Source organism: Moschus berezovskii, chromosome 1, assembly GCF_049115385.1.
Source record: "Moschus berezovskii isolate FMDL1 chromosome 1, NW_MosBer_1.0, whole genome shotgun sequence".
NCBI lineage: Eukaryota > Metazoa > Chordata > Mammalia > Artiodactyla > Moschidae > Moschus > Moschus berezovskii.
The window spans coordinates 761,781-997,814 of record NC_142460.1 but is presented as its reverse complement, the minus strand read 5'-3'; the positions used below and the strand labels follow the sequence as shown (position 1 = coordinate 997,814).

The 236,034-nt window shown below is 49.2% G+C and overlaps 3 protein-coding genes across 12 annotated transcripts; 1 reads left to right on the top strand and 2 right to left on the bottom strand.

Moving 5' to 3' along the window:
* Positions 1 to 55,022: 55,022 nt before the first annotated feature.
* Positions 55,023 to 158,129, bottom strand: SLC37A1 (solute carrier family 37 member 1). 7 transcript variants are annotated; one of them, XM_055414509.2, is made up of 20 exons: positions 157,888 to 158,129; positions 123,639 to 123,827; positions 111,435 to 111,516; positions 102,524 to 102,656; positions 101,333 to 101,411; positions 97,898 to 98,033; positions 95,996 to 96,072; positions 94,243 to 94,409; positions 89,264 to 89,301; positions 82,887 to 82,967; positions 76,491 to 76,622; positions 73,515 to 73,605; positions 70,479 to 70,541; positions 70,027 to 70,112; positions 68,935 to 68,983; positions 67,699 to 67,772; positions 65,565 to 65,643; positions 61,130 to 61,227; positions 56,430 to 56,494; positions 55,024 to 55,979 (listed from the first exon to the last, which is right to left on the bottom strand). In XM_055414509.2, the coding sequence occupies exons 2-20, from the start codon at positions 123,692 to 123,694 to the stop codon at positions 55,964 to 55,966; spliced, it is 1,602 nt and encodes a 533-aa protein (XP_055270484.2). In that variant the 5' UTR covers positions 123,695 to 123,827; positions 157,888 to 158,129; the 3' UTR covers positions 55,024 to 55,963. The 7 variants fall into 7 exon arrangements, with proteins under 7 accessions (XP_088690756.1, XP_055270484.2, XP_055270474.2 ...); XM_055414499.2 differs by lacking the exon at positions 157,888 to 158,129 and adding an exon at positions 128,944 to 129,096; XM_055414489.2 differs by lacking the exon at positions 157,888 to 158,129 and adding an exon at positions 128,221 to 128,545.
* Positions 157,744 to 176,650, top strand: RSPH1 (radial spoke head component 1). 2 transcript variants are annotated; one of them, XM_055414564.2, is made up of 9 exons: positions 157,744 to 157,990; positions 159,742 to 159,855; positions 159,958 to 160,063; positions 161,204 to 161,294; positions 161,774 to 161,909; positions 166,425 to 166,496; positions 168,938 to 169,097; positions 170,261 to 170,401; positions 170,856 to 171,366. In XM_055414564.2, exons 1-9 carry the CDS (start codon positions 157,937 to 157,939, stop codon positions 170,873 to 170,875), a joined length of 894 nt encoding a protein of 297 aa, XP_055270539.1. In that variant the 5' UTR covers positions 157,744 to 157,936; the 3' UTR covers positions 170,876 to 171,366. The 2 variants fall into 2 exon arrangements, with proteins under 2 accessions (XP_055270539.1, XP_055270529.1); XM_055414554.2 differs by lacking the exon at positions 170,856 to 171,366 and adding an exon at positions 171,436 to 176,650 and having other exon boundaries at positions 157,745 to 157,990.
* A 15,101-nt stretch (positions 176,651 to 191,751) lies between these two features.
* On the bottom strand, positions 191,752 to 234,005 carry UBASH3A (ubiquitin associated and SH3 domain containing A). Of its 3 annotated transcripts, XR_016037049.1 has the most exons (15): positions 233,763 to 233,998; positions 231,566 to 231,619; positions 227,015 to 227,201; positions 224,072 to 224,270; positions 219,480 to 219,649; positions 218,124 to 218,332; positions 211,732 to 211,858; positions 205,603 to 205,702; positions 203,421 to 203,543; positions 202,362 to 202,454; positions 200,352 to 200,496; positions 199,621 to 199,727; positions 197,116 to 197,225; positions 193,794 to 195,666; positions 191,752 to 193,567 (listed from the first exon to the last, which is right to left on the bottom strand). XR_016037049.1 is itself a non-coding variant. In XM_055420682.2 (14 exons), the coding sequence occupies exons 1-14, from the start codon at positions 233,873 to 233,875 to the stop codon at positions 195,529 to 195,531; spliced, it is 1,875 nt and encodes a 624-aa protein (XP_055276657.2). In that variant the 5' UTR covers positions 233,876 to 233,998; the 3' UTR covers positions 191,752 to 195,528. The 3 variants fall into 3 exon arrangements, 2 of the variants coding, with proteins under 2 accessions (XP_055276657.2, XP_088690743.1); XM_055420682.2 differs by having other exon boundaries at positions 191,752 to 195,666; XM_088834617.1 differs by lacking the exons at positions 197,116 to 197,225; positions 199,621 to 199,727 and having other exon boundaries at positions 191,752 to 195,666; positions 233,763 to 234,005.
* Between the last annotated feature and the right edge of the window lie 2,029 nt (positions 234,006 to 236,034).

Genomic DNA, 236,034 nt, shown 5'->3' with positions numbered 1-236,034 from the left:
TTGGCCTTCACTTAGTGGATGGTCACTGGCTTTCCAGACTCCTCCTGGCAGTCTGGGGAGTTGGCCAGGCTGGAGCCCTGTGCAACGTGGGGTCATCATCTTCAGATTTGGGTGGTCCAGCATATGTCACTTCATGTCCCCTGCCTGCTCTGGGATGAGGTGGGAGGGCCGACTGGCTCTCAAGGAATGATGATGGTTTTGCTCTTGTCTCCAGTGCAGTGATGGGACCATGTCAGAGCCTGGTTTGCTTTATATGTGGCTGAGGAGGAACTAGGGTTGGAGGATCAACCCTGCTGGGTGGTCCCAGCTGGCCACCTGACTCACAATTGTGAAATGTATCAGATCCCCTGGAGGAGGGTACGGTAACCCTCTCCAGTATTCTCGCCTGGAGAATCCCATGGACAGAGGAGCCTGGTGGGCTACAGTCCATGGAGTCGCACAGTCAGACACAGCTGAGTGACTTAGCATGCACACATGCATCCCCAAAGATTGGAGCGAGTGCTGTTATCACAGCTCAGTTTTGTTGTTAAACGTTGTGATGTTCTCTGGGTTTATCTGGAGACTGATCTGCGGAGCTGTTGTGCTGCCTGATGTGGAAGCCTTACTGCCCGGCAGATGGCTCATTAGCCCGGTACTTATCTATCCTCCATGTCTTACTGTCATCTGACCTTGCTCACCCAGACCATATTCTTCTAGCGCCCAAAGGCAGGATGCAGCTATGCAGGGTCATAAGCACTGATCAGAGGTGGAGGTCCTGTGACACCGCTGGTGGTGGGGGGTCCTTATACTGCCTGGCTGATTCTACATTCAGAATAATAATTGCCCCATCAGTGTCAGACTGACTAGGCTGCTGTCCAGTTATTCCATCCGTAAGCCAGCAGACCGTCTTTCCTCTGTCCCCCTGGGAGCCGAGGTTCCTTCATCTATCAGTGCTGCCCTTGCTGTGTGTGGGCACTGATTGAGGCCCTGGGCATTCAGTGGAGAATAAACAGAAATCCCAGGCCTGGAGCAGCTGGCGTCTTAGTGGGAAACAGAGGAGACGGTGTAAATAAATGCAACATGTAGCATGTTGGATAAGAAGCAGTACAAAGGAGAACGTCACGTGGAGAAGGGGTGTGCTGTGGAGTGTGCAGAGCTGACACTGGGAGGGTGGCTGGGCAGGAGCACACAGGCTTAGAGAGGGAGCAGGGCATCCATTTCCACCAGAGGAAAGAGCCTTCCAGCAAAGGGAGCAGCCCCAGGCAGAGGCCCGTCCCGCAGGAGTGAAGGGTGGGGGTGGTGGAGTGGGGCCTGCAGGGGGTGTGGGGTCAGAGAGCTAAGAGGTGGCAGGCCTCTGGCTGGGCCATACCAGGGGCTTGGTTCCACTCTCTTGGATAGAGCCATGCGGGAGGCTGAGCAGAGGAGGGAGGTGGTCCTCTTGGGTTTAGCCGCTGCTGGGTGGGGATGCCCTGATGGGAAGGACCAAGGGAAGACCATAATCTTTGGAAGAATGGCAGTGGTTTGGGCCACGGGGATGAGAAGTGGTTGGATATTTTTAAATTTTTATTTCTTTCTTTCTGGTTGTACTGGGTCTCCATTGCTGTGCATGGGCTTCCTCTGGTTCTCCTCCAGTTGCAGCTAGCAGGGGCCACTCCTTTTGCCGTGTGTGGGCTTCTCATTGCGGTGGCTTCTCTTGTTGTGAAGCACAGGCTCAGGGGGTGTGGGCTCGGTTGTTGTGGTACATGGGCTTAGTTGCTCCACAGCATGTACAGTCTTTCCGGAGCAGGAATTGAACCCACGTCCCCTGCACTGGCAGCTGGATTTCTATCCACTGAGCCACCAGGGAAGTCCCAAGAAGTGGTTGGATTCTGCATTCAGTTTGGAGATCTTTTCACTCTTTCATTAAGGTTCAGTGCTTACGGTGACATTATATCTCTGTTTTGTCCCCTTTTCCTTCCGTAAAAATGGAATTCTACCTAAATTCATACTCTTTCACCCTGCGCGGCCCCTGGGGTAAGGGTCCAGGAGCTAGCCCTCCCCTCTGGATGCATCACATCTGCCCCGTATTCTTGACCTCTACTCCTGATCCTGGCTTGGCCACCAAAATTGTAGTCAATGAAAGTTCCTAGAATCAAGGTAAAGCCCAAGGAAGCCACCTGCCTCTGCCAGGTGGTTCAGGGGCTGGGATGAGGAGCCAGAGGCCTGGGGGGGGTGGTGGTCTCGTGGGAACTTGGCCACTGAGTTCAGAGTCCTGGAGGAGCCACAGGGAGGGACATTTCCAACTTTCTGTGGTGTCAGATCATTCCTGAATCTCCAGGGATGGGGCAGAAGTCAAGGAGCTCATGGAGGTGAAAAGCCAGCCCCACGGGGGGTCCAGCCTCCATCTCCGGCCCCCAAGTGTGCTGAAACACCTTGTAGTGGCATCCAGCTTGCACAGGACCCATCCTTGTATGCAGAAAGTGTTAGTCACTCAGTGGTATCCAACTCTTTGTGACTCCATGGACTATGCCCTGCCAGGCTCCTCTGTCCGTAGGATTTCCTAGGCAAGAATACTGAAACGGGTTGCCATTGTATGCAGAGCTCACCCCTAATTGTCATAAGAACCTCATCAAAAAAAAAAAAAAGAGCTTCAAGTTAAGGTATCAGAGATGCACTACAGATTAGAAGGGCCAAGACTGTGCCCTGAGGAGCTGGATACTGGTCCCAGGGTCCCACACCAGCCCTTCATCCCTGGCGAGAGGGAGCTGAGCCACAGTGAGGAGAAAGTGGAGGGTCTGCCCTGTCCCCCCAGGGAAGGTGACCTTCAACCAGGATGCAGAGATGGAGAAGGAAGTTCAGAGTCCTCAGGAAAAGTCCAGAGCGGGTAGCTGTCAGTGGGAGGAGGTGTCTTTCTGTAGTGGCCAGGCCAGATCAAGCAGTGCCCCTGGCCTGGGTGGGCCACTGGGTCAGCGGGCTGCTGCTGGAACAAGTGCCACAGGCAGCCTCTGCCTGTTCTTTCCTGGCTCTAAATGGTGTTTTTAATGACTATTCTGAAAATAATCCAACCACTTCCTGTGCCGATGCTTCTGACCCGGGCGTGTGGGGACCACAAAGTGAATTTGTCAAACAAGCAATATGCATTAGTGCTTACTGCATACAAGGCACCGAGCAGGCCTGGTTCAAGGGATTGGAGCATATTAAAGAGGGTTCGGAAGCACTCCGGGAGAGGACTAACATCAACCAGAGGATCAGGGGTAAGATGCTTTACTTCCCAGGTGGCGCCATGGTAAAGAATCCGCCTCCCAATGCAGGAGATGAAGGAGACTCGGTTGCAGTCCCTGGGTTGGGAAGACCTCCTGGAGAAGGAAATGGCAACCCACTCCAGTATTCTTGCCTGGAGAATTCCATGGACAGAGGAGCTCGGCGGGCTACAGTCCAGGGGATCACAAAGAGTCGAACACAACTGAGCGAGCACACGCACACACTCCGGATGCTTTACATTCTGAAAGTTTTCTGCTTGGAGGAATCAGCCTGCTTTCTGCCTGTATAACAAGTGAGCCCCCACCCCGCCCCGCCCCGCATAACTGCTCTCACCTCCTGGGAAAGCCATCTGCCAAAAGGCACCTAGACGAAGAGAAAGGATATGCCCTTTAGCCTGTCTCAAGCTTTCGTGCGCAGGCAGTGTCAGTTTCAGGGGTACAATATTTGATTTATGCACATATCGACTTACTTCTTTTTATGGCTTTGTTAATTACAAAATTATTACTAGTTGTAAATATTTCAGGTGACACAGGAGAGAAGGCGCAGCCCCACCAGTTCAGAAGGTGGAGATCCACACCTTATCAATGGTCATCTCAGGGGGCTGTGGAGACACAGGGGCCCTCACCTGCTCTTACCTGTTATCTTGTTGCCTGCGAGCTGGGCACTGAGATTTTCCTCATCCTTGATTTCCACTGGCTCCTTGTATAAAAAAGATAGTAACCCTTTGACTATCATATATTTTACAGATATTTTCTACAAGCTTTTCTCTTCATTTGTAATATCTTCCTAATGTGGCTCTACACGTTTAAATAATCAAAACTCTTCTGCTTTTCCCGCCAGCTTTCTGGATTTCTTCTCGGTTTAGAAAGGAGGTATCTATTATTATAGAAAGATTAAAAAAAGAAATAAAGATGTGACCTGAATTTCCAAAGATCAGGACAGCTAATTAGATTGTGGCACATTTGCCAGAGGGAATATCAAGGCCGACAATGATGGCGAGTTTGTAGAGGCCGAGGGAAGTTGCCAGCCCGCCAGTGTCAGAGCAGGATCTGCAGAGGCGGCGGGTCAGGACACACTGGCCCTTCATTCCAGGCCTGACCTGTTTGTCGGCACGCACCCCCATGCCCAGCGCCGCAGGCCTGGCTGTGGACGGAACCGGCTCCTGCTCTGCGGGGTTTATATGCCATGTTAAGCTCTGTGAAACCTAGCAGAGGGTTGAGCCGATTCAGGAAGAGAATGCGAAATGGTTTGCTTAGGGTGGTAGGACTCTAAGCATTTTTTGTTTTTAAAGCGTTTTCAAATGCTGTGATGGTATTTTGCCATAAAATGGGGAACAGAGGACGAGGTAAAGGGTAAGTCGTGTACAGGGGGCAGCATCCTCCTGCTTTTGTGGAAGTGGCTGGATGGGGAGGAACGGGTCTTCCTCCTGGGTGTGGTGCCGGGAGCCCTTGGGGCCCAGACAGACATTCAGGTCTGCTAACTCGGTGGTGCAGAGTCACCGTGCTCCCCAGGGTCCTCAGCTGGCCTCCCCTGTCAGCTTTCATGGATAGTGAGTGCCTTGGTGGCTCAAGGTCTTCTTCCATCCTCTCTCATCCATTTTAAGTGGCCTCCTACTTGGTCCCCTGCCTCCCCTCGCTCCCCCATCCTTCCTGAGTGTGGGTTTCTGGATCTTTCTGTCGGGCCTGCCTGCCCCCATCAGTTCCCCAGCTGGCCTCCTTGGGGACTTCCCACCACCTCCAGTGTGGCACCCTGGGCATCTACCGTCTGTCCTGCCCTTCTCCACCCACATCCCCCAAAGACACCAGACGCTCTGATGCAACGTCTGTGACTTCACTCCTCGTTTCAGCCAAGAATGTCCCTCCCTCTGTCCTCCCCAGATCAGCTCTTCCCATCCATTCAGGTGTCACCTACACCTTCTTCCTGAACCCCTGGATCTCTGGACCGGGGTGGGGGGAGCTCCTCCCCAGAGTCCCTGAACCCCGGGATCCTCTGTGAGCCCTGCCGTGCAGACCGCGGTGATGTGCATGTCCTCCTGAGCCTGCCTTCTTGTTGATTGAAAAGAGTGGCAACCCCTGGTCCGAGGCATCCTGAAGATTGAAGGGAGCATATGATAACGCGGGAGCAACCGTTAGCCCAGGGCTGTCAAACCCTCCCAGGTCTGGCCCGTCGTCAGAGCTTGGCGCTGTCTCGTTGTTCCCTGGGGAGGAAGAGCACAGCTGTAACCCTCACTTCCCTGTGCCCTGTTGCTGCTGCTGCCTGGCCACTGAATGATGCCCTTTTGGGGGAAAGAGGGGATTGTGGGGACCTTCAGCAGGGTGCCCCTCCCCCTGGAGCCGAGTGGACATCGAACAGTCTTTAGGCGGTGAATGCCTTTCTGTGATCTGGCAGTCCCATTCTTCTTTAAAAAGTTGGTGGCCTGTGTTGAAATTTTGACCTTGGCTTAATTAGCATGAAAAAAGGTACTAAGAGTTTGAATGAACTCCGGGAGTTGGTGATGGACAGGGAGGCCTGGCGTGCTGTGATTCATGGGGTCGCAAGGAGTCGGACACGACTGAGCGACTGAACTGAACTGAACTGAAGAGCCAACTGTGCATTCCCTGCCTGGCGGCTGAAGTGGTTTTTCTGAGGAGGAAAGGGCTGCCTTGGGCTGAGCCCAGGAGGCCTCTGCCCCATGCAGCTGCCTCTGGAAGCTGGAGCCCCACACAGCCCATGTGGGCGGGGGGCGACCCCAGCAGTCGGCTCTGCAGCCCTGGGGACCTGGCTCAGCGCTGGAGGCCAGACCCGCCCCAGGAACAGGAGCGGCCTCTGGGGCCGGGGTGCCGAGGCTGGGCCCTTCCTGTCCCCTCTCAAGGGGACAGACCTCTTGCCACCTCTAACCTGTCTCTCCCGCAGGACTGTGGCTGCTGTCAAACTTCCAGCCCTCTAATTGATCTTCCACTTGCAAGGTTTTGAGTGACCCGGGCTGGCCCCTCAAGGTCACTCACCTGGTAGGGGCTCCCAGGAACTGGTACTGGGGAGTGACTGACACATGCCTGGGGGACTCAGGCCCTTTTGCTGCACCAGGACACTGGCTCTGTCTAGACCACACGTCCCTTGTGCTCAGAGCTTGTCCTGGTGCACAGAGCTGCCCCAACTGAGAGAGGAATGATGTCATCAGAGCTGAGGATGCTCTGAGTAGGACGATGTGGGTTGAGGTGGTGGTTTGCGTGCTTTCGGTCCAGCCACCTGTGATGATGGGGCTTCCCATGTAGCTCGGCTGGGAAAGAATCTGCCTGCAATGCAGCAGACCCCGGTTTGATTCCTGGGTCAGGAAGATCCCCTGGAGAAGGGAAAGACTGCCCACTCCAGTGTTCTGGCCTGAGAATTCCATGAATTGTATAGTCCATGGGGTTGCAAAAAGTTGGAAACAACTGAGCGACTTTCACTTTCACCTTTGACGATGCTAAGACCTGCCACTGGGAGAGGCTGCTCACCGCCTCACCCCTGCGAGAATCTCATTTTCTCATCACCCCCGTTCTTTGGTGAATGGGTCTGGCCGCCCGCCAGACACCAGCCCGACAAGTTGGTTTCTTTTTGTGTGGGCCTCCGGGTGGGTATCAGAGTCTGTTCTCATCCAGGGGTCTCAAGGTGACTGCCCAGGCAACTTCGGGAACCTAAGTCCATATCGAGCTGATTCACGCACTCAAATGACCTCCTGGCTCGGCTTGACTCAGTAGTAAGTCTGCCTTTGTGAGTAGATTCCACTGCAAACTGATGATCTCAGTTCCAGAAATAGGACACAACAGCCTAATTCGTATGCAGACCTGTACATGGCTATCTGTAGCAGCAAACATGTAGATCCCAGTGTTCCGATTTCACTGCAAGCCCTTTGCAAGGAGGACACTGTCCCATTTATTTTGGGTGGCTTCCACAGTGCCTAGGAAAGCTTTAAAATTATTCCAAATGCTAGTTTAGGGACCAGAGCTGGTGTATCCTTCAGGGGAAGAGACTTCTGTGAACTCAGAGTTGGATGGGGGCCATGCCTCTTCTAAATCTGTGACTAATTTCCTAAGCAGCCACCTGTCCAATCAGCAGGAAGTCCCTGTCCTGTGTCCCGAGAATGTCCTTCTCCCTCCCCAGTGTCCCAAACCTCAAAGGTTTACCGAGGTCAAAGGGAAGGGCCTCTGTCTTTCCCTAAGGGAGAGGGCAGGGCGTCATCGGCCCATTTCTTCTGTTGCTTCCTGCTGAGGCCAGCGAACAGACCAAGAGTGCCCTCCTCTAGCGTGTGAGAGAGGTTAGTTTGGAAAGTTACAGAATGGAAGAGAGACCTTAACAGTAGAGAATTCCTGTTGGTGGTGGTGGTGGCTTTTCTTTCTTAGCAGTTGAGCCGTGACTGACATTTTCTCGTTTAAATATTTTGGGTCTGAGAGCCATGCCATGTGGATGATCCTCTGAGCATCTTCCTGACGGCGGCTTCTGGGAGACCAGCTGTCAGCCGTGTCCCCCTCCGAAGGGGTCCCCATCTGTGTGTCCTTCGGCCCACACTCTATGACTCCATCCCTCCTGCATTCTGCTCTCTTTTGATTTGGTTCTGTAAACTCCGTCTAACCCGGGCTTCATCTCTTGTGCTCCTGCCCTGCCTCCTGCCCCGGGGAATGGCTGTGGATTCAGACCCAGAACCCCAGTGCCCTGGCCCTCAGGGTGAGCCTGTTCGTACCACCATGACACCCTTATATGAGGGAAAATGCTTTTCTTAATGACAGAAGAGGCTGGAGCTTTGAAAAGAAACTGCCAAGAAAAAAGAATTTGCCAGAGTTTGGAAACTGCAATGGCCTGTTTCTGATCAGAACTTTGTGAAGGCCAGCCTTGAAGCAGGTGGACGGGCAGGACTTGTCAGGTCTCCCTACCTCTGAACCTGACCCAAATTTAGATGGTTGCAAACAAATGCTCACTGAGCACAGATCAGGCTGAAGCACTGGGCCAGGAGTGAGGCTCTGGGAGCCTGGAGCAGGGATCGGGGCAAAGATATGTGTGGCTGGGTCCTGCTCTCTGACAAACTCACAGGCAGACAGAGGAGGAAGATTCATAAGCAAGAGTTAGTATACATCTCCTTTCATTGCTACCCTGGACATACAAACAGTATGATTAATGCCATTTCTAGTAGACGTTTGCCAAAAGCTCTATCAGTGCATAAGACAAGCAAAATTCTATCAATCTGGGACTTTTATTCTAGTGGGAAGACAGACAACAAACATATACCTGGGACTTATATTCTGGTGGGGAGATGGAAAATAAACGAACAATAAATATATTATGGACACAGATAACACCTATAAAGGAAAAAATAAAACCGAGAAGGAGGATAGAGGATTCCTTAGGCTAATAGTTTAGATGTTGTGAGCAGGAAAGTTACCGTGGAGGAGATGACCTTTCAGCAGAGACATAAATCAAATGAAGGAGAAGACCGGTTTGAAGGGTGACGGTACAGGAGGAGGGAGGAAAGGATGGAGGCAGCTGTGAGGGGGAGTTGGTGGAGCAGGGACAGAAGGACAGCCGGAGATCAGAATAGGCTGGCCTTGCAGGGTTTGGAGTTTAATCTAGGTTTAACCAGAGCCATGGGAGGATAGATAGCTGTGAAGTGACCTGAGCTGACTTGGGTGCAGGAGACGTGTGTGTGAGAAGGCTGGGTCAGCTGGATGTGGTCAGCTGGGGTTAGAGTCCAGCTCTTTCTTGCTGGGCAACCTTGGATAGATTACTCACCCTTCCTGAGCCTCAGTTTTCTTCTCTGTGAAATGGGCATGTAGGACATTTGCAAGGCTCAGTGGTATAATATGTGAGAAGCCCTCAGCCCCCATAGCATGACTTCATCCACGCCTTCTTCTTCTTACCTCTCTGTTCTGCTTTCTGTAAAACAAGCACTGGATCACTGTTGCTATGGCAGTTGTCATTTTTTTTCCCCTTTGGGAGTGTAGATTTAAGAACTGCTGAAGAAGCCCCTTCAGAGCATTGAATACTCTCAAGAAAATTTCCGCTCCAGTGTTGGGGTGGTTGGCAATGCTTTTCCTCCCTGAGATGGTCACAGCATCCAGCTGTGGGGCTGGGAGTCTGGGCCAGCATCCATCTCTCGTGGGGGTCACCTAGTCCCCGCTGCATCTCTCCTTCCTGCCTTCCAGCAAGGAGCCAGTCCTGCTGACCATCAGCCAGAGCGCCTGTGGGACTCTGTGTGTGCCCAGAGCCACCCACCCCCTTCAAGGCTATCTCCCTGACGACCAGCCGTACACATTCACGCAACATTTGTACAGCAGCAGCTCTGAACTGGGGTGATGAAACATGCCCAGGGTGTCACTGCTGTTGCTCTTTCAACATAAATTTGCTGCCTCATCCTTCTTTTAAGCACAAAGGTAGAAGTGAATCTAACAGCCTGTCAGCAAAATTTCAAATTGTCTTCATTTCAGGCAAGCTGGTGCTCACCACATCCCAAGCAGGGTGAGAGAACACAGGTGCTGCGCCACTGTGTACGGGAACTTTGCTGCTTCAGAAGAAAACAGATTTGAGCTTTTCATCTGTGAGGCATCCCATAAAAATGTTATTTTTGATGACATAAGACATGGTTCCTGACAAAGGTCTGTATACTCAAAGCTATAGTTTTTCCAGTAGTCATGTATGGATGCAAGAATTCGACCATAAAGAAGGCTGAGCATCAAAGAATTGATGCTTTTGAACTGTGGTGTTGGAGAAGACTCTTAAGAGTCCCCTGGACTGCAAGGAGATCAAACTAGTCAGTCCTAAATGAAATCAGTCCTGAATATTCATTGCAAGAACTGATGATGAAGCTGAAACTCGAATACTTTGGCCACCTGATGCTAAGAGTCAATCCTTAGAAAAGACCCTGATGCTGGGAAAGATTGAAGGCAGGAGGAGAAGAGGACGAGATGGTTGGATGGCATCACTGACTCGATGGACATGAGTTTGAGCAAGCTCTGGGAGATGATGAAGGACAGGGAAGCCTGGTGTGCCTCAGTCCATGGGGTTGCAAAGAGTTGGAAATGACTGAACAACTGAACAACAGCAAAGACATGGTTCCCCAAATTTCTTTTCTTTCTAAAACATAAGACCAGCAAAATATGGGTTCTGTCCAGGGCTCATTAGATGCTTCATTTGCAAGTGACAGAATCTCAACTCAAATGAATATAAGCAAAGGTGATGCTTTAATCATAAACAAAACTTCCGGGAGTTGTCATGGCGTCGGAGGCGCCCGTGGATCCAGGGTCTCCATCCACGTCTGTCTGTCTCTGCCATCCCCCTTCCCCAGGGGGTTTCCCATGTGGCTGGTGTTGTGGTTGCCTGGCAGCCCAGAGCTCACATCCTACCAGTCCTGTTACCCACACAGAACGAGAACTTGGTGGGAAATGAGCTGGAGAGAGAACCCCATGGGACCATCCTGGGTCCTTCATGAGTCATTTCAGCAGGAGCCGGGTGCTCTGACTAGGGTACCCTGGTCGCTTCACAACATCTATGAGTCACAGGCTTAATATGCTCATTATATGTTCTCAAATAAAATTTTACTTTAGATCTGTTTTAGATTTGCAGAGAGATGACAAGCATAGTACACAGAGTTCTCATGGACCCAGCACTGATTTCCCCTGTGATCAATATCCTGCGTTAGCAGGTTACACTTGTCACAATTAACGAACAGATATGAACACATTCTTCTTTTTAAAACATTTTTATTGAAGTATAGTCCATTTACCATGTTGTGTTTAATGTCCACTATGCAGCAAAGTGCCTCAGTTATCCATATATATACACTTTTCCATATTCTTTTCCATTATGATTTATCACAGGATTTTGAATACACTTCCCTGGGCTATACGGTAGGATCTGGTTGCTTATCCATCCTATGTATAATAGTTTGCTTCTGCTAACCCCAAACACAATCCTTTCCTCCCCTCCACCCTTGGCAGCTACACGTCTATTCACTTACTATGTCTGCAACTCTGTATTTCATAGATCTGTTCATTTGTGTCGTATTTTAGATTCCACGTGTCAGTGATATCATATGGTATTTGTCTTTTTCTTTCTGACTTACTTTGCTTAGTATGACAATCTCTAGATCTACCTGTGTTGCTGCAAATGGCATTACTTCATTCTTTTTTATGGCTGAGTAATATTCCATTGTACACATGTACCATGTCTTTGTTATTTGTTCCTTTGTCCATGGACATCTAAGTTGCTTCCAAGTCTTGGCTATTGTAAATAGTGCTGCAATGAACATAGGGGTGTATATATCTTTTCAAACTGTAGTTTTGTCTGGGTATATGGCCAGGAGTGGGATTGCTGGGTCATATGGTAGTTCTGGGGCTACCCAGGTGGTGCTAGTGGTAAAGAACTTGCCTGCGAATACAGGAGATATAAGACATGAGTATATAAGACATGACTCACGATCCCTGGGTTGAGAAGATCCCTTGGAGGAGGCCATGGCAGCCCACTCCAGCATTCTTGCCTGGAGAATCCCATGGACAGAGGAGCCTTGTGGGCTATTGTCCATAGGGTTGCAAAGAGTCAGACATGACTGAAGTGACTTAGCACAGCACAAGGTGGTTCTAACTTCAGTTTTTTGAGGAACCTCCACGTGGTTTTCCATAGTGACTCTGCCAGTTGACATCCCCACCAATAGGTATTGATACGTATTGTTACCAAAAGATCATACTTTATTCAGATTTTCATGTTTTCTTTTTTTCTGTTTGAAGATCTCAGCCAGGAAACCACATAATGCCAGTCATCCTGTCTCCCGGGGATCCTTTTACTGTGAGAGCTTCTGAGACTTTCCCAGGTTTTGATCCCCTTGAGAGTTTCGAGGAGGACTGGTCAGCTGCTTTGCAGGATGTCCCCGCTTGGGGTCGGTGTGATGTGTTTCTCGTAATTGGACTGGGCATGCATTCCGGGAGGGAGACCGCAGAGGTGAAGGGCCGTGTGCATCACCCCCTACCCAGCATCTGTGCGTTCTCTTAGTGCGTCACTGCTGCTATTGACTGTGACCCTGGTGGAGACGGGTCTGTGGGGTGCCTCCCCTGAGTGGATGCCCGTGTGTATGCATGTGTGATCAGTCATGTCTGACTCTTTGTGACTCCATGGACTGCAGCCCGCCGGGTTCCTCTGTCCATGGGGATTCTCCAAGCAAGAATACTGGAGTGGGCTGTTGTTTCCTCCTCCAGGGGATCTTCCTGCCCCAGGGATCAAACCTATGTCTCCTGTGCCTCCTGCACTGGCAGGCAGATTCTTTACCGCTGCACTACCTGGGAAGTTACTCTGTTTTCCTCCTCCCCACACTGTCGTCTTCTGGAGGATGTGGAGAGGGGAGGTGGGCTCCTTCCTCCAGGGCAGAGGATTCACGTAAATCCTTCTGAATTCTGCTGCAGGGAAATCTTCTTATCCTGGGTATGTGTTCATTCAGCCATTTATTTATACCTGTACGGACTCATGGATATTTATTTTATTCTTTGGGTTATAGTCCAATACTCCCCCCTTTTTTTTTGGCTCTAAGTGTTCCCACTTTTGCCATTGAGAGCTCCTTCAGTGAGCTCCTGTGTGCCTTTCATGTTCCTCTGTGTGCTTTTCTTTCTTTTAAGCACTTCTTTGCTTTCTGAGGCCAGAAGATGCTCCAGCTCGCCTTATGTATTTCTCACCCTCTGCCTAATCAGCCATCTCTCCTAGGGGCCCTGGTTCCTTTTACAGGAGAATGGTATTAAGAACCTGAATCTGGTACTGAGTGTGCTCATTGCTAGTGGGGGCGTGGCTTCTAGGCCCTCCTCGAAGCTGACCAAGTGAGGAAGTCCATGTGATATCCTGACTCCTATATGCTGTTGTTCAGTCACTAAGCTGGGTCCGACTCTTTGCAACACCGTGGACCGCGGCACACCAGGCTCCTCTGTCTTCCGCTATTTCCCAAAATTTGCTCAGATTCACGTCCGTTGAGTCATGATGCTATCTAACCATGTATGTACTGCTGCTGCTTCTGCTGCTAAGTCGCTTCAGTCATGTCCGACTCAGTGCGACCCCATAGACGGCAGCCCACCAGGCTCCCCTGTCCCTGGGATTCTCCAGGCAATAACACTGGAGTGGGTTGCCATTTCCTTCTCCAACCATGTATGTACAGATACGTATAAATATTTCCTAAAACCTTGGTATCCATGTGAAGGCACATGTGACCATGTGTATATCTCCAGCTCTGGTCCTTTCCACTTGGACCCTTCCTGCCCCTCCTCTTGCTTGTCTATTACCCCTTCCTCCCCCAGTGAGAAAGCCACTGCCACCACTCACTGCTTGCTCCACTCCAGTATCCATGTGTACCGTGTTTGGAGGGTCGGTCAGGGTCGGGGTGGCTCTCAGGGCCTGGCCATGTGGATGCAGAGGTGAGGGAGGGCCAGAGGGGGCTTCCAGCTGGGCAGTTGGCTGGGCAACCAGTAGACTCTGTGAGCTGCCCACTCCAGGACTGCAGCTGCCGAGCAATCCAGGCTCCCCAACCTGGAGGCTGAGGCCCAGCAGTGTTGGAGGAGTTTATCGTCTGCTGTGGATTCGCAGACGATGGAACTGCTTCTCTGCAGAGAGCTTGATAAGGGGCCTGGACAGATGCTCATTTCTTCCTCCTGCCCGAGCAGAATGCAGTGGCTGCCGAAAGAGCGAGATGATAAGAAGGAAGTTTTGATGAGACGTCGTGTGTGGAGGCAGGAGGCATGCACAGCTTGGCAAACCATCCAAGGCTGGAGAGAGTAAATAAAGATGCAGGAAGGGACCTGTATCAGACCAGCCTGAGACCATCTTAAACCAGGGAGGATGTATAAGGAATAAAGAGTCTCAGAAAAAAAGGCCTACTGTATAGCATATGGAATGTTTTCAGTGCTTTGTAAAAACCTGTAAGGGAAAAGATTCTGAAAAGAATAGATTTATATATACCTATAAGTGAATCACTATGCTGTAAACTTGAAACTAACATGATGTTGTGAATCAACCATGCTTCAAAACATAAAAATAAATTTAAAAAAGACTGTCCACATGCCAGAAGAGGAGGAGTTAATTTCAAACTAAGCACTGAATCTCTTGATGAGAAGCCTGAGGTTGAAATGGTGACTGAAAAGTGTTAAAAGGTAGCCCTTGTCTTGATCTTCATCCAAAGCAACCTCCCACTTGAAAAATCCCACAGCCAGAACCTGGTAGCGTGGGCAGGGTCCCCAGGACCCCAGCTGATGAGACCAGTGGCTTCTTATGTGTTCAGCCTGGAATCTGCCCCTGGTACAGGGCTCCCTGTAGCTGGGGTTGAAGCCCTCTTGTCACTTTGCCCTCCCTGGAGGGAATCTGAGTTTGGGGCAGGCTACCTGCTGGCCTTGGTCATCCCACACTACAGCCAGGAGCCCCTGTGTCTGTGTTTTGTGGATCAGCAGAGCTGGCTTGAATATTTTGCTCAAAAACAGCTCAACACTCAGGTCTTCCCTAGTGGTCCAGTGCTAAGACTCTGCACTTCCACTGTAGGGGCCATGGGTTTGATCCCTGGTTGGGGAATTAAGATCCTGCAAGCCATGCAGCATGGCCAAAAAAATAGGGTTAACTAGATGTTGGGTATATGGGAATTTCTGTATTAACCTGAAGCAATTCTGTGAATTTAAAACTGTTCTAAAATTAAACTTCATTAAAACAAATCTTTTACAGTAGTTCAACACTGTCAGTGGACACAAGAAGTCCCCTATTACCCGGCCCCCATAGGATGGGTTTTCTGTGGACACTTGTAGGTTACCAAGAAAATGAAGAAGATTCCATCTTCTGTGTCCCCCCACCCCAATCAAGATGTAGCCGGGACCTTACATCACCTCAATGTCACGTGCTCCTCTCTCCATCTCTGAGACGTCGCTTCTCCTCAGAATTTGCCAGCGAGCTCATGGAGCTCAGAGCTTGATGGTTGTGGGAGGTGTGGGCTGTCAGAGGCAGCTTTCCTCGAGCGTGTGCGTGTGTGCCTGGGTGTGTGCACATGCTCTACTATCCTATTCCAGCCATTAAGCACCAGGGCAAAGCCCACACAAATCCCTCTCAGGTGTGTGCTGGTTAATCCAACCCTCCCCACAAGACACAGCCTCCAAGGCCAATTCCACGAAACCCTTTTCATAGCAGCCAATGAAAATACACTGTCTTTCAATTTTCTAGAAATAATCATTTTTCTAATGTTGCAGTCCGGATGGATTCCCTGAAGAGATGCTGTTCTCAGGCAGGTGGGTTTGATGTACTTGTGTTCGTGGTAAAAAAAAAGACTCCAGACCAGGAGCTTCTCAAAGGCTATTATCCTCCTTGTTTGTCAGTAGGTTTTCCTTTCCACACTGGCCTTCCACCTACTCTCTAGCTTTAAAAAGAGAACAGAAAATGGTGTATAAAATGGAGGAAAAATGGAAAAGGTAGACCTCTTTGGGCTCCTCAGCTATGCCACAGTGTCTGCCGGGGTTTGTTGCATTTGCCCTGTGGAGGAGTTAGTCAAGTTGAGGGTTTATCACCGTGTGGAATAAATATGTAGTTATCTGAGTCCATGTAAACCTCTCCCATGACTAATCTGATGTTCTGAGACATAACTTTAATGAATCATTGTTACATGTGTTTAGCTGCCTCACAGAGAAAGGAAAAGCACTATCTTTGAGTAAGCAAATCCAGGGTTCTCCGCGTTCCATTCTTTGCCTTCAACGGGGAGCAAATAAGAAAGAAGGCTGCAGGCAGTCAGGGTTCCCTGCCCACCCCGATGGTTGTGAAAATGTCCCCCCTTGGAGCCTCCATCTGTGTGACCGCTCCTCTGCGTTAGCGAGGAGGTGAGCTTTGGTGACCTTACAGCAAGCTGCACTCCCTCCGTCCGTGGCATCTACATCTCAGGGTCGCTGTGTGTTCCACACATAATCTCTGGGAAAAGAAACCAGGGGGGCGGAGTTTAAGATGAGGCGACTGTCCTAAGCCACCAGCGCTTGGTGGGGAGAGATTGGTGCTGAAAGGGGTAGGAGAAGATGTCTTCAGTGGGTGAAAGGGTGAGGGATGCTTGGATCACAGCGGTTTGGATGAATGCATGGAGGGGATGGGTGGGTGCATGGGTGGCTGGTTGGATATATGTACGGATGGGTGTGTGAATGATGGATGGATACATGAACGCATGCACAGATGCTTAGGTGAATGCAGACATGGATGGGTAGATGGATGACGGAAAGGGTGTGTGGGAGCTTGTATATATATATATATGCGTATATACAGATGGACGCATGCGTGAATGCGTGCGTGAATGAATGCTTAGATGAATGTATATGTGGATGGATGGTAGATAAAGGACGAATGGATGCTTAGATGTGTGTATAAATGGTGAATGGCTGATGGGATGGATGAGTGGAAGCTTAGGTCTATGTACATATAGATATGGGATGGATGGATACATGCATGTTTAGATGTATGTGTTTATGGATGGATGGATGGATTGGTGCCTGTCTATAAGCGTGGATGCTTAGATGTATGTATATATGGTGGATGACTGATTGGATAGACACATGGAAACTCAGATGTATGTGTGGATGAACTAATACAGAAAGATGTTGGTTTGGGCTGGGCAAATGTTCACTCACAAGTCTAGCAGGCAGGTAGACACACATTCATTGAGTGCTTGTTTTGTGACAGACACTACTCCGGGTGTTGGGAGCACACAATTCCTGCCTGCAAATGGCTTACCTTCTAGGGAGTAGGGTCCACTGGGATCTTAGAGACTTAGAAAGGCTTCTAAGGAGGTGGCTCTGACCTGGGCCCGAATGAATAGGGGCCAGCCCTGAGCTTGTGGGGCCAGGCCTTCCAGCACAGGGACCAGTCTGATGACTGTGGAGGGCATTACACGGGCCTGTAGGGCTGCAACAGGCTGTAGCTATGTGCTTTGGGGCCCACCCCTGTGCTATAGGGCCCACCCCTGCAGGGGCCCTAAACCCTTCTCTTCACCTGTCCTGGGGCTGACCCACATGGACACACCACCAGGCCCATGTCTTCTGGCTTCTGGTTGGGTTCAGCCAATGGGGAACCCTGGCAGAAGCTTGGGGGAGAGGGAGACAGCCTCTGGCCAGTGTCTCCCTTGACTGGGGGTCACCTCTCTTCTCACGGCGACCTCTGTTTGTGGGTTTCTTTCAGTTTCCTGGTAAGGGGTCACTCCCCGACCCCATGGTCTGGTGGGAATGGCTCCACCATGATGACCTCCAGACTTCCATCTCTGAGGCTTCCTTGTACCCTGCCCACACCTTTACAAAGAGCCCCCAAATCCTGACCAATAAGGTAGTTAGCACAAGGAGGGACCCAGGAAACAGATCTTCAGAGGCTGGGGTTGGGTTGGCCATAGATTCAAGGTAACGCCCCGGATGGGGAAACAGGACACAGGTAAACGTGGGTGTAGTGGCACCTTGATGATTCCCATAATCACGGGGGCAGCGTGGGTGGGCAGACAGAGGCAAGGCACTGCAGGTTGTTATGGTTTCCTAGTGGTGGCTGAAGACAGTTTAATCTCTAGGATTCCTCTTACCTACACAGCTAACAAGGGAAACTGAGATTACTGGTCAAGCAGTGAAGACCCAGAGGAACAGCTGTGAAGGAGCCTTGTGGCTCCTGAAGTCTTTGGACAGGACTGGGCGTCTGGCTTTAAGGCCAGCAAGTGAGTGTTCTTGAGCATGGCCGGGTCTCTGAAGCTGAGCTTGTGTCCTCAGCCAGGGTCAGTTCACCCCCGGGGACAGTGGACACAATCCAGGGATAGTCAGGGTTGTCACAGCAGGAAGGGTATTGCTGGAGTCTAGAGGGTGAAGACCAGGGATGCAGTGCAGGACAGCTCCCCAGCAAAGAATGATCTGGCCCCAATGACCCTGGAGGTAAAGAGAGGGGTTCTGAGATGAGGCCTGGGGCCAGGTGAGCAGAACATTCTGAGCTTCCAGGTTCCCTGAGCCTCCTCCACCTGCAGAGAGGTCTCCAGCCTTGATTCTTTCCCAGACGCAGGATGTAGAGGGGGATGAATGTGCTGAGCAACAGGCTGAACGCACACTCAGCGGAAGGGACTGAGGAAGACCTGGAGCTGCCCTCCACACCACAGTCCCGCAAAATAGTGAGCCAAGCCCCACAGTGCACCCAGGAGAAAGCAGCAGACCAGACAGAGGTTGGGGCATGCCCAGGTAACTCACCTGTTGAGCCGGTGCAGGTGTCCAAAGGATCCCAGAGCATGACAGTGGGTTTTCACAAACATGATCGGTGGTCCAGAGGTTGTATCCTTGCTGGTGGGGGTCAGTGCAATCCCTGGCAGCAGCTTCGGGGCTATTGCCTGGAGAAAGCCTCTTCTCCATCCTGAACAGGAAGAAGCGGCATAAGCCATCTGCTCATACAGAGTGGAGGGTCTGCACCGTTCAACCACGTGGTCCTCCTTCTACTAAAGCCAGCCCAGCTCTCCCACTGCTGCGTGCAGTCCTGGACCAATGCTACATCACCTGTGTCCCCCAGCGGAACGGGCTGACTTCCTGATGGCTGGTGAATTACACTAGTCCTGTTGCCCTCGGCACCGAAGAATTGATGCTTTTGAACTGTGATGCTGGAGAAGACTCTTGAGAGTCCCTTGGACTGCAAGGAGATAAAACCAGTCAATCCTAAAGGAAATCAACCCTGAATATTCACTGGAAGGACTGATGCTGAAGTTGAAGCTCCAATACTTTGGCCACCTGATGCGAAGAGCTGACTCACTGGAAAAGATCCTGATGCTGGGAAAGATTGAAGGCGGGAGGAGAAGGGGGAGACAGAGGATGAGATGGTTGGATGGCATCACTAGCTCGATGGACATGAGTTTGAACGTGCTCCGGGAGTTGGTGATGGACAAGGAGGCCTGGCGTGCTATAGTCCATGGGGTCTCAGAGAGTCAGACATGACTGAGTGACTGAACAGACTGACTGTTGCTCTCGGAGACACAGCTTGCTGTCCTCGTGTGGACAAAAGGTTTCCCTTCCTGCCCTCGGTCTGCCGCCAGCACCACCCTCTTGGACTTGCAGGATCTCCTCCACCACCACAGTCTTCACACTGCATCATCCCCAACAGCCAAGACGTTTCATAGCAAGAAGTGCCGCCGCTCCTGAAAGAGGTCACCAGGACCACGTGGCCCCAACTGTGAAACTGAAGATGCGCAGTGGAATCCCACGGCAGACAGAAGTTCTCATACGACAAACGGGCCGGTGCAGCCTGGAGGGCACCAGGAACCCTCCTGAGTGGGGAACAGGGACCCTGGGTGCCTGTCTGCCTCCCCTGCCCCCAGCATGCCTGTGAGCAATTAATGGAGCAGGAGAGGCCTTGTGAAGAGAAAGGTCTCGCTCTTTGCTGCCACCAGCTGGGAGTCCCGGTCGGTGGGCTGTCTTCACAGTATGGCCCGGGGGACATTGATGAAGGGACTCGGGGCGGGGGGGAGGGGGGGCAGGACTCTGCGAGGCGCAGCTGGTCCTCATCTACTTCCTGCGAGTGCAGCTGACTGAGGAGCTGATCTTAGGTGATTGTAATGGGAGGCAAAGGGTTAGCCTTTTGGCTAGAGATGTGACCAGGTGGGTCGTAGGGAGGCACTAGTGGTTCTCGCGGCTGGGCACGTGGGAACATGTTTGTGGCCCCTGTCCATACCCACTGGGGGTGTGGGGCTGTCTGCATATTGCAAGGCACCTAGGGCAGCCCATCTTACTGATACCAGATTGTTAATTTCATTAGCCCAGTGTCTGCTCACTGGGTCCATAATAAAGAAGCAACACTTCTGAAAATCAAAATTAAATTTTAAAAAGTGCATCATCAACAAAATATCAAAATTTAAAATGAAAACCAGTGCAGCACCAAATCTTCTTGAGTCTAGGGAAAAGTGAGGCCTTGGTTTGTTAGGTTCCCTGGGTTATTGTAACAAATGACCACAAACTGGGGGGCTTGGAACAAGAGAAAGCTTTTGTCTCCCGGTCTGAAGGGCGGAAATCTGAAGTCAAGCCGTGTGCAGGGCTGGTCCTTCTGCAGGCTCTGAGCGGGGGGTCTGTCTGTGTCTCTCCCAGCTTTCAGCCGGCGGCTGGCAGTTCTCGGCATCCTCAGCTTGGTGTCCAGAATCACTCGGGTCTCTGCCTCCGCGTTCACATCATCTTCCCTTGGGTGTCTCCTCCTGCTCTGGTGTTTTGTTAGGACACTTGTCATTGGATTCAGGGCCCACCCTAGTCCAGGACGACCCCGTACTAAGCTCGTTTAGTCTGTTACATCTCCAGAGGCGCTTACTCCAAACAGGGTCACATCTGTGGATTCCAGATGGACATGCCTTTCGGGTGAGTGAGGGCACCATTCAACGCGCTTCACCTTGAGGCAGACTTATCAATAGTATTTTAAAAATCTACTTGTTTGCTAATCTTATCTTTTTAGGTGTATTATTCTTTTATGCCTGTTTTTTAAAATTATTTATTTATTTTATTGGAGTGTAATTGCCTTACAATATAGTGTTAGTTTCTGCTGTGAATCAGTTGTATGTATACAAACGTTCTCTCCCTCTTGGCCTCACTCCCCGTGCCGTCCCTCCCCTCTAGGTCATCACAGAGCAGCAAGCCGAGCCCCCTGTGCTGTACAGCGGCTTCCCACTGGCCGTCTCGCACAAGGTAGAGTATGTATGTCGTACTACTCTCTCGGTTCATCCTGCAGTCTCCTTCCAGCTCAGTGTTCACAAGTCTGTTCTCTATCTCTGCGTCTCCACTCCTGCCCTGCAAGTAGGGACATCGATACCATTTTTCTAGATTCCATATAGATGTGTTGTTCAAATGCCAAGTCGTGTCCAGCTCTTTTCAACCCCATGGACTGCAGCACGCCAGGCTCCTCTGTCCTTCACTATCTCCCAGAGCTTGCTCAAATTCACGTCCATCGAGTCGGTGATGCCATCCAATCATTTTATCCTCTGTCATCCCCCCTCAATGTTTCCCAGCATCAGGGTCTTTTCCAATGAACTGGCTCTTTGCATGAGGTAGCCAAAGTATTAGAGTTTCAACTTCAGCATCAGTCCTTCCAATGAATATTCAGGACTGATTTCCTTTAGGAGTGACTGGTTGGATCTCCTTGCAGTCCAAGGGACTCTCAAGAATCTTCTCCAGCACCACAGTTCAAAAGCATCAGTTCTTTGGAGCTCAGCCTTCTTTATGGTCCAACTCTCACATCCGTACATGAATACTGGAAAAACCATAGCTTTGACTATGTATGTGTTAATATACTTTATTTGTATATCTCTTTCTGACAACTTCACTCTGTATGACAGATTCTAGGTCCATCCACATCTCTACAAATGACTCTGTTTCGTTCTTCTTTATGGCTGAGCAGTATTCCATTGTATATGTTCCACATCTTCTTTATTCATCTGTTGATGGACATTTAGGTTGCTTCCATATCTTGGATATTGTAAATAGTGCTGCAGTGAACATTGGAGTGCCTGTATCTTTTGGATTATGGTTTTCTCAGATATTATTGTCATTAAGACAGTTTTTCTAGAGAAGTTTAACGTTCATAGCAAAATTGAGGGAAAAGAGATTTCACACATCCCCCACTCCTACACATGCACAGCCCCCTCCACTTGTTAACGACACCCTCTACCTGAGTGGTCTGAGTATCACGCTTAAGTCTGTAATTTACCCCACAGTTCATTTTTGGTGGGGCTCATTCTTTGGTTCAGACTACTCTTTTTTTCTACTTGAGATTTTCCATGTTTGACAACTTTTCTTACCCAAGTAATTATCTTCAATAATTTTAAATGAACTAAACTGAAGTAAAAAATTATGAGTAATTCTGTTTTGATATAAATAAAATAGTGTTGTGAGTTTTAATAGATCGACTTTTGACTTTTTGTCTTTGCAACTATTTTAATGTTTCAGCAAAAAGATAAAAGACCATATAATACCACATAAAACATGCCAATTTGGATGCATGTTTTTCCTTTTGTCTCAGGCTCCACTTTGGTTGGTGCAACACTGCTCAGCTATCAAAATGCAGGTGGGGCAGCAGGAAGTCAGGCTGGCCCCCTGCCTCCGACGGATGCCCCAAGAGGGCAAAGGGAGGTGGTGTTGGAGGACAAAGGGGAGGAAAAATGCCCACTCAACTGAGAAGGCATCTTAAGATAAAAAATGAGGCAGGCAGCTCCATCTAATCAATGGATCAGTTTATTCTTAGGTAATTTACTGGCAGGGTGAAGGACTCTTGAGAGTCCCTGGGACACAAAGGAGATCAAATTACAGTCAATCCTAAAGGAAATCAGTCCTGAATATTAATTGGAAGGACTGATGCTGAGGCTGAAGCTCCAGTACTTTGGCCACCTGATTCTAAGAGCTGGCTCATTGGAAAAGCACCTGATGCTGGGAAAGACTCAAGGCAAAAGGAGAAGGGGGTGGCATGGCAGAGGATCAGATGGTTGGATGGCATCACCAGCTCAAGGGACATGAATTTGAGCAAACTTTGTGAGACAGTTTGCTCAAGTAGGACAGGGAAGCCCGGCGTGCTGCAGTCCATGGGGCCCCAAAGAGTTGGACACCACTTAGTGATGGAACAAAAACAACTGGCAGGGTGGGATCAGGCAGACGATGAGCAGAAGCATTCTGCTGTATTCTGCACCCCGAGGGGTCTGTGGCAATTTTACAGTTAACCCAAGGTGTGGGGTGCATGCTTGGAAATAGGGTGTGCTTTCCTAAAAGTTACGATGATTGGTCACTAGTCTTGTGGAGCCAGGAATACACCAGCAAAGATCTTCATCAAACCGTATATGTTCACCTTGGAGTCTTTTTTTTTTTAATTTATATTTGTTAATTTGTTTGGCTGTGCTGGGTCTTCACTGTGGCATGTGGGATCTAGTTCCCTGATCAGGGACTAAACCCTTGCATTTGGGAGCACCGAGTCTTAGCCACTGAATCACCAGGAAAGTCCCAACCTCAGAGCCTTTGATGGCAGAGAGGTGTTTATCGCACAGTGCAGTCCTGGGTAGGGTGGGCAGAAGGACAGGAGGGTCTGAATGGACCCAAGATGGTGTCAGTTACACCAATAGCTGGATGGGTAGGCCGGTATGGAACACATCTGTCCATGACCCCCAGAGCTGCACTTAGATGAGCGCTTCTACCCCTGCTGCCTTTGTGCAGGCACCTCACCATGTTGACAGCTACACTGCAGTGGGGGCAGCTGATAAAGACTCCCAGCTCAGACATGGAGATGGAGTCAGGCCCTTAGCACAGCCCAGGGCTTCCTGGGCTGTAGGAACAGGTGCAGTCGCCTGGCAGATGCCCTGTGGGGTTGGGCAGATCCCACAGTGAACACACGGTGAGGCCCAGCTGTGTTCCCAGACAGACAAGGGCCAGGGCTCCTTGGGCACAGGTCACAGAGCATCACACATGAGGGAGTGCCTCACAGTGCTTGGTGGGGAAGGAACATGGGGAATTTTACACAAAGACATGCCAGGGTGGTGACATCTGAACAGTTTTCAACTGAGCTGACTCTCTGCTGGAATTGTGAAGGCTGGGTGACCCTCTGTTCTGATTTTGTAAACTCGGCCCCAGGTGTCAGCTTGAAAAGATGCTAGAACATGCAATCGTGCAGGTGGGGCTGGGACCCCACCCCTGAGGCTCCCCGACTCTGGAGAAGGCTAGATTTCTGGTGGACCTGTGTCCCCTGCAAGTTCACCCCCTCCCCGGGAGAGTGGGGTTCGAGGACAGGTTCAGTGTCTGAGAGCTGATTAGAACAGGAGGGCGGCCTCAGCCGGCCCAGCCATGCTCTGTACTTGGCCGTCCTGAGGACTGGAGATAAAGTGTGTTATTCACTTGGCCCCGGGAAGAAGCATGTGGTGGGCTGGAGTGGGGTGGGGGCTTAGTGTGGAGTGAGCAATGGCGGGTGTCAGGGGCAGGGGAACAGAGGGCAGCCAGATACTATTGAGTTCAAGCTGGGCAGCTCCACATGGAGCTGAGGCAGGAAGGGGTGGGTGAGGAGGCGGCAGAGAGATGGACACAGTTGGCTTCCTGAGTCCCCAGTCCCTAAGGTCAAAAGTCCCTCGCAAAGCCCCGCTCCAGGCCCGCAGAAACCTCACAAAACACTGTGGTTAGACCACACTTGCAACTTACAACTGTTGTAGGCGGCTGGCTTCTGCCTGCGTCCTTCCCTCTTGTGTTAAATGTGAGAGTTTTGGCACTCTCAAGGTTGGCTTTAGTACAGAAAACACAACTCAGAAAATTGGCTTTGGTTTTAAAAAATAATCTTCATATTATCAAAGTTGAGAACCTGAGTAGCTAGTTCTTCTTTGTATAAGAGCTCTTATTTATAAGTTTGGTAACTAGAAGAAGCAGTTCTTTTTAATAGACTTTGATCAATAGAAGGAAATGTCAAACTCTTTGGGGTATTTTAAACTGGGTGTAAATTTAGCAAAATTAATTTTCTTGGTAAGGCCTTCAGTTTTTCAGTTAACAAACCAAACTTTACCATTGATCTCATCACCCAAGAAATTATCTCTCTAAACACGATGAGTCTCAAGTTGTCTGAAATGGTTCAATTTTGTTAATAAATTTAGTAAAATTTCTATTTACTATCCCAAGTCCCAGTAAATTACTCTTATACTAATTGAAAGAAAAAAACCAGGCAGGACTTTTATTGCAATGGACCAAATTATGAATAGATAAAACTTCAACAGTCCGTAAATTCCTTAACTTGAAAGCATTTAGGTTATGAGTTTGGTTTTCTTAAAATTTCTGTGTGCTGTGCTTAGTCGCTCAGTTGTGTCCAGCTCTTTGCAATTCCGTGGACTCCAGTCCACCAGGCTCATTTGTTCATGGGGATTCTCGAGGCAAGAATAGTGGAGTGGGTTGCCATTCCCTCCTCTAGGGGATCTTCCCAACCTAGGATCAAACCCAGGTCTCCTACACTGCAGGCAGATTCTTTACCAACTGAGCCGCCAGGGAAGCCCTAAAATTTTGGTACGTAATTTCAAATATTTTTGATGTTGAAAGGTCCTAAAACGTTAACTGATAAAGGTCACTATGGAAACAATGGCTTGTCCCCCAAACACCTGGGCAGAGTCGAGTCTTATCCTGCTGCAATTGTGTGCTACTGTCTACACTGGCCAGGACACTAAGTGAATTAATTTTGACAGCACATTTGGACATATAGAGCCCTACTTAGTCTATAAAGGGGGTGGTTTTGTAACAGAAATTCCTTCTTTTAAATCTTGTCTTCATACCCCAAAGATTGAAACTTTGTATGACCCAAGTTTTCTGTCCACTCACAGAATGGTCAATTTCCACCATGACTGTTGGGCCCCCTCCAGGTTTCATAGGGACTTGCCTCTTCTTGGTGCTCAGGATATTATAATTTTGAAAATTTCCAAATATGCACAAAGTCGAGAGAACAATGAACCTCCTGTCTCCATCTTTAATTTCTATTCATTTAAGCCATGAAATGAAAAGGAAGGAAAGCTATGACAAACCTACATAGTGTATTAAAAAGCAGAGACATCATTTTGCTGACAAAGGTCTGTCTAGTCAAAGCTATGGTTTTTACAGTAGTCATGTATGGATGTGAGAGTTGGACCTAAAAAAGACTGAGTGCCAAAGAATTGTTTCTTTTGAGCTGCGGTGCTGGAGAAGACTCTCGAGAGTCCCTTGGACTTCAAAGAGATCAAACCAGTCAATCCTAAAAGAAATCAACCTTGAATATTCACTGGAAGGAGTGATGCTGAAGCTAAAACTCCAATACTTTGGCCACTTGATGCGAAGAACTGACTCACTGGAAAAGACCCTGATGTTGGGAAAGATTGAGGGCAGGAGGAGAAGGGAGTGGCAGAGAATGATAGCAGCACTGACTCAGTGGATATGAATCTGAGCAAACCCTGAGAGATCGTGGGCTTCCTTGGTGACCCAGATGGTAAAGGATCAGCCTGCAATTTGGGAGACCTGGGTTTGATCCCTGGGTTGGGAAGATCCCCTGGAGGAGAGCATGGCAACCCACTCTAGTTTTCTTGCCTGGAGAATACCCATGGACAGAGGAGCCTGGTGGGCTACAGGCCATGGGGTCACAAAGAGTCAGATACAACTGGGCGACTAAGCACACACACCGAGAGATAGTGGAGGACAGAGGAGCTTGGCATGCTGCAGTTCATCTGGTTGCGAGAGTCAGACATAACTTATCGACTGAACAACAACAAAGTTATTTAAGTATTTTTCATCTATTTCTACTGACCTTTACCATTATAGAATCCTGCGGTTTTTCACAATCTTTTTTCTTTCTCTCTTAAAGAGATTATGAGTCAATTCTGGTTTTTCCTCCTGTTTTTTTTTTTCTTTCCTATTTGATTACAATTCCAACAATGAGCAGAGGAAATGATCATAGAAAACACTTTCAAAATCTTAAAGAACATAATAAAGGGGACGAAATGGTATATAAATAGTGGACCCATGGAAAACAAATAGTGAGATGGTTGTCACAAGCCCAGATGAGTTAGAATTTGTTGAATTAGTCCAAAAAAAATTCTAAAAACTTAGGAAAAAAGACACCTCCTATGGGCCTGATGAACATGTAAAGAGAGTCTCTGCTTCCTGCTCCCGGGCAGCCTGCCCCTCAGCTCTAGGCAGATCCTTCCTCTTTGCAAACCAGTGCTGTTCCCTGGGGAGGGCGGGAAGGGGAGCATCCGTCCCTTTCGGATGCCAGCCTGGACCAAACTCAGCTGGGGGATGCCCAAGTAAGGCAGACACCGTGTGGCTCCACGTACCAGTGGGGCAGGTGTGGGGCGTGGAGCCCTTTGCTTAGAGTGTTAGGAAGAGAAGAGCATCAGTGCGGAAAACATGTCTGCACATCTGTTCTTCCTGCTGTCACCTGTCTGATCACGTGGCTCTGAAGATGAGCCAGGAGAGCTGGAAAGAGCCGGGCTCACATCTGTGCTCAGCTTCAGGGGAAGGCTAGAGGGGCCGAGTGAGGACTCCTCGCTGACCCTCTGCCTGAGGCCACGGCAGCAGATGTCCTCCAACCCACTCATGGGGGCCAGATGGGGCCCTTTTTCCCGTGTCTCCTTCTTTTTGAAAGAAGTCTTGGGTTTCATAGATTCTCAGTAACACCTGCCTCTAGACCTTGGCTTTTAAGGCTCACATTTTATTGCAGGGACCTTTTAAATAAGGTGAGAAAGTTGACTGTGTCAGTCTTTCAGGAAGATGATAGGCCTGCCGCCTGCATAAAAATAAAGTGGCTCACTTTTGATCAAACCCTGTAGAGACTGAGCGCTGAAGAATTGATGCTCTGAACTGTGGTGCTGGGAGAAGACTCTTGAGAGTCCCTTGGACTGCAAGAAGATCAAACCAGTCAATCCTAAAGGAAATCAACATTGTAAGGACTGATGCTGAAGCTGAAGTCCCAATACTTTGGCCACCTGATTTGAAGAGCCGACTCATTAGAAGATCCTGATGCTGGAAAGATTGGAGGCGGGAATAGAAGGGGATGACAGAGGATGAGATGGTTGCATGGCATCACTGACTCAGTGGACATGAGTTTGAGCAAACTCCAGGAGAGTGTGGAGACTAGAGGAGCCTGGCGTGCTGCTGTCCATGGGTTTGCAAAGAGTCGGACATGACTGAGTGACTGAACAGCAACTGCAGAGACTGAAAAGGTCTCTTTCGGAAGACCATCCTTCGCTGCTAGTTGTCCTGCGTCTCTTCCACATGAACTGTCAGACTCCAGTTTCTGTGCAGAGTCTCGTCAGCCTCTATTGCTACTGGATGCTGGTCTCTAAACAGTGTCTTCTCAGGGCGTGCAGGACAGGCATGGGGCATGGACACACTGGACGGAATCCGGGTGGGGTGGCCAGACGTGTCAGGGTTCTCCAGAGAACCAGATGCCTGAATATTTATTCTAAGGAGCTGGCTTCTATGGTGAGGGAGGCTGAGAAGTCCCAGGACCTGCCGTTTTGCAAACCAGAGGCCCAGGATGGCTGGCAGGCACTCCTGTCTGAACTCAAAGGTTTGAGAACTGGAGAAGCCGATGGTACAAACCCCAGCCCAAGGGCAGCAGACCAAGGCCCCAGCTCCACAGTCAGGCTGAGTCCCCACCTCTCATTCTGTTCAACAGGCTCAGGTTCAATCCACAGAGGTCAAGGGAGACTTCGCCGTGTTCTGGGGAGAGGTGGGAGGAGGAGCTCCCAGCTGACTTGCCCAGAGATTAGCTTGGTCTCAGCCCCACTCAACCGTCTGGCGGCACCGCTGTAGGGGCACAGCCTCCTTGGTCTATGTGGCAGATCTGGTTGTGTTGGTGTGGACGAGGGGAGTGTGAGAGGGTTGGGGTGGCTCCCGCAGAGCGTGCTGTGTGAAGCAGGAGCTTAAGGGGGCACCTCTGGAAGATGAAGGAGTTACAGGAGTTCCCTCTGTTGCTTGTAAAGTGGGAAAGCTTCGACTGTGAAGGGAAGAGGTGGGCTGTCAGCACCCCAATAACTGTCCGAGAGCACAGAGCGGGGCCAGAGGGAGCAGAAGCTGTGTCCGATGTCAGCGCGGGAGTAGCCAGTCTGTGGGAGCGGCGACAGCAGCACTGTCCACCCTCTTCCTCTCAGGCTAAGTGCTGTCTGAGCGTCAAAGTGTTAGCCACTCAGTCGTGTCCCACTCTTTGTGACATCACGGACTGTAGCCCACCAGGCTCCTCTGTCTATGGGGTTCTCCAGGCAAGAATACTGGAGTGGGTTGCCATTTCCTTTCTCCGGGGAATCTTCCGCACCCAGGAATCAAACCCGTGTCTCCTGCATTGCAGGTGAATTCTTTATCCTCTGAGCCACCAGGAAAGCCCCAAGTACTGTGTGGGGAGGCTGATGGGGAAGGGAGGTGTAGGTGGTCTTGGGTGGTCAGGGGCACAGGGTGTCTGTGCTGGGGCCCTGTCCATAGGCCACATGGTTGGGTTCTCCTCTCCCTCTGGGTCAGTCTGTGATCAGCACCACGATGGAGACGAAGGCTGATCATCATACATGAACAGCATCAGCCAAAAAAGAAAGAACAGAAACAAATAGTTCGGGGCTTGGAGAAGCCTTTTCATGGGACATAAGAGAATATCACAGTCTTAGCACCAAAAATGGCCCTGCCAGCAGCCTCCACAACCTTCTAGGTTGAAGACAGCAGAACTCAGCTCCCAGCTCCTTTCCTCTTGAAGGCCCCACAACATATGTGTTTAGAAGGTGTGTGCGCTTTCTTTGCTGTGTGGCTGAGGCCATGTTGGTCTGTGGCTTGCCTTCTTGCAGAACTGGGAGGCCTGATCCCTGGACCAGATGTTTGTAGGGTCTGTGGGAGCTAGACCACAGTCGGGACAAACCAGAACCCTCTGATGTGGAGGGCAGCTCTGACCGTGACCATGTACTCAACCCTGGCTCCAGGGGAGAATATAGTTTCAGGCTAATTTTATAACTAGTATAGGTGTCTGCTGGGCTTCCCAGGTGGCACTAGTGGTAAAGAACTCACCTACCAATGCAGGAGATGTAAGAGATGTGGGGTCGATCCCTGGGTTGGGAAGATCTCCTAGAGGAGGGCATGGCAACCCACTTCAGTATTCTTGCCTGGAGAATCCATGGACAGAGGAGCCTGGCAGGCTCTGGTCCATAGGGTTGCAAACAGCTGGACATGACTGGAGTGACTTTACACACACACATGGGTTTCTGTCTCCTGCAAAATTTCACCTTGTAAATTGGTAGATGAGAAGAATAGGTATTTTATTCTATAGTTTTGGAAAAGAAATAATAGCTTCTCATGTGAAATAGGCTGAAGTCATCCCAGAATTTCCGAAGTCACTATTTTAATTCAAACAAAGATGTTTTGCGGGTAGGTGCTCCCGGGCTGGGTACAAGCGGAGTCCAGGAGAAAGAAGATCCCCTGTTAGGGCTTCGAGTCCTCAGCGTAGAGAAGTTCTCTCTGCAGAGTGGAGTTCTCGACTCTGGTTGTCTCCTGGAGAGTTTTAAAAATGCTGATGCCTGACTCCCCTCCCTCCAGACCACGGGAATCAGAATCTCTGAGGGTGGGCCTGGCAGATGGAGCTCTAAAACAGCACCTGGGTGGGTGCTGAGAAGCCTTATGTATGTAGCTTCCTGATTGCTGTAAAGTCAGAATCCAACTATTTTGGTGCCAGGAGTTTTGTGGTGGGGATGGGTGGGCGTGACTGGTGAGGAAATGGGGGTCAGCCTCCAAGCCAGGCTCAGCGGGAAGCCTGCATCCTCTTTGCCCAGTGACTGGGGTTACCTGGGGGGCTGAACACCCCTGAAAGGATGTGTGATGAGCGTACAGGGAGTTGTAAAGAGGGCAACGCTCCCATCTCGACTGCTCATCTAACAAACACGCCTTCCTCAGCTCCTCTTCTGCATGAGTCATCATCCGACTGCCCCCAAATCAGTCCACACTTCTCCATGCGCACTGCAGGGAAGCAGAGACTGACAGCCTGTCCCGAAATGGAAATGCAGGTGACAGACACTCTATCAAAATAGAAGAGGCGGTGCTTTTAAGACCCCACACGCTGAGGCACGGCTGGCACTGGGGACGCCTTCAACGTGGCCTTGAGTCAGGGAGCTGAGCCGGGGGGACGTGACTCATTGGGGCCCAGGGGGTGGCTTGGATCTTTGGAACTTCTCCCTGCAGTGTGCCTGACTGATCATGTCCCACCCCCAGTGGACTGCACATTCCCCCAGGGCCGGGAAGATGTCTAATTCACCCCGGTCATCTCCATGGCAGCCAGTGTGATGTCAGACACACAATGGGAATACTTTCTTTTTATTTTTTTGAGGAATGAGTGGATAAAAGCAGTGATGTCTGGGAGGGAGAAGATGAAACCAGCCTCCACAAGGTGACGGGAGGCCCATCTTACTGGGAACCGAGGCTCCTGCTGCCTCAGGATGGCCAGGGAGACAGACAGATGCCCGCTGGTGTTTCCAGCAGGGCTGTGATCCATCCCGCTCTGGGTCTAGGTGTTGGAGGGCAACAGGAGAGCATGTGGAGGGGAGTCAGTTCTTCAAGTTCATCAGGAGCAGGCGCATCCTGATGACTGAATCCTGCATCTGAGACATCTGAGCAACGCCCTTGTGAAGACTGATGGCAAACAGGCCAGGGCACCATCTATGCACCCATGCCTTCATCTTCCAGCGTTATTTTGAGCATCAGGATGTTCTAGGTGCTGAGCTGGACCCCGGTGACCAGGCTGAGGGGCCACAACTTGCCCTCATAGAGTCACCATCCAGTGTGGAGATAGATCTGCCACAAGCAATTCTAACTCCATTCGGGGGATGGAGACAGTGCGTGGGGACCACAGGAGCTCTGGGGACCCGGAATGGAGGAGGCACACCCACATCTTGCTGCATTTTTCATCCAGAGGAGCCAGGGCAAAGATGGGAGAGGGCTTTCTGCTCTCTGGCTTTCTGACCACTTAACATTCCGGGCTAATGGTCATGGCTTTATGACAGTGGGAAGAAGGCCTGGGGTGATGTGTGTGTGTGTGTGTATGTTTGTGTGTGTGTGTGTGTGTGAAGCTTTAGAGTGTCTATGTAGAACCTTGAATCACAGAATTGTCAAACGAGAATACTGGACTCTGAGTTTATGATGAAGTAGGATAAATGTGTACCTATCACAAAACCACTCAGAATGCCCCTAAATCACTCATCTTCGCTGACAAGAACAAGTGGGCTTTCCTAGTTCCTGACGGTCAAGATGGTCAAGATTCCTGATGTAGAGAAAGCTAGGGATGATTAGTGGGTCTTTCACAATCAGTTTAGTCATCTCTGCTTCCTAACCTATGTCTCTTGCTTACATGAAGCTCAATAAATTGCTGGAGAGCAATAATTATGTAAGCTTAATACCCACCACCTGCCCACCCTGCAGAGGGACTGATGCGTCTCCTTTTTAAATGTCTTTGTGTCTTCATGGTAGATGTCTTCCTATTTTTAGCTTTTAATTGCATTCATCGCAATGCTGATACAAAAGAGCTGGTTTACATTTCTGGACGTGCTTTCACTCTGCCATCTGGAAGATGGTGTGCTTCAGGGCAGATGTTTACATTCATGCCTGAGCTCTGCTGTTTCTACCCACTTTCTGCTGCCAGAACCGGTGCCTCATAATCTTTCTGAAGTAGGGATGGAGATCTGATTTTTCATTAGTGTTACATAGAACATGAAAGTCCTGGAATGAAAAATGAGGGTTTGGCTCACAGGGCCCAGCTATGCGCTACGGCGCCATTTCCTGGGAGGCTGTGAATTAACTCTTGTCAACTCAAGTTGGCAGTTACTCCAGTGACCATCCTCACCTTTAGGCGCCTGTGGACAAAGGTGGGGGTTTTCTAGAATACCAGCTTTGCATGAATCCCACTCACGTTGGGCATTTCCACCACAGGCGCCCCGGGACAAGTCAAGTCTCAGCAGGGATGCTAACAGAGCAGTGGACGCAGTGCCCTGCTGGCGTGGGGACCAGGCAGGGTCACTTCTCATGTACAAGGGCCAGGAGTTTCCAGTTTCAGACTCTGAGAGAGAAAATGGGCCTATTCAAGATTTCTGCTTCTGTGCCCTTCTGAGCTCTCCACAAGGTCCTGTCTGGGTACGTGGTTATGCCGTTTGAAGGCAACCACTTAAAATAACCTAAAGTGTTTCTTTTTGTGGACCCACGGTGACAAGGAGGGAACTGAGCACACGAGAAGGCTGCTGTCTGGTGTGCAGGCGCCCGGGTCCCTGCGGGAGGGGTCGGCAGCTCAGGGACCCTACAGAGACACTCAAGGGGTGAAACCCACCTAAATTAGCCACCAAGTCCTTAAGCCTCCTTCATGAAAGGTTTTCAAGAGGTAATGCCCATGGCGAAGATGCAAGCCTCAGCCCCGGACAAGGGGTGGGGAACTGCAGTGGGCCACGAGCAGAGTGACGGCTCCCGGGCAGAAAGCAGTTTGGGAGGCGGTCTGACCCTCACCTTTTAACAGACAATGGCAGCTTCCCTTCTTCTGATGAGAAAAATAATCCCCCACAAGAAGGCACCTCTGCGACAAAAATCTGTTTAATAAATGCACTGCAAGGTCAAAGATATTGACCAAGGTCTTCTGGTGGGGCTGCAGCCTGGAAAGAAAGAGAGAGCCAGTCACTCCAGGACATCAGCAAGAGCCCTGTGGTTGTAAAGTGTGTGTGCCATTGGGGGATATGCCTGGGGTTGGAATGGTGGCTACCAGCCTGGATTCTTGTTTTGAAACAGTAGCAACCAACCCTCCCTGAATAACCATCATCCGCAGAATCCAGGAGAAGCGGGAAAAATGGTGTGGAAGGGGGTGGGGGCCCTGCAGCCCGATGGTGTGCTCCCTGGGGAGAGTCTGTTATGACACTGCTGCCTTCAGACATGGGCCATGACGGCACAGCTGCCTCTGGAAACCCCTCTCTCCCCCTCAGCACCCAGGTATAGGTCACTGGCTCCATGGAGTCAGCCAGAGCCATCCTTGAGGTCACTGTACTCTTGCCAGGCTGTCTGCTGTGCGTGTCTGTTGACCAAACTGGACACAGGGGGATGAGAGATGACCCCAAGGGATCAGATGGGGGCCAGACACATGCTTGCGTGTCAGCAGCCCTACATCCCCCGGCGATCAGGGTCCGTTATCCCTGACCACATGGCGATGCGTTTCTCTGCCCATTGGTCTGTTGCCACCTGGCCTGTTCTTCCAGGACGTTCTTTCCTATGATCACCATGGAGCCTAGGGCTGAAAGCCCAACCCACCATCCACCCCATCCCATAGAGGCCAGCCACCACTCACCATGAGTATCTCTCTCTTGGGTACATTTTTAGGATACCTAGAAAAAAATCAACAACTATGGCAAAAGCTTATCAGTGATTGCAATGGAGTTAATGTCAAAAGCTTTGCAGATCGGCAGACAAGCTGTACAGAGAGGGTTAAGGCAGGAAGGAGGAATCCACTGAGATATGCAGGCTCTGAGGGACATGTAAAGATACCTTCCGCCTTACCAAGTGTCCCACCCTTTACCTATCAGACTGGCAAGGATTAAGGAGAAGTTGGGGGACTTCCCTGATGGTCCAGTGGCTAAAACTCTTTACTCCAAATTCAGGTAGCCAGGGTTCAATCCCTGGTCAGAGAACTAAATCCCAGATGCTGTAATTAAAGATCCTGCGTGCCACAACTAAGACCTGATGCAGCCAAATAAATCTGTTGTTTTTTTTTTTTTTTTAAAAAAAAGATGTTGGCACGTGGCTTGAAAGGCTTCAAGTCTATTGCTCACTGCCATAGTTCTGAGTCGTGCGTATTTTATCTCGGTCCCTCTGTTGCTGTAACTTTCATCATCAGCTGAGCTTTGCTGCTTCTTATTCCCAAACATCTTACATGTCACCTATACACTCATGATGTGTGGTGACCAGGGTTTCACCCCGTGATTATTCTGCCGACTGGGATGTCATACCTGGGAGGAGGAAGATGATGTTCCCGGTCAGAATTACACCTGTTGGTGGAGCTAGAGAGAACTTTACTGACCAGTGCAAAGCTGGACTTGGCCAAGAACTGAGTGTTCACGCACGGGAGTGTGTGTATGTGTGTGTACGTGAGGGAGATCCGGGCCACCTTGGGGTGGCAAGGCGGCCGTGGGGGCTGGAGGGGAGACAGGAATGGGTAGAGGGAAGTCCTTGGGGTACTGGGCAAATCATTTACGCATCTGTATCTGAAGCCCTTAAAATCCTCTTGAGTTCAGGTCTTAGGTTCTGTGACCCTCAGGGATGGGTCAGTGCTGGGACAAGCTTTGCTATGGAAGGGCTGATACATATGGAGGTGCCTTCAGAGCCTGCCCTCTTATGGGACCCTGTAACTTATGCTGGCCAGGCAGACCTCAGACGAGGCCCAGTCCTGAGGCCATGCCCATCAGGAAACTCAGGAACGGTCACTGGGAATATGGTCTCTGTCCACAAGACATTGTCCTCTCCCGTGAAGTTTGTCAGGTTGTATTAAAAAACCACACCGTCAGGGAGTAAACTGCCCAGACCTGCAGTGGGTCACGCATGTCAAATGTCCCTTCATCCCAGAGAAGCTCAGAGAGGTCCCTCTAGGGAAAAAAAAATTCAAAGTTTTGTTGTCCAAAAATAGCCCCTTGGTGCAGTGGTTTTCTACCACAGGCAGTTTGACCAGACCCCCATAGACCATGAGCACGGTTTTGCAGAGAAATGCACACAGTGTCATACAGCTGTCGGTGGAGGCCTGGGGCCTTGGCCAAGAGCTGCAGGGATGACCTTCAGGTAGCCTCGCTACTTCACTTGTAAAGGGGAAAGGCCAAGCTGATGTGTGGGGTGGGGGACCAAGGGCTGTAAAACTCCCGGGTCCTCCAATGACCTTCCACCGGCTCCCAGCGTGGGCTCCTCTTGTGGCTTCAACAAAACTAGGAAGGTTTTCTGTTTCTAGAAAAATTGAGCACAACTGAACTGTCCGTTAAAGTAAAGCATAGGCAATTGAGACCTGCCAGGAATGGAAGCTTGACTTTGATTTGTTTTTAAACTGATAATAAAAGCAAAAACCAAGTAAAAAAAATAGAGCAACATCACTGTAGCATATAAACCAAATTTGATTCAGTCAAGACACAAACCTGAAAGATGTGACTGTAAATAATCCCAGCCTGCTGGAGGCCCTGGCTTATTAGGACAAGGAGGCCTAGAAGCCTTGGGGCCGACCCTGCCCTCTCCCCTCCCCTGTCTGTCATTTGTCCCCTTGATTCAACACAGACACCATTCTGGCCAGGAGCCACTGAAAAATTGCCGAGACCTGGAACTTTGAGAGATCCTAGGATTCAAAACAGGAGGGAGGGGAAGCGCTGGAGATGTAGGACCTAATTAAGGGAATGAAATAGTTGCAGTGGGCTTCCCCAGTGGCTCAGCAGTAAAGAATCTGCCTGCAATGCAGGAGATGCAAGTTCAATCCCTGTCTGGAAGATTCTCTGGAGGAGGGCATGGCAACTCACTACAGTACTCTTGCCTGGAGAATCCCATGGACAGAGAAGCCTGGCGGGCTACAGTCCAGGAGTCACAAAGAGTCTGACGAGTGAGCAACTCTGCACGCACACACCCACAATAATTATAGTAGAGGCACCTCAGAGATGGTCTCTCCCGTTGTACCCTCCCCCACCAGATTACTTCACCAAATTTCTCTGCCAGTGTTCTGTCTGCTCTGTTACCTCTGCTCCCTGAAATGATAAAGTTGCCTGTTACAACAGGTGCCTCTTTAAAAACATGAAATCAGTCTGAGCAGATTCTTCCCTCTGTCAGCTATGAGCTGAGATGGCCTACAGAGGAGGAGTTTGAGGGACAAGGATGAGATGAAGTGGGAGCACGGAGCAGGTTGGGTGGGTGACAGGTTGGGTGAGGTTCTCCAGTGGGCAGGGGACCCCAGGAAGGCTCAAAGTGATGGGGACCCAGGAAGGTACTGAGCACTGGGCACCTGGGAAGACAGAGGGCACTGCAGACCAGGGAAGGAACAGGGCACTGGGGACCCGGAAAAGGACAGGGTGCTCAGGACCCAGGGAGACGCAGGGCACCGGGGACCTGGGAAGGTACAGGGTGCTTGGAAGCGGAGTGCTCGGAACGTACAGAAGCTCTGCCACAGGCAGAGTGAGCCTATTCAACGTGTTCTCCCGGGCCTTCCTCATGCTAGGCAGAGGGATGGAGCCCTGTCTCTCCCTCCCGTCATTTCCCTCCCATCCCTACCTCTGAGCCTGTGACACAGAATTCACGTGCTCTCAGTGGCTCATCCCCACGATGGGGCTCTTGTGGGCGGGCTGTCCTTGTGGGAACACACACTCTGACCTTTAGACAACCCACTGACAGGCGAGCTTTGAAAAGCAACCTATTCAGGATTCTGAGTCAGCATGTACTCAGGCTTCTGAACTTTGCAGGAAGTTTGACTGTGTTTTTTCCCATTTGTATTCAGAGTATAGAATGATGAAGTCAGGCTGCCAAAGTGAGCTTGTTTGAAGCTTTGATCTCTTGGTGTCAAAAGAGTGAATTGCTAAATTTACGGTGAGAACAGCATAAATACTTCTGCTTCCAGTAACAGTGACCTAAGCAATTTGAACAAACCCTCCCTCTGAGGACAAAATATATTTTAATAAAATATCTAAAAAAGTATTCTTGAATGCTGATCCACAAGGCCAACAAAGAGAGATCAAAATTTGGAAAGATGAGCCCTGCATCTGGGGCAACAGTTCCACTAAGAGAGCTTGCTGATCACCGAAGAGGCCGCTGAGAGGCCGGGAAGTGCCTTTGCCATCCCACAGCAAAAGGGGAAAACATCTGGAGTTCAAGAGCCTCCAAGTTTGGGGGTCTTAGCAAGCCTTCTTCCTTGGGTTAGGACCCCAAAGTGTTGCATCTAAGGAAATGCGATCTTATGAACTGTAACCCACCAAGCTCCTCTGCCCATGGAGTTCTCTAGACAAAAATATTAAAATGGGTTGCCATGCCCTCCTCTAGGGGCTCTTCCCAACCCAGGTCTCCTGCATTGCAGGTGGATTCTTCACCATCTGAGCCACCAGGGAAGCCCCCAAAGAAAAAAGTGAACTGAAAATAAAACCCTCATAAAAATTTCAATCCAGTTTTCAGACATTACGATGTCTCAGAGAATCTCAGTTTATACAATTAGATGAAAATGATTCCAGCTTGCTAATATAACCAGCCAGGTGCCTGGCAGTCACAAAAAAATTCTCAGAGAAAAACATTAGCATCAGTTATTTCTACAAAATATTTTCCCCAGGTACAATGTCTAGCACGCCATTTAGAACAACTGAACTCTCTAAGAGAAAGGACAGTGTTAATAAGAACCAGCAGAAACAGAGGACAATAAAAGCAGACAGACCCGCAGGAACTCTGGATACTGGAATGAACCAGGCAAAATGCTAAAATCAGTGAGAATTGAAAACTATGAAAAAACGACATAACACAAATGAAAATATCCACATACAAATTTGAGAATTACAGTATACAATCATTGAAATGAAAACTCAGTGGATTAGTTTAACAGAACGTGAGATCAGCTGATGAGAAAAAGAGTGAATTTGAAAGAGTTTCAGAGCAAACGCCCAGAATAAAGCATGGACCGAACACACAAAACAGGGCATAGGCGCCCAAAGGCACTGTGAGAAGATTCAGTGAGTAGTTACAGGGGTCCGGAAAGGAGGGGGGAGACTTGGCAAGAGCAATATTCGAAAAAAATTGGCCAAGAATTCTTGTCATTGAAGAAAAGCATTTAAGACCCAAGATGTTTCTCTGGACACAGCTTTGATGCATCCCACAGTATCAGAAAGGTATTTCCCAGCTGGATCAATGGTAAAGAATCCGCCTACCAATCCTGGAGACCCAGGATCATTCCCTGGGTTGGGAAGATCCTCTGGAGAAGGAAATGGCAACCCACTCCAGTATCCTTGCCTGGGAAAGCTCATGGACAGAGGAGCCTGGTGGGCTACAGTCAACGTCATCACAAAAGAGTCAGACACGACTTGGCAACTAAACAACAAAGGACACAAATGGCTTAAAATAAAATAATGGAAAAAGAAAACATGCCATGCAAGTACTCACAAAGAAGAAACCTAGTGTACATATACTAACAGACAAAACTGACTTCAAGCTTAAAATCACCAGAAGCACATTTGTTAATGACAGAGAGGGATGCTTAGGTTCCCCAGGCTTGTTAGTGCTCAGTCATGTCCGACTCTTTGTGTCCCCACTGACTGTAGCCCGGCAGACTCCTCTGTCCACAGGATTCTCCAGCAAGGATACTGGAGTGGGTTGCCATTTGGTGCCATGATTCACCAGGAAGGTATAACAATTCTAAATTCATGTGCACTTGGTAACATAATTGTTGTCGCTCAGACATTCAGTCGTGCCTGACTGTGACCCCACGGATTGCAGCGTGTCAGGCTTCCCTGTCCTTCACCATCTCTTGGAGTTTGCTCAGACTTGCGTTCATTGAGTCGATGATGCCATCCAACCATCTCATCCTCTGTCATCCTCTTCTCCTCCTGCCCCCAATCTTTCCCAGCATCAGGTAACATAATACCAAAACATATTTTAAAAATTGATGGAATGAAAACAAGTAGAAAGGTCTACAAATACAATGGGATACCTTGGTGGGAGATGTAACATAGCTTGCTGGAATGGGTAAACCATGTAAGCTCCAAACCCACGAGATGGTTCTATTGCATGGGAAGTCCTGCAGGTCTTGCCGTTGACCAAAGGCCCATGAAATGTATTGATGAGATGAGCACTTCAGGAGGAAGTCAGTGGTGGCCTCATCTGTGGACGAGACTCACTGTAGGAGGGGCCATGGAAACCAGGATCATCGAGAGCAACAGAGATAAAGACATAAAAACCACAGGGGCCGGAGCGGGTGCAGACCAGTCAGAACGCGCGCAGAGAGTGCTTCATCGCAGCTGTCCTTTGCAGCATTTCTTTGCAGCGTTTCCTTTCTCATTGCGTCGAACAGAAAGGTCAGTGTGGCAACTTTCAGGGCTCCATGGTTAATACGGCGTAGCATCCTCAGGAGCAAAATGTACCTGCAGCAAACAAGGATGTAGATCATGAGATGAAAGCGAGGATGGACATCTGAAGGGTGAAGATAGCTGCCCCATTCAAGAGTCAAAACGCTTTGTCCTCTTTCTGGACCTGAGAAGCCTGGGTCCCCCGGAGAGCCGAATGTGCCACACGTGAGCTTGTTACAATGACTTGAGCCACTCCCTTGGGTGGTCGTACACTGTGGGAGGATCCAGACATTTTAATGATCACTAGATTCACACATTGGAGAAGGAAATGGCAACCCACTCCAGTGTTCTTGCCTGGAGAATCCCAGGGACGGGGGAGCCTGGTGGGCTTCCGTCTATGGGGTCACACAGAATCGGATACGACTGAAGTGACTTTGCAGCAGCAGCAGCAGCAGACATAAGCAATGCAGGAGAGTCAGGTCTGATCCCTGGGTTGGGAAGAGATTCTGGAGAAGGGAATGGCTGCCCACTCTAGTATTCTTGCCTGGAGAATCCCATGGACAGAGGAGACTGCTGGGCTACAGTCCATGATGTTACAAAGAGTCAGACATGACTGAGCGACTAACACTTTCATCTTTACTTTCAGACGTAAGTTAGAGTTTATGTTGGCACCTGAGGATCCAAAGCTTCACGGCAGCCCCCTCTTGAGGTGGGTATATATACAGCCAGGTAGTCTTCCAGGTCGTTGTAGCCAAGGACTGGCTTACAGTAGGTACACTGGGACCCTGGCCTGCTATAGTCATGTCCCCAGACCCCAGATTATAATTAGGAGAGACAAACTTGATGCAATCTGGCTTTGGGTCTTCGGTCTGTGGGGTAGGAACAAGTGGGGCATGATAGGTGGAAGTCTTTGGAAATGCCCCCAACCCTGGTCAAGACAGTACACATAAAAAAAACATTCTTCCAACCCAGGTGGGGGTGGGGCTGGGATTAGTTCTACACCCAAGGATCTGAGGGACGCAGGGGTGGAGGGCTCCATCACAGCTCCACGTAACTTACATTTGATTGGCCAACCTGGCCCCTGCAGAAGCAGGAGAATCCTGAAGAGACCAGGAAGCAGCCTCAATGGCAGCTTCCCTCCAGGTGTGGCTCTTTGCCAAACAGGTGAGCACAGCCTCAGGTATGTGGTTACCCCCAAAGTTGGCTTTTCTTTGCCGGTGAGGAAACAGTCTGAGGTCTATGTCCATGTCACACCATGTACTCTATGTCCCAAGAGATCCAGGTGAGCAGACGTCCCAAAGGACGTCACCTTGCTCTACTACATTGAAGGTGTCATGCTATATAGGTGATAAGCAACAAGAAGTGGTTTGCACCCTGGTAGTCTCGGGGAGGTACCTGAGCTCCAGCAGGTGGAAGAGAAACTCTAAGACTCAGAACCACCACAGCAATACAATTCTTGTTACTGTTGGTTAGTTGCTAAGTCTTGTTTGACTCTTTGCAACCCCATGAACTGGAGCCCACCAGGCTCCTGTGTCCATGGGATTCTCCAGGCAAGAATACTGGAGTGGGTTGCCATTTATTCCTCCTGAGGATCTTCCCGACCCAGGGATCGAACCTGAGTCTCCTGCATTGGCAGATGGATTCTTAACAGCTGAGCCAACAGGGAAGCCCCAGTACAATTCTAATCCTGGTTGGGGGCCCCTAACCAGGAACTGACCTGGACCTCCCACCAGTTCCTGCATCTTGCATCAGTCCCTGGACAATGCCTGGTTAGGCCCCTGTGGACTCTGGAGGCAGCATGTTCTACCCCTGCGAAGACTGTACCAGCTGTGAATCAGCCCAGGGCAGGAAAGGGCCCTGTAGCCGGGCTGGACTGAGAGCGAGCAGCCCTGAGACTCCAGCCGTACAACCAGGCCCACCGTGTGCCATCAGAGCAGTCACCAATGGGACAGTGCTGCGTGGCCTTTGCGGCTAGCCCTCATGGCAGAGCCACAGCTCCGGTCTCGGAGACTCTGGAGGAAAGATGTGCCATCTGCAGCAAAGGATCCTGTGCCTTTGAGACACAAATGCTGATGTGCTAAGAGGGCCGGCGGAGATGGGCTATCTGGTCACTCATCCGGCTGAGCTGGGCTCTGTCACCCCCACAAATCATAAGGTTGTGGGGCTCAGAAATCACCCATCACAGATAGAAATGAGCATCTGAGACCAGCAGAACTGGGCAGACAGCCTGCAGGCGGCACGTCACCCAGCAACCCTCGGCCTAGCTTACACCCTCGGCTGGAGGGAGGTTCCCTCTCGGTGGGCCCAAGGGGGAAGGCCTGCCTGGTTCAGGGACGGGTTCACTCCAGCACAGATGACACGGCCACCACCCTACAAACCTCACTCAGGTTGCTTTAAGAGAGTGAGGAAGGGGACTTCCCTGGTGGTCCAGTGTTTAAGACACTGAACTTCCATTGCAGGGGTCGTAGGTTTGACTCTTGGTCAGGGAACTAAGATCTCCCATGCCATATGTGGCCAAAATCTGAAAAAAGTAAAAATAAAGAGAGTGAAGAGGGAAAATTCTCCCCATGGTAGAGCTTTGAACCCACCTGGTCCTCTGCTCTGTGTGGACGGAGAAGCAGCCTCAAGGTGAGCAGGGGCTGGAGTTTACGGGTGATGGGGACGGAATGGGCCAGCTGAGCAGAGCTAAGGCAGGGGGCAGGGGACCTGAGATGCGGGAACAAGGAAAAGTGAATAGAAGCATCGGTGGGCAGATGGGCACGAGAAGGAGGCTCTCTGGGCAGCAAGGAACATCCCCAGGAGAGGGCAGCTGGCAGCCCAGCCAGGAGGACAAGTCTGGCCCACTGGGACCTTGGGCGGTTCTTGCTCAGACCTCTGCCCAGGGACCAAGGCTGTGGTCTGGTCTGCATGGCGGCTCCTCGCCTCCCTCCCTCTGCCATGTCCTTTTCCAGCCCTCCTTTCCACAGACGTCCATTCCAGGGGGACTCCTAACAGATGTCCTGCCTGCTCAGCTCTGTCTTAGGGTCTGCTTCCTGGAATCCACCTGGACACTGGCCACGTCCAGACTAGAGAGAAGCAAGGTCCTTTTGAGCAGCACTGATGCCAGCGAGTCCCTTGCTCCCTTGGGTTTGCGCTCCTCACATTTGGAATACCCCTCCCTCCGCTCCCCACCCCCCTTTCCCGGTCATTCCTAGACCGAGCTCTCTGGCTTTCTGGGTGGTATGTGTGTGGGAGGCTTCTGCATCAGGGGGGATGCCCAGGGGTCCCCATATGTCAGGAATTGGAGACTGATGAAAAGACACATTATCCCCCCACATTTACTATAAAATATTGGAAGCAGGTAGGATGACAGTGATCCATGTACCCACTAGAAAGGGGCAGGAGGGTGGGCAGGCAGGAACCATGGATCTGTGCCATCCTGGAGCCCCAGTTGGGTAGGAAGGGCCCTGTCCACCGAGCTCTGGCCATGGCCCTGCCTTTTGGGGGTCTTCCCTTTGCTGTCCGTCTCCTCAGCCACGTCTGAACGGGACCCAGGGGAGTGACCCTCCAGCTCCTCTCCCGGCCTGTCTGCGCCATGAGAACATGGCCACTGGGTATATTCAAGTTCTTAAACAGCCCCAACTACTGCTGTTCCTTGTTATTTGTGAATTTTGTGTTTTTAAATTCATCTACCCAAGAAAATTTATTTGTAACCTCAAATCATCACCCAAGGAACTTAAGATGTCTTTCTCAGACATGCACCGGGGAGGAGGCAGGGAAGGGCAGAATCTGAGTGCCCGGACATGCCCCCAGCCGAGGGCAAAAGGATGACTCTGCCTTCTTGTTTCAGCCGGTGCGGCAAACCAGCCTCCTTTCCTGGCCTATTTAGTGCCAGTTTTTCTACATTTTTGTGCTTTTTGCTGGCGACTTTGCCTTCTAAATGGCCCCAAGCATAGTGGGCTTCCCTGGTGGCTCAGACAGTATAGAATCTGCCCACAATGCAGGAGACCCAGGTTTGATCCCTGGGTTGGGAAGATCCCCTGGAGAAGGGAATGGCTACCCATCCCAGTATTCTTGCCTGGAGAATCCCTTGGACAGAGGGGCCTGGTGGGCTACACTCCATGGGGTTGCAGAGTCAGACACGACTGAGCAACTAACACTTCCATACTTTCACACAGTGGGAGTGCTGTCTCGTGACCCAGATGCAGGAGGCTGGGCTGTGCCCTCTGGCGAAAGCACGGGTGTCAGAGGAGCTTGGTTACAGGAGTGGGCTATGGAGCTGCTGGGGGGAGCTCAGGGTTAGTGAATCAACAACATGTATGGAATTAGCTGTCTTTGCACAGAAACACATCAAACAAACTCAAACAAGCTCTTTGACTGACGAAATCGTTGTGACCAGAGTTTTGCAAGATCCCATGTTTCCTGGGAGCCATGGCTTAGACTTCACTAATTCAGAGGGACTTCACACAGTGTAGCCACTGCAATAATGGACACTGGTTGTTTTCTTCCCGGTTTGTAGTTTCTTTGGTGGATGGTCCTCTTACCTCCACGATGAGGAGATAAATGGCTGTGGTCCCCAAGCCTGTGAACTGAGCTGGGAGACACAAGGTCTTCTCCTCCCATGTGTCCACCTTCTGTGACCCCCCGGGAGTCTCCCTGATCCACTGACCTCACCCTGGTCTCATCCTCGGTCGTGGCTGAGGTTCCTGCGGCTGCTGCTCCAGGCATTTCTCGGTTTCATCACTTTGCTGTTGGAGTTTGAGAATCAGTGGTGATGGTTCAGTCACCAAGTCATGTCTGACTCTTTGTGACCCCATGGACTGTAGCCTTCCAGGCTCCTCTGTCCATGGAGTATCCCAGGCAAGAATACTGGAGTGGGTTTTCATTTCCTCCTCCAGGGGATCGTCCCCACCCAGGGACTGAACCCACATCTCCTGCGTTGGCAGGTGGGTTCTTTACCACTGTGCCACCTGGGAGGCCAGAATCTTCTTTCTAATCCTGTGAGTTCCTGAGTTTGAGTCTCTCTTTCATCCCTGCTTACAAACCAGAGGATTATTTTCTGAGCTTGTCTTCCCGTATAACGTCTTTACAATGAAGCCAACAGTGACCAATCCCCACACACTAAATATAGTTTCCAGCCATGTCCCCAGGAGCAACGGCGTCCTTAGGTGGAAGACCGGCCTCCCTGGGCCACAGGTGGCAGTTTTACTACAGGAGCAACCAAGCCTACCGAGAAGGACCCTCTTCCTTCCTCTGATGATATTTTCTTGACCCTCCTGCCAGCCCCTCGGTTGTGTAGGTTTCATTGTGGGGACCCCTGGAGCCATCAGGGGCTCTGCTCACATCTAAGCCAGGTTTACAAAGCAGCCACATCTCAACAACATCAGCCACCATGGCAGAGGGAAAAGTGTTCTGGAGGGTCACATCCGGGCAATTAAATTCTCCAGCCCGGAAGGGACACAGGTCACCCCCCTCACAACACGTTGGCTGAATGGGCAGGGAGCTGGTGGTGCAACAGCTGTGTGTACTTGGAAGTGCGTGCAGTGTGTGTTGTCCCTCAGTCGTGTCTGACACTTTGTGACCCTGTGGACTGTAGCCCACCAGGCTACTCTGTCCATGGGATTCTCCAGGTCAGAACACTGGAGTGGGTTTTTGTCATTTCCTCCTCCAGGGGATCTTCCTGACCCAGAAACTGAATCTAGGTCTCCTGCATTGCAAGCCGATTCTCTGCTGTCTGAGCCACCAGGACTTTTCTGGTGCTTAGAAGGGGCAAGAGTATCTGGTAGAAAACTCAAATTACTGCTGCAGAGGGCTAACGAGATAGGAGGACTTTCAGGGACTCCAGGGGAGCAGATGGATCACAAAGTCGAGTGATGTAGCCTCAGGGCTGGGAGGGCGAGCCTTGAAGAGTGGGCTTGTTGAGGTGGTTGAGCTGAGCGCTCAGTGTTATAGTCCAGCTCTGGCTTGTGCTGTCCACACACAGGACGGGGTCTGAGAGGTGGTGACTCAGCTCTTGGGGTTGAGTAATCCCTGGCACAACCCTGGTCACACACCTGAAAGCCCTTTGGGGTCCCTGCTTGAGTGCCGGCTCAGGGAACAGGCCTGGACTTTCCCCACTTGATTTGGGGGCCCCAGAAGTACTGAGCTCCACACTCTGTTGGCTTTGGATGAGAGTTGGCCTATCCTCGAGAGTGTCATTAACAGCATCAATTTGTCACTGAGTCGAAAGCCCTCCAGTGGGTCCCCATTCTATCAAATCCCGCCCTCGAGCATCTCTGAGTCATGGGCACTTGGATGGATTCCTTGCATTTCCTGTGATTTGGTGGCATCGTTTATCATTTCCCCTTACTTGGTATTCTGGAGACACTCATTTTTCATTTCATGCTGCAGTTTCTAAAAATGAACTTAGTGGTAACTTGAGTTTCTTACTCATTTCTCTTCCTATTCAACACCAGGCGATTGGATTTGTGAAATCCTGCAGCTGAGGAGGTGAGTGGAAGACCAAGTTACTCAGAACTTGTGGGGTCAGCCTCCTGCTTTGCTTCAGTTGTGATCACCTGCAGAAGTGAGGCCACTTCGGTACGGGCCGGGGGGAAGGGTGGCTCGCTCCTTGCCCTCGGGGTCAGGTCTCAAGCAGGACCTGCATCCCCAGGGCTGCCAGTCTCCTCCCCTGTCCATGGGATTCTCCAGGCAAGAATACTGGAGTGGGTTGCCCTGCCCTCCCCCAGGGGATTTTTCTGACTCAGGGATCGAACCCAGGTCTCTGGCATCTCCTGCATCGGCAAGAGGGTTCACCACTAGCACCATATCCTTGTCACTCTGGCTCTCGGGCAGCAGTCTGAACGGTGGAGACCAGTGTCTGATCTTTGCTCCTACAGCAGAGAGCTGAGCAAGCCGCTGGTGGAGGCAGTGAAGGTGTTTGTGTTCAAGGACATGATTCTAAAATTTGCCTAAAGATACATAACATTATTAGAGGAAAATAGAAATGCAGCGGCAGGGAGGAAATGCACAGTGATACTTGTTGAGGCCAGGGGAAGGGTGCGTGGAACTTACTATGTCAATTTCATGCAAGCATGAAAATTCCCTAATAAGAAGTATTAAAAAAAAGAAAAAACAATAGGTCTTTGTTGGTTATCCATTTTAAATATAGTAGTGTGTACATGACCTTCCCCAAATCCCTAGCACATGGAACTCTGCTGAATGTTATGTGCCACCTGGTTGGGAAGGGAGTGTGGGGAAGAATGGATACATGTATGCATATGGCTGATTCTCTTTGCTGTTCACCTGAAACTACCACAACACTGTTAACTGGCTCTACCCCAGTACAAAATGTTTTTGGTGTTAAAAAATAAAAAAGTAAAAAAAAAAAAACCATAAAACAAAATCACAAGGAAGCCTGAGTTTCTCTGGCCTCCCTGGAGAAGGAGAGGTGGACAGTGAGCTTTGGTCAGACACGTGGATGCTAACCCTGGCTCAGGGGCTCAGGGAGCTTGAGCAGGTGACTGTCTGGACCTCAGCCCCTTCGCTACTTTTTTAAAAGGAGGGGAAGACGAGGGCTCACAAGTGTTGGGAAGAGGGGTGCTGACTGAATGTGTTGGAGCGTCACCCCACTGCAAGGTGGAGCTGAGCTTCACAAAGGTCGGGGTCTCCCAAGCCCCCCATCAGCCTGCCTGGCTGCCCAGGGTCCACCCTCCTCCCCTCTGCCCCTAGGCCCACCCATCCCCTTGCCAATCTGGCCACCTGATACATGGCGCTGGCTCTTCAGTTCCACCATATGAAATGTGACATGGAAGCAAAGGGACCTTCTGACAACCCAGCCAGTGAGGGCAGCTCGGCAGTTGGCTGGGGGCCCAGGAAGCCTCTGCAGATGAGCCCCTCTCCCCACCTCAGGGACATGGCCATCCTTTCCCAGGTCCCTCTGTGACTCAGCACGGGGAAGCCCTCTAGTGGTAGCAAAGGTTTCTGGCTTCTGTTAACAGAGAACTGAAGAAAACAAGGTCTTGCCTCTCAGACCTGCAGGCTTTCAGGTCCCATTAGCCCCCTGACCCCTTAGCTGTGGGGGAGTCCCTGGTTGTCCATCAGTGGCTAGAACCCCTGGAACATGGCTGGTCCCCTGGGTGTGGAGGCACGAGGCACGGTGGCCGGAAGGACTGCCATAGAGACAAGGGCATGTCCGGGGCACTCAGTGACCGGAGGTCGCCTGGATTCGGCGTTTACAGGGGACGGTGGGCAGGAATGGCGGCCAGCACACCTGGACTGGTCCCCTCTGAGCCTCTCCTTGGCTCTCAGTGTCAAGTGACCTCTGGCAGCTCTGAGCTTGTGATTTTGTGGCCAAAATCAAGCCTTCACCCAGGCCCCCTTTCCTCTTACCCTTCCATCTCTAATTCTTCCTCGATGGCTGACCAGTAACTTCCCAACTTCACCCCTCCCCCACCACACCTGTCCCTGTTTCCATGGTCAACCTCAGCCTGTATCAGCACCATCTCCTGAGTCTTTGCGCCAAGGCCCACTGACCCCCGGACCACCTAACACCGTTCCTCCAGCAGGTCCTCAGTCCCTGGGACCTCCCACGTCATCCCTGCCACCCACCTCTTCACCCACCGAGGGTCCTGTCCCCTCCCCCTGCCTCCCCCGCACCTCCATCCTGCCTCCCTGGCCCGGCCCATGCTGGTTAAAATGGCAGCCTTCTGTGGCCGATGCCCACTGACCATCCCTCTCTTTCCCCAGGTCCTTGGATGGTTCGCTCCGTCCTGTCACTGAGTCCTCTGTTCAACGATCCCTTCCCCAAAGATGGTCACCTGATGTAAAGTAACCCCTGCCTGTCCTGTCCCCTCCCACAGGTTTAGTTTCTTCCTAGAACTGCCCCACGCTGAACAGGACACTGCTGGTCTGTCTGCTGTCACAGTTCGTGGCCCCACAGAATCAGCCCCACGAAGCAGAGGGTGCGTATCCCCCGAGTGTTACTGCCTTTCTCCACACTCAGCCATGTGTGTGTTGGATAAGAAAAGGACACCAGTCTACCGATATGTTTGAAGTCACGACTCCAGGCAACCCAGATGCGTCTTCACAGGTGTGCTTCCCTGGCTGGGGGATCTGAAGGCCGAGTTTGAGCAGTTGGTGATGCTGAGGTCCCTGAGGGTGTGGCAGGGCCCCAGGCTCCACAGCCCTGCTTCTGCTGCAGCCCCTGGGAAAAATGCGCTGAACATAACCCTGCAAGAGTGGACTCTCTTTCTAGTGTTACCCCTGCTTTCAAAATTATCACTTGTGCTGACTATAAAAATAAGAACCATCCCCTTCAAACAAACATGTAGGCAATAGAGGGAGGTGTTGGACAGGTGAGGGTTCTAACAGAATCAGAATCACTAGGGGATGAGACGTGCACTCCCCACCTCCCCCGGACAGGTACACATATATATCATACACACACGTAACATAGACACACACCATACACACATGTACAGACACGGGCCTATAAACCACACACAGACACACACAGGCACACAAATACATACTTGCACACAGACACACAAAGACAGCTAGTGGGCAACGGCTGTAGAGCAGAGGGAGTGCAGCCCAGAGCTCTGCGATGGTCTAGAGGGCTGGGGTGGTGGTGGGTGGGAGGGAAGTCCAGGAGGGAGGGGATTCACAAGCTGACTCACTTCACTGTTCAGCAGCAACCAGCACAACATTGTAAAGCAATGATACTCCAGTTAAGGAAAAACGTATATACATATGTATGTATGTGTGTGTGTATATGTAGGGCTTCCCAGGTGGCACTAGTGGTAAAGAACCTGCCTGCCAATGCAAGAGACATAGGAGGTGTGGGTTTGATCCCTGGGTAGGGAAGATCCCTTGGAGGAGAGCATGGCAGCCCACTCCAGTATTCTTGCCTGGAGAATCCCATGGACAGAGGAGCCTGGCAGGCTACAGTCCATAGAGTTGCAAAGAGTTGGACACAACTGAAATGACTTAGCACGCACACATATATGAAAGGATGGCATCACGGACTCAGTGGACATGTGTTTGAGCAAACTCTGGGAGGTGGTGAAGGACAGGGAAGCCTGGTGTGCCGCAGTTCATAAGGCTGCACAGAGTCAGACATGACTTAACTACCGAACAACAACAACAAACCACGTCCATCAAGGCCCCTGGCAGCACCTGAATCAGTGACTGATAAATAAGTGGGCGCTGGCAACCAACCAAGCGGAAAACCAACCATCAGAGACATGAACCAACTGCAGAAGTCCTCTGCAAATCAGAAAGAAAAGGCCAGCATTCCAACAGGACAATGGACAACGGTTCTTAAGAGGCTTGCACAAGAGCCCAGAGGCACTGACACACGATAGGACACACACCCTCGCTCACTGCCGTTCGGGAAAACCAGTGAGGTCAGAACAATGCTGATTTTTAAGGGCAGGGAGGCCCCAGGCTCTTTCCGGGGTGGGGGTGACATTCTATCTTCTGCCCTGGATACCAGCTACATGACTGTGAAGTGATGATCATTGATTGGTTGTACTTGAAAGGGTGAGGGGCTCCCCCTGGGCTGGGCTGGTTCTGGGTACTGGGGTGGAGGCAAGGCAATGCTGGTCTCGGCCTTTGGGGTCTGGCGCATGTGTGGAGTGACTGCTGTAGTGCTTGCCCTCTGGAGCAAGCTGCCTGCTTCTCTTACAGACCACAAAGCACCCAGGTTTCCTGGCCAAACGCAACCCACACGGTGACTCAGTCACATCGACATCCAAGCAAGAGACATCTTTTGGCCAGAGTTATCTGCTTTAGGTTGTAAGTTAAGATTGACTCAAAGCAGTAAAAATAATCTAAATTGATCTATTTTAAATGCTGGTAGATCTGTGAACACTTTCACACGTGTGCAATGTGTCCTGGCCAGACGTGAGCCATTTGGTGCTATTGGGAAATAAATAGCAATAAGTAAAGCTGATGGGAAGAGGCAAGGAAGCAATGTTTAGGACACAGGTTCTGAGACCTCTGGAAAGGAGAGGGGTCTGAACCTGTAAACACTGGCAAGTCCCTTGCAGCTTGCTCGTCTTCCACCTTCCAAGCTGCTAGACTCGCCCTGCTCTCCCCGCGGGGTCACACCTGCGATGGCTTAGCAGGGACCCAACACTTTGTTAAGACATCACCAGGTCCTCAGTTGAGGTCCTCCCAGTGGGAGCATCTTAGTTTGGCCAGCGACTCCCCAGTTTCAGGGTCGGGCTTTGTGTGGGTGCAGGGCGCCAGCTCCTGTGCTGTATTTGGGGCAGGGAGTCTGGCTCTTGGTGGGGAACTCGCTCCCCGTGAAGGTGTTGGAGGTCTTGGAGCCCCGCTGCCGGGGCCTCGGTAAAGCACCCCAGTCAGTCAGCACCCTCGGCCATGGCGGGGTGGAAACAGGCTAGGGATACAACACTTAACCATGCTTCTTTAGAAGTACATCAGAAGGTCTGGGCCTTAGAAGACAGTGACACCAGGCTGACTGGTGAAAGGGTAGCTTAAAAGGGACTGCCTGACTGGAGTTGGAGAGCCAGACCTTCCCAGCTCGTGGAGGATGAGCCCAAACCTGCATCTTGGCAGTCGGGACATTTCTAACACCCTGGAGGAGGATGCCTGAAGGGGCCTGCATGACCGACGTGCAGGGCAGCTCAGGGTTTTGGGGGACATGCCAGCCCCCTTGGCCGACTCTGATCCCGGGTCCTTAGGAACAGCCAGCCCTCCCTCAGGCTTGCAGGCCCTGTCTTAGCCCGGGGTAAGCAGCGGCTTCACAGGCTGTGCTCACTGTAGTCACCGGGCCCTGCCCTTGGGTTGACTGCTCCGGGCGTGCTGTGTGGAGTCCTGGAGGGTGTTCTCTTGGGGCCCGTGGTTTATAGCAAAGCTGGTTGTGACAGTGGTGTGGGTTTGGGGGCCGGACCCTCGACTGCCCCATGACCCTGCCTCCCACTGCCCCTTCCCCTGAAAGAGGAAAAACATCTTATATTCTAGTACCTTGAACAGTACTTGTTTCTGATTTTGAATAAGGGCTCTGGTTTGGAGAAACGGAAGCCTGCTGCCGGGCCAGTCCACAGAGGAACTGTCGGCACTTCCCAGTGTGCTGGGGTGCCCTGGAAGCCAGGCTGCTGAGGCTCCGTGGGGACACTTCAGGTGACACACTGTGTGAGCCATTCACAGCAGCTCCGGCACGCCCACAGCCATCCTTCAAGCCCTCCACCCTGCCACCCCATCCTGGGGGAGAAGTCACACCATGCCGCAGAACTCTCACCTGCAAGTTTTATCTCCTATCTGAGGTGTGGCTGGTGGGCCACCGGTTACAGTTCATAAGAGAAGCAGACTTCAAAAACAAACTTATGGTTACCAAAGGGGAAACTTGTGATGAGGAGAGGGATAAATTAGGAGTTTAGGATTAACATACACACACTGAGTTGTTGCATGCATGCTCAATTGTGTCCAACTCTTTGCAACCCCATGAACTGTAGCCCACCAGGCTCCTCTGTCCATGGGATTCTCCAGGCAAGAATACTGGAGTGGGCTGCCATGCCCTCCTCCAGGAGATCTTTCTGACCCTGGGATCGAACTTGCATCTCCTGAATTGGCAGGTGGATTCTTTACTGCTGAGCCATCGGGGAAGCCTATACACACTGCTGCTGCTGCTGCTGCTGCTGCGTCGCTTCAGTCGTGTCTGACTCTACCAAATTTAAAATAATTGGAAGCTTCCCTGGTGGTCTGCTGGTTATGCAGGGGGTGTGGGTTCAGTCCCTGCAGCTAAGATCCCATATGCCTCACGACCAAAAAACCAAAACATAAAACAGAAACAATATTGTAAAAAATTCAATAAAGACTTTAAAAATGATCTACATAAAAAAAAAATCTTTTAAAAATAATCAACAAGAACCTATTGTATAGCACAGGGAACTCGACTCAGTGTTCTGTAATAACCTATATGGGGAAAGAATCTGAAAAAGAAAGAATATATGTATAACTGGATCACTTTACTGGACACCTGAAACTACCACATTACAAATCAACTATACGCCAATGAAATTTTCAAAAAAAAAAAAAAAGCTAAACAGAGACAGAAGTAAAGCATTCACAAAGTTCCACAGCAATTTGGGAGAGTGTTTTTATGTGTACTGAATCTAACGATAAAAAGTTATAACTTGTATTTTTTTTTCTAGCTCATTTTTTCCTGGTAATTTATTTTTACTAGATTTTATAAGCTGGCAATTGGAGGGGCTTCTGGTTTTATGACCTGGGGGGCTCTTTATTATGGCGAATTTCTGGGAGCAGTTTTTCATTCCTTTGTGATTGAAGGACTGTAGCCTTGCCTTCTCTGGCTCCTTCCCTTCCCCTCTCACAAGCTTGCATTTCAGTATGGGGCATTTTTTGTGGATTTGAATAGGAAAATCTCACTAACATAGATATTCATGAAAGGCAGTCTTATTTCCATATGAATGCAAGCAGGCAGGCACCTCGGGCAGGCTGTTTGCAGGAGGATATTATCTCAGCTACCGCTCCGGTGAAATGATGATGCATTGTTATATTGAAATCATATACTTTTTTCCTTAAAAGTCAGTACGAACTCTTCCATTCATGGGTAGAGGATGGTTCAGCTAAACTGCTTTAAGAAACAGCATGTGTGCATGTCCTTCTCTAAAGGGGCCATCAACGGCACTGTCTTCTGTCCCTCTGTAGGCTCAGGAGGCCACCCTCCTTCCTTCGTGGGTCATGGAAGATTTTCTTCTAACACCTTAGTCTCTTGAGTTGGGAAAAACAGTGACCGCGTCCTAAAAATTTCCTGTTGCTGAACCATAGCAGAGGATGGCTCTTCTTTGGAGAAGGTGCAGAAATGAATTGGGTCAGCTTGAGACCTCATCTGGCTGTCTGACCAGCTCAGGCCCCAGAGAGAACTGTGCTCTGAGGCGAGGGCAGTGGGTTCCAGATTTTATTAGAAAATAATTCCCTGGGCATCACTTAACGGCACGATTATATCAGTCTCATCCCGCCCTTGTTTATGCAAGTTAGTGTCTAAAGAAGGACAGGGGCTGTGTGGCAGCAAGGGGGCCTGCAGTCTGCAGGGCACAAACTCAGGCAGCTGCGATTCCTGGAGACCAGGCAGGAGGGGAGGGTGTGTATAGCCCAGGACAGGGGCTTGCAGGCCAGAGGCAGAGGAGGAGACAAGATGGGAAGAGCAGGAGGAGAGAAGGACGTGCTGAGTGCAGTGTGCGCAGCACTGTATGGAATCCACCTTTTGTTGTTCGTTTGCTCAGCGGTTTCCGACTCTTCACCATGCCATGGACTGCAGCACACCAGGCTCCCCGTCCTTCACTATCTCCCGGAGTTGCCTCAAATTCATGTCCATTGTGTCTGTGAGGCTATCCAACCATCTCATCCTCTGTCATCCCCTTCTCCTCCTGCCTTCAATCTTTCTCAGCAGCAGTGTCTTTCCCAGTGAATCAGCTCTTCGCATCAGGTGGCCAAAGTATTGAAGTTTCAGCTTCAGCATCAGTCCTTCCAGTGAACACTCAGGACTCATTTCTTTTAGGATTGACTGGTTTGATCACCTTACAGCCCAAGGGACTCTCAAGAGTCTTCACTAACATTTTAACAAATGGAAATTTTATCTTTTGTAGAAGGAAACCTTCCAAGTGTGTAAATTTTGTTAATAAAATAGCAAACCTCCTTGTGAGGACCTCTGCGTTCAGAAGAGCCCTCACCTTGCCTGCCCTTCCCTGGAGAGTGGGGACCATGTGCAGACTAGGGGCTGTCCCCGAGCAGGGTTGATACTGACCAGGGTTCTTGGCCTCCCAAGATCAATACAAATTAACTAGAGGCCAGACAAGAGACTCAGGCAAGGTTTTATTGGAGCCCCTGCTACAGCAGTGGGAAGTGAGAACGGCTTGCTCGCTGCTTTCTTATTTGGGGTGAGGGTGGGGGGAGTGGCGTGTCTGGGGCTCAGGCTGGAGGGGTAGCTTGGTCACCCCTTAGGTGGTGTTGAGTGCAGGGGCATGCTCAATCCTCCTTTTGTGCCCTGCTCTTCAGAAGAGGCAGTTGGGTTTTTTTGTCTTTTTGTATCTTTTGTCCAGAATTTGCCCCAACTGTATAGGCACACAGTTACTTTTAGTCCCTTACAGTTTCTCTGTGTCGTTGCTGGAAAAGAGGTTCGCCCAGGTGCAAGCTCTGCAGCAAAGGGTCCCAGGTCCCAGCCTGCCTCGGGGTGACCCCTTCTCTGCTGGAAACGGTCTCCGCTTCCAGCTGCAAAACCGCAGACTGAATCCAACCCTGAGAAAACCAAGGGCACGGGCTCTCCCTGGAAGTTTTCTTTTTTGAATATAATGGCGATGTGAGCAGAAATAACCAATATTCTGCCTGAGTTTTTTTTTTAAACATTTTATTTCAAAGGGCAACAACTGAGGAAACAAGTGCCAGAGAACAACCGGAGTTTGTCTTAATAAATAACAAGGCGCCACCTGCGCCTCCTAAACTTCTATAACACCTCACACATTTCAATAAATAAATCCGCTCCAGTGCCGAGTCTCTGAGGACAGGCCCAGGTCTGCAGTGTTGGCGGGGACAGAGGGCTGGGCAGAGGGACTGGCCAATCCCAGCCCCAGGCCTGGCCTCACTGTCCTCCTGGCCAAGCTTCATGGGGCCAGTGGCGTCATGGCCCTTGGGGTTCCAGTGACAGGAACCTCTGGGGTTCTGTGGTGGCCCTCCAGCCAGTCTGAAGGCTTTGATGGTTTCGCCGCAGTCCACCCTGGACCGTTTCCGGGTGGGCGAAGAGCAGGAAGAAGTGCTGGGGACATCCTTGGTCTAAGCTCTCTCCGCGTTGGTGTGAACGCAGGTGTCAGCTCTGTCCTTGCAGAGGCGTCTCTGCTGAGTGCTCTCCCACCACCTGTAGCATCTCTACTGTCCCCCGGTGCGTTCCTGTCATCAGAGCTCCACCTGCTCCGACATCAGTGCTATAATACCTGAGAGAGACCAGGGCTGGCCTGGGTGCCACAGCAGTCCTGGCCGCCGTCACTCTGGACGTGGAGCGGCCGTCCAGCGCCCGGGAGGTGTCTGCTTGAGGGGCTCAGTGGGTGGCAGCCAGCACTGCCTATGGGCTCCCCTCCCGTGGCCCGAACCCCACGGCCTGGCTGACACAGAACCAGGGATTCTCAAGGTGGTGTGTGTGTCTTTTCCAGGTGAATGTGCAAAAGGCAAGGGTAAATCATTCTTTTCAACACAGGATCCTTTATTTGAACTTTTTCTTGAAAAACAGTTTGTGAAGGATGGGCCCAGCCCTCCTTCATGGGACTCGAGGGCTCAGTGTTCCTTAAACCTGGAAGAGGAGGAAGAAAAAGCAGCTGGTCACCCGGCCCGCGGCACTCAATTCACAGCCAAAGCGCAGCACCCAGGTGCCCGCTTCTCCCCCTCTGCCAGGGACTCCTGAGGCCTCCTGTTCCCCTGGCCTTGGGGAGAGGGGAGGGGACAGGACATAGGAAGGGGGGCAGAGCCAGGCAGAGCCCGGGAGCTGCTGTTTGTCCCAAAGCTGCAGCCCAAAGAGAAGAACAACTGAATCAACTCCCCATACATTTTTTTCACTCTATTTTGAGAAAAGACTTACCTGGATCACATCCCCACCAGGTATTTATTAGGAAAGGAGAAATGAGAGTGAGTGAGGTGAAGAGTGCCAGGGACCTGGTGAGCTGTGGCCTTTCAGGAGAAGCCGGGGTGGCAGTGGACAGTAAGTGATGGGCATGGGTGGGGCGCGGGAAGGGGAGACACTTACGGAACCTGGTTTCCTGTCGCTGACCCTGGGCAGCTCAGCTCCTTGTGTATGAGGCGGATCAGAAACTGCACGTGCCCAAAACAAAATGAAGACCACATTATTGCTGGGAGACCCTGGGCGGGCGCCCTGCTGTCACTGGGGAGGGGCTGGCACAGCCATTCCCCATTCTGCCAGTTCCCCCTGCCCAGCAAGCTTGGCATTCAAGTTCTAGTTCGTCATGTCTGTGGTTCCCTGTGTCACATGATGGGGGCAGGGGGCTGCCCCATGCCTCTAAATGTAAAATTCTGAAGCAGAGCAGCAGGCACCCCAGACCCCCACCTCAGGCACAGCTGCCTGCAGGCCTGGTCTCAGGGCAGGGTTGCTGGGCTGCTGGTCACATAGTCCCATGGGTCACAGTGGAGGTCGTGCTCCTGGGAATAAGGCCCTTAGGCCAGATTTCAGCCAGAAGGATGTCTGTTTAAATGAAATTAGATTAGTCATAAAATATTCAAGGGAAAAAAAGGACAAGGTGACTCACCATCGGAGACCGGGGGGACTCTGAGGCCATGCGAGTGCTCACTGGCCACTGTCACCAGAGGCCCCAGCCACCCCTGGGGAAGCTCCTGGGACAGCTGGGCCCCAGCCCTAGGCCTGTGCTTACCCCGCGGTCTCAGCGCAGACCCATAAGAGCTCTGCCTTCATCTCCCTCACGACCCTCACCTGCCAAGACGGCGGAGTCCATGTACACATCCCGGCCTGCAGTGAAGTCTCGCCTTCAATGGAACCATCTGCATCTGCGAACCTAGTCTTTCCCTAAGCGCTGTGCTCCCCCGCACCCCCCAGGAGGAACCCCCATGATGTGAGTTGCTCAGGGCTGTGAGAGGGGCTCTCAAGGAAGTCCTGGCTCTCGTGGCCCCTCCTCTAGGGAAGCTGCAGGTGCCCTGGGCCTAGGAGGCCCTGGCAGTGGGGGTGCTGGAGGAGCTTTCAAAGGGCTCCTTCAATGAAACACGAGCTGCCAAGTACCAAGTCTACCGGCAGACTCTGGGAGCAGAAACGTTTGTTTTCTTAGATGCAGAAGATTCAGGAAGGAGCTTAAGTCACGCCTCATATGGTGGCTGTGCAGGTTGAAGACAACAGGTGTTTCTCCTCGAGGACTGACCTACACGCGGAGCTCCTGGGATCTCGGTGGCCGAGCCAGAGGGTGGGGATTTGACAAAAGCTCCGAGCAGTGTGGGTGGCTACGTCACACTCCGGCTAAAGACACCGATCCTGTGAACTTGAACCCCGAGACTCCATGGCCTAGCACTGCCTTGCTGAGTTTGAGCTGGAGTCTCCTCAATACGAATTCCAGGTCCAATATGTGCAAAACTGTATCGGGGAGGGCCCGTGACCACAGAAAGCAGATCCTTAAGAGGAAGGACCCTCGAGTGTTTTCTCTGGGCCGGGGTGCCCTGGGAGCCACAGCGACAATTCTGAAGGGCAAACACCAGCTTCTCAGACAGGACAAAAGTGGCCTCTGTGTGCGGTGCCCGCAGTGAGCGGACCTCCCAGGCCCAGAGCCCAGGGACCAAAGTTGGAGACCGAGGAGCAGGCCCGAGGCTTGGGAAGCACAGCCCCCAGGTGTGAGTGTGGCCGGACAGTCCTCAGGCCCCCAGGGTGACCTGCCAGGTTCACTGCGGTCCAGCCTCAGACCTGCAAGGAGAAGCTGGCCTGCGGACCCGCAGAGGGAGGAGGTGCGTCTGGTCTTCAGGGCTGAAGGCTCGTCCTCGGGGGGCCGCCGAGCCGCCTGCTGAAGCCCTCCCTCTCCTGCAGTGGCTGTGGCTTCAGTTCCTCATCTAACCTGGCTGGTCCCGCAGCCTCAAAGTTTTTACTTATCTGAGGTGTGTGTCTTCCCTTTTGTCCTCTCTGTGTTTTGACATTTCAGGTGTGTCTCTTGTAATCGGGGTCCGGGTTTCCAAGCCCGTCTTCTGTCTGCTGGTAGGGGTGCATCAGCCAGCCTGCACTTCTGCTTGGATCCTCCCCCAAGGTCCCTTGCATCCACCCCATGTCTGCACATCGTCGCAGGGGCTGCTTCTGTCCTCAGCTCTTTTCAGAGTCCTGGCCTCTGCAGTCTTTCTTTAGAGCTCCTCCTGGACAGCACAGGGCCTCCAGTCTGTCTGCTCTCCAGTATGTTCCATCTCTTCCTGGGCTGCATTCTGGATTATCCCCTTATACCTGCATTTCACCAGCCCTGTCTTTTTCAGCTCTTGTTCTTTTCTCTGGATTTGGTTTCTTCTTTGCCATCTTTAGTAATGTTTTCTTGTTTTTTTCATCTTTCAAGAATTGAGGTATGATCCCTGGGTTGGGAAGATCCCCAGGAGGAGAGCATGGCAACTCACTCCAGTATTCTTGCCTGGATAATCCCATGGACAGAGGAGCCTGGAGGGCTAAAGTTGGACACGACTGAAACGACTGAGCACGCGCCCATATAGCTGATTTACAGTGCTACACCGGTCTCTGATGTGCAGTAAAGTGACTCAGTTTATACACATATATTATTTTTTTATATTCTTCTCCATTATGGTTTATCCCAGAAGACTGAATACAGTTCCCTGTGCTATACGGTAGGACCCTGTTGTTTATCTGTCTTCTACATAATAGTTCGCCTCTGCTAATCCCAAACTCCCAATCCTTGCCTCCCACCACTCCTCCTTGGCAACCACATGTCTGTTCTGTATGTCTGTGAGTCTGTTTCTGTTTCATAGATAGGTCATTTGTGTTGTATTTTAGATTCCACATATAAGTGATATCACATGGGATCTGTCTTTCTCTTTCTGACTTACTTCACTTAGTATGATAATCTTGGTGATTTAGTCGCTAAGTCGTGTCCGACTCTTTGCGACCCCATGGACTGTAACCCACCAGGCAATCCATAGGATTTCCCAGGCAAGAATACCGGAGTGCGCTGCCATTCCCTTTACCAGGGGATCTTTCTGACATAGGGATTGAATCCAGGTCTCCTGCATTGCAGGCAGATTCTTTACCAACTGAGCCACCAGGGAAATGCTAAATATGTTTATTTTTAGTTTATCTGGTAACCCTTTTACCCGTGTTTTTTTTTGGGGGGCTCCTGTCTGTTGTGCCTGTCACCCCATCACAGCAGACTATTTCCTGATTTGGGGTATGAGCTTGTCTGCAGCGGGGTGACAGCTGTGGGACCCCATGACACTGGGGTGAGGTTTGTCCCTCTCAGTTGATTTGGGATTTGCTTCTGCCGAAGAACCGGTTATATCTGCATCCCGGGACCAATTTTACTCATTTTTTGTAATACTTTCTGAGTATTTTAATACTCATTTTTTGGTAATATTACATACTCATTGTGTAATATTTACACAATGTAAGTTAAAAGTTGAAGGTTACTGTAGTCTTCAACTAAAGGTTAACTTTTAGCCCAGTTTGGTGAGCAGGCTAAGAAGTCGCAGATCCTGGTTCTCTCCTGTGCCAGTATGCATATGTGTTTATGCTTTCACTGTACCCAGAGCTCCCTGAGGGTCTGGGCTTGAGGAGGGGGTTTCCACTTCCAGCTCCCCATCCTGGGCCAGCCCAGCACCTGTGGCTGGGGACTGTGGTGGGGGAGGTATAACTGCTCAGCATCAGTTTGGGTACATATTTCACGTAGTCTCTACATTTCTGGGTCCTGGGGATGTCCCTTCCTTTCTTACGAGTTTAGTTGTGCAGTAAAAGGAAGTTTAATGTATATATACACGTTATTTCTGAAATAGAAGAATATTCTGTCTTTAAATAGCCATAATTATGGAAGTTTCACTGCTACCTGGCAGAAATGATCTGGGGGCTTAACTGAGGAACTGCTTTGCACACCTCACAGGTTCATAAGCTGAGAGTTGGTATTTGATTGTATATAAAGTTGGGGACCTGTGACTTAGGGCTTCCGGGAATGAAAATATAAACTTCCAAGGTGCTCAACTCATTTGTGCTGGGGTAAATGTTCACTTTTCCAGGTGACTTGAGACAGTGGCTTCAGGTCTGGGCCTGGTGTGGGGTGACTGCTAAGGGTGAGCGTGGTGGCCACTCTAATAGGTGGCCCCTGCAGGACTGTGCTGTGGGGATGGGCCTTTGCCATCCCCAGGAAACCCTCTGATCTTCTCATGCAGGAGGGGACAGGCCACAGGGCCCAGAGAGCGGAGTGCTCAGTGCTGCCTGAGCAGCCCTGGCTCCTCTTCTGACCTCCGGTCCTCTGGGTGCAGGAATCAGGCACTTCCCCAGTGCAGCTGATCACGGACAGTAGGGGTGTGGGAACGGTCAGGGCACCGGGCGGGACTCGGCGCACCGTCCTCTTTAATCCCCACAGAAACACAGTAATCCTGTTCCTGGTGGCCCCATGCTGCCCACTTCAAGGTGGATGCTTTGAAGCAGAGGGGCTCAGGAACCACCCAAGTCATACACGAACCCCACCACTCACAGCTGACGGGCTCAGGATCCGAGGCCGGGGAGCCCCTGCTCTTGACCTCTTGCCCATCCTTCTGGAAACTAGCTGCTGCTGCTCTGGATGCATCAAAACCAGAGGGAGAAAAAGCCCTGGACCAGGAACACTGAGGGACAATCACCGGCCCAAAGTCCCCTAGGAGCGGCAGAAATCTGCAGGGAAAAGCGTCCCCAGCGTTTGACCGTGACAGTCACAGAGACATTTGTGAAAGCCTTGGAGGAAAATTGAGGCGACTCACCAGTAAGGCACAGGCATCTGCGAACATGAGCATGTAGAACACGTTGTTCCATCCTGATGGGGAGATGAGCCCTGCCAGCAGCGGGCCCAGCGCTGCTCCTGGATGAGGAAACGGACACATGTGGTGCTGTGTGCAGAGGACCGTGGGCCGCAACCGCCAAATACCCAGGCCCAGTAAACATAAGGGAGTCCTCAACACCTTATTCATAATTAACACACACACACACACGCATTAAGGGGATGTCCCTGTGGCCCAGTGGTTAAGACTCTGTGCTTCCACTGAAGGGGCACAGGTTCAACTCCTGGTTGGAGAACTAAGATCCTTCACACTACCCCCTCCCTCACAACAGCAGGAATGCTGGGGCACATTCCCATGGGAACTGGGGGTCTCCTCCAGACCCCACTCAGACCCCACTCAGACCCCAAAGACCAACAGTTTACACACTCCCCCGTGCCTGCTGCACAGAAGAGCCTTTTAATGAGTGATTAAGCCCCGTCTTAAACGTGAATATACTAGGGGACAACCAAGGGTCACTAGTATCAGAGGAACGCCTCAACAAGAAAGAAAACAATCAGGGGAACCTGGAGGAAACAAACAAATCAGGGAGAAAAACATTCCTAGGAAAGCATGTCACACCCACAAGAACCACAGAGAATGAAGTTGAAACGTGTGAAACCCCCACGTGTATGTCTGAAAACCATCTAACACCAGCAACTGCCCAGGACTCAATCTCATAGCACCGCATCCATGAAGAAAGAACAGGAGGGATTAAAAGGGCAGAACGACACCAACGAATAGAACACTGTGACGGTAGAAAATAAAAAGTCGAGTGCAGGAGTGGGAAAGGAAAGCCAACAGCACCTCTGAGAAGAGGGAGGAAAAGAACAAAGACACAGGCAGACGAAGAAAAGAGAGAAATGAAGGATGGCTCCAGAAAGCTGACCACTGACCGGCAAGTTTCCAGGAAGACAAATAGAGGAGGAAGCTTGTCAAAGAGAAAACGCAGCACCGTTTCCCAGGGATCAGGGGCCTCTGTTTCCAGGCTGGGTGGGTCCTGAGTGCCCAGGGCACAGGGGTGGGAGAAGGGATGCAGAGAGGCTACAGAGATACAGGGAGCTGGGGACCTCTGAGGGGGACGACCAGAGGTCAGAGATGGAGCTCTTGCTAAGGGTGACAAGAGGCCTTCCTGTGATGATGACAGAGCTAGAAGACACTGACTCTGGAGAAAATTCCGGAGTGGGGCGTGGGCAGGGGACTATAGTTTTGCATTCAGTACAGTTCCCAAGTTTAGATATTTTCTTAGATAGTTTCTAAGTTTAGACTTAGGATAGTTTCTAAGGCTATCTGGTTTCTCAAGTGACATCATGTGTTACTTTGAGAAAATAAAAATGAACTTGAAGAACGTCTGGGTTCGAATGCATTGCATAAACATATAGAAACAACCAGTTTGCAGCCCCTGGGGAGCAGAGCTCAGCGCTGTGAACACATCACACACATCAGCTGGAGTCCCTGGAACCGTCAGCTCTGGTGAATTGCAAGAAGGCGTTCCGCTCATTAGGCTTCCCCGACGGCTCAGTGGGTAAAGAGACCGCCAGTGATGCAGGCGATACAGTGGACCTGGGTTTGACCCCTGGGTCAGGAACATCTCCTAGAGGAGGAACTGGAAACCCACTCCAGGATTCTTGCCTGGAAAACTCCATGGACAGAGGAGCCTGGTGGCTACAATTCATGGGGCCGCAAAGAGTCAGACATGACTGGGCAGGGTAGCACTTTCGGCTCATTTATAATGTCAAACTCTGCCTCCAAAGGAACCAACATTTATGACCTTTAACAAACATATCGGGGCCTATGCCCTTGAGAATCGGAATTTTGCTGAAACTGTGTGTTCCCACTTGAGCCCTGCTCGGCTTCGGTGTCCTTGGGCAGCACTTAAGCAGAGAAACGAGGCAGACGCAGCGGCGGATGAGCCTGCATGCCGTTTCCATGGCAACCACCTCCAGGTCCTCCTGCACTGGGGCTGGCACAGCCTGGGGGAGTTCGAGTCCAGCCAGACCCTGACGTGCGTGCGAGCGATGACTCTGGATGGTCAGCACTGAACATAGAGGAGCGCAGAGGTCGAGGTGGTCTGAGTCACCCCCTGCTGTCCTCCTGTGGGGGTGGGAGGAGTTCACAGCTGGGCTTTGGTTTTTCCTGTGGCTCAAAGCTGCCCTGGTGCATAGATGCTGAGCCTCCACCCTGGGCCCAGGACTTCTGCTTCCCTCTTGTTTTTGAAAGGAAATCAAGAAATATGTGGCCTTCCAGCTGCTTCATCATTTCCTCTTTTTCAACCCCTCATCTTCTGCTTTAAAATATGTCAGCACTGCCAGCCGAGCTCTGTTTGCTTTCAGAAAAGGGTGTCACAGTGGCAGCCGGGGATGGACTCAGACAGAGGGCTCTGCAGACAGGAGGTGGGAGGATGCTGCCAGGTTGCTCAGCCCCCGAGAACCGTGCCCAGCCCAGGAGTCTCCCGATGACCTCACGTCTTCCAGGCTGCAGAAGCTTTTCGTGTGCTGTGAGAGCCAGGATACCAGGCTGGTGGGCCACGGACATCTGTCACATGACACGGCCCCGCCCCCATAGCCCTTTCCCCAGACTTGTCCCAAAGGGAATGGTCTCCCTGCAGATACCAGAGCGGTGACCATTGTCACAGTGTGGCAGGAGTAGGAGCTGTGGGGCCCTATCCCCATGAGCTGTGAGGGCTGAGGGGGGCCCTGGCCTCTGTCCCCTGAGCCCTCACTTGCAAACCCAGCAGTCTGGACGGGAGACCTTCTCCCCACCCCCAAGACCTGTCTGTGGTCTCCTGCCTTAAAGTCACCCCGCAATGCCCTCCTTGCCCACTCACTGAGCACCCACTCCATCCTGGGCACCGCCGGGGGGTTGAGAACACAGCAGAAAACGAAACCAACCCCTGCCTGGGGCTTCCCACCAGGAGCAGGGAGAGGACAGTACAGATGAGACAGTGGACGGGGCCCCGGAGGAGGGTGGGCCAGGAGGGAGGCCCTGAGTCTGGGTGGGGAGGGGTCTGCAGGACCCAGACAAGGTGGGTCGAGGAGAGGCCAGTGTTTGGAGGAACGGTGCTCACAGAGCCACCTTCATCCAGCCAACGCTCAGTTTACTGCGAGAGGGTGTTCCAGGCCCCTAGGGCCTGCCCCACCTGGCCTGCCCTCTCTTTCACTGGCCCCCTGGCATCAGACACTTGTGGTGGGAAGCAACACGCCAGGATGCAACCCGAGACCTCCTGGAGAAGCCATGGGGGCCACACCAGCCCACCTCCCGCCTCCAGTTCCAGGGTCTGCAGAGCACAGGCAGCTTCGGGGTCTTGGCGGGAGTGGTCCCAGAGTGCGTGCTCCCAACTGAGCCTCAGGAAAGTTCAAGGACATCCCTGTCAGCCTCCTGACTCTCGGATCAGGACAGGCTTGCTGTCCCCAGGTCCCATGCGCCCAGCTCACAGGGGCCAGGGGCTTGTTTGGCCCCCTTTCTTTCCTCAGAACACGCTGCTGTGTTCTCTCCAGAACCCCTGACAGGGCTGGTGACACTCGTCTCATGTACTTTGGGACCCACAGCTCACCTGTCATTTACCTTTCAGTAAGATTCTATCCCAGCTTCCCAGGTGGCGCTAGTGGTAAAGAACCTGCTTGTCAATGCAGGAGATGTAAGAGAGAGATGCAGGTTCAATTCCTGGGTTGCGAAGATCCCCTAGAGGAGGGCAGGCTACCCACTCCAGTATTCTTGCCTGGAGAATCCCCATGGACAGAGGAGCCCGGCGGGCTATAGTCCATAGGGTCGCAGAGTTGGACACGACTGAAGCAACTTAGCCCACATGCACTTATGCAAGAATTCTATCCCCCTTGAAATGACAGTGATAAACAGCAGACCAGTGGCCTGTGGGCCAGTTTTCCCATTGCTGGCTTGGAGGAAAACCTGGGGCCATGTCCTCTCACGTTGAAGAAACCTTGACCTGCCAGCCACACACCACGTCTCCTCTGACAGCCTCCCATCAAAGACATTGGCAGGGCCAGCTGCTCACTTTCCAGGGTTTGCATGTGCTTTGGATCTGCTCACATTTTAAGGAGGACTGACTGGGACTTTCCTGCTGGTCCAGTGGTTAAAACTCCACACTCCCAATGCAGAGGGCCCAAGTTCAATTCCTGGTCAGGGACCTAGATCCCACAACCAAATGCCACAACTAGATGCTATAACTAAAGACCCTGCATGCCACAGCTAACACGTGGCCCAGCCAAACAAATAAATATTAAAAAAATAAATAAAAGAAGAAGGCCAGCTGATCCTGATAACACAAAAGCAATTGGAATCCTGGGCATCTGCTAGCTAGATGTGATGACATGGTTTCCCCTTGGACCATGATGAACCTCCTTGGGCTGAAACATCCACGTACCTACAGATCCGGTTCCGTCGATGATGGCAGTCACGGTGGCCAGGGCATGGGAATTTCCCTTCAGGCTTTTGTGCGTCCCCTGGAGGAGAAGGAACATCAGTGTGAAACATGCCCCAGCAATGGCAGAGTGAGAAATAAACCTACACCTCCTGCACAACAATACACCCGAATCACTGTGCAAAGCAAAACGTGGGGTATTTTCATCAGGAGATTGAAGCTCTACTCCATCCTGGAAAAGTGTGCAAAGCCTCAAGTGTTTTTAATAGTAAAAAACCATCAGAGATATTAATACTTGTCCTCAGAGATATTAATACTTGTCCAAGTGCATTCGGGTTTCCCTGGTAGCTCAGACAGTAAAGAATCTGTCTATAAAACAGGAGACCGGGGTTTGACCCCTGGGTCATGAAGATCCCCTGAGGAGGGACTGGCAACCCACTCCAGTATTCTTGCCTGGAGAATCCCATGGACAGAGGAGCCTGGTGGGCTACAGTCAGTGGGGTCACAAAGAGTCAGACACGACTGAGCGACTAACACTTTCAAGTGTATCCTAGTTAATAGAACTCTTGGAATTCTCTTCAATAAAGAAGCCTTTCCTTGGCCTTCCTTGCCCTGAGGCACCGTGTCATCCAGCGTGGAAAACGAAAAGACGAATGGAGCTCGTCCTGTCCCCAAGTTGACCACTGGAGCCGGCAGAAAAGACTGAGGGCGCTCGGGAGCTGTGGGGAAAAGATGCTGGACAGACGGCTGAGAAGCCTGGCCTCCCTTCCACAAGTCTGCACACCACGTGTGGGGAACTGCTTGTGGTTTCAAATAAGCTTTTAATTTAGAACAACCTTAGATTCACAGAAGATGTGCACAGAGAGAACAGAGCTGTTGCAAGCCCTGCGCTCGCTTTGCCCTGTGTTAGCATCTTGCACTGCTGGGCGACATTTATCATGATGAATGACCCAGTACTGATGCCTCACTCACGAAAATCCATGATTTTTTCAGACCCCTGGCTTTTCATCTAGTGCTAACGAATCTGTGTCCCAGGGGCCACCCAGGACGTTTAGTCCACGTGTCTCCTGGGGCTCCTCTTGGCTGTGACAGCTTTGCAGACGTTGTTTCTGGGACTTTCCTTGTTTCCCGTGATTGGATGGGTGTGGGTTCTAGGAGGGAGACCACGGAGGTGAAGGACCGTGGGCATCACCTCTCACCCTGCATCCACGCATCAGCTTGATGCTTCCCTGCTGGTGCGGACCGTGACCTCTGTGGAGGGGGGCGCTGTTGGCCTTCTCCCCTGAGAGAAGTTACTCGCTCCCCCCTCCCCACGCTGTCCTCTGCAGGAGGAGGTCTCTGGGCTCAGCCCACCCCTGAGGACAGGGGAGGTGGGCTCCCTGCCGCAGGGCAGAGGACCTGCCTACAACCTTCTGTACAGGACACTGCCTCTCCTCTCCCAGTTATTTATGGACACTACTTCCTTTATCAAGGGACTTTGTACTTCAGTGCAGTGCGTGTATCCTGCTGATGTCCACACGTGGCTCCCGTGTGACATGTCTTTCCTGTCAGGTAGATGAGATGGCCCTGCTGCCTCCTGGTCCCTCTGGCCTAGAGTCAAAGGCCACCTGTCAGCAGTGCTTCCTCCTGGAAGAACTGGGCAGGAGCCCCCGTGGATCCCCAGGCCGCATGGAATTCACCAGCCAGTGCAGTAAACATTTCTTTACTACACTGGCCTCTACCTTGAAGCATGTCCTCCCAGGGCCAGGACCCCGCCTGGCTTGTCCCTGCAGTCCCCAAGACCAGCAGAGGGCTGGGCACAGAGTGGGACACCCACAGCAGATTGGACTCTGCTGAGGCCCTAAGGGTGGGCTCCAGGGGTCACGACCACTGGCTTCCAGGGCTGCCAGAGTGGCTCAGAGGAGTGAGCCAGATGCTGGCATCGGGCCTTGGGCCACTGGTTTACAGGACGGGGTGGCCATGTCCCCTTATCTGCTTCAGAAGACTCTTAGCATCCTTACTGGCTGTCTGCACAAGAGTGCTCATCGAAACAGACCGTTTCACTATCAGAGACCAACCATCACAATGGTTGTGATGGAAGAGGGGGCCACCCTGCCAGCATCTGGCCCCGGCTCTGTGATGAGCTTCGCGTACTCACCAGGTCGGCGGACACGGCAGTTGTGATGAGCGCGTATGGCCCACTGACCAGGGCCCCGCTGAGGAGCAACATGGCTGCGGGAAACAGAAACCCAGAGGGGGAGTCAGCCAGCAGAACAGACCCCTGGGGGAGCTTCCACCGCCTAAGCTTCTCCCTGTTGGGCATCCTGGCACTGCATGCTGGCCCCACCCTCAGCTGGACACGGGCCGGTCCTGGGAAGATGCCCACACCACCAGGGAGTGGCCGTGGATGGAGCAAGCGTCATAACCATCTTCCGTTAAACTTGCCCCGAGCTGGTTGTAGGTCTAATCCCACTTTCCCAAAGACTCAAGCCGAGTTTAGAGAACCTGGCCCCTGTTTCCTTGAACCTGGAGAGCAGAAGCCATGCTGCGAGGGAGTGAGAACCCCGACGTCTGAGCACAGACGTGACCACAGGCATGATGTGTGTGAGCACCCGATGCTGCCACCACCACAGCCTTATCTGCAGCGGATAGGACTTCCTCTCTTTGCCCACAGACGCTGACAGCCACCCCCAGGAGACCTGGGGCCCCAGCACAGCCCAGTCCCCGATGGGTGGGGCCACCGTGCCCAGTCTCCTAACCTGACTCTAGGTTCACTTTCCCCAACCACCCTCCGGGTCACATTGCTCTGCGTGGAAGCTCCTGGACTGATGGGTCACTTCATGGGCCCCTCGCATCTGGAGTTTGCCCTCTGGGTAACTTTAAATGGGATCCCTACCAATCCCCTCTGCTGGGTTGTGAGACCAAAAGAAGCATTTACTCAGCGTCAGAGCCTTAATTTGATAGAGCTGCTTGTGGAAAGTTAAAAATAGAGACTGTGCCCAGAGTGGCATCTGACAGAGCAGCTCAGAGGGCAGGCTGCGCCCGGGCTTGTGATGCTGGGGGTGCAGAACTTGGAGACCACAGTACCGCCTGCTGCCTTCCAGGGGATGTGGGCTTCTCTGAGTGGCTCCTGCACTGGACACCCAGGGCTTCTCACAGGCCAGCCCCAGGGCCTGTACTCTCCCACACTGGCCCTTAAACCTGCGGCCTCAGTTCTGCAGGCAGGATCCCCGTGGGCCCCTCTGAAAGTACCCCTTCCAAGGAGGAACACAGGGATGATTTTAGCCACAGTGCGCAAGCTGCATCTTTGCTTCTTTGCTGATTTCTCAGTTCGTCTCACAAAGCTATGTGGACCAAAAAAATGGCGAAGGAAAGAAAGACCTCATAGACTCACCTATGGTGGCTTCCAGCCCCATTCTGCTGATGGAGGAGAATGCGTAGAGCTGTGAACGGTGTCAAAACAGGAGAGGAACAAAGGTTTACTATGAGTAGCTGAGAGATTTCCCAGGAATGTGTATTTCTGAAAAGTGACCCTTGGGCAGCAACCAGACAGTGGAAGGAACGCCATGCTGCCCAGGCAGGCTGTACAAAGACAGGTGTCCAGATGCTTGCAAACTCTCCCCAGGCTGGACGCAGACATGTAGGGTCTGATCGCCCAGTGAGCTGGAAACCCGGGAGCGCTCCACCCTGAGCTCCTGGGGAGGACCCTGGGTTTGGTGCAGCTCTGCCTGAGCCCCATGTCCCCTCCTGGGCCATAAGCCCTGAACGCCAGGGCCCAGGTGGTAAGGGGACCCCAGTCAGTGCTTCTGTGTCAAGGTTCTTGGAGTGTCTGTCCTGGGCAGTGTCAGGGCCCCAGGATGACTGAAGATTGGGTTTTGTTCGGCCCAGTGGAGCGGCAGATGGGCAAAGGAGTCAGTGCAAGTTGATGAGCAATAATACTACGTGTGATACTGTTAAGGAAACAGCGATGGGATAACCATGACCCTTGCCTTCACCCTGTGAGGTGGTGCTGCCACAGCCTCATTTTCAGATGAGGAAACTGGGGCTCAGAGGGACAGTCACCTGCCCACGGTCACACACAACTAAACACTCAAAAAGCAATGGCCCCTGGGTTATGAGTGGAGGGGTAGCGCTCCCCGGGGAAGCGGGTAGGGCAGCCACAGCGGGGGTGCTACAGATGAGCAGGAGCCTGCTGGGGGGAGGGGAGAGGCGGGGAAGGGCACCCCAAAGAGATCAGCCCCCACACACACATGTGAAGGCAGCGAGGAGGGGGAAGCCGCGCTGGTAAGCAGCGTGCAGGGGGCAGGGGGCTGGGGGAGGGGAGGCTGAGTGGGGGCACTGAGCCGGGTGGAGGTGACACCAGGTCCCGGCAACCAGAGCCCTGAGAGGAGCTGCGCTGGTGGCTGCAGGTGTGTGGGTGGGAGGACAGGTGGGCTGTTCTGGAGGCATGGGGGCCGTGACGAGGCGGAGGGGCTTCTGGGCTTACCGTCGGGGCTGCGAGCAGCAGCATCAGGCCGCAGGTGGAGGCCCTTTTCTCCAGGCGATCAGAGATCACACCTGCCAGGATCCCACCTGCAAGGCAGAGGGAGGGTCCTGAGGGGTGTACGTGCCCGGTGGGGTCCCATGGAGAGGAAGCAGAGCCCGCACTGCCGCAGCAGCAAGGAGAGGAGGACCTCCTCCCTGGGCCCTTTCCACCCCTTGAGCAGGTTGGCCCCAAAGCCCCTTTGCCCGTGAGCATCCTAGCACCACCACTCTGTCGCCCACCAGGTGTCCTGGTCCCAGAGAGCCCAGGATGGTGAGGGACCTGCTATCAGACGCCAGGCACCGGGGGCCTCCCAGTAGGAAGTCAAGTCAAACAGCGTCCAGGCTGAGGGTGTCCATGCATCACCTCAGTGGTGGAAGTTTTTGTCAAAGTAGGACAAGAGCAAATGAACTCACCAAAGATCCCGCCCACATCGAACAAGGTGGAGAGCTCCCCGGCCTTCTTGACATCAAGGTGATCTATTAGAATGATAGCAGAGTGTTTAAAGTGATAACCAAGAAGGACCCATTGTACAGTACAGGGAACTCTGCTCAATGTCATGTGACAGCCTGGATAGGAGGGGAGTTTGGGGGAGAATGGATACATGTATATGTATGGCGGAGTCCCTTGGCTGTTCACCTGAAACTATCACAACATTGTTAATTGGCTGTACTCCAACACAAATGTCACTGTGAGAAGGCCGCAGCAGTGTACAAGCCACACACAACATTCTTTTGTTTCACAAGCATGATTTAAACCAAGCAGCAATTATGAGATCCATGATCAGATTAGTGGAGGAGGCAATGGCAACCCACTCCAGTATTCTTGCCTGGAAAATCCCATGGACGGAGGAGCCTGGTGGGCTGCCGCCTGTGGGGTCGTACAGAGTCAGACATGACTGGAGCGACTTGGCAGCAGCAGCAGATCAGCTTAGCATTAAAATAGTAATTATCAGAGTAGATGGAAACAAAGGAGTGCGCTTTGTGGGCAGACACACAGAAAGTGTGAAAAACGAACACTCCCAACCGAAAGGTGAGGGTTCACCTGGCTCTGTCTGGGTATCACCCTGCCTTTGCTCTGAGTCCCCTCAGGGCAGCTGTGAGGTCAGACTCAGGGCTGCAGGGCATGGCCTGGGGGAAGGGCTGGCCCATGGGAGCCCCTCGACACAGACCATATGACCCCCCCGCTTTCAGACCTGGGAGGGGCTGGAACCTTCTCCCGCAGAGAAGGAGGCCGAGGTCTCAGGATGCTCAGCGCAGGACTCTGTGTCTCCGAACCCCCACCTACACTGGGTCTCGGCTGACGCTGGATGGTCCCCTTGCCGCCTCCGACTCCCATCCCGAGAAACTCTGCCCTGCTGCCTCGGGCTCACGTCCCTCTCTGCTGGTCCTTACAGCACTGCAAGTGAAATGGAGCAGGATATAATGGTTCTCCCCTCAGCCCGTGTCCTCCGCCTGCCTCTGTCTGTGGAAAAGCTTTAGCCAAAGAGTAAGAGTCAGAGCAGTGAGAAAACACAGAAACAAAAGAACACAGTCAAATGAGACCAAACGATAATAACGTAGCTATTGTGCAAAGTCAAGGACCTCCTCAAGGACTCTAGATAACGTTCGGGGCCATCTCCTGTGTCCTTACAGACACCGAGACCCCCACTAGGTGAAAGAAGTTAACTACATGATGATCAGACTGTAGTTGTGACATAAGCTGCCACAATTCCAAGAACTGGCCTCAAGGAAATGAACAAACCGATCCTGGAACTGAAGATTCAGTTCAGTTCAGTCACTCATTCGTGTCCAACTCTTTGTGACCCCATGAACCGCAGCACACCAGGCCTCCCTGTCCATCACCAACTCCTGGAGTACACTCAAACTCCTGTCCATCGAGTCGGTGATGCCATCCAGCCATCTCATTCTCTGTCGTCCCCTTCTCCTCCTGCCCTCAACCTTTCCCAGCATCAGGGTCTTTTCAAATGAGTCAGCTCTTCTCATCAGGTGGCCAAAGTATTGGAGTTTCAGCTTCAACATCAGTCCTTCCAATAAAAACCCAGGACTGATCTCCTTTAGGAGGGACTGGCTGGATCGCCTTGCAGTCCAAGGGACTCTCAAGAGTCTTCTCCAACACCATAGTTCAAAAGCATCAATTCTTCGGTACTCAGCTTTCTTTATAATCCAACTCTCACATCCATACATGACTACCAGAAAAACCATAGCCTTGACTAGACAGACTTTTAACTGAAGATTAACTGCACTGAAAACAAGATGACCCTGGTCAGACCACTGATGACCAGTATCCAGATGACTGTCAGAGCTGACTGTGCTGTTTCTGCATGTAGCCCCTCCCTCCATCTATAAAAGCTCTTACCTACTGGCTGACCATCAGTGGGGGTAAGTTGGCCTTTGGACAGGCAACCCCCCCCCCCACACCATCTCTGTTGCTAGCATCCAAAATATAACAAACTTTCCTTTCCCCAACCTTGCCTCTTTATTAGCTTTTGAGCAGTGAGCAACCCCACCCCACTTTCAGTTACACTGGGGACACGTGGTCTGTGCTCTGGAGCCCCCACGTCCCAAATTTCTCCTCTTTTTATATTCACTAGGGCACACACCTCCCAGGGACCCTGGTTTCTTTCCTTTGTCCTTGAAATCCCTGACTCGGGCCCAGAGGCCCTCCTGACTGTCTGGGGCCCTGTTCAGTTGTGGCTGCAACCCCCACACAGGGACCTCTCCTCTGAGAACTGCTGGTCCTTCCCATCTTCCCCTGTGGTCACGCCCAGGGCACAGGGTATGTGTTACCACAAACGAGTCTGCTATGTAGTAACCTACAGCTTTAGCCCCTGCTGGATTTCTGAAATGCAGGACAAGCTGTCTGCTTCCCCGGAGTTAGAGCTCAGCTCCAGGAAGTGATTTCCAGGTCAGTCATGAAGGCTGCATTATCTGAGATCCCCAGGGCCTCTCTCCCTGCTCACCAGCTGCTGTGACCAAGTCAGATGCAGACTAAATTTAAAAGCAGGCTGCCCCAGATAGGAAGCCCCCTGGGGAACCAGCAGCCACAGCTGGGATACACCATGCCAACCCTTTAAACTCCATCTAGGTTCTCATCATGGCAATAAAACATTCCTGTCTGAATTCTCTTTGTCTGCTGTTGATCAGTTGCTAAGTTGTGTCTGACTCTTCGCGGCCCCATGGACCGCAGCATGCCAGGCTCCTCTGTCTTCCGCTTTCTCCCAGAGTTTGCTCAGATTCTTGTCCACTGAGATGGTGATGCCGTCTAACCATCTTACTGTCGCCATATCTACCTCTCTTTGTCCACACGTTTCTATTAATCATGCTATGTGATTCAAGAGCATCATGCATCTCTCTCCTTCCCGAGTTTATAGACACTGGTGGATAAAAAGGAGTCCTGATCCCAGCCCTTGCACAGAACTCCCCAGCTGGGCTGCTAGCAACAGTACTCACCTACATTTGTGATGTAGAGTGGAAGCCAGAAAAGGAACGTGTAGCTGACCAGTTTCGCAAACAGCAGACACAGAGAGAACTCTATCACGCCCTGAAAGAGAGGGAAGGACAGAAGACGGACCTTGGCCCATGATCCCATAGAAATGGAGTGATGTTCTGACAAGTGAGGATTTGTAAGCAGCTTTTGGCAGGGAGGAGCTCTCGGCCGCAGGCCCCTTTTGTCTCGTCGCTTTAGTAAAGCTATAATGTGTTGTTATTGGTGTTGTTCAGTCCTAAGTCATGTCCAACTCTTTGGGCGGTAAACTGCCAGGCTTCCCTGGCCTTCACTGTCTCCCAGAGTTTGCTCAAACTCATGTCCATTGAGTCGGTGATGCCATCCAACCATCTTATCCTCTGACGCTCCCTTCTCCTGCTCTCAACCTTTCCCAGCATTAGAATTTTTCCAATGAGTCTGCTCTTCGCATCAGGTGGCCAAAGGATTGGAGCTTCAGCTTCAGCATCAGTCCTTCCAATGAGTATTCAGGACTGATTTCCTTTAGGGTGGACTGGTTCTTGCAGTCCAAGGGACTCTCAAGAGTCTTCTCCAACACCACAATTCAAAAGCATCAATTCTTTGGCGCACAGACTTATTTATGGTCCAACTCTCAACATCCACACATGACGACCAGGAAAACCATAGCTTTGACTATGCGGACCTTTGTCAGCAAAGCAATGCATCAGCTTTTTTAATAAGCTGTCTAGGTTTGTCATAGCTTATCTTCCAAGGAGCAAGCATCTTTTAATTTCATGGCTGCAGTCACTGTCCACTACATTTTAACTAAACTTAAACCAGTCATTCGCATACTGTACTCATTTCTGGCCGGGGCCAGATCTTTCAAATCTTTTGCTCACACAATACTTTGCCTAACTGGTCAGTTCTTTCCTAGATCAAAGAAGTAAAAATGAAAAATAAATAATTAATAGATGACCAGATCTCCTCCTTGGCTTCCCCTTCAGTAATCTCACAAGCAAACTGTGTGAACAATACAGCATCTGGAGGAAGACCCCAAAGAGTCGACAAGCCTACAGGGAGTGGGGGTGATGATGGCCCTGATCCTTCATCTCAGTGATTAACCGAGATTACTCTCTTTCTCTTTAAAAACTTTTGTGCCCTCTTCAGAGTTGGTTTTGGGGACACAAGTCCTCTTCCCTGATTGCTGGCTACTCTGGTTAAAGCAACTTTCCTTTCTATCAGCATTTGCTTCTCAAGTGTTGAATTCAAGCAGCGAGTAGCTGGACCTGAGTTCAGTGATTCCCAGAAGAGAAATGTAGATTCTGATGAGGAAACTGAGGTTTGGGGTCTCGTGGCTATTGAGAAATGCTTAAATGTTCCATTTTGTGTTTACGTTTAGAAAGAGGTGGCCTTTGTGAGACAGTAAGTCCAGGTATCACTTGGGAAATGAGCATGAGAAATTGGGTAACAGTAAGGAGCCGACCCCTCGGTTGCTTCTCCCAGGCTTTCACAGTGCATAGCTATGAACACCCTTCAAATCAAAGCAGAGGACACAATATGCAATTCATGTCAGTGCTCTGGAAATTAAACAACGTTATCACAGTCACACCCAGTATGGGAGGTGTGTATAATGTACTTCATGCTTACCAAGTGCGTGGCATGGCGCCTGTTGTGTAATTAATGATCTCATTTGGTCCCAAGAACAGCACTGTCTGGTTGTACAGCCACCGAGCCTGCTCTACAGGCGAGGAAACAGAGGCCCAGAGTGGTTACCACCTGTGCTGGGCATACCCAGACCGCCTGTGGCAAGGCTGGGTCAGGCCGGGCCAGGGCTCTGAAGCCTGTTCTTGCCTCCACCCAACTTCTATTTATGGTGGGCACCTTAATTTTAGCAACAGTATTTGACCCAGCTACACAATAAAGTAAGAACAGAGAAGTTACTACTCGTTATTAACAACGTTTAAAAAATAACTTTTATTTAGAACTAGCATCTCCTGCAGGCCAAACCCCCAGAGATCTTTGTTAGGGACCCTGGAGAGTCCAGGCCGGACCTTCAGTGGTCTCTTCTGGCAGGAGACCAGCTCCCGGGTCCTCAGCAGCCCAGTTTCATCTGGGAGCTGGCAGAACTTTCTGTTTAAAGCAGCAGTTCTCAGTTCCTTTATCGTGTGGCATGATGCTGAGCTTCTGGGTGCACTGTTGTGTTTCGAGCTCAGCACAGTTGCTATGGAGCCTCTGGGTTCCCTCTTCCATTTCTCCCCGAGGCCAGCATGAGGGAAGTGCCCTTGCCTGCATCTGTTCCCCTGGACAGGCACCCAAGGGCAGGAGCCAGGTGTTCTAGAGTGTGGCCCCCAGGGGCCAGCGTGCTCTCCCTCTCCTCCCATCTCTGCTCTCGGCTCCCTGCCTTTGACCCCTCCACAGCTCCACGTCAGAGGAACACAGTTTCTCCCAGGCCTTTGCACAGCTCCCAGGATGCTCTGCTCTGGGAGCTCATGGATTTCACATCCATAATATACATAAATAATATATTTTATAACTATTAACAAGTGAACAAAACATTGTGGCCTTATTCAGTCCTGAGCTGATCTGCTTGCCATTCTGGTTCATCCTATGGATTTCTATGGGCTTCCCAGGTGGCTCAGTGGTAAAGAACCTGCCTGCCAATGCAGAAGGCACAGTTTCGATCCCTGAGTCAGGAAGATCCCCTGGAGGAAGAAATAGCAACCCACTCCAGTATGCTTGCCTGGAGAATCCCATAGACAGAGGAGCCTGGCAGGCTGCATTCCATGGGGTCACAAAAAGTTGAACAAAACTGAGCCACTAAGGACAGCACTTGGATTTCTAATGTGTAGATAATGTGATCATGGATTTCTCTTTTTAAACTTATCAACAGCCCAGTGTCTGTTCACAGCATTACGGGTAATTTGTAGTAAACAGACACTGTTCACTGTTCACAAATGCCCCCTTCGAGAGGGTCGTGTACTCACGGGAATCTTCAGGGCCCCTGTGAAGCTGATGGCTGCCATGCCGCCCCCGCCATCTGCCGGGAGGATGACCACGTGGTTCTGGTGGACAGAGTGTTTCCCATCCGACACCAGCAGACGCTGCATCTCTGGGTCCTGGAGACGAACCCCGCAGGAAGAGAAGAAAACCTGTTATCAGGCAGTTGATTTTGGAGGTGGGTATGCCTTGGATAACGTTCTCACATGGCCATTGCTTTTATGGCCATCAGCATCCACGTGGTTTTGCGAAACTGAAACTCCAATACTTTGGCCACCTCATGCGAAGAGTTGACTCCCTGGAAAAGACTCTGATGCTGGGAAGGATTGGGGGCGGGAGAAGAAGGGGACGACAGAGAATGAGATGGCTGAATGGCATCACTGACTCGATGGATATGAGTTTGAGCGAACTCCGGGAGTTGGTGATGGACAGGGAGGCCTGGTGTGCTGTGATTCATGGGGTCGCAAAGATTCGGACACGACTGAGCGAATGAATTGAACTGAACTGAACTGAACTGAATCAAAGACATGCAAAATCTTTTGACTCAACTCTAGGACTCTATTTGCGAAAAATACTTTCGATGTGGAGAAATACTTATATGATAAAATTAATGTCACACCATTATTGAGAAAAATTGCTAAAGTACATCCACATAAATGACATATTCTGCAGTTGTTAAAAAAAAGAAAAGTTGTGAGATTTGAAGACATGAGAAAGTGCTTATGATGCATTAAGCAATAAAACATCATTCAAAAGCATTTTCATTATGATCTCATCGAATGTTTAAATACAAACCTATTTAAGTAGGTTAACTATTGGATTTATTTACAGGGAAAAATAAGCTAAATTCTAAACTGACAATGGTTATCACTCAGTGGTAGAATTATGTGTGAAAGTGAAAGTCGCTCAGTCATGTCCGACTCTTTGCGAGCCCATGGACTCTTCGGTATTCTCCAGGCCAGAATACTGGAGTGGGTAGCCTTTCCCTTCTCCAGGGGATCTTCCCAACACAGGTCTCCTGCATTGTAGGCGGATTGTTTACTGAGCCACAAGGGAAACCCAAGAGTACTGGAGTGGGTAGCCTATACCTTCTCCAGTGGATCTTCCTGACACAGGAATAGAACTGGGGTGTCCTGCATTGCAGGTGGATTCTTTACCAACCGAGAGCTATCAGGGAAGCCCCAGAATTATGTGTAATTTGTATGAAATCTCAGTTAATTTTTTACACAATACTGTATTTTTTAAAAAGTTCACAAAGGACATATATGATCATAAACAATATTATTTTAAACTTCATAAACTAATTCCAATAATTCATAAAATTTGATTCTGGACATCCCTAAAGTTTATCACCATTAAGGCAAAAAACAGTGGTTCCCAACTCAGGGTGGGACATCAAGTCAGAGCAAGGATGGTTGAAAAATGTCCTTCATAAAGGCACTATGAAGGCCGAAGATTTAAAAAGAGATGTTTCTATGTATTCCAGACTTTCCACAAAATGAAACAGGTTTTATTGATTTACCTTGCCCACTCCAGTATTCTTGCCTGGAGAATTCCATGGACAAAGGAGCCTGCCAGGCTACAGTTCACTGGGTCACAAAGAGTCAGACACAACTGAGTGATTATCACTCACTCACACTATAAACTGTGCAAGCGATATTCACAATGCAGTTAAATTGAAAAAAAAAAAGAAAACGACAAAGCATTGCCACATCTCTTTCTTGATATCAGAATTCTCTTCTGGTGAAGAACAGAAATTTGGAAAATAGGGTGGCAGGCTGCAGCACTGGCAGCCCCTCGGGCACTGAGCACCCAGCACCTCCCCTCTTGGCTGCGTCACTGAGAAGCCTGGCTCCCACCACGCACGGCTCGGACATTGAAAGCTGGCCTCTGGGGAGCATGGTCCCAGCTAACCATGTGCTCTGATGTTCCAGGATGCAGATGACAAGCCCTGGTTTGGAACCAGGGCATCGCCTGAAGACAATGCCACAGATGTATATGAACACAGAGACCCTCTATTTGAGTTTGGAAATAAACTTCTTTCTTGAGAATCACACAACTGTCCTGTGTGTGTGTTAAGTCACTTCAGTTGTGTCTGACTCTTTGAGACCCTATGGACCATAGCCCACCAGGCTCCTCTGTCCTTGGGATTCTCCAGGCAAGAGTACTGGGGTGGGTTGCCATTCCCTCCTCCAGGAACTTCCCAACCCAGGGATTGAACCTGCATCTCTCACATCTCCTGCATTAGCGGGTGGGTTGGGCTTCCCTGGTAGCTTGGACAGTAAAGCGTCTGCCTACAATGCAGGAGACCCAGGTTCGATCCCTGGGTTGGGAAGATCTCCTGGAGAACGGAATGGCAACCCACTCCAGTATTCATGCCTGGGAAATCCATGGACTGAGGAGCCTGGTGGGCTACAGTCCATGGGGTCGCAGAGAGTCAGATATGACTGAGCAACTTCACTTCACTTCACTTCACGTCTTTACCACTAGCACCAGCTGTCCTGTGTAGGAAACGAAATCAATTGTTCTCAACCCTGGCATCTCCTAGGGACTCTGAGAGACTCCCAGGCTGTACCCTAGACCCAATACAGCAATCGTGGGAGCAGGCCCCCCAGAGAGCTGTTTGTGTCATTAGGCTGAGAACCGCAGGACCGACTTTTTTTAAACACTAAATGTTCTGACAGGTGAACCATGAAATGCAGCCAGATAATGAGAAAAAAGGAAAAGACTGCTCAGCCAGGAGGGTAGTAATCACAGGTCCAGCACAGAAACCCACCTGGTCACAGCCCAGGGGTTGGCACTGGCCCTTCCTTGTTCAGAACACTGGGTACAGTAGTCTGTACGCTGGGTTCAAAGCCCCAGTCCAGCCCCTCTGCCCTAAGCCGTGAGGAGCCTCTCAGGCCAGCCAGGAAGCCCTGTCTTCATTTAAGACAGGCCTCCTGCCCACACCTGCTCATCCTCCATGCACAACCTGGGGGAGCCGGGGGGGTGGGGCGTTTTCCAGCCTCCCAAGTCCAGTATTTTGCAGCGTCTGGAGGAGGGATCGGTGAGGTCATGGGGGTGGTTTCCATGGGGGTGGTTTCCAAAGCGAACCAGGAGAGCAAGGCTGCCTCCTTCCGGGAACCAACAGAGACCCGCTGGGGGAACTGGATATGGGAAGTGGTGTACCTGGAGCCCCCAGGGCATCTGCTGGGACAGAGAGCCCTCAGGGGGCCGGGGGCTCATTCAGTCGAGGACCCACACTCTGAGGTTTATACATTCACAGAGCAAAAGGGCTCCGTGTGATGAAACCAAACACACACGGGAGTTTGCATGAATGACGGCTCAGCCCAGCCTCAACCTGTGCGGGCCCCACATGGAGCTGTCAGATGGAGTAACCTTTATTTCTGCTTTTATTGAAGCATTTATTACTGGAGCATAAATGCTTTACAATGGTGCGCCAGTTCCTTCTGTAGAACAAAGTGAATCAGTTGGATGTATATGTATGTATATCCCTTCCCACTTGGACCTCCTTCCCACCCCACCCCAATCCCATCAATCTAGGTCATTAACCCTTAGCATCTAAACACCTGCTCAGCACCCCTTAAGTGGTTGCTGAGCCACAGCCCATCAGAAAGACCCTCAGAGGTGTAGGAGAGAGTTGGACTGGGAGTTTCGGATGAGCAGATGGAAACTGGAATATATAGAATGGATAAACAAGGTCCTACTGTAGAGCACAGGGAACCATATCCAATATCCTGTGATAAACCATAATGGAAAAGAATATGAAAAAGAATGTGTTAATATATGTGTGTATAACTGAGCCCCTTTGCTGTACAGCAGGCAATTAACACAACATTGTAATTCAACTACACTTCAACAAAAATAAAATTTAAAAAGATAAAAAACAATAAACAAAAGACCCTCAGAGAAGCCAAAGATGACAAAAAAGACACATAGCTCTAAGGAGGACAAGTGTCAATCATCCCCAACATGACATCATGAAAACCCACAAGGCTGGACGCAGGTCACCATATGGCAAGTGACCCCAGAGCCTCTTTCTCTGTTCACGTTGTCCTTGCCTACCCCCTTCTTTATGATTTTCCCACGAAATTGTTAAGAACCATGCCTGGGGCAGAAAAGGATTAAGCAGTCCCGGCTGAAAAGCCATCGTGGTCAGGGGCCTGGGTAAGACTCAACTCTGAGCTGGTCACTCTGTGAAAGGGGACACCAGGGTGTGCTGTCAAACCTGTGACACATCCTGCCTGCTGACCCGAGGGCCACCTCCAGTGCGTGAGCTCTTCCTGCAACAGAAGGGAGGGGACCAAGTCTGATTAGTGCGCCGGGGCCAGCTGAAAGGAGACGCCCTTCCACCGTGGCCGACACCTGCCTGGTCACGTCCATATCAAGGTCAGCCTGAAACAGGACCTACTGGGGCCTCGGAATATGCCACTGTCTCTTTGATGACATGTTGGTAAATAGACTTTCGTAGAAGTAAAAGGAAGAGAAAGTCACATTTAGAAGACAAGGCTAGCTTTCCTGGCCAGTAACCACATTAGAGGGGCTTCCCAGGTGGCTCTAGTGGTAAAGAATCTGACTGCCAATGCCAAAGATGCAGGTTTGATCCCTGGGCCGAGAAGATCCCCTGGAGGAGGGCATGGCAACCCACTCCAGCATTCTTGCTTGGAGAATCCGATGGACAGAGGAGCCTGGCGGGCTACAGTCCATGGGGTCATAAAGAGTCAGACACGACTGAACACACACACAGACACACAGACAAAACTACATCAGAACACAGGGCCTGGCTCTTGCCTCTAGAAAAAGGTAAGTCTTCAGCAACAAATGGAAAGGAATTAGAGCCATCTGGACATTGACTAAGACCTGATGCTTTATACCGGTATTGTTGTTCCCCTCAAATGTGCATGTTGAACCCCTGTGTCTAACATGATAGAATTAGGAGGTGGGGTCTCCCGGAGGTGATTAGGCCACAAGGGTGGAGCTGGGTGAGGAGGTTTGTGCCCAAATAGGAAGAGACAGCAGAGAGCTGGCTTCCCTCCCTGCTCCACCACGTGAGGGTTCCTGGGGAAGGGAGCTGCCCACCAGTCGGGAAGCAGGCTCATCTCCAGATGTTGGAGCCTTTATCTGGGACTTCCCAGCCTCCAGAAATACATGTTTGAAATGTGAGAAATAAATGTTTATTGTTTTAGCCACCCAGTGTATGATATTTTTGTTTCATCAGCCCAGTCTGAGATACCTGATCTTGATGGAAACTCAGAAATGAGTAGAGATTTGAAAGCATTTCAGTTGAATTTCACTAAAATCCAAGAACCAAACTGTATGAGACACTGTTTTTCCTTTTTCCATTATTTCCACCACCTGAAATAATTCCCTTGGGCAATAAAGAAAAAAAATGTAGGAAGTCTGTTTAGAACACTTATCCTTTAAGCTAACTGACTTGAAAGGAGAATACCATACACGTTCAAGGATTATAACCAAATATAAAGTGGCCCTGCAGCTAGGTGTAGTCAGCCAGGGAGAAGCGATGCAAGGCATTACTTGGGAGCACAGCCCTCCCTTGGTACTGGGGATCTGTAGGGGATTGGTATCAGGATTCCCCTTAAAGAGTCAAATCCTCAGATACTCAAATCCCTCGCATGCGATGGCTAAGAACAGTCAGCCCCCATATGGGCAGCTTTCACAGCCCTCTGGACATGGAGGGCTGACTGCATCCTAAGAGGAGAGGGGCAGGCGAGGCCCAGGCCAGGGAAGAGCCCTGGACTGCATCCAACCCCTTCATTTCTGAGGGGAGCCTGGCAGGGAGCTCAGCCCATCTGCGCCTCAACTTCCTCTTCTGTGTGATGGACAGGCAGTGAAGGGGCTGGAAGCTGACTTTCTATGTTGTCTCTGGCTCCCCCTCTTAGTCCCAGCCCACCTTATGCCCTCTCCACCTGAAACCCCCTTGGGTCAGTATGTGCAGACTCAGCCCTCACCTCCTAGGCACCTCTGTCCAAGGCCACTGGCTCAGGGAGGCTCCCAAGACCAAGCCTGACTAGCGCCTGCTCAGTCCTCTCTGGGCAGCTGCCTGGTTGGTTTTCGCTCTGTACCCCACGTCTGCCCTCTTCCCCCCAGGATGTGAGGTCCACAGGGGTGACGGGATGTTGGGTGAGGGGTGAGGGGACGATGCCCCTGGCACAGTCTCGCCTGGAGAGGGGCTGCAACCCCAAATGCTGCAGATGGCAGTCCAATGAATGAATCGCCCACAAATTTGAGTCACAAACTTAAAGTAAGCACAGCCCACCATCCACACAAAATGAACAAATGTGAACTGAAGAAATACAACACCCTGGGTGTCTGCAACAGGTGTCACCGAGGCAGGACCCCACCTACCTGCCTGCGGGACTCACCTGAGACTTGCTCCTCTCCTCGGCTGGGACTGACTTCTGCGGCCAGAACCTGTGCACACCATTCTCGTAGCCTCTCGGATGCTGAGGGAATAAAGTTAATTAGAGCAATTACTGAATCAACGACCAGAAATGACAGCTATGCTCACTGCAGCAAGGATACTGTCTTCATGAAAACGCTACCAAGGAAAAATAAGGCAAATGGTTAAAACAAAACAAAGGCTACTCAGTTTATTCTCAAGACTCCAGACCCTCAGAATAACAGAGGGTAAAAGTGAAATCCTTTCCGGAAGAATCACCCAAGACTGAAGAACATTGCTGTTGTTGTTCAATCGCAAATTCATGTCCAACTCTTTGTGGCCCCATGGACTGCAGCACACCAGGCTCCTCTGTCCATAGGATTTCCCAGGCAAGAATACTGGAGTGGGTTGCCATTTCCTTCTCTAGGGGATCTTCCCGGCGAGGGAACGGATCCACGTTTCCTGCACTGGCAGGTCAATTCTTGACCACTGCACCACCTGGGGGGCCCCTAATCAGCGATACTCCAGTTGTTGTTGTCCAGTCACTCAGTCTCGTCCGACTCTTTGCAGCCCACAGACCGCAGCACACCAGGCTCCTCTGTCCTCCACTATCTCCCAGAGTCTGTTCAAAGTCATGTCCATTGAGTCAGTGATACCATCCAACCACCTCACCCTCTGCTGCTCCCTTCTCCTTTTGCCCTCAATCTTTCCCAGCATCACGATCTTTTCCAATGAGTTGGCTCTTCACATCAGGTGGCCAAAGTGTTGGAGCTTCATAATCAGTCTTTCCAATGAATATTCAGGGTTGATCTCCTTTAGGATTGACGGGTTTGATCTCCTTGCAGTCCAAGCGACTCTCAAGATTCTTCTAAAGCATCATAAATTTGAAAACATCAGTTCTTCAGTTCTCAGCCTTCTTTATGGTCCAATTCTCACATCCATACACAACTACTAGAAAAACCATAGCTTTGATTATTCGGACCTTTGTTGGCAAAGTGACAAGACCGAAGAATAAAAAAAACATAATAATGCTGGTTAAGGCAACTTAACTTTTCTGAATTCAGAAATAATATAGGCCAATGTTTTTCTCTAACAAGTGAAAAAAAAAGAGACCTTCTTACACCAGCAGATTTAGAAGGAAGAAAACACCCTCCACGTAGGCTTGTTGGATGAGATACAGCCCAACCACTGGGTTTTGGTGTGTATGTGTGTGTGTGCACGCATGCGTGTGTGTGTGTGTGTGTACAGTAAATATGTTTTAATTTCTCTTGGTTCCCAGGTGGCATCAGTGGTAAAGAATCCACCCGCAATGCAGGAGACCTGGGTTCTATACCTGGATTGGGAAGATCCTTGGGAGGAGGGCGTGGCAACCCACTCCAGTATTCTTGCCTGGAAAACTCCATGGACAGAGGAGCCTGGTGGGCTACAGTTCATGGAGTCGCAAAGAGTCAGACACAACTGGACACACATACACCGCACTGTACTTAATTTCTCTTAGATACACCTAGGAGTGAAATTGCTGGGTCATCTGGTAACTCTATGCTTAACATTTTCAGGAACTGCCAGACTGCTTTCCAAAGTGGCTGCACCATTTTAATATCCTCACCAGCAGTGTATGAGTGTTCTAATTTGCTATTATCTTCTTGACTCCAGCCACTGCAATGAGTACGAAGTGGCATCTCATTATGGTTTGGATTACATTTTCCTGATGACTAATGACATTAAATAGCTTTTTATGTGTTTATTGGCCATTTATTTATCTTCTTTGGAGAAACATCTCCTCAGATTCTTTTAACCTTTTTAAACTAGGTTGTCTTTCTATTACTGAGTTCTAAGTATTTTTTATATAGTTCAGTTCAGTTCAGTCACTCAGTCGTGTCCAACTCTTTGCAACCCCATGGACTGTAGCATTCCAGGCTTCCCTGTCCATCACCAACTCCCAGAGCTTGCTCAAACTCATGTCCATCGAGTCAGTGATGCCATTCAACCATCTCATCCTCTATCGTCCCCTTCTCCTTCCGCCTTCAATCTTTCCCAGTGTCAGGGTCTTTTCCAATGAGTCAGTTCTTTGCATCAGGTGGCCAAAGTATTGGAGCTTCAGCTTCAGCATCAGTCCTTTCAATGAATATTCAGGAGTGATTTCCTTTAGGATAGTTCCCGAAGAACTATGGACAGAGATTTGTAACATTGTACAGGAGGCAGTGATTAAGACCATCCCAAAGAAAAGGAAATGCAAAAATGCAAAATGGTTGTCTGAGGAGGCCTTACAAATAGCTGAGAAAAGAAAAGCTAAAGGCAAAGGAGAAACAGAAAGATACACTCTTCTGAATGCAGAGTTCTTTACATAATCTAGATACAAGTCTGTGATCAGATATATGATTTGTGCATGGTTTCTACCATTCTTTGGGTTGTATTTTCACTTTCTTGATGGTATCCTTTGAAGCCTAGAAGTTTTAAATTCAGTGAAGTCCAATTTGTCTGTTTTTACCTCCACACTTTGTGGTTTTGGTGTCATATCCAAGGAGGCTGGCTTAATCCAAGATCATGAAGATTTCCTCCTGTATTTTCTTCTAAGAGTTTTATAGTTTTAGCTCTCATCTTTAGGTCTTTGGGGCTTCCCTGATAGCTCAGTTGGTAGAGAATCCGCCTGCAATGCAGGAAACTCTGGTTTGATTCCTGGGTCGGGAAGATCTGCTGGAGAAGGGAAAGGCTACCCTCTCCAGTATTCTTGGACTTCCCTTGTGGCTCAGCTGGTAAAGAATCTGCCTGCAATGTGAGAGACCTGGGTTTGATCCCTGGGTTAGGAAGATCCCCTGGAGAAGGGAAAGGCTACCCTCTCCAGTATGCTGGCCTGGAGAATTCCATGGGCTGTATAGCCCATGGGGTCACAAAGAGTTGGATAAGACTGCGTGACTTTCAGTTTCACTTTAGGTCTTTAATCCATTTTAATTTTGTGTATGGTATGAGGAAGTGTTCGAAATTCATTCTTTGAATGTGGCCATCCAGCTGTCTCAGCACCATGTGTTAAAAAGACTATCTTTTCCCCATTGAATGGTCTTGGCACCTTTGTCAAAAAACACCTGACCATACATGTGAGGGTTTGCTTCTGGACTCAGTTCTAGTCTATTGATCTATATGTCTAACCTTATGATAGTAACACAGACAGAGCCTTAATTAGAGCAGCTTTGTAGTAAGTTTTGATATTGGGATGTGTGCGTCCAACTTTGTTCTTTTTCAAGATTCTTTTGGCTATTCTAGATTCCTTGAATTTTCATAAGAAATCAAGGATAAATTTATCAATTTTTTCCAAGAAGCCAGCTGGGGTTTTGATATAGATTACACACAATCAGTAGGTCCATTTAGGGAAATACTGACATCTGGACAATATTCACTGAGTCTTCCTGGCAGTGAATACAGGACGTATTTTCATTTCTTAGGCCTTCAATTTCTTTCAACAATGTTTTGTAGTTTTCAACATATCAGTCTTGTCCTTCCTTGGTTAAATTTATTCCTGAGTATTTCATTCCTTTTGCTGTTGCTGTCAATAAAATCGCCTTCTTAATTTCATTTTTGGATTGTTCATTGCTAATGTATAGAAATACAACTGACTTTTATATACTGATTTTGTATCTGGCAACCTTGCTAATTTTTTAATTAGCTTGAATAGGTTTTTGGTGGATTCCTTGGGATTTCCTATAGACAAGATCAAATCGTCTACAAAGAGGCACTTTTGACTTATTCTTGTCCAATCTGCCTGCCTCGAATTTCATTTTCTTGTTCAAATGCTCTGGCTAGAACTTCCTGTACATTAACTAGAAATGGCGAGAGCAGTCATCCTTGTTCTGTTCCTGACGTTACAGGGAAAGCATCCCATCTTTCATCATGAAGCATGATGCTAGATGTGGATTTTCATAGATGCCCTTCATCTGGTTGAGGCAAGTCTCTTCTGTCTAGTCCTCTGAGTGTTTCATCATTAAGGGATGCTGGATTTTGATGAAGGCTTTCTCTGCTTCTATTGAAATGACCCCAGAGTTTCTGTCCTTTATTCTATTCTATTCTAAGTATTACATTAATTGATGTTCAGGTGTTACACCAGGTGTATACTGGAATAAGTCCCATTGAATCATGATGCTTAACCCTTTTTATATGCTTCTGGATTAGTATTTTGTTAAGTTTTGAATCTACACTCGTGAGAGAACTTGGTCTGCAGTTTTCTGTTCTTGTGATGTCTTATTTTCTTATATTATAGGATAATATAGAATAAGTGGGGAGTGTTTTATTTCTTTGGAAGAGATTGTGAATAGCTGGTATTAATTCTTTGAATGTTTGTTAGAATTCACCAGTGAAGTCATCTAGTCCTGGGGTTTTCTTTGTATTAATATTAAAACTTTTCATTAATAATTCAGTTTCTTTCCTTGTTATAGGTCTATTCAGAGTCTCTCTCAAGTCAGTTCTGGCAATTTATATTTTTCTAGGAATTTTCCCATTTATTCTAAGCTATCTAACTTGTTAGGATACAGTTGTCCATAGAATTCCTTTATACTTCTTTCTATAAAGTTGGTAGTAACATCCCCTCTCTCATTCCAGATTTTGGTAATGTGAATCTTCTGTTTTATTCCTGATCAGTCTAAAGGAGTCTCCATTTTATAGATCTTTTCAAAGAACCAACTTTTGACTTATGGTCAAAAAAATGTTGCCTCCCAGTTTCAGTAAACAAAGAATGCTGCTGCCACCAAGCCATCAGCCACTATAGCCCCCTTCTAAGGTGTGCCCTGAGGGGCTTCAGGAAGATGAAGAAGGATCCTAGCCATAGATAGTTAGGATATCTAGGATGCTTATCTAAAGAATAATTTCAATGAGCCCAGCCTTCTGCATCTTACCATACAGACACAAGCAATAAAGTAATTTACTTGAGATGTCTGGTTTTTTGTGATTAGCAATAATCTTTTGAAGTACATGGCCTTTTTTTTCAGCAAAAACTCCTATCCATCCTGGCCCCTCCCTTACCTCTTTGGAACACTTTCTCAGAGCCACTGAGAAGCTTCAGTCCTCAGTGAGTTCTCTGAATAAAACACCTCTCACAACTTACAGGTTGTGTGTTTTTTTTGTTGACAAGTTTAATTGATTTTCTCTATTGTTTTTGTATTCTCTTCTGTTGTTGTTTGTTCGTTTTTAATAAAAGAGTCCTTATGAGACTTCCCTGGTGGTCCAGTGGCTAAGAATCTGCCTTGCAATGCAGGGGACATGAGTTCAATCCCTGGTTGTGGAACTACGACCCCACATGACAAGAAGCAACTAAGCCTGCAAGCCACAACTTCTGAGACTACATGACTCTAGAAGATTCTGCATGCTGCAACTAAAACTCAGGGCAGCCAAATAAATAAATTAAAAAAAAAAAAAGAATCCTTACATTTTATAAACATACACTGAAATAGTCAGAGACAAAATGTTGTAATCCGATGACCAATATTTGCATACAAACTGAACCCTGAGGAGAAGGGGCGCCTTAGGGGCACTGATGACAGAGAGGGGCAGGCGTGGGCGCATGCGCATTCGTGATACTATTCTGTTTACTTTATCAAATGCTTTAAAATTTCCGTAACAAAAACTTTAAAGAACTGGAAAAATAAAAACCGCATGCTGAAAAGAAGACCTTCGGACGGGAAATTCCTAGGACGGGGCTGTGCCCAGAAGTTAGCACCTGTGAAAGGCCTTGCAAATGCAGCTTGGCACAGAGCTCTGCTCATGATGAGGGGCAGGGGTGAAGGGACAGAGCAGATGGGGAAGTGGCCAAGCTCAGCCCCAGTCCCTGGCCCCAGAGGGCCCCTTGGGAAGCCTTCCTTTCCTCCCACCCATGGGTCTCTCCAGGGTCCTACAGGAAGTGAGCAGAATTCCTGTGGGAAAGAGAACTTTGGGACTGTTGCAGAAACGTCCCCAGAAATCAGTCCAGTCTCTCCCTCTGACCGAATTCCTTTAAGAGTTGGAAAGAGGAAGGGGAGCCCTGACTGCCCATGAGACCTGGAGAAGCTGGCACCCCAGGCGCTCCTCGAGCTTCCAGGGGGACTGAGCAGGGGAAATGACTCAGCTTTGGCCCAGGTCACACACACAAGTGCGCAGGAACGTCTCCAGCACGGGGATGCTCTTCCATATGTCTGAGCTGTACACAAGGACGATTACACACGAGGACAACGAAGATCGTTATCATCGTAAGTGATCTTTTTCTAAAACTGCCAATATTTTGAGGGTGGGATTGGTGTGTTAATTTGGTTACCCACTGACAGGACAGACAGGGTCAGGCTGGTGAAAGTGACCAGACACGGGGGGCCTGGAAGATACGAGAAGCAGACAGCATGTCCTTACCGTGGCCAGGGAGGAAGAGCAGGCAATGTCCTTCGGATCTGAAACACCAAACAGGAACAGTGTGAATCAGGGCTGGGTGCTTCCTCCGACACAGGAAATTAAACCAGAACAAGGCACCATCTGACACTTTTACTAAATTAACAACCATTTTAAAGAAAAAGACAATGCGCAAGGCAGCACGGCTGGTGGGGTGAGGGCAGAGGCTGGCCACCCCTGCACAAACCCACATGCACACACCCCTTCCCTCACTCGGCCCCCAGACGGCCTGACCCCTGAGCACTGAAGCTGGGAGAACAGGCAACCAGCGCCAGCAAACGCAGGTCATCATGAATCTGAAGCCAGCTTTGCAAAACGGAAAACAGTTTACAAACAAAAACAAGCAGAGCATACGTGTACTGTGCAGACCAGCCTTGTCAGATACATTTAAAGGATCAGTGTCAGAAGGAAATAGAAAACATGACCAATAGCTCTGAGCAGTGGGACTCTGATAACATTTGGGATGAGTCATTTAATGTTATGGGATGAATAAGGAAAGATTTGTGGGCACAAAACACCTATCTTGAAATAGAACAAAATGCCTTCTACTGAAATGCAAGGAGGTGTGAAATAAGTCATATTTCATAGCAAGCAAAGAAAAATTTAAACATGAAGATTCTTCTCTGCCCTCTGGAGACTTCTCCTCCTCACCGTGTGTTCTGTGTCTGGATTAGGCATGGACCAGACTTTCCCATCGGGGCTGCCCTGGTGGCTCCGATGGTAAAGAATCTGCCTGCAACGCAGGAGACCGGGCTTTGATCCCTGGGTTGGGAAGATCCCCTGGAAGAGGGAATGGCAACCCACCCCAGTATTCTTGCCTGGAGAATCTCATGGACAGAGGAGCTTGGTGGGCTACAGTCCGTGGGGTCACAAAGAGTCGGACATGTCTGAGCGACTGACACTTTCACTTTTCAAACCTCCCCGTTGGCAGGAACACCTGCTCAGCCAGAAAGAACAACATTCTCCCAGTATCCACAGAACAGTCCTTAAAGATGACATCCCTTCTGGGTCTGGTCAGGGGTCACAGGACCCACCGCGATGCCGCTCAGATCTGGATTTGTAATCTGTCAATAACATGATATTTGATGTACAATCTTCTGTCTCGAAAACCTGAACTGTGTCCTGATTTCTAACTGGTGGAACAGTTCTCAGAGTGTTCTAAGACACTCTTCCTGGGTAATAGTAATCCTCAAATTTGGCTCAAATAAAACTTTCCAATCCTTTCTTAGATCTACTGATTAAGTTTTCATTGATGGAGGGAAGGACATGAAAAGGAACAAAACCAGAAGCTAGGCTTTTTTTCATTTTCTTAATTTAAGACCATGTCCATGTGATCTGGGAATGAGAGCTGAGCTTATTGCCCTGAGTAGCCTTGGGAAGCAAACCCCACTTCTTGAGAATCCAGAAAGCCACCTTTCAATAACTCTGCTCCACCACCACCACCACCAGGGTCTTTTTATTAAAAGATGGTGAGACAGTTTCACTGCCTTGAAACATAAACTGAGCCAAAGGACTTTAAAATTCCCACAGAGGAGTTCCCTTCTGCAAGCCACAGAGGGGGGACATGGTATAGGGGTCCCTGGACCACATGCGATCCTGGGCTGCAGGCTCCTCTTGGCTCACCCTCTGCTAAGGGTAGGCCCAGGGAGCCCTGGTGGGCCTGATGGCTCTGGGGATATGCACTGACATCAGTTCCCCTCAACCCCCAGCTTTTCCCCACCCATAATGCGAGCCTCTGGGGCAGTCCCAGTGGCTCATCCTTGTGGGCATGGCCAGTCCCCAGGATGCGTTTTTTCCTGGGCTTTCACTTGCAGGACATTGGCACATGTGACCCTTGGTGGGATATGTCTGAGGGCACCTTCCCAGGCAGCCCTGGTGGGACCAGAGGACAGGGTGCCCACGGGGTCCTTGGGCCCAGCCCTGGGCAGGAATGAGCAAGGACGGCCTGTCCCTCACTGCTGGCTGCAAGAAGGGGCACAGCTGCAGCTTTGCCACCCACCCCAGAGTCAGGGATCAGGGACGATGAGGGAGCAGAAATAAATCACCAAGATGCACGTGGACCTGATCGTTCCTCTCTGAAGGTGCTCTGCCCTTGGACAAATGATGTGCTTACAGCTGCCTCCTGTCTGTCATTCATACAAACGCCACTTCCTTTGACAGAAATGACCCAGTGGTCTTCCGTTCTGCTGCAGAGGACAACCAGCAGCCTGTTAGAGTGACAGTGTCGAAAGTGGACTCAGCTCACAGGTGACATCAGGACCAAGAGGAAAATACTCATTCATGAGGAGCTGGCTCGGGTCGAGCCTGCCCACCTGTTTCTCTCTTTGTTGCAACTTGTGGACATGGGGCCCTGGTGCCCGGGTCCCAGCGTTGCGGGGGGAGGGGGCATGGTCAGGGGGACACAGAAATGCCTCCTCCCACGAGGCTGGCTACAGGGGCTGTCCCAGGGGGAGGTGTTAGGCGCACAACCAACTGGCATCCTGTCAAAGCCGTGTGCACAGAACAGCAGCTCTAGAGCTCAATCTCAAGGGGAAGACGGTCAGTGGGAAGGTGGAGAAAGTCCAGGAGTGCACAACCCTATGAATTAGGCCCTGGGGACCTTGGCGGAGGCCAGGCGAGGACGGAGGGAGCAGCCGAGGGTTGTCTTTAGTGGTCTTTAGACAAGCATGGCCAGTCCTGTGGAAAGAAGAGCTGCCCAGGCAGAGAGGGCAGGACCGGGTGACTGAGTGATGCTTGAGGGGATGGGGGATCAGAGTGTGCAGAGACCCTGCCCCAGCCGGGAGGAGTGCAGGGGAGGGGGCAGGTGTGGGGCAGAGGAGGAGGAGCAGTGGGAGGACATTTCTGGGGGCCTCGTGAAGAACGGGGACCAGGAATTCAATGGACGGTCTTGTACAACCTTGAACATATTTACCGGTAACGGTGAAACGCTAACACTGCACGTAAGGAGACCAGCATCGACCAGACGAATGTGATGAGAGGAGCGGAGGGGGCCTCTGTGGCTGGGACTTCAGCCCCGCAGCACCCTCCCCACAGCCTGCAGCACCCAGGACCCCTGTTAGTCTTCAGGGCCCACGGAGGGCCGCCTCCCCCCAGGCCAAGGACGGGGACACGAGTGCTCAGTGTGCCCCAGGTCAGTGTCAGCACCTCTCCCAGCAACACCTGCGGGCCCTGGGGGACCTGGGCAGGTGCATTTCATCCCAGAGTGGGCCGCGGGTGAGGGGCGGGAAGGCACGCAAAGCCCCTGGGTCACCATGGAAACAGGAGAGAAGGTGAGAGGATGGTGCATAGGTAGCAAAGTACCTCTGGGAGAACCCCCTCCCCCAGTCACTACCACACAGACCCTCTCAGCATCGCCCAGCCCCTCAGAATCCACAGAAGCTGCAGCTCTGCGGAGGATGCTCTCATTTTATTACAAAAGATGAAATCAGGACTTCCTTATTCCTGGAAATCCTGTCCCACCCTGGATGATTGAGCCCCAGCCAGGCCAGCAAACAAGTTCCCGTCCACTGCCACACACTCCATCCCTCATCACCTCGCCTCTTTCCCCCAGAACCCCCCTTTGTCAGTTAAGGAGGAGAATAAAAGCCACTGTGGACCCTGGACACTGGGCAGAAGGCACGGGGGGGCCCCGGTGAGTCACTGTCCAGGTGATGGAGTGGAAGGAGCCCCAGGAGAGTCCAGGTGACCCGGCACCATGTGTTGGGGGAAACAGGTGATGTGGTGGCCTTTCCCAGAACTTCGGTGACATGCAAGCTACAGTTAATTCCACAGGTCGGCAAGGAAGCCAAAATACCTACCCTCCCCTGCTCATAAGCTGTTTAACAATTCACTTGTCTGGGCCATTTCGAGATGCTGCTAAAAGCTTACTCAGCCCCTTGAGAAAATGGTGAAACTGGGAGGTGAGCAGTGCCCTGCTATTTGCATGGGGTGGGGCTGGGGAGACTAGGGTTGGGTGGGGCAGGGCAGTAATTCCTTATCTAACTTTCTGTTCTCACTGACAGGACAACGTTGGCCTGAGAGCCCCTGTGTGCTCCACTAAATGGGTAGTTATTTTAAAAATGCAAAACTTATCATTAGAAACAAGAAAAAAGAAGTGAGAAACTTCACATGCCTTAATCTTTTGGATGATGAAACTGCTCCAAATGCAAAGCTGAGGCTGCAATTAATGTTCCACAGGGATGAAGTCATTTGACTCCAGAGCATCTCTTCCTGGGAGCTGACAGTGGGGCACTGTCTAGTACCACATGATTTTATTTAGCTTTAAACCAAATCAAAGATGTATACGCCAAATATAAGTCATCAGAATAGCTTGTGGGATTAGAACACCCTGACATATAACAGCTAAAGCAGCCCCTGCTTCTCTACGGTTAGTAGTAGGATCCTTGTCCTGCCAATCATGATTTAAAAAATTACTTTCAAATGCAGTTAAAACAAAAGTCTGGTACTGAGTCCAGGATGGAACAAAAGATTGGCTTTTCTGGTAGAACACTCTTGTCTAATTAAGACATATGAGCTTAAGTCATGCCATGGTTTTAAAACATTGTCAAGGATATATCTTATCAGAGAGCAAACAACTGGCAAGGCACGTTTCAGTCTGTGGCAGCAAGACTGGGGTGAGCGGGTACAGTCACGTGGGCTGGGCAGTGAGCAGCGTGGCAGGCGGAGGCGACCACGTATGTCTGATGCTGCAGAGCGGGGGGACAGGGCGGGAGGAGTTTCACCATCAGCTTACTCCAGAAGTCAGGAAACAATAGAAAATCCAACCAGACCAGGAGGACAACAGCTCATCAGGGAAGCCTGTACCTAAGAAGGAAGTCTGCCTGGCCTGGGAGAGCCGGGCAACCCCATGCCTGCCCGGGATGAAGCCACAACAGCCTCTTCTCCTAAGCTCGTCCCCCCAGAAGCCACCACCCCGAGGAGGGGTCATCTTCCATGGTACTTACGTTCGATGAGAAACAGAAAGCACAGGAACCCCATGGCAGCCACGATGGCCCCGGGCACGATGAAGGACAGGCCCCAGCATGTGGACACCCAGTAGCCAGCGATCAAGGAGCCCAGGATGTTGCCCACGGACGTGTGCGAGTTCCAGACTCCCATAATCAAACCTCTCCTACAACATAGCAAGAGATGGCATGTGAGGTCTCAGGGACTCAGTGGATCAGTACGTGAGCTCACAACAGTGCCTGCACAGTGCATGAGCTGATGTAGAAATAAACGGGGCTTCCGGGGCGGCTCAGTGGTAAAGAATCCACGTGCCAGTGCAGGAGATGCGGGCTTGATCTCTGGGTCAGAAAGATCCCCTGGAGAAGGGAATGGCAACCCACTCCAATATTCTTGACTGGGAAATCCCATGGACAGAGGAGCCTGGAAGGCTACTGTCCGTGAGGTCACAAAGAGTCAGACATGACTTAGCATTGAGCACTCACCCAGAAACAAACAGGCGGTGCACACACCATCTCTGCAAGGCTTGGGACCAGAGTGTTTATGAGACGGCTGTATCCTCACTTATTATGGCTGTATAATTACATCTCTTTAGCTTATTCATTTTATGATTAAAAGAGGAAAGCGGCCTTTTCCTGAAATTCTTGGAAAGCCTGAAATTTAAATCTGTGTCTTTGCAATCTAAATACAGGGCCTCCCTTGTGGCTCAGCTGGCAAAGAATCCACCTGCAATGAGGGAGACCTGGGTTTGGAAGATCCCAGGGTTGGGATCTTCCCTGGGTTGGGAAGATCTCCTAGAGAAAGGAAAGGCTACCCACTCGTGTTCTGGCCTGGAGAATTCCATGGACTGTATAGTCCACGGGATTGCAAAGAGTTGGACATGACTGAGAGATTTTGACTTCACTTCCCTTTACTTCCCCGGTGGTGCTAATGGTAAAGAACCCGCTTATTGCAATGCAGGAGACATAAGAGATGTGGGTTAGATCCCTGCATGGCAAAGATCCCCTGGAATTGGGCATGGCAACCCACTCCAGTATTCTTGCATGGAGAATCCCCATGGACAGAGGAGCCTGGAGGGCTACAGTCCATAAGGTCACAGAGCATTGGACACGACTGAGCAACTTAGCAAGCATGCAATCTGAATACAATCATCTGATGAAACATCTTGTTAACAAAAGTTCATGCTGATGAAGCCGCCAGATGAACATGGCTAAATAAAGCTGGATGAGTGGGTTTCCTGTTTCAGCTTGCCCACGTTGTCCAGCATCTCCAATCACTTTCTAATCATGGTCCTGGCTGTGCTGTGTGTCATACGAACATTAGGATGGCCTCTGACTGCAGTCAGGTCCAGAAGTGAGTACAGCTCTGCTACCACGTGCTGGGCGACCTTGATAGGACCTGCCAACACTTCCCTGTACCTTCCAGTCTGTGAGTATGTAGCTTCTGCTTCCAAAGGCCTGGGGCGAGGCCCTGACTGATTTCTTCCAGGTTCCTGGGAGGCCAGGTAAAGCCCGGGCTGCTTGGTGGGCTTGTGAGGGTGACTCAAACTCTACCCCGCCCACGACGACGGGCATCTCCTGGGACCAAGGCCCATCTGAATTTCAGACCCTCAAGTCCCAGAGGTTTCAAGCATCTTATCTCATAGAGTAGACTAAGGTGATTTTTCTGTAATCAATCTGAAGAAAAACTAAAAATAAAGTGGTCTAGTTTTCATCAGAAGAATGAAAGCTGCTGGAAATAGGCTGCCTTCCTCACCTGCCTTTTCCAAACCAGTTTCCAAGGCAGGTGACAACGCTGGGCCAGCCGGTGGTCTGCACAAGTCCATTGATGATCTGCAACAGACAGCAAAGGGGAGGACCACTGAGGGGGACACGCACACTGAGAGAGCCCGTGCTTAGCACTTGGGTGCACAGCAGGGACCCTCACAGGAAGAAGGGGCACAAACCCATTCGATGGGAGCTTTGATAGCCAAATGTGTATTTTAACTATATATATGCATATGTGTGCTCAGTTGCTCGATCATGTCTGACTGTTTGTGACCTCATGGACTGTGTCTGCCAGGCTCCTCTGTCCATGGGATTTCCCGAGCAAGAATACTGGAGTGGGTTGCCATTTCCTACTCCAGGGGGTCTTCCCAACCTAGGAAATGAACTCAGGTCTCCTGCATTACAGGCACATTCTTCACCACTGAGCCACCAGGGAAGCCGTATATATATGTATATATATTGGAGAAGGAAATGACAGCCCACTCCAGTATTCTTGCCTGGATAATCCCATGGACAGAGGAGCCTGGCGGGCTACAGTCCATAGGGTCGCAAAGAGTCAGGCATGACTGAGCCACTGAGCACACATGTACATACCTTATTATGAGAGTAATGTGTGCCCACTATGAAAATTTTAGAATAAGCAGAGAGAAGAAAGAAAAGAAAATCTCTTGCTGAGAGATGAACAGCTTGGGGCCAAGCTGTCCAGTGTCTTTCCAACCTAAAACTTTATAAAAAGAGAAAAACCTTCTCCATTTTATAGAACTGTGATGAAACCACAAATGTGGCTTATAAATTGCACATTTTCCCTTCTTCCACCATCAAGAAGGTATGGTTGCTAAGGCTCCACTGAAATGCGCATAACCTTGACCTGGCAACTGGAGAAACATTCTCCACTTGGCCAAGAGTGCCCTGAGCTTTCCCTGGAAGAAGGGACTTAGGAAGTGTATTGACAACTGGCTTTGCTTTCATCTCAGCGGCCTCAGGGGCAGCTTTAGGAGGCAACTCAAAGCAAGGTCCCACCTCCAGTCTCCTCCAACCTCCGCAGGGAACGACTGGCCTCCAGGAGGTGGCCTGGGAGCCGCTGGTCTGGCCTTGGGGGCCAACAGGCTCAGCCTTACCTCCAGGAACATTCTGCGACTCTGGGGAATTCTAATTTTCTGTATTATTATAAAGTGTACATCACTTTGGTAACAAAAACAGCCAAATTCTTTCAAGTCTTGCGGTGACAGTTTTAAGAGCAAATTACATACAATTTGCCCCATGATCTTAGATCATCCTCCTGGGCTCTCTGGAGAGCCTCAGAAGTTGAGCATCATTGCTTTGAGTGCTTTTCCATGTCCGGTCAGTATTATCCACAGGGCTACTGGCAGGGGCAGAGCCGAGTGTTCCAGGCAGCACTGGGCCTGCTAGAAGGGGCCAGCCGCAGGCCCGTCTGGCCCTCGATCCCCTGCAGTTCTGTCAGGCCCTCACTTTTCATCCCCACTGACTGCCCCCAAGGCTCCTCAACCTTCTCCTCCCCTTGCCACACCCATATCCCCCAACTCTGGGGCAGTCAAATCTGTGACAGGACAGAGCATCTCAAACGCATCCAAACGAAGGCAGAAGGACTCACAGAGCTTCATGCTCCAGTCCCCCCGCTGGGGTAAAAACAAACAGGATTCTTCAAGTGGCAACTCCTGACACTAAGTAACACTTCGTGGCTGCTGGCATCTCAGAGCAGAGGAGAGAAAAGGGGCCGTGTGGTCCAGCGCTGACCCTGACTTCAGACAGGACACAGCTCTGCCCCCTCTCCCTTCCTCCGCCGCCTTCTCTCTTGGCAGAGGTGACATGGACACCCCATTCAGCTCATGGTGGAAACCCAACATGTGGTGAGCCATGGACCAGACCTCACCTGAGTTATCACGTAGAACCCAAAACTGTGGATGTTGTAGAAGTACCCTACCCCAAACAGGGCAGTAAAGGCACCGCTGGCCAGCATCCCGAAGGTTAGGTAACACCGGATGGGAAGGCGTTCCCCTATTATGCCACTGAGGATGGAGAAAAAAGAAAGACAAACATGAGAAAATAAACACACCCATAAGGTAAATAACCTGGCCATTGCTTTCCGGATGCTTTCATGCTGTTCTCTGAGCTTTTAGAACTTGAAAGCACTCCAATTTCCAGGAAGTTTTAATCACAATTATTTCTCAATGGAGCATTTATTCACCAGAAATCACAACATCCTTTAAGACTTTCTATTTAGAGTAGAAGTCACTGTCAAATAATAAAATTGCAGCACTCTGACAGAAAGGATGACTGCCAGAGGGAAAAAACCGAAAAACTTGTCCTGCTGGCTTAATCCTGTTTTATATAAAAACAATAGCCAGGGAATACATAGTGTTTTAAAGTTCCAACTGTTGGATTGTAGGCAGGTGGCAGGAAAAGGGACCACCTGTGACCTTAAGCAAGTTTCTCGACCCTCTGGTTGGCAGCCAGCCTGTGCATGAGCAGCGAAAGGGGCCCTGCTGACGACCCTCCTGCCTTAACCACTGTGATCTGGTTTAAAGACTGACAGAGCCTTTTCTTTAAGGCAAAGCCTGAAACATGGGGGCAGAGTCTCCATGCTCCATCCTCCTAAACAACAGGATGACTCAATAAAGAGCTAATCTTTCGGGAGAACTGCTTCCTAGAGCTACCTAGGTGCTCAAACAAGTAAATTTGGTTAAGCACCTGGCAGGTGGTGGTTGCGCAATAAAATAGCTCTGGTGCTCCTGGGGAGGGTAAAAGCTTCCAGTTTCATACCAGGGCATATATATTTAACAGGTTTTTACCACCATCATACCACGCTGGCCAATGCCAGAGGAAACAGTCTTTACTACTGCCCTGTAGGAAATGTCACCATGGAACAGCCTTATGTTGTCACTTATTAAGTGAATAAAAAAGCCAGAGAACAATCATTAACGATTATGAGCCTTTTGCACTCAACCCTATGGGTCTCACTTTCCTCCACGCAATCATTCTATGAGTCAGATAAACATGAAACGTAATGAAGAGTGACACCTGCCTCCCCTGGGAACAAACTCCAAAATTCTGGTCTTTCATCTCAAGAACCCTTCTGAATTTACCAAAAAAAAAAAAAAAAAAGATCTACCCAGTATCATGTAAGTGACCTTTTAAATACGAAAACAGAGGAAGTGATTGAAAATTATAAACAGCATTCAGGTCAAATTTCAAGCTGAGTAGAAACCTGATCACGTACAAACTTGAGAGCACCCTAGAGCTAAAGGAATGATCTACTTCATCTTGCTCACTTCAGAGAAGAGGAGCCATGTCCCTGGGGGGGTTGGCTGGGGTGTCCAAGTTCACAGAGCAAGTGCAGAGTCAGATGGGCCTCCAGAGAGTTACTGCCATTGCTGGGCTTTCCTCCAGTCTTGCTAGACAATACTGAGCCTCAATTTGGTCTCTGTTTAAAAGTACTTAGAGAAAAGACCTAACAGAAGGGGCAGCATTCCACATTTTATCAGGCTCCTACAGGTAATGAAAGCCACACCACCCCTGCTTGAAGCTGCCAGCATCGAGCTGGGTCAACGCAGGTGCCACTGTGTCTGATTAATCTGTTAAACCAGCACCGTCCACATCACTAGCCATGTGCCATAGGGTCACTGAAAGACCACACAAGGAAGCAGTAAACCCTCGAGTCACGAGTCTACTGTGAATTTTACATTAGGTCATTATGAAATAAATAACAGTATTTCATAATAAAGTAATATTATTTCATAATAGCCTTTGTTGGCGAAGTGCATGAAGAACCATCTTTGCCAATAAATAAGCAATGATAAAACCACTTTATTCAAACCAGGCTTTTAAGCCTCAGCACCCCTGGCAACTTGGGAGGGTAATTCTTTGTGGTGAGGGGTTGTCCTGGGTCCTGTCCCACACTGGGCAGAACCTGGGTCTCTGACTACTCAATGCCAGCAGCGACCCCTTCTCCAGCTGAGAAAACCAGCAGTGGCTCCAGTCACTCCCAGCTGAGAACCACATTTAAACACTGGTTTTCCAGTAACAGAAAAACACTCAACCTTTGGGTCTTTTTATATTATTGATTATTGATGTCCAGGAAAACTGTAGTCTGTAGATCATAAACATTCGACCCCAGGGTAGGATATGGCTGATTGGCTGGTTACAGTCGAGGCCCTCAGGAGCCTGCCCCCTGTCCTTCTCTGAGGCTGGGCTCGCGTTCTGTTCTGCGTCTGCTATTATTTGAGCCACGCTCAGACAAGCCCTGCTGCTCTACAGATGTGCAAGTTCAACACGGGGTTTCAGCAGAAACTGCCTGTCTGGGCACCAGACACCCAGCCACCCACAGGGTCCTGAGCTGGGGGGGTGGGGCCCAGGGCTGGATAATAACACAGTCCAGGTGGGTCTCAGCAAAGAAGGTAAACATGTATAGGGAAACCAGAGATCCTCAAAGCTCTAAAATCTCTCTCTCTGAACAAAAGTCTCTTTGGACTAAAGGCCTTGGTCCCTATAAGCCTTTTCTTTTTTTTTGTTAAACCTGGTTGGACTGACACAATAGCCACTTTTAATTGGCCAATCACATATCCTATACCTGCTAACATTTACCACCTTCTTAGGCCACTTCAGAACTGGATCAAGAATCGAGTAATAATGATCATATGTAACAGATGCTGGGAACACAGATAGGCCCTCTTCTGAGCATCTTACATATACTAACTCAACTCTCCTCACACCTCTGTGAGTTAAGAACTACTGGTTCCCCAGTTTTGTAAAGGGGAAACTGAGGCCTGAGGAGGTGCAGTGACTAGTCCAAAGTCACCTGAGTGAGTAGTCAAAGCCAGGATCAAATTCCAGCAACGTGTCCCTGGAGTCCACACCCTCAACTGCCGGGCAGGATGGCCTCTGGCAGGCAGGGGAGGCGTTGGTCCGACTGGGCTGGGCATCCAGTGGACACATCAGGCACACCCCATGTGAACTGCTCTGACGCCAGGCAGGTTAGTAAACAGATGACAGCCCCTGAAACCAGAGGAGAGGGTACTCTGCCGGGCTCGCTGAGTGGGGAGCTGCCAGCACCCTGCTCCAGAGTGACCAGGTCCCTGCAGGGTTCACCGTGTGTCTAACCCCGGGCCAGGATAAGCCATCTGAGGACGGTCTGCCGGGTCAGCAGGACACTGGGGCGTGCGCTGGCTCCCACCTCACCTCATCTCTGAGAAGAGATGAGAGGACCACCTGTGGATCCACCTGCGGACCGGGCCGCATCTTCAGCATGCCTGAGCCTCACTCTGCACCCAGCGGACCAGCTGGGTCGTGCGGTCCCAGTCAGACCTACCTCAGGTACATGCCGATGGCGTACGCGCACAGGAAGGAGTAGTCCAGCGCTCCGAGCAGCTGCTGATAGTTGTCCTGATCTACACGGGTCGAGAAGCAACGGGAGAGCGAGAGTGTTGCTTAGCCTTCACTAAATGTCAGTGTACGTTCAGGAGAGGGGCAGTGAAATACTGACTTCTGCTCGCTAGGGCTGGGTGGTGTCCTCAGATGGTAACACAGAAAACGCAGCAATGGGAAATAAAGTCGCCACGTTGCAAATTATTGTTCCATAAATATCCTCCCATCAGGTCAAATCCCAATCGCTGGGGTGAGCCTGCAGTTTATTCGTTCCGTTTCACACTACCCTGGCTTTGCTTCAGCACCAACCCCCTCAGTCCTGCCCTGGCCAGCCCCACAGCACAGCTTTCTTGTTTCCGCCCACAGCTTATGCCCTGTCAGTCCTGACTTCCAGCTTTGACAAGTGCAACCTGCAAATGACCTTCAGTAGTGCATGTATGCTAAGGTGCTTCAGTTGTGTCCGACTCTTGGCGGCCCTATGGACCTGATGGACTGCCACACTTCTCTGTCCATGGGATTCTCCAAGCAAGAAAGAATACTGGAGTGGTAGCCAAGCCCTCCTCCAGGGGATCTTCCCAACCCAGGGATCGAATCCATATCTCATTATGTCTCCTGCTTTGCAGGAAGGTTCTTTACCACTAGCGCCACCTGGGAAGCCTGACCTTCAGTAGATTTAATCACTAACCCAGCGTTCCCCAACCTTTTGGGTACCTGGGACTGGTTTCATGGAAGATAATTTCCTCACGGACCAGGATGGGGAATGGTTTCAGGATGGTTCAAACGCATTACGTTTATTTGCCCTTTGTCTCTATTATTATTATACCAGCTCCACCTCTGATCACCAGGCAGTAGGTCCTGGAGGCTTGGAACCCCTGCAATAAGGGCCAACCCTACACATGGGCACTGGAGACACAGCAGCAGCTGAAGGCGGGAGGCTGGTTTGCTGGGAGGAGGGACCAGTTTGCAACTAGAGGCATGGCTGCAGCTATCCAAGGGCATCGTTACTGTGGCTAAGATCAGCTGGGCCAGGGGAGCCTGGCCAGCCAGCCAGCTCTGGGGTCTTCACCTGTGGATGAAGCCTTTGGGGTGAGCATGGGGGCAGGGGTGGGGGCTGGGGAACAGACGGAGAACTCACCGAACGGGGCCCAGCCGCAGTCGGTCCCATTGTCTGGGAGCTGGTGAGCAGGGGCATCTCTGGCTTTCTGGCTCTGGCTGTTGAATCTGACTTTCCCATCATTTGAAGCCGTGCAGTAGCTGTGCAATTCACCCTGGGAATGGACCCGTGGGGTGGACATAAGCCAGAGAGAGAGAGAGAGAATTCAGTGGGATTCAGGGGTGCAGCATGGGGACAGCCATCCTAGGGTGACTGCGTTCTCAGGGGATAAGGCACCCCGGGGCAGTGTCTCTGCAAGACCCACCGTATGTCTGCTGATGAGGACCTTTCCCAAGCTCCCCAGTGCCCAGCCCCTCCTAAGCACAGACACGGCCAGCACAGCCCGTACGACCACCCAGAGACCACTGCTCAGAGCAGCCGGGCCGCACCCAGGACCACGTGCCCAAAACAGATGCATGGATCCATCTTGCTGTATTTATATCATTGAAACAAGTTTCAGGTCCATACGAGGCTGAATCTCAAAATAAGCCTTACACAGAGGAGCACACATGGGAGGACTCTGCTCACGAGCTCAGGAGGAGGGAAAAGAATCCAGGTGACATTGAGAGGATCGTGGTCACCTAGAGACGGTGGGGTCATGATGGGGACCAGGCACAGGGAGCCCTCGAGAGCTGGACAGGGGCCAGACCTCAACCTGGGGGATGACTTCTGGGTGAGCATATAAATGTCTGCCAGGTCAGACACTGAGGTCTGTAGACTTTACTTTGTGCAAACTGTATCTCAAAAACATGCCCAAAACCAGCTCAGGGTGTTCCTTAGGGAGGAACACGCATGTTCAGAAAAGTGCCATATGGCAGCCCTGGCCATCGTGGTATGGGGACCTGAAACAGGCGACTTGTTCCTTGAAACACAAGGAGTGGCAGACAGGACTCCATGCATCTGCCAGGCAGCCTAGGGGGTCACACAGTGTCCCTCCCCAGATGGCCCCCGGCTCCCACTTCTTTCCTGCTGTGGGCTTTCTGGGGTTTTCGCTACACGTGGCTCAGATGAACCAATCAGTCGGGTATGAGTGAGGGTAGAAGGGAGGTGTCCTCAAGGCCAGGGAGGTGGCCCTCGGGGGAGCAGAGGTCCTAAAGGGGCCAGGCCTGGGGGATGTCGGGAAGGGGGCCCTGGCAGGGGCGTCTATCCCGGGGTCAAGACACACGGCTGCAGGACTGCAGTGGACTGGACCCCAGCCCACCAGGTGGGGGCAGCCAGGAGGCCTGTCCACCACCTTCGCCTCGTGGACACCCTGTCTCTTCAGAAGGGAGTCACCAAAGAGGCTGATGTCCTTTAAGAGGCCGCCTGGCCAGGTCCGTAGTTAGCCAGAGCGGACACCTCCTGATTTTACACGGACACACACCCCTGAGACCTGGTCTGGCACACAGGACCCAGTGACTCTGGTCACATGGCTTTGTCGTCATCATTGGTTTGTCCTCCTATAATATAAACATGTCCCTAAAACTAGCCAAGGTTCTGCTTTCCAGACTCAAGGTAACACGCAGCAAAGAGCCTTCCTGAGCTGAGCTCATCCTCCCAGGAGTGGGTCCTCGGGCCCCCTTGGGCCACGTTAGAAAATGGGGGCATGACTGTGAACTTGGGACGGGGCCTGGGAGCCTGCAGCCCTGCCTTTCTCCACCCCCACCAACACCTGATACAAGCATCTTCCGTCTTTGCCCTCAGGAGCTGGGTGTGTCTGCCCAGCTTCCCGTGATGCTTGGGAGCCGTCAGGGCCAGGTCTAGAGGTGCTGCCGATGCTGCCTGTTCACCTTTCACTGAAGGAGCCCCAGGCAGGATGCGAGGACCCTGTAGGCTATGTGTGTGTGGGGGGGGGGGGGGCGGGGGCCTGTGAGCAAGGCTGATGTGGGGTTCTAACACACGCCTCTCACGGAAGTCTGCCAAGAGGACCCCTGTAGATGCAGCTCCCACTGCAGGTCCACACCCTCTTTCACCATCCGCAGGGGAGGGAAAGGACTAGAAAGTACCCATTTTTGTTTCATCAACAAGCAGGAGAGGGTTCCTGTTTTGGTTTGGTGTTGCTGGTCAGGGGCACAGCCTCTGAGCCAGGATCTGGGTGCCGCTGTTCCGACTTCCAGCCTCGGCCGAGTCACGGGAGGTGAGCTCCCACTGTCCGTTATGGAGCCAGCACAGTGCAGCCCACCCCAGCGCTGCTGTAAAGGTACAGCGCTGCTGTAAAGATGGAGCAGGTGGAAGTGTGTGGAGAGCTCCTCCCGGGGTGCTCGGTCCTCAGAAGGACTCAGAAACTGGCTAAGCTGTGAGCTTGGGGACCACCCACACTGAGGCACCCTGGCGCCTCCAGCTGCCCCTCCTCCCATTCAGCTCCCTTCTCCCCCGGCTTTCACATGAGAAATGCAATCTCCACCCCACCCCATGGAAAAGCTGAAGCAAAAGCAAGAAAAGACTGAAGGTTACTTGAGTATAATGAGTTCTGAGGATATTCCCTAAACTTGGTGTTTGCAGGAAGATAAGGATTAATAAAACTAAGATTATCTTAGTTTGTAAAAACAAAACAAACTCACCAGGTGAACTGATTCTTACCATATTATAAAATCATTTGGGTGGAGGGGGGGAGCTAGTCTTCTGTTTTCATAAAGGCAGTCTCCTTTGCAAATTTTTTACACACAAAATTAATCAAAACACAGCAGGTAGTTATTAAAAGTCGATCAATCAGAAGACAATGTGGCAGCTGAGAAATAAGAGTTGTGAAACGCCAAGGGAGGAGGAGCAGAATGGAACATTCTTGGTACTCGGGGCTCATGACTGTTTAATAAATGTCTGTGTGATGCACAATGGAACGGGAACAGCAAAATAAACCACAAAACAAAATGAACTGCCACAGTGATTGGCAGGTGGGGGGTAGGGAGCAAGAGAAGACAGGTTATCAGCATGAGGGAAGGAGGCAGAGAACAGCCATGACATCAAAAAGCACTGTGTGGGGGAGGGGCACATGCACCGGCCCATCAGCCATTTAGGCATAATTGTCTTTTATATAAATGCACATTAACGAAGACTCTATGCTCTAAACTCTGAACCTGAGCAACTACACCCTGAGAAACTGTATTTGCTCATTCATTCCAAAAGCATGGGTTTGCTCTTGGGTTCTTTGGTCAAGGCCTCCTCGAAGCTGCTCATTCTAACGGAGGAGATAACCCAGGGGGAATCAGGAAGGGGTCCAGAAGATGCTGACAGGTGACAGTGGGGTGGGGGGGGCAGGAATCAAGCGGGGGACTCGGGCCTCATCAGGAGGATGGGGCTGTGTCAGCTTCATTCCACCTTTGGATCACACGTGCAGTTTAGTGTGTGTGTAAAAGATGCGTGCATGTGCACATACAAGTGTGTACATAACCTACACCAAATGCACATGTTTAGAAAACTTTCCAGAGGTCGTTAGGTTGTGTGGGTCCATGTATGCTAACTAGTCCTTCACGCTCCTGTTATAAAGCTCTGGGTTAAGAGAACTCTTGCAAGCATTATCGAAAAGCAGTCCTAGAAGAGAAGTGACAGTTCTGGTGCCCGCTCTGCCCTGAGCATTGGTGTCCCCCCAAATTCACCTGTTCAGACCTAACCCCTGAGGTGATGGTGTCAGGAGGGGAGGCCTGTAGGAGGTGATGGTCATGAGGGTGGAGCCCTCATAAATGGGGTTATAGACAGCGAAGTTGCTCAGTTGTGTCCGACTCTTTGTGACCCCACGGACTGTAGCCTACCAGGCTCCTCTGTCCATGGGATTTTCCAGGCAAGAGTACTGGAGTAGGTTGCCATTTCCTTCTCCAGGGGATCTTCCCAACCCAGGGATCGAACCCGGGTCTCCCGCGTTGTAGACAGACGCTTTACCGTCTGAGCCACCAGGGAAGTCCATAAATGGGGTTAGTGCCTTTTAAAGGAACCCCCACACTACTCTAGCATGGAAACATATACATTACCCTACGTAAAATAGACAACCAGTGGGAATTTGCTGAATGACTCAAACCAGTGCTCTGTGACAACCTAGAGGGGTGAGATATCGGAGGTGGGAGGGAGGCTCAATAGGGAGGGAACAGATGTCTGATTCATGCTGATATAGGCAGAAACCAACAAAATATTGCAAAGCAGTTATCTTTCAATTAAAACTAAATAAGATTTAAAAAAAGAAAAAAGGACCCCAGAGAGCGCCTCAGCCTTCCAGCATATGAAGATATGAGGTGGCTGTCTGCATGCTGGAAGAAACTGATGATGCTGGCACCATGACTCGGGAAGTCCAGACTCTAGGACCATGAGCAAGAAATGTCTGCTGTTCACAGCCATCCAGTCTGTGGGGTTTCGTTACAGCGGCAAGAGTGGACGAGACAGTGCTCCGAGCAGGGAGAAGAGACCAGCGGTGCCCCACTGACAACAGCACCTGGTGGTGGTCAGCTCGGCTGCGTCACAGGTGCCACATGAAGACGCCCACCTGCATGCGCAGACACACACCGACTTATACAGGTGTTCAGAAATACACAGGGAGGCCCTGGGGTCACTGTCTACTGTTTAATGGGATCATTCTACATGGACTTACGTACACTTTCGCCCTTGTTACTCAAAAATACCTCCGAGGAATTTTTCTGCATCAACTGATTTTGCTCTAATTAATTTTTAAAGTAGTTGTACACATCAGAATATGAATTTACTATAATTTATTCAACCTTTCACCTGCTGATTAAGTTCACATAACAGCCAGGGTTTTTCCTCCCCCCTTTCCCTTTTTTTTTATTGCCAATAAGGCTACAATAAAGATGTTTATGCCAGTATTCCTAAGTGCTTTTATTTTTATGGACAAAGTTCCCAGCGGCAGGAACTGAAGGACAAGCATTTTTAATGTCAGCAGGTGTCACCCAGACCCTTTCCAAAACGTTGCAAACCCTTCACATCTGGCAAGGGCTGTCCCTGTCTTATATGCTTTGCCCATTAGTGGGTATAAGGTGACGCACTGTTACTTGAACTCGCACTTGTAAACATCAGCCAGCTCGCACACAGCTAGTGCAGCTCCTGAAGTTCAGATCCCTCGTCTGTGAACTGCCTCTTCAGCCACCCCGTCCATTATTGTTTTGGGTTTCCCCACTCTACACCCCTGAAATGGACGTGATCTTGTTCTTGGATTTGTACTTTTTATTTTTCACATTTAAACCTTTAATTCATCCATCTATTTTATATGATAAAGGTTCAATATTATGAAGCTTCCAGATGAATCACCAATTAGATGAATTATACTTTTCCCATCACCTCCGTCACCATTCTACTGTGTTTCTACAGTATTTTCTATACTATTCTACTGACCTCCTTGTTTGTTTTCATGCAATACCATAACAATTTGATTATAGTGGCTTAAAAATGTTATCTTTTTCACACTTTGGTAATTAATCCTTGGACATTCTTTTCATACTGGAGTGGGCTGCTGTGTCTCCTCCAGGGGATCCTCTCACCCCAGGGCTCGAACCCGAGTCTCTTACATCCCCTGCATTGGCAACTGGGTTCTTTACCACTAGTGCCAACTGGGAAGCCCATATAAACTCTAAGGTTATTTAATTCAATTACCAAAGACACTGCTGAGATTTTCACTGGCAGTGCATCCTATTTAAATACAAATACTAGGAAGAGTGGAACTTTCCAGATAGCAAGTTTCTCTCCAAAGCCAAGATGTGCACTTCCAGTCCCTCAGGCTTTGTTTTCTGTCCGCCTCTGGACTTCAGAGCTTTCTTCTCCTCGTCCCGTGTGTGCAGAGAGCTGAACATTCACATTCAGATCAGTCAGTTTCACTGCCCCCCTGGAGAATCTGGATCCCAGCAGCTTTCTGGAGAACCCCCTGCTTTTTCAGGCTTTTGTTCTGGCCCAGCACAGGGCAGGGAGCCACAGGGAAGAGTCCCTCACCAAGTGTCCCTCCAGCCTCTAGGTAGGAGGCGGGGCTAGATTTAGAGCAGCTGAAAAAAGAACGAGGTTGTAACCCCACCTCCTCCCAGACCTGTTTTCATCTTTATCACTTATTTTTCCTTTTTGCTATCTACCAAAATCAGAGAAAATGACAGATATCAGCAGTCAGTCTAAACAGAGTAGCCTTATACTGACATCAGAGAAGGCAATGGCACCCCACTCCAGTACTCTTGCCTGGAAAATCCCATGGGTAGAGGAGCCTGGTAGGCTGCAGTCCATGGGGTCGCTAAAAGTCAGACACCACTGGGCGACTTCACTTTCACTTTTCACTTTCATGCATTAGAGAAGGAAATGGCAACCCACTCCAGTGTTCTTGCCTGGAGAATCCCAGGGATGGGGGAGTGTGGTGGGCTGCCGTCTATGGGGTCGCACAGAGTCGGACACGACTGAAGTGACTTAGCAGCAGCAGCATGCTGACATGACATGTCAGGTCACTATAAATGACATGAAAGGATGTGAATCACTATATAATTCAGCGCCCCTGGTGATCAATTCTAGGGAAGCAAATATACTTTTATTTGTTCATAATGTGTTAATAAATATGAGTGAGAGATAATTCAAACTGTCCCGTGGGTCAACAGGATCATTACCACTCTAGGTTTATAAATGAGATGAGCTAAATCAGGCACGTAAAAGCCTTGTAAGGCATTACAAAGGATCACATGTAGTGGGACATGTCATCCGTCTCAGAAGGCCAAGAAGCCCCTGGGCTCTGATTAGGCTAGTCCACAACCAGGAGCACTGAAGGTGCTGAGTCAGACCATCCGAGTGTTGAGGAAAACCTGGGGGTGACGCTGTGGACATACTCAGGTACTTAAACCTACCCTAGAGGCCCTGAGACCCTGACTGTTCATTGGAAGGACTGATGCTGAAAGTGAAGCTCCAATACTTCAGCCACCTGATGGGAAGAACTGACTCATTGCGAAAGACCCTGATGCTGGGAAAGACACTGATGCTGGGAAAGATTGAGGGCAGAAGGAGAAGGGGGCAACAGAGGATGAGAAGGTTGGACGGCATCACCGACTCAATGGACATGAGTTTGAGCAAGCTCTGGGAGATGGTGAAGGACAGGGAAGCCTGGCGTGCTATAGTCCACTGGGTCACAAAAAGTCAGGCAAAACTGAGCAACTGGGCAACAGAGACCCTGAGCCAATGAGGTTAAGAGCAGGGACCCTGAAGTCAGCCGATGCCCATGGAATTCACCTGGCGTGGCCTCAGCCTTCATGGAGGAATTAGGCTCTGGAATCTCAATTTCCTCAAAGGGACGCTGTCAGGACAACTGTGATGATGATATTAAACAAAGGACACGGGCACTTGGTCAGGCTGGGAGCTCAGCCCGTGGCTGTTACTGTGACTGATGAAAACTCAACTAAGCTGCTCACAGGACCGCCTCATCATTAAGCCCCAAGGCCCCATCAGGGAAGCCAGGAGAGTGGCCCTGGCTACATGGGGATGTGTGTGACCATCAGAAGGAGACCTTCTGGGGTCCAGCCCACCTGTGGGCTACCCCATTCCCAACACAGGCCCTTCGCCCGTCAGACTGCTGCTGCAGAGTGACGGCTGCCCTCTACCTAGCATGTCAGGTGCTGGCCCCAGGATCCAAATCCAGCCTTTTAGGATGGATCCTGAACCTCAGGAAAGCTCCAGACCTCTCTAGCTCCTTCAGTTCCACAGTACTAACTGAGGCCCCTTCAACTGTCTCTCCCATTTTCATAACTTGCCTTTTTCTTGAGTCATATGTTTATGTCCCTAACCAGGAAGGCAAGAAGGAGTTGTATTTAAGTTTCCAGTGGCTGGTCCTTGGTACTGGCTTGAGAGATGCTGGTAGAGTGGATAAAGGCCCACCATCTCTTGCCCTGTCCCTTTCTCTCTTTTGAAAACCACATTTTAAGGTCTGCAAACATTTCCATAGTTATTAAAACTTGGCATATCAAAAAAAGGGAGAATATTAAAAGTGACTTGAAGGGCTGGGGAAATTCCTGCTTACTAGAGCTCAAGGAGGAACTGCAGAATCCTTGGGGTGAATAGACTATGTTTCACATCCAGTGGGAATTGCTAGAGTGCAGGGAGCACAGAACTGTCCGGAGAAGCACCAGCCTTGGCGCTGCCACTGGCCTGTAGACCACAAGGGCAGCTGTCCAGCACTCAGGCCCCTGGGGAAGCAGAGGATGCAGGACCACAAAGGTCAGAGGAATTACAGTCCTGGACCAGCACCCCCGCCAGCGAGGAGAAAGCGGGGGTTGGGGGGACAGGGGGTTGTGGGGTGGAGGGGGGCAGTCGAGCTGTAAATGAACTCTCTTTGGCCCTGGATGAGTTCCTCGTCCTTCTATCATAAAGAGTTGAAAGTCACGCAAGCCTGCTGACAGTCGGCAGGTAAAACGATGTCATTCCAATTCCTGCTTTCCCCCGCAAGTTATAACTGGCTATTATGTAGGAATGTCTACTTTAATCTCCTTTCCTTCAAGTCGAGTTAAATGCCTGCTTAATAACTCCCATCATTCACACAGAAACCCAGTGTTCTAAGAATAATGGAGAAACAGAACCACTGTCAGACTTAGAATGAAAACCTAATGACCACAGAAGCAATTTGGGGAGCAATTGTAGATCAGATATATTTGGAGAGAAAATCCACCATATAAGACAGATATTTAACTAAGATCTAGAATTCTGGAACGGTCAACGAATATAACTGAAAATATACTACCACTGAAATTATAAATCCTAAAACCATTTTAGAGATTTTAAATTCAAGAGAAAGAGAAACCAAAAAGCAGAGCAGCAAAATAGCTTGCTTCTCAAACAATCCATTTTCTCCATTTATCTCACGACTCTCCCACACACTCCCCTCCCCCACAACTGGCTCTTAAAGTAACTTGTTCCTTATAGAGATTACAGGCGGGAAATGAACCGAGTGCTTTGAATGATTTCTTACCTTAACTATGCTGATAGGCTTTCGAGATAAGTGAAAACTTGCATACAGCAAAAATGTCAAAATAAAAATGAAGGCTCTGTACCTGAAACACAAAACAGTGGCAGGGATGACATAAAATAAGATAAGATGCCATATGATACAGCAATCCCACTCCTGGGCATATGCCCACACAAAAATAGAGTTCACAAAGGTCCATGCACCCCTATGCTCGCAGCAGCACTATTCACAATAATCAAGACACGGAAACAATCTAAACATCCATCGATAGATGAATGGATGAAGAAGGTGTGGTGTGTGTACGCACACACACACAGAGTAGAATATCACCCAACCATTAAAAAGAAGGGAATGATGCCATTTGCAGCGACACAGACGGACCTAGGGATATCATACGAAGCAATAGGTCAGAGAGAAAGACAAATACACATGATATCACTCATACGTGGAATCTAAAACATGACACAAATGAGCTTATCTGCAAAACACAGACAGATTCACAGACACAGAGAACAGACCTGTGGTTGCCATGGCAGTAACCACAAGGGGGAGAGATGGAGTGGGGGCTGGGGATTACCAGATGCAAACTATTACATATAGAATGGGTAAGCAACAACGTCCTACTGTATAGCACAGGCAGCTATAATATCCCATGATAAACCATAATGGATAAGGATATGAAAATGAACATAAACATGTATCATGAACGTATATGTATGCCGCTTTGCTGTACAGCAGAAATTAAATTCAACATTGAAAATCAACTATACTTCAACAAAGTAATAAAAGATGCATTAAGAATACATTGCAACTGTATTCTTAAATTTCCTTATGCTGTATACTATTTATTCAGTCCTATATCAAAGATGAATCCTATATATCATATCACTACTATAGTATATTTAAAAGGTGTCACTTTTACTTTGTAAATTGAAATTAAACATTCACGAGAAAGACTAATCAAAGAGGAATCTAGGACCCAGATGTACGCATATGTTTAAAAAGCAGACCAAAAAAAAAAAGATTATTTAGTTTGTAACAAAATTAACTGCAAGTGACTTACAAGCCTGCTATTCTGGGCATTTAAGATCATATTTATTTTTTTACTTTTTAGTTTCTCTGCAACGTTTTAGAAGGACACAAGAAATAAAGAAATATAAATATTTTGCTGACCTCAGTGAGAACAACTCAGTGATGCCAACAAGCTATGACTAAGGTCAATGACATAAAAACTATTGGCTGAAAGCCCTGGTTTACGAAAAAAGCAGTTTGAGAGGAAGTGCTGAGCTGTATGGAATGACAGACAAGATGCTCCAGCAAGAAGATGAAAGCTTATTCTAGTCGGAACGCTTGAACCATGCTACAGAAAAACAACCCTTCAGGGAAGAAAACAGGTCAGGAGGAAAACGTCCTTGGCAAGAGATGACAAGGGGCTCAGGCCAGGAAGGCAGGCCCTCTCCATCTTGAGGCCCAGCCCCCAACCCCGAACAATCCACCCTGTTCTGTTCTGGAAATGCCAATGACCTTCAAACCACGTGCGGGCTGCACTCGGTCATTACCCAAGGTGAAGGCGGGGGCCGCAGGACCCAGAGGGGCCCCCTCTCTTTCTCTGCAGGGGAGCCACAACCAAAGGAGGGCGGCTCGTCCTAAGGCCTTCGATATGGAAGGACCCTTGGGAGACAGGGGCGGCAGAGGATGAGATGGTTGGATCGCATCACTGACTCAGTGGACATGAATCTGAGTAAACTCTGGGAGACGGGCATGTTGCAGTCCATGGGGTCTCAGAGAGTCAGACATGACTTCGCTACTGAGCAACAACTTCCTCCTATCTCTACCCACATTTCCAGTGTTGTGATTTAGTTCTCAAGGCCAGCTTCCTACACTAACATAAGACTCTAAGGGTATCTGCCTCTCTGGCTACCAGAAAAGTAAGTAAGTGAAGCTGCTCAGTCATGTCTGAGACTTCGCGACCCCATGGACTGTAGCCTGCTAGGCTCCTCTGTCCATGGGATTCTCCAGGCAAGAATACTGGAGTGGGTTGCCATTTCCTTCTCCACGGGATTTTCCTGACCCAGGGATCAAACCTGGGTCTCCTGCTTTGCAGGCAGACTCTTTACCATCTGAACCACCAGGGAAGCCCCGACTCCAAAAAAGGTAGGAGTTGAATATTTCCAGATTAAAAAAAAAAGTCATATTTCAGATAGGGAAAAAAGACTTGGTAGCACAATAGGACTCAAAACTTCCACCTCTGGAACACCTGTGTTCAGCAAGGACGCACCACACCGACTTGCCAGCTATTCAATAAACACTTGTAAAATGAATGCCCCCAGGCTCTATTCCTCAGCAAGGAAATGGTTACTGATGAGTTTCCTAGGATTCTTTGCTCTTCAAGTCCCTGTCAATAAGCAGATAGGAGAAACGTGCAACTATAACAAAATGACTGTGTCATCTACCTCAAAGAACACAGACTGCAAGTTCAGTGGATTTGCGACCAAAGTTCAGCCTCTGTCCTTGTGTTTCTGAAAGCTGTCATCCTGGTAGGGAGTGGGGGGCTCTCACTGCTTTGCTGGTAGCTCTCCATGATCCCACCCACTGCTCCTCTGTGCTAACTTAGGAAGGTTCTGGACCACTGGAACTTTCAACACTTGACTCTCCAGCCCACAGCTAGATCCACTGGTCACTCAGATGACCACTTGCTAGGGCTGGTGTAGGCTGGGGGCCCCCACCTGAATGCAGAGTTCCCTTTTCTCACCTCCACAAGGAGTAAGAAAACATTCTCAGACTGAGTCACCTCCAGCCCCTCCTGAACCAGAGTCTGAGAGAAAGATCTGGAGCCCTCAGGGACGCTATGGACCACTGGCTTACAGGTGTGCTACCCACCAGGAGACTCTCATAATCACCTAGCCCAGGAAGATGTGGAGAGAGAGGCTCTGCTCAAGTGGGCCTTGGGCTCATGTTCGCCACTCTCTACCCAGAACTTGCCACTTATAAACATCCTAGTTTTATTAAGAATGTTTAAAATATAAATATTAATATTAAAATATATTTAATATATCTATTAAATAGAATAAATAAACCCAGAAATAGAGAGTTTGTTTCGTGTCCAGGTCTGAAGAGCCCTGAGACCCTAATACACCTGCATTCGTATATAGGCTGTCTCAGCTGTACAGGTTACTGAAAGCTAGCCAGCCATCCAGGGCCCCTGCCTCCTTCCCTGGGGCCCTGCCTCCTTCTCCTGGGCCCCTGCCTCCTTCCCTGGGCCCCTGCCTCCTTCTCCTGGGCCCCTGCCTCCTTCCCTGGGGCCTCTGCCTCCTTTTCTAGGGCCCCTGCCTCCTTCCCTGGGGCCTCTGCCTCCTTTTCTAGGGCCCCTGCCTCCTTCTCCAGGGCCCCTGCCTCCTTCTCCAGGGCCCCTGCCTCCTTCTCCTGGGCCCCTGCCTCCTTCCCTGGGGCCTCTGCCTCCTTCTCCTGGGCCCCTGCCTCCTTCCCTGGGGCCTCTGCCTCCTTCTCTAGGGCCCCTGCCTCCTTCTCCAGGGCCCCTGCCTCCTTCTCCAGGGCCCCTGCCTCCTTCTCCTGGGCCCCTGCCTCCTTCCCTGGGGCCTCTGCCTCCTTTTCTAGGGCCCCCTGCCTCCTTCCCTGGGGCCCTGCCTCCTTCTCCTGGGCCCCTGCCTCCTTCCCTGGGCCCCTGCCTCCTTCTCCTGGGCCCCTGCCTCCTTCTCCTGGGCCCCTGCCTCCTTCCCTGGGGCCTCTGCCTCCTTTTCTAGGGCCCCTGCCTCCTTCTCCAGGGCCCCTGCCTCCTTCTCCTGGGCCCCTGCCTCCTTCCCTGGGGCCTCTGCCTCCTTTTCTAGGGCCCCCTGCCTCCTTCCCTGGGGCCTCTGCCTCCTTTTCTAGGGCCCCCTGCCTCCTTCCCTGGGGCCCCTGCCTCCTTCTCTAGGGCCCCTGCCTCCTTCCCTGGGCCCCTGCCTCCTTCTCCAGGGCCCCTGCCTCCTTCTCCTGGGCTCCTGTCTCCTTCCCGGGACCCCTGCCTCCTTCTCCTGGGCCCCTGCCTCCTTCTCCTGGGCCCCCTGCCTCCTTCCCTGGGCCCCTGCCTCCTTCTCCTGGGCCCCTGCCTCCTTCCCTGGGCCCCTGCCTCCTTCTCCTGGGCCCCTGCCTCCTTCTCCTGGGCCCCTGCCTCCTTCCCTGGGACCCCTGCCTCCTTCCCTGGGCCCCTGCCTCCTTCCCTGGGGCCCCTGCCTCCTTCCCGGGACCCCTTTCTCCTTCTCTAGAGTCCCTGCCTCCTTGTTGGGGCCCCTTTCTCCTTCTCTAGAGTCCCTGCCTCCTTGTTGGGGCCCCTGCCTCCTCCTCTCACGGGTGGTTCTGCAAGTGAAGCTCACTTGCACAGAGCCTGCAGGGCAGATGGAGCCCCAGGACTGCCCCACGCGTGGTGAGGTGGACCGGAGTACAGTCATCAGGGACCGCAGAATGGAGAACTTGCCTCCGGATGTTTTCAGTTCAGCTTTGTGTGGAGGTGAAACACCCTAATGAATCAGCCCCTCTGGGAAGAGCACGACCATGCCTGTCATGCTAAGTCGCTTCAGTCATGTCCAACTTTGCAACTCCATGAAATGTAGCCTGACAGGCTCCTCTGTCCATGGGATTCTCCAGGCAACAATACAGGAGTGGGTTGCCATGCCCTCCCCCAGGGGGTCTTCCTGACCCAGGGATTGAACCCGAGTCTCTTATGTCTCCTGCATTAGCAGGTGGGTTCTTTACCACTAGCGCCACCTGGGAAGCCCCAAGAAAGTGAGAGTACCAGAAAGTGAGAGTCCCCCAGTCATGTCTGACCCTTCGCGACCCCATGGATTGTAGTCTGTCAGGCTCCTCTGTCCATGGGATTCTCCAGGCAAGAATACGGGAGTGGGTAGCCATTCCCTCCTCCAGGGGATCTTCCCAACCCAGGGATGGAACCCACGTCTCCAGCATTGCAGGCAGTTTCTTTACCACCTGAGGCGGCCAAATATTGTCTAGGAAGATCAGGGGATTTTGTAAGCCTGGCCAATAGCACTACCTCTCAGGAGGCCCATCAGACTCCACCACTTGCTCTGTGACCTTATCAGGGTACTTGGAGGCAACCTGCCCTGCACAATCAGGGCAAAGATCAACTTACACTGCACACCAGGCATTTCCTAGAGATGGAATATGTGTCTCTGAAGAGGAATCCCTATCGTTTATTCAGAAACCATCAGGTCAACTCTATTTCCTCTGTTTCCAGGTCTATCCTTTCTCCCTCTTTCCGCATCTTCTTATGTAGAACTCTGGGGAGATGGGAAAGGCCGGCCACTAGAGGTTGAGTTTTCCCTTCCAGAAGGTCTGAACATGCCCCCACTGATCACTTTTAAATCACAGCAGCCACGCTGTGGGGTTGGTACCTTCCTAGTGGCCATGGCAACACCCTTGTCCTGGAAGGCAAGCAGACTTCTCGCTTCTGGGGGTTATCCTGGATTTGGGGGATGAAAGGCCTAAACAGCCCTCTGGAAGTTCTTTCCCATTTTGTAATTCTATCCTCACCTACTTTCTTCCTTCATCATTTACGAAGTAAGGACTTTGGGTAATATTTGTTTTATCCATCTTGTAGTGGATTTAATGCTGTTTCCCCAAAACTGAAAGTGAAAGTTGCTCAGTCGTGTCTGATTCTTTGTGACTCCCAAAACTGATGTCCACTACAAATTTTAGAATGTGACCTTATTTTGGAAATCAGGTCTTGCAGAGGTAATTAGCTGAGATCATATTCAACTCCTATAAAGAAAGTTGAGCGCCGAAGAATTGATGCTTTTAAACTGTGGTGTTGGAGAAGACTCTTGAGAGTCTCTTGGACAGCAAGAAGATCCAACCAGTCAGTCCTAAAGGAAATCAGTCCTGAATATTCACTGGAAGGACTGATGCTGAAGCTGAAGCTCCAATACTTTGGCCACCTGTTGTGAAGAACCGACTCACTGGAAAAGACGCTGATGCCAGGAAAGATAAGGGGATGGCAGAGGATGAGATGGTTGGATGGCATCACCGACAGGATGGACATGAGTTTGAGTAGGCTCTGGGAGTTGGAGATGGACAGGGAAACCTGGTGTGCTGCAGTCCATGGGGTTACAAAGAGTCGGACACGACTAAGCGACTGAACTGAATACTCAGCTCCAGGTGGCACTAGTGGTAAAGAACCTCCGGCCAATGCAGGAGACCTAAGAGATGCAGGTTCAGTCCCTGAGTGGGGAAGATCCCCTGAAGGCGGAAATGGCAACCCATTCTAGTAGTCTTGCCTGGGAAATCCCATTGACAGAGAAGCCTAGCTGGCCATGGTCCATAGGGTCATAAAGAGTCAGACACTACTTAGCACGCATATGATGTCATATAACTCACATATGACATCAAATCCACCGAGATCCTAAATCCAGCTATGGGTCTTCATAGAAGGACATGGGGAGACAGAGACAGACAGGGAGGAAAGGTCATGTGGCAATGAGGGCAGAGCAGGACAGATACTGCCATGAACGGCCAGCAGCCGCCAGAAATGGGAAGAGGCAAGAAAGTGCTCTTCCCTCAAGCCTTCTGTGAGAGCACAGCCCTATGACACACGGATCTCAGACTCCTCCTTCCAGATCCGTGAGAAAGTAATTTCTGTTCTCTTAAGCCACCCAGCTTGTGGACTTGTTACAGCACCCCAGGAAACTAATATAATCCAATACTTTGATTCCTGTTTTGTGTTACACTTAGGCTTGTGAATATTCAGCAAATACAATTAAAAATGAATGATTTGATCCTTAACTACCTCAGCGTTCCACTTACTTTCTGTAGTTATGTCTGACAATAGGGAGCATTCTTTGCATCTAGCAATACTACAAGACTAGCGTTTGGGTTAACTGCAAGTTTCTAGCCATAAAAGCCTCTCCCAGCAATGCTCCTTCGAAGCATCCTCAGAAATGTCCTAGATGCTGCCTGCATTCCCAGATAAACGGCAGCCTGCTCCCAGTTCACAGACTCAAGGGAGAATACAGCTTCCTTCCTTGAGTGCTATTTATCTAGGTAATAGGCAAATAAGAATTTAAAATAAAAAAGCTTTAGATGAGAATAACTGAACAGTAATGACCTGGCACAGAAATGAGTAAGAAGACATCTTACTTTAGGAACAAGGAGACCAAGCATACCGTGATAGGAGTCCCTTCAGAGCACCCTAAAGGGGGCCATGATGTCAGTGATGCTAAGTACTGATCACCTGGTTTGGGGCCTCTCTGCTTCACTGCCCCTCAGAGAAGATACCATTTTCTCTCTAGTAATTAATAACCGATTTGTGGGAAAACCAATTTGTGGTTATGTAGCTAACTCAGTTGTTCAACCAACTTTCTCCCAATTTTGTGTGTCTATTGATGCTCCTTACCTAAACCAAGCACTCCTGATGGTTTCAGAGGGTGACAGTCCAGCTTGAATACTCCTGCTCTATACTCAGTGGCTGGCATCCCACTGTGGGAAACAGCTTTCCCTCCCCCCATTTATGCTTATTCGGTTATAGGAGCATGGACTCGCTAGATTCCTGTTTTAGTCAATGGGCTATAATCCATTACTAGTATTGTTTATTTAAAATATTATCCCAGGGACTTCCCTGGTGGTCCAGTGGTTAAGAATCTACCTGTCAATGCAGGGAATATGGGTTCAATCCCTGGTCTGGGAACTAAGATCCCACATGTCATGACACAACTAAACCCACTCACCACAACTCCTGAAGCCTGTGTGCTCTGGAGCCAGTGCCCCACAACAAGAGAAGCTGCGGCAGTGAGAAGCCTGTGAACCACAACTAGAAAGCAGCCCCCACCTGCTGCAACTAGAGAAAGGCTGCATGCAGCAACAAAGAGCCTGTGGGTTGCAAAGAAGACCCAGCACAGCCAAAAAAAATCTCATCTCATATTTGGCCAGTGAGAGCCACTTCATTTTTAAGCACTGTCTTATTTTTTGACACCAGATATTTCTGGCTCATCTCACTTTCCCTGGCCCAGTGATGACACCATCCCAGTCTCCAAGGATGCCTGCCTGGCTCCTTCGACAGGAAATGGTACACAGAAACCAAGATCAAGCACCAGGTGTGCTCACTGCTGCTGGGTTGCTGCTGTCTCCAGGGCCTATCTCTAGCAGAGAGAAGGCATTTTACACACATGCTGCACAACACATACACACACAGCGCACACACACACAGCATGCACACACACACACACCTACACATATACACACAGCACACACACACATATTTCTCTGCTTACCTTCTCTCCAGTTTTTCTTAATATCTTTAATTTCAACCCAGCACCACACAATTCATCCACTCCCCTCAACCCCACCAATATCTGTAACTCCATTACCATTAGTGAGAAGCTGTCTCCTTTCTGTGTTATATCTGACAAAAATGCATAATCTGAATCTAACCATGAGGAAACAACAGACACATTCAAAAGAAGAAAGTCTATAAAATAAATGGCTTGTACCCTCCAAAAATGACAAGCGTACAGGAGACAAAGAAAGGCCAAGATATGGTTCCAAATTAAAGGAAACTAAACGCACAAGCTGGAATCAAGATTTCTGGGAGAAATATCAATAACCTCAGATATGCAGATGACACTACCCTTATGGCAGAAAGTGAAGAGGAACTCAAAGCCTCTTGATGAAAGTGAAAGAGGAGAGTGAAAAACTTGGCTTGAAGCTCAACATTCAGAAAACAAAGATCATGGCATCTGGTCCCATCACTTCATGGGAAATAGATGGAAAAACAGTGGAAACAGTGTCAGACTTTATTTTTTTGGGCTCCAAAATCACTGCAGATGCTGATTGCAGCCATGAAATTAAAAGACGCTTACTCCTTGGAAGGAAAGTTATGACCAACCTTGAGAGTATATTAAAAAGCAGAGACACTACTTTGCCAACCAAGGTCCGTCTAGTCAAGGCTATGGTTTTTCCCGTGGTCATGTATGGATGTGAGAGTTGGACTGTGAAGAAAGCTGATTGCCGAAGAATTGATACTTTTGAACTGTGGTGTTGGAGAAGACTCTTGAGAGTCCCTTGGACTGCAAGGAGATCCAATCAGTCCATTCTAAAGGAGATCGATCCTGGGTGTTCATTGGAAGGACTGATGCTAAAGCTGAAACTCCAATACTCCGGCCACCTCATGAGAAGAGTTGACTCACTGGAAAAGACTCTGATGCTGGGAAGGATTGGGGGCGGGAAGAGAAGGGGACGACAGAGAATGAGATGGCTGGATGGCATCACCGACTCTGTGGACATGAGTTTGAGTGTACTCCGGGAGTTGGTGATGGACAGGGAGGACTGGTGTGCTGTGATTCATGGGGTCGCAGAGAGTCGGACACAACTGAGCGACTGAACTGAACTGAACTGAACTGAAACACACAGGATGACTAAATGCAGGGTGTGACCACACACTAGATCCTGGCCCAGGGAAAAATCTATAATAGAAAAAGAAAACTCTATAGAAAGATTTTAAAAATCTATAGAAAAATCTATAAAAGACATTATTGGGCATTTGAACGTGGACTGTGGATTAGACAATAGCATTACACCCACGTTAAACTTCCTGATTTTGATCTTTGTGTGCAGTTATATGTGCTGTGCTTAGTTGCTAAGTTGTGTCTGACTCTTTGCGACCCCATGGACTATAGCCCACCAGGCTCCTCTGTCCATGGGGATTCTCCAGGCAAGAATACTAGAGTGGGCAGCCATGCCCTCCTCCAGGGGACCTTTATAACCCAGGGATAGAACCCAGCTCTCCCTCGTTGAGGGCAGATTCTTTACCATCTGAGCTACCAGGGAAGCAGTTACACGAGAATATCTTATTTACAGGAAATACATACTAACATATTTAGAAATAACAGGGTATAATGTCTGCAACTTGATCTCAAATGGTTCATGAAAAAGTGTGTGTGAGTGTGTGTGTGTGTACATACATCAGCACACACAGATAGATGAGAGAAGGTGAAGGGAGAAGCAAATAAGGACGAATGTTAAGAATCTGACCATTGAGCCTGGCCCCACAGCTGGGCTGTGCTGGTGGCTCAGTAGTAAAGAATCCTCCTGCAATGCAGGCGATTCAACAAGAGATGTGGGTTTGATCTGTGGGTTGGGAAGAGACCCTGGAAAAGGGCATGGCAACCCGCTCCAGTATTTTTGCTTGGAGAATCCCATGGACAGAGGAGCCTGATGGGCTACAGTCCATGGGGTCACAAAGAATCGGACATGACTTAGCACACAGCACATCAGACCAGACGCACTTCACCATTTCCTCTGCCCTAGGTTCACTCTACTCGAGATTCAAAGCCCCAGGACAGAGAGGCTGGTTCGCCCACCTTAGGCTGTCTCCTGCCTCCTGCTGGACCTGGGCTATGGCGGAAGGTCAGCGGGACAGAGCCTCAGGGGTCTCTACTGGCTTCCGTAATGGGACAGAAGATCCTGAGACTCCCCTGCTGGTCACAGCTGTACACAAGTGAGGGAAGTCAGCTCCCCAAAGAAGATCAGAGTGCTGCTAAAAAAATATAAAAAATGTCTTTCACAGGAATATTGACACTGATTCTCTTTTTTTACAGCCCAGGAAGCTGAGGTCTAGAAAGGTCAAATAACGTTTCAAGGTCAAAGAGCAAGTTTGAGGTAGAGATGGAACAGAAATGAAGACAAATATGCCATCTCTGTGCTACTCAAAGAATGGTCTGTGGACCCACAGTATCACATCACCTGGGAAATGTAGGTTCTCAGGTGCCACCCCAGGTCTACTGAGTCAGGATCTGCATTTTAACAAGTTTTGAATGATTCCCATGCATTGATTCTCACATTACAGTGTGAGAAGCAATGCTCTATCTCTGAGGTTTTAACCTGAAAACAAAAAAAGGTGGGGGGTGGGGGGAGATTTGTGATTACTGGAGTTCTATGTAACATTCTTATCATTTTCTCCTGTGAGTTTGAAAATTATACCCAAATAAAGTTACAAAAGAAAACAAAAATAAATACCCACTAAAAAAAGGTAAGTGTTGAACCACTTCTGTCTACACTAGCACTAGATGGGAAATGAATCGACAAGCAAACTGTTCGAGGAAGAGCCAGATGTCTGAAGTCACATCTGAGACCCCGTGGGCACACCAGCCACCAGCCTGGGCCAGAGAAGCTGCAAAGGATGTGTAGGCGGCACATGGCCGGGAGATGGAGCCTAAGGGACCCAGAACACACGCTGCGGCATAAACATTACTGTGAGCAGAGGCATTTGAGTTTCTGAAATCTCTCATCTGCCTAAAAACAGAGCCTCCAGAACAACTCAAGTGTCATCAATCCTCCCTGGGAGCAACCAGGAGAGACTGAGTCTTAGTACCAGAGGCGGGAAGCACCCACCTCACACCCAAACAGACACTGTCATAACTGTATCCTGGTCCCCTGCTAGTTTCCCAAGGGCCCGTTTACCTTTGCAAAAAGACATCTGCTTTCCCAAACGTGACCTCCTCTTTCTTTTCCCTTACTAAGGTGGTATATACACCCCCTATTCTAAGGCCCCCAGGAGTCACCTTTTTCTGTGAACTCCCACACACGTGGCTAAATCTGTCTTCTCACTTGTGCATCTGTCTTTTTTCAGTTTAATTCACATGCCCCCAATCATTCAACCTAATAGGGTAGAGGGAAAACACTTCTCTTCCCTACGGAGATCAGCAGGAAAGAGTGTGGGTTAGCGACCAGACAGCCCAGCTCTAGACTCCGCCACCTTCAGCCTCCTTCAAGGAGTGTGTGTGGGATTCACAAGTCTCCTGTGAGAAGGGCTCTCAGAGGGCACACAAGGTGCTCTCGGAACAGAAAGGGGTGTTTTGGTCTGTGTTTAACTTGTTCAGATTTCATTTTCTCTTCCAAAGTCCCAGCTCAGTGAGGCCACTCGTTAAGTTCAGAGTTAATATACTTATTTCACCCATGGCCATTTACTCATCCTACCAGGATGATATTCAGTGGACTAGAAACCACTGAGAACCCCAGAGGTTTTCAGCCTGTCTGTCACTGTAGAACCAAAGGTGGACAACTCGGCAGTGTTCCTGGTCACCACTTCCACCATGGATAAACCATTCAACAGTTATGGGGAGGGCAGGCATCCACATGTGTCTTATCAGGAAACAGGGGGTGGGGGCCTGCTGGCTGCAGGGGGGCACGGTGCCCCCAACTTACCACTGATCCCTGGAGAACGAGATGATGAAGCGAATGCCAGGGGGAAGCTGGGCCATTGACACCTCCCTGGATGTGGAGCTTCGGTCATAAAATAAGACGCTTCATAAATAGGTTCTTAATCCCAGGAAGCGAATAAGAATGCTCGTGGGGACTCGCCTCCTCTCTTCCCTCCAGCAGAGGCTCAGCTATCTACAAGGAGAAGGAGGGGTGGAAAGGTCAGGCTTTGTCAGAGGCCCTGGTGGAAGTAACTGCACGCAGTATGGTCACCCAGCCTAGAGCAGAGCCAGACGCGACAGGGCGCTCCCACCACAAGAGCCACCTGGTGGGAGTGGAGTGTCTGCCCTATGGGGGCAGCTTATTCAACCGTCACTGAAAGGAACTTCACGTGATGTTCTGAGGGTGCATGAAGAGAGAACGGCTGAGTTTACCTCCATCTGGAAGGCATCCAGAGATCAACCACTCACTCTTCACCACCACACTCTGTAGAGCTGATGTTTGTACTCACAGGAGCCCAGCAGGAGCCCAGAGGTCACACCAGGTGCTCAGTCACCAGAGGACCACCAAGCAGCCGGTCCTGACTCCCCCGCTGGGGGCGAGGCCATGTCTGAGCTACAGTGACAGAGAGGAGCGTAGGCCTGGGCCAGGTGGTGGGTCATCAAGCCCATCATTTGACTGTGGCTTTGTAGTGGATTCTAAATCATGTAATGCCATGGGGGTGAACACCTCGAATCAGCCTCCTCATTTCTAACTCCTGTGGTCACTGCAGGTGCCTTGGAAAATGGCCCCTTTCTGAGCAAGACAGGAAGAAAGGGGCAGGGAGGCCTGGCCACCCATCCCAAAGCCAATTTCACCACGTGTGCTGTCTTTCAGTTTTTCTTCTATGTTCGCTGGGTGAGGAGGAATCTTGGGGACCCATGCATTATATCACAGAGCACACCATGCACTTGGGAGCATGTACAGTTCCAACTTAGTGCTTATGGAAAAGTCACAGGTTATATGGTGTTTTTAAAGAAGGCTGGAAAATCCCATGGACGGAGGAGCCTGGTAGGCTGCAGTCCATGGGGTCGCTAAGAGTCAGACAAGACTGAGCAACTTCACTTTCACTTTTCACTTTCATGCCTTGGAGAAGGAAATGTCAACCCACTCCAGTGTTCTTGCCTGGAGAATCCCAGGGACGGGGGAGCCTGGTGGGCTGCCGTCTATGGGGTCGCACAGAGTTGGACACTACTGAAGCGACTTAGCAGCAGCAGCAGCAAAGAAGGCTACTTTTGATGGAACATTGATTTAAAGCTTAGAAATGTACTCAATGTCTTTAAACAACTTTCTTGAGATAAAATAGACAAGTAACAGCCAATAGTTCTAATTTAGAGGATCTAAAATAATCCTAAGGGTCTCAGGATCCCCAATCATGTTCACTCCTGCCTTCCCTCTAGAGTGAGCTTTCAAAATGCACCTTGGTAAGCCATCACACAGCTATGAAATTAAAAGATGCTTGTTCCTTAGAAGAAAAGTTATGACAAACCTAGACAGCATATTAAAAAGCAGAGACATCACTTTGCCAACACAGGTACACGTAGTCAAAGCTATGGTTTTTTCAGTAGTCACGTATGAATGTGAGAGGTGGACCATAAAGAAGGTTGAGTGCTGAGGAATTGATGCTTTTGAACCGTGGCGCTGAAGAAGACTCTTGAGAGACCCTTGGACTGCAAGGAGATCAAACCAGTTAATCCTGAAGGAAATCAGTCCTGAATATTCATTGGAAGGACTGATGCTGAAGCTGAAGCTCCAATACTTTGGCCACCTGATGGGAAGAGCCAACTCGTTGGAAAAGACCCTGATGCTGGGAAAGATAGAGGGCAGGAAAAGGGGGTGACAGAGGATGAGATGGTTGGATGGCATCACCAACTCAATGGACATGAGTTTGAGCAACCTCAGGGAGATAGTGAAGGACAAGGAAGTCTGGTGTGCTGCAGTCCATGGGGTTGCAAAGAGTCAGACATGAATGCTGTGATGCTGAACAACAAAAAGCTGTCATACCTGTCCCCTGAACCCCATCTCCTCTCAGAGAGGGAATGAGGCCCTTCCTTCTGCTTCAGCCAGGAGAACTACACCTTTGCTTCTACCAGCTCATCATCCTGCCTGGAGTGCCACCTGCCCTCATGGCATGTCACAAACTTTCTGCTCCCTCACTTGCCCCAGTTAAAAAACAGGGATGGTGGCACCTACATTTTTGGGTTGCTATTAAAAATGAGATGTGTGATCTGTGGACAGCCCTGAGCACAGAGCCTGGTGTGGAGCAGATGCCCAGTCAAGAGGAGCTGGTTCTGTTCTCAGCAGACATCACGAGAGGCATCAAGGGACTGTAGGCGACCACCCAGCCCCCATTCCCTGGTCTAGCACAGAGCCAGCACCCAAGAGACGCATGGAATCAAGCTCCCCAAGTGTTTCAACACTGTTGTTGCTCATAGCTCTAGATTTTAAAAAGATTTTAGTAAAATTCTTCTCAAAATGAGTCGGCTCCTACTTGGACCTAAACAAACTTTGAGAAGGGGCTCCTCAGGTGGTGCTAGAGGTGAAGAACTCACCTGCCAATGCAGGAGACATCAGAGACCAGGGCTCCATCCCTGGGTCAGAAAGATCCCCTGGAGAAGGGCATGGCAACCCACTCCAGTATTCTTGCCTGGAGAATCCCATGGACAGAGAAGCTGGGCAGGCTATGGTCCATAAGATCGCAAAGAGTTGGACACAACTGAAATGACCGCACCCGTATGTTGAGAAACAATTTTTGGGTGATGACTTTAAAGTAAAGGATTTGGTCTGCATTTTACAGTGCCTAGAAATGGATGGTCAGAAGCAAATGTTCTCCTCTGTCCAGACACTGCTTCTCTAGGCACAGCTTATCTGGAAGTATCCTGCTGCATCTACTACACCCACTAAGGGGCTGCCCTGGTGGCTCAGAGGTAAAGAGTCTGCCTGCAGTGCAGGAGATGCGCGTTCAATCCTTGGGTTGGGAAGATCCTCTGAAGGAGGAAATGGCAACCCACTCCAGTATTCTTGCCTGGAGAATCCCATGGATAGAGGAGCCAGGCGGGCTACAGTCCAAAGGGTAGCAAAGAGTCACACATGCCTGAGCAACTAAGCACACAAGAACACATCAACTAATCAATCAGCCTCAATTCAAGACAGGTAAAACTTGGAACTTTCAAGCAAAATCCAGAAGACACTGGAAAAATCAGCAGGGAAAAAAAAAATCTCGATTTCCTTTGAAAACCCTGGTTCTTCCTCCTCCTATAAAATGGGTGAACTCCAGTGCTATAAATTCTCACTGTTAGTGCAATTAAGATGTGTAAACATAGTGATTTTACACGTTGGACGTTAAGAGCTCAATTTAATTAGGCCTTTTCCTCCAACGTCTGACCGGTGACCACTGATCATTCCAGCGAGGGCTGGTCAAGATCTCCGAGGACACCGCTGACAACTCTGTGCTCTCCTGCCAGCCCCACGGCTGGCCCAGAGGCTGGCCTGGGGCACTGGACACCTGGGGCAAATTCAGGTTGGTTCAGTTTCCCTCAGTCCCCTCCCCCACCTCGCTTCCTCTGGGCAGGTCCCCTTCAAAGAGAGAACAGCAGAACTGGAGCTAATCACTTGGTTTAAGCCTTGTTTTTGACACATAACCCAAATACATAAAAAGAACACGCACTTTAAAAAAAAAAAAGGCTCTTAATAGACACCTGGAACTCACCACCACAGTAGGGAAAAGTGTAAGAATACCCAGTTTCCAAGATAACAACTTCAGAAGCACCCCACCACAGCATCTCTGTTACAATCCACAAAGCACATTTTTATACCCATCATGTGAAAGAGCCCAACTTAGTCTATAAACTGTAAAACTATGAAGTGGAATGACCTGAAGGCAATCTGAATTCTGGAGCTCCACCTTTGGCCTCACCACTTGGGGAAGAGTCCAGTGTACTCACTGGAGGCGAAAAAGAGACTCAAAGGCAAGCAATGAAGTGAATAACACAGAACGGGTCTTCCCATAACTGAAGCTCTGTTGTCAGTAATCAAAGCAATCCCATGCATACCTTAAATAATCTACCTAAAGGCAAAGCTTTTAAGCTGGATCTTATTTTAAGGCAAACAAGTTTTCATACATTTTTCTTTTATGAGGGAGAGAAAGAGAATGAGTGAGGGAAACTTGCTTTCCAGAGAAAACACTTTCTATGGTCTGTGTTTTAGGCTGTCAGCAATATTAAATATTAATGACAATAGCCAGTATCTCTTTCCTGGGCTTCAATACAAATGTGAACCCTCCATCTCGATTGCTTTCTCCCACCAACAAGCAGCACCGCAGGTGGTATGCACAACACAGAACCTGCAAAGGCGCTTCCAAAACCATGTGGTGAGGCTCTCGGGGTCTCCAGTCCTGGGTTCTCAAGGTTGATTTTAAAAGGCCTTAAAGAAGGAGCAATGGGGAAATTTAATCTAGTTACCAACCCAGACATCCTCAGACGATTGAAATTCAAGGGCAGGCGGGCAGCTCAGGGAGAGGAAAGGAAAGACGGGCTGGAGAAATTCAAACCTGACGGCGGGGCGAGGGGCCTCCAGCACTGGGGTCGCAGTCCCGGGTCCCCAGGTCACCGGGATCAGAAGGGCGGCTGCGGGGGCTGGGCGGCAGGAGGAAAAATAAGCCAGACGGTGGGTGCCCCGAGGCCGGGTGACTTTCCGGGGCTCTGAGTCCTGTAAATCACTCCCAGAGGCTCCGGGCTCTGGAGACCAGCCGCTCACAGACAAACAACCCTTAGGCCCCGGGTGCAGGCGCCGGCTCCTCCCCGGGGTCGGTCCCGGAGGAGGACAGGCGGGCACGCCCCCGTCTCCGCCGCGCGACGGCCCCGCGCCCTGCTCCCCGCCCGACCCCAGGGATAGCTGTCACCGCGGCCCGGCGGCCCGGGAGGGGCCCCGGAGGACTGCTCGGCTCGCCAGCGCCCGGAGCTCCGATGAGCGGCTGCCTGCCCGGCACCGACCCCGCGCCTCCGCTCCCGGGTCCCGGGGCGCCCGGGGGATCCCCTAGACCCACCCCCGCCCGGCTGCATCCGCCGCCCTGGGCCCGGGAGGCGCCCGGCCCGGGACCAGCACAAAGACGCGCGCCCGGCGCAGGGACCCCGGCTCCCCGCGCGTCGCCAGCGCTGGCAGGTGTCGCTCGGCCCCGGCGCCCGAGTCCCCAGGCCCGGCCGGCGCGGGCGGTGGGCAGGGGTCAGCGCATCGCAAACCCTCTCCCCGCCCCGTCCGGGTCCCCACGCCTCACCTGCGCCCCCAGGCCCGCGCCCCACCGCCCGGCCCCGCCGCCGCGGGCGCTTCCTGTCGCGACTTCCTGGGGCGGCGCGGAGGCCCCGGCGGCCCTTTCACTTTCAGCGGCCGCGGGGCGCCGGCTCGGGCCCCTCCCCTCCGGCTCATCCCCCTCCCGTCCTCCCGCGGCCCCGGAGCCGCCCGGGGGCCCTGACCGCCCGGGGACGGCGGGCGGGGCGCCCCCACGCGGAGCCCCGGGCATCGCCGCGCAGGAGTCCTCCCCGCGGCTCCCGGTCCCGCCAGCACCTGCCTGGGCGCACCCGGGCTTGAGTTCCCACTGACCAAAGAGGCGCTCCCCAAGGACGCTTTGTCCTCAAGGCAGGTCCTACCCAGAGCGCGGCTTCCGAGAAAGGATGGCACTAAAGGGGGCCCGCCTTGCCTCTGCCACCTGCCCCCAACATTATTCCTATTATTCTCAGGGGTCAGACTTAGACTGACGTTGTAGTAAATGAAAATGGGGCCCATGATAGCTGTGTTGACCCATCTTTGATCATACCTGTGTAAGTGTGACACGCGGCTCACCTCACCTGCTCTCAGTCACCTGCTCTAGACCAACCTCCCCTGTGCAGTCAGACATCCCCTCTCTTAATCCCATGCTCATTTTGTGCCAAAAATGGACCCTTGGCACCACGCCCTCCTCGCCCAAGCCTGATTATTTTCCTGGGGGACCCGCAGAGCACCCAGGGTGGACACATGGCATCCAAACCCAACCCAGGTGCCTGCTCCCAGGAAAGCAGCTCCCGGGAAGGGCCCCACGAGATAGAAAAGAAACTCCAGGCAGAGTTAAACCAACGCTTGAAGCTAAAACAAATTCAACGCCTGGCGAGAGGTCTGTAGAAGACAGAGGGCACTGCGGCCTCTGGGCAGGCACCCACCTGGGTCTCGGGAGACCCACCCAGGGTCTCGGGGGCCCTGCTGTGCCTGGGGAACACTGTGCCGTTCTTTCCCGTTGGCTGAACTGAATCCCCCACCTCTGTTGGCTTTTGAGACGCCTCCTCCATGTGGGAAGGAGAACTGCCACTTCACTGAAGCCAAGGTTGAGTCGCAGGACGGCTGCTGCTCACCCTGCAAGGGAGGCGGCCCGTCTCCTGATTTCTGCCTCCCCTTGGGGAGGTCTCTTTCCCCAGACCTCCTCTCTCAGACAGCTCTCCTTCCTTCTCTAACTCTCCATTCCTGCTGATTCAAGCCTGCCCAGCCTGGCTTCCCTATCCCTCCAAGTCACCCTGCACTATCACCTGCCCAGGGCTCTGCTCAGGGCTCCTCAGGCTCCCAGCTTCCAAGCAAGCCCTCCCACCCCAAATCCACTGCTCCAGTACCTCAAACTTCCCTCCCAAAGCAGATTGGACCCTGGCGTTCCTGAGGAAAACCTTTCAAGACCCCTCTTTGGATTAGGAATGAGCCCCAGTCCTTACTAGCTAGAAGGCAAGACCCAAACCCACTCATGACTTCAGGACCAAAGCTCAGACTGTTCTTTAGTTTCCAAGACTTTCTCACACATCAAGTTGCTATTTCTGCCTTGGCCCTCCAGGCCAGCCTCTTCCAGTGAGCTCAAACTTCAAGACCCAGGTCAAGTATTTGTCTGTCTACTGCTTTCCCAGGGCGCTACAGAAAACTCTGGGTCCTGACTTCTCTATCACAATGAACTAGTACTTCAGTTCAGTTCAGTTCAGTCGCTCAGTCGTGTCTGACTCTTTGCGACCCCATGAATCACAGCACGCCAGGCCTCCCTGTCCATCACCAACTCCCGGAGTTCACTCAAACTCATGTCCATCGAGTCGGTGATGCCATCCAGCCATCTCGTTCTCTGTCGTCCCCATCTCCTCCCACCCCCAATCCCTCCCAGCATCAGACTCTTTTCCAGTGAGTCAACTCGTCACATGAGGTGGCCAAAGTATTGGAGTTTCAGCTTTAGCATCAGTCCTTCCAATGAACACCCAGGATTGATCTCCTCTAGAATGGACTGGTTGGATCTCCTTGCAGTCCAAGGGACTCTCAAGAGTCTTCTCCAGCACCACAGTTCAAAAGCATCAATTTTCGGCGATCAGCTTTCTTCACAGTCCAACTCTCACATCCATACATGACCACGGGAAAAACCATAGCCTTGACTAGACCGACCTTGGTTGGCAAAGTAATGTCTCTACTGGTTATTTCCAAACCTGTCTCCTGGCCCCTAGCCTGGGACCAAGGGATTCTCAGAGTCCTGCCCAACTCAGAAGGCCTCATCCATGTCTGCCAACAGCATGAGAAGATGCGGGAGAACTCAGCACAGGGAGGCCCTCCGTTTCCTCACCGTTTCTCACCTAGAAAGTGATGCTGGTGTGGCACACCGGGGAAAACCAGAGGAACCTGAGCTGGTCTGTATAATATTTGCCAAAAATAGTCATCTATCAATTTTGCTGTTGTTTTAGTCAGTCAGTTGTGTCTAAGTCTTGTGACTCTGTGGACTGTGGCCCACCAGGTAGGTTCCTCTGTCCATGGAATTTCGCAGGCAAGAATATGGGAGCTGGTTGCCATTTCCTTCTCTGGGGGATCTTCCAAACCCAGGGAAAGAACCTACAACTCCTGCATCTCCTGCATTGGCAGGTGGATTCTTACCACTGAGCCACCAGGGAAGTCCCTATTAATTTTACAAAGATTAAAATAGTAATATTGTACAAAATATAGTTTTTACATTATTATTTTATATGATTGTAAGAAACATTTTATTTTTTTTTCATTTTTTTAATTTATTTTATTTTTTTTGAGCATATCTGTTGTTTTATTGCATATTTTAAGATGTATTTTTTTTAATTTATTTTTTTTTTATTTTACAATATTATATTGGTTGGTTTTGCCATACATTGACATGAATTCGCCCCAGGTGTACATGAGTTCCCCCTCCTGAACCCCCCTCTCACCTAAGAAACATTTTAAAAGTATTAGACAGTAAATTTGTATGAAATTTCCAAATAAAACAGTTCACATTTTGAAATGAAAACATGTAATTGCTCCAGTGGACATACCAGGTCTTATGCTTGACGCGGCTGCATGTAAGCTCAGGACGGGGGACAGCTGGGATGTTACCACAGGGGCACTTTCTTGGTTAAAGCAGATGATAACCTGAAAGTCTTTTTTACAATCACACACATTTCCCAAAAGTTGAAATTATATTTAAGACTCTGACACTCTTCCTTTTCTTTCAACTCGTTCTGTTGACATTTCTTATGCCAATCAACAAATAAATTTCCAGCCCAGTTGACATTTCATATCCAGCATTTCAAACTCATGACAGAGCATGTGGGTCAGTCAGCACTGCAGTGCCTTCAGGTTGCTGGTGCCAAAGCCGATGACCGGGCTTCCAGAGAGATGAGCCCAGGGTGCCCAGACCTGGGGCTGCCGCTGAACACACCTGCCTGGGTGGCCCTCGGCTTTAACCTCAAACTTCCATGCCGAGTTTGAATTTAGTTTGATTTTATTTCAGAAAAAGAGGAATAGACCCAATGAGAGGGACAAATACACTGATCCAACAGACAGGTCTTGGGTGCCTACCAGAGCCAGCCCCGAGCCAGGCACAGAGGCCTCAGTCAACAGGGGTCTTGCTTTAGCAGAATTCATGGAACAAAGGCATGTGGCAGCAACAGGCTGGTCCTCTCAGAGGGAAACTGATGTGAGCATGAGGGAGGACTCAGGTTCATTTCCTGGGGTGACCATAACAAAGGACCTCAAACTGGGTGACTTAAGATAACAGACATTTATGGTCTCTCTCGGTTCTGGAGGCCAAAAGGCCAAGCTCAACATGTGGGCGGGGGGACTTCCCTGGAGGTCCGGTGGTTAAGACTTCACCTCCCAGTGCATGGTGAGCAGGGCTTGATTCCTGGTCAGGGAGCTAAGATCACACATGCCTCTCAGCCAAAAAAAAAAAAAACAAAAAATCATAAAAACAAAACCAATATTGCAACAAATTCAATACAGACTTAAAAAATGGCCCACATTAAGAAAAAAAAATCTAGTAAAAGAAAAAAGATGTCGGCAGGGCTATGCTCCCTCCAAAGTCTCCAGGGAGGTTTCTGTTTCATGTCCTTCTCTCAGCTTCTGATGCTACTGGCCATCCGGCTGTTTTCGACGTTGTGGGGGCTGTGTGTATGTTAGCTGCTCAATTGTGTCCAACTCTTTGCAGCCCCATGGACTGTAGCCTTCCAGGTTCCTCTGTCCATGGGATTCTCCAGGCGAGATTACTTCAGTGGGTTGCCATTTCCCTGTAGGCACATGGCTCTAATCAGCCTCTGTTTTTACCTTCTCCCAGCTTGTTTGCATTCACATTGTCTTTTCTCCCTCTGTCTGTATCTCTGTGTTTCCCTCAGTTACGGACACCATTTATGCTGGATTTATGCTCCCAACTCCAGGAGGACTTATATAATAAGTCCAGGAGGACTCATTATATCTGCAGTGATCCTATTTCCACTAAGGCCATATTCAGAGCTTCAGGGAAGAACAGGAATTTGTGGGGTGGGGCAGGGCAGGAGGGGAACATTATTTAACCCAGAACAAGGCTGTAAGGTTCTATATAAGCCTGAACAGTGCTAGGGAGGGCACTCCCAGGTGAGCAGCATCAGGAAGTTGGCACCTGAGGCCTGTGGAGTCAGGGGAGTGGGCTGTTACTGGGATCCAGGGCACTGAGGCTCCTGAGGGACCTGCTGGACTGAGAGGGACTTTAGCAGAGGAGTAGCAGGAGAAAGATTCAGGGAGTCCACAGCCCCACTTCTGCTCCGGACTTCCCACTGTCTGACCTGGGAGGGGGCGGAGGCCAGGGGAGCCCCCTGGACACAGTGTAGCGCTGGACAGATGTGGTCCTTTCCTTGCCAAGAGCTTCCAGCTAGCAGAGGTGTCAGGTCACCAGCGATCACAACACCAACTCACGTTATAATAGGAGACACTGTTGTTGCTGTTTAGTCGCTAAGTCTTGTCCGACTCTTTGTGACCCCATAGACTGTAGCCAACCAGACTCCTCTGTCCATGGGATTTCCCAGACTGGAGGGGGTTGCCATTTCCTCCTCCAGGGGATCTTCCTGACCCAGGGATCGAACCTGAGTCTCCTGCATTGGTGGGCAGATTCTTTAACACTGTGCCAACTGGGAAGTCCAATAGGGGACATGGGGGTGCCAAAGAGGGTCGCCTGACCCAGACTTGATGGTCACAGGAGGTGACATGTCAGAAGCACACAAGGAGTTGGCCTAGAGCTTGGAGAAGAGAAGCCTGTGCAGAGGGAGCACTGCAGGTACAAAAGCCTCCAAGACAGGCTGATGTGGGGAGTGGGGATGGAGCAGGGCGAGTGAGAGGGGAAGGCTGAGGACTCTGGCAGCAATTTGGGCTGTGATGATGGTTGTCTAGGAGCGCAGACGGAAGGAAGGTCTAAGAAGTGAGAGAAAGGAGGCAAATGAGGAGGAGGAGGGTGACACCCAACTATTGGACCTGGGCAGTTATGTGGATGGTGGTGTCTTCACAGAGAGAGGGAACAAACAGAGGACAAACAGACTTGAGGGCTGGAGGTGGGGACAGGGAATTAGTTTATATTTGTTGAGCCATCAGTTCCTGAAGGACTATTCAGTGGGGATGCTGACTAGAGTTGGACATGTGTGTCTGGAGTTTGGGGAAGAACCGTAGGCTGGTGAGGGAGGTGGGTGAGGTCAACCAGGAGGGAAGAAAGCATGCCAACACCTATGGGCCAGGCAGGGGGATGGGCTGGAAACTGAGGATGGAGCAGAGGGAAAAGCCAGAAGGCTGTGATGTCCAGGAAGCCTGAGGGAGACTGTTCCCAGACAGGAGAGTGGGCATGGACTGGAGGCTGCAGAGAAGTCAGGGTCTACTGACTTCATCTGGAAGGGGATGACTGAAGTGTCCATGGGTGTGCGGTGCGGTGGGCAGAGCACTGGGTGGTAGAGTGGAAAAGGAGATAGCATGGAGCAGAAAATCATTTCAGGAAGGTTGGCTGTACTGAGAAAGGAAAGGCCCAACACTGGAGAGGGACTCAGGGAGGAGAAGGGACACGTTTTAAATGTGTGGACATTTTCAAGCATAGATGGAAATGGAGATAACATAACAAAGCCCCAGGGACCCAACACTGGCCTTTGTCAATGATCAATGTATGGCCAATTTTGTTTCCTGTCTTGACCCACTTCCTGCCCCAGGATTATTTTGCAGAAAATCCCAGACATCATATTTCACCTGTACAATTTCAGTGTGTATTTCTAAAAGATACATTTTTAAGCATAACCACTTTACCATCATCATGGCTCCCCCAAGCAAGAATAATCCCATAGCAGCATCAACTATCCAGCCCGTGTTTTCACTCCCCTGAGTGTCCTGTAAATGGTCTCATGCTCGAGTCCACTTTCAGATGGGGACCTGAGCAGCCCACCCGCGTATCGTCTGACGTGTCTCCTAGGTCTCTCCATCTGGAGAGTCCCCTCTGTGTCCTGAGCCGTTTGTCGCTGTCAACACAGAGGCCGGGCCCTTCTTCCTGTGGAGTTTCCTACAGTGTGTGCCGTGCTGACTCCTTCTTTATGACACGATCACACTCACCCTTTGTGCATTTCCCTTCTATTTCCTGAAACTGGCAATGAGGTCTCCAGGTCTGATCATACTCCGGTTGCATCAGGTCATCCTCTGCGGGATTAGACATGCCTCACCTAAATTCATTACTTCATTAGAGATAGAATCCATACTAGTGAGATGCTGACATCAGAATTCCATTGTTTCTTTTTATTTGCTAGCATACTTCTATAAAAAGAAACATCCCCTCTGGGGTTTCCCTGGTGGCTCAATGGTAAATAATCTGACTGCCAATGCAGGATACACGGGTTCGATCCCTGGTCTAGGAAGACCCCACATACTGTGGAGCAACTAAGCCCATGTGCCAAGACTACTGAGCCCGCACTCTAGAGCCCGGGAACTACGGCTAATGAGCCTGTGAGCCACAGTACTGAAGCCCGTGTGCCCGAGAGCCTGTGCTCTGCAATAAGAGAAGCCACTGCAGTAAGCCCATGTACTGCAGTGAAGAGTAACCCCTCCTCAGCACAGCTAGAGAAAGCCTGGGCAGCAACGAAGACCCAGCTCAGTAAACAATACATAAATACAAGTATATAAATGTGCTGTGCTATATATATATAGAGAGAGAGAAATGTCCCCTCACCAATCATTCAATTATTCAGTTAACTCTGAGGCACAGTTCATATAGGAAAGGCAGGAAAAAGGTGAAATTCCTTATTCATCAGTTGTCCAATAATGAGCTGATTTCCTAATATTCTTCAAAAGTGAGCCATGAGCTTTTTGTGCTCTGCGTTTTTATGCTCAGCATTGGTGCGTGGAGCCACAGTCACTGTGTTTGCATCCACTCCCTTTGTTACTCCCCTCCCTGAATCTCACTGGACCACACTGGCCAGTCCTTGGCCAGTGGGAGCCTCTTCTAACTGACTCCTGGGTCCTTCTGATGTGACCCAGGCACTTTGTTTTCCAGGGTGACATGCTGTCCTAGGAAGCTTGTCTCATGCATATCCTGCCCAGATTGGAGTCAGCCCCTCCCCGAGGAGGCCAGGTCCTGGAGCAGCCAGAAGGGAAGGTGGTGGTGGGCAGGAAAGGGAGCTCCAAGCTTGAATGACACAAGTCCCACTCTAGGAAGAAAGACCAGGAATCCAGAGTATGTGAGGAGGAATGAGCCTTGGGCTGGAGAAGGGGTGAAGGAAAAGGGCAGGTGCAGAGCGCAGTCCCTCTGCAGGTGAGAAGACACAGAGGGGTGGAGTCTTACCTCTGTTCCCTTTGTTGCAGAAAGGAGTCATTTGTGAAAGTGAAGAGTGAGGTGTTTGGGGGGACATCCAGAGAGTTCAGAGGAACCTCTGGGAACCCTGGGGAGGGGACAGCAGGTGCAGCTAGGACACCAGAAGGAAGGTCATGAGATGAACGTCTCTTGGTGCCAATCTGTGAGGCAGTGCAAATGTGTCCAAGAGTCCAGTGGCACTGAGAGAGGACATACCAGTGGACAGCTCCACATGGAAGGCTCAGCTTTCACCACCCTCTATTAACAGGGAACATTCACTTCTTTTCCCCGGTCTTAAGAAAGAGGCAATTTCAACCCTGATGGAAGGTGGGGTCATCCACGTGAGGGGGCACCAAAAATAAGCGCCTACTATGTGCCAGAAGAACTGTGGACAGCAGTTCAGGACACTGTACAGGAGGCAGGGATCAAGGCCCTCCCCAAGAAAGAGAAATGTGAAAAGGCACAATGGCTGTCTGAGGAGGCCTTGCAAACAGCTTCCCTTGTAGGGCTTCCCTTGTAGTTCAGTTGGTAAAGACTCTGCCTGCAGTGCAGGAGACCCTGGTTCGATCCCTGGGTCGGAAAGATTCCCTGGAGAAGGAAATGGCAACCCACTCCAGTATCCTTGCCTGGAAAATCTCTGGGACACAGGAGCCTGGTGGGCTGCAGTCCATGGGGTCACAAAGAGTCGGGCACGACTGAGCGACTACACTTACTTACTTATAAACAGCTGAGGAAAGAAGTGAAAGGCAAAAGAGAAAAGGAAAGATATACCTATCTGAATACAGAATCCCAAAGAAAAGCAAGGAGAGATAAGAAAGGCTTCCTCAGTGATCAATGCAAAGAAATAGAGGAAAACAACAGAATAGGAAAGATTAGCAATCTCTTCAAGAAAATTAGAGATACCAAGGGGACATTTCATGCAAAGATGGGTAAAATAAAGGAAAGAAGTGATATGGAGCTAACAGAAGCAGAGGATATTAAGAAGAGGTGGCAAGAATACACAGAAGAGCTATACAAAAATATCTTAATGACCCAGATAACCACTCACCAAGCCAGACATCCTGGAGTCTGAAGTCAGGTGGGACTTAGGAAGTATCACTATGAACAAAGCTAGTGGAGGTGATGGAATTCCAGCTGAGCTATTTCAAATCCTAAAAGATGATGCTGTGAAAGTGTTGCACTCAATATGCCAGCAAACTTGGAAAACTCAGCAGTGGCCACAGGACTGGAAAAGGTCAGTTTTCATGCCAATCCCAAAGAAAGGCAATGCCAAAGAATGTTCAAACTACTGTACAATTGTACTCATCTCACACAGTAGCAAAATAATGCTCAAAATTCTCCAAGCCAGGCTTCAACAGTACATGAACAGTGAACTTCCAGATGTTCAAGCTGGATTTAGGAAAGGAAGAGGTTCTGCTTTATTGACTATGGCAAAGCCCTTGACTGTGTGGATCACAAGAAACTGTGGAAAATTCTGAAAGAGATGGGAATACTAGATCACCTGACCTACCTCCTGAGAAATCTGTATGCAGGTCAAGAAGCAACAGTTAGAACTGGACATGGAACAACAGACTGGTTCCAAATTGGGAAAGGAGTATGTCAAGGCTGTATGTTGTCACCCTGTTTATCTAACTTATATGCAGAGTACATCATGTGAAATGCCAGAGTTGATGAAGCACAAGCTGGAATCGAGATTGCCAGGAGAAATGTCAAGAAGCTCAGATATGCAGTGGCACCACCTTTATGGCAGAAAGCAAAGAAGGCTAAAGAGCCTCTTGATGAAAGTGAAAGAGGAAAGTGGAAAAGTTGGCTTAAAACTCAACATTCAGAAAACGAAGGTCATGGCATCCACCCCATCACTTCATGGCAAATAGACACGGAACAATGAAACAGTGACAGACTTTATTTTTGGGAGCCCCAAAATCACTGCAGATGGTGACTGCAGCCACGAAATTAAAAGATGTTTGCTGCTTGGAAGAAAAGCTATGACCAATCTATACAGCATATTAAAAAGCAGAGACATTACTTTGTCAACGAAGTCTGTCTAGTCAAAGCTATGGTTTTTCCAGTAGTCATGTATGGATGTGAGAGTTGGACCATAAAGAAAGCTGAGCGCCAAAGAACTGATGCTTTTGAACTGTGGTGTTGGGGAAGACTCTTGAGAGTCCCTTGGACTGCAAGGAGATCATTCAATTCTAAAGGAAATCAGTCCTGAATATTCATCGGAGGGACTGATGCTGAAGCTGAAACTCCAATGCTTTGGACACCTGATGCGAAGAACTGACTTATTGGAAGAGACCCTGATGCTGGGAAAGATTGAAGGCAGGAACAGAAGGGGGTGACAGAGGATGAGATGGTTGGATGGCACCAATGACTCAATGGACATGAGTTTGAGCAAGCTCTGGGAGTTGGTCATGGACCGGAAAGCCTGGCGTGCTGCAGTCCATGGGGTCACAAAAAGCTGGACATGACTGAGCGACGGAACTGAACCACGTGCACAATGAGCTCTATGTAGAAGCAGGGGTTGCCATGAGAAATAAGATTAACAAAAAAAAAAGGACCTTCCACCAAGAAGCTCTGTCTCTGCAGGGAAACCATGAGGCATGGCAGGTGCAAATCCAGAGAGGGCAGACATTGCCTGGGGAAGGCAGAGGGGGACGAGGGCCCCAGTAGGGAGCCTTGAGGAAGCTGGGCTTCAGAGCACAAGAAAATGCCTCCAGCTTCGAGACATGGAAAGCATGAAATATTATTGGAGAGATAAGGAAAGGTAACATCAGAACATGTTTACTTACTGTGAAGGCATCTCATTTTATCTCTACTGATCAAAAAGCAAGAATTCTAGCAGTATGGGGTGGTCAACCGGTGCACCAGGGAGGTTTTTGGTTCAGTTACTAATGTCGTTGGTAAAGAACAGAATGAAAATCCTCCCACTAGAAGCACGTCCTGTATTGCAGGCAGATAAGAATCCACATGCCAAGGAGTTGTGGTCCCACCAAGGATGGAGAAGCAGGCCTGCTACGTCACTGGGGGCCCAGAGAGAAGAAGGCCAGGCCTTCAGGCTTCCCTGGTGGCTCAGTGGTGAAAGAATTCACCCGCTAACGCAGAAGACACAGGTTCGGTCTCTGATCCCACAAGACTCAGAGCAACTAAGCCATGGTGTCACAATTACTGAGCCTGTGCTCTACAGCCGAGCAGCTGCAACTACTGAAGTCCTTCACTCAGGATCCCGTGCTAGGCAACAGAAGTTACTGCAGTGAGAAGCCTGCACACTGCAACTAGAGCAGCCCTCGCTCTCTACAGCTAGAGAAAGTCTGAGCAGTAACGAAGACCCAGCACAGACAAAGATAAATAAAAAGAAGGCCAGGCCTTGGGGTGCTGCAAGCTGCCAATCTCTTGACTTAACCCTAGCTGACTCACTGTGTCCCCACCCGAGGCTCTCGTCTGGATGGGAAGGGGCCAGGCAGTGGGGTTTAACAGTATTTAGAAACATTCTCAGGGAATGTCAGAGACTGAGCTCAGCTCCAAAACAAGGGTTCTGAGAAGAGGTCTGAGCTGGACAGAACAATCTCAGGGAATAAACAGAGAAAAGGGTCAGAGTGGAGAGTTGCTGCCTCTGGGCTGTAAGAAGAGGCGCAAAAAAGGACCAAGCCATGTTTTTTCAAATAGAATAATAATAAAATAAATGTAAAAAAAAAAAGATAGACGGCACACACACACATGCTTAGCCTAGGCCATGACTCATTAGTGGTAGGATTTTAGACCTCATGATACTGTGGCTCAGCTGGTAAAGAATCTGCCTGCAATGCGGGAGACCTGGGTTCGATCCCTGGGTTGGGAAGATCCCCTGGAGAAGGGAAAAGCTACCCACTCCAGTAGTCTGGCCTGGAGAATTCCATGGACTGTATCCTCATGGGGTTGCAAAGAGTCGGACATGACTAAGCAACTTTCACATCCTGCGTTAGGACACATTTTGTGGAGAGGAGCTTTGCAAATCCTGTGATAACACCTAACGTGGAGGCACCCGCCCATCTGCAAGGGTGTGTGTTTCAGTCACTCAGTCGTGAGTGACTCTTTGTGACCCCATGGACTGCAGCCCGCCAGGCTCCTCTGTCCCTGGGATTCTCCAGGAAAGAATACTGGAGTAGGTAGTCAATCCCTTCTCCAGGGGATCTTCCCAACCCAGGGATCAAATTCGCATCTCCTGTTCTGGCAGGCAGATTCTTTACTGTCTGAGCTGTCCTGTGATAACATCAAACACTGAGGCACCTGCCCATTTGCAAGGGTGGCCCTCGGCAAAACCGCCTGTGTAAGACAGGGTCAAATGTCCATGCTCCCAGCCCCCAGTGATGTTTCTTGCTTTTTTTCTGTGCTGTAATAAGGGGAGTGGTCCCTGGAAAATGCCTGAGAGCCCTGGGGGTAGCCAGACCCTGGCTCCACAGGGACTGCTAGATATTGGCACTGACCTATGCTTTCAGCCAGGAACCCCCCACCCCCACCCCAGGGCTAACTTGTTGCTGGAGCCCATCTGTTGTAATTCCTCCTAGTTTTAAGCCTATAGGTAGTAGGTCAGGGAGAGGAAAACAGGAATCTGGCTCATCAACAAAGGAATGGAGTCACACCGCGCTGCCCCGCGCTGCGCCCCCCCCCACTCCAGCTGAGCTAGTGCAGATAAACAGGATAAGAAAGTTGGAATCTTTTTTTTTAAAGATTTTTTGATGTGGATCATCTTAAAGTCTTCATTGAATTTGTTACAGTATTGCTTCTGTTTTTTTATGCTTTGGTGTTTTGATCCCAAGGCATGGGGGACCTTAGCCCCCAGACAGGGATTAAACCTGCGACCCTCGCATTGGAAGGTGAAGCCTTAACCACTGGACGACCAGGGAAGTCTGTGAGTTGGAATCTTTTTATAAGGTCTTCCACAAAGCTTGACACTTTTCAGTCTAGGCGTGGTTTGGTAAATTATGTGTTATAAATCACAGGGTTGTGCTTTAAATTTCCCTCTGGGCCTGTATTTGGTGATTTATGAAGAGGGGATACTTTGATTTGGAACAATATGTTAAGCCTGGTGGGAGAATCCAGGGAGAATGCGGCTACAGTGGGCCCTGTTCACTTTTGGATTCTGCATCTGTAGATTCAACCAACCCGTGGATGGAAAATACTAAAAAAAAAATTCAAGAAAACTCCAAAAAACAAAACTTGAATTTGCTACACATCAACAACTATTGACACAGCATTGACACTGCATTAGGTATTAGAAGTCATCGAGAGATAACCTGCCTCTTGAGAAACCTGTATGCAGGTCAGGAAGCAACAGTTAGAACTGGACATGGAATAACAGACTGGTTCCAAATAGGAAAAGGAGTACGTCGAGGTTGTATATTGTCACCCTGCTTATTTAACTTACATGCAGAGTACATCATGAGCAAGGCTGGGCTGGAAGAAGCACAAGCTGGAATCAAGATTGCCGGGAGAAATATCAATAACCTCAGATATGCAGATGACACCACCCTTATGGCAGAAAGTGAAGAACTAAAAAGCCTCTTGATGAAAGTGAAAGGAGAGTGAAAAGGTTGGCTTGAAGTTCAACATTCAGAAAACTAAGATTATGGCATCTGGTCCCATCACTTCATGGAAAATAGATGGGGAAACAGTGGAAACAGTGTCAGACTTTATTTTTGGGGGCTCCAAAATCACTGTGGATGCTGATTGCAGCCAGGAAATTAAAAGACACTTACTCCTTGGAAGGAAAGTTATGATCAACCTAGATAGTATATTAAAAAGCAGAGACATTACTTTGCCAACAAAGGTCCGTCTAGTCAAGATTTTTCCAGTGGTCATGTACGGATGTGAGAGTTGGACTGTGAAGAAAGCTGATCGCCGAAGAATTGATGCTTTTGAACTGTGGTGCTGGAGAAGACTCTTGAGAGTCCCTTGGACTGCAAGGAGATCCAACCAGTCCATTCTAGAGGAGATCAATCTTGGGTGTTCATTGGCTAAAGCTGAAATTCCAATACTTTGGCCACCTCATGCGACGAGCTGACTCACTGGAAAAGACTCTGATGCTGGGAAGGATTGGGGGTGGGAGGAGAAGGGGACGACAGAGAATGAGATGGCTGGATGGCATCACCGACTCGATGGACATGAGTTTGAGTGAACTCCAGGAGCTGGTGATGGACAGGGAGGCCTGGTGTGCTGTGATTCATGGGGTCGCAAAGAGTCGGACACGACTGAGCGACTGAACTGAACTGAGAGATAACCTGACTTCAAGATAGGCTTCAACAGTATGTGAACCAAGAAGTTCCAAATGTACAAGCTGGGTTCAGAAAAGGCAGAGGAACCGGAGATGAAATTGCCAGTATTCGCTGGATCATAGAGAAAACAACAGAATTTCAGAAGAATATCTACTTCTCTTTTATTGACTATGCAAAAGGCTTGATAGTGTGGATCAAAACAAACTGAAAAATTCTTTTTTTCTTTTTTTTGAAAATTCTTCAAAAGATGGGAATACCAGACCACCTTACCTGGTTCTTGAGAAACCTGCATTTGGGTAAAGAAGAAACAGTTAGAATTGGACATGGAACAATGGACTAGTTCAAAATTGGGAAAGGAACACATCAAGGATGTATATTGTCACCCTGCTTATTTAACTTATATGCAGAGTACATCATGTGAAATGCCAGACTGGATGAATCACAAGCTGGAATCAAGACTGCCGGGAGAAATACCAACAACCTCAGATATATAGATATAATAGATATATAGATATAATGGCAGAAAGTGAAGGGGAACTAAAGAGCGTCATGAAGAAGGTGAAAGAGGAGAGTGAAAAAGCTGACTTGAAAATCAGTATTCAAAACACTAAGATAATGGCATCTGGTCCCATTCAGTTCAGTTCAGTTCAGTTCAGTCGCTCAGTCATGTCCGACTCTTTGCGACCCCATGAATCACAGCACACCAGGCCTCCCTGTCCATCACCAACTCCCAGAGTTCACTCAAACTCATGTCCATCGAGTCGGTGATGCCATCCAGCCATCTCATTCCCTGTCGTTCCCTTCTCCTCCCGCCCCCAAACTTTCCCAGCATCAGAGTCTTTTCTAGTGAGTCAACTTGTCGCATGAGGTGGCCAAAGTATTGCAGTTTCAGGTCCCATTACTTCATAGCAAATAGAGGGGGAAAAGTGGAAGCAGTGACAGACTTTATTTTCTTGGGCTCCAAAATCAGTGTAGCCATGAAATTAGAAGATGCTTGTTCCTTGAAAGGAAAGGTATGACAAACCTAGACAGTGTATTAAAAAGCAGACACATCACTTTGCCAACAAAGCTCAGTAGAATCAAAGATATGGTTTTCCCAGTAGTCATGTATGGATGCAGGAGTTGGACCATAAAGAAGGCTGGATGCCAAAGAACTGAAGCTTTTGAACTGTGGTGTTGGAAAAGACTCTTGATAGTCCCTTGGGCTGCAAGGAGATCCAACCAGTCAAACCTAAAGGAAACCAACCCTGAATATTCATTGGAAGGACTGATGCTGAAGCTGAGGCTTCAATACTTTGGCCACATGATGCAAAGAGCCAACTCATTGGAAAAGACCCTGATGCTAGGAAAGATTCAGAGCAGGAGGAGAAGGGGGAGGCTGAGGATGGGATGGTTTGATGACATCACTGACTCAATGGACATGAATTTGAACAAACTCTAAGAGATAGTGAAGGACAGAAAGGCCTGGGGTGCTATAGTCCATGGGGTTGCAAAGAGTTGGACACAACTTAGGACTAAACAATAGCAACATAGATAAAGTATATGGGAGGATGTGTGTGGGTTGTATGCAAATAGGATACCAAATAAAGGACTTGAGCATACTTAGGGTTTGGTATCTGCTGGAGGTGGGGCTCTAGACCCAACTCCCCACAGAAACTGAGGGGCAATTGCACTCATGTTCTCTCTACCAAACCCATCTCTGCCCAGCCAACATGGATCTTGGGAAAGTCCTTGGCTGTGCATGGGGAGGCTCTCTGTCCAGGCAGCTGAATCCACCTTGCTCACCCCGGGGTGACAGTGCCAGCTCCCACCACAGCTTACAATGCTGACCTCAGCACTCACTGTGGCCACTGGAAGAGTTGGCCCTGGGCTCCCCCAGGTGCTACCTTTTCTAGATCACTCACTGAACTAGGACATGGTTCACTCTTGTCACCTCCTGACTCTCCTCTTTGTGGAGGGAGAGGAGAATGACTTATTTATGTCTTCTGATGACTGCATTTGGTTTACAACTGCCTAGAGGCTTGTCCCAGTAGCTAGAGCATCAAAAACCAGACCTGGGGAAGACAGAGAGACATACAGACAAGCAGGGATGCCGGAACCATAGAGGACGGGCCAGAACCTAAAGCTGAGAAAGGGCTTTTGAGGGTCATTCCACAGCCGGGGGAAGCAGGTACCCAGAGAAGACACGTGAAACAGCATTTTCTTAGTGACACACTGAAGTACAGTTTCCTCAAGTACCACCTCTACATCCTTCAAATGTGTATTGAACACTTCCACTCATTCTTTTATCAAATCTTGATTGAGTCAAAATAATTTTAAGAGGAGAGTGGAAAAACCTGGCTTAAAATTCAACATTAAAAAAACTAAGATCATGGCATCCGGTCCCATCACTTCATGGCAAATAGATGGGGAAACAGTGACAGACTTTATTTTCTTGGGCTCCAAATCACTGCAGATGGTGATTGCAGCTGAGAAATTAAAAGACGCTTGCTCCTTGGAAGAAAAGCTATGACCGACCTAGACAGCATATTAGAAAGCAGAGACATTACTTTGCTGACAAAGTCTGTCTAGTCAAAGCTATGGTTTTTCCAGTAGTCATGTATCGATGTGAGAGTTGGACAATAAAGAAAGCTGAGCTCTGAGGACTTGATGCTTTTGAACTGTGGTGTTGGAGAAGACTTGAGAGTCCCTTGGCCTGCAAGGAGATCAAACCATTCAATCCTAAAGGAAATCAGTCCTGAATATTCATTGGAAGGACTGATGCTGAAGCTGAAACTCCAAGACTTTGGCCACCTAATTCGAAGAGCTGACTGATTGGAAAAGACCCTGATGCTGGGAAAGATTGAAGGCAGGAGGAAAAGGAGACAACAGAAGATGAAATGGTTGGATGGCATTACCGACTCAATGGACATGAGTCTAAGCAAACTCTGGGAGTTGGTGATGGACAGGGAAGGCTGGCATGCTGCAGTCCATGCAGTCACAAAGAGTTGGACAAGACTGAGTGAATGAACTGAAGTGAACTGAACTAAGGTGAAATGCCTCCCCTGTGACTCAGTGGTAAAGAATCTGCCTTCCAATGTAGGAAGCAGAGTAGGTGCAGGTTCAGTCCTAGGCTAGGGAAAATTCCCTGGAGGAGGAAATGGCAACCCACCACAGTATTCCTGCCTGGAAAATTCCATTGAAAGAGGAGCCTCGTGGGCTACAGTCCATGGGGTCACAAAGAGTCAGACAGGATTGAGCATGGACATGGACGGGAACTTTTAAGATGAAATACTATTGTTTCTGAAAACACCTTTGAAGACATTTGGGTGCATCACCCCATAATCGTAAGTGAAAAATAAAACGACTCCAATTAAATACAAATACATCCCCATTCAAGAAGGCTGGGAGGATAAGCGGAGGATACGAGAAGTCTTTGGGAGGAAGGGTTAGTTGTCATCTTTACTTACCTCTTTATGCTGCTAAGTCACTTCAGTCGTGTCCGACTCTGTGTGACCCCGTAGACAGAAGCCTACCAGGCTCCCCCATCCCTGGGATTCTCCAGGCAAGAACACTGGAGTGGGTTGCCATTTCCTTCTCCAATGTATGAAAGTGAAAAGTGAAAGTGAAGTCGCTCAGTCGTGTCCAACCCTTAGTGACCCCACGGACTGCAGCCTACCAGGCTCCTCCATCCATGGGATTTTTCCAGGCAAGAGTACTGGAGTGGCTTGCCATTGCCTTCTCCGTACCTCTTTATACTTTACTGTATTTTCCCAATTTGCTGAGAGCATTTAGTAATTTTAATAATCCAAGTCTAGGTTCTGTGCTAGACTGCAGGGGTCAAGGCCCTGGTCCCCCTAGGGAGGTTGACGGAGAAACACAAGTCACAACTTGGCAGGGGGGGCAACAACTACAGCCAGAGGGGTGTCAGAAGGAGCCAGAAAGCAGCTTGCCATCAGGAGAGGCGGCCCCTAGAGGTGACATCTAGGTAAGGTACAGTGGAAACAGTGTCAGACTTTATTTTTTTGGCCTCCAAAATCACTACAGATGCTGATTGCAGCCAGGAAATTAAAAGATGCTTACAGTGTCAGACTTTATTTTTTTGGGCTCCAAAATCACTGCAGATGCTGATTGCAGCCATGAAATTAAAAGACGCTTGCTCCTTGGAAGGAAAGTTAGGACCAACCTTGATAGTATATTAAAAAGCAGAGACATTACTTTGCCAACCAAGGTCCGTCTAGTCAAGGCAATGGTTTTTCCCGTGGTCATGTATGGATGTGAGAGTTGGACTGTGAAGAAGGCTGATCGCCGAAGAATCGATGCTTTTGAACTGTGGTGTTGGAGAAGACTCTTGAGAGTCCCTTATACTGCAAGGAGATCCAACCAGTCCATTCTAAAGGAGATCAACCCTGGATGTTCATTGGAGGGACTGATGCTAAAGCTGAAAATGCAATACTTTGGCCACCTCATGCGACGAGTTGACTCACTGGAAAAGACTGTGATGCTGGGAAAGGTTGGGGGCGGGAGGAGAAGGGGACGACGGAGAATGAGATGGCTGGATGGCATCACCGACTCTGTGGACATGAATTTGAGTGTACTCCGGGGGTTGGTGATGGACAGGGAGGCCTGGCGTGCTGTGATTCATGGGGTCGCGGAGAGTCGGACACGACTGAGTGACTGAACTGAACTGAACTGAACTCCTTGGAAGGAAAGTTATGACCAACCGAGATAGCATATTAAAAAGCAGAGACATTACTTTGCCAACAAAGGTCCGTCTAGTCAAGGCTATGGTTTTTCCAGTGGTCATGTATGGATGTGAGAGTTGGACTGTGAAGAAAGCTGATCTCCGAAGAATTGATGCTTTTGAACTGTGGTGTTGGAGAAGACTCTTGAGAGTCCCTTGGACTGCAAGGAGATCCAACCAGTCCATCCTGAAGGAGATCGATCCTGGGTGTTCATTGGAAGGACTGATGCTAAAGCTGAAACTCCAATACTTTGGCCACCTCGTGCGAAGAGTTGACTCACTGGAAAAGACTCTGATGCTGGGAAGGATTGGGGGCAGGAGAAGAAAGGGACAACAGAGAATGAGATGGCTGGGTGGCATCACCACCTCGATGGACATGAGTTTGAGTGAACTCCGGGAGTTGGTGATGGACAGGGAGGCCTGGAGTGCTGTGATTCATGGGGTCGCAAAGAGTCGGACACGACTGAGCGACTGAACTGAACTGAACTGAACTAAAGGTACAGTAAGTCCCCTATGTATGAATGAGTTCCATTCCAAGTCCAGTTTGTTTGTAAGTACGACAAATTTAGCCCAGGTGCCTAAAGAACACAATCAGCTATATAGTACTGTACTGGGATAGATTTATACTACTTTTCACACAAATAATCCACAAAAGAAACAAGCAATAAATAAAGAAAAAAAGTTAGTATTATAGAACAGTATCTTAAAAAGTACAGTGGTCCAGGACAACAGCTGACATACGGGGGCTGGCAGTGAGTGAACAGGCAAGAAGAGGTACTGAGTGGAGGAGGGAGAGGAGGTGGGAGATTATAGAGCTGAGGGGTCGTCACCATAGGAGACGGAGGGCCAGCTGCAGTGTCACTCACGCCTGACGGTGACGGAGAGCACGTCTGCATCTTTGAAAGTTCACAACTTGAAGATTCGTATGTAGGGGAATTACTGAATTAAAGCTGAAGAACTATTCCCCAGGCAGAGAACACGCGTCTGGTGTGTCAGATACAAGGGAACAACATACAAGGATCCATGAGGGTGTCTTGGAGAAAGGTGATCTAAATAGTTAGCAATAGCTAATGTAGAGGGAGAAGGAGCCCTGGGGTGGGGGAGGGAGGGTCCTTATCTCCACAAATAATCAAGGAAATACAAAGTAAAGGCACTCAGAGATGCTGTTTTGCCCAGAAAATTAGCAGAGAAGAGGAATGACTTACAGCAGGCGAGGGAGCAGCAGCAATCAGTCACTCTGCTGGAGTGGACAGGACTGGAGTTCTAGAAGGCAACATGGGAGTAGGTGTTTATAGTCTTAAGGTTCCTTCCCACTGCCCAGTAACCCTTCATCCTATATAACTGAATTCTACAGTAGAGTCGGATTTGAGATGTGGACAGAGACCGATGCCCTCAGAGGGTTATGATTTTCCTCATTTCTTCATTCATTTCTTTAGTTGGGGGAGAGGTTCCCAGGTGTTCACCGAGTGACTTTGTTACATCACTGACATTTCTGAATATGTATTCTTCTGTATGCATCGAATGTTATACAATCAATGACTTCAAAATGTCAGTTAAACATACATGTTACATTTCCCCAGCATCTGGCGTTTGCAGAGCATTCTCATCCTCAACATCTTATTTGACCCTTACGACCTCCGGCAGGTCGGGCAGCCTGATCCTGGGAAGTGTGGACGTGTCACTCAGCTTGCTCCTTACTTGGAGAGACTTGTCTGGCCCTGAAAGGTGCAGCCCCCTGTCCCACGGGGTCTCCCACCACCATCACTGCTGGTCATAGCAAGGTCACAGGTAATATCAGACGCAGAACCAACCTTCTTATCTGCTGGTCGGGAAGAACATTCATTTTAGAATAAGGCATTAACATGTAGCCATCAGATATTATAGCTTCAGTAAATTTTTTAATAGCACGGATTGATGTCAAATTTGTCCCAAATGAGCCTGTAATTTTCTTTTTCCTCATTTCCTCATAACCCCTAGTATCTGACTAGGGACCCAGCACACACCCAGTCATAGGTATTTATCTGATCTACTGAGAGAGCCCTTTGAAAATGAAGGCTTATTTAAGGAGAATTAGAAGAAAAAAAGAATGTAAAGTTGATAAGTTTTACCTTTTCTTTCCTTTCCAAGTGTTGCATAAAGTACAACTCTGTTGCAAAATGCCAGCTAACACCACTCTGACAAACCTCTTCAATTGAGGGCTTGCTGTGTGCCTGGCACTGCCATCGGGGAGGGAGGGGAGCACAGTCTGTATCCTCAAACTGCAGCCCGACATGAAACATCTGCCCAACTTCCTGATGTTTCCCGTCTCCACCCTGGCTGACTCCACTAACATGTCCACCCACTGGTTGTGATGAGTTACCGCATAATCCCACGACCTTAGTGGAAAAGAATTTATTTCCTCTCTGGACCACAGCATTCTCCACATCCTTCCATTAAGGTGTGTAGGGATGTGTATTTCCTTCTTGCCAACTGTCACGCTTATAAGAGTGATAATCATAGATTATAGCCCTCCAGGCTCCTCTGTCCATGGGATTCTCCAGGCAAGAATCCTGTAGTGGGTAGCCATTCCCTTCTCCAGGGGATTTTCCCGAGCCATGGATTGAACCCAGGTTTCCAGTATGGCAGTCAGATTCTCTACCATCTGAGCCAGCAGGGAGCTGTACTCGTGTAAGAGACATAACCGCAAACAGTTAAAAGAGCTCTTTACACATAGAAACCTACTTATCTGTATATTTCCAGAAACTTCTGTCTCTTTCCACCCTTATGGGTATTAGTGGTATTGAATATAAGCTTAAACATCATCTGTTGTTCACAGAGTAGCTTCTGACTGTCACAATCATCTGGCTGAACCATCTTTGGCAGTTTGATCCTCTCCAGGAAGACATAATTGAAAATGACCAAGATAATCTGGAGTCAAAACCTCCCCAAAGACATGTTGATGAACAGAATGTTTGTTTCTATATGAATAACCAAAGTGTAGTTATTAACAACAATAGTGAACATTTACTATTATTGTTGAGCAACAACAATGTAATTATTAATAATAATAGCTAGTATTTCCCAGGTGCTTTACTGTGTGCTGGGCACACACTAAGCTCATTATAAACATCTTATTTAGACCTCACAACAACCCTAAAAGGACAGTGAACTATTACCTCCATTTTATTCAGAAAGAAGCAAACAAAGCTAAGATTTCAAATTTGGGTCTGACTCCTAGCCACTAAATGCCACAGAAACTCTATCTTTTTAAAAAAAGCAATTGCAGTGCCTGTGTTTTCATATCTATCTGTAGGTACACCTCTAAGTGTATGTTTGTGCATATTTAGGAGTTCAATTTTTGGGGGCTCCAAAACACAGCAGATGGTGACTGCAGTCATGAAATTAAAAGATGCTTGCTCCTTGGAAGAAAAGCTATGACCAACCTAGACAGCATGTTAAAAAGCAGAGACATTACTTTGCCAACAAAGGTCCATCTAGTCAAAGCTATGATTTTTCCAGTAGTCATGTATGGATGTAAGGTATGGATGTGAGACCATAAAGAAAGCTTAGCACAGAAGAATTGATGCTTTTGAACTGTGGTGTTGGAGAAGACTCTTGAGAGTCCCTTGGACTGCAAGGAGATCAAACCAGTCAATCCTAAAAGAAATCCATTCTGAATGGTCATTGGAAGGACAGATGCTGAAGCTGAAACTCCAATACTACGGCTACCTGAGGCGAAGAATTGACTCATTGGGAAAGACCCCGATCCTGGGAAAGACTGAAGGTAGGAGGAGAAGGGGATGACAGAGGATGAGATAGTTGTATGCCATCACGGACTCGATAGATATGAGTTTGAGCATGCTCTGGGAGTTGGTGATGGGCAGGAAAGCCTGGCCTGATACAGTCCATGGGGTTGCAAAGAGTCAGACAAGACTGAGCGACTGAACTGAACTGAACAGAGTTCAATTCCCAAGAACATGAGTATTTTAATAAACAATCTTCCATTTCCACAGTGAAGATGGGCCTGAATTCATTATGTTGAAAAGTCTCTGGTTTTTATCTGAGCAGTTTGTAAACAAACAGGGAACCAACCCTATTTGCATCAGTCCTCAGGGACTTTTCTCTGCCTCCACGGTCCCTGGTGGCTCAGTCGGTAAGGAATCCGCCCACAATGTGGGAGACTTGGGTTTGATCCCTGGGTTGGGAAGATCCCCTGGAGAAGGAAACAGCAACCCAGTCCATTATTCTTGCCGGGAGAATCCCTTGAACAGAGGAGCCTGGCGGACTGCAGTCCCTGGGGTCGCAAAGTCGGATACTACTGAGCGACTTAGCATAGCACAGCACTCTAGTAGGGAAGGGCCTGGACTCAGCCAGTCGCCATGGCAACTGCCTGGCAGCCCGACCCCGCTAGGAGGCGAGTCAGAAAGGTGTGGAAGACTGGCAGCGGACCCCCAGGAGGCCGCCAGGACACGCTCCCCCGCCCGGGGCAGTCCCACCCTGTGAGCACAAGGCACCCTCCTCAGCTCCTCAGCGCTGAACCTTCGACGGCGTTTCCTTCACTCCTTTTCGCTGGGGGTGGGGGAGGTAGAGCGAGGAGGGTCTCTCATTTATATTTAAGAAAGGCAAAAAGACAACTTCTGCCTGGGGGAACGGAGCTCAGAGAAACCGTGGGGCCGGCCTTCCCTCACCTGAGGCCCCGCCGCCGCCGCGCCCCGCCCTTCTCCCGCGGAGGCCTCGTCGGCGCGAGGGCGGGGCGGGGCCGCGAACCGCCTCCCGGGGGCTGATGGGAAGGGCCTGCTGGCTGGGGGATGGTGCAAGTGCCTCCAGGGCCAGGGGAGGAAGTAGGAGAGGACTTCCTCCTTTTTCCAGGGTCCTTTATCCAGGGAAGAAACTCCTCCTAGAGATGGCCTCGCTGTGTGAGCGCTCTGCAGGCCTCCAGAGTTGGAAAGCTCTGCTTCTGTGATCACCAAACGCTTGCCTGTCAGCTGGGAGTTAAGGGTCACAGAGGCTGGGGCTGCCTGGTGTCCCATTGACCTAATGAGGCCTCTTCTGGCCTCTCTTAGGGAGAGGGTTGGGTGGGGCTCTCAGCCTGACCTGAGCGACAGCATCCTCTTTCTGGAAGCAGTCTCTGGGCTAGTTGCTGCGGCAGGAGGCTGGGGGTCCAGTCCTGAAGTTTACCTCACTTTGCCTTATTTGGACAACTGCTAAACCTGCAGGGTAATGAAATTACTATAGATTGACTGAAAGGTATTTTTGAGGGAGTCAGTAAGTCATGTCTGACTCTTGTTAACCCATGGACTGTAGCCCTCCAAGCTCCTCTGTCCATGGGATTCTCCAGACAAAAATACTGGAGTGGGTTGCCTTTTCCTTCTCCAGGGGGATCTACCCAACCCAGGGATCAAACCTGGGTCTCCTGCATTGCAGGTGAATTCTTTACCAACAGAGCCACAAGGGACTTTGGGGGGGCAGGGGGACTCTGACTTATTTGCCTAAGACATAAATCAAATTGTAAGTTAGGATCTAATAACTCAATAGCTAGACATCCAGCTGCTTGTAGTGTGATCCAGAGCAGGGTGTGTTTAAACCACTTTCTGCTTTTTTTTAATCAAAGGATCTTTGAGTCAGTGGTTCTCCACTTGGTAGATGGTTAAGGTCACTTCCAGAAAACCATAGTTATTCCTTTAAATCAGAGATCTGGGGGGAGGGCAGTAGAATATAGTGATTAACAGTAATAGCTTGAGTCAGATGGCATGGTTTGAATCCCATGGACTGTGTGATTTTGGGCAATGTCTTTTACCTCTCTGTGGCTTCTTTTCCTTAACTGTACAATGGGGAAATGACAGTGATTATTTAATAAGACAATTCCTATAAAACTCTTCAAACACTGCCAGCACAGTCAGAACATTATTACTTCCTGGCATTGTGAGAGAAAATTTGAATTTCTGACATTTTTTTTATGTGCAGAAAAGTTAACATCTAGTTGCATATTCTTGATTGTATTTCCATTTCATTCCAGATTTCTAATATTTAAAATGTTTTGAGGTTTTATTATAAAAAGACATGGTCCACTGAATTAAATGTGGCATCTGTCAAATATAAAGAAGAAAATCACAATCATCAGTCCTTCTGAAGTCCCCACTTTTTCCCACAAGAAATGCTGTTCATTTGGGGTGTTTACAATGGTTTTAACTTTGCAGCTAACAAACAATATAATTGTAGGGTCTTGTGTGTTAATTTTCTTGTACATTGTTTTGTTTTTCGAAGAGTGATGGATTTGGGTCTGAGATGTGGTTAAGACTGCAACTTTCCATTATGCAGCTGTCAGAGGGAAAGGTCTGTGTGTTCCGGAAAACCTGGGGATTATTTGGATATCTGCCTCATGCGTTTGGGCTCTGTAATGCTGCTGGTAAGATCAGACTCTGTGTTTCCTCAGCCACTGCTTTCCTCCCCAACAACATCCCACAACATGCCTTTAGGGGGAGGCGAGTATGAAAACTTTCTATTAATCATGTGTGATTCTTTTGTAATATCTTTGTTGATAGCATTATATAGCTATCATAATAAATATTGTACTAATAAAGTGTCACCTTTGATCCCCAGGGCAGCTGTTTGAGTTGGGAAGGGTTTATTCCCCTCAGTTAACAGGATAGGGATGTGAGAGTTGGATGTAAAGAAGGCTTTATGACCCATAAAGAAGGGTCAAAGAACTGATACTTTTGAACTGTGGTGCTGGAGAAGACTCTTGAGAGTCCCTTGGACAGCAATGGGATCAAATCAGTCCATCCTAAAGGAAATCAACCCTGAATGTTCACTGGAAGGACTGATGCTGAAGCTGAAGCTCCAACACTTTGGCCATCTGATGTAAAGAGACCACCTGATGTGAAAAGGCCCTGATGCTGGGAAAGATTGGGGGGCAAGAGGAAAAGGGGGTGACAGAAGATGAGATGGTTGTGTCACGTGAGTGTATGCTCCTCGGTTTTTTGTCTCATCACAACAAAGATTTGGAGTGACTGACATTAAAGCCCCCTTAGCGTGTCACAGCTCTTGGGTCTTGGACAGACAGTGTTATAGCTGTCAGGTCTCAAACTGACAGTGTTACATAGCTCTTAGACAACTCAGTGTTACAATTGGATGGCATCAATGGCTCAATGGACATGAATCTGAGCAAATTCTGAGAGAGTGAAAGACAGGGAAGCCTGGCGTGCTGCAGTTCATGGGGTCACAAAGAGTTGGACATAACTTAGCAACTGAAAAACAGCAGCAGGATAGAAAACTGAGGCTCAGAGGACCGGTGAGTTGCCTGAGGCCACCAAAGCTAATAGGCTGTGGGATCCCAGACTTTAAAGTTGTGCATTTTGGCTCTAGGTGAGTAATGTTTCCACTAAATGAAGATGACTTTAAGACCTGTTTTCCCTCCATTTCAATCAATTTTTTAAAGTATTAGATTTAAATAAGTAAAATTTGGGAATATTATTATTTTAGATGGTTTTAAACCTCAAAAGCCACTAAGAATACCATGCAACATTTAGATTTAAGATAAAACACAGTTATTTGTATAATTTGCAAAAACACATTAAGAATTAGATATACAAATGTACAATGGCCAAACCATAATTAAAAATTGAATTTTAATCCACAACTTGCAGCAGCAAGCCCAGGAAACCAATCCACTATCTACAGTAACCCTCCCAGGAAACCACCCTACTGTAGGTCAGACTCGCAGGAAGTCAGTTCTTTTCTAACCTATCCAGGAGCAAACAAGAACCCCTTTAACAATAGGCTCCAAATGGGGTTTCCCAGGTGACTCAGTGGTAAAGAATATGCCTGCCAATGCAGGAGACACAGGAGTCGATCTCTGGGTAGAGAAGATCCCCTGGAGGAAGAAATGGAAAACCACTCCAGTATTCTTGCCTGGAGAATCCCACAGACAGAGGAGCCTGGCGGGCTACAGTCCATGGGGTCACAAAGAGTCAAACACGACTGAGCACACATGCACCACCAAATGGCTGGGACTTGATTAATAGCTGAGAGTTTACCTAATTTTTGCCCCCCCCCCCCCCGTTTCCACCTTAGGACCAATCAGAGAAAGCTGACTTTCTACCCTCACCAATCACATAGGATGCCTAGGTTCTCCTGAGTCCTCCAGTAGCTTCCCCATACTCTCAGCCTCCAATCAGGATACTAAATTCTTACCTTTTTTCCACTATAAAGTTTTCCCTCTCCTCTGCCTGCTTTTTAGTCTCTTTCAAAATATAAGTGATTGTGACTGACTCTCTTGCTAGAGCAAGCCCCGAATAAAAGTCTTTGCTTGCTCTCATTGGGTGGTCTTTGTTTATTTCCACATGCAAAATAGAGATGCTTTCAGTGATAAAGGAAGAACATATTTGCACCTCACCAGGGGATCTATAGGCTCATGTGGACTGGATTTCCCTGGCTTGGTTGATCATCCATTGTGTGCAAAACACTTTTCTAGGTGCTGTGGGGAGGCAGAGATGAGGACAGTGTGGCTCCTGAGTGTCCAATAATCAGACAACCACCTGGATGATTGTGACGTGAGATAGAGCTTGTTCTGTGTGTATGATAAAGATGGCTCAAGGTACAATGGGAATTAAGAGAAAGACAGTGAGAACAACGCACTTGAAGGATCAGAAGAAGCTGCAGGTGGAAGGTGTCCAATATTTAGAGTAAAAAATTAAAAATACAGAGAAATATGGTTAATATATACTAATAAAAACTCACTGCCTTAAATTTTGCATGTTGTCACGCTCAGACCTTTAAACTAGATAGACAGATGGATAGATAGATAATAGACAGATGATACAGAGAAGTGAAGTCCTTTCCTCTTTCTCCAACCCTGTTCCCCTCTTCCTCCCCAGGGGCATCCTTATCATGAATTTGGAGCTTTTTCTGGAAGTGGTTCCTTAGCCAGTCTTTGAAGAATGGCTCTGACTATAGGCAAGGCCATCAGAAGAAGACTTCCAGGGGATGCATCTGGCATAGGCAAAGACACAGACGTGGGGAAGTGAAGGATGTATTGGGGACAGTGCTCATGGTTTGCTTTTATCTGAATCATGTAACAAGTATAGGAAGGTGTTGATGGACCAGGAGGCTGAGAGGATGACTTGGGGTTTGAATATGGAGATAGTGAATACAGTGGTCTGCATGCAGTCTGGTCTGCAAGTGGGTTTCCGAGTAGAGGAGGAGGGTGAGGTGGTTAAGAGTGCCTCAGTCTGGAGACAAACAGGCTGAATCTGAGCCTATTACCAGAGTTAACAAGGGGAGGAAGAAGGCCTGGATTGGGGTGTTGACAGAGGAACTGGGAAGGAGATCATGAGGGGTCCTGGGCGGAACGAGTGTCAGATAACTTGAGGGAAGCTAGGAAGAGAGGCCCATTTAAGAGTGGGAATGAGTGTGAATGCGTGTGTGTGTGAGCAAGCTCCATTGGGGGCTCCCAGGAGACTGGTCTCACATCTGGGATGGAGGAGGGGTATCAAACCCTGACGGGCATCAGGGTAGACTTGCATCTGCTAATGAGTCGGAACTGACTCCTTGAGTCAGGAGAAGATGCTTACAAACACAAGAAGAGATATCGAAGAACGCATCTCTGTGGACCGCCAACATGGAAGGGTCGGAAGAACCCAGAAAGGTGATGAGGGGCAGGCAGGGCCTATGGAGAGACCCAGGAACCAAGGGCCAGGGCTGAGAAGGGTCAGTGTCCACCTCTAGGAGGGGCGAGGCCCTTTCCAGAGCTGGCCCTATGAGCTTCCTCCACCCCTTCTCGGTTCAGCACCACCCAGCCGCTGGTTAAAGCGGGCAGCCACGCGGTGTCCAGGTAAGAGAGCAGGAGGGTACCCAATACGCCTCAGACCCCGCCCCCTCCCTCCTCCCTGGGTGACGATTGGCCGAGGCTCTCCTTTCGTTGTTATGACAGCACCTGAAGGCAGGCATTGGCTCCTCCCCAAGCCGTCCCGCCCCAGGCCCCGCCCCTTTCTCTTTCCGGAAGGAGACTGGCGGTTGCGTCCCGTTGCTATGACAGCACTCGAAGGTTAACGGTTACTCCTCCCCTGCCTCCCAGCGTCTCCGCAAGGGCTAGGAGGCAGAGAGCTTGGCCGCGTCTCCATGGCGACAGCGGACGCGGTGGTGCAGGCCGCTGGTACCTACCGACTAGAAAGGCGCAGGCGGCAGCGGGCATCCAGACTGGGGCGAAGCCATGTCGGACCTGGGCTCGGAGGAGTTGGAAGAGGAGGGAGAGAATGATCTTGGGGTGAGAGTTCCGGGTAAGGGAGGAGCTCCCCGGGTTGCGTGGACCCTCGGAAACAGGGTTCAGAGAGTGGGGCGGCCTGGAGGCCCGCCACAGTCCCTCCGGGAGGCCCAGCCAAGGACAAGGACCATGCTGCGTCCCGCAAGTTGGCTCTGAAAGGTGAAACGTTATGACGTCCGCTTGCCACATCCCTTCTCGCTCCCCCCTCCCCTATTCCTCCTCCCATTAAAGGCAAAGATTTCCAAATAGAAGGCTTTGGAAGCGTCCTGCTGTTACCCTCCAGGGAGGCGGTTTCCTTGAATGGCTGGTCGTCCCGAGCTGGGCTCTTCCGACCCTTCCTTGATGCCCTCTTCTCCGTCTGCCCTCGATCTTTCCCAGCATCAGGGACTTTTCCAATGCTGTTCACATCAGATGACCAAAATCCTGGAGTCAACTTCAGCATCAGTCCTTCCAAGAATATTCAGGATTGATTTCCCTTAAGTTTGACTGGTTTGATCTCCTTGTTGTCCAAGGTGCTGAGAAAGGTGCCAACCTTGCGGCTCGTTTTGGGTATATTTGGGAGTCTCTGGGGCAGGAAGAGGAGTCTTTTATACATTTTGATTTAGACTAACCCTGAAACAAATTTGTAAGGTTATAAAAGTTTGCTTTATATTCTGAACATGAATTTCTGAGCCAAACAGTGCTGGAAAAGCACAAAAACTACAAAAACTTTTTTTTTTTCCCGAAGCCCTTGATTTAATGTGTCTGAATTTGTGCTAATGTCTATCCAGATCCAGTTCCAGGTCAGATCATGCTCTATGCCCTTGCCATTTCATTGTTTATTATTTACATGCTACACCCATATAATCAGGTGCTTGAGAAACATGTCTTTTGTGAAGGATAGAGACAATAGGGAAATGAGAAGCTAGTATTGTTATTTATTGCTTTCCTTTAAAGGTGTGTGTGTGTATGTGTGTGTTAGTTGCTCAATCGTGTCCAGTTCTTTGCAACCCCATGGACTACAGCTCCCCAGGTTCCTTTGTCCATGGAATTCTCCAGGCAAGAATACTGGAGTGGGTTGCCATTCTCTTCTCCAGAGCATCTTCCCAACCCAGGGATTGAACCCAGGTCTCCTGCATTGCAGACAGATTCTTTACCATCTGAGTCACCAGGGAAGCCCACTATAAAGATAGATGTGTAATTATGTCCCTATTGGGCTATGAGTGTTTGAACCTTAAGTCTCTTGTATTTAAAAATAACTTAACTGAATTGAGTTTGGAAACTCAAGTTGACCATTGAGCCTGGTTCATTCCTCAGCTCCCCCTGTTCCTCTCCTGACATCAGAGCTTTCCTCAAGGTCAAAGCTGTCTTCAGGCCACAGACACTCAGGGATGATTTGTATTTTAAATTATGGATTATTGGAGGAAGATGGGTTCAGGACCTGCTCCACCTGCAAATGCTATTTATACTTCAAACGTGTCCTTGTAAAGAACACAGCTTGGATCATCTTGCATTTTCCCCCAAGTGGTTGGTTTTGTTTACAGTGTAAAGGATTGTCATAATAAAGTGGAGGGAGAGGATGAAAGTCCACCATGGACAGGTACCAGCTGTGTGAACTTGGACTGATGCTCCGTGTCACCCAGGCCTGGAGCTGACCTCACCTGTGAGACAAGGTCAAGGGTTGGGAGAATTCAGTGGAATACTATTGAAGTTATGAAATGCTTAGCACATGGTTAGTGCTTCATAAAGAGTAGTTGTAATGATCTTCTGTCCAGGAGTATGAAGGGGAACGGAATGAGGCAGGGGAACGGCACGGACACGGGAAAGCAAGACTGCCCAATGGGGACATATATGAAGGGAACTACGAGCATGGTAAAAGACATGGCCAGGTCAGAATCGGTGACTTGAGTGGGTGGTTTTCCCTATTTAATGCTCTATTAGCGATCATTAAATTCAGGAGTGATGTAAGTTATATCATCACTATGTTTCAGGGCATCTACAAATTTAAAAATGGTGCTCGGTACATCGGAGAATATGTCAGAAACAAAAAGCACGGCCAGGGCACATTCATCTACCCAGACGGATCAAGATATGAAGGTGCAGTGTTCCCATGAAGCCAGCCTTCTTGCTGTGGGGGTAGGGTGTGGGGAAGCTACGGGCTGAGGGTAGACCCGGGGTAGTAGGGTGGACCCAGGTCATTTGGTGCTTGGTGGTATTCGTCTCCTCGGAGCTGTTTTTGCTGTTTTCCATTTCTGACCAGCCCCTCTTCTGATGAATACAGTGTCTGTTTAGATGATGATTCTTTCACTGAGGGCTTCTGCTCTGGGAGGCGTTCTTCCTTCTGCCGTAGTGTGTTACATGACAGAGTTACGTCTCAGGAAGATTCTTGCCCCCTAACCTGAACCTCACTGTTGCTCCCCCACCACTGTCACCTGTGTGATGACAGTGCTAGTCTAATCCCAACAACAGATAAAGGCCGTTCCGACAGGCAGGGGTGGGTGGTGAGCTTCGCAAACCATGTGCAAAGGTTAGGCTCTGGGCTGCTTTTCTGGGCAGAAATTGTCTAGTTTTCATCAGGTTTCCAAAAAGGTCTGTGAGCCCAACCCTGGAGCTGGGGTGACAATAGGTGTGACCTTGTTCAGGGGCCCTCATTCCGCCTTGCTTCTGCCTCCTCTCTTCAGTGTGAGGACCAGATGGATTCACACAGGTGAGATGCTCAGAACCAGGGCTAACCGATGGTACTTGTTCAGTAAATGCAGGCGACGGACAATGTCACTTGTGTGACAGCAGCGTGTCTTAGCTTGGATGCCACCTTCTCGGGGGACAGGCTGGAGTGGCCTGTCTGGTGGCCACGTAAAACCAGAGCCGAGGCCGCCTCGGGATTTCTGCTGGAACCCGAGACCAAAGTGGAGAGTGTTGCTGCTTTTCCTACTAGAGATGGGATTTCACTTTTGTTTTGTTTCATGAATCTTAGAAAACTGGCTCCAGACATAGCTCCATCTGCTTTTTAAATCAACTCGAAGCAATTTAGTTTAGGATTTAATTTAATTCTTTCAAATCCTCAGAAGCCTAATCTCATTGTGGTCATTTTGATTTCAGTATAGTTCAGTTCTAGTTTGAACCACATTTCTATTTGTATATGTTATTATGTATGACAAGATAAATGTTATGTATGATAAAGTATGTGCATATGTGGAGATGTATGTGTACATACACACGTGTGTGTGGTCCCTCCAGGGGAGTGGGCAGACGACCTGCGGCATGGCCACGGCGTGTACTACTACGTCAACAACGACACCTACACCGGAGAATGGTTTGCTCACCAAAGGTTCGATTCCCTCCTCAGACCCACAGCTTGGTTCACGTTGTGAGCACATGACCATGACTAAGCAGCAGAATCATGACCGGAGCCCACTGGGCAGCGTGGCCCTGCAGTTCACAGCTTTAGGGCGAGTCTGTGGGCAATGCCCTGTTGGTCAGGTGCGTTCCCCAGGAAACAGGCCCAAGGGCCCCAGGCCACGGAGGACACAGAATAACCTGCCGGGTCTGACCCACAGCTCCCGGGAGCCCTGCCCCTTGCCTGAGCCAACCAGCTGATGGGCAGGAGGTCGCCGCTGCTCAGCAGGGGTGCCCAGCCATGCCTGGACTGTGAGCAGGATGTGTTTTGAATGAGCCCAGATAAAGAAGCCATTTCACTTGTGAGCCACATCAGTCTAGGCCCCCCTGGATTTGAATTTCTATCTCATAACTCTGGAAGGGATTTCACTGCAGCAGAACGAAGTGTGTTGTGCTCCTTGTCTTCACCAGGCACGGGCAGGGCACCTACTTCTATGCAGAGACGGGCAGCAAGTACGTGGGTGCCTGGGTGAATGGCCAACAGGAGGGCGCCGCTGAGCTCATCCACCTGAACCACAGGTACCAGGGCAAGTTCTTGAACAAAAACGTAAGTCAATGGGCAGTGACATTTGCCAGTGAAATAAGCAGCACCCTCCGTGCCCCATCCCCCGCCCTGCTTGTGCCTGTGTGTGAGCAGAAAAGAGGGCAAACCCTCCACTGGCTCTAGACAGGGAGACAGAGCTGAGCCTCTGTGCTACCCACAGAGGACAGGGTGGGTGCGGGGGAGGCTTGGCCAGTCTCTGCGTCTCAGTAACATTCACACAGCCTCCCAGCAGTGGGAATCCTTACAGCATTGGGGCATCTTGACCTTGGTCTCATAAGTAAATTGAATATGAAATACTTCCTTGTTTGAATGACTGAGCAGTTGGACACATGATGTTTTGACTTTCTTTCTCCTGAGAGGCCTGCAGCCAGAGCCTGGGAAGGAAGACCCCATGAGTTCCTCCCTTGAGCTCTGTGCCAGCCCACCCACTCCAGGCTGGGGTGGGATTGGACGGCTGCTCCTGGCCTTGGGCCTGGAGGTTTCCAGTTCGCAGTACCCACAATGGATCATCTCTGTTTGGAGGATTCCGTGGCCTTGCTTGTCCTACTTCCCGAGCCCTGGTGGGATGCAGAGAAACCCTGAATCATTTGGAACCTGCCTACCACCCTGCATTTGCTGTAGCTTTGATCAGGGGTTGAACAGACACTTTCTACAAAAAGAGAGTTTTTGGAGCAAATGAAAGGTGTTAGATATTGACATAGGGAACATCCAACGGATTTAATGAAGTCGCCTCAGATTCCAGTTTTCATTCCCGTATAATTCACGCGCTTGTTACAGATTCTGCTTGTAGTCTCTGTAGTGCAGGCAGCTTTCCCGCAAATCTATGCATTAAACGTGTTTGTTGTTTTAGTCGTTCAGTCGTGTCTGACTCTCTGTGATCCCACGGACTATAACCTTCCAGGCTCCCCTGTCCGTGGGATTTCCCAAGCAGCAGTTCTAGAGAGGGTTGCCAATTCCTTCTCCACTGAATATGTCATCCTTGCAAAATTCTCCTGGGGTATTGCTTTGGCACAGGGAGGTGGGTGGAGGAGGGAGGATTTCACACAAGTTGGTTGGCAGGAATCAATGAATATGGTGAGCCTAAACCAACCTGGGGGCTTCCCTGGTGGCTCAGAGGTTAAAGCGTCTGCCTCCAATGCGGGAGACCCGGGTTCGATTCCTGGGTCGGGAAGATCCCCTGGAGAAGGAAACGGTAACCCACTCCAGTATTCTTGCCTGGAGAATCCCATGGACGGAGAAGCCTGGTAGGCTACAGTCCACGGGGTCGCATAGAGTCGGACACGACTGAGCCATGGAACGAACGGAACGAAACCTACCTGAGGAATGAGAATGAAAGTGAGACTTTGTCCTGCCAGTGAGGAAAAGACTTAAAGTTGCGCAGGTAACACACCAGTAAACCACCTGTAAACCACTCCGCCTCTGGGCTCCTCCCCACCCACCTCAAGCGGCCTGGAGGTACAGACTTACACACACAGCTCATACAGAAGTACAGGGTGGGGACTCTAACTACACAAATAGGGCCACTCTGTTATCAGGACACGAAAATATACCCAGAGAAACACCTATCTTTGTGCACATTTGGAAGTTTTTATGTTGCTTAGCTACTGGAGTTGGGGAATCTACAAGTATTGATATTTTTTTCTTACAGATGCTGGTGATTTATTGATGATTAGAGGCAGTAAATGTTGTATATAACTTAGTTTCATTCTATCTTAATAATATTGCATCATTTTTTGAGTAATTACTATGTGCCAGGCACTGTTCTAAGTATTTTACGTGTGTTAACTCATATAATTTAAAATAAAAGTGTACCCATTGATGTATGAGGATACCAAAAACAAAGGTTAAACTGAGGCATCTAAAGTTGTTCTGTTAAGTGATGGAGCTAGGATTCAAATGCCAGCAGCGTACTGTTGGAGCCTGTGTTCCTAGATTTGATGTTTTTTTCAAACTGTTGTTGTTTTAAATGATGCCAGATACTACTGATTGTCCTGAAAAGATGAGCCAGTTTATACTCTGATCAACAGAATATGGAAGTCTCTTCATCACGTTTTCTCACCAACATTGGATTTTATTAGTCTTCAACTTTTTTTTTTCAAATCTAACTGGGTAAAAAATGTTATCTCATAGTTTTAATGTGAAGTTCACTGATTACTGGTGAGGCCCAGCATCTTCAAATACTTCTCCTACTAGTTTGACTTTCTTTCTTCAGAGATTTACCTGTTCACATGCTTGCTGGCAAGTTGTGAAATATACCATAAAGCTTCAATAACGAAAACAGAGTGCTACTAGGTTAGAGACACACATAGTTAGTGACGTAGGTTAAAGAGTAGACAGATTCAAGTATATGTCATTTCCAGTTAAAAGGAATGTTGGGGAGAAATCAAGAAATGGTGCTGGGACAGCTTGATGACAATTTGGGAGAAAAAATAAAACCAGAGTTTGTCCTTCAGCATTTAGGCAAAGATACTGGGTTGGCCAAAAAGTTCATTTGGGGCTTTCCATATGATGTCATGGAAAAATGCACATGTTTTGGCTAGCCATACTTGCTAGAAGAAATAAAGATTTAAATGTAAACAGAAAGTCACAGACAAAAAATAGGGTTTCTTTTTTTTTTTCTTTCTTTTGAGGAAGATGGACTTTCTAAACAGAAATATAAAGGAAAAACCAAGAGATCCCACTTGACAAACATAATCCCATATAGATTAGAAAACACCATAAAGAAAATTTAAAACCTAAAGGACAAATGGGGTTGGGATATTTGTAACATGTAATACATAAAGCACTTATGTCAATCAATATGATTTAAATTTCAAAAATGTTGAAAAAAATTAAACCTTCACTGTGAAGAAAGCTGATCGCCGAAGAATTGATGCTTTTGAACTGTGGTGCTGGAGAAGACTCTTGAGAGTCCCTTGGACTGCAAGGAGATCCAACCAGTCCATTCCGAAGGAGATCGATCCTGAATGTTCATTGGAAGGACTGATGCTAAAGCTGAAACTCCAATACTCTGGCCACCTCATGCGACGAGTTGACTCACTGGAAAAGGCTCTGATGCTGGGAAGGATTGGGGGCGGGAGGAGAAGGGGACGACAGAGAATGAGATGGCTGGATGGCATCACCGACTCGATGGACATGAGTTTGAGTGAACTCCGGGAGTTGGTGATGGACAGGGAGGCCTGGCATGCTGTGATTCATGGGGTCACAGAGAGTCAGACACGACTGAGCGACTGAACTGAACTGAATAATTTAAAAGATGTGACTTAAAATGCCGAGGTCCTATTTTTTTACATATAAGAATGTAAAGATAGAACAAATGTTAATGCCCAGAAAAAATAAGGGTTTGAGGACAAAGGGATCTTAAGTGCTGTTGTGGGAGTGAAAGTTACTAGAGGCTCATTCTGATAAAATCTATCAGATTATCTATCTGTCTACCTATACATAATTTTTGTCCAGAAACTCAATTTCTATAAACTTACTTTGAGGAAATTATCAAGATTGTATGTAAAGATTTAGCTCAGAATATGTTTACATAGTGTTTTTTCTCAAAGTATCAGCATAACAAATGTTAACAATAGTGAGTAACATAGGTGATGATTCCTTGATGAACTAGCATACCACGTTGACTACTGATGTTAATGGAAGAGTATCTCTAAATATGTTCATACTCTCAGTTCAGTTCAGTCGCTCAGTCGTGTCTGACTCTGTGACCCCATGGACTGCAGCACGCCAGGCTTCCCTGTCCATCACCAACTCCTGGAGCTTGCTCAAACTCGTGTCCATTGAGTCAGTGATGCCATTCAACCATCTCATCCTCTGTCGTCCCCTCCTCCTCCTGTCTTCAACCTTTCCCAGCATCAGGGTCTTTTCCAATGAGTCAGTTCTTCGTACCAGGTAGCCAAAGTATTGGAACTTCAGCTTCAGCATCAGTCCTTCCAATGAATATTCAGGACGGATTTCCTTTAGAATTGACTGGTCTAATCTCCTTGCTGTCCAAGAGATTCTCAAGAGTCTTCTCCAACAGTACAGTTCAAAATCATCAATTCTTTGGGGCTCAGCTTTCTTTATGGTCCAACTCTCACATCTATACATGACTACTAGGAAAACCGTAGTTTTGACTAGATGGAATTTTGTTGGCAAAGTAATGTCTCTGCTTTTTAAATCAACTATATTTCCATAAATATTTTCAGATTATTTATTAGTAATCCTCTTCTAGTTAGTTTGACTGTAGGTGTTGACTAAGTAAAATTTCTGTCATAAATACTTTTGTAAAGAAATAAAATGTAGTTTTTCGTTTTTTTTTTAACAAATGTAAGGGGACCTACACTTTGCATTCCATTAGCCGTTAGTTTACAAAAGCATCTTTCATTTGTATTGGATTTCCCCCAGTTCCACGATTTTGGGTAGAGTTTATGAAGGTCACATTTATATATGTACTTTGTGTACACATTTACACATTTTGTACTTTCTACCGGGTGTTGACACTCGAGAATGAAGTTGGTTTCTCTTTGCTCATAGCCTGTTGGCCCTGGAAAGTACGTGTTTGATATTGGATGTGAACAGCATGGGGAGTATCGCTTGACTGACGTGGTAAGTTGCAGAGTCTGTATCTTTTCCTACATTCATAGGCAAATAAACTGTTAGATGATGTTGACCCTGTAGATCTGTGTTGGGATCAATTGCCCTGAGGCAGTATAGGAAATGGAGTCGGGCAGAAGGGAAAGTTGGGTTGTGATGGGACCCTATGGGAGCTCTGAAATGGGATAACCCTTCAAAATGTCCTAAACAGGGCTTCCCTGGTGGCCCAGTGGTAAAGAATCTGCCTGCCAGTACAGGAGACAAGGGTTTGATCCCTGATATGGGAAGATTCCACAAGCCCCAGAGCAACTAAGCCCATGCGCCCCAACTATTGAGCCTTTGCTCTCAAGTCCAGGATACACAACTATGGAAACCTGCATGCCCGAGAGCTGGTGCTCTGCAACAAGGGCAGCGTCCACAGTGAGAAGCCTGCGCACCCCAAGGAAGAGTAGCGCCCGCTCACTGCAACTAGAGAAGGTCAGAGCAGCAACGAAGACCCAGCACAGCCAAAAATAAATAAAATAATTTTAAAAAGTGTTCTGAACAGAGGCCAGGTACCTTAGACTCCCATGTGGACCAGTCACTGGGTGTGGGCTGCCCGTGGACGGGGCGGGCATGAAACCTAAGCTGTGTGGCTTCCTTTGGCCAAGGGCAGTTCATGGGAGGGACTTTGCATTCAGTGAGAGGCCACCTACCCTCCAGCAGCTGGAATAAGGAGGGCCTGAATCATGGGGAGAGAGCACGTGAGCACCTATGAGTTATGAGACGGCAGACACCCACTAGACAGTAGTTCTGCAGTGCAGTCCCCGGGCCTGCAGCTTTGGCAACCCTGGCAATCTGTCCCCATGCGGGTTACTGGACCTCACCCCAGACCTCCTGAATCAGAAACCCTGGGGCTGGGCCAGCGATCTGTACATTAACAACCTCTCCAGGGGATTGTGGTACAACTGAAGTCTGAGCGCCACTGTCCTGGAGCACTGGTGTCACCCTTCCTGGGGGACAAATCTCAGAAAATTTTAAACCAAGGAGCGCAGTTTATTTCTGAGTGACTCAGGGGAAGTATTAGGCAGGGATCTGTGACTCTCTGTGTCTGATATTATCATGTGGGTGACAGTGAAGTTTTCCATATTTACAGGACTGATGTTCAAATCTTTGGAATTTTGTGATGGGTACAAATCTTATAAGTAGACCAATATGCTTGGCAACATCAACATATGTGGCTGTTAACTGCTGTTGGAATTATACATAATGATGGTGAGGGACAGGGAGGCCTGGCATGGTGCAGTCCATAGGACTGTGAAGAGTTGGACATGATTTGGCAACTGAACTACAACAAATAAGCTATTCCACGTTTAGAACTGATGGACTTTGTTTACTTTGACTGTGTTTTATTTTTCTCTCCAGAATCCTTGGGACTAGAACTTAAAGAGTCCATGCCCTTGCATGTCCTAACGTGGATGTCTTTGGGTGTTTCTAGGTTTTTGCTTACAGTGATGTTGACGCTGAATCTTGACCTCTGTCCACTCTTGCAGAATTGAATCTCAGAGACAGAGTTTTGGTGAAAAGACTAGCTTTACTGGTTTGCCAGGCAAAGTAAGACATAGCGAGCTAATGCCTTCCATAGTGTGTCCCAAGGCAGGAGGATTTGGTGAGAAGCTTTATAGCAATGGTTCAAGGGCAGGGTTTTGACAAGGATGGGGTGTTTGCAGGTCCTGCAGTCCTTTAATCTGGTCTCAGGTGTTCTCCTGATGAGTTCTGTGGTTCTCCAGGTTATCCAACTATGACCTTCTCTCCAGAATGAAGAATGTTTCATCACATAGTTAACATCTTCCACTTGTTAGGGTTTCAGTTCTGCAGAAGAGCTCAAAGATAAAGTTCTGTGTGTCTCTTGAAGCAGAATTGGGACCCTGCCCCAAGGGTGCTCTGTTGTTTCTTGGCTGCTCCTCCCTCGTCTCTGCATCCCTTCCCTTCCATGGTTAGCAAGTGCCTGAACCTGCCCTTGGGAACTCAGGGAAGGTCATAAAGGCTGGAGTCTGTTTCCTACAAACAAGAAATGGGAGACACAGAAAGATTTCCATGCCAGGAGCCCCACAGGGTCCTACTTGGTTTCAGTGTTTGTTAAGTCATGTTTGAAGAATCTTAGAGCTGAAATGTAGCTGAATGGTTGCAAAGAGTCATTAGTTCTGGCCATTTCTTAACTGGAAACGTTAGTCTGAAAACCTCTTGCACTGTCACCAAAATGAGTGCAGGAGCTGTATTGATCCCACTTTCATTTCTCATCCTTGTTGTTTTAAGCTCCATTTTCAGTGCTCGGATTATACCATTGACACTGGCAATTACTCTGATCACTGAATCCTGTTATAGAAATGTTAAAGCACCTTTTACAACCTGTCCCATCAACCCGCACTGTAAACATCCCATGCATGTTGGTCAATTTACATTTTTTAACTTAGGAAAGAGGAGAAGAGGAGGAGGAGGAGGAGACGCTGATAACTGTCATTCCAAAATGGAAAGCCACCAAAATCACAGAGTTGGCCTTGTGGACCCCGACCCTCCCCCAGGAACAGCCCGCTGCAGACAGACCAGGCCAGGAGGAGGTCCCAGGAGCTGAGGGTATGGAGGTCTAGGGGGGTGAGTGGAATGGAGCTCTCCGGGGAGCAGGTTCTGAGTCCTTCTCCTTGGCCTGTGACTGGCTGTGGGCATGATCTGGGCAAGGCTCCGACTGCAACTGGAGTGACAGGTCCTTCCTGAAGGACAGCACTTCTCACTTCTTTGTGACCATCAGAGGGCACTTCCTGGCAAGTCCTCAGGGGGCTGTGGAGGATCAAAGGTTACACTGGGCAGGAGCCCTTCTGTTGCAAGTGATTGAAAGTGTTAGTCGCTCAGTCGTGTCCAACTCTTTGTGACCCCCATGGACTGTAGCCCACCAGGCTCCTCTGTCCATGGGATTCTCCAGGCAAGAACACTGAAGTGAATTGCCAGGCCCTTCTCCAGGAGATCTTCCTGATCCAGGGTCTCCTGCATTGCTGGCGGATTCTTTGCCATCTGAGCCACCAAGGAAGCCCTAAAGGATTGAAGATCAACTCTGATTGGCCTAAGTGGAATAACACTGATACTAATTTTTTGGTTCATACCACTGGAGCAGTTGGGCAGGATGGCCTCAGGTCTAGCTGGATCAGGCGTCTTCTCTCTGGTCTCCACTTTCCCATGCACTGGCTCTACTTGGTGGCACCCCCTTCCCTTAGAGACCAAAGCTCAGTGACTTTATCAGATTGTCACCCAGTCTGCTCAAGAACCCTGGAAAACAGAGAGCTTCTTTCTCCATATGCTTATCAAAACCCGTGGCTCAGACAGTAAAGACTCTGCCTGCAATGCAGGAAACCCAGGTTCGATCCCTGGGTTGGGAAGATCCCCTGGAGAAGGAAATGGCAACCCACTCCAGTATTCTTGCCTGGAAAATCCCATGGACAGAGGAGCCTGGCAGGCTACAGTCCATGAGGTCACAAAGAGTTGGACACAACTGAGTGACTAACACTTTCACTTTTCAACACTTTTAAAACAAAAAACCCTTGGGAATTAGATTATCAGACAAAGGATGCCCATCCCTAAACCTATCACTGTGATGGGGACAGGGGACCAGGTGTCAGGCCTGGGTGGAGCTGAGACTCTGAGTTGGGTGTGGTCCCCTGATGGAGAGGTAGGTGCTGCTGTCAGCAGGAGGCAGGAGTGGCTGCTGAAAGGCACCTGCTGACACTGTTTCCTTTTGTCCATCTCAGGTGAGGGCGAGATGGTGGAGGAGGTCCAGCCTCTGACCGATGTGTCAGAGGGGGAGTTAGAGTCGACGCGGCCTGGAGAGGAGGAGGGAGACGCCAGTAGAGAGGACCGAGAGGAATTCCAGTATGACAGCTTAGACCAGGGTGAGCCTGTGCTTCGGTGACCAAGGGGGGCAGGAGGGTAGGCGGCACTAGCACCCCGGAGTGGGCACAGTGTTTTCTCTGCCTTTGCTGGAGGCCGTCCTTGGGTCAGGCCTGGGGGATGGGATGTCTCAGGGGATCCACCCTGGGAATGTCACGTGTTCTCTCTGAATCTGTCCTTGCTAGTTTCCATTTCACCAAACACCGCAAGACTTGGGTGTCCCGGTAGATAATGATGTGGCTTTATTTTATGACATGGTTTTCACCTTTATCACACTTTATAATAATGCTCGGTCTAGAAATATATAGCGTACACCTTCAAAATGTAAACCCTTTCAACATTTAATTTTTCATCATTAATTCACATAAACACTATTATGGGGGTGGGTAAGGAGGGTGGGAAGTGTGGATTACAGCCTCTATAGAGATCAGAGTTTCAACAGTGTTGTTTATATAGCCCATCAATTTCATTACTGATCACTGCTGCTGCTGCTGCTGCTGCTAAGTCACTTCAGTCGTGTCCGACTCTGTGCGACCCCACAGATGGCAGCCCACCAGGCTCCCCCGTCCCTGGGATTCTCCAGGCAAGAACACTGGAGTGGGTTGCCATTTCCTTCTCCAATGTGTGAAAGTGAAAAGTGAAAGTGAAGTCGCTCAGTTGTGTCTGACTCGTAGTGACCCCATGGACTGCAGCCTACCAGGCTCCTCCATCCATGGGATTTTCTAGGCAAGAGTACTGGAGTGGCTTGCCATTGCCTTCTCCAACTGATCACTGCACATAGGCAAAAGATAACGATGAACCTTACTCTCACTGGCATGCATATTCTTGTCTTAGCACTTACTCTGAAAATATTTTTTGCCTACTTTATTACTGGTACCAAAACAAAAACTATATAAGTCTGTCTAAAATAAAATTTAACATTCCATGACGTTGCCTGATAATATGTTTAATATTTATTTCAAAAGATCTGCAAGCAAATCAACAGTTTTTAAATAGAAATAAGGTTAATACAGTCACATTTCCTTTTTCTTCTCAGGAAACGCTAGTTTTGAAGAAGAGGAAGGCAGACAGTCAGAACTATTAGAATAAGACGAAGCAAAGCCAGGATGGTAGGAGATGGATCAGAAAGATGCTCTGACACCAGGGTAGTAATTACTGATGTATCACTAATCTTTCTTACTTAGTCATTTGTTAAAATGCTTTATGATTGCAAATAAATTTCTTTATTTTCCTTTGTTTATGAAATAGCCTCTGCTTCAAGTTCTCAAATTCTTTCAAAGTTACCAAGTTATTTTGCCATGATTTTTTAAAAGATTATTTTCTTTTAATGTGGACCATTTTAAAAGTTTTGATTGAATTTGTTACTGTATTATTTCTGTTTTCTGTTTTTGGTTTTTGACTGTGAGGCACGTGATAGCTCTCTGACCAGGGATCAAACCCACACCTCCTGCGTTGGAAGGTGGTCTTCACAATGAACCGCCAGGGAAGTCCTGCCATGATTTTACTTTTAGTGCTGATTTTTCCTAGGATAAAGAAAAATATCCTACCACTGTAACTGTGCTGAAGATGGCTAATGGAAATGGATTTTGGCTGAGTTAGTAGAGTGACTATATATGGAGATTTCTCTCTCAAATTTCCCTCAAGCCAGCCAGGAAAACACCTAGAAAATAAAGAATTCTTGTGTGCAATGCTCCTAAAACACAGTGTAATAAATACACGTCAGGCTCAGGTCAGAAAGAAACCATCAGCTCCCATCTGTTCTGTGCATCTGTTCATCATCTCAGTGTGGGCTTTGGGGTTCCTGGCTGGGAGTCCCCGCAGAATGCTGAGGGGCACGGGTGCCCACAGGTGTGGCTTTGTGTGTGTACACTCTTCTGGGCTCCTGGTGGGCGGGGGCTGGCACCTGAGTCACATTCGAATTCCTTGAGTAACAGGCACACCTTGTTTTATTGTGTTTTGCTTTCTTGCATTTTGCAGGCATTGTATTATTATTCAGTTCAGTTGCTCAGTCATGTTGGACTCTTTGTGACCACATGGACTTCAGCACGTCAGGCTTCCCTGTCCATCACCAACTCCCGGAGCTTGCTCAAACTCATGTCCATTGAGTTGGTGATGCCATCTAACCATTTCATCCCCTGTCATCCCCTTCTCCTGCCTTCAATCTTTCCCAGCATCAGGGTCTTTTCTAATAAGTCAGCCCTTCACATCAGCTGGCCAAAGTATTGGAGCTTCAGCTTCAGATCAGTCCTCCCAGTGAATATTCAGGACCACTAGAAGTGTCCCCATGTCAGCAATAAGCCAAAGCCTACTCTAGAGCCAGGCCCTAACTCTCTCCAACTCTGTGAAGGCCAAAGGAGACAAGGAAGCTGCAGAAGTACGGTGTGAAGCTAGCAGAGGTTGGTTCATGAGGTTTAAGGAAGATGCCACCTCCCTAACATAAAAATACAAGGTGAAGCAGTAAATGCTGATGTGGAAACTGAAGCAACTTATTCAGAAGGTCTAGCTAAGTAGTTAACAAAGGTGGCTTCTGTTGTTCAGTATAGACAGCACAGCCTACATGGGAAGAAGATGCCATCTAGGACTTTCATACTAGAGAGAAGTCAATGCCTGACTGCAAATCTGCAGAGGACAGGCTGATTCTCTCATTAGAGGCTAATGTAGCTGGTTACTTGAAGTTGAAGCCCTTGCTCATTTACCATTCTGAAAATTCTAGGGCCCTTAAGAATTATGCTGTACAAATTACACAAACTGGGTGGCTTTAAACAACTAAAAGGGCTTCCAGGGTGGCGCAGTGGTAAAAAATCCACTTGCCAATGCAGGAAATGCAAGAGACTTGCGTTCGACCCCTGGGTCAGGAAGATCCATCCCCTGGAGGAGGAAATGGCAGCCCACTCCAGTATCTTTGCCTGGAGAATTCCATAGACAGAAGCGCCTGGAGGGTTATGAGAGAGCTAATTCTCAGGTAGGTTGATAAGGAGTCTGGGGCCCTCAAGGAGCAAGGGGTTCAGGGCCCTTGAGAGGAGAAAGGGGTCTGGGGCTCTTGAGGAGGAGATAGGGGTCTGGAGTTCTCAAGGAGGAGAAAAGAACAAAGGTTTTTTTTCTTTATTGCTTTGTTTTAGTCAATATAGTGTCTTGCTTGAGGACATGTTTTTCCTTCTTAAGACCCTTCTGAATAATCCTGTCATCTTAAAATGTGTATTGTGGGAGTGGGTCTGGTAAGATCTTTCTATTGTTAGTTCTAATTCCGTTATCTTAAAATGTAAATTGTGGGAGTAGGTCTGGTAAGATCTTTACAACCTTGAGGTTCTTCTGACTTATTAATAACCAATTGAAAAGTATCTAGCTCCCTTGCTAAGACTAGCAGCAAGGGGGGCACTCTCCATCCCCCTTCTGATGTCAATGTCAGAAACTTTCTCACTTTAATAAAACTTTGCTACACAAAAGCTCTTGGGTGATCAAGGCTGGTCCCTGATCCCGAAGCTAAATCTTCTTGAGATCACAAATCCGACATCGTTCACTATAAGCTATCAGCTACAGTCCACGAGGTCCCAAAAAGTCAGACACGACTGAGCACATCCTTACTCACAAACAACTAAAATGTATTCTCCCACAGCCCTGGAGGCCAGACATCCCAAACTGAGGTCTCAGCAGGGCTGTGCTCCCTCAGAGGCTCTGGGAGGAGGTGGTGGTGGTGGGGGAGATCTTTCCTGCAGCTTCAACTCCTGGTGGCTCCCATGTCCTTTGATTTGTGGCCACATCACCATGTGGATCCACACAGTCAAAGGCTTTGGCATAGTCAATGAAGCAGAAATAGATGTTTTTCTGGAACTCTCTTGCTTTCTCCATGATCCAGCGGATGTTGGCAATTTGATCTCTGGTTCTTCTGCCTTTCCTAAAACCTGCTTGAACATCTGGGAGTTCATGGTTCACATATTGCTGAAGCCTGGCTTGGAGAATTTTGAGCATGACTTTACTAGCGTGTGAGATGAGTACAATTGTGCAGTAGTTTGAGCATTCTTTGGCATTGCCTTTCTTTGGGATTGGAATGAAGACTGACCTTTTCCAGTCCTGTGGCCACTGCTGAATTTTCCAAATTTGCTGGCGTATTGAGTGCAGCACTTTCACAGCATCATCTTTCAGAATTTGAAATAGCTCAACCGGAATTCCATCACCTCCACTAGCTTTGTTCGTAGTGATGCTCTCTAAGGCCCACTTGACTTAACATTCCAAGATATCTGAATCCAGGTGAGTGACCACACCATTGTGATTATCTTGGTCGTGAAGATCTTTTTTGTACAGTTCTTCTGTGTATTCTTGCCACCTCTTCTTGACTGTGTAGATCACAATAAACTGTGGAAAATTCTGAAAGAGATGGGAATACCAGACCACCTGACCTGCCTCTTGAGGAACCTGTATGCAGGTCAGGAAGCAACAGTTAGAACTGGACATGGAATAACAGACTGGTTCCAAATAGGAAAAGGAGTACGTCAAGGTTGTATATTGTCACCCTGCTTATTTAACTTATATGCAGAGTACATCATGAGGAACGCTGGGCTGGAAGAAGTACAAGCTGGAATCAAGATTGCTGGGAGAAATATCAATAACCTCAGATATGCAGATGACACCACCCTTGTGGCAGAAAGTGAAGAAGAACTCAAAAGCCTCTTGATGAAAGTGAAAGAGGAGAGTGAAAAGGTTGGCTTGAAGTTCAACATTCAGAAAACGAAGATCATGGCATCTGGTCCCATCATTTCATGGGAAATAGATGGGGAAACAGTGGAAGCAGTGTCAGATTTTATTTTTTTGGCTCCAAAATTACTGCAGATGCTGATTGCAGCCAGGAAATTAAAAGACGCTTATTCCTTGGAAGGAAAGTTATGACCAACCTAGATAGCATATTAAAAAGCAGAGACATTACTTTGCCAACCAAGGTCCATCTAGTCAAGGCTATGGTTTTTCCCGTGGTCATGTATGGATGTGAGAGTTGGACTGTGAAGAAAGCTGAGTGCCGAAGAATTGATGCTTTTGAACTGTGGTGCTGGAGAAAAGTCTTGAGAGTCCCTTGGACTGCAAGGAGATCCAACCAGTCCATTCTGGAGGAGATCAATCCTGGGTGTTCATTGGAAGGACTGACGCTAAAGCTGAAACTGCAGTACTTTGGCCACCTCTTGAGAAGAGTTGACTCACTGGAAAAGACTCTGATGCTGGGAGGGATTGGGGGCAGGAGGAGAAGAGGACGACAGAGAATGAGATGACTGGATGGCATCACCGACTCGATGGACATGAGTTTGAGTGAACTCCGGGAGTTGGTGATGGACAGGGAGGCCTGGCGTGCTGTGGTTCATGGGGTCACAGAGAGTTGGACACGACTGAGCGACTGAACTAAACTGAACTGAACACCATGTTGATGCCGCATCAAACCTTCCGTTGTCTGTCTTACAAGATTAGATTAGATTAGATTTGGGGCTCTCAAATTAGATCCAGGATCAGGATCCAGGATCATCTCCCCAGCTCAAAATCTTTAATGACAACTGCATAGATCCTTGTTCCGAATGAGATACCATTCACAGATTCCAGGGACTGTGTTGTTATTCAGACATGTCTGACTCTTTGTGACCCCCCATGGACAGCAGCATGCCAGGCTCCCCTGTCCTTCACTATCTCCTGGAGTTTGCTCAAATTCATGTCCATTGTGTCTGTTATCCTTTCTAACCATCTCATTCTCTGTTGGCCCCTTCTGCTCCTGCCCTTAGTCTTTTCCAGCATCAAGGTCTTTTTCAATGAATTGGCTCTTCATATCAGGTGGCCAAAGTACTGGAGCTTCAGCTTCAGCTTCAGCATCAGTCCTTCCAATGAACAGTGCTTCCAGGGATTAGGACCTGCTATCTTCGGGGCCACCATTCGGCCCACTCCAGTTAGTTTAAAAAATGGTTTTTCTAACTCAACTGATCCTTCTGCATTTATCAGGCTGTGAAATATGCATTTATTTGGTTTCCAATACAGTCATCCTGGGAAGACAGGGTAAATACTCAATTGTTTCCTTTGAATTACCAATTAAAATAAAAATACATTAATTTAATAGATTGTTAGTTTAATAAATGCTTTAAATGGTAACAGACTGGTTTGTTCTGGACGTCTCCTTTTGAGCAGTCATCAGGACTCATGGATTTTCATGGATATCATATATTTATCTGCTACAATTCTTATTCTTTATCATGATGAAACTGATGCAACTTTGATTGGGGTAGTTGTGCATGCTAACTAACTTCTGGTCCTTTGGACACAACTCCATTAGTCCTTGAAAATTTCAGTACACTTTCCTCCATGTTTTTATAATTTATTTTGGTGTAACTTTAAATTTGCAGAAATACTGCAAGAATAGTAAAAGGAACTCCTGTATACTCCTTACCCAAGTCCAGTGATTACTTACACCTTGCTCTATTTGTTTTAGAGACAGAAAAAGAGAGAGAATAATATGTATATGAATGTACATACACGTGTGAATATATGTATACAATGTTTATTTTTTCAGAACCATCTGAATGTAAATATTTCAGTGTATTCTGTAAAAACAAGGACATTCTCTTACATAACCACAGTATAAAGCTCATAATCAGGAAATTTCACCTGGATATAATTTGATATGATTCCCCCAATCCACACTCCTCATGTAAATTTCATCAATTTTTCCCCTTTTAGCTAATATTAACAATGTCGGTGTGTGTTAGTTGCTCAGTCGTGTCTGACTCTTTGTTATCCCATGAACTCTGGCTTGCCAGGCTTTTCTGTCCATGGAATTCTCCAGGCAAGAATACTGGAGTGGATAGCCATTCCCTTCTCTAGGGGAATCTTCCTGACCCAGGGATCGAGCCCAGGTCTCCCACATTGTAGGCAGATTCTTCACCATCTGAGATACTGAGCATTTACTCGTGGGTTTATTGGATATTTACATATTGCTCTTTGGTAAGTGTTTGTTCAATATTTTCCCAGTTTTTTAAATTGGCTTGTCTCATTTTTTTGAGTTTTAAAAGTTCTTATCTCTTTGGATATAACCCTTCATCAGACATATTTTCTTTCAGTCTGTGGCTTGCTTCTTTGTTTTCCTGACCATTCTTGATGAGAAGAAGTTCGAAATTCTGATGGATCTAATTTGGGCAGATGTAGCCACAGAATTTGAGGCTCCTCCTTTCTGGCTTTTTCTGCTCCTGGATTCTCTGCTCACCTTCCAGCAGATGTGGTGACCCTAAATTTGGTCCTCTGGCTCTTCAAATCAGAGGAATGCTGTTTGGCATCCAGTCACTCTGTGTGGCTACCACTGCCCTGGGCTAAAGTCATCATCTCCTACTAGCAGACAGCATCCGATCCCATAGGTTAAGGACTCAGTCCCATGAGACTGCCCAACCCTCCAACAGATGCTGAAGGCCAGGAGTGGGTCCCCAGGTGACCCACAACTTCTGACGTTGCTACAGATCAGAGGTATCCATGACCACCTCCCTTCTGGATACAGTGACTTTCAAGAACTGCTCCCAGGACTCAGGGAAGCACATTTGCCAATTTATTAAAGGACAAGATAAGAGAAGCAGATAAACACCCAGAGGAACAGATGCAGAGGCTCCTGAGCACAGGAGCTTCTGAACCCATGGAATTGGGGTGCATCACGCTCCAGAAGAACCAACTGGAAGAGCTTCAAACCTCATCCTGTTGGGATTTTATGGAGGCTTCCTCACATAAGCACCATCAACCATTAACTCCATTTCCAGCCCCCATCCCATCTCTGGAGAACAGTGGGGAGCAGGGGCTGAAAACTCCAAGTTTCTCATCCTGGCTGCTCTTTCTGATAAGATCAGCTCCCATTCAGGAGCCACCCAGAGTCATCTCACTGGAACAAAAGACCCTCCCATCACCCAGGAAATTCCAAGGGATTTAGGAGCTCTGTGTCAAGAACTGGGGTCAAGGACCAAACGTTAGAACAATGATGCTCCTAGTTGTTTTATCACTTAGAAAATGACTAGGGTTTCAGGAACCCTGTGCCTGGAACAGAGACCAATTTATGTATTTTCTACTATTTCATCTTTACCTTCCACCTCTTCACAAAGGCCTCCCTTGACCTGCTTTCTTCTAGACCCCTCCTTGATGTCGTGTCTCCTAGCCCTCTTTTGTTTCTCTTTATGCCTTTCCCATAATTTTCAGTTCATTCACCCAGCAAGTATTTCCTGAAAGCCAGTTGCCTGCCAGGCAGCGTGCTGGAGGTGGGGCTTAGAATGGGGTGCTTGTTCCTAAGATCCCCTGTTACACAGTGAAGCAAGAGCAGTCTGGCTTCCTTGACCGTGTTAGCCAATGCACTGGCTACCGAAAGAAGGCTTTCTCACTCAACACCGAGCCCTGGGCAGTGCTGGCACCTTTCCGTCTTTGACCATCATGCCCACACTGCAGGCAGTCAGTTTTTCTGACTGTCAGATTTTCTGCAATAGAATACAAGCCTGCTGCCAACAGATGCCAAAGTGAAAATTCCAGTCTTGCAAAAGACATAAGATTTCATGGAATTGATTAATGTTGGAGGACTGCTCAAATCACAAACAAAAGTACAGGAGAGGTGCTGGCAAAGTTAGACTGAATTACAATCAGGTATAAGACCACCTGGAAGGGGCATGGCAACCCACTCCAGTATTCTTGCCTGGAGAATTCCATGGACAGAGGAGCCTGGTGGATTACAGTCCATGGGGTTGCAAAGAGTCAGACACGACTGAAGCGACTTAGCATGCACAGGAGACCATCAACAAAGGAGACATAACAAGGCCTTCAAAGCACAGCAGCTTAATTCAAAGGAGAATGAAGAGCTCTTGGGGAAACTCACAGGCCAAAATTAATGCTAAAAGGATCACCTTGGTGCATGTTCTCTGTTGCTCAATGACAGGATCTATGATGACGTGAAGCTCTCATAAAACTCTGCGAGAACCATTGTGAGCGCTCCACTGCCATCGCTCACTTTGGCTTACTCCTTATTCCAAGAATTTGAGCAGAAATGCAATTTTGCCTAATTTACTTTTAGGTAAAAACCAGATAAGGCTAATGCATGTTCATAATTTTTAGTTTATCAAGCCAGAGTCTAAATCAAAACCCATTTTTTTCACTCCTTACTTGAATTTTGGTTTCCGTTTCAGCTGGATTGTCTTTGCGGTCAGGAGAACTTCCTGATGAATTTTTAAATAATTGCTTGTGGAATGACCATCAGCCCCACTGAGATGAAAGGCCATGAGCGCATAGCCCTCTTGAGATCAGGATCCCGGAAAGAAACAGATGGTTCTTTCAACACAGGGTCATTGGAGGGCAAACCTAACAAAGGACCATCCTGAGGGGTGCAGGGAACCGACAGGGCCAGGAACTGGGCTGCAGTCCTGGGATTTCCAAGCTTTAATCTGCTGAGCAGGACTTAGCAGGCAGGCAGGCAGGCATCTCTTTCCTGTCTAGGGACCCTATGAGCAAGGAGCCAGCAACACGGTTGCCCTGCTGTTCCTGGGCCTCCTCCCTGGTGGTTGGGCACTGCTCTTTTCCTGGGGGCCCGATTATTCCCACCAAGATGGGGAATTCAGCCCCCAACTTCACTTCCAGCTTGGAGAGGACAGACCCCCAGAGCTCCTTAAGGTTGCTTTTTTTTTTTTTTTGCCATCTGGCCTCTGGGGAGAGGGCGGCAATTAGGAGCTGGCTGAGCGACTGAACTGAACTGAACTGAGTCAGCTGCAAACAGCAGACCCATTTCCACGGTTCTATTTCCCTGAGCCTTTGGCCTCTGTTCTGCACAGCAGGCCAGGGATTTCAAGCAGTTTTACCTCATTAATTCTAAACCACCCATGTTCAGGCTTCAATGAGTCAACCTGGTAGATTATTAAACACCCTCTCAGGGCTTGAGCCAAATGTAAACCCCAGATGAGAGAACCTGTGTCAAATATTCCAGCCAAATCTAGGTGTTTTTCCATCTATTTGGTCCCGTAGTCTGACTCCACGTCCACGTGGCCCCCCAGGCTCTGCTGATGGCACCAGGTGGACCTGTAATCCTCTCCCTGGGGTTGCCATCTCCCTCCCCCGCTGCAGGGTGTCCTGTGCTTCATCCCCTGGGCTCTGCTGGCCTCAGCTTTCTTCTAGGTCTGGGGGGCATGAGAGGTGGTGGGTGGGTCCTGGGCAGAACAGGCATCAGATTGCAAAGCCAACTGCCCCCAGCAAGTATTGAAAGGTTTTAATAACAGAGGTTGGCTTCCCTAAGGGATACGAAGGAGTGGAGGAGAAAGAGAAGGGGCGAGGCTGGGCGGGGGGTTCAGGGAGGAGAAGGGGAGTGGATCTTCCAGCGCGGTCCACACAGGTCAGAAGACACCCAGCTCTGCACCTGTGAACCGAGCCCTCACCACAGACTCTGGCACCACATGGACACACAACAGTCAACCTTGTAGGTTTGGGCAAGAGTTGTTTAAGCAGCCCCACCGCGCAGGCGCCGCCCCACCTACCCAGGCCGGCCAGAAAGTGGCGTTGCCCATGCGTTCTTCAGGCTCCTTGCTGCTGGTTGCGTTCCACTTGGTCATCTGTCCTTCTGTCTTCCTCAGACATCTGGAGGAAGATAAGAAAATGACCATTAGTTGAAATGCTGTCTATGTCTCTAGCTTCCCTAAATTCAGGGTCTTCTTTTGCTGAGAGTTAAAGAAAAAAAGGAATAAGTGGTTTGCTTAAGACTCCACCCAAGCAGCCCCACTTTCCCTTGGGTCCCTGGGGGTCCCATCCGGGAGCAAAAATCTGTGCACCCTTCCCCTCCGCCTGGGGGCAGTCCCCAGGGGCCCTCTCGCCAAGACCACTGTTGATCCTGGTCCTGTTAAAACAAAGCTGGCCGCCTGCAGGCTCATCAAACACTGCTTTTACAATTCCAATATTGTAACTACCCGGATTACAATTATTGTAATCCGGGTAATTATGCTGTAATTTATTTTCCCACAACTGAATTTTGGCAGGAAGAACTTAATGGTTAGTCTTTACTGAGCTCTCCGGAGTATCCTCAAACACACAGGAGCCCCCATGAAGGATGGATGGAGTCCCAGGAGCTTCTCTGAGGAGAAGTCATTGCAGTGCAGAGCCTTAGACTGCAAGGTGGTGTGTGCATTTTTGAATTTCCGTGTAGTGAAGACCTTGTTATTTCTTCATTAAAATTGTAAGAAGGAACAAGTATGCACATATATAAATACATGATATACATGATGAATGCATATGTATATGTATGCATATATATGTCACCTCATGAAATCATTTTCTTGTCATATAGTGTCTTGCCTTTGAGCAAATCTGACCTGCTGGCCTCAGTTCTCTTCTAGGGCTGGGGGTGTGAGAAGTGGTGGGTGGGTCCTGGGCAGAATGGGACATGAACACCTGATCACCAACCTCAAAGGGCCAGCCTTCCTAATGGACTTGCAATGGGATTCTTTTACAAAGCTCTCAAACTTAAGTGTGTACTGGAATCTCCTGGAGGGTTGTGAAAACAGATTACTCTTCTCCACCCCAGAGTTTCTGATTCACTGAGTCTGCGGTGGGCCCCAGTGTGTGTGTTTGTCACAAGTTCTAAGCGGATGCAGGTGCTGTTGGTCCAGGTGTTGCAGGAAGGGGGACCCCTGCCAGGGCGCGAAAGGGGGCTCTTGTCTAACACTGAGAAATAAATTGTCTGAAGAGACACACATGCTGATGAAGCCAGAGACTTTATTGGGAAGGGGCAGCCAGGTGGAGAGCAGTAGGGTAAGGGAACCCAGGAGGACTGCTCTGCCACGTGGCTCACAGTCTCGGTGTACTGCTGATCCTGTTCACAGTGCCGACTGTCTTGGGGTTCACACTGTTTGCTGAACCCAGGGTAGGCAAGGTGTGAGCTAAGAGGCTGGAAGGAGACTCAAGGAGCCATGGGAATTGCAGACACATTTATTCTCTCCTGGCTGATGCAGCAGTCATAGCAGTAGACATGTTAGCTTCCCTCCTCCTGTGGCTGGCCCAGCAGGCACAGCTGTGACGCAGCAGCAATTGCCCCCGCTTTCCAGGTGGAGCTCACACAGGCATACAGCACAAGGTAGCCTGTGACCAAGCGGGTACCTTGTGACACGCATTCCCAGTGCTATAAGTGGTCTCTGCTGTTACACAATCATTATTTACAAAACGGGGGCAAGAGTGAGAGGCCGTGGGATGAGAGAGCCTGACCATGCCATCTTGGCTAATTTGCTCTTTCCCTGCGCTCGGGTTTTATGGTGATGGGATTAGTTTCTGGGTTGTCTCTGGCCAATCATTCTGACCCAGGGTGCTTCCTGGTGGTGCATGCATTGCCCAGACAAGATGGATGCCAGCGAGGAGGATTCTGGGAAGGGGTGGGACATGAGGTGTCTCCTTTTGACCTTTCCCCAATTCTTCCGGTTGGTGGTGGCTTATTAATTCCACGTTCCTTACCAGTACCTGTCATAAAATAACTCGTGCAAATGGTTACTGGTCAGGGTGGGCAGTTTCTGTCAGTGTGCTTCTTCCAACACAGGGACCACACTTTGAGAACCACTGTCTTAGGGCACTTATAACATGGTTCAGAATCATGGTGGTCAGGACAAAGGCAGATGCGTCCCAAGCACCAGAATTCAGACACCAGCCTTACAGCCAGCTGGCATCATGATCGCTGCATGTTACTTATTTTTTTTCACTGTATATCTCAAAGAGTTGCCTTGAACTGAGATTGAATGAGATAATGTAGGTAATATGATTATGTACCATGATGAACAGTGATTATTGTAGCTGTGTGATTAAGTCCACTCACATTCCTTCTATATACCAGTGATCCAGAACATATCTGATGAATAAAATAAATTTATTTGAAAACAATATTCTAGAATTTAGATTATTTAAGATATGTGAAACAGATTACACTAAATGACTGGATTGTATTGCCTTTTGAAAGTTTAATATAAATATATTTTTCATAAGTGTCACAAAATTATGAAGTCACAAGCTATATTAAAGTCATAAAATGTATTGTAAGTGGGCTATTTTAGGTTTATCACCACAATAAAACCAACTACTGAAATAAAATTATAAGCCATTTTACTCCAGGGATTCTTTTATTTGCTTTCCCCATGACCACGATTTGCAGAACAGGGACTGGGATCAAAATATTGCTTGGAGTATGCACAGGATGGGTAGCTCGTGTCCCATCCATATCCCATCACAGTGAGGAGTACACGTGTCTGAATAACTCTAAAGTGCAGACTGTAGGGAGGTGTGTGCAAGTGCGGCTGGGGAGTAAGGGGTGGGTGATGGCCAAGGGGTTGTTGCTTTTGTTATTTAGTCACTAATTTGCATGAACTGAAGTTGTATCTGACTTTGTGACCCCAGGGACTGTAGCCTGCCAGGCTCCTGTGTTCATGGGATTTCCCACCCAAGAATACAAGAGCGGGTTGCCATTTCCTTCTCCAGGGGATCTTCCCAACCCAGGAATTGAACCCTCAGTTCAGCCCTTCAGTTCAGTTCAGTCGCTCAGTCGTGTCCGACTCTTTGCGACCCCATGAATCACAGCACGCCAGGCCTCCCTGTCCATCACCAACTCCCGGAGTTCACTCAAACTCATGTCCATCGAGTCGGTGATGCCATCCAGTCATCTCATTCTCTGTCGTCCCTGTCTCCTCCCGCCCCCAATCACTCCCAGCATCAGAGTCTTTTCCAGTGAGTCAACTCGTCGCATGAGGTGGCCAAAGTATTGCAGTTTCAGCTTTAGCATCAGTCCTTCCAATGAACACCCAGGATTGATCTCCTTTAGAATGGACTGGTTGGATCTCCTTGCGGTACAAGGGACTCTCAAGAGTCTTCTCCAACACCACAGTTCAAAAGCATCAATTCTTTGGCAATCAGCTTTCTTCACAGTCCAACTCTCACATCCATACATGACCACAGGAATAACCATAGCCTTTGTTGGCAAAGTAATGTCTCTGCTTTTTGATATACTATCTAGGATTCTGCTAATAACTTTACTGTTCTGAAATGTTTAATATTAAAATAGCCATTCCAGCTTTATTCTGAATAGGGCAAGCATGGTATTTCCTTCTCTATTCTTCTGCTTAGAATAAGTTAAAAAATACATACAAAAGATATTTCATGTATGTAGCATATAGTTAGGTCTTGATAATTTATCTTATTTGTTTATCAGTGGCACCCCATTCCAGTACTCTTGTCTGGAGAATCCCGTGGATGGAGGAGCCTGGTGGGCTACAGTCCATGGGGTCGCTAAGAGTCGGATACGACTGAGAGACTTCACTTTCCCTTTTCCCTTTCATGCATTGGAGAAGGAAATGGCAACCCACTCCAGTGTTCTTGCCTGGAGAATCCCAGGGACGGGGGAGCCTGGTGGGCTGCCGTCTCTGGGGTCACACAGAGTCGGATATGACTGAAGTGACTTAGCAGCAAGTCATTTCAATCATGTCCAATTCACTGTGATCCCATGGAGGCTCCTCTCTTCATGGAATTCTCCAGGCAAGAATACTGGAGTGGGTTGCCATGCCCTCCTCCAGGGGATCTTCCTGGATCCCAGGAGGATTGAACTTGGCTCTCCTGCATTGCAGCAAGATTCTTTACCATCTGAGCCACCAGGGAAGCCCCTTTAATTGACATGTCTTTTCTTTCTTGATAATTTTTTAAATTTATGACTGTTCTGGTCTTCATTGCTATGTGGCCTTCTCTGGTTACAGAGAGTGGGGCCTACTCTTTAGTTGCAGCTCAGGGGCTTCTCACTGTGGTGGCTTCTCTTGTTGCAGAAATGGGCTTTAGGGCATAAGGGCTTCAACAATTGCAATTCCCAAGCTCTACAGCACCAAGCTGTGGTGAAAGGACTTAGTTGCTCTGCAGCATGGGGTCTCCCCAGACCAGGTATTGAACCTGTGTCTCCTGTGTTGTCAGGCAGATGATTTATCACTGAATCACCAAGGAAGCCCTGGTATGTTTATTTTTTATTTTATTTCTTTTGACCATACCTTGTGGCTTGGAGAATCTTAGTTCCCCAACCAGAGAATGAACCCAGACAACTTCAGTGAAAGTGTCCAGTCCTAACCACTGGACCACCAGGGAACTACATTAATTGGTATGTTTAGACTACTGATATTTATTGGTATTATTTATTGATATTTATTGGTATTATTGATATGGTTAGGTTTAAAGCCAACTGTTATTGCCTTTTCCCTCCTGTTTTGTCTTCTTTTGGATTATTTTTATGGTTCCTTTATGTCTTAGATTATTAGATATGACTTTTTCTCTTGTTTTTTAGCAATTGTTTTAGGGTCTATAGTACACATATTTAAATACTCACAGTCTGCCTTCAAGTGATAGTATACTAGTTCCTATGTCGTATAAGAATCCTACAATATATATAAAATTAAAAAAAAAAAGAATCCTACAATATAATCCTTCTATTCGTGTTTCCAGTCTATTGTTGACCTGCATTTTAATTCATCAGACATTACAAACCCTATCCTACATTGTTATTATTTTTGTCTCTCTATCCCATGGTCTCAAAAATAACAATAAGAATAAATATTATGTACTTATCCATCCAATTACCATGGTAGATATTCTTTATTTTTATTGGCATACATTCAGATTTCCATCTGGCATCATTTCCTTCTGATAAATAATTTTCTTTATATTTTTTATTATGTGACTTTGCTGGTGATAAATTTCTTTAGCTTTTTATATTTGAAAAAGTTTTTATTTCACTTTTTTTTGATGCATATTTTCACTTGGTATAGAACTTTATGCTGACAGGTTTTTTCCTTCAGTACTTACAGATGCCTGTCCACATTCCTCTTACTTGTATTATTTCAGACACAGAGTCTGCAGTCATTCTTAAACTTGTGCCTCTGTATGTTTTGTATAATTTTATTCTTTCTGCTTTTAAGATTTCTATTTATTCCTGGTTCTGAACAATTTGATTATATTTTTTCTCATGTAATTTTCACTATATTTCTTGTGCTTGGAGTTTGTTGAGATTCTTGGCTGTGGGTTTGTACTTTTCATCAGACTTAGAAACGTTTCAGCCATTGCTTTTCAAAAATATTCTCTCCCCTTTCTCTTTCAAGGACTCCAGTTCTTCATGCACTAGCCCACTCAAGGTTTTCTTACAATTCACCACTGTTCTATTTTGTTGTCAGTCATTTTTCTCTGTTTTCATTTGGTTGGGTTTTATTGTTATGTGGTCATATTTACCAATCTTTTCTTCTGCAATGTCTGCTGCTGCTGCTAAGTCACTTCAGTCGTGTCCGACTCTGTGTGACCCCATAGACGGAAGCCCACCAGGCTCCCCCGTCCCTGGGATTCTCCAGGCAAGAACACTGGAGTGGGTTGCCATTTCCTTCTCCAATGTGTGAAAGTGAAAAGTGAAAGTGAAGTCGCTCAGTCGTGTCCGACCTTTAGCGACCCCACGGACTGCAGCCTACCAGGCTCCTCCATCCATGGGATTTTCCAGGCAAGAGTACTGGAGTGGCTTGCCATTGCCTTCTCCCTCTGCAATGTCTAATTGACCATAAATTTTATCCAGTGTATTTTTAAGCCTCAGTTTTTAAAATTGTAGTTTTCATCTCAAGAAACTTGATTTAAGTAAGTGTGTTGGGGACTTCCCTGGTAGTCCAGTGGTTAAGAATCCACCTGCTAGTGCAGTGGACATGGATTCTACCCTTGGTCAGAGTACTGGGATCCCACATGCTGCAGGGGAACTAAGCCTGTGCACCACAACTTGGAAGCCTGTGTGCCACAGCTCCTGAGATCGTGTGCCACAGTGAAGTGTCCCCCTGATGCAATAATGAGCCCATGTGCTGCAACTGAGACCTGAAACAGCCACAGAAGTAAATAAGTGTGCCGCTGAGTAATTGAAGTTTACCATCCACATACCCCTGGAGTTCTCTCTGTGCAACTTTCTTGTCTGGTACTCGTGAATCCCTGCTGCTTTGTCACTGCAAACTCTCACCCCATCTCATCTACTCAGGCAGCCTGCTGGGCTTACCTAGGCTCTCCCTGTCTGTACTGTTATGTAACCCTCTCTCCCCAGGCAGTAAGACAGGCAATTGTACGGCCTACCTTGTTTGTTTCTCTCTCCCAGAGTTCATTGTCCTCTGTTTCCTGGTGTAAAAAATCTCGAAAACCATTAGGTTATATATATATTTCCATTTCTGGCAGGAACGAAAGCCAATCCCTCTAATTCCATCTTGACCAAAGGCTGAATTCCTGTCTAGTAGTTTTCGATTATATGTCTGACATTGTCAATTTGATACTGAGCTTTGGGTTTTATTGTACTTCATTAAAGACTGCTGGAGTTTTTTTCTGTCTCACAGTTAAGATATTTGAAGACTGGCTTGATGTTTTTGTTTTATATTTGTTTGGAGCAGGTCTAAAGTGTCCTTTTACTCTGTTTTTGTCCCACTGCTAAGATGTGACTCATGCCATTTATCAGTTGTTTGCCTCTCAGCTCCTGCTCCACCTGTGGTTCTCCTGTGCTGCAGTAATGAAGCTTTAAGCCTGTCTCCTCTTCAGTGGGACTTCCCAGGTGACTCAGATGGTAAAGAATCCAGCTGCAATGCAAGAGACCTGAGTTTGATCCCTGGGTTGGGAAGATCCCCTGGAGAAGGGATTGGCTACCCACCCCAGTAGTCTTGCCTGGAAAACTACATGGACAGAGTAACCTGGCAGTCTTCAGTTAATGGGGTTGCAAAGAGTAGGACATGACTGAGTGACTAACACTTCTCTTCTTCCTCTTCAAAAAGCACAATATTAAGTTTTGTCAGCAGAGGGTGCTGGAGGGAAATTTCAGGAGGAAAGAGCTTCTATTTTTTCTGGTTCTGGCATGTTGTCTTTTTTTTTTTTTTTAATGTTGAACACAGTCTGATCACCACCTGAATACAGCCCTCCAGACATGGATACCAGGTTTCACGTCACTCTGTTGGCAAGTGGACTTCCAATGTCCCATCCTTCTCTGCACACTGGCTCACCACCTTTGGTCCATCTGCACCTGCAGGGTGTTTCCTGTTTCCATGGTTGCTGTGAACCAACTCTGGATTGCACAATCTAGCAAAGTTCTTTGCACCCAGTGACTTGCAAATACTGTCTCCAATGAGGTCTAAACCCCAGCCACAGGGAGGAAGCCCTCCTCCCACGGTTGTCCAATCTTGGATACTGTCCCTCAGCTTTAAGTTGTTTTTTAGTATTCTCTTTCAATTTTTATACTTACTCCCCTGTTACAGTTCATAATTCTTTATGTTAAATGTTCCTGTTCAAATTGGGTGGTATCCTGGTTTGTTGTTGTTGCTCATTTGCTAAGTTGTATCTGGCTCTTTGCGACCCCATGGACCACAGCATGCCAGGCTCCCCTGTCCTTCACTGTCTCCCAGAGTTGGCTCAAACTCATATCCATTGAGCCAGTAATGCTATTCAACCATCCCATCCTCTGTCACCCTCTTCTTCTCCTGCCCTTAGTCTTTCACAGCATCAGGATCTTTTCCAATGAGTCAGCTGTTCACACCAGGTGGCCAAAGTATTGGAGTTTCAGCTTTAACATCAGTCTTTCCAATAAATATTCAGGTTGATTTCCTTTAGGATTGACTAGTTTGGTTTCCATGAAGTCCAAGGGACCCTCAAGAGTCTTCTCTAGCACCACAATTCAAAAGCATCAATTCTTCAGCTCTCAGCCTTCTTTATGGTCCAACTGTCACATCCACATATGACTACTGGAAAAACCATAGCTTTGACTAAATGGACTTTGCCGGCAAGGTGATGTCTCTGCTTTTTAATACACCATCTAGGTTTGTCACTAACATGTATTTTTTTTTGGCCCCTATTGAATGCCTTACATATTCATGAGGATCTCTGCACGCTGACTGGTGGAACTTAAGTGTTTCATACACATGTATGAGAAGTATTTTGCTTATGGTTCAGTGGTCAATCATTGCCTGACTTGGTGGAATTTCTCTCTACTCTTGCTCAGATGGGAATTCAGCCAGAGACTCAAGGGAGGCTCCACGGAGTTTCTAGACCTCTTTCTCTGTGTCTCCCTCCTTTCGTGTTCTTTGTTCTACCGTTTCTATCTGCTTCATCCATCACTCAACTCTGGAAGATCTCTAGATTCTGTTTATATTTCCCTCCCTGCATTCTGGTTTAGAAATTACTTCTGGATAGAAAGCTGCAATGATATCAGGGCTCATTTCAGTTTTTTGTTTTCCTTTTCAATTATCACAGTCTCACACTGCCTCTTGTCCAACATCTGAAAAAATTCTATTTCGTATATATTTTTGAGACCAGATTTCTAGTTGTTCATGGTGAGAAAGCAAGTCCCATAACAAGTTACCTTTCAGACTCACTCACTTTTGATGCAGACTCTACATTTCCATTAAGCTCCCAGGTGATGTCCATCCTACCACAATTTTGAGAAGCAAGATGTTAAATGGCTTATTCAGAGTTTCTTGCTTTTCCTCAAAGGCTGGTTGTGTTTCCCCAGATTATAAGCTCCGAGATCCCCACTTTTTAATAATGATGATGTGAGCCAGGGTACAGTGTCTGCCCTTCTGTTAGCATCCAGACCAAGGAGAGCAAAATTTGTTCAAGGACCACTGAAGGCAGTAAAACATGTATTCCAGAATCAGCTGCTAAAATAAGCTGGGCTCTCTTTCCAGGAAGGGTTCTAGGGGAGAGCTTACCTATGGCTCATTCAGAGCACCTCTCTTTGGGGATTTTTTTGCTTTTGTGCTAGTTTCTTTGGATATTGCAGTATTTGGCCTATTGCACTAACAGATCCTCATCTTATTGTGAATGGAACAGCATGAAGGATAATGAGTTCTGAGTTGAAAGAGACACTTTTGGAGGGAGAAGGAGAAATATGAGATTTCCAGATCGTTCATTTGGGGAATGATTTCTTCCAGGACATCTCTACTTCACTGAGAAGATTGTGTGTGTATGTGTGTATGTTTGGTTTCTAGCTTTTTGGGAGGCTGAAGTCTTAAAATAAAATGGCACCCAACAGTTGGAAATGGCATTTCCTTGGAACCAGGCAGAAATGAGAAACTAAGGATTCTGGGAATTTTCTGCAGACACTTGCAAAAGACCCTTAGACACAGCTGTCTTCCTATTACCCTTTGTGATGGAGCAGCCTTGTAAAACCTACAAACTCTCTAAAAGTCAAGTTCAGTTGGTAGTTTGACGCCTCCACCTCCCAGAGTTCACTCAGCCTGTGGAGTATTCGGCTTTGTCTTGCCTAGGAGGAAGTGTGTCCGTTTCCTGTGTGGGGGAGGCAGCAGGACAGGAGCGGGTGGAAGCAGGCGGCATCCAGTTGAACGGGGTGGCTGGGTACAGGCAAGGAGCGGGGTTCCCTCCAGGCAGGGTGCAGGCGCCAGAGTCGCCAACTGGACTGGAAACCCAAAAGAGAGAACCTTGGAGGGATCTTAGGAGCCAAACGTCTGTCCGGAGGCTAGCATTTCACGCTGAACCCCGGGCCCAGCTCTTCTGAGTCTTTCCTCCCAGCCCAGGGCCACGATCTCGTCTGATCTGGCCCCTTCCTCCTGCCCCTCCCCGCTTTGAGAAAGAGGCTGGTTTCCCTCCGCAGGAAGTGGGCACCGGCCTGCCGCACTTGCTGCGACAGTGCCCACCGGCCGGTCGAAGCCCCTCCCACTAAGCCGACGGAGCAGTGGTGGGCTCCGCCGGTTCACACCGGATCAAGGGAGTGGGTTTTGAAATTCTCAGGCACTTTGGAAATCAACTGTTACAACACTGGTGGTGGCTCAGAAACAACCAACGTGAGAGGAGTATTTGCCCGACGGAAATGAACAAACATCAGAGACACTCCAGATTAGTCCCCCTCCCTCCCACCCACTGGTAAGAGAGCGAGGCTTCCTCCAGAACAGAGTGTCACAGTGGTGAGCCCAGGGCACACGGAGATCGTGTCTTCAATCTCATGAGTAAAGGACAGAATTGGAGCTCACACCTGGGTCCCTTGAACCCCATTCATTTCCTCTGCTGGAGGAAATGTTTATACACAGTGCTGGAGGTGACGTTTATAAACGTTGAGTAATTAACGCCGCCTTCATTATCGGAAACTATTTCAAGAAATTCTGTTAATCTTTGTGCATTCACACTCTGCTGGCCTTTGGGGCCTGGGGAGAGGAAAGTGTAGGGAGGGACTGAGGAGAAGATTACTCTGATTTAGGATCATGCACTGGTTCCAAGGACTCTACAGCCTTTGGGTGTTCATGGCAGACTTTCATATGGTATTGCTTTTATGTGGAATCTAAAAATGCGAGCAAATGAACTTAATTACGAAACAGAAACAGACTCAGGAAACAAGCTTGTGTTTATTAGAGGGGAAAGATGGTGGAGAGGAATAAATCATGAGGCTGGTTAACATACACATTAACATACACATACTAGTATATTTAAGATAGGTAATCAACAAGGACACATTGTATAGCACAGGGAACTCAATACTCTTTGGTAACCCATGTGGGAAACGAATCTGAAAAAGAATGGATATATATTATATATATATAATTGAATCACTTTGCTGTATACCTGAGACTACCACAGCATTGTAAATCAACCATACTCCAATACAAAGTTAAAAATTAAAAAAAACAAACAGACTTTAAAGATCTAGAATTTGGTTGGAAGACTCAGTCAAACAGACTAAAAGACTAGAAGCAAGGCTGAGCTGTCACCAGGACTGGCCACCAGGACAGAAAGCTCTGGCCACTGGACAGAGCTTATCCATGCTGTTCTCGGGCACCTGTCAGAGCAGCACATCCCTGGCCGTGACCTCAGTGGGTGCCTGGCCCTCCTCCAGGTGTCAGGTTGGCAAACACACCAGCGGCTCATGAACTTCGGGGCTGAGAAGGGCAGTGTCCCACAGATCCCTCCTCAAGCACCCATGCTCCCTTGGGGACTCCAGGAAATACATGGGGTCGGGGGAGAGGAGCTCAGGGTGTCGGCACAATGTCTCCAGACCTCATTCTTCCCCAGGGTCACGGTGAGAGGACCTTTGTGTGGCCTGGGTTCTTGCCTTTATTCCTTGCAAGAGCTGCCCACAGGGAGTCAGATTTTTGTGTTTCCTGTTTGAAAATAGGTATAGAAAGAGTCAGAAGAGGTCATGCATGAATCTGGATGCATTAAATGGGGTCGGTTGGTGTGACATTTATTATCTTCTTTGTGCGGAGCTGCATGCCTCTGGCTGGACAAGCCCTTCAGAAACATCTGTTTTTGGCATTTGTATCAATGTTTTTCATACTCTGTATTAGTGCCCTGGGGCTGCCTTGACAAAGTGCCATAGGCTGGGCAGCTCAAAAAATAGTTGCTAATTACAGTCTTACACTCTGGAGGCTGGGAATCCAAGGCTGAGGTGTGGGTGGGGCTGGTTCTCCTGAGGCCTCTCTCTTGGGCATATGGATGGCTGTCTGCGCCCTGTGTCCTCACATGGTCATCCTGTGTGTGTCAGGGTCCTTATCTCCTCTTCTTATAAGGACACCAGTCATCTTGGGTTAGGCCCACCCCAGTGAGTGCATTTCACTTTTATCACCTCTTTAAAGGACTGTCCAAAAAAAAAAAAAAAAAAAGTCCCATTCTGAAGTGCTGGGGTTAGGACTACATCTTAATGAATCTGGGGAAGGGAAGACAGGATTCAGCAATATGACTTGTAGCTGAAGCATCTCAAATTTGGCTCTAAAATAAGACTGGCTTCAGTGGAATGTGACGGGTCTTTCTTCTCAGAGAAACTTAGCAGAGTGTTTACAGGGGCTGGTGGCCCCAAAACCTGCGTCTCAGTACTTCTCCATCACAGGTATGAGTTCAGGATCCCCAGCTCCTCCGCAACCCAGCCCTAGGCCAGCTCCTCCTCCGGCTTCAGCCTCCTCCCTTCTTCCAAGAAAGCTCGGCTGGGAAGAATCCCAGTCATCGTGCCCCCAGGTTCATAGACAGCGTTTGCTGGGTCGGGGATGCGAATAACCACGCTGGAGGGTTCCTTTCCAGTTTTGTTCCTGTCCACAGGTGAGGACATTGAAGAGATGATGTTGGGGGGCGGGTTGGAGGTGGGAGCTTGTGGGAACAGGATGTCTGTTTCCAGATGATGTCAGCAGGGATCAGATGAGACTTGTGAACCCCGAAGACTGGCAGGGCCAAAGGAAAGAAGAAAGTGCTCAGAAATCTTTCTTTCTTTCTTTTTTATTTCTTATTAGTTCATCAAAAACTTATGCCAAATAATGAAAAGCTTCCAAAGGCACCTCCCTCCACGCCCCTCCCCAGCATAGTTCTGTGCTTCAGCCACCCCCACCCCCCACCTCCCACCTGAGGGTCATTCTGGAAGTCAAGAATGACAGAAGAGGGCTTTTCTACCTTTGTTGCAGAAGGAGGTCTTGCCAACCAGCATTATAGGATATAAAGAGAACTGTGTTTCTTGCATTCTTGACTTCAAGCTCTGAGGTTCAGGCCCATCTTGCTGTCCCGTGTAGACCCCCACAGGTAGTCCAGCAAGGAGAAGGTGGTGGTCTGCCTCCTTCATCACTCAGGCCATGAGACCCAGAAGCCTCACCCCACAGAGGTGAACCCAGACGTCTTGGGGACCACCCCGAAGAAGTGGCAACTGTGTAAATCCCATGAGCTTGACTTGTGACATTTTTATTCACCATCATGATTAGAAACATCGGTGTGGCACTGGTGTATCCAGGAAAGAACAGAGGTATTGGGGTCGGGCAGCATGTCTCAGCATGACTGCGCCCTCCCTCTGAGCACTCTGAGGGCTATTTCTTCTTCTTGGGCAAGGATAGGATGAGAGGACGCAGCTGGGTGCCCCCTCCATTGACTGCCTGGACCAGCTTGTTCAAAGTCAGAGCACCCTTGGATGCACCATCCCTGGAGGCTTCACTGTGCCTGGGTGGGGGTCCTCTCTGGTTTCTCTCTCCAGATAGTCAGGGCGGGACCCACCCCCTCCATTTACAAAGCCCTCCTCCCAGCTCCACTTGATCAAAATGGAGAAAAAGAGAAACTGAGTAAGCCCTGCACCAAGGGGATGTCACAAAGCCTTCTACCCTGGCCTTTGTATGAACAGCCCGATGTGCTTGGGAGGACCGGGGGTGATGGACTGAAAGGTGGCCCCTGAGAGGAATGGGGAGTGATGGGCTGAAGCGTGGCCCCTGAGAGGTGTACGCCCTGATCCCTGGGCCCGTGACTGTGTCACATGGTACGGCAAAGGGGACTTGGTGGGTAGAATTAAGTAAGGGCCTTGAGATGGGGAGGTAGTCCGGATTTCTGGGTGGGTTCGGTGTAATCCGAGGGAATTCACAAAAGGGAGGTGGAGAGTGAGCAGCAGAAGGCGGCGTGCCTGTGTAAGTAGAGCAGCGGGGCCGAAGGGGCCCCACCGGAGGGGCGCCACCGCTGCCTTCGAGGATGGAGGAAGGTGCCAGGGGCCGGGAGTGCAGGCACCTCTGAAGGCCGGAGAAACAGAGAATCAGACTCTCCCTGAGGGCTGTGGAAGAAGAGGAGCCCTCTGGCCCATTTCAGAACTGCCGGCCTACGGCATTGCAACAGAGTAAACTTGCGTGTGTTTAAAACTTGTGTCTCTAACCACCACCGTAGGCTTACTCGTTACACCTGCAGCAGACCACTGGTACCTGGTCTGTGGACACCAAGCTCGGTTCCTGGTTTTCATCTGATAGGTGGTTTCCTTGCACCATTTTATTCAAGATTTTACCTCCTTCAGCCTGTGTGGAAACAGCCCAAGAGTGACTGAAACAGAAAAAGGAAAAATAGCTAGGAACTTGACAAAAACATATAAAGTGGAATTTTCCCTGGGGTGGGCTTGGGGTGGGTCTTTAACTCCTGGAACCAGAGTCACGGGTCCTTATCCCCCGCCAAGCGGCACGGCCGATGCACGGAGTACAGGATGGCATCCCCACAGCCTAGCTTGCAGGGTGCCGGTTGGCAGATGGCCAACACTCTGGTGTCTGAAAGTGCATTTTGTGCTTCTATGAGTCCCCTCAGGGAGACCAGCATCCCTTCAAGATAACAGTATCTCACGGCCTCTGCAGAGTCCCTTCTCTCCAACGTGAGTCATGCAAACATAGAGGTGGCATCAGTTGCCCTGGATCCAGTTCCTCCAGTTAAACGCAGAGTTGGAGCCGTGAGTCAGCGTCTTCACAGGTGGGTTCACCAACTCCCATTTTCCTTCCTCTTTGTTTTCTTCGCAGAAGCACATACCCAGAGACGGGATCTGGAGCAGAGTTAAATCAGTTATTAATATTCCATACCGGGTCGATTGATTTAGACTTGTTCTCAAGCCAGCAGCCTTGAAGCCTGGCGTGACACATCCATGCTGACCCTGTGACCTTGAACTCGGCACCGACATCCAACACAGTGGCCCCCAGGGGGACTCCCCACCCCTCCCACAGCAGTGGGAAGTGTCTGTAGACCTTATTGTCTGTCATAACTGGGGGTGCCATGGCATCTCAGGATGACAGAGAACTGTATTTTTTCCTGGCAGTGCAGGGAGGGACTCAGAGACCCAAGGGCTTTGCACAGCAAAGAGAGGTGTTGGCTGGGCCAGGCCGGGCCAGGGGTTTACTCTTCTGCAGCCCCCAGGCCACTCTGGGGCTCAGAGACTCCTTGCTGCCCACACCTGTGGCAAACAAGCTGTGGCCGGCAATGGTGCCGTGACCAGGTCAGGGACCTAGCACTCATCACAGATGTCTGCACTGCTGCACTCACGGCCTCAAGGTCGTTGGTTAATCAACTGATTAACTTGATGGAAAGGACAAAGGCAGAGGGCAAGTCTGTCCCTGAGTAGGTCTCTGGGGCAGGGAATGGGGAGGGCTGAGTCCTGAGTTTGCCTGCCTCCTTCATCTCGCCAGTGGGAGGAAAGCCATCTCTGCTTTGCTGGGTGATGCTCCACAGGTTGGTCCACCTGTTATTCTTCTCTACACATCCATCACCCACTTGATTTTTCAGTATGTGTGGAGGGCAGGAGGAGAAGGGGACGACAGCGATGAGATGGTTGGATGGCATCACCGACTCAACGGACAAGAATCTGAGCAAACTCCCAGAGATAGCAAAGGGCAGGGAAGCCTGGTGTGCTGCAGTCCGTGGGGTCCAGAGAGTTCATGACCGAACAACAACAGATGACCCCAACCCAGCACCGGGCACTCTGATAGCTTCGACAAGCTCCTATGTTCCATGGCTTGATGACTCCAAAGGCTAGAGGGAGGGGCTGCTTTCTGTCTGTCTGCAGTCTCCTCCCTCCCCCACCCCATCCCCGGAGCAAGCCAGCCCAGTAACTGCTCTTTCTCTTCTTTCTTAATTTGCTCAGTTCCTGCACCTACCCTCGCCAAATGGACCATGTGCTCAACTACTAGAGTGGTAAGGACTTATCATATGACCTGATTATAAAAGTCCTTGGTTTTTTTTTTTATATTAACTTGACAGCAAATGGCCAAAGCTGCCATGATGATAAAGATGACAAACATCCTCTGACAGTCCCCTGCCTGAGGCTACCCTCTGCACAAGAGCCAGTGGACACCTTCTCAGGGTACAAGGTGTGGGGGGGTCCCTGCTGCCCTGGGTTGTTCAGGACATTTGTCTGTGTTCTGAGAAGGGGGTGTGGATGTGACCCGCATCCTCAGGCTGCCTGCTTCTGTGGCCCCAAGAGAAAAGAGGGGGTGTGTACCTTTCTCACGAGCTGGGCGAAGTCTGCGCAGTCCCGGGGCGGCAGCCCGAGCAGCGGGCGAGTGCAGGTGTCCAGCGCCGAGCCGTGGCCCACAACCAGGATGACGCCCACTGTGGAAGGAAAGCACCCTGAGTCAGAGCAGGCACAGAGGATGCCCCTTGTCAGACGGTGGCCCCAATGTGGTCGGGTGGAATAAACTTGCGGTGCACCAAGCCCTTGGCAACCCTGGGTGGAGGCAGGCGCGGTTAGTAACAGGTTAATAACACTGGCAACCAGCCTCTGGTTTGGGTGTAAGGTCTTCTGAGCCTGTCACATCCTTACGCGGGGCCAGGGCAGACATACCTGCCCTCGAGCTTCAGGGGTGGGACAGTGCATGCTCTGAGCTGTGTCATCCAGGCCTGTGAACTTGAGCTTGATCAGCTGGTTATCACAATGGACCATGGAGGACTCTCACTTTATGGAAGGACCTCCAGAGTCCAGGGCAACATGTATGGGCAGCCAAGGCTGAGATGAAGCCAGGCTGGGGAGTTAGACCTGCTGCTGAGTCAGGGAGACCCTGGGGCTGTACCAACTGCACCACCTGAGGAGGAAACTGGAACCCAAGCTTCCTTGGAAAGTCTTGGCCCACAGAGTGATCCATTTGGGTTGCTCTAATATGACTATAAGGACTTCCCAGGTAGCATAGTGGTAAAGAACCCACCTGCAATGCAGGAGACACTAGAGGCAAGGGTTCAATCCCTGGGTGGGGAAAATCCCCTGGAGGGAGGCATGGCAGCCCACTCCAGTATTCTTGCCTGGAGAGTCCCATGGACAGAGGAGCCTGGCGGGCTACAGTCCGTGGGGTTGCAGCCGCACCGTGACTTTGGAGGCCACATCTCTTTCATCTCCTGCACAGCAGGCAGGCTCTTTACCACCGAGTCACAGGTGAAGCCCGTAACATTCCTGCTCTTCCAGACGTGTCCGCCCCTTTCCTTTAGCAACATTCAAATCCCTTGAGGGTAGATTATGCGTCTTCTTCACTGAGATTTTCCCATGATGTTCTATTTGATACCTGACACATGGCTGATGTTCACACTTGCTAACTTAAATCTTAAAGGATTGGCTTTCCATGTTTCACCATGGACATTTTCATATATACCCCAAAGGCAGGTCTGATGAATCCCCGTGTCCTCATCAGGGAGCGCCAACAGTTGTCGACATTCTGCCCATCTGGTATCATCTGTCTGTTCCCTGACATCCTTCCCCGTGAGGTATTTTTATTTTTACTGAAGTGTAGTTGATATACAATATTACATAAGGCATACAATATAGTGATTTGCAATTTTAACAGTTATACTCCGTTCGCAGTTACTGTAAAATATTGGCCATTTCCCCCGTGTTGCTCCCTTGTAGCTTATTTTATTCCTAGTAGTTTGTGCCTCCTCCTCCCTACTCCATCTTGCCCCTCCCTACTTCCTCTCCCCACTGGTTCATTCTCCCACCACTCATTCATCCTCTGTATCTGCGCGTCTGCTTTTTTTTGTGTTATATTCACTAGTTTGTCGTATTTTTAGATTCCACATACAAGTGCAGTCTTTGTCTTTCTCTGTCTGACTTATTTCACTTAGCATAATGCCCTCCAAGTCCATCCATGTCGTTACAAATGTCAAAATTTCATCCTTTTTATGGCCGAGTGATATTCCATTGTGCATATGTACCACCCCTTAATGTGTTGATTGGATGATGGACACTTAATGCAGTTTTTTAAAGCATAGCCCAAACATCACGCTGCTTCACAGGATGTACCACGATTTGCATCTCCAAATGAGGACTTCTCATTTTTACACAAGTGCTCTTGCCTGGAAAATCCCATGGACAGACGAGCCTGGTAGGCTGCAGTCCATGGGGTCGCTCAGAGTCAGACATGACTAAGCGACTTCACTTTCACTTTTCACTTTCATGCATTGGAGAAGGAAATGGCAACCCACTCCAGTGTTCTTGCCTGGAGAATCCCAGGGATGGAGGAGCCTGGTGGGCTGCTGTCTATGGGATCGCACAGAGTCAGATACAACTGATACAATTTAGCAGCAGCAGCAACAGCCATACCATTACCCCACTAACAAAATTAAGTGTTTTTAAAATATTTCCATATTCACCTTCCATATTTAAATTTCTCTAATAGTCTCAGCCATCAACTTAAACAGATGTTTGGTTTGAATTGTCATTTAGACATGACACAACATTTCGTCATTTGGTTCTTAGCTTCTACTTTTGTTTCCTGGGAAGTGGGCATGGGTGGTCTGTTTTGACCCTGCTATCCTGGGTCCCATCGGTTCCAGAATTGGGGGCCCCAGGGTTGGGAGGGGCGCGTGTGTCTCTAATAGGCAGTGGTGTAGTACTCTGGAGGTGGGAAACTGGATGGGGGAAGTCAGGGCATTCCTAGGTTCGAAATCAGCCATTTCCAACTCAGAGGTAGGGGACCCTGACCCCCGGGGCTGCTGGTACCAAGGTCGCTGGGGCACTTACCATCCTGTGGACAGGTGCTGACGATCTGCTCCATGCTCACTGCACACCTGTGCACGTAATCATCATAGCTCTCGGCCGGCAGGAGAGAGGCGAGGGGGAAGGCTGGTCTGGAGGAGGAGAGGGGAGCTGCCATTCTGGCCCATGTGTCAACAGGAGAGAGATGCTCTGCCTCTAGATAGGGCTCGCGGTCAGCAGTGAGCCTCCAGTTTTGTGCCCCAAACCAGAAAAGGGCTGGTGTTGGGGGCTGCAGCCTGCATTGTCACTGAGCAGCAGGCACACAGGCTTGTGACGGCAGAGCCAGCTGCGGGAGGTTCTCTGGCTGACAGATGCTAGCCAGGCTCCCTGACCCTCTTCTCAGTGGGCCTGACCTGTAGGCTTCACGTCCAACCTTGTGGACTGAGTTCAGTCAGAACCCCTCACCCCCTGTATGTGACCACCCTGGATACCTGAGCAAACTCGGCTCCCCCTCCACCTCCAGACATGTCTGTCCCCCTGCCTGTCTGCAGTAAGGATCGTTTAAGGTCTGCAAGAATCACCCTATTCTTATATGAACTACCAACCTCACCCCTCTTCTGGCTGAAAAATCCCCACCGGGTCTTGTATTTTTAGAGGAGTCCGATCTCTCTTCTTCTGCCATGCCCTACTGCAGTGGTCCCTCGTGAATAACACCCTCTTCATCATCTTTAACAAGAAGGAGGAATCCTAGTTGCAGACCTCGTGAGGCGACTCACCTGTAATCCAGGCTGACATTGAAATCTGCCTCCTTCATCTCTTCCAGGGTCATGAGGGTGGGGGTGGTTTTGCCGGCCTCCCATTTGGTCCATTCAAAGATGCCAGGTTCCACTCTTATCTTAACTTTTTTCTCCAGTTTGAACTCTGAATTCAACAGAACACAAGTGTTTATCACCTTCAGGGTTTATTTTGGCATTTTGTAAATAAGTCCCTTCCTAGGTCTAAGTCAACCCTTTGGGGGGAAAAACGTGATTTTATTTCACTTGGTGAATATTGTCCTGTGATGACACATAGTCAGGCTAGTTCTCAGACAGGAGCCACAGGGCAGTGGGAGGCTGTCAGGATGCCCCTCTGCCCATCAGGAAGGACCGGAGTCTCCTGCGACCTGGGAGACACCAGCAGCCCCCTGGTGCTCATCCTGTCCTCACATGGGCCCCATTGCACACTGCACTTGGGCTCGTCCTCAGGTTAAGAAGGCGCGCACCCAGGAGGATTTGGCTGGTCCACTGATCCTCGGAAAAGATGAACAACCGTGGGGCTTGTTAGTCACACAGAAGTGCCATCCTGGTAAACACTTAGCCCAGACTGAGCCAAAGCAGAGGGTGGATGGGAGTCATCTTCTAGAACATTCTAACTCTCCCAACTCACCCTTCCCTAGGATTATTTTTTATGAGAAAAAAAATAAAAGCTCCACTTTCTATTGTAAATTAGAAAACTGGAAATGGAAGTCATGATCTGTTTTGCCAAAAATGGTACATATTTTTGCTATAGAAAAACGTATTCCACAAACTGACTTTTTTAAGCACCTTTGGTAACTCCTCCTCCAATGACATACTTTCCACAGCTCTACCCCCTACCGCCAACCCGCCCCAGCCAACTTGATCCGGTCTGTCATTCCCAGTGGTTGCAACCCTCTCTAAGCTCAGCGCCAACCTCTCTCTTCTCTGTGTCCAGCCAACCCTCCTTTCTCTGCAGCTTCCTCCCTCTTGTATCTGACGCCGACCCTTCTATTGCCTCCCGGGATTTTGGTCCATGGAGCCCACTCTTTTCCTCGCATCCTTCACCTTCCCCAGCCTCTAAGTCTCCCCTCAGGCAGCTTAAAAATCTCAGCTCCGTCTCCTTGGCCCTCCTTTGCCCACCCTCAGCGTCTCGTGCCCTTTCCTGTTTCATCGTGTTCACGTCGCAGACTTGTCTGGGGTGAGCCTGGCTCCTCCCTGCTCACACCTGCCCCAGCCCAGCTGACGGGTCTCGACATCGGGCTGTGCCCATGGTCTCGCGTGGCCACCCTATGCTTCCCCATTCCCGCCCAAGTCCCCTTCCTGACTGGCGGGTCCCAGCGGCAGTGTCCCCTTCCCTGGCTCACCGGTGACCTGCCTTCCTGTGTCTCAAGCCTCCTGCTCACTCCTGCCCCCGTGTCCAAGCATTCCGCTCTTGGTCCCACCACTGCCCTGCTCTAGGGTGACCCAGGTCTCATGCCCTCTTCCCCATATGGGGTGGGGGTGGTACTGGGGCCTCCAGGGCAGCTGCTCCTGTGGCAGGGACTTGCTTCTTCCCTTAAGTGGACACTCACTTGGAAGGGTCGGTCTGCCGCTGGCTTCCTGACACAGCAGACTTTGACAGCGCTGGACAGCTCCCAGGAGCCCCTCCCCTTGCTCCAGGGAGGCCTGCATTTCAGAATTTAGAAGGGACCAGAGCAGTTCCCAGTTCTCCGGGAAGAACTTCACCCCCAGGTTTTTTAAAAAAAGCATGCATAAGTTGGTCAAAAGAAAATTAAAATCTTGACCTTCCAGAAATGCAAACAGGCTCAGTGCCTCCTCACAGTTCTCAGGGGCTGGTTCACAACCGTCTTGTAAATTTAGACGGTCATTCACCATCATCCACTCTCTTTGCACCTCTGTTCACTGCCCTCTCCCCCCAGAGAAGAACCATGAGGTCACGGCCACGTGAGGAGGTCACGGCCACATGAGGAGGTTACAGCCACGTGAGAAGGTCGCTGAGTTCTCACTGACCTCCCAGGATATGTTTGGCCGTCTGCACACAGCGGAGGGCTGGGGAGCTGAAGACCGAGGCGATCCTGATGCCGCTGTCCAGCAGAGCTTCCCCTGGAAAACAGCAGTGGGAAACGTGCCCTCTTCATTTTGTAGCTGCCCAAGGGGGCAACTCCGGAGGGCAGCTTACTACCTGTGGCAGGAAGGCTTTTGTATAGCTCTAAGATTCCCACCCCCAGTGTATGCACCCCGTATGATTGTGCCTGATGAGTGGGTGGAAACTGAGATTAAGGTCAGGGATGCCCCCAGGGAGGAGCTGGTTTTAGTGTTTTCCTCCAGTTAACCAGTGTGTGACTTGGGAAGCCCATGAACCTTGCAGATTCTAGATTTGAGTTTCTTAATTCATAGAATGCAGACCAGATGAGCTCAATGGCCTCTTCTCTTCCACAAAGTCAATCATGTGGAACCAGAACCTCAGACAAAACAAAAGCCCAAAGGGACAGATTTTGAAATAAAATCAAAGACAGGATGTATCTTTCAATTTTTAAAATGACATCCTTAGTGTACACAGTGGTCACTGATTTTTTTTTCTTTTTCTCTCTTGTTCTTTTTATCCCTTTCATTCCTCCTGACTTCCCCACCAACCCATTCCTGGATCACGTCTCTGAGCTTCCTACTTTCTGTGTGATCTTGGGCAACATACTTAACCTCTCTGGGCCTCCGTTTCTTCATCAGCAGAGTGAGGATAATGCTATCACTGCCCTCAAAGTACGTGGCAAGGGCTCAGTACAAGAGAGTGATAATCACTGCTACGATCATTGCTACTATTCTCTTGGTTGTTGCTGTTTAGTCGCTAAGTTGTGTCCGACTCTTGCGACCCCTGGGGGACTGTAGCCCGCCACGTTCCTCTGTCCATGGGATTCTCCTGGCAAGAATGCTGGAGTGGGTTGCCATTTCCTTCTCTAAGGGATCTTCCCAATCCAGGGATTGAACCCTTCATTTCCTGCCTTGGCAGGCAGATTCTTTATCACCGAGCCACCTGGGAAGCCCCATTCCTCCTAGGTTGAGCCTCAAACATACCTGCCATTCTGGACTGGAAAATTCCACAAGACGATAATGGTGGATCATTTTCAAAGTCTTTGATGCCGCGGCTCCGTTTGGGCAGGCCGTGAGGGAAGTTCAGGTCTGGCCGGTAATATCGTCCTACAGCATAAAAAAGCACCAGTTGTTCAAATCCATCAAGTTAGGTCACACCTGTCCCACTAAATGCTTAAGATCAAGACCCGCATTTGAAGCACAGTAATTAAACTGTTGTCAACGGCGTTTTTCTCGAACGCACCCTGCGAGGTAGATTGAATTTCAGGAGGAAATTCTACTCTATCCAGCACACATTTCCTCAAGCTCAGAAAACCTGTGTTTTGTCTGCAGGCACCACCAGACCTTCTTCATCTTCTGAAAACCCCTCCCAAAGATACACTCGTGCAACTGCCCTGATTAAGAACAAGCGTCTCCCTGACTGACTTGGCTTAACTCAATAAGAATCTCAAATTGGCATTAATTAATTAGATGCAATTCAACCCATCTCCATGGTGTTAAGGTGTCACATTGCCTGTGGGCTGGAATACAGACGGCAGGAGTGGGTCCTGCATTATATGTTGTTAGTCAATTGCTTCAGGCCAGAGAATTCCATGGACAGAGGAGCCTGGTGGGCTACAGTCCATGGGGTCGCAAAGAGTCCGACGTAACTGAGCAACTTCATGTCCGCTTTCACTTTTCAGGGGGGGAGTGGACGTCAGGGGGATTCACCGGGACTGCCCCGCCCCCACCCCAATTTATTCAGAGGCTCAGAGAACTTTGGTTCATCTTGAGTTTGACCTTGAACTCTATGCTGGGACAGTCTGGTGCACATCCTGGCACCACCAGTGACTAGTTGTGTATTAGAGGCAACTGACTGACTCCTCTTATCTGTGAAACGCGGGTGACGTTATAGTTGTTTGAATGAGTCAGCAAGGAGATGCCTGGAGCCCAGAGCCTGGCTCAGAGTAAACAGTCAGTAGGGTTAGGTCTGATCTCATCCTCAGATTATCAGTGATCCCCACAGAGGACTCTGTAACACACCAAGCCCTCACATCCTCTCACACGTCCCCCGGACGTCCTGGCCACAACAGATTCTAGCAGCCAAATTCCTCTCCTGAGGCCTGCTCTATGTATGTCATGTGGCCGGTCAGTCACTTGTGCCTGAACACACCAGCCCAGCCTTCCAACAGTTCACCAATCAGCGAGTGGTAGTGGCTGTTTTCCATGCCTGGTTTTCTTAGGTTCCATGCAAGATTTTTCTAGAAGCCGCCTCCCCAGAATTTCCATTGACAGAGACTTTGTTGGAACTGGAAGCCTTGCTGCTAAGTCACTTCAGTTGTGTCCGACTCTGTGTGATCCCATAGGTGGAAGCCCACCAGGCTCCCCCGTCCTTGGGATTCTCCAGGCAAGAACACCGGAGTGGGTTGCCATTTCCTTCTCCAAAGTGTGAAAGTGGAAAGTGAAAGTGAAGTCGCTCAGTCGTGTCCGACCCATAGCGATCCCACGGACTGCAGCCTACCAGGCTCTTCCATCCACGGGATTTTCTAGGCAAGAGTACTGGAGTGGCTTGCCAAAGCCTTAGAGGCTTTTATTAAATGCCAAAGTATTAGCTGCATCTGCACAGAAGGTGGTATTCGTTTTCCATTCAAAGAGAAGGTCCGTCACTTTTATCATATTCTCAAGAGCATCTGTTCAGTTCAGTTCAGTCACTCAGTCGTGTCCGACTCTTTGTGACCCCATGAATCACAGCACGCCAGGCCTCCCTGTCCATCACCAACTCCCGGAGTTCACTCAAACTCATGTCCATTGAGTCAGTGATGCCATCCAGCCATCTCATTCTCTGTCGTCCCCTTCTCCTCCCGCCCCCAATCCTTCCCATCATCAGAGTCTTTTCCAGTGAGTCAACTCGTCGCATGAGGTGGCCAAAGTATTTCAGTTTCAGCTTGAGCATCTATGACTCCCCAAATGTGAACCTATTCTATCGAGGTCTTCTGCCCTCATTGATGCTTCATCTGTGGTCACTGCAAGGCAGAGGGCAGAGCGCCAAAGGAGCCGAGGATCTGGGAGGAGGTTAGGTTCTGATGGGAGTTCAGAATGGTGCCCCAGGGCTCTGATTAAGAATATTGAGACGTGATCTGTGTTAGCTCTAATTCCTTCGTTTGGATCCTGCCAGGACTGTACTTACCATCGGGTGTTGTACACTGCTGCAGCCAGGACTTCCCGAAGATCTGGTCCACCCTCTCCCCATGGCGTACCACCAGGACGCTTCTCCTCACTATCGTGGCCTGGGATGGGGGAGGAGAGGCACCTGAGGTTTAACACTGCATTCTGAGACTTGTCCCCAGCCCCCGCTCCAAGGCTTCCCTCCCGTCCTTGTTTAATAGCTATGCTGTGCTGTACTCAGTCGCTTCAGTCGTGTCTGACTCTGCAACCCTATGGACTGTAGCCCGCCAGGCTCCTCTGTCCATGGGATTCTCCAGGCAAGAATACTGGAGTGGATTGCCATGCCCTCCTCCAGGGGACCTTTCCAACCCAGGGATTGAACCCATGTCTCTTATATCTCCTGCATCAGCATCTTTACCACTAGTGCCACCTGGGAAGCCTGTTGAACAGCTACAGCCTGTCTTACCGGGGTCTTTACAATGAAATGGGACTAGGAATCATCTGTAATTTCTTGCAGCCTTTAATGTTCTGGGCACTAGAGCGCACACAGGAAATGCAGAGAAAGTGGAATGAATGGTCCACCCCTCAGCACATCGGTTTTCCACCTTCCCTACTCTTCCATGTGCCTACCCTCGTCTTGGTCCCTTCAGGCTGCTGGAATGAAACACCCTGCATGACTGACAAAAAACAGACATTTGAGTCTCACAGTTCTGGGGCTTGAAGTGCCAGGTGTCCAAGGTCATGCTCAGCGATCAGGGGAGGGTCCTCACACAGCGGAGGCTGGGAGTGCTCTGGGGTCTTTATCCTAAGGTCACTGACCCTACTTGTGAAGGCTCCACCCGAGTGACCAAGCACTTTCCAAAGGCCCCACCTCCAAATACCATCACACTAATCAACAGATTTCAATATAGGATTTTGGGCAGGGACACAGTATTCACCCCTCCAGAGTGACTACTTAGGATATTGTCTGCATCTATCTAGGTGTAATAATATGCACATTATGACATAATATGTAATTGTAATCTTTCTAATATCATATATTAGAATATACAATTATATATAATCTGTAGTGTATGAGTGTGTGTGTTCTTCGCTCAGTCATGTCTGACTCTTTGCGACTCCATGGACTGTAACCCTCCAGGTTCCTCTGTCCATGGGATTCTCCAGGCAAGAATACTGGAGTGGGTAGCCTGTCCCTTCTCCAGGGGATCTTTCTGACCCAGGGATTGAACTTGGGTCTCCCACATGGCAGGCAGATTCTTTACCTTCTGAGCCACCAGGGAAGCCCATAATCTATAGTATTAACATAATAGTATAAAATGTATATATTCCATGATATAATAGATGTATATATATGATATGTAGCTAAGCAGAGATCTTTTCTCAATGTGCGATGGGTTACACTCCAATAAAACCATCATACGTTGAAAATGTCTTAAGTCAGAAATGCATTTAAGGCATTGAAACTACTGAACAGCTAGCTCAGCCCAGTTTACCTTAACCGTGCTCAAACACTTAAACATTAGCTGACAGCTGGGCAGACTCATCTATCACAAAGCATATTCTATAATTGTGTTGAACATCTGTGATTTGCTGGATACGGGACTGAAAGTGGAAAATGGAACAGCTGTCTAGGTGCAGCACGGTTATCTGTTTATCAATATTTCACCCTCGTGATCAAGGGCTAATGGGGCTGCTGCTGCCACTGCCAAGCATCAGAGAGAGGACTGGACTGCACAGCACTAGTCTTGGAAAAGAGCAAAATTCAAGTATTTAAAATTCTACTGAATGCATTTGCTTTTACATCATCGTAAAGTCAAAAGATTGTAAGTTGAACCTTATGAGTTGGGGACCATCTGAATCTAATGTATCTTCTATATATCTGTTATCTGTTATCTGTCTATCATTTATCCATCCATCCATCCTAGTCTCCTCTGTTGCTGGCACTTGTCTTCTCCTGAGGGACCCTCCGGGACCACCTGGGTGTTGGCATGTTAAAGATGGTTCTCTGCTTGGTGTCAGGGTATATGTTTAGCTCTGAGTAACCAGGGGAGAGGGGCTTCCCGGGTGGTGCTAGTGGTAAAGAACCCACCTGCCAATGCAGGAGATATAGAGAGACACGAGTTTGATCCCTGGGTTGGGAGGATCCCCTGGAAGAGGGCATGGCAACCCACTTGGAGAATTCCAAAGACAGAGGAAGCTGGCGGGCTACAGTCCATGGGGTCGCAAAGAGTCAGCTCTGGAGCAGAACAGGAAATTCCACATCAGCACAGGCCCGCGGTTTCCTGTGACTTGTGCCGTCAGCATCCGGAGCACCTGTGCCTAATTCTGGGACACAAGGTGTCGTCCACAGGTGCCCCACTCAGGGTGTCTCACTGGGACTGAGGACAAGCATGGAAAGATGAGTCACGGATGGCAGAGGATGGGGTGGGGGAGGCAGAGCTGATGGCGCTGCCACAGGAGGTGGACTGGGGGACTCCATGGAGGACGCAGGACTTGGTCATGCCTGGAGTCAGGGTCACCAGGGATGTTTGGGCTGAGGTCACCGGGGATGTTATAGCACCCACTTCAGGGGTTGAAAACAAAAGTAGCTTGTTCCCTTCTGGTTCTGAAGGCTCAAAATGAAGGTATCGCAGGGCCAGGTCCCCTCAGAGGCTCTAGGGGATGGTCCTTCCTGCCTCTTTGAGCTCCCGGCGGCCCCAGCATCCTTGGCATGTGGCCGCCTTGGTGTGTGGCTCCGGTTCTGCCTCCCGGACACATGGCTTCTCCCTGAGTGCTGCATCTCCTCTTCTATGTGCATCACCTTTTGGTGATTCAGTTTAGAATCATGGGATGATCCAGAACAACCTCTCCATTGAGATCCTCATGTCAGCCCCACAGGCAGAGACATGTTTCCTTGTAACTTTCACAGGTGGCAGGAATTGAGACCTCACTTCTTTGGGGCCATTGTTCAGCCCACTCCGTGATTGTTTGAGCACACCTGTAGCCAGTTTTCCTTTCTCACAACGTGGATGAAGTGGTCTCAGACCAGAGGAGGGTTCATTCACAAGGACTGGAGTCAGGGTCTCACCCACTAAACACCAGCACGTTCACACAGAGGCTGAGCCCGAGGCTGAGCTTCTCCACCCAGCTCCTCTCCTTGTTCCGTCTGAAAAGAGGGGGCTTGGCCTCAGGGGGCCCCCAGCCCTAGTCCAGCCCAGTTCTCCCCTCCCCAGTGAGGCTGAGGAGGCAGGGGGTGGTGCCCACCCGTGTCCGCCCGGGGCTGGCGGGCCTCCGGCTCCCAGTCAGTGGCTCCTCTTCCCGGGTCGTTGGCCCCTGAGGGCCTGGCCAGAGGCCACCGTGATGCCCTCACACCGTACCGGTGGCCCCTGTCCTGTGTTCAGCTCTTGTCAGACCTAGGGGCAGCCTCTGGGGGCTGGTGGGTTCTTGGGGCAGAAGTCAGTTGGCTGATGGCAGAGTTAGGGAGAGATCATGGCAAACTGGGAGGGCTAGGTCTCTGCCCCTTCCCTACCATGTGTCCTGGCCCCATGACTGACTGAGCTTTGCTCATGAGCACCGAGCTTTGGACAAGAGCTGTATGTGGACACCGGACAGGTTCACAGCCATGTGTGTGTGTGTGTGTATGTGTATATGCGTGTGTATGTATATATGGGTGTGTATGTGTATATGTGTGTGTGGAGTGTGTATGTGTATGTATGTGTGTGTGTATGTGTGTATATGTGAGTGTGTATGTGTATATGTGTGTATGTGTGTATGTGTATATGTATGTATATGTGTATATGTATATATGCGTGTGTATGTGTGTATGTGTATATGTGTGTATATGTGTATATGTATATATGCGTGTGTATGTGTGTGTGGAGTGTATATGTGTATGTATATGTGTGTGTATGTGTGTGTATATATGTGTGTATGTATATATGCGTGTGTATGTGTGTGTGTGGAGTGTGTATGTGTATGTATATGTGTGTATGTGTGTATATGTGAGTGTGTATGTGTATATGTGTGTGCTCAGTTCAGTTCAGTTCAGTCGCTCAGTCGTGTCCGACTCTCCGCGACCCCATGAATCACAGCACGCCAGGCCTCCCTGTCCATCACCAACTCCCGGAGTACACTCAACCCCACGTCCACAGAGTCGGTGATGCCATCCAGCCATCTCATTCTCGGTCGTCCCCTTCTCCTCCTGACCCCAACCTTTCCCAGCATCAGAGTCTTTTCCAGTGAGTCAACTCGTCGCATGAGGTGGCCAAAGTATTGGAGTTTCAGCTTTAGCATCAGTCCCTCCAATGAACACCCAGGATTGATCTCCTTTAGAATGGACTGGTTGGATCTCCTTGCAGTATAAGGGACTCTCAAGAGTCTTCTCCAACACCACAGTTCAAAAGCATCGATTCTTCGGCGATCAGCTTTCTTCACAGTCCAACTCTCACTTCCATACATGACCACGGGAAAAACCATAGCCTTGACTAGACGGACCTTGGTTGGCAAAGTAATGTCTCTCTGCTTTTTAATATACTATCAAGGTTGGTCATAACTTTCCTTCCAAGGAGCAAGCGTCTTTTAATTTCCTGGCTGCAATCAGCATCTGCAGTGATTTTGGAGCCCAAAAAATAAAGTCTGACACTGTTTCCACTGTTTTTCCATCTATTTCCCATGAAGTGATGGGACCAGATGCCATGATCTTTGTTTTCTGAATGTTGAGCTTCAAGCCAAGCTTTTCACTCTCCTCTTTCACTTTCATCAAGAGGCTTTTGAGTTCCTCTTCACTTTCTGCCATAAGGGTAGTGTCATCTGCATATCTGAGGTTATTGATATTTCTCCCAGCAATCTGGATTCCAGCTTGTGCTTCTTCCAGCCCAGCGTTCCTCATGATGTACTCTGCATATAAGTTAAATAAGCAAGGTGACAATATACAACCTTGATGTACACCTTTTCCTATTTGGAACCAGTCTGTTGTTCTATGTCCAGTTCTAACTATTGCTTCCTGACCTGCATACAGGTTTCTCAAGAGGCAGGTCAGGTGGTCTGGGATTCCCATCTCTTTCAGAATGTTCCACAGTTTATTGTGATCCACACAGTCAAAGGCTTGCTGCACTCAATATGCCAGCAGATTTGGAAAACTCAGCAGTGGCCACAGGACTGGAAAAGGTCAGTCTTCATTCCAATCCCAAAGAAAGGCAATGCCAAAGAATGCTCAAACTACCGCACAATTGCACTCATCTCACACGCTAGTAAGGTCATGCTCAAAATTCTCCAAGCCAGGCTTCAGCAGTATGTAAACCGTGAACTCCCAGATGTTCAAGCAGGTTTTAGAAAAGGCAGAGGCACCAGAGATCAAATTGCCAACATCCGCTGGATCATGGAGAAAGCAAGAGAGATTCAGAAAAACATCTATTTCTGCTTCATTGACTATGCCAAAGCCTTTGACTGTGTGTATGTGTATATATGTATGTATGTGTATATGTGTATGTGTATATGTGTGTATGTGTATATGTGTGTGTGTATATGTGTGTATGTATATATGTGTGTGTGGAGTGTGTATGTGTATGTATATGTGTGTGTATGTGTGTATATGTGAGTGTGTATGTGTATATGTGTGTGTATGTGTGTATATGTAGGTATGTATATATGTGTGTATGTGAGTGTGTATGTGTGTGTATGTGTATATGTGAATGTGTGTATATGTATATGTGAGTGTGTATGTGTATATGTGTGTGTATGTGTGTGTACGTGTATATGTGAGTGTGTATGTGTGTGTGTATATGTGTGTGTGTATGTGTGTGTATGTGTATATGTGAGTGTGTGTATGTGTATATGTGTGTGTATGTGTATATATATGTATGTATGTGTATATGTGAGTGTGTATGTGTGTGTATGTGTATATGTGAATGTGTGTATATGTATATGTGAGTGTGTATGTGTATATGTGTGTGTATGTATATATGTGTGTGTGTGTGTGTGTCACCCTCTTCCCCGGGGTAGATGGAGCAGAGGGACCCAGTAGCAGAAGGATGGGCCCTTTGCTGGCCCACCCGGGTCTGAGCTCCGGGAAGCAGTGTCTGAATGAAAGCTGCTCCTGGGGGGCCGAGTCTCCCCGGAGCTGACCCAGGGCATGGCTGTGTGGCTCGTTTGACATTGAGGGCCCCGTCACCTGTAGGGACTGCAGGCTGCTGAGGCTCCTGGACGAGGATGGTGGGTTGGGCTCCCCGTTCCGTCTGCTGCTGGCCTCACTGTCCTTTCTGGAGCTCAGGTCAGGGGCTACACTGAAGGTGTACGTCCTGTGGGAGAGGAAAGGGATGGATGTCATGTCGCGTGGATGCTGGGAGGCACCCAGTCATCATGTGATTGAGAACGCAGGAGACCAGTGGGTGGGTAGGATCATTTTGAGGGTGAAACAAAACAGTGGTTCAGAACAGCTCTGTGCCCAAACTCATGGCATCTCCAGAGGGATGGTGGTGGTTTATCTTCCCCATCACCACCTGTTATGGACTGAACTGTGTGTCCCCAAATGTCTAGTCGTGACGTTCAGGACCTCCAAATGGGACTCTATCTGGAGGTAGGGCCTTTAAAGAGCGGATGAAGTTAAAATGAGGTCACCAGGGTGGGTGCTCATTCAACCTGCCCAGGTCCTTCTGAGAAGAGATCAGGACACAGAGGTAGGACCCTGTGGGGACACAGAGAGGAGACGACCATCTATACACCCAGGAGAGAGGCCTCGGGAGCTTGAGCTTGGACTTCCAGCCTCCAGGACTGTGAGAGAAGGGTCACGTGTTTAAGCTGCCCCATCTGTGCTACCTCGTTCCTGGGCAACCAGGGCCTCATCCTCTTAGACTCACATTCCAAAGGCATGAAGATGCTCGTGGTGGGGATATAGGGCTAAGGGAGCAGAACAGACACATCAGTGCCATGGAAATGCACAGAAAAGGTACCCATGCACGAGTGGGCAGGTGGGCAAACACAGTACCCAAGCAGTTGCAGACAGAGTGGAGGCTGCTGCTTTTCCAGGGGATCAAGAGAGCTGCCCTGGGTGGGCAGTTGCTCGGGAGCTCTGAGGACCACCAAGGGCAAAGATCACAGCACACAAGAGCTGTGAGAACTCCAGAAGGCCAGCGGGTGGTGGTGCTGAGGTAGGGGACAGTGCAGGGGCCAGAGGAGGAGCCTGAAAGAGGAACTGAGAGCCAATGGTCATGGAAATCCTCCAACAACAAGCAATTGCCAGGTTCCCCCAGGGGAAACTCAGTTTATAAAGGGAAAGGTCATCTTTTCTAAACTGTATGTAAGAATGATCTGGGCTTGCCAGGTGGCGCTAGTGGTAAAGAACCTGCCTGCTAAAGTAGGACATGCAAGAGAAATGGGTTTGGTCCCTGGGTCAGGAAGATCCCCTGGAGGAGGGCAGGGCAATCCTTTCCAGTATTCTTGCCTTGGAAATCCCATGGACAGAGGAGCCTGGAGGGTTACAGTCCATGGGGTCACACAGAGTTGGACAAGACTCAAGCGACTTAGCGTGCACACACACAAGAATGATCCACAGTCATCTCTTGGTTCCCTTTCTTACTGGACCTGAACCTGGGTCCTGGTGATTGTGAGGGGAGGACTAGTTATACTGGAGTATAGCTATATAACTAGTTATACTAGTTACACTCATGGGGCCTGTAGGCTGCTTTATAACATGTGGGCCAGTTTCAAAGAGGGTCGAGCAAAAGACATAGACATTCAGAGCAAAGACATGAACAGTAGCTGGAGAGGAAACAGGATAAAAAGAGAACTTCTGCTTGATTTCGTTTTTAAGATGACAGCATCGTTGTCTGCTGGTGGGAGCCATTGGGGAGGGTCTCATGAGGACAGGTGATGCTGGTACAACGCCCTTGGAGGATGCAGGATGCCCAGGAGGTGTGGAGTAAAACACACTATGAATGGGCACCCTCAGCTAGGAGTTGGGACCAAGCACCACTGTGTGACGAGGGGAGAGGGGTAAGTGGCCCAGAGGCTACAGGTGACCAGAGTGGGGGACATTCTCCCAGCGTTCACCTCTCATAGCGGATAGGAGTGAAGAATGCAGTCAGTGGCCCATGGGCTAGATGAAAAAGTCAGACGCAAAGCAGCTGGTGGGCAGAGTGTCTTGGATTTATGGTGAGAAGGAGGCAGACAGTCCTCTCACGTGAGTGACTGGTAAGGGAGCATCGTCTTTATTACTATTTACTTTCTGAAAAGCATTATGACCTTGCTCTTTAAATTGTAGTTTTGTTTATGATTTTAACATACAGAAAGTCTTACGATTTAAGCATTTAATAATCATTATTAAAGGTGAAGTCTGCAGCCCAGGAGACAGCACCTCAGATAGCTCTGAGAGACTGCTCCAAAGAGGCAGTGCTGTACCTAGTCGTTCAGTGGTGCCGACTCTTTGTGACCCCATGGACTGCGGCACGCCAGGCTCCTCTGTCCATGGGATTCTTCAGGCGAGAATACTGGAGTGGGTTGCCATTTCCTCCTCCAGGGAATCTTACTGACTCAGGGATCGAACTTTTGCATCACAGGTGAGTTCTTCACCGTCTGAGCCTTCAGGGAAGCCCAAAAGATGGTTCTGTTACATCTCACTTAAAATGTGTTCCATTGTTTCTCTGTTTTCAAACTCTACCCAGTCCAGAAATCAGAAATACCATCATTTAAACTTCCTTCTATTTTTTTTGCCTTCTATTTAAAAATAATTTTCATTTTCTGTTTAACTCGACCCAGTGTGTGCTATACGATCGTACAGAATACCACCTATTTTATACCCATTTATTTTCCTATTTTTGATGCACCTGTCAGATAGGAACCCCTAATATACCAGGTCTCCTGCTCTGCTATCTATTCTCTCTCCCTCATCAGTACCGTATTATAGATCTATAACGTGCTTTTAATATCTGGTAAGGTAGATGTCTCTTCTCATCACTTTTGTTTTCCAAAGTGTTCTCAGCTCTGCTCTCCTGCTTATTCCCCCAGATAAAATTTTCAAACATTTAGTGCAGCTCCAACAAATGACCCCATTGGGATTGCCCTAGAAGGTACTTCACTAAACCTGGAAATGACTCTGACAGGATTCATCTTGCTCCATCGTGAACCCGGTGTGTTCCCACTTATTCAGCCTGTTCATGAACGTTTTCCTTTCTCTCTCGGAGGCCCCAAGCCCTCCAGTTCTTGTGAGGCTGACAGCTCCCAGGCCTGCATCCCGAGACCCGCACTGGCTCCTGAGCTGGGAGTGGAGCCATTTCTTCTACATCTCAGGGGCCCACGGGCTCAGCCACATGCCTTTCCTCCTCACAACCGTATACTCAGTGCCCACGTGGCGTTTCAGTGGTTAAAGCATTTCGGAAGTTGTCTGCGCGCTGTACCTTCTCTTTCCATGCTGTTAGCTCTCCTGTCTCGAGCGGTAAATCCTACTGGAGGGGTTCAGGTTGGATAGATTTACTTGGCTCATGTTCTTACAGAATTTAGGGCTTTAGCTGGAGGTAGACAGATGAGACCATGATCCCTGTACTCAGACCATGGACATTTTCCCCTTCGAGCGAACACACGCGCAGTATTTGTAGAGCCTCACGTTGATACAGGAAACGCTGATTGGTTTCCCCTTCCTGAGGGCGAGGTGGGCCCCCCGCCCCACACACACCCTGCTTGTGGCCCACAGGGCGGGTAGTGAAGCCGCTTTATCTACAAATAACATCTGTGAAGTTTACAGTGAGAGAGAAAAATTGAATTATTTTTTGCTAGTCTGTCACATGAAATACAACCTAGATTATGATGGGGCTGTTGGCAATGAGAGGAAAAAGGAAAGAACGTAGCATTTCGATATTTGTTTTTCCCTTAAACCTCAGAAACCTACTTAATGCTTAACTTACACCATAGGGATAGATGTGTTTACATCCTCCCTGACTTTACCAGGGGCACAGCTGCCATTTGTGGGCTGTGTGGACTGCGTCCCAGCGTGTCTTCCAGAGATGCCAGTGTGAGGTGCCACAGGCGAGGTGGCTTACGGGACAGACACTTATTCTCACACCATCTGGAGCTTGAGAGTCCAAGACCGAGGTGTGGTCAAGGCTGGCTCCCTCCGAGGCCTGTCTCCTGGGCGTGTGGATGGCCGTCTTCTCCCTGTGTCCCAGTGTGAGCGTCCTTCTCCGTGTGTATTTGTGCCCTCATCTCTTACTCTTCATATAAGGACACCAGTCAGATGGATCCGGGCTCGTCCTTGAGATCTCCTTTTACCTCAATCACCTCTTTAAAGAACTTCCCTGGTGGCTCAGACGGTAAAGCGTCTGCCTACAATGCGGGAGACCCGGGTTCAATCTCTGGGTCGGGAAGATCCCCTGGAGAAGGAAATGGCAACCCACTCTAGTAGTCTTGCCTGGAAAATCCTGTGGATGGAGGAGCCTGGTAGGCTACAGTCCATGGGATGATAAAGACTTGACTTAGCGACTAAACAACAGCAATCTGTGGAGTGTGAGTCAAGAGGTGCTGAACTCCCGGCGCAAAGACCGAATGGCCATATTGGAGGCGGGCCACTGGCGCAGGAAATCTGAACGGCCATATTGGAGGCGGGCCACTGGAGCAGGAAACCTTTTCCTGCTGGGGCTGCACGGGCCAAGTGTGAATGCTGCACTGAGACTCTCCAGGACATTTGTCCACTGTCTGAACAACAGTGCTGTTGTTGGGACAAGCTTTGGGACAGTGTCACTGAACTGGAATTTCTGACTTTCTGCTTAAGTGATTAGCGATGTGTCCTGACATTTTGCAGCTGGTTTCTGATGAAAAAGCTCTGAATGTTTAATAAAGCACACTTTTGGCTGTTTTAAAAGACGTCTGAGGACAGCCGAGTCTGACAGCAGAGCTGGGTCTCTGCCTTTCTGGGCCATAATCACAGGCCACTGTTTGCCATGCATCTTCCCCAGCATGCATGGGGCACTTCCAAAACACGGTCATCAGACACCCATGGCCCAGCTCAGCGCTCAGTTTTCTCTTCTTTAGCTGTGATTCGTATTAATACTTATTCATTTCTACAGGAAACTTGCTTCTTGAAGGAATAGTCCCAGAAATGTCCAGCCTAAACGTTGGAATGGTTATTTTGGCGGCAGGAGACTGACAGATTAACTGTCAGTAAGATGAAAAATGTAGCAACCGTAAACTCATTTTCTATGGAGTCTTTGCAGCATAGTTCTAGCAACAGCCAGCTTGCCAGTTGCCTGGTGCCAGTGAAGCTCTTTCGTCCTGAGCAAGGACTGGAGGACTTGCTAAAGGACAGGAGCCAGACGGAAGCCCGTGCCTCCTGGACCTCAGGTGGTCAGTGAGGGTGGAAGCAGCATCTTCTGCCTATTACTCCTTAAATGGACCGACTGAACTGGTTCTACAAGGAACCAAGTGCTTCCTTCATTGCATGATGAATTGGCCCCTCCTGCTCCCTGGGCCCAAGTATTCTCACCTCTCAGAGAGGATGATGTAGCCAATTATCTCTGTAGTCCCTTGTGGTACCAACGTGCTGTGATTTTGTTCTGGCTACTGGACCCATGGCCATAGCCACATCCAGAAAATTGTGCTTCTCTGGAATGACTGGTGTCCTTGCGCCCTGGATGACTGTGATGGTTTTGTGGAAGTTGTGTCCCACTTCACTTTGGGTGTGGGAGGGCTTGCAGCCTGAGTCCCATAGCGTGCATGGTGGGTACAAAGCTTGGCTCCAAGCTTGTCTGACTTCCCTCCCTTTGACCCAACTTCCTTATATTTTTTTCTTTAAAGTTAAAATTGATTATCTTACATTTTGAAGAAGCAGTGCATTTCTAAGTTTCAAAAAATTTTTTTTTTATGTAATTATTTTTTATTGGAGGCAAATTATTTTACAATATTATATTGGTTGGTTTTGCCATACATTGATATGAATTTGCCCCGGGTTTTTTTGAAAATTATGCAGTTGTAAAGACCTAAAAGACCATTCTTCCAACTCCACCTTCAACCCTGCAGGTTAGCACTGTTGGAAGTTTCTAGAGGTTTTTCCCTTCCATGGAACTTCTAGGCATGAACATGCATATAAATATACGTGAGTACAGATGATCATGTCTTAATTCATCTGTTCCCCACAATTAGTACTATCCTATACACACTGTTCTGCAGTTTACCTTGTATTTTTTTATATCAGTGCATAAATACCTCCTTGTGATCATTTTAAAAAACCTCAAGTATTCTATCATATGGTTGTATCATAATTGACTTCAGTGGCTTAATTTAATTATCTCTTCCACAGTACTTGCATGCTTCGATAATTTATCAGGTTCAGGATAAGGAAGTGTATTTTGTGGTCTAGAGTAATTGATGTCTTCTGAATGTTTTCAGTAGAAAGCCATGAATCGGTCAAGACACTTACCAGATACCTACAGGGATAATGCTGCCAGCAAGGAGCAGGCCATGTTCACCAATGGAGGAACGATCTAGACGCATGCAGGCACTGTATGAACACCGTTTCCAGACAGACACTCTCTGACTCCGGGAGAGGCGTGTGGGCTGCGGGGCGGGGGCGGCACTCACCTGTGTCTCACCCAAGTGTCACACTCGCTGGCTCTCTCCGTGTAGTTCTCGGGCAGGAAGCCCCGGCAGCCCGTCCGCTGCGAGATCCCGATCACCCAGCCCTCGCTGGCTTCCTCCTGCTGCGTGGGGTCCACAAAGATGTAGTCCCCGGGGCTGAGCGTCAGCTCATCCACGTTCTGGGGTTTGTACTGGAACAGGACCCGCAGGGTCTGGAAAGGAGGCGGGAGTCTTCAGGTCTCGAGTGAGGACGGGTTCTGTGTCTCCAGGACACATGCAAGCCTTTGGCTGAGGACAATGGGATGTGACCAAAGGATGCACAGACTTCTTGGGACAGATTCAGAAATGGGGAATGGTATCTACCTGTCATGTCTCTGTCCCCCTCATCTGTCTACCGAGGTATCCGTATTTGTGCTCACTCAGTCACGTCCCACTCTCTGTGACCCTGTGGACGGTAGCTTGCCAGGCTCCTCTTTTCATGGGATTCTCCGGGGAAGAACACTGGAGTGGGTAGCCATTTCCTCCTCTGGGGATCTTCCTGACCCAGGGATCAAACCTGAATCTCCTGCGTTGGCAGGCAGTTCTTTACCATTAGTGCCACCCATCTATCATCCACCTGAATCTAATCATCTACTGTCTGTATTTCTGTATCTATTATCCTTCATCCCCTAAACATCTACCTACCCGTCTATCCTCTATCGATTATCTATCTATACCTATCTAATTATCTGTCTGCCTACCTACCTATCTTTCTTTACTTATTTCTTATATGAAAAATCTCAAAGCATAGCCAGATGTCACACCCGTCCCCATTGGAGTGAGGTTATTTACAGCTTCTCCCACGTGAAGGAACACAGTGGATTCATACTTGTTCCACGGGTCTGAAAAGGAGTATAACAAAACCTTCTAAACCCATCAATCCCACGGGAAGGAAGTCCTGGACTGAGGCATCACTCAATCGCTATTTAAACAAATTAATAAGCAAAATAATGCATTCATAAATCTTTACAACAGTCCATTTTTAATACCAGTCCCACAGGGAGGGAGTCTTGGACATGAGGCTTCACTCAAGTCACTATTTAAATGAGTTAATAACCAACATAATGTATTCATAAATCTTTGCAACAGTCCACTTTTAATACCAGAAATGTTGCTTTTTTCCCCTCCAAATTTCTGGATGTCTCCAACTCATAAACAAAAGAACGTTAATTCCAAAACGCAGGCAACATTCAAGTTCTTCCTTCTACTGAGATACCTCCAGCCAAGGGCTCTTGGGGTCAGGGCTCTGTCAGGCAGGCAGCAGCTCACCTGATCCCAGGGTGGGGGACCCAGTCCAGCTGCTTGCCTGGGCTTACCCACCTGGTAGTGTACGAAGCGCATGTCCCGGGAGTAGAGCACGGCTGTCCACTGGCAGCTGTGGCTGGGGTTGATGCCTCTGGCCAGCTGCTCCAGCGTCCTCTGGTGGTGAGGGTAGAACTTGTGGGCCAGGGTGAGATGCAGCTGCTTGGTGCAAGGCTTCACTGTGCAGTCTGTGAAAGGAGGCACACGGGCACCTTGACCCAGATGGCTGCACTGCACGCCCAGGGCTCCCCATCCGTAATTATGCGGTGGCGGTGCAGATGCCTTTACACAGGGTCCTCCTATCTCTGCCCATCCCCACCCCCGCCCCCTGCACCAGCGCTTTCCTGACGGGGTGAGGACTTGGCCCAGGTGGGCTGCTGCATGGAGGTCAGTTTGTGAAGGAGACGGCTGGGAGCGTGCATGTCTGACGAGGAAGCAGGTGAGCAGAGAGAGTAGAGATACAGGTTTAGGGGGACATGCTTGGTGGGGGGGCTCTTATCCATTCAACTTGCAAGCTAGTTGCTCCAGCAATTGATTCAAATCTCCCTCGTCCCCTGGGATGCACACGTTACTCGGTGGCCTGGATGAGTGGGATCCCAGCCAGGTCATAGTTTTTTGTTCAGTTGTCGAGCTTCTAGAAGAAAACACCCCAGCACCTCTAATATCCAGCTGGCTTTGTGAAGCAGGAAGACTTTGGAGCGGCCAGGCCCTGGCCTTTTTGAGTGACCTCTGTCCCCCGGGCCCCAGCTCTCCTGGTCCTCATTCCAGGGCCCTCAGGTCAGTGGGCGGTGGTGTCCCCAAAGCAACCGGGATCTGATTTCAGCCAGGCCACAAAGTGGCTCTATTCTGGGGAGGCAGTGATCAGTGGAGCTGCACAGACTTGGGAAGCAGATAGACCTGACTTTAGACCCACCTGCCCCATTTGGCAAGTGACCTTGGGGAGCGTCTTGGTCTGACTCAGCTTCAGTTTCAACAGCGACAACCTGAGGGTGAAGATTGCTGGGTTGGTCTGGGAAACCAGCCTCTTAACTGTAAGGTCCCCAGAGACTTGCAGTAGATATTAGTTGCACGCATGCTTGCATGCTCAGTTGCTTCAGTCATGTCCGACTGTGTGCGACCCTGTGGACTGTAGCCCGCCAGGCTCCTCTGTCCATGGGATTCTCCAGGCAAGAATACTAGAGTGGGTTGCCATGCCCTCCTCCAGGGGATCTTCCCAACCCAGGGATCGAACCTGCGTCTCTGTGACGCCTGCATTGGCAGGCGGGTTCTTAACCACTGGCGCCATCTGGGAAGCCCAGATATTAGTTACCCACGAACACTGAACGGTACACAAGGACTTGTCCTCAACTGAGCAACGTCAATGACGCACTTCCTGGAGCCCAGACTTGGCGGCCCCACCAACGTCTTTATCCTCTGTCTGAGCCTTTGGTAGCAAAAGAGAAACCGCTGAGGTCTCCATGCCCCAAGTTGCGGGGGTTGAGGTGCCTGAAACAAGAGAGTGTGTGGGCGGCGGGGAAATTCCTTTTCTCAGGTGTTCTAGCTGTGGTGGGGAGGGCCGTCCTGCCGGGGGTGAGTCAGTGCGGCCTGGGAAGGGCCCGCCATGGTAGTCATCCGAGAGATCACTGAGTCACTGGCCTTCTGAATGGGCATTTGTGTACCTTCTCTCCATGGCCCATGCCCCTGAGGACTGTGCGCTGGGCAAGGCCTCCTGGAGCTGTGACTGACCCCTCCCGACCCAACAGGGTCAGGCCCAGGGCAGCAGCCCTGGAGAGCTGGGCAGAACCAGCTCAAGGTTGGGTGATGGACAGGGGGTCAAAACCAGCTCTTGCAGGACAGGGGCCGGTCAGCAGGAGACCCAGGTGGAGCAGGAGAGGGCTGGACTCCAGGGCCAGCTTTAACACTCACTGGCTCAGGGACTTTGTCAGTTTCCTGGACTGATGTCACAAATGACCACACACTGGGCGGCTTAAAACAATGGAGATCTGTCCTCATGGTTCGGGAGCTGGAAATCCAAAACCAAGGTGTGGGAGGTTCCCTCCTTGTTTGCTCCAGCTCCTTGGCTCGTTGCAGCGTCACTTCAATGCCTGGCCTCTCCTCTGTGTCCCTGTGTTTTCTCGTGTCACAGGGACACTGGTCATTGCACTTAGGGCCGTCCTACACTGGTGTGACCTCAACTACTTACATCTACAAAGACCCTATATCCAAAGAAAGTCCTTTTTGGAGGTTATGGGAGACATGAATTCTAGGGTACACTTTTCAACTCACGATAGTGACCTCAGGTGGGTCACATCCCTTCATAGCCCTTGGTCACTCCACTTTTAAAATGGTGGCCATTGAGAGTCACTTTTGGTCGGGAGCAGGGGGTTGTGAAGGTAAGTGAGGCACTGGTTCTGTGTGAAGGCTAACAGCTGACACATTGCATCCTGACAAGAGCCACATCATCCTCTTAGAGATAAAAGGACTCCAGAGTCATCATCTGAACTCAGGTTTACATAAAGGAGACCCCTCCTCACACATGGCAACTCGCTCCAGTATTCTTGTCTAGAAAATCCCATGGACAGCGAAGCTGGGAGGGCTACAGTCTGTGGGGTTGCAAAGAGTCAGACTTGACTGAGCAACGGAGCACTCCTCAAAGACACGGCTAAGTTTATAACTGTCTAGAACATATGATCCCAGACTTGTCAAGCCAGCCTCCAGGTGGAAATCTGGGATTGATGAAACTATTCAGGTGGCCAGGATAGAAGTTCATACCTGTCTTGGGGGCAGAGGGGGATCCTCCCATCAGGGCGCCATGGTCTCTCCGAGTCTCAGACACAGCAAACACAGCAGTGCTGAGCACCTCTGTGTTCTAGGACCACTAGGACGTTTCCAGACAGGTTGCACTGTTTGGAGGGCGGGCCCAGTCATTCGAAGAGAAAGACGACTCAAGGGTCAGAAGACACGATTTAGGGTCACATCACCAACCAGGAATGAGGGAAAATTCACACCTGAGGTCAGGTCCAGAAGGCTTCCCACTAAACCCCAGCTGGACCCCCAGTCCCCAGACCAGGGCTGCTGGTTGAGAAAAGGGAATTTGGCTGATTCTCAAAGTAATGCACCTCCCCTCCATCCCCCTACCAAGAGGCCGAGGAGACTAGACTATGCTCATATCTAAACAGATTAAAGAAATCAGCTAGCACTTGTGTTTCGCACACAGCGCTGGCCCCTTGAGGAAAGGTGTCCTGGGTGGGATGTGCGGCTGAGGGAGGCACCCCAGCCCACGATCCCCATTGTCACGTGGCCTCACAATGGCCCCCTGCGGCCGTTTCCCAGCAGCTGAGTGTTTCAACAAACCACATCCATGCGGCAAGGCTATTCTCATTTAGAGAAGAGCCCTCTGCTTGCTCAGAGTCTATTTGCTCACTTTTCTTAAAAATTAATTTTTTTGGTGTATCAGTTCAGTTCAGTCCAGTCGCTCAGTCGTGTCAGACTCTTTGCGACTCCAAGGACTGCAGCACGCCAGGCTTCCCTGTCTTTCACCATCTCCCGAAGTTTGCTCAGACTCATGTCCATTGAATCGGTGATGCCATCCAAGCATCTCATCCTCTGTCGTCCCCTTCTCCTCCTGCCTTCAGTCTTTCCCAGCATCAGGGTCTTTCCCAATGAGTCAGCTCTTCGCATCAGGTGGCCCAAGTTATTGGAGTTTCAGCTTCAGCACCAGTCCTTCCAATGAACACTCAGGACTGATCTCCTTTAGGATGGACTGGTTGAAAGTCCAGAGTCAGTCAGTTATGCATATATACGCATCCATTCTTTTCAGATTCTTCCCATATAGGTCATTGCAGAGTACTGAGTAGAGTTCCCTGTGCTACACTTGTTGTCTAGTCGCTCAGTTGTGTCCAACTCTTATAGTGACTCCATGGACTTTAGCACACCAGGCTCCTCTGCCCATGGGATCTCCTAGGCAAGAATACTGGAGTGGGTTGCCATTTCTACCCCCAGGGAATCTTCCCAGCCTTGGGATTGAGCCTGCATCTCCTGCATTGGCAGATAGATTCTTAACCACTGAGTCACATGGGAAGTCCCATACTATACAGCAGGTTCTTACTAGTTATCTATTTTATATGGAGCAGTGTGTATGTGTCAATCCCCATTACCCAGTTTATCCCTTCCCCTTCTTGGTAACCATAAGTTTGTTTTCTACACCTGTGACTCTATTTCTGCTTTGTAAATACGGTCATTTGTGCCTTTTTTTTTTAGATTCCACAGATCAACGATATCATATGGTGTTTGCCTTTCTCTAACTTATTTTACTCAGTTTCTGAAGGACATTCTGGCATTTTACGGAGGTTCTTGGTAATTGTTAAGCCTCAGGCTAAAGCTGAGTCATAGTTGTGGGCTGTAAAGGGCCAGGTGAGGGCGGAAGTGGCCTGGTAATGGTGCAGGCACCCCCGTGTCCCGCCACCAGACGAGCCCGCAGGCTGACCATCACTGCACTGGGGAACAGCCTCACTCTTGCTGCTCTGGGCTCCACCCCTAGCATCCGAGTGTGGCGATCTCAGCCCCAGGCACAAAGGGACTCCCTTCTGTAAACCGGGGCTCTGCGTGCACCACCGCCCAGGGCTGCCTACCTGCCAAGATGGATGCTTCTGTGGCGAACATCACAGCAAATTCCCGGATGATGTCTGCAGGGCTGTCGTTCACAAAGAAGCCCAGGTAGCTGATGGAAGAGTGGAGGACCAGAGACACGGCCGAGGGGAACGAGCCCAGTGTCCTGTCCCCGGCTCTCTTCAGCGCCTCGTATAGACACTCCACCTTCTGGTCCTCGCACTGAGGGACAGAGACAGCACGGCCACCTGTTACCTTAACTGATGACAGCCAGGCAGCCATGGGAGCCTCCTTTCTGCTCCCGACACTGTAACACAATTTACCTGGTCCCGGTGTTTGGGATGATGGGTCTGTTCTATAGCTGGTCCCCAGTTCCTTAGGCAATTCAGGTCAAGCTCTTATTGGAATGGAATAGCCTCTAAGTGCCCAGGCAGGAAACCCCGGATCCCTGAACTTCGTCCTTCCCTCCGTCTTGAGTTGACCCAACCCATCCATATTGCATCCTCAGCCCCTCTCCCACTCCCATGGACCACAGCTGTGCTCAGCACTGGCTACTGGCTTCTGGGGGTTCCATAGGCTCCACTGAGGCAGTCCTGGGGTGCACTGCTCAGAACTTAACCTACTGAGGAGGGTTGTAGCCTATTCCTTGACTGCTGGTCTTCAGATTGGGCAGCAGGCCTCGCACTTGGCCAGTGATCGAATCGTCCTTGACTACAAGGGTCTCTGATGTGGTCTTGGCTTATAAGCTCCCCATCAATTCCCACTGTCACCCACACACCCACTCTCTGGCCACACAGCTCCTGGCTCAGTGAGGAAGACTCCATGAGGCCATGGAGGACCCCAGTGAACCCCAACACAGTGACCCCTGCGGGGAGCTGACTGATCCCTCCTCTCCCCAGCAGCAGGCTCCTCCTGGGTCTCCCATAGCCTCCTTTGCTCTCTGAGCTATAAACTTTATCATTGTTGTTAACACTCACCCACAGCTCCCCACTAACCAGGAGTTCACTAAATTCACCCCTGCCATATCTTTGCAGCCCTCACAGACCTGGAAGGCATGGGATATACCCACAGGGCACTCAACTCATAACCGCCACGTGGATGAACATCTCTTCACACGTATTTCTTGGCCTCAGGCATGTAACCTTGGAGCATGGAGCCACGTTATACACAGAGCTGTAGTTGACGCCACCGTTTGGTGGCTGTATGTTCTTAGAATCAGACAAAGAGTGAATTCCCGTTACACTCTTCTGCTGGAAAAGGACCCTCAGCCTCTAGGGCAGGGTGAGGGAAAGTGGGGCAGCTCCCTTGGGAGAAGGGAACTGTGTGTGAAATGTGTGTATGTGTGCACGTGTGCCCATGCCTCAAGGGGCTGCGAGGAGGAGCTGAAGCCCCAGGTCAGCTTCCCGGCAGTTATGACCAGGCACATCCATTTCTAAGGTCATGTTCAGAGCTGGCTTGGCTGCCACTCCTTTCCCTGATGAGCTCCCTGGACAAGCCATAAAGGAACCCAATCGCTGGCATCACAAGTGCCAGCGATGTCCAAGCAGGGTGACCAACTCACCCAGTTTACCTGAGACTCTTCTGGATTCAACACCTGGGAATCCCTCCCCCACCTCATGGCAAATGAAGGTGTTTATCAGGGGCTTCTGGGAGGCACTGCTTCTCCTGGGCATCTTCTGGAAACCATCCTGCACAGGTTTGCAGCCCCCTTTCTGTGCAATGCAGAGGAGCCTGGAACAAAGGACTCCTTGGGCCCCAGCGGTACACTGAGAGTCTGCTGACAGCAGAGCCAGGGTGGTGCAGGGTGTGCCCGCTCTACATTTTTCTGGTCAGAAGCCCAGTGGTGTCTTTCCCTCCTCTCATTCTCGTGCCTCCCTCTTGTCTTTGAGCAGTCCAGGTCCTTCTCACCTTCCCAGGACTCCTGTAGAACTGTCTCTTTGACCTCTTCTGAGTCAGAGAGCTGGTCCCCAGGGCAGGAAGAAGTCCTGCATCTGTGACTGGCCAATCTGTTCATTAATTGATCCATCACAGGTTTGTGAAGTCCCCACTCAGGCTGAGGCACTTGCTAGCCTCTGTGGGTACAATAGTGAGCGAAACCTCCTCCCTCCCTTGAGGGTTTCAGTCCAGTGAGGGATGCCAAGTTGCATCAGACACACTGCCGTGCAACAGGGAAAGAGCCACTAGATAGAGACGCAAAGGGATGGTGGGAGCACAGAGCGCAGCAACGCTTCTGGCTGGGGAAATGTTGCTGTTTAGTCACTGACTCTTTTACAACCCCATGGACAATAGCCCATCAGGCTCTTCTGTCCTTGGGGTTTTCTAGGCAAGAATACTGGAATGGGTTTCTATTTCCTTCTCCAGGGGATCTTCCTGACCCAGGGATCAAACCTGCATCTCCTACATTGCAGGTGGATTCTTTACCACTGAACCATCAGGGAAGCCTGCCTGGGGAGGTGGGGAAGACTTAAAAAGGGAGAGGATAAATGAGTTGGGTTCTGAAGGATGAATAGGAGTTGACCAGATGAAGACGAGGAAGAAAGTAAAGGCTGTCTCATGCAAACGTCACTGTTGTGGACCACGGTATGAAAATAAACCCCTCAGTTTTGCCCCATCAGTTCAGTTCAGTTCAGTTCAGTCGCTCAGTCGTGTCCGACTCTCCGCGACCCCATGAATCACAGCACGCCAGGCCTCCCTGTCCATCACCAACTCCCGGAGTACACTCAAACTCATGTCCACAGAGTCGGTGATGCCATCCAGCCATCTCATTCTCCGTCGTCCCCTTCTCCTCCCGCCCCCAACCTTTCCCAGCATCAGAGTCTTTTCCAGTGAGTCAACTCGTCTCATGAGGTGGCCAAAGTATTGGAGTTTCAGCTTTAGCATCAGTCCCTCCAATGCCACCTAGTTATTGCAGGAAATGACTCAGATGCTATGTTAATGAGAATTAAATGTGCCTTGGCCCAACTCACCGTGAAGAAGTCACAGAGTGTTATATGAGGGAAGACCTCATGGGCTCTGTTCTTGGCGCACTGCCGCCTGCTCTCTCTCCAGAACTCTTGAAGCTTGTCCAGCAGGGGACCCGTGGGGCAGAGGAACAGGGCGTACTCCTGGGGGATGGGGTCGTCCAGAGAAGGGTCATTGCAATGGCAGTGTAGCCTGCAAGAGAGGAAGGGACACTGCCATCTGGCACTGTGGCCAAACGAGTCTCTCCCCAGGGAAGGCAGAGGGCAGTGCTGACGGCGACTCAGATCAGCCAGCCATGTGTAGAGTGCCAGGGTGCCAGTGCCCAGGCAGCACTCACCGAGCACAGGGCTGAGTGTGATCTCAGAGGAGCTGGACATCCACCCAGGTCTCTGCGCTGTGTTAAGTCACTTCAGTCGTGTCTGACTTTGCAACCTCAAGGACTGTAGCCCGCCAAGTTCCTCTGTCCGTGGGATTCTCCAGGCAAGAGTACTGGAGTGGGCTGCCATTTCCTTCTCCAGTGGATCTTCCCGACCCAGGGACAGAACCTGTGTCTCTTAGGTCTCCTGCATTGGCAGGCAGTTTCTTTACCACTAGTGCCACCTGGGAAACCAGGTCTCAGACCCTGGCTAGTCTGAGTCCCAGGCTACCAACCAAGATGAGGTGGGAAGGTGACCAAAATACTCAAAACCTGGTTTTCTAATGGTCTCTCTGGGTCAGGTATCTCCTTAGGGTTGAAGTTTTCTGGGACAAACCTGCGTTTTAATTTTATCTCAATCTCCAAATTAAGTATAAACATGAAAGCCCCAAAGACCTAGACAGAACTTAGGTAGCTACTCTATTTTCTTTCAGTTCAGGAAGTTATTTATTTTTATTTGGCTGCCGTAAGCCTTAGTTGCAGCATGTGGGATCTTTCGGTGCGGCGTGTAGACATCAGTATTTGGGGCCCGTGGGCTTAGTTGTTTCTAGGCACATGTGATCTTAGTTCATCCACTCCATTGCAAGGTGGATTCTTAACCACTGGACCACCAGAGAAGTCCCAGAAAATTATTTAAAATGCTATGAAAGATGACATACAGCCCCCAAGTCAGGTTCATTCTCACTAATAAAAAAAAAAAATGAATAAAATTGAGGCAACCACGAGATACCAGTTTTCTCACTTGTAAAACGAACAGAATGCCTTTCAGAGGATAAAAGCTATGCTTCATCTTGTCAAAGCCCAGAGACTGAAGGATGAATTTCTACAACTGTTACATAAAGCAATTTGTCAAGATGTATCAAGAGCGTTAAAACACCCCTTCCATTTGAACTAATAAATCCTTTCCAGAAATTTATTCAAGGCAAAAAGTGTAGCTAACACTGGATGCATAAAATATTTATTATACCATTATTTATAACAGGAAAGAAGGAAAAAACTAAAAAAGTGATAATAACTTTATCATGTAGTCACTGGAAATTACAGATTTGAATAATTTTTGATGGCTCAGAGAAGTGCTTGTGATATAACATTAAATTTAGAAATCAGGGTACAGCCACTGGAGAAGACATGAGACACACACAAATACCTTCTTCTTAACAACAAACAAACACCGAGGAGGAAGCTTTGCTCCCTTTATCATAGCTCGCTCACTGGCTCCAGAAGAGGAAATCTCAACTCTTGATCTGCTCTGTTTCCTTATAGACATTTAGGTAACAGGTGCATGGAGAGCACTTGTGTGTATTATTTCAATCATAAGCTATTGTTCAAATTACACTACAGCTCACACTGTTTACTCAGCAATATGTTTTTGCAACCTTTCCCTGTGGGTACACATGCATCTGGTTAAGTGTGTCAGAGTGAACTTTTAAGGGCTATGAAACAGTCCATACGTCATCCATCCACGCCACTGATGGACATTCAAATTGTTTTCTTCTTTTAAAACTTCATAGCACTGTGATTAAGATCTTTTCACATTCTTTATTTTATTTTTTATTTTTTGGCTGCTCTTCGGGGCGTGTGGGATCCTAGTTCCCTGACTAGGGATGGAACCTGCAACCACTGCATTGGAAGCAGAATCTTAACCACTGGACCAACCACCAGGGAAGTCTCCTGTACAGTCTTTTTAGGCTCTTTGTGTTTCTCCAAGGAATGTACTAAGACATGAACTGCCAGGCAGCATCTACCCACATTTTCAGTGCTGACATTCACCCCAAATGGCAACCAGGCAAGTGAGAGAGAGACGACCTTCCCCTCATCCTCACCACCGCTTGAAGCTGCCTTTTGTTGTTAATGGCGTCCTAATTTGCACCCCCCGATTACCAGTGGGGTTGGGCCACTCTGGCAGAGTCCAGGGACCTGCGGTCTCCCTGATCCTTGGCGGGTCTGCTGGTGTGTCTGGCTGAGTCACCGCCAGCGGGGACCAACCACGACTCTCACAGCAGTACGTTCACTTTTTAACTCCAATTTGGCCGCTGACTTTAAAATAAACTCAAAATGGATTAAAGATCTAAATGTAAGACCAGAAACTATGTAACTCCTAGAAGAAAACATAGGCAAAACACTCTCTGATGTAAATCATAGCACGATCCTCTATGACCAACCTCCCAGAGTAATGGAAATAAAAGCAAAAATAAACAAATGGGACCTAATTAAACTTAAAAGCTTTTGCACAATGAAGGAACGTATAAGCAAGGTGAAAAGACAGCCTTCAGAATGGGAGAAAATAATAGCAAACGAAGCAACTGACAAAGAATTAATCTAAAAAATATACAAGCAGCTCCTGAAGCTCAATTCCAGAAAAATGAACAACCCAATCAAAAAATGGGCCAAAGAACTAAACAGACATTTCTCCAAAGAAGACATACAGATGGCTAACAAACACATGAAAAGATGCTCAATATCACTCATTATCAGAGAAATGCAAATCAAAACCACAATGAGGTACCATTTCATGCCAGTCAGAATGGCTGCTATCCAAAAGTCTGCAAACAATAAATGCTGGAGAGGGTGTGGAGAGAAGGGAAACCTCTTACACTGTTGGTGGGAATGCAAACTAGTACAACCACTATGGAGAACAGCATGGAGATTCCTTAAAAAAAACTGGAAATAGAACTGCCATACGACCCAGCAATCCCACTGCTGGGCATACACACCGAGGAAACCAGAATTGAAAGAGACACGTGTACCCCAATATTCATCGCAGCACTGTTTATAATAGCCAGGATATGGAAGCAACCTAGACGTCCATCGGCAGAAAAATGGATAAGAAAGCTGTGGTACATATACACAATGGAATATTACACAGCTATTTAAAAGAATTCATTTGAATCAGTTCTAATGACGTGGATGAAACTGGAGCCTATTATACAGGTTGAAGTTAGTCAGAAAGGAAAACACCAATACAGTATATTAACGCATATATATGGAATTTAGAAAGATGGTAACAATGACCCTATATGCAAGATGGCCAAAGAGACACAGATATATAGAACAGTCTTTTGGACTCTGTGGGAGAAGGTGAAGGTGGGATGATCTGAGAGATTAGCATTGAAACATGTATATTATCATATGTGAAACAGATCGCCAGTCCAGGTTCCGTGCATGAGACAGGGTTGTCAGAGCTGATGCGCTGGGATGACCCTGAGGGATGGGATGGGGAGGGAGGTGGGAGGAAGGGTCAGGATGGGGAACACATGTACACCCATGGCTGATTCATGTGAATGTATGGCAAAAACCACCACAATATTATAAAGTAATTAGACTCCAATAAAAATAAATAAAAAAAGAAAAAAATAGGCAATTCAAATAAAATAAAATAGAGTCAGCCTAGTCCAGAGGGTCCTGGGTATTTCCTTTTTTCCACTACAGGGGTTGCATTTTTGCCCTTGGCCTAGAGATTTTTGAGGAGGAGGGGGTTCCCGCTGAGGACACGCTGAGCCCCCACTGTTCGCCATCCTGCTCTGGGGACGGCCCCCCAGCCCATGGGACCTGGGGTTTCTGTTTGATTTTCTGCAGTTATTCCAGGGTGGAGCACGAGGGGACTTCCCACCGTGGGACAGAATGATGGCATCACGGCACATGCGGGCGGGCTTGAGTTTTAGAGAACAGGGTGTCCTCTTTGATTCCTGGGGCAGGAAAGCAAGGCTCGTAGCAGTGGGCGGCTGGCAAAGCCACAGAGCTGGAGGCTGGCAGGGCCGCCTGGAACCCAGAGCTCCGGTGCAACGTGCCAAGGCCTGGGGCCTTTCACCACACCTGCCAGTTCTCCCTCCATCAGAGGTGGAGAGAGTGGCGACCTCGATTTCACATCAGCAAAAATATCTCTTTCTTGTTTATTCAACAACAAATCACATGAATGTTTCTCTTCATTGATAGTCACATTGGGATCAGATCAGAATTTTAAGAAATTTTAAGAAAGAGTTGTTCAGAGTTTTCTCTCTTTTGTTTTCCATTCTATCTGGGGGCTTTTTACTGCCTTCCCTGGGCACCATGGGCTGCATGGAGGTGCCTGCCCGCCCAGGGGATCCTGGGGACCTCCCAGCTCCCCTGCAGAGACCCTACAACCTGCAGGCCCCCCACTCACCAGTTTGACGCCTCCTCTGCCGTCTTCCTTCCAGTGGCTGCCAATGCCTTGAGCCTGTGGGAGGCAGAGCGTTAGGAGCTCTCAGAATGCTAACTTTCATTCTTTGGAAAAGGTCAGGGTTGGGGGGTGGTTCCACAACACACTGGACCTTCAGGAGGGACCCCAGGGGGCTGGATGTTGAGACCTCAGAGCGGGATGCAGTGCCCAGGCCTCCACCCTCTGCGCAGCATCACTCCACTCCCAGCCATGATTTCCCTTTCCTGGCCCCCACCCCAAGTCCCTGGCATGGACACCAAGGGTTCACGTCCCGAGGTTCACCCATGCCTGAATCCCACCTCCCTGACCCTCCCCCATGCACTCTCAGATCTTCAAGGCAGCCATACAGGGCCGCGTTCCTGGCTTGTACATGTGCCTCCCTGACCAGATGCCCTAGGGAAAATGGCACGGGGTCTCCCGGGCTTGGCTTAGGTGTTCCTCCAGGAAGCCCTTCCTGAAGTGCTCAAGGAGGGTGCCCGTGCAGCTCTCCTGTGCTTCTCCACCACACACGTGGTCACCTTGCCCCTCATCTCCATGGACCTGTGTTGTCCGTCTGCCTGTCCAACCATCTGTGAGCTCCCTGGGCTTAACCATGTCTTACTCATCCTTGAAACTGGGATGTATGTACAGTGAATTGAGTTTAACTGAAGGGGCCCAAACTAGACAGAATGGAGTTTGATGAAGGCAATTCATCCTCAAATTTAGCCTGGATATTGCCAGGAACCTGAGATGGCCACTGCCCAGTGGGGCTATTTCAGAGGATGCTGGTGGGCTGAGGCCACCTGGAGAGGTTAGCAGGAGACTTACCGGGGTGCTTCCACCCCAGGGAGACATTTAAAACATGTTTATCCAGCTCCAACACATAACTAATATTTAAACTAGAAGGAATTGGGTTTATTTTGGTCATGCCTTGTGGCATATGAGATCTTAGCTCCCTAACCAGGGATTGAACCCACACCCCCTGCATTGAAAGTATGGCACCTTAACCACTGGACTATCAGGAAAGTCCTTAAATTGGAAGGAATTTCAAGTATGCGTCCAACAGCAACTTCAGTCACATAATAGTGAATTTTACAGGCACCGGGACTGGGGTTCCAGCCCTGCCCCTCCACTACCTTCCCTTTCTTGCCTCTTTGTCCTCGTTTGCACCTGATGGACAGCACCCAGGACAGTGTCCAGCCTATGGCAGGCTCCTGCACATGCCTGATCCTGTTCCTGTCTCACAGACTCCCGGTTTACTATGAACGCGACGTGACAAATAAGTCCTGATTTGGGCTGGGGAGAAAAGGGGTCCAGCCTGAGTCATTCCGCGCAGTCGGGCAGGGGTTTGTTATCTGTTTAAGGCGAGATTGCCCCCTCCCACATCCGCAGTCACCTAAGGGGACTACTGATGTATTTCCCATGTGAATACGGACACGGAAAGGACCAGATCTAAGAACAACGTGGAAGCTGCCACCCCTGTCAGGCTCAAAGCTTATCGTTCTGGGGGGATCCTTCCCTGGAGAAGGGCTTGGCAACCCACTCCAGTATCCTTGCCTGGAAAATTCCATGGACAGAGGAGCCCAGCAGGCTATAGTCCATGGTGTAGCTAGAGAGTTGACGTGACTGAGTGACTATCACCTTCACCTTCCCTCTCTGGTGGGGATACTCAGGATAGAGTCCTCTCTGTGTGGCCCTTCTAAGATACATCCTCCCTGCTCGGGGGCTTCCTTAACCATTTCAGTTCATTATCACACAGTCAAGAACCCTTACCCACAAGGGGTTTCTCTGCACATTTAGAAGTAACATTCCTGTGTATTTCAACAGGTCCCAGCATCAGAGACTGCCCCCGACTGAATTAGGGACTTTCAAAACGAGTCTCAAAAGCCATCTGTGATTATCCAAACTGCCCACAGAGGGGGTACAGACAGGTGTCTCCAAACCCTGGTTCCAATTTCACAAACCTCAGGATCCCACCATCACCAGACAGCAGAATTTGTCTTTAAAAGGCAAAGCTCGTGTCATTTATAAAAGCAGAAAAGGCCTCATTTTGAGATGAATCCCGGGCTTGCAGGGTGCACCCCTTGACAGGAAGTCAGGGCTCTGAGCCGCCCGCAGTTCTGTGGCCACAGCAGGGTCAGCTCGGGGACCGGGGAGCCGGGCCAGGCCGGGCGGTACTTACGCGGTGTGTGCTGGGAAGCCCATGCCCAGGAGGGGGTCCAGGAGGGAGGGGGTGCTGCGGCCCTTGAGTTTGTTGAAGACCTTGGCATAGAGCTGGGTTTCGCCTGCTGCCATCGCTTCCTGCTGCAGACTGAGGCGAGCAGATAAAGCTGAGAGGCTGAGCCTGAGAAGAAAACCTCAAGCCCTTTCTGATCTTTCTGACAAAGCTAATATCCTGTTTGTGTGAGATACTGCTTTTCAGAGTTCTCTTCGCAGAGTGTGGGTGCAGGGTCCACCAAGCCCCTTCCACAGTGGGGTTTGGGGTCAGGAGGTCATGGGATCGGCCTTGGTTCTGACTTGGGCTGCACTTGGGAGGAGTCTGCCTGGCATGGGTGGGAAGGGAGGCTGGGGGAGGGGAATCCAGGGTGGGGTTCTTTGCTGGGTCCCACTGGCGGCAGAACCCTGAGCCACCTGGATCTTAGTTTCCCTATCTGTAGAAGACATTAAACGTCACTGTATCTGTTGTCCCTCATAGTTCTAAACTTTTTGGCTCTTTTAGTTGTTCATTGACTTCTTTTCTTTTCTGTAAAAACTTTATAAAGTTTATCACGCATGCAGAAAAACTGATGAATCCTACATGTACAGCTCCTTGCGTTTTCATAGTGAACTGACACCCCCTAATCCTCCAGGACCAGCAGTAAAACAGAGGTCCTTGACCTGAGAATTTTGGCCCCCATTCCCAGGGACCACTGGCATTGTTGGGAGACATTTTGATTGTCACAGCCAGAGGAGGGGGTGTTTGCTAACTGTGCCTAGTGCGGGGAGGCCAGGAATGCTACAGCAATCACGGTAGCAAATCAGGGTCCAGCTCAAGACGTTAACAGTGCAAAGCTGAGACCCTCTGTTCCAAGCATCATCAGAACCTTGCAAGCCCCCAGTGCCCCAGCCCCAGCCTCCTAGTTTTCTCCTCCCTTCCCCACTGAAAGGTAGCTGCTGCTCTCACTTGTATGTTAATTTTGCTAATCTTTGAACCTGACATAAACAGAACTGAGTAGTGTGTTCTCTTCCATGTCTGTTCCTTTTGCCCAAAATCACAAGCATGAAATTCATCCATGTTGAGAGTAACCATATTTCACTGTGTTGCCGTATAGTGTTCCATCAGATAAATGCCCCATGCTTTATTTCTCTAGTTATCAGTTGATGTACATTTGGGTGCCTTTCAATTTTGCTGCTTCAGACATGCTTGGTATATTTCTTTGAGTACCTGATGCACGCATTTCTGTTAGGCACCTGTCTCAGGGTGGGATTCTGTGATCACAGGACATGTTCATCCTTCATCAGACACTGCCGAGCAATTTCACTCAGCAGTCGTACCAGCTCACCCCCTCAGCAGCAGCGGATTGAAGTTCCTGCCCACACTTGATGTTATCAGTCTTGCAGCCAATCTGGGGGTGTGTCGTGGTATCTCACTGCGGTTCTACATTTGCATCTCCCCAAAGGGCAGATGACACTGAGCACCTTGAGACAGGTTATTGGCCATTTGGATTTCCTCTTAGGGGAAGGGCCTCTTCTAGCAGTCCGCCATTTTTTAATTGGGTTGTTTGGGCTTTCTTATCCGTTTGTGGAAACTCTGGAGATGGATCTTTTGTTGGATGACTTTATTTGTTATTTTATTTTTAATTAATTAATTTTTAGTGTTTTATCCTTTTTAAAAGATTTTTATTGGGGTGTAATTGTTTATAATGCTGTGTTTCTGTGGTACAGGAGAGTGAATCATCTATACGTATACGTATATCCCCTCTTTTTTGGATTTCCTTCCCATTTAGGTCAACACAGAGCACTGAGCAGAGTTCCCTGTGCTTTGATTCTCATTAGTTATCTATTTCATACATAGTACCGTATATATGTATAAAGCATCTACTTCTGCTTCACTGACTATGCTAAAGTCTTTGACTCTACACAAAGGTCTTTGTGTTGTGGTTCACAACAAATTAGTCTTCACATTTGATAGCTGGTTACCCAGGGAGAAGGCAATGGCAACCCACTCCAGTACTCTTGCCTGGAAAATCCCATGGGTGGAGGAGCCTGGTAGGCTGTAGTCCATGGGGTTGCGAAGAGTCGGATATGACTGAGTGGCTTCACTTTCACTTTCACAACAAATTGTGGAAAACTCTTAGAGAGATGGCAATACTAGACCACCTTACCTGCCTTCTAAGAAACCTGTATGCAGGTCAAGAAGCAACAGTTAGAACTGGACATGGAACAACAGACTGGTTCCAAATAGGGAAAGGAGT

Bases quoted from the DNA above. Each gene is read 5' to 3' on its own strand.
- SLC37A1 (XM_055414509.2), bottom strand. From the start codon at position 123,694: ATGGCCCAGCTTCCCCCTGGCATTCGCTTCATCATCTCGTTCTCCAGG. The intron at 102,657-111,434 runs GTAAGAAATCAT...GTCCATTCCCAG, and splicing joins AGCCTATCAGCATAGTTAAG to GGTGAATTGCACAGCTACTG. The intron at 70,542-73,514 runs GTGAGTACTGTT...TCATTCTAATAG, and splicing joins ACTCTACATCACAAATGTAG to ATCACCTTGATGTCAAGAAG.
- RSPH1 (XM_055414554.2), top strand. From the start codon at position 157,937: ATGTCGGACCTGGGCTCGGAGGAGTTGGAAGAGGAGGGAGAGAATGAT. The intron at 161,295-161,773 runs GTTCGATTCCCT...TGTCTTCACCAG, and splicing joins GAATGGTTTGCTCACCAAAG to GCACGGGCAGGGCACCTACT. The intron at 170,402-171,435 runs GTGAGCCTGTGC...TTTTCTTCTCAG, and splicing joins GTATGACAGCTTAGACCAGG to GAAACGCTAGTTTTGAAGAA.
- UBASH3A (XM_055420682.2), bottom strand. From the start codon at position 233,875: ATGGCAGCAGGCGAAACCCAGCTCTATGCCAAGGTCTTCAACAAACTC. The intron at 219,650-224,071 runs GTAGGCAGCCCT...CTCCTTTCACAG, and splicing joins AGAAGCATCCATCTTGGCAG to ACTGCACAGTGAAGCCTTGC. The intron at 199,728-200,351 runs GTGAGTCGCCTC...CTCCTCCTCCAG, and splicing joins AATGTCAGCCTGGATTACAG to ACCAGCCTTCCCCCTCGCCT.